This window comes from Carettochelys insculpta, chromosome 2 (assembly GCF_033958435.1).
Source record: "Carettochelys insculpta isolate YL-2023 chromosome 2, ASM3395843v1, whole genome shotgun sequence".
In the NCBI taxonomy this organism is placed as follows: domain Eukaryota; kingdom Metazoa; phylum Chordata; order Testudines; family Carettochelyidae; genus Carettochelys; species Carettochelys insculpta.
The window spans coordinates 166,620,956-166,889,921 of NC_134138.1; the positions used below are offsets into that span (position 1 = coordinate 166,620,956).

Here is a 268,966-nt window from a genome sequence, read left to right on the forward strand (position 1 = left end):
TCCTACCCGCAGAACAATGCAGTCCCACCAGTCTGAACTTGTTTCAGGGCAAAAGAACCAGCACTGCACTGTGTACAAAGTACTGAGGACAGCCACAATCTCCCTTTTCCTCCCCTTCAGTGCTTCATGTTCAAGTATGACCATGTCCTCCTCAGCCTTTATAACTCTTAAGGCTGCGTAGGCTCTGCACATACTGTAGCACAATGTGTGAGGTGCTCATAACACTTCCACAACAATTTTAAGCTGTGCAGGCAACTATTATTTCATAAGGTTTCAAGCTGTGCCAAAGCACTTTTTGCCATTGCCTTCCAAGGCAAGGAGGAGGAGAGAAGTGAACTATGGGAGGCTGATGACAAACACCCAGAGCCACTGGTGGCATTTTTTTGTCCCATCAGACACTGGGAACTTAACTCACAATGCAAGGGGGCAGCAGGAACTGTGGGATAGGGACCCACAGTGCATTGCTGACACAGTCGAAGCTGCCCGTCCTAATGGGGATGCATTCCATTGACTTTGTGTGCTGATGTGGACATGCAACCTCAACTTTACAAAATTGGGATGCTACAAAATTAATCTTAACAAATTTGATCTAATTTCCTAGTGTAGACCTACCCTTTGTTACATCTCTTGTGATGTGACCGGAAGGTTGAGTCATGATGAAGAAACTACAGTGCCTAAAGCAAGAGGGATGCACAGGATGAGAGAGACACTGTCCAATGAGGAAGCAATGCTTGGCCGGAGCTAATCTCTTGGGGGGGCCACACCTACCTTGTTTCTAACAACATTCTGGGACTGACAGGGCTACAAATGCTCCACCTACTGTGAAAGGCCTAAATATTTATCAGATTGTGCCAAGTACGCCTGACTCCAGCTTGTCCTGGGTTGAATCCTAATGACAACATTTATCTGGATAACATTTTTGCTGTCAGTGTTTGGAACTGTGCAATCATTTCAAACTGCCTGTTGGGAACTGCCTTGTTAACACGCTATCTAACCTTGCCTTGAGATGTTGTTTAGACTCGTTAAAAATGCAAAGGAGCAGCTAATGATGAATGTGGTATAGAAGCTTAGCGGAGAAGGCCTAAAGAAGGAGTGCTCCTCTGAAGAGAGAAAATCTATATCTCACAGGGGCCTGTTGGCATGTGGTATTGACATGTTTCTAACACAAGAAGGAAAGAGATGGGGACATTGGTGTAGTTCAGGCAAAAGAATTTGTCCCGATTTAAATTGTTTTTTTAGCATCCAGGTACATTAGAAAGAGACCTTGTTCAGTGCCGAACATGTTCTTTGATTCAGTGTTAATGAGTAGATGTCGTTGACGTTAAGCAGGATTCATGTGTGGTGGCAGAACTCACCACAGGGTGAAAGAAGAGCTTGTAACTGCTGAGTGAAGGTTACATATGACGAAATAATGCTGGCAAGTTGTAAGCAGGAGCAGCAGGCTGGACCTGATTCTGGAATGGACCTGTGAAGTAGAATTAGTAATAAAATAGAATAGCCAGCCCTACTGTGAAACAGGCTTAAGGAACATGGGTCAGATCTCTGAAGAAGCCTGCACTGTCTCTCTGTAACAGTCTTCTGTGGCCTCCATCACCATGGGGTCTGAGCACCTCATAATCTTAATGTATTTCTTCTCACACAACCTAGAGTTAGGGAATTGCTGCTATCTGGATTTTTGCAAATGGGAGCTGAAGCAGAGAGACTACGAGTTTGTCTACATTTGAGTCTAGTTGAAATGGAAAATATTCTTATTCCATGTAATGCAGGAAAAGTTGTACGAGTATCAAGAATCAAAATAAACAATTCTAACATAAGGTAACTTCATTCCAGTATAACTACATCCACACTAATATTTATACGAATCTAATTAGTATTAATAAAATAAAACCAGAGCTCTTCTGACATAATTACGTCAAAGTAACACTTCTAGGCTGTGTCTACACTATGTCCCTACTTCAAAGGGAGCATGGTAAGTAGGGTGTTGGGAGTTTATTAACAAAGTGCTGTGGTGCACATGCAACACCTCATTAAGCAAATTCTTCCCCCCCCCACCTTGGCAACTTCAAGGTGTTAAACTTTGAAGTGCTGGCTCGCATCTAGCAACGGCTCACCTGCTGGTACTTCTAAGTGCCTTTACTCCCTTTACTCAAAATTTTGAGGAGTAAAGGGACTTTGAAGTACCGATAGGTGAGCCACAGCTAGATGCGAGCTGGCACTTCAAAGTTTAACACTTTGAAGTTTCTGTGGGGGGATTTGCTTAATGAAGTGCTTCATATGCAGTGCAGCATTTCATTAATAAACTCCCAACACCCTACTTACCATCCTCCTTTCAAAGTAGGGATGTAGTGTAGACAAACCCCTAGTGTAGAATCAGGACTGAATAACTTTCTCAAGATCAACCAGAAAGTCTGCAGCAGAGAAAGGGGATTGACCCCTACTTTCCTGAGTCACAGACTAGCACTTCACAATGGGCCACTCTCCCCATAGCAGTTTGGTACCTGTTTTGTAGACAGAGTGAATATTACCTCAAGATAGCACAGAAGCACCTTTCCAATCCACTAAAAAGGAGATTTTTTCAAATGCACAAATGGCAGATGTCTAGCTCTCACTGAAATTCAATGGGAGTTTGGTGCTTCACTGCCATTTGTGGCTTGGAAAATCTCCCTCAATCACAACTGTTAAAAAGTGAAGTGACGTGTTAGTAACCTATATACTATTAAATGCTCCATAATAATAGCGTCATTATTTACCATTTCTAATCTAAGTTACTATTTTTTTAAAGAAATACGTGAACCCTGAGGTAGTTAGGGGTTAAATTAGACCCAACATCATAGAACAATAGAACTGGAAGGGACCTTGAGGGGTCATCAAGTCCAGTCCCCTGCTCTCATGGCAGGACTAAATACCATCTAGACCACCCCGGTAAATGTCTACCTTACCTACTTTTAAATATCTCCAGTGATGGAGATTCCACAATCTCCCTCAGCAATTTATTCCCGTGTTTGACCACCGTGGCAATTTTGAAGTTTTCCTTAATGTCCAACCTAAGCCTCCCATGCTGCATTTGAAGCCCATTGCTTTTTGTCCTGTCCTCAGAGGCCAAGAAGAACAACATTCTCCTTCCTCCTTATAACCCTCTGCTAGGTACCTGTAAATCACGATCAGTCTTCTCTTTTCTAAACTAAGCAAATGCAGTTCTTTCAGTCTTCCCTCATAGCTCATGTTCTCTAGACCTTTAATCATTCTTGTTGCTCTTCTCTGGACATTCTTCAATTTCTCCACATCTTTCTTGAAACGTGGTGCCCAGAACAGGGCACAATACTCCAATTGAAGCCTAATCAGCGCAGGGTAGAGTGGAAGAATGACTTCTTATGTCTTGCTCACAACACTCCTGTTAACGCATCCCAGAATCATGTTTTTTTGCAACAGCATCACACTGTTGACTCATATTTAGCTCGTGGTCCACTATGACCCTAAATACCTTATTGCAGTACTCCATGCTAGGCAGTCAATTCCCATTCTGTATGTGTGCAACTGATTAATAAGGACTAATGCAAAGTACTTCACTTAGGAAGGAAAAAACTTCATTCTATTTACCTCAGAACCTTTCTCCATTTTGTCTGGATCATTTTGAGTTCTTAGACTATCCTACAAAGCAGTTGCAACCCCCTCAGCTTGGTATCATCTGCAAATTTACGAAGCATGCTCTCTATGCCAGTATTTAAACCGTTGATGAAGATATTGAGCAGAACCTGTTCCAGCATGATGGTGAACTGTTGATAATTACTCTGAGAATGGTTATCCAGCCAGTTATGCACCCACCTTGTATTAGCCCCATCTAAGTTGTATTTACCCAGTTTATTGACAAGATCATGTGATACCATATCAAATACCTTATTGAAATCTAGGTATACCACCTGCACAACTTCTCCTTATCCAAAAGACTTCCTGTCCTCTCAAATAAAGCTATCAGGTTGGCTTGAGATTAAGTATTCTTTACAAATCCATGCTGGCTGGTATCTTTTCTTCCAGATGTTTGCAGATGAATTCCTTAACAACTTGCTTCATTATCTTTCCTGGCACAGAAGTTAAACTGAGCAGTCTGTAATTTCCTCGATTCCTCTTACTATCCTTTTTATAGATGTGCACTATATTTGCCCTTTTCTAGTCTTCTGGAATCTCTCCCAGCTTCCAGGACTTTCCCATGGTGATAGCTAAAGGCTCAGATACCTCATCTCTCAGCTGCTTAAGTTTGCTAGGATGCATTTCATCAGGCCCTGGTGACTTGCAGACATCCAATTTTTCTAAGAAATTTTTAACTGGTCCTTTTTTTAATCGTATCTTCTAAACCTACCCCCTGCCCACTAGCATTCTCCATGTTAGGCATTTCTTCATCAGACTTCTTGGTAAAGACCAAAACAAAGAAGTCATTAAGCACCTCTGCCATTTCCAGGTTTTCTGATATTGTTTCTCCCTCCTTGCTGAGCAGTGGGCCTACCCTGGCCTTGGTCTTCCTCTTGCTTCCAATATATTTATCGAATGTCATCTTGTTATCCTTTGTGTCTAGCTAGTTTGAGGTCATTTTGTGCCTTTGTCTTTCTAATCTTGACCCTGCATATCAGTATTGTTTGCTTATATACATCCTTTGTAATGTGTCCCAGTTTCCACTTTTTATGTGTTTTGAGATCATGCAAGATCTCCTGGTTAATCCAAGGCAGTCTTTTGTCATACTTTCTATCTTTCTTACTCAGCAGAATAACTTGCTTTTGGGCCCTTTATAATGTCCCTCTGAAAAATTGCCAACTCTCTTCAGTTGTTTTTCGTCTTATTTTTGCTTCAGATGAGATCTTACCTCTCAGCTCTCTGAGTTTACCAAAAACTGCCTTCCTGAAATCCACTGTCTCTATTTTGCTGTTCTCTCTTCTACTATTCCATAGAATCATGAACTCTATTATTTCATTGTCACTTTTCTCCCAAGCTACCTGGCACTTTCAAATTCTGAACCAGTGCCTCTCTGTTTATTAAAAACCAATCTAGAACAGCTTCTCCCCTCAGAACCGGAAGGGACCTCAGAAGTAATCAGGTCTAGTCACAGCCGGACTTATCTCTGATCCTGAAGAATGTCCCTCCTGATAAGAAATTGTTACCCTATTCTCTAACCTTGTAATAGACTCTAACAGTAAGAAACTCTACCTATGAACACTACTGCTTAATAGTAAAGCAAAAATATATTTGAGACACAAGGTGGGTGAGGTAATATCTTTTTATTGAACCAATTTCTGCTGGGGACAGAGACCGGCTTTAGAGCTACATAGAACTGGAAGAAGAGCTCTGTGGAGCTTGACAGTTTCTCCCTCACCAGTGGAAATTGGATTAATAAAAGGCATTACCTCATCCACCATATCTCTTCTTATCCCAGGACTGACATGGCTACAGCACTGCAAACATAAATGAAATATATACAGGTTAAACAGGACAGATCTTTGCTGATTGATTATAAAGCGGAACAGAAATGAGTGTGATCCCTGATGCTGGTGACTCATAATGCCAGTATCCAATTATGTCACTTTGTATCAAGACAATTGCCATCAAGGCCTGCGTGTGTGTTTTGTTTAAATCCCTTCCTCTGCTGCGGCGTCTCTGTGACCCTCTCTGTGCCAGTGGAGGCTGGGTACGCATACTTAAAGAATCCATTCATGCTGGTCAATGAGACTGCCACAGGGTTGTGCTAGAAACCTGCCACAAGGCCACTTGGTGTCCTTACTCCTCTTAAACGCTCCCAGTTCTTTATAGCACAAAGGCAGATTAAATGCTGCACTGGAATCTGCATTTCATTGTATGGAAGATGTTACAATGCTGCTAAGTAATTGGACCACTATAAGAATGCCTAGCAATAATTACTGATTTATATCTAGCTGAGAAGGAGTACATGGGAACAGATCCTTCTTAACATGCAAAGGTTGTGCTGAGCTGAATGGGCTTCTTGTCTGACTGCTAGTGACTTTGTGTCATGGTTTCTTTCACATGTTCTCTGCGCTACATACACAGCAGTGAAAATCTGAATAGACTGGAAGAGTTTTATTTCTGTCAACAATACTTAAGTTCTTGTCTTAAAACTAAGTATCTTCAGACCTATCCAAATTTTGATGTAATGTCTTATTGTCTAAATATTATATTAAAATTCACAGAATCAGACTATGTAGTTACCTGTATTCCATATAGACCGATTAAAATAACATAATTATATAAGAGGGTAACATTCTATGTACACACCAAGTGGTTCAAACAAGCAAGCATAAAATGGAAGTATCCTATAAAAGGTTTAAGGTTGGATCTGTGAGCAGGCAGCTGTATAAAGGGATTAATTCCACTACTTAAAGGCAATCATAACAAAAGCTGGATCAGCAGGTAACTTCCTTGTCAGTGGTGAACACTGTAAATAGTGGTTGTGGAACAACACTCTCATGTATCCAAATGAAGGTCCATGAGAAAAAGGTCTCAAACAGAACCAAGTAACCCCCTACTTGGCATGAAATTAGCCAGTATGAAGAATTATGGGGATTGTAATGTTCTCAGTGTGGAACCATGAAGTGACATAGTAATGGCCATAGTGGGTCAGACCAAAATTCCATTTAGCCCAGTATCGTGTCTTCCATTGGTGGCCAATTCCAGATGCCCCAGAGGGAATGAACAGAGCAGGCAATGCTCAAGTGGTTCATCCCGTCCCCCTGCATTCCCAGCTTCTGGCACTAGAAGTAACTGTCTTTGCAACTGTATGGGAATGCGTACTGGAAAAAAAAATTCTACCTTTAGAACATATGTGCAACTTTGGGCCCACTTTTTGTCCCTGCAATTAGCAATCCCCCTCCCCCACCCCACACAACCTGTCTAACATAACCCAAACTGTCAGAAATGTTGGTTATGTTCATATGAAAAATCCCTTTCAGCACATGTAAGAAAATAAGTAGGCAGAATATACAAACTTTATTAATCGTTACATAAATGTGAATAGACAGACATAAAACCAGTAACACATTTCAACATTTTTGATGAGATGGATGAGCCCGAGACCCAGCTGCCGATTGCGCTGTGCCCCCTCTTACAAAATTTCATGCCTGCCTGAAGAGACCTGCCCCACCGCTTTGCACAGACGAGGCAGATTGTAACGGTTACAAAATAGTCATTTTACAAGGGATCAGTAATGTACCTTTTAAAAAAAAAAATTGCTATAGATTTCGGTAATCTAGACTGTCAGTTAAAGACAAATCAAAACTCTACTGAGTCTTTTTTAAAATAGGCAGCGGTGATGTATTAGGACAACTCTTGTATACTTTTGTAACACCACAGATCTGACACTAGTGACACAGGAACAAGTTAAACTTTAGTCTGGGAGCTCAACCTTAGTTTATCTTGCTGTGGCTGCTGGAATTTCAGAGGTCTGAGCTCAGTGGTTAATGCTGTGTACCACATATGCCAGGCCTCCATGCAGAACACATGAGATTCAGTGATACAGCCCCTAGGTTTCTGCAACAAACAGCACTGAATTTGGTAGTCTAAAAATATTACAGCTGCTCCAGAGGAATTATTAAATGGAGCGTCTTGCTGGATTCAAGCAAAAACTGATTCGTGCACTCAATGAGTTTTCCTGGTTGATTACAGCAATACTTTTATTTTACACTGAACAGTTGAAGATTTGGCAACAATGTAATTTAGAAACATTTGTATACAAGGCATTTGTATTGGTGGTGTGTAACTTTGTTGCAGAACTTTATTTTTTGTGGTGAGAATTGTGGAGCGGCTGACTTCGGTAGCAGGGTAGGGGACAGCTGGACATTTGGCAGGTAGACAGGTTTTAAGTTGGGATGGGTGTTGGCACACAGCTGGTAGTTGTGACTTTTGGAATAGGGGACATGATGAATCTCTTTTTTCCCTCTTTGTGGGCAGAATTGGATTTCTTTAGTGCAGGGGTGTCCAACCTTTTTTCTTCAGTGGCCACGTGGCAATTTTTTATGCGTTTCAGGGGGCCAAACACAAAATAACGCCAAACCATGCCCCTGCCAGGCTTAAAACTTTCACAGCACCAAAAATCCCCCTGCAGCTCCAAACTGCCCTCAACTTAAAATCCCTCACATCCCCAAACTGCCCCCTGTCCCCAACTTAAAACCCCCCACGTCCCCAAACGGTACCCTGCCCTCAGCTTTAACCCCCCCAGCATCCCCAAACTGCTTCCCCACCCTGAACTTTTAACCCCACTTGCATCCCCAGAATGCTCTGCGCCTGGCCCTGTGCTCCAGTCGGGGCTCCGCCCCCAGGGCTGGCAGCATCTCCATGCCCCAGCTGCCAAGGGTCTGTGGCACCAGGTCCTGCACCAGCCGTTCCCATGGAAGCTAGTGCCGCAGTGGCAGCCAACCCTGCAGGCTGGATGAAAAGGCTCAATGGGCCAGATTCTGGCCTGCGGGCTGCCTGTTGAACACCCCTGCTTTAGTGGGGATGGTAAACTCTTACTTTCCCATCTCAGCAATGCTTGATTGTATCCCCAAATTTGCTGCTGCTGCTCCCAGCAATGACCATGTGTGATGCAGCAATAGGATTCTGCTAAAACAATGTTGGCAAAGTAGGTGAAAGTGCATATGTCAGTGCTAGTATCAGGAAGTGGGTTTTGCCTAATAAATGTGTTAAGGTTCAGAGTTCGTTCCCCCCACTGTAACAAACAGGGACAGTAATGCATCACACAGTAATGTTTTGGGCTTGCTGCAAACTCGAGTGCATGTTACTACATCAGTTACATTTGATTCACAGTTAGTAGGTTTTCATCACAATACAAGCTAGAAAACCGAGAAGACCTATAGCACCTTAGACTTCTGGAGCATAAGCTTTTGTGGGCAAAGACCTGCTTCGTTAGTCTGTAAGGTGCCCCAGGACTTCTCATGGCTTTTGCAGATACAGACTAACATGGCTACCTCTCTAATACAAGTTAGAAGTGTGTGTGTTGTGGGGGCTGTTAAAATTACACGAGTTTCTGCTGCACTCAGAGCTGGACTTATCACCACCTCTCACAGATTTATTTAATTTTTGTAATCTCATCTGCCCCAGAACTTTAGGATTGAGCTCACAACCTGGGGTTTACAAGGCCAATGTGCTAAACTCTGAGCTATCCCTTGGTGTCATATGCATCTGTCACTTGGGTTGAAAGTGGCTCATCATAAGTGTCTCTCCACTTGACAGTTCCTCCAAGGAGCCCCAACTCTCCAGAGTAGTTATATTACCACTCATGTATCACCTATGGCTCCACATTGGAGGGTGTCTACCTCAAACTCCAGGTGGAGGGGATCAGGGACAGAGCTCAGGATTACATTATTGCTTCGGAGATGTAGAGCTGAACTGTGGCACTGTGACAAGGATTTGCTCCTTGAAACACCAAGGTCAGAATGGGCAAAGTTAAACATTTGTAACTACGCATTTATTACTTACGGTGACACTGTGCATAGTGAGTTATGTCTGGTTATCAAATCATTGTTCGTTTGAATTGCGGAGCTTTTGGAAAAGATTGGAAGTGTGATTAGGAAATAGGGTAGGAAACCACAGAGGAATCCACTTTAAAACAGTAGAGACGACACCACCGCACTTACTAGATGGCTACAATGCTTCCTGTTTGTTCTTGATTAGAAGAGTCTTCAAGAAACTAGCAGTTCAGCTGTGTGGGATCTGGCTGCTCTTTAAGTTTGATGCCAGTATGGAGTTTCTTGTTGCAGACTGGAAGTTTAGGCTGACTTCTTTTTTTTTCTAGACTTGTTCTCTTGCCTGATGTGTTTCCCCCACCTCTCAAACACTTTAAATAGGACCATATTTTAAAACTGATCAGTAAATATCTGTGCTCTGTGTTAGTGCGCTGCTCGATTTTTTTTTTTTAAAAAGAAAATCAACATTTATATTGCCAAAGTGCCTATGAATGCTCTCTCTCTCTCTCTCTCTTTTAATGGAACTTCTTGCTGCAAAAATGCTTATGCATGTTTTCTTGTGGTGTGCAGCAGAAATATATCATCAAAGCACTTTATTTTGGAAAAAGCCACCAGTGCATGCTTTAGGTTTACAAGATTTTGCAGGTTATCAGCCACAAAATTCAGGCCTGATTCAGAACTGAAAAAAATCTGAGGTATTTCAAGATTCATAGATCTCAAAACTAGAAGGACGTATCACAAGCCATAGAACTTTCCCCTGGGGACCCAACCAAGGAAAAGATCATTTTCTCTTCCAGCCCCTCACTTTTTTTCATTCTTTTAAATTCATCCTTCTCCTATATAAGTAATAATTGAAATAAGTAGTAGTAGTAACTAAATGAAATGAAGTGAGGTACCTTGATTGTTTTGGTAGTCTTTTTTCTTTGTCATAAACCACTTGAAAATTGTGGAGGGTTTCAGAGGATCTCTGAATGAATTTTCCAAATATAATTTGCACCATTAGATAACTATTGTACAGTGGTTTGGATAAGAGTGATCATTTTAAAAAAACCCGTAATAACCTTTCCTTGGTCCACCTGAGTGGAGTTCTTGAAGCACAGCTTGTAGTCTAGATGGAAGCACAGAAGTAGTCTAGATGGAAGCTTGTATTTGCATTATGTTCATATGAAAATGTGTAAAAATAAAATGTATAGATGAGATACGAATAGAAAAAAATTAATATCTCTGAAAAACTTACTCAATTTGGAAAAAAAAATTATATAGCTTTCTTTATATACCTTTTCTTTGCAAATTCATCAATTAAGTCCACATAAGTAATATATTGCAATAAGGGACTTTCAGTTGTCAATATCGCTGAACTTGTCAAATGTTCCTGACTCATATTTCACAAATAATTTTTAACTCATTTCACTACAGAAAAAGAATGTTCACCAGAAGCATTTGTGACAGGCATTGTTAAAAATATTTTCAGAATGATGTCTACATTTGGAAAAGTTGCCTGCAAACTGTCATGTGCAAGTCTATACAAATCAGCTGGTGCTCTTGAAGCACAGACCTCGTCATTTTTGATAAAATGAGTGGAATGTTTCACTTCATCTTCAAAAATATTTGTCTATGTCCTCTGGGTGGAATAAATTTAATTTCTTACTTTTAGCATCTTCATTCATACTTCTGTCAAAAAACATGAAAAAAAAATCAACAGTTTTCTTTATTCGCCCTAAAGAATTGCACTGTTGTGTCACAAATAACATTGTCGGTCTCAGTCATGATTTTTCTCTTTCCCTTTCAAATTGATTTCGTTGTCTCTAGTTTCACTGAAAAATAACTTCCTGGGTTTTTTAACGCTTTCATCGGCTATATCAGAGGAACCTATATTTTCTGTTAATGTTAGTGCCTCTGCTTCCACAGACAGATAGTTATTTTGAACTTCCATGACAAAACCTGTAACTGAGGCTAACTGTTGTTCAGTATTCAAGAAATTTGTATCAACTTTTTTACAGTGATCTGCTGACAGCATTAACTGTTTGAAGTAAGCAGTTCCACAAACTAGTAAAAATAGCAATACCATACTTTTCCAACTTTTCTAAGGATTTTGCTTCAGTTTTTGCATGTGGTTTATCAGAATTTGGTGGGGCTGTATCTAATAAGTCTCTCTTTATAACATTATAGCTCATTTTCAAAGCTAAAACCACATTTATATGAGCAGACCACCTGGTGGTACAAACACTTTTGACTGTCAAATATTTTCCATTTGCCTGCTCCAGGCGTGATTGTAGCCTAATCCACTGATGTGTGGAAACCGTGCGTTGAACAAAGTCAAAGTGTGGCTCCCTCACAAGACTTGGCTGTGGAGTTGCAGATTAAATTTAAGGAATGGCTGGAAAATGGTATGAATAAAGCAGTGGGATTTGCGTTGTTCAGTCTTGCCTGTAAACCTGAATATTTTCCTGCCATGATTGTGGCATTATTAAAGCAGTGCCCATGACAATTTGAGTCCAAACCTAAATTTGCAATGATTTCCAAAACCATTGTCTGTAGACATTCAGAAGTGTGGGATTTTGGTAGTATAAAACAAAGAAATCACTCTACAACTTCATTATTGCCAGTCATATATTTTAAAATTAATGTTAGTTGGTCTACATGACTCTCATCTGGTGTTGAATTGATTACTGTGGAACAGTACTTGGCATCTTTAACTACATCAGTCAGTTGGTTTCTGAGCTGGTCTGCCATTATAGTAATAAATTCATTGTAGGTTTGGTGCGTTAAAAACTTGGTATTCTCTGAGCCACAATACTGATGATTTTTCAAATATTCATTGAGAAAATTGTAAAATTCCCTAAGATATTCAAGGCACGTTTAAAAAATTACCTTTTTGATTGGACGATGATGACTCAGTGTCTACAATACCAGATAAATTTGAATGTATTAATACCGATTTTGTAATTCTGGAGTTTATAAGTTTGAATTTGTGTCCTCACCTCCCCACATGCTCCTCACAAGTCAACTTACTGCTGCCACACTCAATTGGCAAACATTGACTGTTGCACAATTCCCTCATCCCCCGTAGCATTGTGGGCACATTCGCAGGTCTTTGAGCTCATCTTCCACATTGCGTTTTCCTCATTCCCCTCCTGTGCTAAGCAAACATCCCTTTTTCCGTTATGAAAGAAGGAAGGAAAAGTAGGGCATTCCCAGAGATGGCAAAAAAAAGTTTACAGAAATGTCTTTCTTCTGTAGCTGAATTCTCAGTGTCCCCACTCCCGTGATTGCATCCAATCCCTGAAAATAATACAGGGACCCTGAAAAGCTTGAAGAAAGAGCAGATAGGAAAGTTTTTGAAAGAGTCTCAGAAGGGAGAGTCTTTGTGCAACGGCTGGGTTCTCAACTGACCATCCACTGAGTGTCCCACCTCCCATTGCTGCATCTGATCTCTGAAAATAACACAGGAGCCCAGACTGTATTCTCAAAGTTAGAAGTCTAGGGGAAAAACATCACTTTCCCCTACACTACACGTGTATTGCTAGCATGGGTGATGGCAGTGAAATATCATACACTGAACTTACAATGGAAACAGGAATCTCAGCTAGCCCCCCCACCCCCGCCCCAGGGCTTTTGAGGGGGGTCAAAGCATGAAGATAAAGAGATGTTGGCAAAAAGACTGTATAACAGAACTATCAAACCAGCAGGTGTCTGCAATGGACAGCAAGCTCCCGAAAATATTTGTGGTGTGTTAGGGGGCGTGATGTGGTCAGTGGCTGCAGAGCCACTTGGAATGTTGAAGTAGCTGAAGTTGTCTGCCTGACTATCTTAGCGGCTGCAGTCCGCAGTTATCTTAGCTGCTGGGGAGACTTCTCCCTGGCAGCTGAAAGAAGCAGTGGTCCCTGGCTAGGGGCGTGGTGGGTTCAGTGGGAGGCCAGTTGACGTGATTCCCCCCAGCACCTTAGCTGCTGGGGGAAGACTTTTTCCCCTGGCAGTTGCAAGCCCCAGTGGCCCCATGCTAAGGGCATGCAGGGGGCCAGTTGAAGTGGTCACCCCGACTATCTTAGCTGCTGAGGGACACTTCCCCCTCGTGGCAACAAGCCCAAAATATGTTAGTCGCTGAGGGAGACTTTCCCCTGGCAGCTGCAAGCCCCCAAAATTCTTTCCTGACCTTGGAGCCCTAAATGTGTGCAAGCTAGGACATGGTGCTGCCTGGCAGCATGGTCAGCACCAAACGGCAGGCACATCCTTTTATTGGGTTGGGGGCTACCCATGTGATGTGGCTGAGTGTGGGAAGGACCCTTACTTGTGTGGCACCTGTGCAGGAGGGAAGGGGGTTTGCACATAAATGTAAAGCGCTGAGAAAAACTTTCTCGGCGTCTTATGCAAGCACCACCCCCATAAGAGCCTTGTTGCCACGTGGCGTGGAGGTCCAGCGTCTGGTGCCAGGCAGCACAGAAAACAATAAGTGTAGAGATAGAACCATGAACTCCATGCAGGGTCTATTTGTAATGGGTAGATGCACTCACAGTGTTAATTGCAAAGACAGACAGACATTTCTCAGGCTCTCACACAAACGTGAGCCCAGAGCCACAGACTTGTTGCTCCCACTTTGAAATTCACGGTCTTCCTGTTACCTCATTCTGACGCACCTGGAGAGCAGTGGCCAGAACGGAGCACTGTGGGGTGCCGTGGGTTACATACGAGACACCTCTGGAGGCTAATAAATTCAATTTTAACGTGTTGTGCTTCCACACTGGCCTTCAATTGAACTTTTGAATTCGAGCTTGATGCTATATCCGTCAGATAACGACAATATTGTGATTTTGATATTAGTGCTCTCTGAGTCGAGCTAATGGTATACACAGTGAAGACAGTAATGTGTGTGTTTTCCTTTACTAAGAGGAAGGGGACTATTGTTCCATTACTGAAAACTCAGTGGGGTTTTGGGTTGGTTAGCTCACTGTCCCAAAAGGAAGAGGAAAGGTCGCTGAGGAATCATGAGCCTGTGACTGACAGCCTCCAGGGACAACGGAAAGAGGCCAGCACTCCAGTGGAGCCTGACTGACAAGGAGGGAGTGAGGAGATGGGGGAGACTCCTAGCCTCTGAGTGACCTGAATATGCATGGCCAGAGACTGAGCATATGGCTGAATTGAGCCATGCTGGCAGGAGGTCGGCAGACAGAGACCCTGAAACATGACAGGGAGGGCAGATCCATGTTGGCAGGGGGGTTGCAGTCAGAGAGAACCTGAGACTCAGGAGAGAGCCACAGCCTAGAAGTTGGATGTGGCCTGGAGCTGGGTATGGTGAGCAGCAGCGGAGGCCCTGAGCAGAAGCCCAGTGTAGGGGGACTTCTCCAGCTAAGAGCCCTCGCATGTCAGACTTGGAGGGGGATCATTGCCTCAGCTGTGGGGCTGACTCTTGGGAGATGGGTCCTGACACATTAAGCAAGTATCTGACTTGCAGCATAGCCAGTGCCTGAGAAGGAGGCCTGGGACCTACAAGGAATAGTCTGTGAGCTGTCCTTACACTCCAGAGATGTCTGTGCCACAGAGTAGAGTAATGAGTTTTCTACTAACTTTTTCTATTTGTTCCTTGTTCTTTTGGTATTTTGTCATGGTTCAGTAAATTGTAGTTGCCTAAATTATATGAAACTGTAAGTGGTTGAGGGAAACCTGTGTGAAGAGACAACCGCAGAATGGAGACACCCAGCCCCTGCCCTAGGTGACTACAGCAAGGTCAAGCCCCAGGAGCCAGCCTTGTTGGGGTTATGAAGGCTCTGTTACACAGGGGAGTGAAAGAGGAACTCCTGGGGTCAGGGAGGTCTCTGGGTAAAGGAAGTGGGAGTGCGAATTCAGAACCTTTCACTCGTCCATTTCAACAGGATAGTGTAGGAGCCAGGAAAGTTCCCCACGATAGTGGGACCATTTTCCCACTCACATAAGGGTTCAAGCAGGGCTGCTTACCAGAGTCATAACAAGGGCATTGCAAGTGAGGCACTTGCCTCAGGTGCATTGCTGAGGGGGCACAGAAAAATTATATAGAAAAGTAATAATTTGAAGATCGCTATTAAGCTATCTTCACTCATGCCTCACATCATGTTAGCAACCCTGCCTATGCCAAGGACAAAAGACCTTACATTATAAATTGCAAACAGAAACAACCTTGTGGGGCAGAGCATTTTAAATGATGAAAATTCGCCATGAGAGAAAATGAAATTATGTTAAAAAATGGGAAAATGGCTAGTGAAAAATGCACTGAAAGCTGAAAATACACCAATAGTTGAACCCTCTGTCACAATCTCTGCACCGGTATATGAGGATGACAATGATCATACAACTTCAGTACTGAGTATTATCATTGACTAGCAACTGGCACTTGACATAACAGCTTCGGCGTTGATCTCTGAGATTGACCAAAACCTTGATCTAGAGGTCTCAACTTTGTTACCAATTACAATAGTTGACATTAGCAGTGACTGCAACCATCAACAAGATTCAGCTGTGATACAAATCAGTATTAATGATCCACCATCTTGGCCCTCTATAAACAAAAAAGATGCCACCTTAGTAAACATGGACCATACCAGGGAAAAAGCATGGATGTTCGTGAATCAACATCATCAGAGGGCTGAAATTTTTCAGGTGACTGTTTTTTATAAATGTTTTCTAATGGAGAAGCTGTAGAGCACAATTGGCTTGTTTATTCCAAAACTAGTAAGGCCATTTTTTTGTTTTCCATGCATGTTATTTGATCAGCATTTTTCCAACCAAATATTGCAAATCAGAAAACAGGATTTAATGCTTGGAAATATTTAGGCTACGTCTGCACTAGCATTTCTCTTTTGAAAGAGGCATGCAAATGAAGGAAATTGAAAATGCAAATAAAGTAAATATTTACATATCTGGCACCTCATTTGCATATTTTTCTTTCGAAAGAGCTTCTTTCAAAAGATGAAAAGCAGTGTAGACGCAGCTCTTTTGAAAGTAATCCACATCTTCGAAAGAACCCTTCTTACTTCTTTTTTTTAAAGGAAGAGGGGTTCTTTCAAAGATGAGGATTACTTTCAAAAGCAGCATCTACATTGCTTTTTTTCAAAATAAGCTTTTTATGTAAATCTGTGGCTCATTTGCATTTTAGATTTCCTTCATTTGCATGCCTCTTTCGAAAGAGGAATGCTAGTGTAGGCGTAACCTTAAACTATATTGTAGATCGTGAAAATTCAAGCAATCATGAAAATTTCTGTAAAAAGAAATCCAGGAAAAAAAGATTATTGAGCAGGGAATGTATCGATCCACTACGAAAAGCTATCAAAGCTGATGAGCAAAAATAGAGACATACCCTGAAAATAATTTTAGATTCTGTGATGTTTTGTGCCAAAATAATCTTCCACTTACAGGATCGAGTAGCATTATAGGAAACCCTAGTTTGGGCAAATTTCTTAATCTAATGGAATTTAAAAGGCCGTTACAATGTGGAATTAAAACAACATTTCATAACTCACAAAAAAGGTTCATTTTTCACCAGCTATCCGTAATGATTTAATGTTACTAGTGAACCAAGTTTGAACTGAACTAATATCCAAAATAAAGAAAAGCAAATATTGTTCTATGCTTCTGGATTACACACCAGATATATCTCATCATAATCGAATGCCTCAGATTGTGAGATACATGAAAATTGATAACTGAATTGTAACTATAGAAGAAAGTTTTATAGACTTTGAGACCAAGTCAAAAACAGCAAGTGGATTAGCTGAAGAAATAGTGAAGAAGTTTGAAAAGGAGGTAATTGATCTTCAAAACACGTGAGCCCAAGAAGATGAGGATAATAGTGCAAATATGTCAGACATGTACAAATGCATCAAAGCTGTCATTCTGCAATAAATAAATAAATACATTTTTTGCTAAATTTAAACCACATTCAGCCCACAGACTCGATTTGGTTGGAGTGCATGCAGATTCTGTAAATTCTTCTATGGTTTCATTCTTTGGCAGTGTACAAAAAATATACACATTTTTTTCTAATTCCACCACCCACTGGAATATTTTAATGGGTATACTAAAAGGTTGTGTGATGCGCATCAAAAGCAAATTTGATTTCAGCCTTAAATTTGCAGATTTTAGAAGTTACTAAGGCCCTTCAGGATGTTTCTGCATCATCTAAATGTGCTGAAACAGTTTTAACAGCTAATACTGTTCTTAAAAAATTAATTTTGAGTTTTTGTGCACATGATCAATTTGACACAATATTCTAACTCACATTGCCAGAGTGAATAAGGCCTTATAAGCAAAATGCATTTCTGTTCATCAAGTTTCTTACGTGATCCATGGATTACAAAATACATTGCAAGAGATGTGTGGAAACAAGAGCTATATGGAAGATATTTTTACTGATTGCAGAAAAATAGTTGAAAATATAGAAATATCAGCAGAGTTTACAGAATGCCAAAAGTGCAAAGTTAAAAGGCAACAGCTTTATGAGTCGCAAGATGAGAATGGTAATTTATCTGCTGAAGAATCGTTCAAAATACAAATAAATCCGTATCTGACAGCCTAACATTTCAGTTAAAGTGGAGATATGGAACACTAAATGAGATATCTTTGGATTTCGATTATCTTTCGGGCAATTCTTTTGTTAAAATGAATACTGCTAATCTTCAAAAGATTTAAGTTTTAAATATGGCAACAATTGGAATACCTTAGAAATTTCATCAGAGATTTGGAGTTTTAAACATCAGGCATTAGCACTATTGCCAAATATTTCATCTGCGACTAGTTTGGACCTTTTACAGTTAATTCATGAATATAATCTGGCTGAATCTTATCCAAATTTGGAAACAGCCCTGCCAATATTTCTTTGCTTGCCAGTGACTGTGGCTTTTGTGCAAGAAGTTTTAGTAAAGTAAAATTAAGAATTACCTTTGCGCGTCCACGGGTCAGGAGAGATTATCTAATATGTTCGTTCTATCAGGAGAATACGAGGTGGTGAATAATATTAATTTCAACACAATTATTAATGAGTTTGCCTCATTTTTTAATGCAAAGTACAACTATAAACAAATACCTAATAGTACCAGACATGGTGATATTTTATAATTATATGTATTAATATATAGATTATATGTATAGATTATATTATATTTGTTTATTAATATATGTATATATTAATCGATTGTTTATGCAAATCTCATAACTATAATAAACGTGTTGTTATGTATGTATTTTCCCTTTTTCTATAACTGCTACATAACTATTATGAATATATAAACATGAGGGGGCTCAATTTTATATTCAGGTGCAAAATCAGCTAGTTATGGTACTTCTGCTTACATGATAGCTAGGCCAATGGGCAAGGTTTAGGGAGGCAGGTCTGGGCCCCCCAGAAGGGTGGAGGTTCAGGTGGAAGGAGTGGAGCTGGGGGCCCAGAGCAGGAGCAGGGCTGTTATTGTGCAGCTGGAGAGGAAGACCGACAGAGGAGCTATGAACTATGAAGATCTCCATGGCTGCAGAGGACAGCTTCAGCTGTCCAGTGGCCCTGCACTTGCTAGCCCAGAGGAGTGGGCAGAGACCCACATGTGCTACACCTGATGGTGAGGGGTGCAGAGGTCTATTGACCACCTGGGGTACTTTTATCTGTAGGCTGACCACTCAAGAAAAAGGGCGGCAACTATCTGACCTGGACCTGCGTGTGCATTCTGACACACCCATCAAACTCTGTCAGTTTCGGATCTTTGATTTATACCCTATGTTGCAGTAACAAATCATTATTTTCACCACAGCAACATTTTTGCAACTTGTTTGGGGGAATCACTTCTGGGAACAATTAAAAAATGTGGCAATGACCAATGAAGTCCGATGAAAGGACCGAATACCAAAACAGTTCACATTTATACCCTGTACAGGAGTTACTATACCCAGTAAGGAGGGATCTGGATTTTCCTGAAATACTAGTTACTGCCCTCTTGCGTATGGATAAAGATGCATGTGCTGCTGAACTACAGTAGAACCAGTGCTTTATTTTTGTGCCAGTACTTGCTGGTACCAAGTACAGCCCCAGATGTGGGATTGGCTGGTGGATGGTGGGATGAGGAGCCAGCTGAGTACTGGTTCCTCTTTTTTTTAAAACAAAAAGCATGGAATAGAACCAACTGTAAATTTTTACTTAAAATGAAAGTAGTTGGAAATTAATACAGCAGTGTTAGCCAAGCATTGTTTCATCATTATCTTGTAAAAATTAGAAAGACTGCGTGAAATTAAATTAACTTCAGTCATCAGTGTTTTCTCTCTAAATTCATCATTTTCACAGGATGCCATTTCTGGAACAGAAGTGATTGAAAAGAGGGGATTAGAATGGAAGTGCCTTCACAGCTTTAGACTGCAATGTTAGAATATCAGCCAATTTTCTTTTTGAAATGAGTAAGTGAAAAGGGGTTGATCATGGGAGGATTGCTCACCAGAGGGATATGTAAACTGTGCTCAGTAGCCAGACTGAGATTGCTCTAAAATTCTATGCCCTAGTAAATGGTGCATGAATGTATGATATGTAGGAAAAGTCTTTTGTCTGCCAGAGTAATCTGGCTGTAAATGATTCTGAGCTCAATGTCCTGGAGTGTGGAGGTCTTTATTAGCCTGATTTTGTAAAAAGTTAAAGACTGCTTGCTCATGCAAAACTTTTGGCCAAATGTACATGCTCAAATCATCTTGTATGTACTAACATCAGATATTTGTACATGCAAGCAGAACATTGCACACACAAATATATGTGCACAATCATTCATAAGTGTGTGAGGTAAGTTGTGTATATGGGTCTGCATTTTCTTCTTAGATGTTGAGTTTTACAGCCATGTGAATCCATGATTTATAATCTGAACTTCAGTTTTGCTTTTCTGAGGTGCTTTTGTAGCTTTTGAAGCTTATCATAGAAGTTCTAATATTTATTCTTCACATTTCATATTGAGTGTCATCTATTTTAGGTAGTGGCAGATAGCTGGGTTTGTTTCTAATGTAGGAATAGGATATTTTTTTTCTCTCCATATGTTCCCTTTTCCTCCTTCTGTGGCTTGTTTGCAACACATTCTAGAGGTCACTCTGACTTATTAGTAAGGGGAACAAGGTGACCCAGCAACCCTTGCTGCCTTAACAAACAAAAGACCTGAAGTCACTGCCAAATCTCAGTACCACCTACCTATTTGGCAACAGAACATCTTGCCCTGTTGCCAAAGGTGATGTGTTGTCACCTGGCTTCATGTACACGAGAGAGATTTATTCTGACAAATCTCATCCTTGCTTGTTGAAATCCGATGGGCTTTTTAATAATTGTAACAAAAATAATGCAAAGAACTGATGGTTGTGCCTTGCCTCCTGGTTGCTTAATCAAGCCTGTAACTAACTACAGACATGTTAAATGTGGGTCTGCAAATGCTGAGCCAGAAACAGAAAGGGAAGAGAGGTGACGTTACCCAGCTCTTTGACAGCTCTCCTCTTCTCATTTTTTGGCAAGCACACTGCAAGCTGTCTCATTCAGACAGTCACACTCACAATCAATGCCACACTCCTAGGTGTCTCAAACCAGCCTCTAATCCGATTACCACAATTTTCATGGCTGGAATGATAAAATTTACCCAGATAGCTGATTTGTCAGCACAAATGCTGTGCTGTCAGAGCAGGTAGATAGCTAAATCCTATCATTTTGGGCTTGCAAAATTGCCTGCAGCTACCTGAAGACAAACATAAACATAATGAAAGTTTAGCCTGGAAAAGACTTTCTGGGTCATGCTTCTCCTTGAATATAAATCTATTCTGGAATTAAATTCCATTAAAAGTCATTGCTCAATCTCCCTGTTGTGTAGTACAGTCCCTGGACTGCTTCTATCAGCTTTATATTTTCACTGAAGACTGAAGATACCATTGCTTTTGGCAACCACTGTGCTTTAAATGCATGGTTTGACATCCTCTGAGGTTGTTTGTGGATGGATTACCTGTAACCATTTGTTTAGATCTTTCTGACTTTTACTGTATCTTTCAAGGGGCGGTGGGGAGGAAGTGAATCTGATTATAGTAGATCTTCTAATGGAATTTGCCTGACACACAATAAAATTGGGCATGGCTCTATTGAGTAGGCACATCATAAAGATGAACATTATGTACAATGCTGATAATTTATTTTGTCAGGGTACAAACAAAATACATACTAACTAGAATGTAAGAGCCTGGTTATGACTTAAAATGTGTGATAAAATAATGACATGCAGCAGGAAAACATAGAGCTGCTTTCATTTCTTTTTGCAGACCATCTAATGATGACCTGATGAACCACAGCCTCTTCCCAAATTATTTTTTCCCCAAAAGCAGACCACACTGTCTTATATATAATATAAAATAGATTTATTAACTAAGAAAAATATAGATTTTAAGTGATAAGTCGTGAGCACACAAATCCAAGTGAATTAGTATAAGAAATAAAACAAAGATGCAATCCAAGTTCTCTAAATGGGGTAGGATTTGAATCAAGCAGTGTCTCACACTGTTAACATGAACAGTCCAGACATATTTTTCCTTCTTTCTCACTTAAATCTCCCCCGGCCCTTTTCCAGTTTGTTCCTGAGGGCCGTGTCTATACCAGTATGTTCTTTCAAAAATGTTTTTGGAAGGAAGACCCTTTTTGAAAGATTCTGTGGAGCATCTACACACAAAAGGTGTTCTTTCAAAAGTAATCTTGAAAGAACGTGATGCTCGCTCTTTTTGAAATTGCTCTTCCATTCCCGTTTCAGGAAGAGCCCTTTCTTTTGAAATTGTCTTTTGAAAGAAAGCATGTGTAGATGCTCTGCAGGCGACTCTTTCGAAAGAGCAGTCATCCCTGGTGCCAGCCCGTTGGTGTGTGGAGGTGACCTTGCCAGCACGAGTGGCTCTCCACAGTCAGTGCATCTGGCTGCCTTTAAAGATGCTGGGACCTAGAAACCCAGTGGTAGGAAGCTGAGTGTGTGCTGGCTGCAGGGAACCTCAAGAGCCCCCAGCAGCACGCTCACCTGGTGATGCCAGATAACAGTGAGGCGCCCCATGGCCAGCGCACAGGACCCCCATGCCCTCCAGACTTCCCTGACCCGCCAGAGGGAGTCCAGGAGGCCAGCCGTGGGCTGAGGAAGATGGGGAGATCAAAGACCTTCTTGGACTGTGCGGGGACAAGGAGATGCTCTTCCACACCAGTGCCGAGCACTGGAATGCTGCAGGTTTCATCCGGCTGTTGGAGGGACTCACCCCCTGGGGCCTCCCTGCACAGCCAACTGGGTTAGGTCAAAGGTCAAGGAGCTGTGGCAGGCGTGCACCCAGGTCCAGGACACGACCAGTTGCTCAGAGGCAGCACCCACTGGCTGCCCCCCAGAATGAGGCCCTCGATAGGCTACTGGGGCCCAAGGATGCAGCTGAGCTGGTGGCTATGTTGGACGTGGTGGCACCTGAGGTGGAGGCCCAGCTGGTGCCCGATGACTAGTCAGGAGCCATGGCCAGCAGCCTCATGGGCCACAGCCATCTGGAAGCAGACTGCTGTGCTCTGGTGGTGGCTGGACCTGGAGGAGGCAGACATGGGGTAGCAGGAGGAGGCCTGGGGCAAGGTTGCTCCCTCACCCGGGCCATCACTGAGCATCAGCAGCACCCCCAGCACCTCCCCTGCCACCACCCCTACTGCCCTAAATCTCACTACCCTGATCCCACCCAACCTCCTGCCAGCTGGAATTGGTCCAGCTGCTCATGCCCAGGACAGGCCCCACTGAGCTGGCTCCCCCCACCCCTCCCTCTGAGCCCCTGCCTGCAGCACCCTTGCTATGCCCCTTCCTCCCTGTGATCCTGGCTCCATCCCAGCCCCGCCAGAGACCCCAGACCTGGGGCAGTAGGGGCTCCTATGGCCAGCATGGGTCACGGCCCCTGACCCTGTGGAAGAATGAGGCCCCTACCCCCTCCTACCTCCACGTTCTGGTGCCTGCACCCCTTCCCACCTCACTGTATATAGCCACGTCCCCCCGTTAGTGCAGTTGTTCAAAGATGTTTCTTTGTGGCCACCCCTGTGTCCCGTGTGACGGCTGGGTGTGTGGGAGGCAGTGGTGAGGGGTGTGCATGTGGGAACGGTCATGGTGAATGGTTCCTGGGGGGTGTCATTGAGGTCCATTGGTGAAGGCTGCCCTGAGGGCCTCCTTGACCCACACCCCATCATGGTGTGCCTGAGGGCCCAGGGCATGGGCTGGCCTCTTTAGGGCTCTGCGTGTCACACCGGGTCCCACTTCCTGCATTTTACATTTAAATGTGTCAAACCAAAGAACTGGATCATGTCTTAGCACTACAGTCTATGCTGGAAAAGAGTGAGGGGGAGACACGCTACAGTAGGAGTCATGCTGGAGCAACATGTCTGCTTCCTTGGGAGACAGTATAGTATGAACTCCACCTCATCTCTGTCTAATTCTGCTGGCCCATGCCAAGAGATGCCCCCACCTCTAACTTTTAGTCTGTCACCCCAATGGCAATGCTAGCCATGGACTGTGCCCACAATGAGCCACCTTGTAGATGACTCTTCCTCACCGTCTGCCCTGGAAACATTATGCCAAAAGTAAAAGCACTTGCAGCTCACCTGGCATTTTTCATTAGGATGACCACCTTAACAGAATATGAAGACATATACTACTAATTCAGTAAGACAGTATGGTCCTATGACATAGTGGGGTGCACTCTACAGCTGAGAGGCACACTGTTTCCCCTGCCCCACAGTTTTTGGCTCCTTACAATGCTTTGCTGTAGTAGTGCTCACCTGGGCCTCAAAGAGCCTTTATCATGAAAGTCACATCCTGAGTGTCTGTCTGTAACTGCAACCTGACAGATGCACTTGGTTACACTCCAGCTTTAACCAGTCTTGGTTACTTCTACAGGAGGAACCCAGTACACTCCCAATCCTGTTTTCCCCCAAAATGTATTTCTTCTATTGCCCAACCCTCTCCTAGTCAATTTAAGAACATAAGAACAGCCATACTGGGTCAAACCATAGGTCTATCAAGCCCAGTATCCTGTTTTCTGACTGGCCAATCCCAGGTGCCCCAGAGGGAATGAAAAGAACAGATTATCACCAATTGGACAGACTTCTAACTCCCTTAGACAAAGGGTCAATGGGCACAAAACAGAGATCAAAACACTTCAGATCCACAAACCAGTTAGTCATCATTTTAATGGAATGGGGCATTCTATTAATGACCTAAAGGTATGTGTGTTACTGAAAAAGAATTTTCACACCGTTCTTCAAAGGGAAGCAGCCGAGCTGGCTTTTATATTCAAATTCGGCACATTAACACTTGGTTTAAACCGGGACAGGAACCTTCTGAGTCACTTATAGGGGCTGGTCTGCATACTTGGCTTAATCTAATTCTTGACCCCCCCGCCCCACACCTCCACTCTCTGATTTGCTCACCTTGGTTATCTTTTTCTGATTTGTCCTCCTTGCTTACTGTTTTTGGTTCTCTGTGCCTTAAATATTAAGTCTGGTCTGGTCTGGCTATGGTCTGAAGAAGTGGGTCTGTCCCACGAAAGCTCACCTAATAAACTTTTTTGCTAGTCTTTAAAGTGCTACTTGACTGCTTTTTGTTGAGATTATCATCAAGTGATCAATTCCCTGTTGCCCATTTCCAGCCTCTTGCAAACAGAGGCTAGGGACACCGTTCATGCCCATCCTGACTACTAGCCATCGATGGACCCATGCTCTGCAAATATATCTAGTTCTTTTTAAACTCTGCTATAGTCTTGGTCTTCACAACATTCCCTGGCAAGGAGTTCCACAGATTAACTGTGTGTTGTGTGAAAAAATATTTCCTATTGTTTGTTTTAAACCTGCTACCTGTGAATTTCATTTGGTGACCCCTAGTTCTTGTGTTGTGAGAAGGACTAAATAACAATTTCTTATTTATTTTCTCCACACCAGTCATGATTTTGTATAACTCTATCATATCCCCCCTTCACTGACTTTTGTCCAAGCTAAATAGTCAGTCTTATTAACCTCTCCTCATATGTCAGACATTTCATACCCTTACTCATTTTGTTGCCCTTTTTGAACCTTTTCCAATTCCAATATATCTTTTTTGAGATGGAGCAACCACATCTGTACACAATAGTTCAGATGTGCACGTACCATGGATTTATATAAAGGTAATATGACATTTTTTGTCTCCTTATCCATTCCTTTTTTTAATGATTCCCAACATTTTGTTAGCTTTTTTTAGCTTTTTAACATCTTTCACAAAAGCCATAGTCACTGGCAAGCAAAGAAATATCGGCAGGGCTATTTCCAAATTTGGATAAATTTCAGCCAGATTATATTCATGAATTAACTGTAAAAGGTCCAAACTAGTCGCAGATGAAACATTTGGCAACAGTGCTAATGCCTGATTAAAACTCAGAATCTCTGATGAAATTTCCAAGGTATTCCAATTGTTGCCATATTTAAAACTTAAATCTTTTGAAGATTAGCAGTATTCATTTTAACAAAAGAACTGCCCGAAAGATAATCGAAACCCAAAGATATCTCATTTAGTGTTTCATATCTCCACTTTAACTGAAATGTTAGGCTGTCAGATACAGCTTTTATTTGTGTATTGAATGATTCTTCAGCAGATAAATTACCATTCTCATCCTGTGACTCGTAAAGCTGTCACCTTTTAACTGCACTTTTGGCATTCTGTAAACTCTGCTGATATTTCTATATTTTCAACCATTTTTCTACAATCAGTAAAAATATCTTCCATATAGCTCTTGTTTCCACACATCTCTTGCAACGTATTTTGTAATCCACAGATCACCTAAGAACGCTGACAAACAGAAATGCATTTTGCTTATAAGGCCTTATTCACTCTGGCAATGAGAGTTAGAATATTATGCCAAAAGGATAATGTGCACAAAAACTCCAAATTAATTTTTTAAGAAGTGTATTAGCTGTTAAAACTGTTTCAGTACATTTAGATTCCCAACATTGTGTTAGCTTTTTTGATTGCTGCTGCACATGGAGTGGATGTTTTCAGAGAACTATCCACAAAGTCTCCAAGATCTCTTTCTTGAGTAGTAACAGCTAAGTCAGACCCCATCCTTTTATATGTATAGTTGGGATTATATTTTCCAATGTGCATTACTTTTCATTTATCAACATTGAATTTCATCTGCCATTTTTTTGCCCAGTCACCCAATTTATTAAAATCCTTTTGTAGTTCTTCACAGTCAGCTTGGGACTTAACTGTTTGGAGTAATTTTGTGTCATCTGCAGATTTGGTCACCTCACTGTTTATCCCTTTTTCTAGATCATTTATAAATATCTTGAATAGAACTGGTCCCTGTATAGACCCCGGGAGACACCACTGCATAACCCTCTCCATTCTGAAACCTGACCATTTATTCCTACTCTTTGTTTCCGATCTTTAACCAGTTGCCAATACAAGAGAGGATCTTCCCTCTTATGCCATGACAGTTAACTTTGCTTAAGAGCCTTTGGTGAGGGACCTTGTCAAAAGCTTTCTGAAAATCTAAGTACACTCTATCCACAGGGTCCCCATTGTCCACATGCTTATTGACCCTTTCAAAAAATTCTAATTGATTGGTAAGGCATGACTTCCCTTTATAAAAGCTGTGTTGACTCTTCCCCAACAAATTATGTTCATCAACATGTATGACAATTCTTTTCTTTATTAGAGTTTCAACCCGTTTGCCTGGCACTGACGTCAGACTGACCAGCCTGTAGTTGCCAGGATCACCTCTGGAACCCTTTTTAAAGGTTGGCATCACATTAGCTATCCTCCAGTCATCTAGAATGGAAGCTGATTTAAATGTCAGGTTACAAACTACAGTTAGTAGTTCTGTAACTTCACTTTTGAGTTCCTTCAGAACTCTTAGGTGAATACCATCTGGTCCTGGTGACTTATTACTGTTCAGTTTATCAATTTGTTCCAAATTGAGTATATTAGGACCATTATTTCTTTTAGGAAATACATACACCAGCTTATTACCTTAAATAAGCTACCCAGACACTTTAACATAAATGCACTGCATTAGAATATTAACTAGAAAGTGTATTAACTAGAGAGATTTTAAGTGAGCACAAGCATGAGTTATAAAAGTCAGAAGTGATTACAAGAAAAATAAAGAAAAAGTCCTTGTACATAACTTAAAAACTATACTAGATTGTATCAAAACAAAAAAAGCGGCCATGTAGCATGTTAAAGGCTAAAAAAGGTGTCATTATTTTATTAGTCTTTAAAATGCTAAATGACTGCTTTTTTTGTTTTGATAGATTACAGACTAATATGGCTATCTCTCTGTTACTATATTAAATTATATTCAAGTAAAGTTTCTCACCATGTGCCTCTAGAATCCCTACCAATTAAACTGTTAAAATCAGTGCCAATCCCCCACAAGTCCAATTGTGGCTGATTTTGTTTTCAGGAGCAAAGAGTGAGATGGGCAGAGGGGGGTTGTCTTGGGTATTTGACTCTACTTTTTATAGTTTTGTTCCCCTCTTAAAAGCATTTCCAGGTGAGAACTGAGAGAGAATCTCTGTGGAAGGATGCTTTCTGCTGTTTTTCACCTGTGTAATCTCACATGTAGGTTTCCTTTTGTTTCCTTCCTTCCCTCATTTTGTTTGAGCTGGGTTACTGTTTAAATGCAAATTAAGTTAAACATACACTCCTTTGTTCAAGACAGCTCTGTTTGAGCAGTTTAGTGCTATAGAGGCCGAACATGCATTTTTAACATTGTACAAGGAAAATATATCACTTTACACATAATGCTGCTATATACATTTTGCCATGATATTACAAACTATGAATTATTAGATAATATCTCACGGGGAATATCTTGTATGATGATTATAACAGTAGCACAAGCACGTGAATGTAGGAGTGCATTCCATCATAATCCCCCAAGCCACTTTTATCTGACTAATATAGAAGTATATAGGGCCAAATTGTGCATTTACTCATTGAGTTCTATACTTCAGAGCTTATAAATCAGTGCAAGCCAAAATTAGCACTGATTAAGTCAACCCCTCAACCTAGTTAAACTGCGATAAAATAAAATTATTATTAAATAGAGAAAAAAGTCCTGCAACAAATGGAAACTAGGTCAAATTACAAAGGGTGAATATAAACAGATCACACAAGTATGTATGGGCAAAATTGTAAGGGTGAAGGCACAAAATGAGCTGACTCTAGCTAGAAACTTAGAGGGCAACAAGAAAAAAAACTGCAGCTACCTTAGAGGGAAGAACAATGCCAAGAACAAGGTAGGTCCATTAATCAATGAAGATTGAGAAACAATAACAGATAGGCTACGTCTACACTAGCACGTTGAAGGAGCCTATTTCAACGTAAGAACGTTGAAATAGGCTACTTTGACGCATGTTGTCTACACATCCTCCAGGGCTGGTGCCCTCAATGTTCAACATTGAAGTAGCAATGGAGAACGTCAAAAGGAACCGCCCTGGCAGGAAATGCAAGCGTCCACACACACAAGTGCTCCCCGTCAAAATAAGGGGCCAGCAAAGCCCCAAGCTCTTAAAAGCCCCCCCCCAGATACACTCGGCCTGCACAGCGCGAGATCCACAGAGCCGACAACCAGTTGCAGATCCTGTGAACACAGCATGGACCCCCCAGCTGCTGCAGCAACAGCAGCAGCAGCCCTGAGCTAAGGGCTGTTGCACATGGTGACCTCTGTCCAGCCCCTGTGGGCTTCTGTGCGTCTCTCAACCTCTCAGCTGAGGGCCACCCTGAAGGACCCTGCTATTTCGAAGTAGCGGGACGTGGATCATCTACACATGGCCTACTTCGATGTTCAACGTCAAAGTAGGGCGCTATTCCCACGTCTAGCCGCCTAATGTCGATTTCAACGTCAAAATAGCACACGGCGCGTGTAGATGCGACGTACTATTTCGACGTTGTGCCGGCTACTTCAAAGTAGCCAGCTAGTGTAAGCACACCCTTCATGTGTAAATAGCACAATGATAATGATTAATGACGACTTTGTTTTAGTTTCACTGAGGTTGGTGGTGATTGGACAATTAACACAGTAAACACCGGTGAAAAGAGGGTAAGTTCAGAAGCTAAAATTGGGAAACAACAAGATAAAGGTTATTTAGGCAAGTTAGACGTGTTCAGGTCACCAGAGCCTGATAAGATGCGTCCTAGGACACTCAAGGACCTAACTGGGCAGATTTCTGAGCCATTAGCTATTATTTTGAAGTCATGGAATATAGGAGAAATTCCAGAAGACTAGAAAATGGTGAACATAGTGCCCATTTATAAAAAGGGGGAGAAAAAGAACCCGGGGAACTACAGACCAGTCAGCTTAAATTCTATACCAGGAAAGACAATGGAGCAAATAATGAAGGACTACATTTGCAAATATTTGGATGATAAGAAGATAAGTAAAAGACAGGCAGCTAGGGGGGCTAAAACCCCCTTCCTCCCTTCTCCCCCCACCTGGCTCAACCCCCCTCCACAGCCCAAGCTCTCCCCTTCCCCGTGTTGGGGGCTCTGGCTCCAACCTGTGCATGGGGTCAGGCTCTAGCCCCCCCCGCCCCCCATGTGCGTGCAGGGCTCGGATCCTACTCCATGCTCACCACCCCTGCGGACCCGGCTCCAACCCCCTGGCTGGCTCAAGCCCCCTGTGCTCTGGCTGCAAACCCCTCCACGCTCCATCTCAGCTCCACCTCTGCCCACCCCCCTCAGCCTTAACCCACCCCAGTCTTAACCCCCTTCCCTGATCCCATGCCCCAGTCTGCCACCCAAGCCCCCGACTTACACAAAATTCGAGGTGCACGAGGGCTGAGTGGGACTACTGCACAACCCAGATGGAGCTCAGTGGGGCGGATAGTCATTGTGCGTCTGGGGGCAAGGTGTGTGTGGGTCCAGCTCCATGTCACCTGAAGGGGAAAAGACTCAGGAAAGGAAGTGGGGATGATTAAATGATTAAAGGTCTAGAAAACATGACCTATGAGAGAAGATTAAAAGAACTGGGTTTGTTTAGTTGGGGAAAAGAGAAGGCTGAGAGGGGACATAACAGCATTCAAGCATCTAAAATGTCATTGCAAGGAGGAGGGTGAAAAATTCTTCTCTTTAACTTCCGATGAGAGGGCACGAAACAGTGGGCTTAAATTGCAGTGAAGGAGATTTAGGTTGAACATTAGGAAAAACTTCCTGTCAGGGCAGTAAATTTCTGGAATAAATTGCTTCGGGAAGTTGTGGAATTTCCATCATTGGAGAATTTCAAGAGCAGAATAGACAACTGTCAGAGATGGTCTAGATGGTGTGTGGTCCTGCCATGAGTGTCAGGGACTGGACTTGATGAGGTCTAGAGGTCCCTTCCAGTTCTACGATTCCATAAAGTATTCCCTCTCAACTCCCATTCTTGGTGCTGAGTCTGTCGGCTTAGATTTACATTTCTTAAGATTTACATTTATTAATATAAGACTGCTTGGGTTTTTGTAATGCTTTGGTACTTGTCTCTGCATAAAATAATTATAGTTTTGTTGACCTTGATTTTTATTCTCCTTTTTCTTCAGTTTCTTTTCTTTCTGCCTCTTCCTTGTTTACCCTTTCCCTTCTTGTCTTATATCTCCTTCCCTAGCTCCGTCTCTCATAACTCCATTCTCCTGGGTAGGTCTGGAATTGGTCTCCCCTTACAGTCTTCATGCCTGCCCTTCTCTCCCCTTACTCATGGAATCTGTGTCCAGTTTCCTTTTTCTTTCCCAGATCTCTTTTGGGTCCTTTTCCCTTTAGTCTTTCTGAAACCATCCCCCCGTCTTTGTTTGTTCTCAGATTCTCACTCTTTCTATCCTCTTCCATTTTTGCTGTTTCTCTCTCTCATCTATCTCTGTCTCTCTCCCCAGCTCCAAGTTTAAGTTTTCTCTTGGGGAACCTCTCTCCTCCTGAATCTAGCTCCTTATCGCACTTCTGTCCCACTAAGAATCCCTAACCTCTCCACACGTCCCTGCTTCTTTATGGTTATTTTCACACCCTGGGGATGCTGCAGCCAAACCTAGACAAACAACTATTGATAGAACAGTTATCACAATGGAAGTGTTTCACAGAAATGTGCTGATTGTGTAACTTACCCAACAGAAATTCTACAGCAATGATTCACAAACGGAAGTGGATTATTTTTATTTCTGCTTTCTTGTTTCGACTTTTATATTATTTCATCTCCATAAGTGCAATTATCATGTTATATTTAATCTATCTTTTGGACAAATATAACATGTGAGAGCACTGGTAGGACACAAATCTTCTTTTCCTGGCCCCAGAGATCCTTTAATAAAGGTCAGGGCTCCCAAAGGCTGTACAAATGCCAAGATCAGTTCTAGCCATTGACTCCAAAGGCAATTATTACTATTTTTGTTTGTTTTCTAAATCAAATATTGCTCAAACATAGGTAACATAATCAACCAAAAATAAACCCAAATTAATACAAATTTTTTGGGGGGAAAAAAAAGACAAAGGGAAACTTTTAGGATGGAGGCCATCATATTGGATGCCTGTCAGTAGCAATGAGAGCTGCAGGGGTTTGGTGCCATCTGCCAGAGACAGTGCTCAGAGCCACCCAGCCATGCCTCTGCCTATAAGTAGCAGAGACAGGAGCCACCCAAGCTGAGCTACCCCCATATTTAGTCCCCCAAGCGCTCTTATGTGTCCCAGCCCCTTGCCTTGAGCACCCACCTATGCCCATCAAGGCTGTTCCTCTGCCCAGGATGTCACTTTCTGCAGAGCTGTGTGGAGCCAGGTAAGGAGTCTGCTGGCCCCCCCACTAACTGGGCTATAAACTAGACTTCCTATGAAGATTAGAAATGCTGATTCATAGAGCTTTCTGGTTGGTCCACAGCCAGACGACACAGCTTCAGCTGCTCTCCTAAATCACACATCTTCTATTGGCTTCAGTGGAAAGTTGGCAGAGGTAAGGAGTGAGGAAGAGGATCTAAGGCATTTCAGATTGATACGTCCTTACAGCACTTTTAAAAAAAGCACTTTTTACTTTGTTTTAAATGGCCATGCAGTGGCCCTTAATGAAGACTAATTGCCTTTATTGCCTAAAGAAAATAAAACAAGTGACTTCATGTCAAATGGTGGCCAAAACAAGCACCATCTCAATATTGCACAAATATTTGTCTGCAAAGACAACAATTACATGTGGTAAAGTAAAAAGGACCTTTTGACATGGTTGCACCAGTGTGATATCAGGATGAGGAGTGGAGCATTTCAAAGCTTCAGCTGTTCGACTGAACTGTTCTGCTCTTCTTCTGACCCATGCATCTCAGGGAGCGGGTCTTTGCCCACAAAAGCTTATGCTCCAAAATATCTGTTAGTCTTTCAGGTACCACAGGACTTCTTGTTGTTCCCTGTTCTGCTGAATGTCTCTCTGGGCTGGTGCCTTCATTCAAAGAGGCAAGGGCAGGGCAGGAGGGAGTTGGGGGAGAGGAGGAGAAGCATTCCTATGTTGTAAATTTGCCTTCCAGATTCACTGCTCAGAGAACTGAATCCTAAATGTCAGGCACTGCTTGATAGTTCTCCACAAAATCCTAAGGAGAATAAGCCTCATTTAATAGTTTTACTCTCTAGACCTAACTAAGCAAAGTCACATGAAGAATTACCTTTATTGTATGTTTTATAAGTTTCTCTCCATGAACATTTCAAATGAAGCATTATGCTGGTTTTGGTTTTCTTTATTCAAGCTGGGCCAGATCTTACTGCTCAGAGGAGTGGACTCATTCAGCTTGCCTGAATTCTTAGGGAAATCTCCCAGCACTGCACTGAGGCACTTCTGCTGCTGGTCACGGTAATGAGAGCACTACTGTAAGCAATGCAGTGCTGTGTCAATCCCTAAGTTATCTAGACCTGTTCTGGCCAGATTTTAGCTTTGCTGTGGCAGAAGCACCTGCCCTCTCCCTGTTGCTACCTCCAATAGAGCTGCAAAGGTGGGATACTTCCCAAAACAAGTTAATGTAGATGCTAGCTATTGAAGCCAATGTGACTTCTCCTGTGACTAAGGAAAGCAGGAGTTGCCCAGTGGCTAACAGCTACTTTTTTCTGTTTTAGGTCTCCTTGTTGGTTGAGGTTCCCACCACCACCACTGAATTATAGAAAAGCCTCATATTCTGATTTTTCTATTTCAATGAGTTAAATCCTCCTCCTCTAATTCCTCTTATGCCAGCTCTAGTTCAGAACACACTGAGACAGGGTGATTGGTTAATATTACTTCTGTTTGAACTTACAAATTATTTCCTTTTCTAATAGAAATGGTAAATGAGGAGCCTTTTATCTGTTTCTGGCAGCTGTGAAGGTAGAATTTCCCTAGCAGTAGAAAATCTTCAGAAGATCCAGTTCCTATCTCCTCCCTCCCTTCCATCCTCCCTCTAATCAGCGCAGTAGGTTTGGCAGCCTGTCATTATCCTCTTCTCTGACAGTGAATTTGTTTGTTCCTTCCAGGAAAAAAAACCTTGCAAATAATACTAGCCATAAATTGAGCAGCCAGCACCACTTGGTTCTAGCTCAGTATGATTCTATAAACCCTCTGTGCAAGAAACGTTGTTTGCTCTGACTGACAGGGCAATTTCGGAGAGTAATGAGGAAAGATGGATGTCCCTGAGCAATTAATCAGACTTCTGTTAGCAACTCTCTCTGTCAATATTCAAAGCTGTCGTCTTAGCTATTTCAAAAACCAGGTAGTGGAGGATAATACCCGTGAATTCCCCTTGTGCTAAATTATGTAAAACTAGATAGCGGCAGTTGGTGACACAGTGAAAAGGTAGAAGTTAATATATAGACAAGGGTTCTGTTCTTTTATTTTTCATTCTTTATCGCGGCTGTCAGAGAGATCATGAAGGTGTCTAACTCTGAATTAGCGCACAGCATTTTTCATCCTGAGAATGAACACACTAGTGCCCAAGATGAATGGGAAGGATGGTCACCCCAGAATATACAACTTAGATCCATCTTGTTTAGGCCTCTCTTGCAATTTATTTCCATGTCTTCTATTAAGGGCCTAGTCCAGGCATGCTGAAGTCAGTGGGAGTTTTGCTAATGACTTTGGTTGGGGGTAGGATTGGGCTCAATATATGGTCAAAGTTCCAACTGTAGATTAGAACTTTGACATTTGTGGACCTTATTTCATAGGCCCAGTGCTATCCTTGACCTTCCCGGAAGTCCTTATGCTCATGAGGCCTCCAGTAACCCCACTGATTACTCAATGCATAAAAAGGGGTTTCCAAGCTCAGACCCCAGTCAAGCTCTGCCTTTGGTGTAGAACTTTGGGTTAAACAAGCTATCTGTGCTAAAAAGCAGATTAAAGAGAGTGAAACCTGTGGTGGTGTGGCTCATCTGGGATGCTGACAGCTTTTTTCATTAGAAAAGATGACGAGTCTCTCCACAGCAGGCGATTCTCAACCCACGGACATCATGAGGCTCAATTAGTACGCAGCTGCAGCTTAGTTGTGTGCTAAAGGCTAATAGGCCACCCAGCTTGCTGGGGTCCAGGCTGTTGGGCCCTATGTGCCAGAAGTCTGAGGCTCCCAGCTAGCACTATTGGGCAGGGGTCTGGAGCCCCACGAAATCTGGGTCCAGGACCCAGCTCCTTGGAGGTGCCACCAGTCCTTCGAGCTCCAAAACTGCTGCCTTGCGGGGTTCTGGCCTGCTGCCCAGCCTCAAAGCTCCAGGGCAATCAGCTGGCTCCATGCAGAGGGGGCTCAGGGCAGGCAGGTGGCTGCCCTTGCACAGTGGGGACCTAATGTCAGTGGCTCCTGGTTGGCCCTGCAGGGTTGAGAGCCCAGGGTTGTCACCTAACCACAGCCATCCCAGCCTAGTGGGAGTGTAGGATGGACTGCCTGCCAGCCCTGTGTGGCAGTGCTGGGAGCTGGGGTCCAGGTTGCTGCTGCCCTTCCATCTGATCCCTGTAGCCCACATATGTGGTGTACAGTGCTAAGATGGCAAATATTGCCTCATGGGGGTTCATTGTTATACTCAGAATACCCTTTTCTGGGGCTTGGTGAGTAATAAGGATGCACATGCACCCCTTTTACCCTATATCAAAGCAGTACTATTACCAAGAACGGGCCCATGCATGTGGTGAAGGTGAAAACGCTCCCCCCATGTTTGGTTTCTCTTCCTTTCTCCCAGCTGTGCTGTGCAGGGGGAGCCTGCAGGGACATGAGGGGGGGACCCCAAAGCACTTGGGGAGTTGTAATTCCTTGACCAGCTCCCAATCTACATAGCTGGCCCTGGAGCAGGGAAGGGACTACATTTCCCGGCATGCCCCTGGCAGCAAGCAGAAGGAAAGGGAGAGGGACAAATGTCTTTTGCTTACTGATATTACAGCAAGATGCTGGACAGTCATTTCTATGAAACCTTTTATTACTGTAAAATTTTTAATATGTTATAACAATCATTTTACCAATCACTGTTTCCACTCAAATTCTTCGTTAACCTATTTTATACACACCCGTTGCATGATTATTTTGGAATTGCTTTATATTTAAAAAAGTTGGGTCCACTTTCACAAAAAAGCACTCCCCCACAGAAATTCCTGTAATTCTGTATTCAGTGGATACTTCAGTGACATATGCCATAGTTTGTTAATTAGTTTCCTTTGAGATAGGTAAATTATAACCCCTTAAGTGGATATGCTGACAGGCACAGCACAGTGAAGCTACTAAATATCAACTTTCTAGCAAAGTGTTTTTCTTTTAAAGTCACTTTATATTCCAGTTTTTAAGACTTGATTTAGCTCAAGAGTTCAGGTTATATCATTTAGAAATCACTGGCTGCTAATGGAGGGGAAACTCAAATGTCTCCAGAAGGATAGGGAAAACAAAGCCAAAATCAAAACAGCCACAACCTACGCTGGCAGATCCTGAAGCTGTAAAGAGAGAATCAGGGAAGCAGCTTCATCATATTACTTAACACTTCACTTGGTCCAATTGGATTTGAGCCATATTTTCTAAACCTTGGAAATTTATCAGTGTCTGACACCTGGCTGAGCCAGGGGAGATGAGAGGTTGTGTATTATGTTCTCATTTGCACCCACTCAACCCTATAAAAGTCTATTTGGTTTCATGACTATAATTGAACATGGAACTTGACCCACAGAGGTGAAATTGTAGGCAATGGAAGGAACTCTGATAAGCAGATCTGGTTAAATATTTTGTCGCAAGAAACAGTCTGTTTCCTTTTAGCCTATTTGCTCTTCACAAGTACTATGGTTCTTATTAATTTATTTGCTATTTATAAATGCTCATGCAGCTTGTGCAAGTCAATTTCAGCCTCTGGATTGTGTTTGAGATGTTTATTTTGACTAATGCTACTATGTGACTGCTTACTCATCTCACATGGTATTGCTTCCATACCCTGATTGGATGACAAACTATTTTTTTTTTCAAAAACCAGCGTGAATAGTGAATAATGCACTCCTGCATTTTCATTGTCACCAAGTGGACTGACAAAAGAAAGTACACAGGTTTTTTTTCTTTCCAGGGTTTAATCTTGCCCAATAACTTCCCCCACTTTTCCATGGTATTCTGAGAAAAGCAAAACAGGTTCCAATGGGCAAGCTGTGACAGCTAGTCTCTTCACAGACTATGACTAGCATTTCTCTACTGCCAGTTAAAATTCTTTGGCTCTCCCTTTTACTTTACATCAATCAGCTAAGCCCTTCTCTTTAAAGCCCCAGTTCTCCAAAGACTTACATATGTCCTTAACCTTCTTCACTGAGTAGTTCCACTGGAGCACATAGGATTAATCTCAGAGCACAAAGTTAATCAGATGCCTTAACAAGATCAACACCTAAATGCTGGAAGAAAAGCTGCATTTTGTGCCTTTGGCCCTAGCTGAATGACCCTATTCTGTTTGTATGGGTCTCTTTGCCAGACCTAGAGGCAATGGTCACTCTAATTTTTTTCCAGTCATGTGTAGAATAAAATCTTTATATGCACCCAGGCATGTACGAGTAGAAACGAAAACCTAGCTATAGGTGCTCCGCTAATCACTTGGGCAGCATTTGAATCACTCTTAAATGGCCTAAGAAGAGCACAGCTTACAGGAATGCTGGCTGGAGGGGTAGCACACTGGAACAGAGACTGGATACCCTTTGTTCACATCTGAACATGGTGTTGGTGCGCTGACCGTCAACAATACGAATGAAATCTGATGCCAGTACAACCAAATGTTAAAACATGCCGGCTCGGACGTCACCCGGATGAACAAGGTCCGTGATACCAATCGAGTGATTGGGGTTGGGTCAATAAATTGGCTACTGAAAGAAAATTACACCTAACACATATGGGCTACGTCTACATGTGAAGCCTACATCGAAATAGCTTATTTCGATGTTGCGACATCGAAATAGGCTATTTCGATGAATAACGTCTACACGTCCTCCAGGGCCGGCAACGTCGATGTTCAACTTCGACGTTGCTCAGCCCAACATCGAAATAGGCGCAGCGAGGGAACGTCTACACGTCAAAGTAGCACACATCGAAATAGGGATGCCAGGCACAGCTGCAGACAGGGTCACAGGGCGGACTCAACAGCAAGCCGCTCCCTTAAAGGGCCCCTCCCAGACACAGTTGCACTAAACAACACAAGATACACAGAGCTGACAACTGGTTGCAGACCCTGTGCCTGCAGCATAGATCCCCAGCTGCTGCAGAAGCAGCCAGAAGCCCTGGGCTAAGGGCTGCTGCCCACGGTGACCATAGAGCCCCGCAGGGGCTGGAGAGAGAGCATCTCTCAACCCCCCAGCTGATGGCCGCCATGGAGGACCCAGCAATTTTGACGTTGCGGGACGCGGATCGTCTACACGGTCCCTACTTCGACGTTGAACGTCGAAGTAGGGCGCTATTCCTATCTCCTCATGAGGTTAGCTACTTCGACGTCTCGCCGCCTAACGTCGAAGTTGGTGCCGCTACTTCGAAGTAGCATGCACGTGTAGATGCAGCTATGCTGTCCATTGGAACATGGAACGTCCGAACACTGTGGTCAACTGGAAAATTAGAGCTGCTTCTGAAGGAAATGGAGAGATATCGATGTGATATACTTGGACTGGCAGAGATGTGTTGGAGGGGATCAGGAGAGATATGCAGTTGTGAAGCCATTTGGTCAGGAAACGAAATGAAGCAGGAGTTGGATTCGTTCTTAGCAAAACAGCTAGAAGAGCATTATTAGGATACAAACCAGTGAATGCAAGAATGATGGTTGTGCGATTTGAAGCAAAATGGTTCAACATCTCAGTTATTCAGGTGTATGCACCCACATCGGACAGTACGGAGGAAGAGATTGAGCTATTTTATAGACTTGACAAAGATGATGGAGGAGATACCGAAGAAAGATGTGTTGATCATCAGAGGAGATTGGAATGCAAAGGTTGGAAGAGATAACAAAGGTTGGGAGAGAGTCATGGGAAGGTTTGGATATGGAGAAAGAAACGAACGAGGTGAGAAACTGTTCGACTTTGCTACAGAGCATGAGATGGTGATTTACAACATGAGATTCCAACAAAAGGACTGTAGGAAGTGGACATGGCGATTGACTGACAGGAAGTCCAAGAACATGATAGATATGATTTTGATAAGAAGATGGATAACATCTGTACAGCAGTGCCGAACTTTCCAAGGAGTGGATATAGACTCAGACCACAGTCTAGTGATTGTAAACATCAAGATAAAACTCAAAAGAAAATGTAAGACACAGTTTAAGAAAAGAAGAGATGTGGCAAGGCTATGTGAGGAAGAAAGAGGGAATGCATACAGAACAGTGCTCGAAGAGAAGATTAAGAATATCACCACAGAGAAAGACCTAGATAAGAGAGTCGCAGGGATAGCCATCACTACAGAAGAGGCAATTGAGCAGAGTGTTCCAGAAGACGAAAAGATCAATAAGAAGTGGATTAGCCAGAAAACACTGAAGTTGGTTCAAGAGAAAAGAGTGTTGAAGATGAGAAGAGATGTTTCTGAGATGGCAGAACAGCAATAAAGGATGAAATACAATGAGGTAAGGAAAGCAGCCAGAAAGGATAAGGAGAAATAGTTAGAGGAGCAATGTGAAGATTTTGAGAGGTATTACAGAAAATGTAAGACCAGGGAAGTGTATAAGACAATTAGGAATATTAATAGGAAATGGCAACCGAAGTAGAGGGCGATCAAAGATGAGAATGAAGAAGTGCTCATGAACAGGGAGAAGATTGTGCAGTGATGGATGAGATATTGCACTGATCTATACAAAGCACAGTTGGACCTGAATGTCTCAGAGAGATTGATTGAAGAATTGAAAGAGATCTCCCCCGAGCATCAAGATCAAGACCGATACTTTGAAGGAGGAAGTAGGAAAAGCAGTGAAACGACTAAACAACAACAAGAGCCCTGGAAATGATAAGATCACAGGAGAGACGATCAATATGGCGGAGAGAGCATGATTCAGGAAATACACCAACTATGTAATATAGCATGGAAAGAAAGGAAGGTGCCTAAGGAGTGGGCAAGATCTATGCTAGTGACAATACCCAAGAAAGGAAGTGCATTGGAGTATAAGAACTACAGAACGATTGCCCTAACGAGTCATCTAGGTAAGGTGCTGATGATGACACTGCCTGAGAGATTAAGATCACAGACAGAAGAACATATAGCAGACGAGCAAGCAGAGTTCAGAAAAGATAGAAGTACCATACAGCAGATATTGGCACTAAGACTGATAGCGGAGAAAGCTCAACAAAAGAACAAAAACGTGTACACTTGCTTCATCGATTTTTTTCAAAAGGCATTTGACAGTATAGATTGGAAAGTGACTTGGGTAGTGTTGGAGTCATATGGAGTGGATAGCAGACTAATATGGTTGTTGAAAGATATCAGTGATAATGTGGAGGCTGCGGTGAGAACATGCAGGGAGTTGGAAAGTTGGTTTAAAACAAGTAGAGGTATGAGACAAGGAGATCCAATATCGCCAAGTATCTTCATTGCACATCTGGAGAGAGCGATGGACAAGATCAAGGAAGAGGTAGAAGGGATATCTGTGGACGGGAAAAGAATTAACAACTTGAGGTTCGCGGATGATATAGTTATCATTGAGGAAGATGAGGAGAAGATAGCAAGAACGGTGTGGGTGTTAAATGACAAAGGGAAGCAGTATGGACTGATTATGAACATCGATAAAGCAAAAACAATAGTATTTGGAGATAAGGAAATAGGAAGGAAGATCACTGTGGATGGTGTAGAACTAGAAAATGTTGAGAAGTTCATATATCTGGGGAGCAACATAACGTATGATCTAGACTGTAAGAAGGAAATAGCAACTAGAATAGCGAAAGCAAGGGCGAGTTTGAAGGCAATGGATAAGATCTGGAAAAGCAAAGCAATTAGCTTAAGAATGAAGCTGAGTATCTTGAAAACGTGGGTATTCAGCAGCATGTTGTACGGATGTGAGACATGGGTGATAATGAAAGATTCGAAAAGAAGAATATTGGCGCTCGAAAGGAGTTGTTATAGAAAGATTCTGAGAATAGGATGGATGCAGAAGGTCACCAATGAGGAATTATATAGGAAGATACAGCTGAAAGAGAACCTGCTGCAGAAGGTTATAAAACCTGAAGCTACAGCTATTCGGACATATTTGCAGAATGAACGACGAATGAAAAATCAACACCCTAGTATTCAGCATAATGGATGGATCGAATAGGAGAGGCAGACCCCACAGAGAATGGATAGATGATGTAGTAGATTGGTGCAGAGCTAGTCTACAGAAACTAAGCCACTCAGCACTGGGTAGGGAAAGATGGAAGGAAATAGTGAGAGAGGCATCAGACACCAATGGGCACTGAGCCGATGGTTATTGATGATGATGAACATGGGCACTTGTACAGCCAAGAGACGCTCCCCAAATATTTTTCCAAAGAAAGGGAATGTGAAAACACTCAAAGGTGAGTTTCCATTTGAAACTCAGATGAAAACTTTGTAAATGTGGGGTGGGATCCGTTGTAGTAGTGTGACAGCCAAGCTCGGTGACTGCATGAGGATTGCATAGGTTTGATATGTTATCCCTAGTATGTTAAAGGCCCTTTCCTCTGCAAGCTCAGAAGTTACCTTAGGTTAGTTTGGGACACCTGAATCCACCTGAGTGCCTCCTGAGACCTTTAAAAGCACCTCCTCAAGGGGGAGAGAACGCGTGTGCACTGCCAGAGCAGAAGCAGTAGGGAAAAAGTCTTCTCTGGTGTGAGAGGCTGTGCTCCTTCTCAAACTGGAGCAGCCAAACCTGTACGTTTGCTTGGGGAAGGACTGATAGTTTGGAGCAAGCAGGGTAACACCCTGCCTGGTGAAGGGGCTGGAAAAGATATCCTCCTTTGTTTTATGTTTGTGTTTGCAAGACTGTTTCCCTTCCGTTTGGAGGAAGTCATCCTTTTAGGCCAGGGGCTGGCAACTCACAGCACACATGCCACTCTTGGCACACAATCCAATTTAGAGCAACATGCGGTGGGGGCTCCAGACTGTCTCTTCTCCCCCCATGCAGCCTGGCCAGAGTTCCCTCTGTGGAGCTCCCGGTGCGGTGTAGGGCTGGAGCCTCTGCCGTGGGGCCCCTGTCAAAGCATGAAGCGGGCCGGAGCCCCTGGCATGGTGTCAGGGATGGGATTGTCTTTGTGGTGAACTATCCTCAGGCAAGGTAAATCTCACACACACGTGTGCGCGCGCGCAGGCGGTGCAGGTTCTGGGAGCGAGTTTGGGAGCTGAGGGTGGGGAGGAAGCTTGGGGGCAGGACGGGGATGTGGGGAGAGAGTGCAGGCTCTGGAGGGAGTTGAGTGCACAAAGAAGTGTGGGGGAGTGGATGAGGAGTGCCACACCGAGCTGGGGGCAGATCTCTGGGTTCCGCTGCTTCCACAGCCGTCCCTTGGCCTCACCTGCTGTCCCCAGGTGAGTTAAAATGCTGATGGGAAGGAACTGCTATCACCCACAGCACAGTGGGGCAAGAGCATCTTCCAGCACTGGAGCAGTGCCTGGCCCAGAGATCCCACACCCCCTTCCCCAGCCACAGGGGGTGCACATGTCACTAGCTGGGGCGAGTGAGAGGCTGGAAGCTGCTCTAGCCCTGTTTCAATGCCAGTGGTGGCACCGCCCCCACCCCTCGGGTGTTTTAAATTACCTGGGTGCAGCAAGCAGGGCTGGGGGGCAGTGCACAGCGTGGTAGAGAGGCCAGGGACCACAGGGTCAGGTGGTGAGTTTTAATGGAACCCATCCACAGGCCAGGAATATTCCCGGTGCCACAGCTCCATGGGCCCACATAACTCACTGCCGATGACCAGTTACTCTTATACATCACTCTAACGGCAGGCTCAAAGTTCTGTCGTCTTTGTGCAGGCAAAACTCTAACTGAAGTGAATGAAAATTGAAGATGAGCTGTCTTCAAAGTTTGAAAAGAGCTGTGAGATTATTTTTCTAACCATTTGGAATGTATTTGAAAAGAAACAAGCCTTTGTCATGGCAGGATAAGGAGTAAGCGAAGAAACACCTTCAATCCTTGTCTGTCGCAGATGACCCTGATTGACTTTAAGGCAGTAACAAAAGCTTAATCTTGTTTGCACTCTATTGAGAGATGGCTGGTTGAGATTGAGTATGAAAGGGTAGCCTGTGCATGGAGCTCAGCCTGACACATGGAAAGCAAATGGTTTTCAAGGTTCCAAACAGCATTAAGTTTTTCTCCTTGTAACTTTGCTTAAATTTTTGAATCATTTGTCCTCCTGGCAAGGGTAGCAAGCTAATGTAGTGTGCTGCTCAGGTGGATGAATAAAACCTCAGAGGTGAGGCTGAGAAAGGTCTGAATGGATGGGATAAGGGGCAAGAATGCGGCTCATGAAAGCAAACTCTTCATTGCAAGTACAGTAATGAGAACCATAATAAATCAAAGCAATGCCAAAATAGTGACAGTCAGTTCATTTAATAAGGCGGGGGGCACCGTAAGCATGAGATGCAAAGTGAAGTAAAATGACATTTTTACAAGACCTGCCTCATGCTAGAAAGACACACACAATGATTGGGGTGAAGGTGACTGGACAAAAACAGACTTTGCATTCTGTTAACAGGGTTGTTCCTTCCATATTTAACATAGGTTTTGTAGAGGCAGTGGGTTACTCATTTCAAGGCAAATGGCCTCAGAAGGGGAGCGATGCTAGTGTGTAGCTTCGCAAAAAGCAGTCCTGTAGCACCTTAAAGACTCACAAATGTAGTAGGTCCTGAGCTTTCATGGGTATGACCCACTTCTTCAGATGATTGAAGGGATTGATGAGTCAAGATAACTATTTGTGGTTTGTGGTGACTTCAGCTATAGCAAAACAGCATGCAGCTCTGCCTCGGCACGAAATCTGAGCTTCACTTGTCTGCCCTCAGATTAGCTGAAATTCTGGAGAGTTGTGTGGGACACAAGAAGTAGGATGTGTCTGGGGTTTTCAGGTTTATGGGGCTTGGGTAGCAGCATTGATTTAATAATACAGTAAGTAGTATACTGTTGGAGCTGTTGGTTAGATTTTCTTGATTGACTTTGGTATTTAATATTTGAAGAACCTAGTCTTCCTCTACACTTTAAATTGATTTCCATTATTCACGTTTATTGCCCTAAATTTAGCAAAGAAAGAAATAAAGCTGTCTGAAATTCTGTTTGCAAATTCTGATCCCAGAGTCGTCTTTTGCTGCTTGTTTTTGGAAAGCTTAAGACAAATCAGATAATTATGCGCAAACTAGTCCCAGGATGTGAGAGACCATGTGCAAGAGGTATTTTCATTTATTGCACTAAATTCCAGAGGTGAAGGAAACAAGCTTTCAATCACCATGTAGCTCTTCTTCAGGTTTGGAGATAAAGTGAAAACTAGAAAAAGCATTTCTGACACATGATGATCCTGCTTTTCCCTTCATGGATAGCATTTTCTTGGCTTCTCATAAGTGTTAACACAGTCTTGGCCTACTAACTCAATGTTGGGTAACAACTACATAGTGCTTCTGAGACATAACTCTTTCTCCTCTCACCTTTTCTCTGTATTCGCTGCAAATTATAATACCCAGCACACAAACTCAGCTCTGCTGGATGATGTCTCTCTCAAAACTGGGCAACAAAAGGACAAATAAATTTCAGTGCTGATAAATGCAAAGTAATGTACAGTGAAAGCTTTGCTTTCCAGCACTCATGGGGAATGGGGGTTGCTGGTTAACTGAATGTGCCAGATACCAAAGCTTATTGTTCTACCCCTGCCTCCAGTGCCCCAGGCACAAGGCCTGAGGCAACCTCCCCTGCTTCTGAAGTCCCACCCCGTTCCTGCTCTGGCCACACCCTGCCCAGCTTAACTCCTCCCCCAGAGAACAGGACCCTGGTATTACCTGGGGCCAAGGGCAGGTACAATGGAAACAGGGTCACCTCCTCTCTCCCCCTCATGCTCACCACATGGATGTTGGGAATGGCAGCCTGCTGTGCCACAGCAGCCTCCCGGCCCACTGCACTTCAATTCTCCACAGGTGGCAGGAACCAGAGCAATTCTCTGCTTCCCATCGCTGCAAAGAAGGGAGGTGCATTAGGCTGTGAGGGCAGTACAGCAGGGTAGATCAGGCTCCCGCTCCTGCTGCCGACATGGGGAGGGTGCGCAGGGAGAACAGGTGACCTCTGCGACCTCAGATGCGCCTGGCCCTCAGCCCCAGGTTACCCCGACATCCATCCTGTGCAGAGGATGGTGGAGCAGATGCTGTGGGGCCCCCGAAAGCATGGGGCCTGGAGCAGCTGCCTGAGTTCACCCTGTGGACAGAACAGCTCTGTGTATGTGCACACATGAAAATGCGGCAGTATTGTGGCTGGGGACAGTGCCAGCTCTCAGAAGCCCTGCAATGGCCAGCTGACCAGGCATGAGCCAGGCTTGCATGACTAAAGATGCAGCAGGACTGTGGCTGTGGGCAGTGCTGGTTAACAGAGTTTTCCAGTTAACAAAGAGCTGGATAACAAATTGGAAAATTTTACCCTATCGCTCTCTTTATCTATCTAGGATCAAGTTTTCCAATTTGTTATTTTACATATATAAAATGATGGAGTCTAAATAAGTTGTTTCCACTCAGGAAAGAGATCTTGCACTCATTTTGGATAGTTCTCTGTAAATATCCAATCAATGTACAGCAGTAATCAAAAATGCTCACAGAATGTTGGTAATCATTAGAAAAGGGATAGAAAATGAGACAGAAAATATATTACATATTTATACATTCATGAACACCCACATCTTGAATACTGTGTGCAGATTGGATTACCCCATCTCACAAAGGATTTATCTGGGATTAGAAAAAGGGCAACAAAAATTATTAATGGTATGGAAAGGCTTCCAGGAGAGAGAGGCTGTGTCTACACGTGCACGCTACTTTGAAGTAGCGGCACTAACTTCGAAATAGCACCCGTCGCGGCTACACGCGTCGGGCGCTATTTCGAAGTTAACTTCGATGTTAGGCGGCGAGACGTCGAAATCGCTAACCTCATGAGGGGATCGGAATAGCGCCCTACTTCGACGTTCAACGTCGAAGTAGGGACCGTGTAGACAATCCGTGTCCCGCAACGTTGAAATTGTGGGGTCCTCCATGGCAGCCATCAGCTGGGGGGTTGAGAGATGCTGTCTCTCCAGCCCGTGTGGGGCTCTATGGTCACCGTGGGCAGCAGCCTTTAGCCCAGGGCTTCTGGCTGCTGCTGCTGCAGCGGGGGATTCATGCTGCATGCACAGGGTCTGCAACTCGTTGTCGGCTTTGTGTATCTTGTGCTGTTTAGTGCAAGTGTGTCTGGGAGGGGCCCTTTAAAGGAGCGGCTGGCTGTTGAGTCCACCCTGTGACCCTGTCTGCAGCTGTGCCTGGCACCCTTATTTCGATGTGTGCTACTGTGGCGTGTAGACGTTCCCTTGCAGCGCCTATTTCGATGTGGTGCTGCGCAACGTCAATGTTGAACATCGACGTTGCCAGCCCTGGAGGACTTGTAGACGTTATTCATCGAAATAGCCTATTTCGATGTTGCCACATCGAAATAGGCTACTTCGATGTAGGCTTCACGTGTAGACGTAGCCAGAGAGAGTAATACTACTGGGACATTTCAGCTTGGAAAAGAGATGATTAAGGGGGATATGACTGAGGGTCTATAGAATCGTGGTGAAAACAAATAGAAATATAATTTATTCCTGCTCATAATACAAGAATAAGTGTAACTAAATGAAATTAATATGCAACAGATTTAAAACAAATGAAAGGAAGTATTTCTTTGCATAATATACAATCAACCTGTGGAACTCCTTGCCAAAGGATGTTGGGAAGGCCAGGATTATAACAGGATTCAAAACATGGCTAGATATATTCATGGAGAATAGGTCCATCATTGGTTATTTGCTTTTATTTGACACAATCTGGAAGTAGGTAACGGGATGGATTACTTGCTGATTACCTGTTCTCTTCTGCTGGGACATGTAACCTAAATCATAGTTAATTCTGTTGGCCTCCATTGAGGGCTTGTGCTTTTGGCTAGGTTAGGAGACTTTTTGGTGGGACAACTCTTTCCTCCATGCTTAGTGGTTGTGGAGAGGGAACTTTTTGTATGAAAACCAATGCACTTCTAATGTCTGAAAGGAGGCAAAATTTGTGGAGTGATGCTTTGACCATGTATCTGTTCTGCACCACTGAAACAAGTTCTGGGTGTATTCCCTCTATATCCAGGCACAAAAGGGATTTAAGAGAGGTCAAAATCAGAGAAGATTTCAAATGTTTGCCACTTTGTAAAGTATGACTTTAATTAGGAATTTTCTGCCTTTCTAATTCTATTTTAGTCACAAATCTTTGGCTAAAGTGCTTTATGTTTGGCTAAATCTTTACATTTTCCCCCTTAGGTTCCTAGTAAATATTTGCAATGTAAATGCAAGCTTTACTAAGTTTTTTTTTTTAATGTCTAAGTGTGTGTTGGAATTTAATATTGCATTTCTATAGTTCTGCATTTCATTATTACAATAAAATACAATTAATAGCAGTCTCACAGGGTTACAAGTAAATCCTTTTGAAATAATACATATAAATCAGTACTACCAAAGGAGAAAACAATAGCAAAATCATCATACTATGGTATATAGTAGAATTAAATCTGTATATTTTTTTAGCCAAAAGGCCTCGTTTTCTGTGGTTTGCTTATGCCAAACAAAAAACCCATCAATCTGCTGGTGTCATAAACTTGTTGAATGTGAAATTTATAACTATTTCTTCCTGATTTTCAGGTCACTTAGTATGAGTTTTTCAGAAAGCTTTTTAAACCCTTCAAGGCAGCCATTCACATGTTTGGAAGATTGCAGGGCCATAATCAATTAATTGAGTTAAACCAGAGGAAGTTTTAATCTAGCTATATATTCCTAATAATGTTATTTAATAGCTTGCTGCATTCTAATATTACAGCTATATTACCCCAAGTAAAGAACACAATGCATAATTAAGCATGTTGCACATCTTAATTATTTACAATGCAATGTTAAAACTTCTGAGTTTACTTCTGTGATTACTGTACTCCACAGAAAATCAATTTCTGCTTGAGCAAGAAAAATGAATATCAAAAACAATGTTTCCTGAAAGCGAAAAGTTGTTTTTATTTAATTTAATCTTGATTTAGTCTCTCTCTAGACCAGTGGTTCTCAACCTTGGGGACAAGCATGATGCCCTTTCTGGGGGTGTGAGACATGCCAGATTTTTTTAAAAAGTAAATCATTGGCTTTGTTTGAATTCAGTTAGCTGCTAACTGTTAGCATGTCTGTTACAGTTTACTTCCACAGCAAAACTCCACAACATCTCTGGGTAGTCACTTTTGTATTTTTGTATGCCTACTGTGCTATTATTTGCAGTGAGTAATAACATAAAACTATTTTACATATATTAAATATGCATTTAAAAGTGTTTACCCCCTCCATCTCCATTTTTGATAAGGGGTGCGAGAACATATTTTATGAATCGAAGGGGTGCAGGCTGCAGTAAAGGTTAAGAGCCACTGCTCTAGAATATAAATACATTTCCAGAGACTGGCTTCAGACAGGGAAAACCCCCTAAAGAAGTTTGATTCTGAGTAACTAAAAATCCTGTCCTACTGCTGTTGTGGGGGAAGAAAAGCTGTGAACCAGAAAATTACTGGATTTCATCTGATCTGGGCAACTGGTAATTCAATTGACTATTAACCACGGCAGTTGAACTAAAAATATTAGGTTCAATTAAGGTATTTAAAAATCTAATTCTCCCAAGTTTAAATATAGATGATCATCACTAAATGTTCATGTGTCAATTTCACCATACCCATCCAAACCAAACAAAATATTTCCACAGATGATCAAAATTTACAGATAGGGAAAGTAACAAAATGCTGCTTGAGAGCTTATTGAAGTTTGGGTTAAGGATATTCACACTGTATATTTTGACATGTGACTGACAATTTGTGCTTTTAATAGTTATAGTGTTTTTAATCTCCATGTCTTCTATTATTGTATAATTGTGTGACACCCCCCCAACCCAGTTACTTCATTCCCCTTATAATTTCCTCCAGCTCTGAACATGTAAGTAGAAGAGAAATTTTAAAAAAGCTTTAAAATAAACAGTCGTAGTATTTATCAAAACTATACATTTAAAAACACTGAATTCTGTCAAACCTACCCATATTCCACCAAAGATACCATCAGAGCCATGGCAGTAGTTATTGCATGACCACAGAAAATGAGGCCCGGAAGAGATCTTGAGAACAATGTTTCCCTTTTCCCTATTATTCACAGTAAAGGTGAAATCTTGACTTCATTGAAGTCAATGGGAAACTTATCACTGACTTCATTACCCAGTATTTCACCCACAATGTTTATACTGTGAGGTAAATGTCTATTTATACTTCTGTGGGACAGGGGACGGCCATTATCAGCTATCCTTGCCAGTCCCTTCAGTTAGCGTTTGGGTAGGTATTACGCCAGAAATGGGTCCTGAGGAGTGGTTTGAAGCCAGAGAAGCAGTAGAGCTGAGGAGAGTTTCCCTTTGAAAGCCTAGCAGAGAATGACTTCAGAGACTCCCTTGTGAAACTCTCAAGCACAGTCTGCTTGCCATTTGATTGGCTCATCTTGCTTAGCTTTTAGTTATTTTTAGGGATTTTTTTTCTGTTTTGATTTTGGTGGTTTGTATTCATTTCAGTAAAGTGCCATGGCAACAAATACTGTCAAAATTAGTCAGCTAAATAAACAACGGATATAGTGTTCTTGTTTTTTTTTCACAGTTCTTTTAAAATGAATACTTCTAATGAATCTGGCAAGCATGTGTCAACAGCTGGCTAACATGCCAGAAGTACTGGTAGAGGATGGCTTTGTTACCAGCTCTGCTTTTTAATGTCTTTTTTTTTTATCTTTTAATCCTATCCCTTTAACCATTTCAATGCCTTTTTTGTCATTTGAAACAGCCACAAAGCAGCATCTTAATTCAGTTGTATGGAGATTCTTGTTGCCCTCATAGCTGACAATTTCCAGTTGTGCATTAAGTGACATGAGATTCTCTCTCTCTCTGAGGGCAAGTCTATGCTAGAGGAGAAAATCAACCTAATATACGCAACTCCAGCTATGTGACTAATGTAGCTTGAGTTGATGCACCTTAGGTCGAATTTCTCCCCTGTCCACATAATGGAGGTCAATGGCAGAAACTCTTCCATTGACTTCCCCTACCCTTTGTGACTATGAGGAGTACTGAGGTTTTTAGGGTTCCCTCAGGATCCATACTAAACCCACTGGATCGACCTCTGTCGACCCAGTACCCAGTGGAGACAAGCTTTCATTCTCTTACCAAAAGATGTAGTTATAGTAGGTGAAGTTGAAGGCAATTGATTTGCAGTGCGGTGGTGAGGCATATGGCCTTATGGTTGTACCACAGATACTTTTCTTATTTGTCATCGAGTAAGCAACCTGAAAAAGCTCGTGGCCTGAGACTGCTTAGTGCTTGTAATGCTCAATGGGGATGTTTTGTTTATTTTTTAAAGATTTCAGCATTAATCTCAGTGTTACTCAAGTCCAGGAATAGATCATTAACACGGAGCTTTATGCTGGCCAAGTAGCCCTTCATGATAAATTTTTCAGTGGAAAAAAAAATACATCCCTTTAATAATGAAATAGTCTCACATACTCCCTTCTCCTTTTCAAGCCTGCACTACTGTGAGTGATTTTCCCCCCACCTCTTCCATGTCCTCTTTATGAAGATTGACATTGACAGGTCTTCATTTAATTATTCTGTGATTACTGGAACTGTGGCGGAGGGCTGGCTGTTCATGTCAATATCATTTATGGCTATATTTCACAGCAGATAATGTAATTATTTAGATGTTGTTATTAAGTTAAACCTTTGTACCATCCTAGCTTTCATTTTATTCCTAATCTTGTTCATAATACAATTACTTTGATTTTGTTTTAATGAAGTCTGCAGAAACAAAAGTTTCTTTGATCAGTCTAAGTAGATGTTTGTTTTTAAGTCACTGAACGTTTGTGTCCTTTTAGCATCTATTGTTTAAATCATTAGTCAAGCACAAAGTGGGCTTACTGGTGAAATGTGGGTGTGCATGCATGCGCTTTGTCCATTTGGGCAATCAAGCCAAGCTATGGCGCTGAGAGTGACATTTTGTTTCAAGTGATTTGGCAAAAAAGCCGTGCGTGTACGTGTGGTTATTTTGCTCAGCTATGTTAAATTCTGAGCTTGCAAAATTAGCAGAAGTGGCACACTTTTTACAATATAAACCTTAAAAAAATTACTTTTATCATGTTGGGAAAGCGGAGCAGACTATTACAGTACATGGACAAACATACCATCACACACTGGTTCTATTGTATTGGTCTTGAGCCTGAGGCTATGAATTCTGGGAGGCAGCCAGGGAGGGGAGGAGGGAATGAGAGAGAGAGAGAATGAGATCAGCACCACTTCTGCTGCTCCAATTGGCTGAAAATGGCAATCTGCAGCCAATGAGAGCTGTGATTGCCCAACACCTGCAGAGGAGCAAGTAAACATAGTGTGGTTCATTTTTTTAATGTTTAGTTAGCTCTGTTGAAGTATCTCCTACTTAGGTTCTCCTCTCCTTTCTTCTGTATTTCCAGCAAAATTAAAGTATTTTAATCAGAACATGTATGGGCAGATTGTTCTGCTCCTACATATATCATAGTGTTTTCAAAGGAATTCTCATTATTCCTCAAACCATCATGCTTAAATTTCAAAATACAATAATGTTACTTTGCAGTTGGATACAGTCTTCCGTACGAACATTCAAAAATGTTGATCCATTTAGACCCACAGCAGCAGTCCTCTTAAGCAAGTTTTAGAAATAAGGTACCTGAAACAGAATGGATCAGTGAGAAAACACAAAAGCAGAAAGTCTGAGGGAAAGCTGGAAGTAGAACCCAGAGTTGTTCTGACTTACTGTTCTGTGCCATAACTACAGGACCTGTCTTCCTACCGTGCACAATTCAGCATAAATCACAAAGAATATACAATTCAGCATCCTTTAAAACTCTGAGATGAGCAAAGCCATGTCCACTACTCACTCTTTGTATCATGCAATCTGCAACAATCAAAAGTTTATATGACAGCACTGAAGAGGTTAATCAGTTCTGTAGCTCCCAATGGAGTCTATATTAAACCCTGTAAATAGCTAGAGAAAGCCCATGTGAGACAGTTTCAATAAACCCTGTGAAAGCAAGAGCTGGTGTATTTCAATCAAGAGAGATATTTTAATTACACTCTAAATTTACATTCACACATATTCAGTAAGGTAGTTTCAGGTGCACATCCATGCTCTGACTGCATGTTGTCTTTCAAGGTTTAAAATTTAAAATAAATAAACCCCAAAGGTATGGAAGCACTTAAGAACACCAGAGTTTAACTTTGACCTTTGGAGAGGTCCACCACACTGTGGGGTATTCTGGAGTGGGTCTCTGTCTCTCCTGTTGGAGTTGTTGCATTTCAGCCCAGTGACTATTTAATTATTTTATATAGCGACAGCGTGAGAATGATTCTATACCTCTGTGGTAGGACACTCCCGGGAAGTAGAAGATCTGGGTTGAAGCCCATGTTCCATGTCAGGCAAATGGGTAACTCTATCTAGAGAACTTTGTCTACAAGGTGGTCTGTGCTACATGGTTAGGTTGCCTTGCATCAACCTTCCTGTGGAAGTGTCAGCACTTAAAAATCTGGGTGTCACTGATGTAAGGGCCTTTTTTATGCCAGTTGAGTAACACCACCTTCCTCAGTTGCTTAGACTCACCCTAAACGTAATTAGGTCAGCAAGGTGTCTACATAAGGACTGCATTGCTTATGTTGACTATTACTGGCTTTCAAGAGCAGTCCCACAATACCCATACTGACAGTACAATTGATACAAGATCTCCTGGTGAGTACACGCACTGCCAACACTTGTGCACATGCAGAAGTGATTCAGCACCTGCAATGGTGGTCTGCCAATTGTAGACCTATCCTAAGTGGGCACTGTCACAATAGCTGTATCTTGTACAAGGCTCGACCTGGCAGGGCAGGCATACTCTTAAGACCCTCTGAGCACACCTATGCCTAGTGAAGCTCAGTAGAAATTAGGCATGAGGAAGGCACTGAGCAGCTCAGTGGCACCTCAATGGAGGTGACTTTGTGCATGTGTAGGTGCCAATAGGATTAGGCTGAAGCTGAGCAGTGGTTCGTGAATGCCAGTACTGCTCAAATGTTGGATTTGAGAACCTGAAAGAACAGGGAGACACTTACGTCTCCCTTGTGACTCCAGCTCTGTATTTCTTCTTGGGAATTTAATGGGTTTACTGTAAGTGACACTAAAGAAAGTAGTGCGATTTCCAGTTATGATTAAGTAGATCAGTTTTGGTCTTCACTGATAAAATGAAACAGCTTGTGTTATGGATGAGATAAGATAATATGAGTTTCTGATTTCCAGAGGATGTCCCAATGGGACATAACTAAGTTACATTAGGTGTCTTGTTCAAGAAGTACAACTCTAACTTTTCCTTTTCTGGGCTTCTGATATTAAGATTTTTTTTAAATCCCAGTTCTTGAAAGGAAGTGCACACTCAAACCACTGCTGTAACCCTGCACCCTTATCACTACTCTAACAAAACAGAAAGGCAGTCAGGTAGCACTTTAAAGACTAACAAAATAATTTATTAGGTGATGAGCTTTCATGGGACACACCCACTTCTTCAGGTCATAGCCATACCAGAACAGACTCATTATATAAAGCACAGAGGTCCAAAAATTGTTATGGGAAGGTGGAGGGCAGCCCTCAGTGAGTCAGGAAAGCGTTAAGAGCCATTTAGAAAAAAATTCCTGAGTCTGGATGTAATGCACCCAAGGGTACTGAGTGAACTGGCAGACATCATTGCTGAGCTTATGGCCATTATCTCTGAAAACTCTTGGAGATCAGGAGAGATCTCGGATGATTGGAAAAACGCAAATGTAGTGCCCATATTTAAAAAAAGAAAGAAGGACAATCCAGGGAACTTTAAACCGGTCAGCCTTACCTTAGTACCTGGGAAAATAATGGAAGGGATAATCAAGAAATCTATTTTGGAACACTTGGAAGAGGGGAAAGTGATCAAAAGTAGTCAACATGGATTCACCAGGGGCAAGTCCTGCCCGACCAACCTGATTAGATTCGATGATAAGGTAACTGGTTCTGTGGACATGAGGAAATCAGTGGATGTGATATACCTTGACTTCAGTAAAGCTTTTGATACAGTCTCCCACAACATTCTTGCTCATAAATTAAGGAAGTATGGATTGGATCCATGGACTTTAAGATGGACAGAAAGCTGGCTTGGTGGTCAGGTCCAACAGGTAGTGGTCAATGGCTCAATATCTGGATGGTCGGTTTCAAGTGGTGTTCCCCAAGGCTTGGTTCTGGAGCTGGTGGTGTTCAACATCTTTATTAAGGACCTGGATGAGGGACTGGATTGCACCCTCTGCAAGTTTGTTGATGACACCAAGCTAGGGGGAGAGGTAGATACTTTGGAGGTACAGAGAGGACCCAGAGTGACCTGGATAAATTGGAGGATTGGGCCAAAAGAAATCTGATGCAGTTCAACAAGGAGAAGTGTAGAGTCCTGCACCTGGGATGGAAGAATCTCAAGCATTGTTATAGACTGGGGACTGACTGGCTAAGCAGTAGTGCAGCAGAAAGGGACCCTAGGGATTATCGTGGGTGAAAGTCTGGATGAGTAAACAGTGTGCCCTTGTAGACAAGAAGGCCAATTAGCATTGGGAGGAACATTTTGAGCAGATCTAGAGAAGTTTATGTTCCCCTCTATTCGGCACTGGTGAGGCCACATCTGAGCTGTGTCTACATGTGCACAAAACATCGAAATAAGTGGCCCTTTTTCGAAAGAGCAGGAGGAGCATCCACATGTGTAATGCCACCTTTCAAAAAGAAATCAAAAGAACAGGGTGCAGATATTGAAATCTGAACCCTGATCCCTGATCAGAAAGATCGGCCCCTTTTGAAATACTAAATCGAAAGCGCATATGTGTAGACGCTCCCCAGTCCGCTTTTTCGAAACGTGGGTTTGCCATGGCGGAGGTCAGCTGGATTGCGGGGCTGCTCCAGCTGGCAGCAGCAGGGCTCTATGGTCCCTGTGTCTGGCTGCCTTAAAGCTGCATGCACACAGGAAACCCATGGCCAGCAGCCAGCCCTCTCGTGAGCTCCATGCCCCCCCCAGCCCCCTCAGGGCTCCCAAGGGGAGAGATAAAAGAGGGCACCCTCCTGGATGGAGCAGGAGCTGCGGGACCTCCTTGGCCGGTGGAAGGAGGAGGAGGTCCTGCACGAGATGGGGGTCAAGTGGTGCCTTTGGCCACCTGGCTCAGGGCCTCCTGACCAGGGGCCACCTGGAGTGTACCATAGAGCAGGTATGCTCCAAGGTCAAGAATCTGTGGCAGGGCTATGCCCAGGCCAGGGACCAGGCTGGCCGCTCCAGCCACATGCCCCTACTACCGGGAGCTCTGGGGCCCGTGGACAGCTCCCCACCACCGGCATTCCTAGATGCCTCAGCCAAGGAGCTGCTGCTGGAGGAGGAAGAGCAGCAACCCAGACCGGGGACCCAGGAAGGTGAGGGAACCACAGAGTGGTCGAGTGAGGAGGGGGACCTCACCATCGTCATCCCCTCCCGCTTCTCCAGGCAGGTGACTGGGAGCTGGACAACCCCAGACGTCATCAAGAGACCTTCCGGTTTGTACATGGAGGGGTGCACACCTGCTCCACAGGGTGGGGGCGACACAACATCTAGTCAGCTGCACACACAACCAGTGGTCCTGGGCTGCACACACACCAGCCCCCACATGGTATGCGGCACCCTGTGGTGGCCCACCAGTGATGCCCAGCACCAACCTTCAGTGGACAGCACCACAAGCTGCACAGGGGTGGCAGCCAGTCGGTGCTGGACAGCACCTGGGGCCTGCACAGCAGAGGCCAGGAAGAGCCACCTGCATGAGAGACCCCTGGACGTACTCGTGGGTGGAAGGTCGGTGCCCCTTGGGGGGTCAGTGTCCTTTTGGGTGGCAGAGACCCCATGGGGTGGGCTTGGGTGGGTAGGCAACAGTCAGGTCGCCTCCGTCCGGGGCACATTACTGACATGCTGTCCCTGTCTCCATACAGCTGCACCATCCGTGGGCTGGGAGAGCCCTTCATTGTCCCTCGTCCTTGAGAGGCACCCCCTTGCAGCCTGCGGAGACGCCCGGATGCCACCCCACACAGCATGCCATTGGGGCTGTGGCTGGAGGCCCCCCCACCAGGCTGAGGAGGACCTATCCAGCCAGCACCAGGCTGAGGTGGCTGAGCAGCACCTGCAACTCACCGAGGCTGAGATGGAGTGGTTGAGAGAGGCTGCTGACCACCTTGGAGGGCATTGTCCAGACTCTCTGGGACCATGCAGCCAATGTTGCCCTCCTCCTGGCCCCCCTGGCAGCTCTCCACACTAAGCCTGCTCCACCTGCCGCCCCCGCCCCCACCATGCCCACTTTCTGGCCTTACCTGCGGTGCTCCCCACACTCTCTCCTCCCCACCGGGGACCCTGCACCCAGGGAGGCAGGGGCTCCAGAGGCCAACAGGAGGGGCCCCCAGGGGCCTAGGCATCCCCTCTCCCTCCACAACATTGTGGTGGACGCAACTGGCACCCACCACCTGGAGCATGTTCAGGACTCCCACCTCCAGCTGTGTGTGGAGGCACCTCCACCACCCCTTCAGTTGCCTGAAGGCCTGCTCCATGGCTTTGCGGGTGTGGTTGAGGCACTGATTGAATGCCTCCTCGGTAGGGTTGAGGGGTCCTGTGTATGGCCTCATGAGCCACAGCTGCAGGGGGTATGCCACATCTGCCACCATTGCAGAGGGGCATGATGATGTCCTCCGCCACCAGGATCTCCCGCTGGGGAGCGAATGTGACGGACCCCATGCGCCAGCAGAGCCCGGAATTCCAGAAGACCTGGGCATTGTGGGTGCAGCTGGCCCAGCCCACATAGATGTCAGTGAACTGGCCCCTTGCATCCACCAGGGCTTGGAGCACCACTGAATGCAGGTCAAATGCAGGACCTGTTGACATACTGGCCAGTGCTGCATGACAGGGCACGGATGGGGATGTGCGTGCCAGCCAAAGCGCTGATGCAGTTTGGAAAGCCCAGGTCCTGAAAGCCAGTGACAGTGTTGTCCAGATCCCCCAGGCAGATGACCCTATGGAGCAGCAACGTGTTGATGTTTCTGATGACCTGCATGGGGGAGGAGGGGAACATGTGCTCTAGTGCAGGTGTGGTGCCATCTCCCCCACCCCCATGCCTTGGGCCCATTCTGCCCCCCTTCCATCTGGCCTCCGTCCCATCCAGCCCCATCCCCCTCCCATCCAGACCCTTGCTGTGGTGGGTTCCCTTTGCCCCAGCCCGCCCCAGCCCACCCCCCCACCCATGGGAGACACGTGACCCAGCCCGACCTTACCTTCGTAAGTACAGCCCTAATAGTGGACTTGCCCACCCCGAACTCTTGTCCCATGAAGCGGTAGGAGTCCGGGGTGGCCAGCTTCCAGATGGCGATCGTGACCCGTTTCTCCAGGGTGAGGGCTGGCTGCATGCAGGTGTCCTGGTGCCGGAGTGTGGGGACGAGCCAGTGGCAGATCTCGTTGAAGATCTGCCTCAACATGCGGAGGTTCCACAGCCACCTTTCCTCGCCCCACTCCCCCAGTATCAGGCGCTCCCAGCAGTCGGTGCTGCTGGGGTGGGTCCAGAGGCATTGAGGCCCCCAGGTAGGCGCCCGGCACTGCCTTTGGTGGGGGAGTCCCATGGCCCCAGGGGGACCGCCCAGCCACCCGATGAGATCGGGTGTAGCTGTGCCGATGGTGCACAGCACTGCCAGCAGGGTGTCCATAATGAGGGTGTCTTCCTGCAGGAGCTGTCACTGAGCCTCCATTGTGAGCATGAGTGGGCTCTGCTGGGCTGGGAAAAGCTGGGCAGCACTCGGCTCGTGCAGGGTGGGGGGGGCCTTTAAAGGGATCAGTTGGCTGCAGCCCCAGAAGGGCTTGTCAGCCGTGGGACCCTATCCACAGCATTTCCTCCCTCCCTTCTTTCAAAAGAGGGCCTGGAGCCGTATGGATGTTCTCTTTCAAAAGACCATGGCAGCACTTTGAAAGAGTGGATCGAAATGGCATTGGGTGCTGCCTTTTGATGGTCTCTATTTCAACCACCGAATGTCAACTTTTGCCCTATCGAAAGGGTGCTCGCATGTAGACACAGCTCTGGAGCATTGCATCCAGCTTTGGGCCCTATGGTATAAAAAGGATGTGGATGTGCTGGAGCAGGTTCAGCAGAGGGCAACGAAAATGATTAAGGGGCTGAAGCACATGACCTATGAGGAGAGGCTGAGGGATTTGGGCTTATTTAGTTTGCAGAAGAGAAGACTGAGAGTTGATTTAATAGCACCCTTCAACTTTCTCAAGGAGTGCTCTAAAAGGGATGGAGAGAAACTGTTCTCAGTGGTGACAGACAGCAGAACAAGGGGTGATGGTTCGAAGGAGGAGGCTGGATATTCAGAAAAACTACTTCACCAGGAGGGTGGTGAAGTACGAGAATGTGTTGCCCAGGGAGGTGGTGGAATCTCCCTTCTTAGGGGTTTTTAAGTCCTGGCTTGACATAGTCATGGCTAGGATGACTTAACTGGGGTTGATCCTGTTTGAGGTAGGGGTCTGGACTCAATGACCTCTTGAGGTCCTTTCCAGCTCTGTGATTCTAAGAGAGAATGCGGACTAGCATGGCTATCTCCCTGTCGCTACTCCAACAGTGTTCTTGTGTAGGAAATTCTGTATTTTTAAAAACATAACTAACATTGGACTGAAGAAGGACATGGGATTGGATGCTCTGGAAGAGACTTCCCTAATGTTTGCCTCCTGAAATTCTTAGGAGCAGAAGCAGCCTGAATAGTTTACACTGTTACTTTCTCTCAGATTGTTAGCAATTATCTATAAGAGCTTTGTTTTTGATAATTGTTTCTGAAGTGCCCCATCACACAGCTCTAAATTAGTTACATTAAGTATTAAAAAAAAATTCAAGTCATAAACTGAATTCTCAACACTAATGGCTAACTTTTTTGACTCGTGCGTGGATTTACATCAAACATCTCATTTTGCTCATGATATACAATTAAAGCTGAATGCTTTTGACCACAATAAAATCACGAACAAAGGGCTACAAATAAACGTTTGTTGGGTCATCTGTAACACCTACTTAAAGCAGAAAGGCAGGATATACTTTAAAGGATAATACAAATAGCAATCAAAGCACTATATGCAGAAAGTGAATACCTATTGCACATAGTAAATAACGTCATTAACAGACGTCCCACAGCATGGGAATTTCCAAGCCATATAATCTGGTGCTTGGCAAACCTTTTCTAAGCTTGTTGTGAAACAAGTTTCAGTGTACAAACATCGTGGCTAGATGATGGTATGAAGTTCTATTTTCCTCTGGAGCAACCCCCCGCCGTACAAATCATTCTTCTGCCGGAACGAACAGTCTCCTTCAGTCCTGATGTCCTCTCTTTCACAGCATGAATCACTTTCATTGTTCACTTTTGGTTATGAGTCCCTCACGTAGCTTGATTCCTCTGACTTCGCTTAAATCTTGCTAGGGAGAACTGCAAAAAAAAAAAGATTCTGTAAAAAACTAGTTTAAGAAAACTGTATTTTGGAGGTAGGAAAGTGCGGGTAATTGAGCAGCATGATTGCCTCCTTTATATTTTAGAACTACCCATGGGACCCAATGAGTCAGAAATATATCTTGTTGGATGCTCTCAGGAGTCGTAATGCCATTCCCCCAATACAATGTAAAATGTGAATCTATGGAGTGTTAACTTCTCTACACTTTTTCCCCACAGAACAAATATAAAACAAAGGGAATGTGTTCATTTTTCCTGTTTAAAACACTTAAATGTTGTTATACTGTAGTACCACATTTGAACATGCTGTTGCACAAAATATACAATGGGATATGGTCCCTGCAGCAGAGAATTCACAATCTGATATAATATAGAACAGCAATTCAACTGAGGAAGGGTGTAGCCAGTTCAGCGGTGAAAGATGTAGGAAGGTTCCTAAAAAGGTGGATGTCTGGAGAAACTGGGAGGGGGACAGAAGTGGTGTTGGCCACACGAGAATTGAGGATGTTTTAACTGTATGAGGCAGCATGATGCATGACCCACAGTTAAGAGTGAGAGAAGGAGAACCTCCTTTTTGCTTTTCACCACTATCTGTTCAATGATTTAGTTGGGGTTGGTCCTGCTTCAGGCAGGGGGTTGAACTAGAAGACCTCCTGCAGTTTCCTCTAACCCTAATCTTTTATGATGCTATGAATACTCAGTATGAGAGGGCATGGAGAGCAAAAGTTTCAATGGGGGAAATAAGAATAAAGATGTAGGCCAGGGCAAGAGCACATAGAGCCTGTAAGATCAGGATGAGAAGAATGACTTTGGTGTTGCAAAGGTCAGTGAGGTCAACCATTTCCTTCTCCAAATGGCAGTCCTGGGGGAATTCTGGAATTTTACTATGATTCTAAATGCCACAATTAACTATTCACTGGGCTAATATTCCAAGGATATATGTGTATATAGATATAGATATATAAAATTCCAGTGAATATGTAATATTCCACAGTACATATATAGAACTGAAACTATATTCACTTATATATATAGAACTAAGACATAGTCTTAGTTCAGTCCCGGTGACTGTGAAGTTTGCTTCAACCTTTGTAATTGTCCACCCCAGAATTGATTAGTTAATCCATGTATCTTTTACATGACCTTTCAAGTTGTAGGTGATAGCTATACAAATGTTTTATTCTGTTTTGGCCTAATTAAATCCCATTACTAGAAATGTGCCTTAAGCATCAAAAGGCTGACTGGGTTCTGTTTCTCCAGATATTTTATCATTACAGCTAAAGTATCTGAGATGTTATCCTCAAATGCCTGTCGCATTACTGTTGCAATCCATATAAATAACATCGATTCCTTAAATTCATCTATCTCTGGTATTATTTTTGTGGCTCACTGGCAAAAATAGAGCATCATCTGAATTTAGATATGTAAACTCTTCACTCTCCTATTTCATTAATTTTATCTTATCAGTTGATCATAGCATTAAAGTTAATGGATTTTACAGCAAAGTCAAATAACAGGGAGAGAGAGGGCATCTGGGATATCTACCTTTATGAAATGGAAAGAAAGGCTTGAGTAATAGATCCTTAATAAGAGCCAAAGTCTCAAAATCTTATCCATGTGCACCAACTATTGCAAAATCTTTGTTCTCGTGGAGTGTGTGAGAGAGAGGAAATTCCAGTATCTACTTTCTCAGTTATGGCAGGCATCTGATCATTTTTAAATTTTAATTTTTACACAAAATGTATTACTTCAATAAGGATTCCAAAATTATTATTCGAGGATCTCATTCTGAAAGCCTGGGTTTTGACAAGAATATTAGCAGATAAAATATTTAAGCCTTTCTGCCAATATTTTTTGCTAATATTTTGTGCTTGGCACAAATCATTGAAATAAACCTGCAGTTGTTGCAGTTTTCCATATCTCGTGGCTCCAGAATAAAAAGATACAATAGTGCTCTTAGGAACTTCTTGAAATGTATCATTCACAAATGTGATGCTAAATAGCATAATACATAAAACTTAACCTAGATACTCTTTACTTTTTTTTTGGGGGGGAGGGGGAAAAGATTAAAATTCTGCAGAGAAACTAACAAATCCCAATGTTGAATCAGTTCTTAGAGGCAATTGCTTGCAGGGCATCTGCTGTCTGAAATGTTCTTTCTAACGATTGCTTTTGTTGGCTAATATTTTGGGAAACTTGTTTAAAATTATTACTTTTATAATAAATGGAGATACATGTCCCTTTGAGCTGGAAGGGACCTTGGGAGGTCATCTAGTCCAGTCCCCTGCCCTCTTGGCAGGGCTAAGCACCCTCCCTGATGTCTATTTGCCCCAATTCCTAAATGGCCTCCTCAGGGATTGAGCTTGCAACCCTGGCCATGTCTACACTAGCCAAAAACTTATTCATAGGAATAAGGGGACTTCAAAGTACACGGGGTCCTTTCGAAAAGGAGCCCCGTCTGGATGAGCCACGCGGTGGCGAGGCGCGTCAATTTCGAAGTACCGCGGCTGCCCGCATGCTAATGAGGCACTGAATATGTATTTCAGTGCGTCATTAGTAAACTTCGAAATGGCCATTTACATGGCCATTTCAAAGTTTTTGGCTAGTGTAGACATAGCCCCTGGGTTTAACAGCCCAATGCTCAAACCACTAAGCTATCCCTCCCCCAAGTGGGTGGAGGTCAGTTCCAGGCTTAAGCTGAATAAATGCATAGATGAGGAAAAACAGCACATTGTTAGTGTAGAAACCCAGCTCTGGAGAAATGTGCTTGAGTGTCTAAGCCAGGGTGAAAGTAAGTGCTGGGACTTACACGTACTCCAGTGTGCAGGGCAAGGTGGAGGGGCGGTGGTGCTGGATTCCTGGTAGGAGCAGGGATAGGGGACCAGATTCCCTCAGCCAGTCCTCCCTGGGCACCATTGCTGCAGTGGCCAGGAGTCTTGGGAGACTCCATTGGGGCTTCAAAGGCCTGAAGTTCCCAGATGCTGCTATTGTGATTACAGCAGCTGAGAGCCCTATGCCCTGTAAATGGCCAGGGCCCACAGCAGTGCAGCTAGGCTCCCAAAAGGGGAGGAGAAAAGGGGGCAGCAATATTCCTTAAAGCACTTCAGCATTACTTTAATGTCAGCTGTGCACAGACCTGTACTGTTAGGAGGGGTTTTGTCCCCCTTTTGCGGTGCCACTGGATGTGCTGGAGTCCCATTGAGCCCACCTGTCTCAAGAGCTCATTTTCCCTTACTCTGTGATGCTGTGACAGGTTCACAAGCCCCTTTCCAGCACATGTACACACACACGCAGGTAGGGACACATCCAGCACTCCTGTGCTCACATTTTCTGGAGTGTAATCAAAATCCCACTGTCTTGCACTGTGTGCAGAGATCTGTATAATGTAAGTTCGTGAAAATCACCCCCTCCCTCAAGGTGGAGGAAGGTTTTTCTCAGCTCTTTGTCTGCGCCCTCCCCCTCATTATGAATTGAACAAGCTGGCTTTTAGAAAACAAAACAAGTTTGTTGTCTCCAAAGGATTATTTATAAGTGATTAAAATGGTTAGCAAACAGAACAAAGAAAATTACTGAACCAAATGGACATGGAACTTAATCCTAATTTTCTACAGAAACTGATTACAAATAGCAATTTCTCACTCTAAATGTGGTTTTAGGCAGGTTACAGGGTTTCTACCACTTAGCGTTCCAGGTATTTCTCACCCCAGGCTAGAGCCCCTGTCTCCACCTGGGCCCCAGGCCTTTTTCCCCTAGATCAGTCTTAGTTGTTTACAGCAGTCATCCTGGGTGGGGATTCAGTGAGGAGCCAGATTATGTATGGGCTACATCTACACGGGCACCCTCTGTCGACAGAAGTCACTGTTGATAGAGAAACCTTGGCATACTGCTGTCGATGGATTGCATCTACACAGAAAATGTATTGAAAGAGCAACCTGCTGTGTCAACAGAGAGCAGCCACACTGCCCTGCCCTCTCTCGACAAAATGGCTGACCGGAATCTCTGCAAACATGGCTGTCTGGGGAACTGGAAGCCCTTTCTGTCAACAGAACTGTCTACCTGGGCACTCTGGCTGCGTCTACACGTGCACGCTACTTCGAAGTAGCGGCAGTAACTTCGAAATAGTGCCCGTCACGTCTACACGTGTTGGGCGCTATTTCGAAGTTGAAATCGACGTTAGGCGGCGAGACGTCGAAGTCGCTAACCCCATGAGCGGATGGGAATAGCGCCCTACTTCGACGTTCAACATCGAAGTAGGGACGTGTAGACGATCCGCGTCCCGCAACATCGAAATAGCGGGGTCCTCCATGGCGGCCATCAGCTGGGGTTTGAGAGATACTCTCTCTCCAGCCCTTGCGGGGCTCTGTGGTCACCGTGGGCAGCAGCCCTTAGCCCAGGGCTTCTGGCTGCTGCTGCTGCAGCTGGGGGTCCGTGCTGCATATACAGGGTCTGCAACTAGTTGTTGGCTCTGTGTATCTTGCACTGTTTAATGAAAGTGTGTCTGGGAGGGGCCCTTTAAGGGAGCGACTTGCTGTTGAGTCCGCCCCGTGACCCTGTCTGCAGCTGTGCCTGGCTCCCTTATTTCGATGTGTGCTACTTTGGCGTGTAGACGTTCCCTCGCTGTGCCTATTTCGATGTTGGGCTGAGCAACGTCGAAGTTGAACATCGACGTTGCCAGCCCTGGAGGACGTGTAGACGTTATTCATCGAAATAAGCTATTTCGAAGTTGGGTGCACGTGTAGACGTAGCCTCTGTTGACAAAACACAATTGACAGAGGTGCTATTCCTGATTGGGAACAGGGATAACGTTGCAAATTGAACATCTGAGTTTTGTCGACAAACATGAGACCAAGAGCTTTAGCCACATAGACACTCGGGGAGTTTTGTCAGCAAAAGGGCTGTTCCGTTCAACAGAAGCTGCCCGTGTAGAGGCAGCCATGTAGAGAATCTTTTGTTTCCCTGTGTGATCCCCAGCACCTTCTGTGGAAAAATACCAGCAGTATCTGAAATTGTATTTTTATACCAGGTGACATCATCACATGATCTTGCAGTGTTAAAGCAACCACAAGATCAGGGTTATTTCAATCAACCCCAGGAAGGAACCCCAGGAAAATGTGCTTTTAAAGACCCATTGTCTTTCCCAATGGCCTAGCCAGATGATTGCTTACTGTCAGGTGGACATTTCACAGGTGTAAACACCGTTATAATTGTTACATAGTCAATATTCCTACATCCACTTACAGCAAAGATACATACATTCAAATTGGATAATCGCATTCAGTAAATTACAACCTTTCCAATCATATTTCACAAGACCTGTATTTCATTAAGTACATCTTAACTTTCTGAGCTTTCAGGTGAAAGATCCTCACAGACAAAATTACAAGTCTGACCACAAATCAAATGGGTAACATTCACTGTGAGAGCTGCATTGGCAGCATAAGTTTGGTGAGGTACAAGGTTACTGAAGTTTATGATGCGCTGATGCATCTAGTGCAGTCAAGTGAAGCTGAGGCCAGAATCTGACATAATGTGCAAAGCCTGGCAAACTAGATTGCTGACTTCAGATTTCTAGTCTCAAACGTGGTTTGGAATATCCTGTTCCAAGTAAACGTAAGCAAATGTGCATTTGTACGTGGCAAATGTAAGCAAACTGAGTTGATAGATACCATGACTGCTATTACTTTGGTCAAATGCTGCCTTGATTTCATAGTCACCTAAAGAGATGATGGATTTGAAAATGCTATCAATGGCAGAAAACTTAGGAGTAGATTCAGTCTTCAAAGAAACACTTTTTCAGTGGAAAAAGAGACAAACTGGTAAAGAGGGCAGAGAGGAGGTGATGGGAAGCATTTTGCTCCCTTGTTGACACACTGCTTAAGTGTTCATCAAAGTAAGGTTTGACAAATGGAGAACTTTTTTTTTGTTTGTTTGTTTGTTTTTTGTGTGACTGACCTTACTCAACTGCTGGAGAACAGGAAAACACTCAAAAAATTGTAAAGACCTTCACTGATCACTTATACATGGGACACTTTTCCTAGTGTATGCATAGCTTTCAAGATCCTGCTTATGCTGCCAATCACAATTGGTGAATTTAGCTTTTGAAGCTCTGGCTTATTAAAATATACCTTCAAGTGATAATGGCTGACAAGAGATTAACACTGCTTGCTATTTTATTGCTTGAAAATGTCATTGGCCACTATTGGGATCTTTGCGATGCTGTGCTTCAGTTTTTGAGGGCAAAAGGGAGGAAAATGATGGTTTGAACTGAAGAAACAAGTTTAATCTTCTTGGGTTATATCTCCACTTACATTCATTTTTCAAAAGAGGCATGAAAATGAGGGAAATTGAAAATGCAAATGAAAGGCAGATTTACATATCTGGTGCCTCATTTGCATATTCTTCTTTCAAGAGAGCTTCTTTTGAAAGAAGAAAAGCAGTGCAGACACAGCTCTTTTGAAAGTAAACCCCACGGGTGAAAGAACACTTCTTCCCATAAAAAAGGGAAGAAGGTTTCTTTCACAGATGGGGTTTACTTTCGAAAGAGCTGTGTCGACACTGCTTTTCTTCTTTTGAAAGAAGCTCTCTTGAAAGAAGAATACGTAAATGAGGCACCAGATATGTAAATCTGCCTCTCATTTGCATTTTCAATTTCCCTCATTTGCATGCTTCTTTTGAAAAAGGAATGCAAGTGTAGACACAGCCTTGGTTAGAGAGACATGCTTTTGAATGTGTACTGAGCAATTCGTCAGGTCTGGGAAAAGTGAGTATGTTTCCCAGACCAGAAGAGCTCTGTATACATACAAAAAACTCTTTCTGTCACCATCCTAAACTAGTCCAATAAAAGATATTGCCTCCTCCATCTTGTCTCTCTGATCAACTTGCAGTAGATTTTCGGCAGCACCACCTACTGAAGATGCAGTTAATTGAATATCATTTCCCTGAGTTAGAATGGAGCTGATGCCACAGTATGGAGCTGTCTTTCAGATAAGATGTAAAGCTGAGAACTTGCCTGCCTGTTGGAGTTACAGTCTGCATGTATTTTGAGCTGTACACAAAACAAGGGATTTGAGAGATATTGTACCTATTTTGAGCAGTGTTTTTCAAAGAGATAAAAACATTGAATCCTATACGTTTTCTTATATGATATTTTCCTGTTGGTCTTGCCTTAGATGCATGTCTTTCTGTGTAATACTCAACATCTTCTGTTGCCTGTAGCTGAGTGCATGTGATTGGGCAGATGGTGTTTAAATACTCCATATGGTGAGAGGCATCCATTTGGAATGGGTGTGAAAAATTAGCAGACACACAGAGCTGTGGTCTGTTACAATCTGATGGCTGATCACACAGCTATTGCTGTCCTAGAATTCAAGTAAATAAGACAGTAGAAACTGATAATTTCTTGGGCTAACTGTCCACTTGTTTGAGTTCAGCCTGCTGTTTTGCATTTGCCGGTGACCATGTGACAGTACCATTTCTCATGTTTATCTTAAATAGGAAAAATGGTGGTTTGCCAAAGATGGTAGCTGTGTCGTCCTCTGAGATAACTAGTAAATGCCCAAACCAAACCCACTGAACTAAACTGGGCATTTAAAATTAACATAATTGGGCATTGGATCAGTCACTAAAATCCCACAGTGCTTTTCATTAGAGAAGTGTGTTATTCCTTGTGTCTTGGCTAAATTCAGTCCTGGGCAATGCATTATATCAGCCTAACTCCCTCCTGCAATTCCAAATGGCTGATATAATCCAACTAATCTATCATTCTAGCACATGTATACATGATATATCATATATGACATATAATAAATATTAAATGTAGAAGTTAATGAGAATTTTATATTTTTGTGGCAGTGTCTCTGGATTATTTTGGTCCTACTGTTGTGAGAACGTAAAGAAAAAGTGATGGGACTTCTTCACTTTTTCTCTGGAAGGAGTGCAACAGCATTGCAACTTCTCTGACGTTGGCTGAGACCGCCTTTACACTTACCTGCACAGTTGAGCGATGTCAGCTATGCTATTTGCATAGCTGAAGTCAAAGCACCTACCTCGGCATCTTTTTTGTGGGAAGGTCAATGGGGACTGCTCTCCTGTTGACACTGTCTAAATTTCTTGTTTTGATGGGGTACCAGCATTGATGGGAGCAAGCTTAGAGACTGATTTATTGCATCTTCATTAGACACAGTAAATTGACGGCTGGTGGATCAATGGCAAAGTGGAGACAAAGCCCAACAGAACCTGAACATTCCTAACAGAAACATTTGTGACCCACTTAGAGAGAGAGAATCTCTGAATTCTTTGTAGTTATTGTCCTTCATATGCTACCCAAAAAGGGTGTGTTGATTTTGTCGGCTGCTAACCAGCTCTTGTGCTTATTTGGTAGAAGAAATGTTTTATATATTTTATTTTGTAGAAACTTAGAATCTTTCATGGAAAAATACTACAGAAATGTGAGATTGTCTCATGTCACTAGTTAATCATAATGCCTGTCAAGGCTAAGATGTTAAAATAGACCAAATCTTATCAGGCTTCCCCCTCCTCCCTTATCTCTGAAGTAATCTCCTCGGTATAATTTTCTTCATTACTCGTTTTGACAGAAGATGGCAGCCTCTGTGTGTTCTAGTTTCAGGAGATTTCTGTCCTCAGCATGGGGGTAGGTTTAATTTCTTTTAAACTTGACAGAAGCATCCCAAAAGAAAGTGAGATTGAGCAGAGAACTTGTCAGAAGCCTTTTATTGTTGGCAAAGACTAGAAATGGTACTTTCATCACATTATGGTTGGCTAGGGTGTCGAAAGGCGAGTAGCGTTTTTCTAGTAGAAGTACAAAAAACTCTGTGTATGGTATGTTTCTGTTACTTGCTGCGGCAGCTGAGTCTGCAAAATACACCATTCATTGCCAAGCCAAGCATAACCTAATTAGTACATAAGGAGGAATTGGGAAGCCTGGATCTTGTCTTTAAGCAAATAATTTTTCAATTGAATTTGATCCATGCTTAGGGCAGCACTACTATTAAGCATTTAGTACCATTTAGTACCATTTTCTCTAAATCAGTTTCCTTCTAGGAATGGAAGCTTTTATGGCCCTACAACTACTCTGTGAGAAGATACTTGGAAGTGCTGAGCATTGTAGGAATGGATCAGTGAAACAACTCCATCTCTATACCTGGACATTGCTGGACTGGTACTTAGATATCAGAATTCTTAACATCAAGCACTGAGACTTCAGTGGGAATAAAGGTGTTCAGTGCCTTGCCGGGACTTGGTTTAGTTGTGGCTTCTGAACAGACGTCTCTTTTTGAGTGCCTTATCGTTTTACAGTTCATCCGTAAGGTGATATAGTGTTGAACACTATATTTTCAATACATTTTGTCTTATTAGAAATTGATGATTTGATTAGTCCAAATGATAAAAGCCACTTACCAGCATATCATTGGCTCTGAATTCTAAAAATAATGGACATTAGAAAGTTAACGGCAACTGCGTGTCAAAGGTGGGGGACATGAAATGGAATCACATTAGCAATAATGCACAAAATCCAAGTGAGTGTCTCAGATGTGCCAGAATGTGATGACAAGGCACTAAAGTGGTTACCATATGTGGTAGGCTAAGTGTGCTGCAGGAAGGGGTGATAAACATCACTGGGAACAGTAAGAGTTAACCGGAGGAGGCAACAACTTTAATCCCACATGTGAGGGGCATCCTAACTTTTCTCAGGGGCCTATTATGTTTGCTATCTTTTGGAGAGTAGACATTGGGATGCACTCAAGTGCTGTGTGGTGAGAGTGATGGTGTAACATGTTTTGACACTAGGCCTGATTACTATTTACACTTGGCACACTTGAGAACATCTTTTCTCTGATCATTTCTCCTTCCACTTACAGTAGACCCTCAAGATAGGCACATTCGAGTTGCACATATCTCGGGTTAATGCAACTCTGGGTGGCAGGGAACTGGCACCTGGTGCCAGCTTCCCACCACTCAGAGGAGTGGGGAAACTGACAGGAGCTGCCACTGACAGGAGCAGCTGCTGCCCCTGAGAGGAGCAGAGAAACCGCTCTTGTCAGTGGTGGCAACCTGACTCTCCCCACCTGACAGGAGCACTTTCCCCACTCCTGACAGAAGCAGGGAAACTGACCAGGGCAGCGGCCCTGTTCATTTTCCTGGCTCCAGTGAGTGGCGGGGAGTAGAGTGGAGGCTGCTGCCTAGATCAGCTTCCCAGCCCTACAACCGGAGGGGAGTCAGAAGCCAGGCTGCCACCTGATTCCCAGCTCCCCTCCACTTGCTGGAGCCAGGAAGGTGACCAGGGCTACTGCCCTGGTCTGTTTCCTGGCTCCTGCAAGTTGCCCAAAATGTGGGGGGTCTACTGTATGTCCAAATAATGCTATATCACTGTAATGTTGGAGGTGTTCCCAAACCCAGCTGAGAGGGCCAAATCTGGGTGGATTGCTTAAAACAGGGCTACGTAAAGCCTCAGAGTAGGGGGTCCTCCACTACGAGGCACCAAACCAGTCAGACAGCACTTCTGTTGTCCCACTGGCCAGCAAGAGGTCACACAAGCTGTTCCCACAGACACTCCAGTTTCCCTTGTGCCACAATCAGTACCCTCCTTACACAGGTGAGAGGTTATGAAAACCAATCTCACCAATTCTGAACAGGTTCTTCCTATCTCAAGGGACCAGCTGTGTTCCCAGGTCACATATACCTCAGTGCTTACCCGAAAGAGCACACTGTGCCAGTCCTTTGTAGTCTGAAATCTAAAGGGTTATTAATAAAAGAAAGAAAAAGTTGAGAGTAAAATGGTTAACACAATCAAAGTACATACACTAATCACAAAGCTCTTGATGCAGGCTTGCAGCAGAGGTGAGGTAGGCAGCTATCTTAAAAGTCTCTAGAGTACATCCTTTGTTAGGATGGGTCATCAGCCTTTCTTGGCGCAGTTCATGGCCAAGCTGCTCCTGAAGTGATGAGCTGGATTGGAGACAAATGGAGGAGGTCTCAGGGTCCTCCTTATGCCTGTGCACCTGTTGAGGGAATTACATTGTTCTCCCTGTGTGGAGTATGTCTGAGATGGAGCAGGTCCCCTGTCCAAGTCCTTTTCAGGCAATCTGCCATTGCCTGTCTGCTGGGTTACATGTTCACAGACAACTTCCTCACGGGTGGATTGGAACCTGACAGAGTTCTTTGTGAAGTACTGCTTCAGTTGACTAGGAACTCTTTCCCAATAGGTTGCCACGCCTCCTACTGAGGTCTCCCAGAAACTAACATTTCAACTACAAGTGCAGAACCCGTACTTATAAAACCAAAAATAAAAATGATACACGTGTATAAGCGGTATACACAGACTCAGTGAATCATAAATTTTCAGTAGGCAGCTCACTTGGCCCACCGTGCACAAGACTGGGTGCAAACATAGAATATTGGTTGCAATAATGTTTTGCACGGTCATCTTAAAATCAATAACGTCACAGTCATGTGCTGTAACTTATTAGCAACCTGTAGTTATTCCAATATAAAAGAGATGCATTCTGCAAAAATGGAATAGATGGAATCCTTAGGAACTGTGTAGAAATACTACTGGGTTGTATCATTGGAGAATAACTGTGGTGTGAGACATCTGGTAGAGGAAGCAGATAAAAGTGAAATGGCATGTCATAACACAGTCTCTTTACTTTGTATTAGCCTGGAAGTTATTTTGGGAGGAGGGAGGTACAAGCCGGTGAATGACTTTGTGAAATAGGCAGCTAAAACTGATGGAGTCACTTAGTCAGTAAAGACTTGGTAAGGCTGTTACCTATCTGAGTTCCTGGATGACTTTTAAGGCAATCAAAATCTAGCTTTTCATTTGACTAAAAATATGGGGGTGGAACATACTTTTATATCCAGAGAAAATAGATTTTAGACCTGAAGGCGTCTCTCCCAGGAAACTCTGCTTTCCAACCTGTTGAACGTTGCACCAGTCAGCCAAATTGCACCCTGAGGCCATCAGTGCAACTCCACTGAGATGAAAGCACTTGCACCTGTTTGCTCCAGGATTGAAGTTAGTCCAGGAAGTACCAGTATGGAGCTGAAGGACCGTTCTTAGTGGCAAGGAGGAATATTTCATGACTTGGAGGGTAGGAGGAATTGCTTGTTATAGTTAGATGGTTTATACTATTTAGATCCATTTCGTATACTTTCAATTTTTTTTTTTTTAAAATACACTGTTGGTCCAAACAAAATGTTACAAGGGTAAAAAATCATGTCATGTATGGAAGCACTGTTACTTCCTCTTGGTTAATGTGACATTACACAGCCATTTGGTTACATTACTATTTTGAAAGCACTTATGTGACTTTGGAGGGATTAGGGATAGTTAATTTGCAATGAAAGAAGAAAAATGTTGAGGAATACAGAGATACATTTTAATCCTTGTCATCATAAGCCACATTAATTATATCAGTGTATATTTGCTTAAAATTGCTTTGCACTAAGTAGCGTTTGCTTGATATTGGCACAATTAATGTACTTCAAAAACAACATTTTTTTTTCAGTATCACCACAGAAATATACCAAAGTAGGTTTTTCCAACATAATGTGGAAGGTAAGTAGGATGCTAAGTAGGATGAGAAATATTTCTTAAGCAATAGTGTAGAATAGACCAGGGTCATATAGGCCCATACGAGTTGCTCTGACAAGCCAGTTCATATACATGCAACACTTGGAGTAAACAAAGAGAAAGTTGGATAACAAATGTAATATATTTGTGGTTCTGATCCAAATGCCACTCAAGTCAACTAGAAACTTGACATTGATTTAATGAGCTGCAGCGCAGGCATGTGTAAGGCCCAGCTCGTGTGTATATTTATCTATATAGCTCATGCTGAAGTGACAAAATCTAGTCAAGATGGTCACCTGAGAAACACGTGTATCTTGTATTTAGGAGGTATCCCATTTTATCTCCCCAATTCAAAAGAAGAGCTGGTTTGAAAAAGCAAAACAAAACAAAAAAAAGTCCCATGAGAAATTTTGAATGGGGGAAAAAAAAATCTTTGTTCTTTCTTTCCAAGTAAGTTTTGAACTGATTTTTAAATGAAAATTTGATCTTCAGAAATTCGAATTCAAAATAATTTCATTTCAAAACTGCGTGTGTGAAAACCAGAATTTCTCAGCAGGATTGATGTTTTTCTGTGAGAACATTTGGTGAAGATGAAACTGTTTTCTCTGTCAGGAAGAGTTCCCACTTGAAAAATTTTGACTGCGTTTTGTCAAGAGGCAGATGAGAGCTTTTATGACTTCCTGTTTTTTTTTCTAACTAAAAGGGAGAGTGCATCAATAAAAGAAATAAAATTGATTTTAAAAATACACAGAATGAAGCGAACCATTTGCTATATGTGTGAGGATTAAGCATGTTCCCAGGAAGATTCTCCTCAGAGACTTGTCTGTGCATATTCATTACGGGTAGTTGAAACGCTACATTTCCACTTCTTGGAAAATACTGACATTTCAAAGTTTTTCATATTCCAAATCAAAATGTTTCATTTCAATTTTGACATTTTGTACTGTGGTAAAACTTGCAATAAAATATAGTGTAAAATACTTTTTGAATTGGATAGTCACTTCTATGTGAAAAATTCAAATGCTTGAGTGGGGAAAAAAAAACTGGAAGGAAATGTTATCAATATAATCCTTCAGAAAGTTTTGATTTCAGTGAAAAGGATTTCTCTGACGGAAACTTTTTTTTTGACCTGCTTTCTTTAACCTGACCTTCCCACCTTTATGCAACTATTCAAAACCTGGGCTGCTTTGAATTGACTTTGCAAATCAACAAGTTAATGTTGTAACGATGACGAAATACTACAAACAACTAGACTAAACCCACTCAGCATTCACACATGACTTAAATATACTTTGAATCCTGGCTCTCAAGGCAAAATGATACTTTATTAACCTTGCATGCCAACCAGAATCTATTTCAATACTGTGTTCACATAAATAATGCAACAGATGATTATCAAGCAACAATTGAATATAATAAAATGTTTATTGCTCTGAAATAGCATGCAGATGGGCACATTTGAAATGCATATAGGTAGAGCACAGAATGAAATGGTTACATCCTTCAACTAATGCAGCCTATAGCAAATGTAGATTACATGATGGAATGTATTTTGCGAACCAAGAACTTTCAGTTCTGTTCTAGTGACACAGCATTGGGAGTTGAATGGCCAAATTCTCAATCTTTTCCTGTTAATATGTACACTAAACTTATACATTTAATTTGAGTTCCACTGGGTTCTATCTTCCCAGTATGATTAAAACTATCCCAAAGTAGGATAGATTTCACTGAAATTCTTCAAGGTGCTGCATCCCCATCCAAGTGGAATGGATAACTCTCATTATTGTTGGAGGAAGAAACAATTATATTTGGAGTGCTGGGAGCTCCCATACTAGAATTTATATTTATAACTTTGTAGCAAGAAAAACCAGGAGGAGATTTAAAGAGTCTAACAAACAAAACAGAAGAGAATTATCTGTGACTTCCTGGTTTATTCCTTCCTTATATTGTATTTTAAATAACATAATATCAAACAACATTGATACCTTTATATGATCAAGTTACATCCTCTGTTGGTTTTGATATAATTAACAATTTATACCTTTATACTTCTTCAGCTAAAAAGCACTAATAATTCAGGACTGTGCTTACTGCTTTAACAGTTAAGCAGTTATGGAATCTTTGACTGTAGCATCAAAGACTGTTTCTGACCCTGTTCTGCAAGCGAGATATCACCTTGAAAATGCAGATAACATAACAAGCTGTTTAAAGGGATGTGGTCAAAAACATGCTGATAGCCTGCTGTAAATATTCATAGCTACTGATAATTTAATCACAGATTTGACATCAGAGGTAAATGGTAGGGGTGGATTTATCCAGTGTCATTCTAATGCATTCCTCTTTGTTTATAAACCCAGGACCAGGTCTTGCCCTTGATTACATCTGTGAAATCCAAAGTGACTCCACCAAAGTCAATAGACTGGAGTTAATCTAGATGCACACTGATGTAACTGAAAACAAAACTAGCCCCTGCACAGGTACAGAATGCCAGGGTCCGAGGGCAGTGTTCCCTCTAAGTTTTTGCAAACACGGGTGGAATAAATTTTCTGTGCTGCAAGGCATGTTGTGGTGTGCACCACCAATACAAACAGAAGCTGTCCACTGTGTGTGGCTGTGGGTGCTCTGCTAATCAGCTGGGTGTCACCTCTATGTCTCTTGGGGGGCTACCCAAGCGCTTAGCTTGCAGGGAATGCTAGTCTTCTGGAAGTGGCTTATATTTCTCTTAGGCTATGTCTATACTAGCCCCAAAACTTTGACATGGGCATGATAATGAACCTAATCAAAAGATGCTAATGAGACACTTTTATGAATATGCAACACCTCATTAGCATAATGGCAGCTGTGGAACTTCAAAAGTGCCTCTTTCAATCACGTGTGGGCCATCTACACAGGGTCCTTTTCACAAGGGCTCTGCACACTTTGAAATTTGGTTGTAAGAATAAGGGGATTTCGAAGTGTGCATGGTCCTTTCAAAAAGGACCCCATGTAGATGAGCTGCACGCGATAGAAAGCAGCACTTTTGAAGCGCTGTGGCGGCCATTATGCATATTCATGGGAGTGCCTCATTAACATCTTTCAGTTAGGTTCATTATCATGCCCCTTTCTAAGTTCTGGGGCTAGTGTAGACATAGCCTTATTCTGTTGCCTGTTGTGGCTGCCCTATAGGACTTTCTGCAGCAGTAGACAAAACCACACTGGCCATCTGCCCCCTTCATCCTGTACACCCTGGCACTGCCAATCTTCCCCCTCAGTGAATTAGGGTTGGGGAGATCTCCTGGGAAGCAGAGCTTGCAGATGATTGAGGCCCACAGTATTCATCATACACCTTTGCAAACATCTGATTTTAGACAGAATTAAAAATCGGAACAATCAGCAGCTCCTCAGCAGGCTGTCTTTCCCTAGAAATGGACAATCAGCAGGCTTTGTGAGACTGAATGGGACAATGACATAATCTTGGTCCTGATTCCTAGTAGTATTGTTCACCTCTTACTCTTACACTACATCTTCAGTCAGGTTTGGATCTCTGCTCTGCTGTACAATGAACAAACACACAAAGGCGCAGTCTGCGTCCCAAACACCTTAGGGCAAGCTGTCGGCTCTAATTGCTCTCCTGTGAGTATTTAACAGGGCCTCGTTCCCCTCCAGCCACCTCTAGTTGCCTTTTAGTCCTCAGGTCCCCGCTTTTATTATGACAGCTATTCATCGATTCGAGATCAGCGGTCGACAGGCTGTGTGTACAGACTGCTGTAGTGTAGCTGTGTCAGCCCAGCAAATAGAGATCACTAAAAAATGGAGACTGCGTAGTAGTTCAGCACTTTATATATTGCATCTGCTGCAAGGAGACCCTTCTTTCCAAGGTCTTTTGCTGTTTGAAAGTAATCTAAAATTGAATTGATGTATAACAACATAAATGCAATCTAATGTTTTCCAGCCCCTGACCACTGGAAAGAAAAAGCTATTAATCAGTACCACTATTAATGGATTAGGTCGATATAGATAAATGGCTGGACTGAGAAATTGCCGCTGCTTGATGGGAGAGATTCTGGAAGGTTGAACGGAGCAGAAGAAGATATGTTGTCTCCTAGGCAAATGAGAGAATGTAGATCGAGTTGCTGCTAAACTCTTTGTGGCAGGGAGGGTTGAGTGTAATGTCTGTACAATGCCTGGTTCTGGGGGGCGGGGGGGGCAGGAGGAGGGGGCAACTGCAGAGAAAGGTGAGATGATCTGGTGATCAGCAAAGTGCCATGTGAATATCAGAATATCTGAAACTGACAAACCAGTAAAACAGGTTCTGAAAAAAAAATGAAGGAATGGGTATTAAAGATATCTTTAAGCACATAAAAAACATTAGTTCTATTGCCTACCCTGCCTGAGAAATTCTGTGTGACATTGAGCAAATCACTTGGGTCAAGCTCCTCGGAAGTAATGAGGGCCTGGCTCCCATTGAAATAAATAGGAGCTAGCTGGCTAAATGCTTTTGAGACTCTGGGTCTGAGGGTACATCTAGACTATGCAGAAGATCAACCCGGTCAGGATAGATCTTCTGGAGTTTGATTTCACGCACCTGGCAGAGATGCGCAAAATTGAACTAGCTGGGATCAGCATTTGACCCCGGTGCTCCTCAGCAATGCGAGGAGTAAGGGAGGTCGGCTGCAGAGTCTCTCCCATCCACATCCCTCTGTGAAGACGGCCAGATAAGTTGTTTGAAGATAAGTCGATTCTAGCTACACGATTGCTGTAGCTAGACTTGTGTACCTGCAATCAGCCTAACTGCCTAGTGCAGACCAAGCCTGAATTTCTGTGTGCTTCAGTTCCTCCTGAGTAAAAAGGGGGCAATAACGTTCACTTACCTCAGAGGGATGTGGTGAGCACAGCTATCCATAGCACGAGGTGGAGCTTTTGGGGGCCTCGTGGCAGCTGCCCCAGCCACCCTATGGATGGCAGAGGGGATGGTTACTTGGGGTGGGGCTGGGGAGAGGGAGGCAACTGCAGGGAGTTGCCTCCCCCCAACCCCTCACTCTCATTATGGAGGAAGCTGTAGCTTCCTCTGCTCCACTGCTGCCTTCCAGCTCCTTGAGCCCCACTTCTCTGAGGGTGCCTGGGAGGCCTCTGCTCCCAGCCACCTGAAAATAAGCAGGGCTCAGTGGGGCAGGAGAGCATGGTGGGTGTGGCAGGGGAGAGGGAGGCAACCCCCAGTGGCTGCTGCCAACCATCCCCTGCCAGGTAATCCCCTTTCAGGCTGGTTGAGGAGGGAGCCAGGGGTCAGGGCTGGTGTGGAGTGGGGAAGGGACAGGCGTGCAGCATGGAGGTAGGGGGTTGCCCGCGGCTCCATACCTGGGGCTCTGGAGGGCGTTGTCCTGGGCCTTGCCCTCACCCCTCAGGAAGGGCCTGGTGATGGGGCTGAATATACCCAAGAATATGTGGTGCTCAGGTGTTATGGTAATAGGGGCCAAAGAAGTACCTTAGATGGAACCTGACTGTACTCTTTAGGCACTAGCCAATAGAACTGATATCTAATAAGGCTAGAGCACAACAAAAGTCTTTACAAGGGTGTGTGTGTTAGGAGCACGTTAGTGGCTTATGTGGAGGAGTGTAAGTCCCTTGCTTATGTACACGTAGTCATGCTAGCTCAGTGAGAGCTAGTGTGGGTATAAATAGTTGGGTAGGCTGGGCAGAAGGAGTAGAGGAATGGCTTAGCGATGCCACGTACAAACCCGTCTGCAACCAGGTGGGTACGTGCTCAGCCACGCCTCTCCTCTTCTTTGTGCTAGCAGGGTTGCGCTGCTATTTATGCTTACACCAGCAGGAAAATCACACCCCTAGCTTTCAGCGCAGACAGGGTAGGAGGAATGCAGGTGTCTTCACGTGTCTCTAAAAGAAGATTGAGGAGGGAAGTGAATGTTTCTATGGGTAGGTGTTTAGCTTGTGGGCGGGTCTCTGTAGGAGATGTGGGGCCTACAAAGGAAAGACAGGAAGGCATTTGGTTCCTTTGTAGGAGGACTATGTTGAGAATATAGAGGTTACTGTGCAAGACACATGGGATCTCTGTGGGTTCACAACATGCTCTGGTAGCATCTGCTCCCAAGGGAAATTGTGAAAGGCCCTGTGTTTCACTCATTCAGCCAGACTTGCTAAACCACTAGCAAACAAATGAAAATGGACAAATACTATCTTGATACAATGGTGAACTGACTGGTCTTGGAAGGAGACCTGTACCTTTTACAAAGCTATCATATAAAATGAGAGAAAGGGATCCATAGCCTTTATCCCTTCTTGTGACAGAAATTAATTACAGAGAACAAATTTTACTGGTCACTTTGACCCTCTGCCCCTTGGTTTCTCCTCTTCTGTACAACTGAAATAACGATGCCCTCCTTGGTAAACCTCCCTGAGATCTGTGAATGAAAATTCCTTATATGGGCTAAGGGTTATAAAATGCAGTAAAGCGTGTCTTTATACATGTTTTATTTCATAGCTCTAACTTCACAGCTGTGACCAAAAGCCACAGTTTCATATCATTGCTGTAAAATCTGACTTTCCCCTGCTAACTAGCATTGGGAATAGGTTTAAACATGAGAACGAGCATTTGTTGCAAGAATTCCTGATCTGGATTGAATATATGTCCTCTGTTATGCCATGCCTCATTTTCCATGCTGAGGGTAGGTGTCCAAGCCAAACCACAAGCCTCCCTCTACATCTGTTCTACCGTACTAATTATTATTCATCATCACCCTATCAGCATCTCTCATCAGTTACACTGTTACTATCATTTCCCCTTAGTATATCACATGTGGTGTGGTACTGCCAACCAGCTGCAGCATATTGATTTTGGGTTGCTGACAAGTTTGGTAGGAAAAGAAATGACTGACTTTCAATTTTTCACCAGTACCGCTGGGGCGGGAGAGGAGGGTGGGAGTTAAAATTGCACGTGACCCAAAATTGCACGTGACCCTGACAGCAAATTCAGGTTGGGTTTGGAAACCAGGAAAGAAAAATGTAGAACAAGAACTGGTGCACCTTCTTTGTACTTTTGGTCCTGTGTGTGAAAGGATGTTATCCATTTATTTATGGAGCTATTGTTTTAGTAAAGTGTTTCGCTAAAAGAAATATGACTGTATGGAAAAAGATAGGTTTTACAAATAATATACTTAGTGCATATATACTGCTGTTCAGTTAAATATCTCTAAGCTTTTTATAAACATTTTTAACTGTAAAATGTACTTACACCCATTGAGAATCAGAATCTTGCATGAGTATAATGAATCGGAGGGGCTATGGTTATGTGGCCGTTTGGAATATGCTAGTGAGGAACTGCCATTATGGTGGCTGTACGTGCTTTGAACCTGCCGGTTTTGAAACGTACACCACTTACGTAGCCAGGGGCCTTTCTAAATGACTACCCTGATTTTGAAAGCAACTTATTCCTATTTTCGGTCACTGAGGAATGGCTCCCAAGATAGGCCTGCTGGTCCTCCATATCCCAATGACAGGTTAAACGGTATGTCTGATGGCTGACTGCCAAAGACTGAAGCAAGCTGTCAATAAATCTTTGAAGATGGCACTAGGAAAAATGGAATGGTGTCAGGAGATGGGATTGTATGAATGATTTTTGGCAAGACAAATGGGGGTAGGTATGGTAGCTGTCTTGAATACAATTCTCTCCCTGTTCAGGCCCTTAAAATACATAGCTGTGTTAGGTTCTTGTTGTTATTGCATCCAGGTCCTGTGCAAAATCAGGAAACAGTACCCTATCTACACAGCTGTCAATGAACAGAGTATAATAGCCTTGAAAAAGCAAGTTATAGTTAACCTAGAAAATATAATTGCTAACTTCATCTGGGATTTAAAAGAAACCCACCCAAGATATAAAAAAAACCTCATCTCATTAAATTCAGGAAGACTGGGGCTTCCTAAAATGGAACTGTGCTGAGTGGTTCTGTCTGATTCAGAAATCCCCTTTCTTTATGGGTGAGACTAAGCTCTGAACATGAATGTGCAGTTAACAAGACTCTCTCTATAGACTTCTGTGTGCTTTGGACCTGTGGAAGCAGGGAGAATTTGATGTAAACCTTTTCCTTTCAAAAGGAGTTATATTCTCCCCATGAAACTCTGCAAAACTCCAAAATTACTGCGCTTTCTTTTTATCGGAGCAGCTAGCAAAGTTTGGGCCCTGCAGCTTGTTTCCATTAAGAAGAGAAACTGATGATGCAGTCAAGTATCTTTGATGCAGTTCTGTATGTTTACTAAGACCGTGCAAAGACCTGCTCCCAGAACACTCCTGGAATCAAAGATGAAACAGTTTCTCTGCTTAGAGCTCCAAGCATCTGTCAGTAAGCAGCAAACTCAGAATATAAATTATCAACATTATAATTCAAAAATAAGGCACTGTTTCCCAAGCACCCTTACCCCACCTTTCCTCCCATTATAGGTTGGACCCTCAGGACTGACCAGTGGCAGACGAAAAAATTTGCCAGGCCGTAGGAAGTCAATATTTTCTCACACATTACCAATGCTTCCACTGCTCACTGGGTTCTTAGAAGACATTTAGGGGTAAATTACAGCTAAATAACAGCACAGAACACTGAGAGCCAGGACTGCTGGCTGGAAACAAACTTTATGAGACCATGGGAAACTTGGCCTCACCCATGATAAAAAGTTGCCTGGTTAAATGAAATCATGCCAGATTATGGGTTTTGTTGGATGAGAGAGTTCTGGATGAGAGAAGTTCAACCTGTATTATTCTTAATGACAACAAGCATACTCACCTACATTCCCCTGGGATATTTTTTGTTGCTGCTTGTAGCATTCAGCAATTCCTGACTGCGTTGTTCAAAGATGAAAAATAAGGGGCATCCTTTATAATAAGGGGCTGCTTCTCTCATACCCAGGCACGCATCCCTCCATCAGCTGATAACCAGCAAAAGATTTTCATCCATATGATTCAAATTCCTGAGCAGACTCACGTGTGTCTTTACTTTGACCAATGACACATTCCTATGGTTTGGAGTTGAGGCCCTTATCCCATATTAACGGTGGCAGCTGCACTTAGGCTGTGTCTACATGACAAAAAAAACTTGGAATAGTGCTACTTCAAAGTTGAGTGTCTACACACACCCTACTTCGAAGTTAAACTTTGAAGTAGGGTGCTATTTCATTCCTGGGAAAGGAGTAAGGACTTTGAAGTTGAGCTCCCTACTTTGAAGTAAAGGAAATGTGTGTAGACTCTCTGCTGGCTACTTTGATGTAGTGTCTAAGTTAGTTTCTAGTGTAGACGAGCCCTTACTGATTGAACTCAACCAATAACAATCCAGGAGTAATATGGAAATTTAGGGAAAAAATCTGAATTCCCTTCCAAGAATTTTCACAAGCATCTTTTTGGTAAAATCCAGAAATTAACAGAGAGACGAGGGGTAGGGAAGAGACAAGAAGGCATTAAGGGTGCTAAGATGTTACAAAGTTGAATAGGTCCTTTTAAGGAAGTTGAGTCCAGTCCATCTGTATATATACATTAACTGCCTGCCTTCCCTGGTGATGGGCTTTGAGACAGATACAAGTGTCTGCTCAGCTGATCTGAGAGGATGGAGGGGTCTGTGAGTGGGGAGAGGGAGAAGAGAACCATATCCACATTAGACCAAAGAAAAGGCTGGTTGGTGTTACCTACAGTGAAGGGCAGAAACCTGAAGAGAAAAAAGGCTTGAGAGGACTGTGAAGCAACAGCTAAGCCCAGCATGAGGCTTAAAAACTGCAGAGCTTGGTGTGAGGGAGTTAGTGATACACGGAATGTATGAATATAAATTACCACCTCTGCTGCAATTAGCTCTTCTAAATGATTTTTCCATGTTGCAGGGACCAACTAACATCTCTTAAAAATAGAGCAATGGCCATTGGCCTCACTTCTTGTGAACTGCTATTGATTCTGAGAGAGAAACATCAATGTTCTAGTTATTAAGGACTGGAGTCTGGAAATGACTGAATTGGTCTCATATGAATGCCTACTGTATAACTATAATGAATTTAATTCATTATGGTCGGAGGTCATCTGCTTTTTACAGGGAAGAGAATATAGACATTCCAAGGGGATTAGAATTTAAATTATACTGTAGGTTTATGACAGAGGGAAGAGTGGTCATGGAGCAGGTGAAGAGAGGAGTATTTCCATTTTTTCCCCGATTGTTTGGAGTTTGGGTGGTGCTATACTAGATTAATGTTTTATTTGTCTTTTGTTTAAGCCAGAGTGTGTTGGTCTTATAACAACTTACATAGATGTTAACTCCATTTTCACTTGCTCACATCTCCCTAAAAATGATTCCTGGCTAAAATATTTTATGCCTCATTTCAGCCTTTATGTAACTTTTCTTTCTGGAAAATTTGAACAAAATTCCTTCACTACTTTCTTGAAGTTTGTGAGGAAGTGAAAAATAAATATCTCCCATTGCAAGAAAATATTAACATGGACTTTTTATGTGTTTGTGCAACTTCATAATTTACTAATTTAAAATGTGAAATGTTCATTAGCTAAACTTTCCTGAGTAGACTTTTTTTCATTTTATGTGGGGGTGGGGGGTGGGGTTAAAATTTATGTGTATGGGAAAATGAGGCCATATTTTTGGTATTACTCTTTGTTTATGTTGAGTAGATTCTACAGCATGTTCAAATAAAACTAAATTGAGATTTGTCTCTGGCCAAATTGAAAAATGGCCATAATACTCCAAACTTAACCATTGGGGGAGTTGCTGTTTGTGGACCATCTGCAAATTCTACTCTGAGAGGAAACATGACACACCACAGAGGAAATGCATGGAGTTATGAGGTTATAGGGACAAATAGTACTGTCAACGTGACTGAGGAATTTTTACCCTTTGTTGGCTATAATATTGAGCAAAAAGGCCTTCAGATAATTCCTGGGAGGTTCAAGAAAAGTTGCACTTCAGAAGACCCCTGTACAGATAAAACTACTTTGACCTGGAGAACTAAATGCAAGTGACTTTCAGCCTTATTGCACCAATGCTTCATTCAGCTTAGGCTTGGTCTACATTAGGAAGGTAAGTCAACAGCAGATACGCAGTTCTAGCTATGGCAATTATGTAGATAGAACCAACTTATCTGTAATCAACTTACCTCACTAAAGAAGGCTGATGGAATAGTTTCTTCCATCGACCTCCCCTATTCCTCGCTATTGTGCAGAGTACAGGGGCTGACTGACAACCCTGATATGTTGATTTCATGCATCTCCACTGGCTGCACAAAATCGAATCCCAGAAGATGGATCCTGAGTGGGTCAATCTTCCGCATAATGCAGACATAGCCTTCCCATAAAAAAAGGGAAGAAGGGTTCTTTCGAAGATGGGGCTTACTTTCAAAAGAGCCACATCTACACTGCTTTTCTTCTTTCGAAAGAAGCTCTTCCAAAATAAGAATATGCAAATAAGGTGCCAGATATGCAAGTATGCACCTCATTTGCCTTTTTGATTTCCCTCATTTGCATGCCTCTTTCAAAATAGGAATGCAAGTGTAGACTCAGGATAAGGGACAAGACTCAGGCCTGTCAGGTGCAACTCTTTTTGTTTAAACTTTAAACTAGATTTGACAGGGACAGGTGACCAAAGCCCACAGGTAAGTAAAAAACCTAGAGATCAGGGAATTGAGTTGGAAATGGGAGGGATCATGGCCTATAACAGCAGAGAAAAAAGAGGGACCAGGCTGAACTGGGATGCAAAAGCAAATCAATATCTTAGATGCCTTTGTACAAGAACTGCAAGAAGTATGCATAGTAAGCAGACAGAACTTGAAGTCCTAATAAATAAATAAATACAGCTATAACATAATTGGTGTCATAAGCCGTGTCTACACGTGCACACTACTTCGAAGTAGCGCTATTTCGATGTTAACATCGATGTTAGGCGGTGAGACGTCAAAGCCGCTAACCCCACGAGGGGATGGGAATAGTGCCCTACTTCGAAGTTGAACGTCGAAGTAGGGCACGTGTAGACGATCCGCGTCCCGCAACATCGAAATAGTGGGTCCGCCATGGTGGCCGTCAGCTGAGGGGTTGAGAGACGCTCTCTCTCCAGCCCCTGCGGGGCTCTATGGTCACCGTGTGCAGCAGCCCTTAGCCCAGGGCTTCTGGCTGCTGCTGCAGCTGGGGATCTATGCTGCATGCACAGGGTCTGCAACTACTTCGATGTAGGCTTCACGTGTAGACGTAGCTATAGAGACTTGGTGGGATAATACACGTGATTGGAACATTGGTATAGAAAGATACAGCTTACTCAGGAAGGATAGACAGGGTCAACAGGGAGGAGATGTTGCCTTATAAATTAAAAATGTGCACTCCTGGACTGAAGTGGAGATGGGTGAAGGAGAAAGATGCATTGAAAGTCTATGGGTTAGGTTAAAAGGTGGTAAACAAGGGTGATGTCATGCTAGAGGTCTACTATAGACCACCTACCCAGGTAGGAGAGGCAGGTGAAGCTTTTTCTAAGCAACCAACAATCATCCAAAGTGCTGGATTTGGTGGTGATGGAGGACTTCAGCTATCCAGACATATGTTGGAAAGCTAATATAGCGAGACTCCGACTACCCAGAAAGTTCTTGAACTGCATTGGCAACAATTTTTTTTCTTTCAGAAGGTGGAGAAAGCTACAGGGGGGAAGCAGTTCTAGATGTGATTTTAACAAACAGGGAGGAAGTGGTTGAGAATATGAAAGTAGAAGGCAGCTTGGGAGAAAGTGACCATTAAATCATAGAATTCATGATTCTAAGAAATGGTGAAAGAGAGAACAGCAAAATAGAGACAATGGATTTCAGGGAGGCAAATTTTGGTAAACACAGAGAGCTGGTAGGTAAGGAAGCAAGACTAAGAGGAAACACAGCTGAAGAGAGTTGGCAGTTTTTCTAAGGGACATTATTAAAGGCCCAAAAGCAAACTATAGCGATGCATAGGAAGGATTGAAAGTATGGTAAAAGACCATCCTGGCTCAGCCAGAATATCTTGCATGATCTCAAAATCAAAAAAGGAGTCATAAAAATTGGAAATGAGGAGAAATTGCAAAGGATGAATATAAGCAAACAATACATATATGCAGGGGCAAGATTAGAAAGGCAAAGGGACAAAATGAGCACACACTAGCTAGATACATAAAGGGTAAAAAGAAGACATTCTATAAATATATTAGAAGCAAGAGAAAGGCCAAGGACAGGGTAGGTCCACTGCTCAGCTAGGAGGAAGAAGTAATATCAGGAAACTAGGAAGTGGAGGAGGTACTTAATGATTCATTTGTTTCAGTCTTCATCAAGAAGACTCTTTGGTACAGTTTGGGCCGTACCAGAGGAGGTATAACCAGCCATTTCAGAGATTTCAATTCCATCACAGACAGTTTGACCAATCAAGACCTGCCCGGAGGGCATTGAGGCAGAGGAATAATCAGCCTTGCAACTGACAGCCACAACAATCCAGCCAACAAGTTTGACAGTCTGCTCAAGAGCCACAGTTCCACCAAGATCACCTTCTCTCCCCCGTGAGATTATTTCATTGCCATCTAAGACCTTATTATAATCAATGGTCGCAAATAGCAGACAGATAGGTTACGGAAATAGTTTTGTCAGGCTATGTCATCCCTCTCTGCACTGTTCTACCCACAACCCCTCCTCCCTGACCCTCTTCAGGGACATTCTCATGAGATTGTTCTGCAACCAGAGGGGGATCACCTCCTAACCATAGAGGCTGTGGAACCAGTATCGGACAAGTTCAGCGGAGAGGGTTCTATTCCCAATAATTCCTCACCAAAAAGAAATCAGGGGGCAGGGGTGGAGACCAATACTGGATCTTCAAAATTTGAATTGTTACCTGTGAAAGCAACATTTCGAGATGGCCATGTTGGCCTCCATAATTCCTGCACTAGGTTATAGTGATTGGTTTGCAGCCCTCGCTCTCCAGGATGCTTACTTTCACATAACCATTCATTCTATCCAGAGACAATTCCTCCAGTTTGTTGTGGGTGCAGCGCACTTCCAGTAAACGGTTCTGCCATCTGGCCTCACCACAGCTCCCCAGGTATTCTCCAAGATGCTTGTAGTGGTTTCAGTGCACCTCCAACTTATCAGTATTATCGTTTTTCTGTACCTGGACAATTCTCTTCTCAAAGGGGCATTTCAAGCAGAGGTTTCAGAGAGATAATTGTGTTAGTCTGTATCTTCGAGAACAACAAGAAGTCCTGTGGCACCTTATAGACTAACAGATATTTTGGAGCATAAGCTTTCATGGGCAAAGACTCATGCATCTGATGAAGTCGATCTTTGCCCATGAAACCTTATGCTTCAAAATATCTATTAGTCTATAAGGTGCCACAGGACTTCTTGTTGTTCTCATGCAGAAGTTGCCACCATGATATAGGTCACAAGAGCTACCTTTCTTTCGCTGGGCCTCATCATAAATGACAAGAAGTCAATCGTGGAGTCCCCACAAAGTATGGAGTTCATTGGTGCGTGATTGGATTCCATTATGGCTTTGGAGTATCTTCCGCTCCAGCGTTACCTCACCATTCAAGAGATCGTTCACATGGTGTCCGCAAGCCCAAAGGTACAGATTATGAGTTGCCTTCAGCTTATGGGGCACGTGGATGCAACCACTTATCTAGTTCAACATGCACGCCTATGTTTTTGATGCATCCAACATTGGATAGTGACTGTTTACATGTCCACAAGCCACAATATTCACAAATGGGTGATGGTGCCGAGACACGTGCTCCTGTCACTACAATGGTGGATTATACCAGACAATTTGCTTTCAGGAGTTCTGTTTCACCAGTCACAACTGGCCACACTGATAATGATGGATGCCTCTCTCATACAATGGGGAGTTCACCTGAACAGTCAAGCCTTACAAGGGCAGCAGTTCACCACGGAGACTTCTCTTCATATAAACCTGCTGGAGCTCAGGGTGGTATGCAATGCCTCAAACACTTCCTGATATGCATTCACAATACCTCCATAAAGATGCTCATGGATAATATGGCAATGATGTATTACATCAGTTGGCAAGGAGAGTCATGTGCCCGATCCACCTGTGGAACTGGTGTATTCGCAACAACATAACATCGGTAGCATTGTACTTATTGGGTGTCAACAACATGGAAGCGGATGCACCAGACCACGAGTGGCAGATTCACCACAATGTTCTTCTCCCTATATTTTACTGATGGGGTTTGCCCATGATAGACTTATTTGTGACCCCCCTGAATTGTCAATGCTGGTCTGGAGCTGGGCTCACTGGGCGATGTCTTCCTAATCAGCTGGAGGGTTCCGCTACTCGATACTTTTCCCCCAACAATATTAATTCCCAGAGTGCTAGAGAAGGTCAACAGGGACAAAGCCACACTCATATTGATAGGCCCAGCCTCGGCACACCAGCATTGGCTCTTGATCCTACACAGGATGTGATTGCACATGCCGAAGCTCCTACTGTGTCCGTGAGATTTATGGACTCAGAATCAGGGGATGATCATGCTCCCACAACCTAGCACTCTTCATCTCACAACCTGGCTCACTGCTGGCTCAACAGTGCCAAGGATCTCTGTTCAGACCAGGTGAGAGAGGTCCTAATGCAGAGCAGGTGACAGAATACACTCAAGACTTCTAAATGGAAATGGTTCATGACCTGGTGCTCCTCCAGATGATTTTCTCTGAGTGAAGTACCGATCCACACTATCCTGAACTACCTATTAGACTTGAAATGAAAAGGTCTAGGGTTGGCATCACTGAAAGTACACTTGGCTGCGATATCAGCCTTTAGGCACACAATTGACATATGTCGGTCTTTGTTCACCCCATTACATCACATTTTCTTAAGGTGTTGACCAATTTGTACTCCCCGAGGTGGCCTATTTTGCCCCCAAGGAGTTTGATCTTAGTTCTAGAGACATTACCAAGGGCCTGTTTGAACCAATGGCTGTGGCCCCACTCCAATTGCTAACATGGAAGACCATTTTCTTCCTGGTGATTACATCCATCCGAAGGGTCAGTGTACTGTTTGCCCTTATGGCGATCCGTCTATACACTATCTTCAATAAGGATGGAGTGGTGCTCAGATTAGACCCACAATTCATCCCTAAGGTCACCTCAGAATTTCACATTAATGAGCCTATAGTACTGCTGGTGTTCTATCCCAAACCGCACTCCTTGGCATGCGAGGTGCAATTGCATTCGTTGGATGTGAGAAGGGTGGTAGCCTCCAATACTGACAGAACCAAGCTCTTTTGGAAGACAAAGAGGGTGGTGGTATGTGTAGCTTGCTGCTCTAAGGGCAAAGCAATATCATCAGAAAGACTTTCTAACGTTCTCACATTCTGCATTATGACTTGTTACTCATTGAGGGGTATGTCCTTACTGTGTCAACCAAGGGCGCGCTCAACCAGAGCGATGCCAGTGTCGACGGCATTCCTCAAAGGAGTCTCTCTTCATGACATCTGCAGTGCAGAGACCTGGGCTTTCCAGGACACATTTGTCAAGCATTACGCTATCCACTGTCAGAGGACTGAGGATACCTCTCTGTCCACGGCGGTGTTATCTGTTCTGGACAAGACCTAAACCCGGTACCCACCTCCTAGTTTATTCTGGGGTACTGCTACTCAGTTGCCTAGGGTGGAGCACCAATGGGGATGCTCGAAGAAGGAAAAGAAGTTACTCACCTTTGCGCAGTAACGATGGTTCTGTGAGATCTGTCCCAGTGGGTGCTCCACCACCCACCCTTCCTCCCTGCTTTGGATTCTTCTGTAGTTCTGTTTCAGATTCAAAGTGGTTTTGAGGAACTGGCTCAGACCAGGCCATGCACGTGACTAAAAGAGTGCAAAGCGGCAGGCTGAAGCCTGTACATGCATGGTCCGGCTGAAAAATGGCTATGAAGATCTCTGGTCTGTGGCACCAGGGCAAGCCTGACACCTAAGGTGGAGCACCCACAGGGGCTCATTTTGAAGAACCATCATTGCTGCATAAAGGCGAGTAACTTCTTTTTCTCATTATAAAGAAAGCTTTTGCTGTTGACTCTTTGCAATGCAGAAAGAGATTACACGTGGAAATCTTTATGTTCTTGTGTATCATGAATCCCATTCTTGCCTGCCAAATCTTTCTCCTTCCCCCTGCTATATAGCTTCACCCAGCCGTGGTTGCACTTCTACTAGGGCTACTAGAGAAAGATACAAAAAAGCACAGGATTCATTTGCCATGTGTTTGGTTACATAAAAATTAGAATTATCCTTTGCCTTTAACACATTTGAATTCACATGCTATTGAGCAAGGTGCATGAACAGTTCTGGGCCTATCCCTTAGAATTAACGCTTTGGTCTTAGATGTATCTTTAATGTCTGCGACTGTGTAATTCAGTTCTAGAAATAAATCATAAATGAGGAGAGAGGTGGGGGGAGTAAAACAAAACTATATATAGCATAAGAGGTAAAGTAGCTTGGTGTCATAACCTCTAGCTACAGTAACGCAGCTAAGTACCTCTGCCTCAATTTACAGATTACAGGAATGCATATAATCGTAACAAGCACCAGCATAAATATTGGATGACTTCACACCTACACCTTTTCCTTATTGAAAAGTTACCTTATTAAAAAATAATGATATCTCCCTACAACGAAAGACAAAAAGGACACATTTTCTTTTTCATTTAGTTGCACTCTAGTGCAGGAGAATGTCTAAGAAGAAAATTGGTTGGAGACCTATTGAGAAGCCAGAAACTGGACAAAAGCATCGATTAACCTGTCATGAGTCTGCAGGCTGTCTTCTGTGGTGAAAATCACATTGTCTGCAAATTTTATAACCACTCAAAGTCTTTTTTGTCTTTGTATTTTATGCCTGTTTTTCAGACCCATCCTTACACGCTACCTGGTAATCTCCCATACAACGGAGCAGGGGTTTAGTGTGGGGAGGTATGAATTAAAAGCAGTACTACTACTAAGAAAGGTAGCTGTATGTGTCTGTATTTCAAAAAATCAACATCAAAAAAAGCCAGTTCTGTCACACTTTAAAGACTAACAAAATTATTTATTAGGGGATGAGCTTTCGTGGGGCAGACCCACTTCTTCGGGTTTGGAGATAGTGCTATACTGGAAAGCCAAATCCAGGGTTATGTATGGAGAAAGCTGGGTTTCAACAACACACTTTTTTCAGATCTGGAACCTGACTAAATATTTGCAACTCAAGGTGTTGAGATGAAACATTCTGTAAGGCTAACCAACTCTCCAGGGAAGAAAGCAGGAGTTGGGACAGGACTGCACACATCAGAGAGCTTGTTTCCTGAAGATTTAGGGTCTGTCATTTCTCTTTACTTGTAAAGGAATAAACATATAAGGCCTGCATGCCTCTATACACTGCTGCTCTCGCAAAGCCCTGATCACTTCCATAATAAAACACAGGGAGACCCTTGAGACAGTCTCTCAGTTGTGAGATATCTCATCTCTACCTGCCCTTAATGTGAAGCAATTTTGTCTGCCTTCTAAGCCTTCACAGACCTTGCTCACGCATGCTGTCTCTCTCTGCACATGCTAGTGATAGGCACACACCAGCCCCAGAGTAGTGGCGGGCAACCTTCATGCCCTGCGCTGCATGTAGCCCCACTGGGGATCCACCTGTGGTCCACAGACCCCTGGATCTCCCACTGCCCCATGTGCCTCTTGCGCACTGGAGCCCTGCACTTGCTAAGCCTTTCCCTTCCCTCCCAGAACTTTCAGAGCACAAGAATCACCTGATTCGCACTCCATCCCCACTTCTCCCCCTTCCTCCCAGAGCTGTAATGTTGTGAGTCAGCTATTAGCAGCATTCCAGCTTCAGGAGGGAGGGGAACAAGTGGGGTCAGAGTGCACATCAGGTGATTTGCATTCTCCAAAAGTGCTGGGGTGGGGGAGGAGCAGGTAAGTGTGGAGCTCTGGTGTGCGAGAGGCATTGGGGAGGGGGGTGGCTGAGAGGCCACAGGTAGAACCCCATTGGGCTGCCATTCCTGCTTGCCCATCCCTACCCTAGAGTGTTCCCTGTAGGGTCTAGTTCAGGGGTCTGCAACTAGTAGCTCCAGAGCCACATGTGGCTCTGTAAGGACTTCTTTTTGGCTCCCAACGCTATAACTGCAAAGTGAAAAAAACATAAACCCTCCTGATTATTTTCGATAAATAGTCAATGTCTAAAAGCCCAACAATGAACAACTCATATCTAAATAGCAAACTATACGTGATCTTGAAACGTTGGATAAATCACCCTTTAATATGTGCAGTGCATTGTAGGATATGATATCGTCTCTGTGTTATGATTGTGTTGCTAATAAAGTGTTGAGTTTTAAAAGGAAAAGGAAGCTTGTGGCATTCCTGCTGTGAAGGGCAACATGCATTTTTAAGAATGAAAACTGAAATTAATGTGAACTAAACTTGGTATAATTCAACTGGAGTTGTAATGACTTCAAAAACAGAGGAAAATCAAAGATGAAAACAGAATTTCAAACTGAATGGACCCAATCCTTCATATTTATACTGAGTTCAGCTGGGATCCCTTCATGTCTCATTTGCAATGAGAAATTCACTACAACAAAAAATACAAACTTCTGAGGCATTTTGTCAAAGAACACACCACTTTTGCTGATCAGCATCCAGCTGGAGATTCCAGAAAAAAGCACTGGAGGAGCTACTGCACAAAGCAGAACAAAGTAAGAACACGTTGGCTAAACTGGTGAAATCACCAAGGCTATGTTTACCTTTGCATACCTAAAATTGATTTTGCTGCTGTTGACATTGGTCCCTGTCTTCACTGCAGAATGTCGAAGGGAGTGACCCTCCCACCGACTTTCCTTAACCCTTGCAGCTCACAAGGAGTTCTGGGTTCAACATTGATCAAACCGGTGTCCTGGAAGATCGAACCTAAGCATTGGATCTTCTGCATCTAGTGTAGACCTAGCTCAAGTGGCATAATTGTGGCTAGATTTGTGACAACTCAAGAGGCGGTGAAATGAGGACAGCTGTTCACAGATGCTGAATACATAAAAGAGTGTTTTACCAAAGTATCAGAGCAGTGGCATGGAGATTTCAAAAGCAAAAATGAAATTGCTCAGAAAAGTAGAGCTCTGTCACCGTCTGCTAAGATGGCCGTAGATATCACCAGATAGCAGATTAAGGACATTAATACTGCCCTGGGCTACTTTCTTCCTTGTGATGAGTCAAGTTATGTTGATGATGTTTCGCAAGTTGCCATTCTTGGCAGGTATGTGAATTCTAAAGGACCCCAAAAAGAGTTTATTAAGTTGCTGGATACCTGTGCGTGGGAAGAGAATTAAAAACTTGGGGTTCATGGATGTTATGGTTATCATTGAGGAAGAGAAGCCAGTGAAAACAGTGCAGGTGCTAAATGAGGAAGGGAAACAGTGTGGACTGATTATGAACATCGATAAAACAAAACCAATAGTATTTGGAGATAGGGAAAGGGGAAGGAAGATCAGTGTAGGTGGGATTAAACTAGGGATGTAGAAAATTTCACGTATGTGGGGAGCAACGTAATGTATGATCTAGGCTGTAAGAAGCAAATAGTGACTAGAATAGTGAAAGCAAGAGCAAGTTGGAAGGCAATAGATAAGGTCTGGAAATAGGGATTCCAAAAATCTGCTTTGATGTTATTTAGTAAGGACTGTCTCATATTCCCATGCATTTGTGGCTCTTGAATTATTGTTTTTTTTTTTTTTTACCAAATTAAAAACCAAAAGGGCTCTTCTTGCTTTTTTGGTTGCTGACCCCTGCTCTAGTGCCTTGTCCACTGCACGCTCTAAAAATGATCAGATTACCAGGAGAATAAGATTCATAGTCTGAATGGTACTACTCAGGATTAGCTCATTCATAACATTACAGCACAGAAATGTATTTATAGTGAAAATAATCAGTTTTAATGTTAAAAGCCAAGAGTTCAGAGAGAGTGAGTAAGGATAATGGAAACAGAGGTGATTACATGTAAACATAATCAAAATGCACTTTCTAGAAATTAAACCAAACTTTAATTGCTTTAGATAAGGATTGGCTCATTAACTGCACCTAAATCAGTTTCCCAACACCTCCAAACAATACCACATGGATTCCCTTGTTTGGTGGAACCAAAACTGCTGTCCTTTTGCTTCCTTAGTGAACGATAAAGAGGTCTCCCCTAACTTTCACTTATGTTCCCCAAAATTCATTGCCCGGAGTCAAGATGATCTTGTGGTTCATTCCTCGTGAAAAAGGGAGTTCCCTGATGTCAGAGGGCAATGTTAAATTTATATATGAACTGAGAAAGACAGGAATGTACATCCTTTGGCAGAAACTTTTTCATCATCTATATTTTGGCACAGATTTTCAAGATGTCTTCCAGTATGTACCCATAATTCCTTGTACAGTGTTTACTATATACATTTCACAAGAATATTAATTACCAGTGCGATCCTAGCCTTCATTTAATGTCACTCTTGACATTCTTTATGGATAAATATTATGAAAGCAATGTCTTAGGTGTAGTGAGTTTATCAGACCTGATAGGCATTGTTGTTTTAGAACACTGAATCCTTTGCCAGTTAGCATTGAGGTTCTTATGGGTCAAATAAAGGACTCAAACTATTTAAAGGAATACCTCTTGGTTTCTAAACACCACAGACTTAGTGCCCGGCTATCAGATCTGAATAGCCACATCCAGCATGGGAAAAGATGGCTGTCAGGAATACTGAATCTGCTTTTGCCAAGTTCTGACTTCAGCCTGTAAGGTTCAAGTCCTGTTCAGCTGATTCAAACCCAGCATGGTAATGTTTGGACAGCTGCATATTTTCCTTCCCCATACTTTTTGTCTGACTCAGATGTTCTGTTTGAAGCGTAAACCTTCAAACTGTTGCTGGGGTTTCTTGTTAAACCAACTTGAGAATTAGCATGGGTTTCACAGCCTCAGCATATGATCTTGTCAAAAGATTTTTAACACTCAATAAAATGCGATTGATTACATACCTTGATTTTCTCAACATCCACATTCTAAATTAAAATTCTAATTATGCCAACTTCTTGTCTTTCTGAAAAGTACCTGCTCAACACACGCTGCTGCTTCCATCCTGCTGTTGGCATAATTCAAAATGATAAGATTTACAGCAGTGACAAGGAGAAAAGCAGTAGCTTCCTGTGAAATTCACATTGTCCAAGTCTGATTTTACATGGGGATATAAAAATGTATATATCAGATTAGATCTATGGTCCAAGTAATTCCAATGTTTTGTCTTGAACAGTCACCAAATGCTTTAAAAGAAAGTGCAAGAAACTCCACAATAGAGTAATCTGCCACTATGGAAAATGTCTTCCTAAATACCAGCAATTGGGCATTGGCTTTTGCTCTGAAACAATGAAGGTTTATAACCTGAATGCAATGTAACTTTGGATTTTCTCCTGCTCTATACCAGGGGTCAGCAACCCCTGGCATGGATGCCAAGAGTGGCATGCAAACCGATTTTCATTGGCACATGAGGTGGGAGCTTAGCCCCAACCCCTCTTCCTCAAGCAGCCAGGAACTGGCTCAAAGCCATGCTGCCTGTGGATTAACAAAAGACCAGCTAATGTACCAACCACCACCTAAATGCTAAACGTCTGCATGTTAATTTATTTATTAATGAAGCTGTTGTAAGTAGGATTATAAATAGTATCACCAGCACTTGGACAGTACGTAGAGGTCAAAAGATCATACTTCTGCATTCCACTTGGGAAGGGTTGCTGACCCCTGCTCTATACAAATAGCTCATCTTTTTATAAATCCTGGTAAGTAACCAGCCTCTCCATTCCTGCAGCAGGAATTTCCACAGTTCATGTGTTCCAAAAAAAAATTCCTATCACCAGTGTTAAATCTGTTACCTTTCACTTCATTAGCAATTTATTCTGCTGATAAGAATGCAAATAGGTGCACAGAATTTACACTCCTTATCTTGGAATATCTTTGCTCACAAGAAGCAAGATACACAACTCTGTTCACTTGCACTGCAAAACTTTCCATGTCTGTCATAATTTTTGTCACCAGTCTTTGGAGTTCTTTATAGTTTCAGGTATTTTTTTTACCTGAGGCAATATCCCAATCTGTTCAGGGGCTATCTAAAGTTCTGAGTGTCTCACAGCCTGTAATGTGGTTATCCTCACAACATGCCTGTGGAATAGGCAAATATAATTTTCCCTCTTTTACAGATGATAATTGAGGTGCAGAGAGAGGCTGAGTGACTTGCCCAGAGACTGACAGGAAATCTGTGTCAAGCAGGGTGAGTGCACATACAATTTACGTAACAATATTATCATGGTTTCTATTAATGTGTATCCTGTTGTTTATGCTGTCCATTTATCCACTTATTTTATCCAACACTTTCTTTGCCTCAAGGTATTCCGAGTGTGTGCTCCCTAGCACTCTAGCCTCTGTCAGTTCAGACTTTTTAACCCTTGCCATCCCAGTGATCATTTAGGAAGCAAATAGTGCAACAATGAGGTTGTGTTTGTGGCAGAAAGTATTTGTCCAGCTGAGTCTAAAGCTGCAGAAACAAGTACTATCAGCAAAGAGGAAGGCTCCTTAAGGGCCTTCCATGAGCAGTCCAGATAACGCCATCCCTCTGAGAAAAGCCTCCAGAGTAGCTCTGCACTTCATGCAGCTTCTGGTGTTCTCTTTGATGGTGCCCTCTCTGAGCCACAGTTGAGGAAGAATTAATAGCCTGCCTGTTGGGAAGGGTGGAGTAGACAGGCAGGGCCCGTGATTGATTCATTAAACCCAGGCAGATGCTAGACTGACTGCTACACTTACCTACATGCCTCCAGGCTCCATCCAGCTCACACCACATGATCCATCATTTACAGTCAAGCCCTTCGATACAATCACATCTGCTCTGACCTAACTGAAAGAGACTGAAAACTACAAGATCTCTACCAAGTATGTATAAAACTGAATTACCTACCAGGAGAAGTTAAAAAACAAAACAAAACAAAACAAAACAAAACAAAACAAAAAACCAAAAAAAAAAACCCCAAACTGACAAGGCCAGATGAATACCCAGAAACTGGATACTCAAAATAGGCCCAAGAAGATCAATAACAGAACACCACTTGTCATCACCTATAGCCCCCAACTCAAACCCCTGCAATGCATCATTAAAAATCTGCAACCTATTCTGGATCAGGATGCTACACTCCAGAAGGCTCTAGGTGACAAGCTTGTCCTTTCATATAGACAGCCTCTAACCTGAGAAAGATTCTCACCAGCAATCACAGGCTACGCAACAGTAAGATGAATCTTGGAACTTTTCCTTGAAACAAACCCGCTGCCAACATTGTCCACATATTTATTTTGGGGATACCATCACTGGACCTAACCATGTTTGTTACAAGATCAAAGGCACCTTCTCTTGCACTTCCAGTAACATTTTATATACTATTATGTGCCAGCAATGCCCTGACACTATGTACATTGGACAGACTGGGCAAAACCTTTGCCAAAGAATACATGGACACAGAGCAGACATCAAGAAACTCAATACAGGTAAGCTGGTCAGCGGACACTTCAATGGCGTGAACCATTCTATTAAAGATCTGAGAATCTGTGTCCTGGGGCACAAATAATTTAACAACAGATTAGAGAAAGAGATTTGTGAGTTAGAGTACATATTCAAATTCGACACATTAACACATGGTATGAACAGAGATATCAATTACCTCAAGCATTACAAGGACTGCTTCCATTCCTTTGATGCTCGTAATTATCTCAGACAGGACAATTAATATCACTCCACCCCTCACCCCTTCCTTCTATCCTGTTTGATTTGTCAGTTTTTATTGCATTTGTGGGGGTCCTCTGTAGTTATAAATGTCAGTCTGTATTGGAAATGAAATTGATCTGATGAAGTGGGTCTGTCCCACAAAAGCTCATCACTGAATAAATCATTCTCTTAGTCTTTAATGTGCTACATATCTGCTGCTTTGTTTTGTCAGATGCTAGACTTTTAGACTGGGGAATTCTTTAAAAAAATGGTTTGTTGGCAGTCAGAAAGGGAGAATGTAGTTTCTGAGCGTGAAGTGCTCTAAATTCGATAGCAAAAGTGCTGGGCAGTAGTCTGAAGGGGCCGTTTTCTCTTAAGTAAAAGATGGTGCATGTGGAGTGGGCTTTTCCACTTTCTCTGTGTGTTTATTTATACAAGCGAGCATTTAAAACTGGGAACAAACCATTTTTGCTAATGATATTTTATAGTTGCAGCCCTGGCCCATTCCATCATCTTATAGGCAATAATTACATTTGCATGGTGATTGAATTAACATTTGTTCTCTGACTGAGACGGCAGAATTGCTTTCTCCTCCCATTCATGAGTTAGATTTGGAATCAATTGCTCGTGGGGAGAAAGGGAAGCAATTTTCAAGTCTCACTAAGCACAGACTGAAAAGAGAGGTGGGCTTGCAGAAATTACCTTAAAATCTTTCCCTAGACCACTCACATATTATCTAAGTACCAATATGTTAACGTATCACACAAAAGACAGAGAGGCAGAGATCAAGGAGCCTCAATTCTTCAGCAGAAAAAAAATCAATAACCTTTTTAAACTCAACAAATAATTATCTCTAATTGGTGATCATCCCAACCTTAACTCATCATCTACCTGAAGGTCTGTACTTTGCCTGTTTCGTTGAATATTTCAGCCATACTGTGGGGAGAGTTCATTGATTTTTGGGCCTGTGATTAGCGCTGAGAAAAATGGAGTACTCTAGACAGTTATTTATCTACACCACTGTAATCTCTGCTGTAGGGCTTTCGGAGAGGCTGTTTATGAAGTTTAGGACAAGGGCCACATGTCCCTACCCCTTATCACAGTTATTTCCTGTGATTCATCACATTAGCTGTGTCTACACGTGCACGCTACTTCGAAGTAGCGGCACTAACTTTGAAATAGCGCCCGTCGCGGCTACACGCGTCGGGCACTATTTCGAAGTTAACTTCGACGTTAGGCGGCGAGATGTCGAAGTCGCTAACCTCATGAGGGGATCAGAATAGCTCCCTACTTCGATGTTCAACGTCGAAGTAGGGACCATGTAGACGATCTGCGTCCCGCAACGTCGAAATTGCTGGGTCCTCCATAGCGGCCATCAGCTGGGGGGTTGAGAGATGCTCTCTCTCCAGCCCCTGAGGGGCTCTATGGTCACCGTGGGCAGCAGCCCTTAGCCCAGGGCTTCTGGCTGCTTCTGCGGCAGCTGGGGATCCATGCTGCAGGCACAGGGTCTGCAACCAGTTGTCGGCTCTGTGTATCTTGTGTTGTTTAGTGCAACTGTGTCTGGGAGGGGCCCTTTAAGGGAGCGGCTTGCTGTTGAGTCCACCCTGTGACCCTGTCTGCAGCTGTGCCTGGCACCCTTATTTCGATGTGTGCTACTTTGGCGTGTAGACGTTCTCTCGCCGCGCCTATTTCGATGTGGTGCCGCGCAACGTCGAAGTTGAACATCGACGTTGCCGGCCCTGGAGGACGTGTAGACGTTACTCATCGAAATAGCCTATTTCGATGTTGCTACATCGAAATAAGGTATTTCGATGTTGGCTTCACGTGTAGACGTAGCCATTCTGTTTAGCTGTGATTTGCTAGGAACAGTTAACCAATGTACTATCTCTTTTTGGTTTTTCACATGGTGACATATCACAGCCACATCACGGTAACCAATTGTTGAAAAGAAGGAATGAGGAAGACCAATACGTAGGCTGTAGAAGCTTTTCTGTTGACCCCTTGTAACAGCTTTATTTTCATGGTAACCTTACCTCGCAGCGCTTGAGGATTCTTTTCCATCACTTCCCTCTCAGTTTCCCAAGGTACAAAAGATAAAATTGAAGCTAAATTAGCTTATGGCTAGAACGAGGCCTCCTTTAACCTTCGTTTTGCTTCCCTTTTAATTGTTTTTTTAAACTGGACTCAGATCCCCCAGCTCCTGTTTTTGTGAGCTGGTTCTTTGAGACCTGTCTTGTCATTTGATCCTGGCTCTCCTCTTTGCTTCCAGGTGAGAGACAGCAGCACAGCAGATGTGTATATGTGAGGGAGTGATGAAACATTGAGCAAAAGGTAAACCCTGATTGCTTCCTTCTTCACAAACAGCAACATGCAGCTCATGCTAAAGCCATTGAAAAGTACCTGGTCCTTGTAAGCAAGCGTCATAGTTGCCACGTGGATATTACTCAACTGTGAAGAGGCTGGGAAGTAGCTCACGTAATAATGATGAGGGGAAAGTTACTGTGGCTGATTATGAAGGGGGGCAACCATGAGACCATCCCTCTGTTAAATACGTTTCGTGCTGTGATCATGCTTGACGTCTGACCTTAGCCAGCTTCATCTTTATGGCAATCTCTGTGGTACTTGAAGGAGTTAAAAACACAACACAATTTAAATGCTCTGATTTGGAGTGTGTGGCTCAAAACCTAAAAAGAAACATACCCAGCCTGTAAGGCAATTCCATTGCCTGTGAGAGGTGGATGCCTTGTCAGAAGAACAAAACTGCTCTGTGTGGGCTCGGTGCAAGCATTAGACTTGCATGTGTAGTAATGATATCTGATAGGTCAGAGAAGGATTGGATTGCATGGAAGGACTGAGTGCGGCTATCTTTGTAGGAGAGTTGAAGTCCTAGAAAGAGTTGCTTACTTGTGTCCTCAGCACAATGTTGCAGTATGCTGAAAAAACTTCCTGCTATCGCATGACCACATTCCTGTTCAAGAGAAGTTAAGCACCGAATCTCTCTACTACTCCATCTAGCAAGGCTGTTCTAGATGATTTCATTCATCATTCATGGCACCAAAAGTACTGACAGAAATCAAAAGGCAGTGACAAAGGTGCAACCCCGCAAGGGAATAAGACTTTAGTGTTGAGAAGGAAGTACTCATGCTTCCAGCTTTACTGCCAATAGCCGGGAAAGTCATTTCCCTGATCAAGGTGGAAGGATTGGACACAGTCGTCCCTCTGAGGTGAAAACAGAATTAGGGCAGCTCCTGTGAATCTGGGGCTGATGCATTGTATGAGAACAAGCAGGAGTACAGAACAGTGGTACTATGTACATGAATCAATTAGTAGCTGTCGGCTGGTATCAGACGCCAGGGGCTGCAGGAGAGATAGCAGCCAAACAGCAGGAACAAAAGTGTGTAGACTGTGCAGACCAAATGTGACAAATGTGCTTAGCTGTTTGTTGTGGTGCCAGGCAAAGGAAACAACATTAGGCAGTCAGGCATTTGACAATCCTGGGTTAGCTGTAAAAGAGCATATAGGTTTATAAACCCAGGCTGTGACAGTGAGTTAGCTATGTGCACAGCTGTAGCTGTGCAAACATGTTTCTGGTACAGCATTTGCCAAGTGCTTGGTATATTAACACCGCAGCTGGAGAGATCCGTGACACAAAAAGTACAGGATGATAAGGTACAGCAAGGGATCTTTAATTCACAACATGAGCAGCTCTGTGGTTAAGACAAGTAACACAATCCATTCCAGGGTGACCTAGCACTAGGAGGAGTCATACCAGAAAACAGAGAGAGCTCAGTCTAAGCAAAATGAAAGCCTAGAGAATTTATTCACCACACAGTTTCAAGCCGATTTGAGCTTCTGTGTTTTGCTTGGTTGGACAGGATGTGATGGATACTTGACCTGGATTGGTGTGAAGTGTGCTGACTCTCATGGAAAAAGAGTTGTGTGTGTGAGCAGGTGGGGGGGGTGGGGAGGAAGAGGGAATGAGGAAAATTGCCCATCTCCTTATCAGTGCTGCTGGCCAGCAGAGCTCATAAAGGGGCAGGACATTTTAGGAAGGGGATATTGCAAAGTCACCCAAGAAATGCAATGAGGCATTTTAAATCTGCCCTACCCTAAAGGAGGCTGAAATTGCTACCACTGCACAACCTTCCCAGGGGTATTTTCCACCTGGATGCAGCTGCCCCCTGGGACCAGTAGGTGCAAACTGCCAAATGGGATTAATCAAAGCCCTTTGCACACATGCTAGGGAACTGAGTACATATTGCAGACATTCAGGGGGTAGCATGCAGTTTGCCCATTTCCATGAAATTTGGCTTGTTCTGATTTTTATGTAGTAAAGGCTGTTGTTAATTTATAAAACACTATTCCAGTTCTCCAAAAATTGCCCTGTGCCACGAGTAACCATAACGAAGGGTTCTGTGGCACCTTTTAGACTAACAGAAAAGTTTTGAGCATGAGCTTTTGTGAGCACAGACTCACTTCATCAGATTCATCAGTGAGTCTGTGCTCACGAAAGCTCATGCTCAAAACTTTTCTGTTAGTCTATAAGGTACCACAGGACCCTTCGTTGCTGTTACAGATCCAGACTCACACGGCTACCCCTCCGATACTTGATGTGTAACCATGTGCATTACTTTATTTCCAGGATGTGCTGGCTTCCAAGAACAGTCCCAGGCAGCGGTCTAGTGTCTATCTCATATAAGTTTCTATCCTGTGCTCAGCAACATGATATTTGGACAGTGCTATCCCAGCCATGCTATTACTTTCTTGAATATCACCAGTTCCTATAAGCACAAGTGCATCTTGCAAAATCTTGCTATGCCAACAGTACCCTGTGGCTGCTGTGGGGTCTTCTGGCTGGGACAGATGGGAAGTTTAGGAATGTTCTTCAGTTCATATCCTGGGAGACTTCCTCCACCAACATTTTAGTGACAAAGATCTTCGTGTATGTCTTCTCCAAAAGGTGGATTGGTGGGCTGTCATTGATCCAGTCTACCATGTCTAATACAGACCTGGTAAATCAACTGCCCAAATGCAATCCCATGGACTCTGGTACTCCACCAGAACGAGAAGAGTAAGTGGAATTAATGGGAGAGCTTCAGCTGTTGACTTACTGCAGTGAAGACACTGTGATAAGCAGACTAAACCACATCAACTTCACAGATGGCCCGTGGTAATGTAAATAAGGCCTTAGCGTCTTCTTGCTTTTTAAATAAGACACTCTTTCCCAGTGTCTGGTATTGTCCCAGTTACAAATGCCCCAGTCACCAATTGGACAGGATTTCATGGCTCCAGTTTAAGCCTACAACATACTGTTTCTCAGTTCAACAGGATTACTGCTCTGTAAAGTGACCAATGACCTTGAGCTCATGTCTGTCACCCCCAGTCAGTCCCCTCTCCCCATTGGTTGGTGCATCACTTTGCATCTAAATGATAAGGCAATCCCTCATACAAAGTCCTGGTCCAGAAAAGCTACAGAGTCCTGCACTATTAAGTGAGAGCATTGATAGTTCAAGTATCACTGTCTACACTGAGGTTTGAGAGTTGCACATAGCTCTTTGCAGAGCATGGCATTAAAACAATGTGTGATCTAATCAGTAACCAGTGTCAGGAAGAGCATCCTGATTGGTTAATTACTGTTATCAACCAATCGTAGTTGGTAAAATAATACTTGGTCAGGCATTTTTCTGTGAGAATTCAAACGGAATATATGAAACAATGGATTCACATGACTCTGGCCCTTTGGGGTACCGTTGATTGCTAATTTGGCTCCTGAACCATAGAGGTCCGAATATTTCTGGTGTGGTCAATCAGTTTAAAATAGTGCACAGTGGCCTAACTGGGAAGGAAAGAGGCAGGCAGTAGCAGAAGGGGGCACCATGTTGGAGTATAGCAGGAAGAGGTGGCTGCAGAACAGAGCACTTCAGCGCTACTTCTGCATAAGTCAGAATTCACACAGATTGTGAAGACACCTGTCCTCCGGATTCTTGAGCTTCAGAAGACAATGGTTCCTTTCCTTCAAGGATGGCAACCACTACTATCCCAGAAGATATTTGAGCTCCTTTTCTCCTTCATACTGCACTGAGGTATGCTTCCTGTACAGACGCCTATTGTCTCTCTCACAGAGCTGCTAAAATGCCAGGTGAACAAACATGAGGAGCTGAAAGATAGAAATAAAAAGGCCGTTAAAATAGGGTTTGATACAAATCTTCAAGGCAAAATGCGGAATTATGCTCCCATTTGGGCAGCTGCAGGGAGAAGGGGGTTTACGTTTTACATAGCAGGGAGAAGGGGCTGCTCTTCATTCACTCTCTCACTGAGCAGCGGTGAAGAAGAGATCGTCAAGATGGCTGAAGAATAAACAAAAATGATTGTGTGGATGATCCACATTTGAGCATCTTGGCACACTGCACAGCAAAATCAGAAAGTGGTTATCTCCTTCCACTCTACCTACCAGCTGCAAATTGATTTGTATTGATAACTTCAGCTAAATCAGAACAGGCACTTGGACATGCTGCAGAAGGAGAAGTATCCTGACAGCCTGGCAGGGCATCCTGCGCCACCAAGGGAGGAGGAGGTGGGGCATGAAAAGGAATTACATAAAGCTTCCACTTCCGAGGCAGACTTGCATCTGGGCTGTGTGGATATCCTGAATGCAAATGGAAACATTTATACATGGAGTATTTTGTGAAAACTAAAGATGCCTGTGAGTTTTAGCTGGAACTGCACATATGTGTTTCACTCATCTGCAGTGGGGTTGACATACTAGATGTGAACTTGCAGCTGTCATCTGTAGGGGACTATGTTGGAAAAATGAATTATGTAATAAAAATACTACCTTGAAGAAGGAAGCAAATAATTAAGATGTACTTTAAAACCAGGATCCCCTTTTTCAGTTACTGTAACTGTCAGGCTAACGTTCTAAATACAGGAAGGGGCTAGCCGACGTGATGGAGCGCAATTGTTGATGTTCCTACATGAAGGATAAGATTAGGAGCAGTGGCATGAAGTTAAGAAATGGGACACATAAGGTGAACAGCAGAAAAACCTTCCTGTCTGTTACACTGCGGAATACTCACCCTTCCTAGATAGTCTCTGAAGCCCTGGATCAAAATGATCCCCGGTATAATTCCATTGACTTCAATGGATGGATTTGCCCTTCTAGGTCTCTTTCAGTTCTAGTTCCTGTAAATGTAATCCTTATGTCAAAACACAGCATGTATCCTAATATCTCAACAATTCACTAGCTAAATTGGCAGGGGGTTGTGGGCAAGACTTGCTGGGCTCCAGGGCAAGGTGCTCCTGGAAGGGACGGGGCCTCAGGTGAAGGGGGCAGGGTTGGGGCAGCCAGCCCTCAACACCACTTGGAGTGCGCTGCCCTGGCCCCTCTGCCCCGTAGCCAGCCCTGACAGTCCCCCAAGCATAGTGCACAGCACTACAACAGAAATTTAAAGGGCCCAGGAGCAACTGCCCCCTCTGCCCTCCCCAGCAGCAGGTCTGAGCTACTTGTCCTATGGCCAAAGCCCCCTTCATTCTTGGGTGGGCAGGCAGGGTTTAAATTCAGTGGAAGTTGTGGCTACTTAATGTATCTGAAAATCAGACCAGCTATTTAGATGCCCAAATGATGAATTAAGACTTCGGTCCTCAACAGAGGCCTTGCTGTGGCGACACATGCTGCTGCAACACCCAATTAACAGTGGCTGGAGTATTGATAGTTAAAATACACTAGGTTAGTGGCACTTAAAGTAATACTTTTCGATGTCAAGAATAATGTATACCCCAAAGTATGGCTATTGCTGACAATATATGTATATATGACTGAGGCAAAGGGGTTAGAAGTAGAGGGCTGGTTCCCTCCCACAGCCAGAGAGGCAGAAGCCCTGCTGCACTATAACAAAATGATGCTGAGCCAGCCTAGGGCAAGGGCTGCTGCCACAGGGAGCAGTAAAGGTGGCTGTGGCAGGAGGCTGCACATGGCCATATTTGATACTTTAATCACCTATTGAAATGCCCAACTTTAGGCAGCTACTTCTGAGCATGTTGACCTTGGGGCTTAGCTATTCATGTAACTGATTATCACCAGTGAGGAGAAAGCCGCAATTTCAGAGGTTGAATTAACCATGTACAATTGGTTACTTTTGTTTTTATTTGTTTTCCTTTAAAGAGGAGCTGCGGAGGGACATCATGAAGGCACACAAATACCAAAGGAGCACCCTTGCTTTTTTTTTTAATGCAGATTCTAAACTCAGGAATTCAGGGGAGGGCAAAATGTCAGAGACAAAAGTTAGCTGAGTCACTCCTTTGTCGAGAGTTTTGTTGTTTCTTTTTCTTTAAAGGGAGAGGGAGTGCAACAACAGAGTAATGTAATTTCTTCCTGTTGCCAAAAGAGCAGACAAGGACTCTGTTTTGTTGCTTTAACAAACAAGACTGTTCTGGTTACTAATCTTTACAGCAGGGGTCTTAAACTCAGTTTACCTTAGGACCAGTGTCAGTCCTTAAATCCTCCTAGCAGACCAGCAACCTCCCACATCTGGTAGAGCTCGGGGGGTAGGGCGGGATCTCCATGCGTTCCTCGTCCCATGGCCCCACATGCCAACCTCAGGCGATTTAAACCCCTCCCACTGCCACCCCTGGAGCTGCCTGCAGCCACCACCAGCTGTGCAGTGGGGCTAGAGCCACTTCCAGTTGCTAGCTCTGTGCTGCTGCCAGCACGTCCCTGTGGGCCGGGGAAGGTATGTACAGAACCTTCCCATCTCCAGGACGATTTGGGTCAGCTACCCTCGGCCTTGCACTTTGGACCCTGCAGCGGCTGTCCCAACTGTCCTGTGAAGGGGATGCTCACCTATACTCAGGTTAGTCTGTGGAGACCTGGGCAGGCTGGGGGCAGCAGCAGGGGCCAGGCCCACCCACCCGTCCTCGTTCTCCATGGCACTTAGAGCTGTGGGAATGTGGAGTGATGCAGCAGCCTCTGCTCTGCTCCACCCTGATCTCCTAGGCTAGCCCGGCCACGCTGCTTCACTGCAGCTCCCACCACCACAGTCAGCGTGGGGGTTGATTCCTGCTGCCACCCCATGCCTGGCCTCACAGTAAACCCTGAGGTTGTGTCCCTCGGGGCAGGTGACTTGAGGGAGGGGATGCAGTGGCGGGGAGAGTGGAGCAGAAGTAGGGTGAGGATCGAGGAGGAGCTGGGCTTGGGAGAAAGGTACAGACGTCCCCTAGGACCACAGGGACTTGCAGGCCTAGGAGGAGCAAGGGGGGTTACTGCTTCAGGGCCTAGCACTTCAAAGGGACCCAGAGCTCCTGGCCACCACAGCTGCTATTGGGGCAGCAGCTGGACCCTCAGCTCCCTTTGAATTGCTGCTAACAAGCTACTCCACATGCCTCTGAGAGCTGAGGCAGTGCTAAGGGCTGACTGCCTGAGACTCCACCCAAGAACCCACCCCCCCACTCTGCCCTGGAGCTCAGGGTGGTGGTTGGCCCCCCCTTCACGTGGGGGCAGATGTGCTCAGGCCAAATTGTGGAACCGCTTGGTCTGTAGATGGCTCGCAGGCTGTGAGCTTGAGACCCCTGCTTTACAGTGAGAGTCCCATATTGATGCAGCCATTTACTTCAAGCCTACCCTTGTGGGAGACCAACGGACCTCAGGTTGGATAAACAACCCTAGAGCAGTGAAGTCATAAAGGTCTGTTCTTCTTCTGAAGAGAGATTTTTCTGCAACTGTGACACATTTCTGCTAGGAGACAGAAGAGGATAAAACCGAGGGATAAATTCAGTTGGAATAGTAACATTAAGCTGCTGTGTGGGATGGGATTTAACTTTAAAATCAGAATCATAAAGAACGTATTTCTGTGGAGACCGCAGAAGGTGAATGGGGGAAAATATGGAATAACTTCCAAGCTAAATATTGAGAGAGAACCAAAGCTGTATTATAAAATCATACGTGGAGGATGTGCTTTCTGCTGCAGTCATACTAGATCCATCACAATGCTGGCACTTTTATATGTATGGAACAACCATTGCCTGATCAGAAAGTGAAAACTGAGCAGCCCTGATCTTTTCAATACTTGCAGAGTTATGACTGCACACTCAGAGCAGAAGTTCAGCCCTGGAGAAAGCAGCTGATAAGATTAGAGGAATATTTGGGAAGGATTATTATAGAATTGTAGTTCCACGGGTGTTACCTTTGTTTAGGCTAGAGATTGTAGTCCGTGAACTCTGAAGAGCTACTTACATACGTGTTTTATCAAGATTCTAAAAAACAAATAGTTTGTCTCTGAAAAGAGGAATAATGTCTGAAAGGCTGCTGAACAGACTGTGTGACCGTCAAGAAATATAGCAAGATGCTAGATGATGTCAAGAAACAGAGAGGCATTTTTATGGAAGCAAATTAAAAATGTACTGGATGTTCTTTTATCTGTAATTTAAGTATATGCTAGTCTCCATAGGGTAGTATCTTTGTATTTGGATAGGTTCACTAAAAAGGCCCCACCTTTACTATAAACATTATGTAGAATCTGTTCCCCATTGTACTTGGTCAGGTCATGAATTTATTAAAAACTTCATAAGTGCTGTACAGAATCATTCTAAAAGCCTCCCAAGGGAGAGGAGATATCTCCTATTTACAAGCTGCCTTCCTGATTGTTAAAAAAATGCAACACTTAAGAAAGAGATATTGGGATAAAAGATTCAGTAGAAGAAGAAAATCTAAGAAAATGGATTTCTAAGACACATGACAACTAAATATGATAAATTCTCCAGCTTGTTTGATAAAATTACCTCTCGGATCGCTCATTTAAAATAAAATACAAAAATGTCTCTTTCTGCTGTTTTATTGAGTAACTACTAGCTGAAAGCACATGCTTTCACACCCTTGTGCCAGTTGGGCCAAGTAATGCTTCCTCTATGAAGTGTCTTGTATTCAGACGATGAAATAGATGCATTAAAAATTAGCTGTAGGTTAAAAGTGGTGATTTAATGAGTTACTTCTGATATCGTAAGGGTGTAGGACTCTTGACATGGCAGAGATGAATGCCTTGTGGTGTGATTTGTAAAGGCAAAATGGCTGAGAACTTGAAAATAGGATGGTAATGGATTGAATCCCAGTGGTGATTGAATCTGGTGATATTCTGAACGAAAAGAGCTCTTAACCATGCTCGTTAATTCCATCACGTCTTGCTGTCCCAACAGGCATTTTAGGCTTCAGAATGCCGTACAGAAGTACCAATCCTGGAATCTTCTTATAAAGAGCGATAGAGTACAATATGCAGACGTCAGAGTCTAGAAAACTGCATGCAGCCAAGCCGGAATGTTTGTTAAGTGGTAACACTGCAACGCCAACCTTACATAAATAGTCCAGTACATTTGGTTCAGTGGTTAACTCAGACATAAATTTACCTAGAGCATAGCATTAAACCAATGGTTCTCTTTAGGGAGTTTAGCTTTTGGAATTAGATGAGAATATGCAAACAGAAGAAATAGAACAAATCACGGTTAGAGCAAGACACTAGTTTGTGGTATTCCCTCTTCAGGGGAGGGAGAGCTTCACACATGCAAAGTCTTTATGCACCATCACTTGTTCATATCTACAAATAACAAAATTTGTACACAGGTGGAAACAGAGCAGAAGTAGAGTTCATATACCCAAAGTCTGTTACGCATTTTGGGCATCAACATTTATGCACGTGCTTGATTACACAAATGGAAGCCAGTTTCAAACCTATGATCCAGATCAAGTCAGTCAAAATGTACTGTATGTAGTAATATAAAATATCTTCAGATTCATGTATACAAAAGCAAAACCCAAGCTACCATTACAATAATATATCAACATTTTTAACAAATTTGTAACATGCAAGTCTGATCCTTCTGCGACAGTCAGGTCCAAAAGGAACATAAAAGATGTCAGACATTTAGGCCCAGATTGACACAGGTTTGTATGTAAACCCCAGACTTTGGCACCTCAGTCCTAGTTTTAAGCACCACAGAATCGTCATCGACAAAATCCCCTCTCAACTGTCATCTAAACTCACTCGTTTCCTATACTTCCACTGTAAAAGTTCCCTAGAGACAGTAAACAAATTTTCTTACCAGTGTGAGGCTATGTCTAGATTGCAGACTCTTTTCCGGGAGACTGGAGGTCTGCCACAAGGTCTGCCATGGCTGGAGCATTCTGTCGCCTTCCCTGTAAATCTCGTTCTACAAGAAAGAACTGATGGCACAAGAGAGCGTGTTTTCCAAAATTTAGCACCACGTAGATGGGCCTAATTTCAGAAAAGCCCCTCCCCACAGGAAAGCAGGAGAAGATACTCAATTTGCTGTGTGCAATTTGTATATCTTTTTTCAGACGTTTCCCCAGAGGGAAGCTTAAGCCTGAGAGTGATGGCACACCAGCTAAGGTAGCAGAGGAACACATGACCATCCTCCATGACTCTAGCCCACAACATCCACACACTTCCCCTCGCCCACTTCCCACATTATCTGAAAGGAGGGGGTTAGCGTGGCACTGCACTGAACCTGGGTTTCCCAATTCCTAGGGGAGCATGCTGACCACTAAGCTTAATGACTTTAAGCTGTGTGATGGCCTCCATCCATCCCCATTGACTAGTTTAGGTCCCACCTAGCAGGAAGGTTTTTTGAATAACATTCTAAATTATCTCTTGCTCCACATTCATTGAAAAGGGAGCTAAGGTGCCTAACTCAAGCTCTGTGGATCCCATTATTACTCTGCTTTTTAAAGTGCCTAAAAACTTATGCCTTCAGCATTGCAAAGCCTAAATCTCTTCGTGAATCCGAGTGAAAGAGAATATACAGAAAAAGTTCAAAGAACCTTTCAAAATCCCTTTTTATTAAAAAAAAACAAACAAACAAACATAGGAAACGTATGCAGTTACAGTACTTACTCCCTTCTAGGTAGATCAGCCCTCATTCATTCATTTCTCTACGTAAAAGAATAAATGGACATCAATCAGACATCAGGAACAGTAACATTCAAAACCCTGTAGGAGAACACTTTAAATTCCCTGGACACTCAGTAACAGATTGAAAAGTAGCAGTCCTACAACAAAAACATTTCAAAAATAAAATGGAAAGAGAAATTTCTGAGCTGCAATTCATTTGCAGATTTGACTCCATCAACCAAGGATTGAACAGAGACTGGGAGTGGATAGCCCATAACAAAAGCAGTTTCTTTGCTCTTGATGTTCACAACTCCACATTAGCATCTGACAAAGGGCCACATCCCCCCGATGAACTGACTTGTTTTCTCTTCTCTTAATGTCCACATTAACCACCAATGATGGGCCATTTCCACCCCGATTAAATAGACATTGTCAGCTCTGGCCCCTCACTTTACAGAGATCCCCCCTTTAAATCCTCCTCTGAAACACCCCCACTCATGCATCTGACAAAGCCAGTCTTTGCCCACGAAAGCTTATGCTCCAAAATATCTGTTAGTCTATAAGGTGCTACAGGACTTCTTGTTGTTTTTGAAGATACAGACTAACACTGCTACCTCTCTGATACGTGTCCTCATTCATGATGTTCACTCTGGTGTAACTCAGTTGATGCATGCTATGCCAAGGTTAGATTAGGAAAACCAAGTGTAGAATTTGGCCCATTGTCTTTTAATTTCATACTGAAATCACTGAGGTCTGAAGGGAGAGGAAGAAGGAAAGAGAATAACAAGAAAGAAAAAGAGCCAGGTTTAATATAGTATCTATTGGCCAAATCACCCTTTTTGATGTAATCTCATCCAATGCTTGTATTGCTGTTAATTAGAAAGAAATCTTCTCAAGCTTTTTCTTACCTTTCGAAATTATCGTTCAGACAGCATACTGGCTCCTTTTAAAATGCTATCACCATCATGCAGGGAACCTAATCTGCAATCAGGGATGGAAGTGAATGTTGCAGTTAATGCGGCAACACACTTCTCATGTACCGTATCACTGAAGTAGTTAATAGCTTGTCTGGATGTGGGAGAGTATCATATACTTAGATCAGTTAGTCTACCATTAGATGACTGTCACTCTTCCTACTAACCTGTCTAAGGTGAGTAACACCTGGCTTCTTGTTAATAGACTCTGTGGTTGTACCAGTTTCTGCAGTCCTAGCCATACAAAGCTCTTGTTATATAGAGAAGGGCCTTGTTTAAATAGTTTACTCACAGCTCAATGTAGTCAGTGAAGAATTTTAACAGAATTAAATAGAGAGGTTTTCGTCAAATTTTGAGGTTTTTGGTCTCCTCCATCACTGTAATTTCTTAAAATTGACATGTAAAGTCCTCACTCACCTGACTATTAAACTGTCTGTGACTAGCCTCTTTAGTCTTACTGTTTATCTAGTTAGTGGCCCTTCTTGGCCCTAGGACCTGGCCGCTTATTCCAGTGCAACATGCCCATGTAACCTTACTAAGTAGGAAAACTGAGCCCTGTCTATTTCCCCCTCAGAGCAGATATGTGACCCTTGCTTCCAGCTTGTCACTCTGGTAGGACCTGAGTGTTTCTGTCTTTTTCCCACTGTTGCACTTGGCCAGGAAACCACCAGATGGAAGAGTCAAAAACGCCATTCTTTCAGCTGCCTATTTTCTCCTAGGTTATGTCTACACTGCAGTTAAAAACTCCTGGATGGCTCATGCTGGCTGACTCAGGCTCCAGAGCAGGGACTAAGGGGATGTTTCACTGCAGTGCCAGGAGTTGGGCTGAGGCTGTAGCCTGGACTCCAAGACCCTGCAAGGTGCAGGCAGATTCGGTGGAGGGCTCTGTGAAGTGCAACTGGTGTGAGGAAGGGAAAAGAGGAGAAAACTTTGCTTTGTGCTGGGCAGGACTTTAAATCTGTTATTTTAAGAGTGTTTGGCTGTTTATAGCAAAAACATTTCTGTGTTCCTGGCTCTGGAAGGAGAAGGGGCTGGTGGTATCTCCTCTCCTGACCTTGCAATAGGACACCCCTCCTCTCTTTAAAATATTGACAGGTATGCAGAATGAATGCTTCATATTATGATTGTTTGCTACTTAATGGACAGCAGTGAGAAATTGGAAACTAGATACTGTATTCAGGTCTCTGGGAGGCAGCCAGCTGAAAAAATTGGCCTTTCTATTTCTGGTTTGGGGCAGGGAAAAGTTCTAGGTTATCAGGCCTAGGGGAAAATACTGAACAGGTGCCATGAGCCAGTCCTTTACACTTTTTCTTGGGATCCCTACAGCTTTGGTGTCCAAACAGTTTTTTAGTGGCCACTGCTATAGTGAATTAGCTACATGATGCTGAAAATGTTTATTGTGCAAGCCACACACTCAGTCAGCCAAATTGCCACATGTGGGTTGTGACTAGTGTGTTGGCTCTAAAGACAATCTCTAGGAATTGACTTTGCATAGAGACAGTTGTAACTATTGTCTGCCATTTGGAACGGTCCTTTAGAGTGCAATCATCTGAAACAGGGCATGTTAGTCGCCCCTTTGCTGAGCAGTAGCAGCATGTAGGGCTTGCCAAGGGAATTTCACCTTTGGAGCTGAAGCTGGTGATGCACTGTTAGGCACTTTCTCAATCTAATGTTTGTTTAGTAACAAACTTGGTGCTCTTTCCTTGAGCAAGAGTTGAAGACAAAGCACACAGGCAAACTCCTCATGCAAAAATCCAAGATCAGACACCTCTGTCCTGTCCACAGAGGCAAATCTCTCAGGCCTTTCTCTTTCTCCAAAACCCTCACACACAGTCTTAACACTCAGCAAATTCCATGCCCCTTTTCCACCCTCACCCCTGTAGTCACCTCTAGAACTGGTGGATTATTTGCCACTGCAACTTTGTGTTGTCAGAAAATACCAAGTGGCTAGAGTGAAAGGTTTTCAATCTGTAAGATTGAAGGAAACTTTTCCCTAAACAGAGGCGGGTTTCCGCTGGAATCTGCTGGTGTTTCAGGATCCAGAGGCACCAACTACCCCAGTTTGTGCTTGACCCCTGCTCTGCCCCAAGCTCTTTCCTTTCCCATTATACCCCCGCATCCACTCCAACCCACCCACCACTCTGCCTCTTCCTGCCCTTGCTTCTCCTCCTCCTGTTCCCAGCACTTCCTGCACATCACTGAACAGCTGATTGCAGTGGGTGGGAGGTGCTGGGAGGGAGGGGACGAGCCCTGGAGCACATACGGATTCACAGCTCCATAGCAGAGAACCATGGCTGAAATGAGGTTTCATGGGGCTGCTAGGCTTCCTGGTAGCAGGCCGGAGAGCCTGGAAGCCCTGGGGCAATTGACATTGACTGATGAGGCTGCCCCAGAGCTGCAGCAGGGATCATGGAGTCTCTGAAAGCCCTTCCACCCATTTTTCCACCTTACGTAGAAGCTGCTGAATGTAATAATGGGAAGAAGTAGGGGCCATTGAGCTTCTTGTAACAGATCCACTAATGAGTAACATAAGAATGGGCAAACCAGGTTAGACCAAAGGTTCATCTAACTCAGTGTCTGTCTTCCAAGACAGACTAATGTGAGGTGCCCCAGAGGGAATGGACAGACCACAAAACCATCAAGTGATCCATTCCCAGTCATCCACTCCCAGCTTCTGGAAAAGAGCACCAGTTATTCCTTATTATGAATCATGTTCAGACTGATAAACTGAGTATGAGGTAGGAAGGAAAATATCTGGGCTTGTTAGTGTCTTTCCACTGGTATTTCTTGATTTTTTTTTGCTTTATTGGTTTAAACTCAAATTATTGAAATGTCTACATTTTTACCAAGAAAAAATTATATTGACCAGGGCAATACCTGCTCCCCACATTCGTCTTGAGGCTATAAATTCCAGAATTGGTGGGTAAGAAGGATACAAAAGCAGTACATTGTATATCAGGTAAGACTGGTATGCAGAAAGCAGAATTACTATGTAACCAAAAATAGGAAGGCAATATTCAAACAACCATACCCTCTTCTCAACCCAGATCCACATCCTTCATCACTGGCAAAACCGCTCTAAATAGCAGAGAAGGCACCACAACCTTAACCCCATCAGCCTTTCTTTACCCCCTTTTCCAAATTCCACCCCACAACCTCCAAAAACTCTCCCCCAAACTGGCCAGACTTTCTTCTCTGCATAACCCCCTACTATTCTCTTCTATGCAGTTCTGTGAAACTGAACGTGGTAAGGTGTGCTGTTTGGACATTTTCTTTCTTTATTCTGTAAAGCAGAGAAAGGGAAATACACACGTATAATATGCAATAATATTCTGACCAGGATAACTCATAAGCATTCAGACTCATTTTCCAATCACAGCAAACAAACAAGAAATATCAATGTGTGGGCTATTTGGAAGCAGAGCACAATTTGCTTAATGAGTGACCTGAGCAATATCATGTGCAGCTTACAATTAAACCTGTTACCAGCAGGTGGTGATTGCTGCCATAATGGAGTGAGAGCATCTTTCTGACCCCAGTCGGCTGAGCTATTTGTGATATGCACTCAGTCAGGAGAGGCAAGCCTTTTTCTGAACATAGCTTTCCAAATTATACGAAACACAAATAATAGCTCTTCTAGCATCCTCCTTGGCAAGTACTGTGGACATATTCTGCTCTGTTAGACTGGTGAAACTCCATTAAACCAGTGAGCTTGCATCAGTTTAAGTGATAGCCTACTGCTGGTGCACCAACCCATAGCGGACCATACTGTCTCCTGCAATTTTCAGAAGACCATGGACTTTTTGTGGCTGATATAGGCCAGGGTCACTGTACACACAAATCTTTCCTCTGTGAACAGTAAAAACAAAGTGCGGTACAATAATCCATTTTCAACAGTCTTTTAGCTAGTTGTGTGTTGGGCCCCACATGTTTCTCTAGTGCACTTTGAACAATGGTTAATGGCACCAAGTCTTTCCTCTCTGGCCATGATGAAGAATATATTCAGAAAATGAACCAAGCACCTATTACCTATATGCACTAGGTGATCTCTGGGCCATGCACAACTGAGGAAGAAGAAAGGAAGGTTCCAGAAATTAGAATAATGCAGGTACATCCTTTGTCACTAACTATAAACCAATCAAAGAGAAAATAGCAGTGCATTGGTTTCTTGCAGCACTGCCACCTATTTGAGTTTGCGAGAGTAAATAGTTATCTATACATTAAGTGTTTTTCCATTTTCTGTTTAGATAGATGGGCTCTTTCCACTGGGTAGCTGGGTAGGCTTCATGCTCATAATGAGAATGAAACCAGGAAATGATTGTGTTAAGAACATTCCAGTATCTAATTCCAAACCTGTACTGAGGGGAGAGAAGTTGCTGGTGTAACCACTCTATTGAGGTCTGCCTCAAGCTGCTTCTCTTTTCTGCCCCTGGTACTTACTATAACCAACATGGGGAGTGGCTTCTCATTATCTGCTTGCATGGGTCAGATCTCAGGTTGTCAGGTGTCCAGTTTTTGACTGGAAAGTCCATTTGAAAGGAGGCCTGTACTTTCTCCAGTCAGATTCACTGCCTCGTCACCAAATGTAAGGTTACCATGACAGCATCTGGTCAGCTGCAGCCATCTCCTGCCTACATTTCATGGGCAAGCGGAGCCTCCATCAGGGGCTGCAGCTCCTGTCCCAACCCCAAAGCAAAGGGTGACCTGCTGGGAGGGAGGAGAGGGTTGAATGATGAGAACAGGGAGTGGGGGAGCAGAACAGGACATAGGGAGAGGAACGAGCAGGGGCGTGGTCTTGGAGAAGAGGAGATGCAGCAGATGGGACCTCAGGGGAAGAGGCAGAGAAGGGGTGGCGAAGCTGCCAGCGCTGCTGCTGTAATGTCCAGTTTTCAGAAATTAGAAAGTTGGCATCCCCAGTGGGTCTTTCCCTGGTACCCGGTGCCTCCATCCAGTACAAAGGGTTGTTGCCGCTTGACAAAATTTAGCCTATTACTAGCTGGCAAGGATTTTGGCACCCACAACACAAGGAAGAATAAAGCAAATAAAACCAACTCTCAGAAAGGAATGGCATAGCTGTAATTACTATAAGCAAATGGGTTTGACTTTATTGGAAACAGCAAAGGAGGGCCTAGGAGGAAAAGGGTATGGTTCATAATCATTGTAAATAAACCAGTTCCTGGCTTTGTAACATTCACCAGCCTACCGAACCCCAGCTGCCTCTCTGGCTCTTTCTCGAGGCAGATTGCATTCTAAAGGTACCCAGAAGATTGATTCCCCCTCAGGGCTGATCTTCCAGGGTTTGATTTCATGTGCCTAGTGGGGACACACAAAATCAAACTACCGGGGGGCAACAGTCAACCCCTGTACTCCTCACTATCACAAGGAGTAAGGGAGGGCTCCTTCTGTGAGGACAGTCAGGTAAGTCGATCGTAGGTAAGTTGATTCCAGCTAAGTACTTGTCATAGCTGGAACTGCATACCTACAATCAGCTTTAAGGTCTAGTGTAGACCTGGCCTCAGGGTGCAGATCTGAAGACAGAGTGGTGTAGCGCTATGGTACTGGCTGGTTTAAACAAAAGCCCCAATCACCCCTCGGGGAGACAGTGTCCTCTACTGACTCCAGCTGGGCTTGCTTTTGTCCTGTTTGGAATTCTCCTAGGGCTACGGCTGCCTCCTGGTAGCCAGTGGCAGACTGGAGCTCTCTCTGCTGGATGCTAGTCACCGCAGTTTAGGGAACTGCCTGGTTCATGTTGTCACAGCAGTGCAGAACTCCTTTTGGAAGGAGTTGAATTTGGGAGGCATTCTCCTGAGCTGTGGTGTCCCTCTCCCAGCTTCCAGCTTAAAACTAAATTCTCTTTCTCTTCTGTAAAGTCAGGCTGCCACCTTGCTGGGGTCTGTGAAGGGCGAGCTCATCACTGGTTCAGTTGACTGCTAGTGTGTATTATGTGATGGAGAAGACTCTTTTATTGTCCTCAGCAGGGCAGGTTTCTAGTTCTCTCTGGTCTTCCCCCCAACCTTCAACTCCAAGCATGTGAGAAATTGTGTCAGAGTCCTCTGGTAGCCACCCCAGGTAGGGGCTTCTAGGGGTTCTGTCTGGCTCTTCAGTGGTCTGTAAATTCCAGGTGCAGGTTACACTGGGAAGAAACCAAAGGGGATAATCCTACAAGGCTTTCATTGCTAAGGTGACTGAGGTCGTCTCTACACTTAAAAAAGAAACTTCAAAATAGCCATGTTGATGGCCAAGTTGAAGAATACTAATGAGGTGCTGAAATGAATATTCAGCACCTCGTTAGCATGCCGCTGGCCACGGCACTTCAGAAGTGCCGCGGTTTGCTTGCCTGCAGCTCACCTACATGGGGGTCCTGTTCGAAAGGACCCTGCCAACATCAAAATCCCCTTCTTCCTATCAGCTGATAGGAAGAAGGGGATTTCGATGTTGACAGGGTCCTTTCAAAAAGGACCCCCATGTAGGTGAGCTGCAGGCAAGCGAACCGCAGCACTCACAAAGTGCCATGGACGGCGGCATGCTAATGAGGTGCTGAATATTCACTTCCATACCTTATTAATAGTCTTTGATTTGGCCATTAGCACGGCCATGTCAAAGTTTTTTGTAAGTGTAGATGTAGCCTGAAAAGCCTACAGTCCAGGTCAGATCACACAGAAAGTCCCCGAGAGGCTAGCCTCAGAAGCAGTACCATCCAGCAGGACCTCAATGGCAGCCTTTTTGAGCCCACTGATTGGCCACCAGTTCTTAAACCAGGAAGCCATGAAGCAGAGCAGTTGCCTGAGCAACAACACAGACGGCTTGCTTGTCTCTGTCCCTGCTTGCAATACACTCTACACTCCAGTTCCCACCTGGTTTGTCCTTGACTTGCTTTTTGGATTGCTGTGTGCAGCCCCGTACCAAATCCCATCTCCTGGTAATGTGTCACTGCTTGCCTCCTTAGTTTGCCGCCGGCCTATCTCAAGTTCTAATGATCTCCCAGTACCTGTCTGATCATTCTTTTCCCAGTTGTGACAGGAATGGAAGTCATTGCATTGAAACATAAATAAGAAGGGGGAAAAATGGCTCTTAGCTTCTTGAAACATAGACCTAGTCTGACAAAATGTTCATAAATTTGGCAAGCAAATCCAGTGTCAAGTTTTTCTTGCACAATATGTTTTGTGAATGACCAACAAAATGAAATCATTATTTTGGCCGATTTTTGGTTGAAGTTTATCAAGTTGGTCAAATACACAGTGGAAAGAGAAACTTTTGGGATGCAAACTAATCCTCAGGAATTCACCTAATGCACTTGTGTAACCTGATGAGAAAAACTGTGAATATTCCATTTCCAGTTAGAAGTTCCTGGTTCTCATATTGTTACTATCATCATTTTTTAGCTCCCAGATGTCTGTGAGACATGTGTAGGACAAATTGAAAGCGTCTGTCCATGCCCACTAGTGCTTATAATCTATTTGTAAAAACAGTGTAGTGACTGAGAGTAATGAGGAAGGATGAGGGTTACATGCATAAGAGTATATGGTTACTGTGTTTAGAAATGCATGCTTAATTATTTGAATCCCATGCTGTATAAAATGCCATCTGACTACCCAGATGACTTGTTGCAGGCCAATTTTCTGTAAGTAACTGAGCGGTTCGCACCTGGGTGCAGGCAGCCTAATGGCTAGGTCCCCTGGCCAGGGCCTGTTGAGTAGGTCCGCAGCCCCCACCCAACCGTCTATGGGTTGAGTCTGGGGCATGGCACCAAGAATCTAGTTCCTCCCTTTGGCGGGAGATGGGTTCCCCAGGAAGGGGCTCCCCGCTTTGCTCAATATTTGGAGGGGGAGGTCCTGGGCTGCACCCTCCAATTGCTAACCAGGTGGCAGCTCTGGCCTGGGGCCTCCTGCCTCTTCGCTGGTCAGCCTCAAACTGAGCTGGCTTCCCTCTCTTTATACCCCTCCAGGCCTGACACTGGCCACAGGTGAACCGGGGTGGGGCTGATTGGGCTAACAGGCCTTGTTTAACCCCTGCCTTGCCTGGCCTCCCTCTCACACTCCTAAAGTAACGTAACCATATCAATTCATTTTACATTACCCCTCGTTTAATTAGAAGTATACTATGGAATGTCTTTTTAAAGTAGTTCAGAATTCTGTAGGTAGAATTTTCCATCCAAAGATCTCAGAGTCCTTCACAAACATTAATTAAGCCTAACCAGCCCCTCTGTGAGTCTCATAATTATCTGTTATTACTCATATTACCCAGAATACAGATGGGAATACTGGAGATAGCAGGGAGGTACAAAAAAACCCTAAGCAGTCCTGTGGCACCTTATGGACCGATGAAACGGGTCTTTGTCCATGAAAGTTGATGCTCTAAAATATCTGTTCATCTATAAGGTGCCACAGGACTTCTTGTTGTTTTTAAAGATACTAACTTGGCTACCTCTCTGATACTTGTCACTGGAGAGGTACAGTGACTTACGCAAGGACAGACAAAAGTCTCACAAAAGGTAAGGGGAAAAGAATTAGCCCATCTGCACGCTACTCCTGTGCTTTAGCTGTGGTTCTCTCTCACTTCATTGCATCTGGCTAAAAGAGAGCCTGTGGATAAAGTTACTTACATAATTTCAGATTTCACTTTTGTAGGTAATCTTTTCACAGCAATTAAATGCAGCAGGACTGAGTCTCTGGTGAGCACCAACTAAGGTAATATGCCCTGGGACACTTTTTCCCTTGCAGACTTGTTCTTTTTTGGACTTGCTGATGGTATAAGATTTAGTTATCCATGTTATAAGTAAACAATTACCATATTAACCTACAGGAAACCTTATGTGAATGATCTTTATAAATCTCACAGTTCAGTGAGTATAAAATTCCTCTCTGTAGGGCATCACTTCACATGAAGGCTCGATTTATTTCAGTAACTCTCCAGTTACTTGGCCTTAAAACTAGATTACAGAGTTCTCTCAGAAAACCTTCAAGACTGCCAGATACATGAAGAAGTATTTAAGCTCCTCGTCCCTTTAAATTTTCCTTTGAACTTGCTGAAAATCTTTCCTTTGAAGTTGCCTGAGTAATTCTGAAATATGTGTTCTAAGGTTATTTTTATCATTTTCGATAATACCTGACTTTAATTTTGTTAGTCATATTTTGTAGGCACAGAATAGGACAGAGGGACTCTTCAGAGTCCACTTGTCTTGGGATCAATAGGCTTTGGGGTTTATAGGTTTCATTTCCTCCCGTTATAATTTATACTAAGTATTTCAGGGAGGCAATGCTGCAAGAGTCAGCACAGTTGAGGCTTTCTGCCTTCTTGGCATAAAAAAAAAAAGAAAGGTTCTGACCTCAATCCAAAACCAGAGGACTGTGTGGGGGAAGTTGTGCACACAGGCTCTTTCAACTCACAAGGAGATCTGTGAAGACACCAGTGGCTCCACCTATCCAGATATCCTTGCAAGACTGGATCTGGTTTTAAGAGTCATGTACTCTCCTCATAAAGAAAAATCTCACACACACACTGGGAACTAGGAAGATGCACGTAATCTGTAGTGCAGTCCAATCACTTTTCTACTGTATGCCTTCCCTTCCCCTTTGCTTCAAATCAGGGCCTTCGCATGCATAGATTACCTGCATTCCGGTCAGTGGGCGTTCTACATTAGAAGCACTTGTAAGACTGGGCCCAAGGACTCTCTGTGGCAGGGATCTTGTAATCATACGTGTTTATGAAATGACACACACATCATTGGTCAGCCCCTTAGATGCTAATCTAGTTTAATACTCTTAAACATCTGCAACTTGCTCTAATCCTTGCTTCATCTATCCATTAGCTATTTTTCCTTGTGCTTTGCTGCACTGTGTGCCCAGCCCATTGTAGAGACATGATTCTCAGCCTCAGGACTCCTGAACTGAGTTGTTGAAGTCAGTACAATGCTTTTAAAAAACACCAGACACTTCATAGCAGGGGGTCATTTCTTACATGCTGCATGGTGCTCCCTCCTCTCCCATTCCCTCAATAAATCTCGCTATTTTTTTCTAAATGCAGAATGACATCAATTAAAAGTTGGCCCAGAGGAGGACTCTCCTGGGGAGAGTGTGATGATCTAGGATGGTTGCAATCCAAACAAAAGAGTTGTCACCACTTGCCCTGACAATGCCTTGCTGTTATAGTGCCCAGCCTGGAATCTAACAACTGGCTGCAAGCATTCAGGTCGCACCCAGAGAATCTTTGTATTACACAGCCCTGGTTCAGCAGCTCTGATCTATAGCCCCACTCTGACCTATGGTCCCACTCTAGCTTTCATCAGCCTTGGTTATTACTTGCCAGGTGACCCCCAACACGTTCCCAGTCCCAAGTTTTCCTCAAATATTGTGCTCTATAATGCCCTTGTTTGGTTCACTCAGAGAAATAATAAGGTTCGTTTAGTCCTCTAAAGACACAGAAGCGCATCACAGTTTATTAATTTAACTGTGGTAAATACACCTTCCCTTTGAACACAGCACTGAGATGGTTTAAAGTAAAAATAAAACAAGTTTACTAACAACATGTCATAGATTAAGTGATGTCAAGTAAAAGGAATAACGTTATAAAGTGTTACAAGCATTTAAAAGTGAAAACACTTGTCTAAATGTTTAAAACTTAATCTAGCAAAGTACAGCTTTTATTCAAGATGTTTTCTCTCACTGATCTTTCTTTCCAGTCCTGGCTGACTTTCTCTATCAGCACATTCCACAAGGGGCTGGTTTCTCTTATCTTCCTAGGTAAAAGATCTTTTGCCCGCGCAGGTTTCTTCTGTATTTTCAGTTCCAGAGACATCAACCTGTCTTGGATGAGGGATCTATCTGTTTCAGCTTCCAAGAGTGCTGTTCTCATGTGTCTGTCTAGAGGAAGACAACAAAGATTACTCATATTGTTGCTTGTTCTTGCAAAGTTCAATTACCTTGTTTCAAAAGGCAGGCTCACCTCCTGCTATTTTTCCTTTCTTATGGTCTTCCACTCCCCCTCCTGATTTTTATGTAAAAGGAGCATCCATTGTTTCTAGTCACACCTTGCTAGGTTTCCCTGGAGACGGATAGGTAGCTGGCATCCCTCTTCTCTGTGGGAAAGCCTGTTTGGTCAGATTGGAAAACATAATATCAGTGCATATCCATAATTCCTTATGCAAGATAAATGCATATAATTCTCAATATTAATCATGAGTGTGTCATAGCTTTTCATAAAAGACTTCACATTATACACTTCATAAAGCAATAATATTGTATACAATATCTAATCAATTGTTTATTATTCAGGATTCAGCCCTCTGTCTTTATAAGTCAGTAAACCTTCGAAATGGATCGTTCTGAAGGTAACGTCTCAAAGGAAAGCTTATTCAAGCTTTGAGGAAGGGACACAGAGTCTGGTGGTGAAGAAGCTCATGTGTCTATCTACAGAAGGACACCAAAGGTTGCTTCTATCCTTTCTTGTTCTTCCAGAGGTGAATAACTTTGTTTCAAGAGGCAGGCTCACCTCCTGCTATTCCCCCCAGCTTCATGTACTGCTGCTGGAATTTACTTAAAATGTTCTGTTTCCTTCAGTCTCCTACCCCAGTTGTTTTGATGGTCCTTTTATTGTTTATATGTAGAAAATGGGCCTTCATTGTCTTTTCCTGAAGACCAGGCTAGTCAGAAAACTCAAATACAGATTCCTTTCTCCATGGCAGACCTCCTTCTGACATGCCTAGCTTCCCTATCTTTGATATTTGGAGTAATCTCAGGCAAGTTACTTAATAGACACATGGCGTAAGTAATTTTCTTCCCGTCCTCCCCACCCTTTGCCCCACCCCCCCAGCTGATTGGTTAGTTTTCATTTTTTATTTTGTTTTGTTTTGTTTTCTTTTCTATATCTCTGTTATATAGTTGTCTAGACAGTTCATTCTCAGACTATTTCCAGATCTGCCCCACAAAAGCTCATCGCCTAATATATTAATTTTGTTAGTCTTCAAAGTACTACATGACTACTTTTTTATTTTCTTAAACACACATTAGTCATCGAGTTAGATTCCAGCAAGTATCCCTAACCCTCAATATATAACACTCTCTCAAGAATGTTATTGATCAGTGAGTTCTTAGTTTTCTAATGGCAGAGTACATAACCCCTTTTAAAACACAGATTACAACCAGGGTGATTTGGGGGTACACTAAACAGGGCAGGCCAGTTGAAACTCACTTCTGGATACCAGTAAGCTCCTTGCCTTCTGGCACTGGAGTAGGGTCACACCAGCCCCCTTACCAAAGCCACAGGAGACTGAGTGACCTTGAGGCAGCAGCTCATAACCCTGTTTTCTGGGACAAGATTTCTACCACCATTCTCCTTTATATAGAAGAAACCTGGTTTATTCACCTTTTTTGTGTTTCCAGGCTCCAGGACAGAACATCAGAGTGTGTCCATAGTTTTGCCTACAGAGTTGTTACAAACATTTCTTCATGACTGGTGTTATACGAGATTTCAAACAATGCATTGTTAAATGTCACCTGTTAAATAAATATGACACCAGTGTGTGAGGCCTGACAAAAGTTTTTGATGCTGAACAGTGAATTATAAATGAGGCTCTATGTCACAGAGAGGTTGGTAGTATTTGGTTTGTTTGACCTGATTTTCATTTAAACACTAGTAACTTGGCTGAGGCTCTTGCTGTTGTATCTGTATATGGACAGACTGCTCTTTCCCTTACGGCATAGTTTTCTTATATGCAAAAAGTTCTGGATCAGCTATTTTTCTCCTCCACAAGAGTGGTAAGATTAATCCATATTTGCCTTGAGGAAATATCTGGTATCTATGGGAACTCAAGTCTTAATTCAGCTGCAAAAGGGGTCTCCTTGTTCTATGAATAGAATGTATTGAGATAATGAACTTTACAAAGAACAGTGGAAAGGATATGAAGTTCAAATAAAGTTCATAACCAGTCTCAAGTTCATAACCAGGCCTATGCATGCCAACAACATGAAAATTAAAGCTTTGAACCCAATTTCTGCACTGTCTTCCTCCTTTAGTGGCCATTTACACCATTTTGAGGTGGTTGTAAACTGCTATTATTAGAGGAGATGCATGTCAATTCTAATCTTATACTGTTTTATATGTTTGGAAAGTAGGAGTGAAGGAGCATACATGATGCAGGGTGATAGAGATTCAGGACTTATCACATCTGATGAAGCAGGTCTTTGCCCATGATTGCTTATGCTCCAAAATATCTGTGAGCCTATAAGGTGCCACATGACTTCTTGTTGTATTTGAGGACTTATATTGTTGGTTATGCTTCTTGAACAACAACAAAAAAGGCTCTTGAATCTTTTTTCCTTTTCAATTCACTTTTTATTATGTTAGGTAACATTAAATTTGATCTGTGTAGCCACCCCACTCAGAGAGGGTAATTCAAAATAGAAACAGGATAGTTTTATGTTTATATTTTGTACGGCTTTGATATATTCCTACAGAACAGAAATTTAAGGGATTTTTTGTTTTGTTGTTTAAATGTGCATTGGTGTCACGATTGCTAGCTTGTGACTCAAAAGTGATGTGTATATTTCTAAGTGAGGATTTTTTCCCATTATATTCCTGCTCTGAGAAGAGTTTATCGGAAAACACTGAAAATATGTGGGTGTGTAGTGGGGAGTGCAGGAGGGCTTATGGCTGGGGCAGTTCTGGACTGGAGGCAGCCTGGGGGTTGGCCTAGGGAAGTTCCAGTCGTGGCTGGGTTACCTGGCTGATGACCGGGCTCCTGACTTGTGCTGCTCCTGTTCCTGTGCTGCCTGGCATCCAGCCGGCACAGTCAAAGAGGGGCAGACAGGGAGGGATGTGGACACTCCGTCAGGAGCCTGCCTGGGAGTGTGCCCCCTCCAGCTAGCCCCTTTAGCCTGCTTAGCTGCCTGCCTCCTGTTTAGCGCTGTGTGCAGGGCCAGCACCAGTGCCACCCTGCAGCAGAGCCCTGGGAGTGACCCATACCTCCGCTTGCAGCCAAGCGCTCCAGTGCTGGACAGCTCCTTATTACAGGAGCAGCACATGGGGGGCATACTGTCTTACCTTCACCTGTGCAACTTTCCCTCACCTATTCAAATAAGAATTCAATGGTAACTCCTAGGGACACAAGCTGTCAACCATCCATGCAGCTTTCCATGTTAATCTGTGCTCCTGAGTCCTATGTTCAGCCATAGCCACTTCACTCATGGTCTGATCTAGATGAGCATCAAGTGGAAGGTTCACCTATCTTGTAGCTCAGGTCTCTCCATTATTGACAGCAGTGTGTTGAGGTCCTGAGGTTCCAGCTCATCTGTTCCACCTCCTGCTGGAAAGCTGTCCTCAGGTCACTGCCAGGCCCATCTCTGCATTGCCAGCTCCAGATTCAGTGCAGCAGGTTCTAGTTTACTTGGGCCAGAACAGTGCTGGGAAGGCCCGGTCTCTCCATAATGGACACAATGTGCGTGATGTTCCCCTTCCTGCCACTGCCTGATTTGCCATTCCTCCTGGTATTTCAAAAGGGCTGATCCCCAGTCGTAGTCATCATTTAAATGTTTGCATAACTGGCAATAACACCTGCAAGCTACATTGGGAAGCTGCTGCGAAAATGCTTTGGCATCACCATCCGAAACCAATGCTACATACTATACTGCTTTCTCCTTCACTGAGATCAGCACCTCCGAGTCTGTCAGCACTGATGGATTCCAGTTTCCTATATATGTTCCATATGTGTTCTCTGGCAAAATTGCCATCTTGAAACCACTGCCACCAGTTTGGTCTGGGGACCTGTCGTATTTAGCAATTTTATTACTGACCTTGACACAAAAACAATGAGCATGTATTAATACAATTTGTGGATGATACAGTGTTGAGAGGTATTGCCAAGGGGGGTAAGGATCGTATCATACAATAAGATCTGGAGGAACTTGTGAACTGAAGTAATAGAAATGGGATGAAATGTTGTAGTGGAAGGTCATGCATTTAGGGGTTAACAATGAGAAGTGGCTACACAAAAAGAGTCTAATACAATCCTGCAGTGCATTCAGTAAGGTGTTTCCCATAGAGACAGGAAAGGGTTAATCCTACTGCACAGGGCATTGGTGAGACCTCATCTGTAATACCTTGTGCAGTTCTGGTGTACCATGTTTTAAGAAAGGTGAATTCAGACTGGTAGGATGCAGAATAGGGCTACTACCAGGATGGCAATATTTTTGATGGTGGTGGGGGGCACCAATTTTGGTGAATGATCAAGGAATGAACTTTTCTATGGAGGAGGTATAGGATCTGGGATGGAGATTGGGTACAGAAGAGAGCTCAAGGTAGGAGCTTGGGGTTCAGGTGAGGAAGTAGGAACTGAGAGTTTGCATGAAGGGAGGGTTGTGACCTGCAGCAGGGAACTGGGGTGAGGTGTGGGTGCAGGAGAGGATTCTGGCCTGGGGAGGGGTTTGGAAGGGGTGCAGAGTTGAGTAGGGAGGGAGTTGTGATCTGGGTGGTGACCTGGCACAAGAGGGGGTTGTGATCTGGGGCAGGGAGTTAGGGAGCAGGAAGGGGTGGGGCAGCAGATGCAGGCTCTGGCTGGGTAGTGCTTAGGCAGCTCCTGTCCAGCAGTCCAGCAGGATCCCAAGGCAGGCTCCCTGCTTGCTGCAGCCCCAGGCCACTCAAAATGGCTGGAGGCTCCCTCCATGTACCTCTCTGCACTGCACGCCTCTTGCAGAGGGAGGGAGACATCGTGCATGACTCCAGTGCAACCATCACAGCCCCCATTGGGCTGGAGGAGGGGCAGCACACAGTCTTCCCCCCTCCCCCACTCCACTGCAAGGGTCATGCCAGCTCCTAGAAGGAGCCAGCAGCCATTTTGAGCAACCTCAGATAAAGAGGTTTGGTGGGACCAGTGCAGCCCAAGGGCTGTATCTTGCCCACCCCAGGCTACTAGGATGATCCGAGAAATGGAAAATCCACCTCATGAGAGGAAACTCAGAGAGCTTGGCTTGTTTCACCTCACCACAGCAAGGCCAGGGAGACATGATTGCTCTTTATAAATACATCGGAGGGATAAATACCAAGGAGGAAGAGGAGTTATTTAAGTGCCATTGTGGATACAGAAACAAATGGTTATAAATTGCGCATAAACAATTTTCAGCTCAAAGTTAGGCAAAGGTTTCTAACCCTCAGAGGAAAGAAACCTTCCAAGGGCAGCAGGGGGTGCAAAATACTTACCTGGCTTTAACACTGAGCATGACAAGGGGATGGTGTGATGGGACTGCCTACAGCAGCATGTAGCTGACCTGTGACAGCTAGCAGCAAACATCCCCAATGGCAACAAGTGATGGGACACCAGATGGGGAGGAGTCTGAGTTACCAGAGAGTGTCTTTCCCAAGTATCTGTTTGGTGAGTCTTGCCCACCTGCTCAGGGTCTCACTGATCACCATATTTGGGTTCCAGAAAGCATTTTCACCTGGCTTCGGTTGGTAGAGACATGAGGAGGTTTTCACCTTCCTCTGCAGCATGGGGCATTTGCAGATTTACACTAGTATGAATGGGGGCTTCTCTGTAATTTGAAGTCTTTAAATCATGATTTGAGATTTCAATAACTCAGACAGAGATTAATGGCCTATTACAGGAGTGGATGGGTGAAAGTCTGTGGCTTGCAGCGTGCGGAAAGTCAGATTAGGTGATCATGATTGTCCCTTCTGACCGTAAAGGCTATAGCTTGGTCTACACTACAAAGTTCTGTCTACAGAAGTCACTGTTCACAGAATTTTGCCAGCAGAACCTCTGTCTACAGAACACGTCCACGTCTAACAGGACTACCCCTGTTTACGCCCTCTGTTGACAGAGAGCGGCCAAAATGCCCAGCTCTCTGTCAACAGAACTGCCAACCGGAAGCTCTGCAAACAGGGCTGCCAGTGAACTGGAAGCCCTCTCTGTCAACAGAGGGCCCTCTGGAGCTTCTACGCTATTTTTCTGTCTGCAGAATCTGCCTACAAAGGTGTAAGGCCTCAAACTTTCAAGACATAACTCCTCCAGGTAAAAGATTGTGTTCTGTTGACGGATTCTAGACAGAATGCATTTGTAGCATGGACCCTCCCTAGTGTTGTCGACAAAAGACCTCTTCTGTAGACAAAACTTTATAGTATAGACGCAGCTTAGGAGTCTATATGAGAAGACACATGAACAGATGGTCACCTTACCAGGTCTAGCAAGGAAGAACTTTTAATATCACCTTCAGAAACCCCTGAAATACGTCTGATATGGATTCATTAATCACTCCTCCCAGTCATATTAATGTGTCATGCCTTATTTTCTGAAGACTGTGGAGGAAAGAGCTGAAGTGGAGAAAAGAACCAAGAGTTCTCTCTTAAAGGTGACAGCACTTCGGAGACTAGCTAAAGCAACCCCAACAGTAACTCCGTGTTAAGACCCATGGGTCCTGAATTGCACTATGCCCTGGATTGGATGGATACAGAATGTTACAAGGGGCCATATAGTAATAACAGAATGGTAAAAAGCAAAGAACGGAATGTACAAAATGGTCAAAGTTAGAAGAAATAGAGAATTACAGCAAGATGAGTAGTTAGAGAAATGTTTTATGTAAGTTCCATGACAAGGATGAACTCCTGAGCCTGGAAAAAATTATCAGAGGAAGGCTGCAGAGGAAAGAATGTTAGAAATTTTATAGCTAGAGTTAGACCAGTGAAGAAAACAAGTTAGCTGTGACCCCTGCAGAAAAGCCGCCAGTCGAGTGTTAGGTCATGCCTTTCTAGTGAGCATTGGATTGCTGTTGTGATTAACACAGAAAATAAATGATTTCTTTTAACTGGAGTGTGGATACAATAGGAGGAAATGTGTGTGAGGAAGCTTGATTCCTATTGCAGTAAAAATATAGCCAAATGGGAGGAAAAAATGACCATTGGATTAAAAGTTGAAGGCCATGTGTCAACAGTATCCTATGCATTTACGTCTGCGAGACAGACAGTAATGGGGAAGTGTTCAGATTAGTTTAGTTAGGACTACACATGACAATAAGAAGCAGTGGGTAAATCTAGATTAGGGTTTGCCTAGAGATGTTCAAATATGTTTGAACCTTGTCTATATCACAGAATGCAGATGAGCTAGCCTTGTAAAACACTAACCCAAAAGAGCCAAAATCTTGTAAATCAGTTTTTTTCTTGTGATTTGCCTTTTTTAGCCATATCAGACTAGATTTGGCAATTAGTTTTCTTATAATCTGATTCTAACACAGAATCCAAATTACAAAAGTTTGGATTTAAGACCCCAGGTCAGAATTTGTCACTATGTTAGACATAATTAACATTAAATGATAAATTAATTTGTTACAGTTTGTGAAAATTGCCATGATGCATATGCAATCATTATAAAATATAATTTAATAAATAGGATCTAGTCTGCCTAAAACAAAGACCTAAACCAAAAGCAGATGGGACCCTAAATGTCAACATATTCATATTCATGCTTTGGGAAACCAACAGGGAATGTCAAAAGACCCTTTCTAGAATTTCCTGTGGCCCCTGATGCGTGAGGACTGGTCAGATGTCTTATCTGATTTTTATCTGCTGTGGCATCATACAAGGGGAAAAGAAATCTCTCATGACTAAATCTGCCCCTTCTTATAATACAGTACCAGTGTCCTTTTCTGACTCTTGTATTGCCCATCTGTTGCGTGGTAGCAGATATCTGGGATCTTTGCAGGTCTTTATAGATTTGAACAGTCACTTTACATTTTGGATGACTAGGCTACCTTCATGATAAAATTAGGCTAGATCTACACTACAAAATAAAATTGAATTTGTTGTAAGTTGACTTTTTACCACTAGATTTTATAATGTCAAAGGTGAACGTTCACACATATCCAGAAAGTTAACATAGTGGGTGCGTCTACACTAGCCAGCTACTTCGAAGTAGCCGGCACAATGTCGAAATAGTACACGTCGCGTCTATACGCGCCGTGTGCTATTTCGATGTTGAAATCGACGTTAGGTGGTGAGACGTCAAAATCGCTATTCCCATCTGAAGATGGGAATAGCACCCTACTTCGACATTCAACGTTGAAGTAGGGCGTGTGTAGACGATCCGCATCCTGCTACTTCGAAATAGCGGGGTCCTCCATGGTTGCCATCAGCTGAGGGGTTGAGAGATGCTCTGTCCAGCTCCTGCGGGACTCTGTGGTCACCGCATGCAGCAGTCCTTAGCCCAGAGCTTCTGGCTGCTGCTGCTGCAGCTGGGGGTCCATGCTGCCTGCACAGGGTCTGCAGCCGGTTGTCGGCTCTGTGGATCTCGTGCTGTGCAGGGCAAGTGTGTCTGGGAGGGGCCCTTTAAGGGAGCGGCTTGGGGCTTTGCTGGCCCGTTATTTCAACAGGGAGCGCTTGTGTGTGTGGACGCTCCACATTTCCTTCTGGGGCGGCTCCTTTCGATGTTCTCCATTGCTTTGCAACGTTGAACATCGATGGCACTAGCCCTGGAGGACGTGTAGACGATACGCATCGAAGTAGCAGATTTTTGATATCCTTACTTGGAAATAGGCTACTTCAACGTAGTGTGCTAGTGTAGACGTAGCCAGTGTGTCTCCATTGCCTTAACTTGATTCTACTGTATCAGCTAGGCATTGTGGATACCTATCCCACAGTGCCTGCAGCCCTCTTGCATTCTGGGGTTTTGTGCTAGTGTGTTATGGGAAAAAATGCCCTGCAAGTGCTTGCTTGTGTCTGATGTCATCATCCTAGAGTGCATTGCCCCCTCCCGTCCCACCATTGGAAAACAAACAGCCCAAGAAATTTTGTGCCATTTTTTCAAAGCCTGTGCTTCACTCACGCTGCTGCAATGGTGCTAGCATGAATCCTGAACAGCTTAGAGCCATTGCACTGTGTGTTATGGACACTACCCAAAGTGTCCTGCAGTATTTTATGAGACAAAGCAAGTGGGAGGATGAGGAAGATGTGGACCTTGATTCAGATGACATTGAAGCACTGGAGACTCGGAATGTACAGCTGCTGGCTGCCCTGGATACACTGCATGCAGTGGTGCACCAGTTCTGGAGATGTGAAACCAGCACACACTGGGGGGACTGCATCATTTTGGAGCCCTGGGACAATTAGCAGTGGCTGCAGAACTTTCGCATATGCAAGGCCATTTTCATGGAACTTTATGATTTGCTGTCTCCTGTCCTAAAATGCTGTGACCGTTCACAGGCAAGTGGCAGTTGCTCTATGGAAGTTTGCAGTGCCTAACAGCTACTGCCAGTCAGTGGGGAATCAGTTCAGCTGGGTAGGTCTGTGGTGGGGGCCATGATAATTCAGGTAGCCAAAGCAATCAATGCCCATCTGCTGTGAAAGACCATGATGCCAGGAAATGTGCAGGACATAGTGGATGGCTTTGTTGCCATGGGACTTCCTAACTGCGGGGGGTGATAGATGGAATGCAGACCACCTGGCCTCAGACCACCTGGCCTCAGAGTACATAAACTGCAAGAGGTACTTCACCATGGTGTGGCAGGCGTTGGTGGATCACAGAGGTCATTTTACCAACATCTGTATGGGATGGTCAGGAAAGGGGCACGACACACACATCTTCAGAAATTCAGGTCTGTACAAAAAGCTCCAGGATAGGACTTTCTTTCCAGAAAATGAAGATTGACGTTGTTGAGATGCCCATAGTGATACTGGGCCACCTTGCTTACCCTCTGCTCCCTAGGCTTGTGAAGCCGTACACAGGCACCCTGGACTGCAGCCAGAAGTGCTTCAGCTACAGGCTGAGCAAATGCAGAATGGCCGTGAAATGTGCCTTTGGCCATTTAAAAGCCAGATTCAGGTGCCTTTGACCCATTTGGACCTTTGCTAAGCCAACATCCTTCTCCCTCCCAACCCCCACCCATGCTTTCAGCATGCTGTATTTTCCATAACATTTGTGAATCAAAGGGGGGAAATTTCATGCCAGCCTGGGTGGCAGAGGCAGATGCTCTGGGCAATGTTGGACATAAAGGCAATCAGAAATCCACAGCTGGACACAAGGGCAATCAGAAATCCACAGACAGATGCAACAAAAATCAGGGAGGCTTTGAAAAATAGCTTTATGAATGAGCAAACAGCCACATGAATCTGCTGCATTTAACTATTGTGATACTACCCCCACCCCTCATAAAGATGTGTGCTTGATTTTTATGAAAGAACTTCCAACTGCACTCCACCCCATGTTAATCAATAAACAATGTTGTGACTTCACAAAAAGCATTGTTTTTATTTAAGGGGTTGAGAGTTTAAGGGATGAGAAAAAGAAGGGGAATCCTGCTGTCATGTTTTGGGGAATGTAAGCCTTTTGCAGTGTGGAGAGGTCCTGGAGTGGCAAGATTATGTTTTCCCGCTCCTCCCACATTCAGGGCCCCCAGTGATGGGAAGTCGGGAAATGTCGAGGCAAGATCAGGCAACAGGGTGAGGAGGCTGAATATTTGTGAGTTAAGTGGTGGGTAGCCTTCTGCAGTTTAAGTGTGGACAGGAGGATGTTGGTCTGCTCCTTGACAGGGCAGGGGGTTGAAATGAAGCCCTGTAAAATGTAAAGCACAGAAGAAAAATTGTCAGCACCTTTTATTCTGTGCAGAGAAAAAGCCTTTTAAATCAGGCCCCATGCTGGACCTACCAGTGTCCAGGAGCAGGGTCCACACAGACTGGCAGCCCCATGGTATCTGGCAGGGGTCAAGTCCACTGGCTGCATGGTGAGTTCAGGGGGCACTCCTGTGGATTGTAAAACCTGAAAAAAAATGCTCAATGTCTTCTCCTAAATCCTGTGCAGAGAAAAAAGCAATTTAAAGCAGGGAAAGCCCACAGTGGACATGCTGGTATCTGAAAGGAGGGTCTGCACAGCCCACCATCTGCATGGTGGGAGGAGGGGTTGAGTCCACTGGCCACAAGGCAGGATGAGCAGGAGCAGCCCTGTACAATGTAAAGCACAGAAAAAGATTTCCCAGTGACTCCTCATAAATCCTTCACAGCTGCATGGTTGCAGGGGTGGGGAGCCTACCCACAGCGTGGTGGGAGGGGAGGGGGCCAGAAGACCCCCACCAGCTGCATGGAGGAAAGAGGCCATGGAGAACCAGCCAGTTATGTGGCATGGTAGGCAGTCCTGGGAAATTTAAGTGGCCAGAGAACAGTGTGATAATGATAAAGGGACACACTTCCATGAAACTTCCCATGCTCCTTCTAGGGTTGCAGAAAGAGACATCAGCCTCCTAAGAATAGCAGAGTGAAAAAGAAAATGTGCTCATACTCTCTGGGCACGGGTCTGGAAAATTTGTAATAATGCTGTCTGGTGCCATGGTACCAGATTACTTACTGGTGGCTTGGCATGGCAAGGTGTGCAATCCTGGAAGCTGGAATAAATCAGGCCTCCCCAAAAACCTTGTGCAAAAAATAAGAGTACCTGGCTGAGGCCTTTATGGAGATCTCCAAAAAGGATAAGATCTCCATCCCCAGAAATATTAACAAGCTGTTCTAAGGACCCCAAGCTGTGAATGCCTAGATCCACCTCCATCCTGCTTGCAGCAGTTTAAAAAATCTACTCAGTAGAAGAGCCCTCTCCAGTACTGCTGGACTCCAGAGTATCCGGCATTGATGAGGGGACTGGCTCCAGGGTGATGAAGAGTTCCTGGTGGTCAGGATCAGTTTCCTCTGCCATCTGCTAAATTGATTGACTGCTGTCTTCATCCTCATCAGCCTCCATCTTCTCACCCTTGCTGCTTTCACTGGGCAGTCGAGCATTGTCTACTGAGGAATCCATGGAATTCTTGGCAATTGTGGTTGGGTCCTTCCCAAGAATTGCATCAAGATGCTCCTACAAGCGGTATATTTTGAGAGATGACCCAGCTCCCCCCTTTGCTTCTTTCACAGTCTGATAATTCTGCCTGAGCTCTTTGATTTTGACTCAGCATTGCTGAGCATCTCTGGTGTACCCTTTCTCTATCATGCCTTGGGAAATCATCCCATAAATGTTCACATTTTTTTTGCTGGTTGACATTTTGCTCAGAACAGATTCATCACCCCACATAGAAATGAGATCCTGCATCTCCCATGCTGGGGCTCTTTTGAGACCAGGAGAACTCTGATCAGAACCAGAACCCTGAGAATTCATGATGGCTAGATGCAATCCCTCCTGACATAGTCTCCTGAGGTGTGCTATCCATGCTGGCCAGAAAGAAAATTAATTCAAATTCCTGGGCTTCCCATCACCTACTTCCTGTACACCTGGAGAGCAGCGGAGGTGAAAGTGGCCACAATGGACACGTGGGGCATTGTGGGACACCTCTGGAGGCTAGAAAAATTGATTTAAAGTAACATTGTTTCCACACTAGCATGAACTTAACCTTTTAAATTCAAAGTTGGCATTACACCTCCTGAGAGCAGTGGGGTGAGAAAGTCAATCTTAGTGCCCCTTAAAATCGACCTCGTGGTATTTGCAGTGAAGACAGTCACATTGTAAAATCAGTCTAAGTGCCTTAAAATCAATTTTATGCTCTTGTGTAGACAAAGCCTAAGTGAAGTTAAGTAGTTTGTTCTTTTTCCACCACAGTTGAAATACATTGAGCTATCCACTTTTGTTTCTTCATGGGTTAATATTTTATAAGGAAATGGTCTGGAGGTGTAAATAATACTGTGTTTCTGGCATACACTTCAGAAAATGGAAAGGAATTTGCTGCTGAAAATATAGTCATATGATAGTATAATAGCCAACAGGCAGCTGATTGCTTTTGTTTTCCATTCAATTGACAGGTGTCCAGTAAACTGTAGCTTTATATGGCAGGTCCCCATGATAAACATTGTTCCTCTTGCAGTCTTTGGCACACACACAAAAGAGAGACATCCCTTCCAGCAGCTCAGCTTGCCTTTTGTATATATGCATAATTGTCCTTTTCTGAGTTTGTAAAACCTCTAAACTGCACTGTAAACTTCTCTTTGGGAGTAATGTAGAGCTATGAAAGAAAATCATAACATTGAAGCCAGAATAAACAAATCTCATTCCAAATGGGTGAGGGTTGGCAGCCCTAAGAATTATTAATTCCCCCTCCCCACAAGTGAAACAAGAGAAGGATTGAAATCCATGAGAGGGAATCAAGTTGGTTCTAGAGACACACTATCATTGCAATCTTCTTCTAGATTTCTATGTATTAGACAGAGAGAGAGAGAGAGAGAGAGAGTCCAAGAGTACGTGATGAGGTAAAGGTTTTATTAGCCTGAGTCTGCATGATTTGTGAGTGAATGAAGTCAGCATGAGCTATGCAGATCATCTTAAATGATCCCTCCTTGTGCTGCAGCGTGCCAAGCAACAGCCTAGGCTACATCTGCACTATGAGATAAATTTGACTTTATTAATATCAATTTTGTAATGCCGGATTTTATAAATTCAAATTTAACTATTCTCACCTCCACGTGTGCTTTTCACAAAGTTGACATTGCTACCCACTTTCAATTGGCAAACATCAACTTGCAGCAGTGCATTGTGGGAACCTATCCCACAGTTCCCTCATCCCTGTAGCATTCTGAGTATTTTTAATGGTATTTGACGTCATCTTCCCACATTGCATTGCTCTCCTTCCCCTCCCATGGTAAGCAAATGTCCATTTTTCCAGGTGGAAAGAAGTAAAACTAGTGCATTAGCAAAGATCGCCAAATGCACAGAATTTTTTTCTTCTATAACTGAATTGGTTTTTAAACTGTAGCTGTAACTGAATTATGAAAAGATTTTATAAAAATCATCAGGTGTGTGTCTTCTCAACTGGCGCTCCACTGACTGTCCCCCCTCCCTTAATTACATCTGATCCTGAAAATAATGCAGGGACAGTGAAAAGCATGATGAAAGAGGAAATAGTAAAGCTTTTGAAAAAAAGAGAGTTGCTGAGGGCAGGGTGTTTGGGTTCCCAGTCCATTATACAGCTTCTGTTCATACTCTCTGTTCTCACCTGGCCCTCCACCCACGTTTCCCTGTGTGAAGGAGTCCAAATTAGAAGAAAGAAGATAGAAAAGGCTATGAAAAAAAAAGATTTTTGGCCTTCCTCTTCACTACACAGACATTGCCAACACGGGTGATAGGGGATGGGCCTCACCAAATTCCATTGCCAGTGTTGGATGGTTTGGTGTTTGGGAAGTTGAATGGCCAGTTGACATGGTCTGTGAAAATCTTTTTTGGCTGTGGGGTGTAGAGCCCATGGCTCAGGGGCCACTTGAACTGTTCCCCCTGGGCAGTAGCCAGACCCTGCAATTCGTAGCTGCTGGGGGAGACTTTCCCCAATGACAGCTAGCAAATTCTCTTGTCCAGCACTAGTCAGGTCCCGAGGGTGTTGAGTGAGAGAGGTTTAACCTGTATTAACTTACAAAGTAGATGGCGGAGGAGACAGAACTCATTATGGGCACCACCATAGATTACACAAACCTGTCAAGCCCTTCCCCTGAATCCTGTCCTGGTGGAGACCGTGCCCTTTTCCCTAGATCTCATCTCAGTGTGGAGATGGTACAGGCTGAAAGAGTTGCATGAGCTGGGGCAGTGCAGAGAATGGATGTGGGTTGTCTCACATGCACAGACACTCAGCATGCCATTCCAAGGTAAGTTAACACCATCTGAGTCAGAGTCCTAGGGGCAGGACTAGAGCCATGCAGCCTCGGCTATAACGGCCTGAGGAGACCATGGCTATGTCTTCGCTGCCCAGAAGATCGTGCCGGTCAAGGCTGATCTTCCGTGGTTTGATTTCATCCGTCAACTTCCCTCAGTGAGGACAGCCAGGGAAGTCGATCATAGATAAGTCAATTCCAGCTAGGCAATTGCCATAGCTGGAATTGCTCATCTACAAACGACTTTAAGGTCTAGGGTAGACTTGGACCCAGAGGCTGCATGGAGTCGCAAGGTTTCTCTCTGGGTGGCATGGTGTTCCCACGGAAACTTCTGCAGGATTTGTGGACTAAATACCAAGTTATGTCCCTTCAATGGAACAACTCCCAGCTAAGCCAAAAGAGGTAATTCTTTCAGTTTTCTGCCCCCAATGCACGTATTACCATATAGGGATATTATTTTTGACTAGGGTGGGCCTGGAGTCCCCAAGAATTAAAGATTAATCTTTAATTAAAAAGTATGTCATGTAATGAAACTTCCAGGAGACTGTCCAACCAAAATAGGCAACCCTATTTTTGATCCATAATTTATATATATTTTAAAAGACATCTGAGAATTATAGTATTTTTTCAAAAGATATATGTCCTTGAATTTCAATATTTCAGGACCTTCACATTCAGAAGCAAGTTCTGTGCATCCTGTTGGGAAACTGGGAATCTTTCCCTTTCCAGTGTTACAGAGCTCCCATTGCTAGCCCTGGATAGCTGAAAGATTTAGGACCTTGAACCTGTTGCTAATCCAAAATTGAATCTAGCCCATCCTGGGTCACAGTTAAACTCAGTGCTTATTTTGTTGGGGACTTTTCAGAGGTAAATGATAGGTCCAATGACAATGAACATGTGGGAAGATTGTAGAAGATGTAGTCAAAAGTGTGAGATAAATGCAAGCTATCATCTGACTTGAAAGGAACATCACTTACACTTCATATAATGGGGCATCCAGTTTGGCCTTTTACGCTATGTCTAGACTATGACGAAACCTTGGAAAAAGATATTCAAACTGCACACCACAATTTTGTATATCTTTTTCTGTTTTTTTTGTCAAGAGAGGCTTTTCCAAAATTTGGCCCATTCACACGGCACCAAATTTCGGAAAAACCTCCTCTTTCGGGACATCCCTTCTTCCTCACAGAACAAGGTTTGCAGGGATGGCAAAAGAATGCTTCTGAGGGTGCTGAATAAGAAAGGTTCAACCTGTATTAACTAACAAGGTAGAAGCGGGGGTGAGGGACCAAACCCAACAAAATCATTCCAGCCAAGCCTTTTGTCAAGCCAGGACTTAAAGACCTCTAGAGAAGGAGATTCTACCACTTTCTAAGTAACTAGTTTCAGAACTTCACCACTTTCCTAGTGAAAACGTTTTTCCTAATATCCAACCTGGACCTCACCCACCAAAACTTGAGGCCATTGCTCCTTTTTCTGTCATCTGTCACCACTGAAAACAGCCTCTCTCCATCCTCTTTGGAACCTTCCTTCAGGTAGGTGAAGGCTGCTACCAAATGCCCCTCATTCTTCTCTTCTCTAGACTATTGGAGTTGTCAGTCTCTCTCATCCTTTGGAGAATGGGTAGCAAATAAGGAGCTGCCAAGTTCTTTCATTCCATAGCTGCCATATGTTTGAAGGCTTCTCTTAACTTGACACAACTCCCCAGTTAAGCCAGGTCACTACAGGTAAATACTTTATGTGGGTGCAAGATGCTGAAGATTTTTAGTATGATGGAGCAGAATTGGTGAAGGTATGGGGTGGACTCTTAAGTCAGGTTTCCTAACAATGGTCTCTTGTATAAATGTCATTAGGCACGTTTTGAGATCTGTGACATTTTAATAACTATCTCCTGTTCTCTATCTTGGGAGAAATGTTTGTATTTCAGTCTTTGGTGTAAGCCCTACATATCGAGGGTACTGGAATAGTGTAGAACTGCCCTTGCGGATGTGATGGAGGTTGACGTTTTGCAGAGTGGCCTGTCCTTGCCAGTGTGACATGATCAGTGCCCTCTGCAAAATGGCATCCTTTCTGCAGCATGTCTGACTGCTACTTTTCCAATCTTGCAAATGGGCACAGAACAGTGTTCTGGGCCATTTTGGCTCCATTGCCCTACTGATTTTAGCAAATATATTTCTTCAGTGACATTAAAAATATAATTTAATGTTAATTCTTTGGTTCTTGAGCCAATGGAAATTAAACCACACCACATATCTCATTCTGTTTTCTGATGTAGATTTAAAAAAAACCCATCACCAGCTATAAGTAACGGAACAAATTATAAGAGATGTATTTTTCCTGCTTCATAACTCTTATCTCCTTTTTGCTTCTTTATTCCTTAAAGATAACAACTTCTCCTTTCTCCTCTAGGCTGTCATTACGTGTTTTGTGTTCCAAACGACCAGAATAATAGATTTTTGTAAATTGCAGTTTGAGATATGTTATTTCATTTTTTTTTTTTTACTCTTGAATCAGGTGATAACGTGCATTTATCTCACACTTTTGACTGCACCTTCTGCAATCTTTTTGGTGCACATTTTATCAGCTGGTTTCAATGTCCTTATCAGTCAGGTCAACAGTATTTATCCCTTAGAAAAAAAAGAGAGTTGGTGGTATTGGCTCACTATGAAATTATAACCGAGGTGGGAGGAGGGAATGAGTGTTGAATGCCTGTTCCAGCTACTAAGTGGGGAGGTTCTCTCCAGCCTGGACAATGTACAATGGTAAAGCAGCAGTAAGGCACTGGCAAAGCCCCCTAGCTGGCTAGAAGAGAGCAAGCATTCCATAACAAGGCCATGTAAAATTTCTTCCAAACCCTGGATTGTGGGGCCTGGTGAAAGTGGGATGAGTGGGTCAGGGTAGGATGAGGCAGGATGAGTGTTGGGGTTGGGGCGTATCACTGCACTGATGTTGGATCACACTGCCATGTATAAGCAGCTATGGATGACCAGATTAAGTCGGGGGGCCAGCCTGGCCCATTAGGCAGCCCAGGATCAAGAGTACACAAAAGTGGTTTGAAGCCATTTACCTTCCTTGCTCCTGACTTCTGGGCTACTTCCAGGCATGTAGCACCTTCAGGAAGTACAACACTATTGTATTTGCTGTTGGGATAACAACACTGGAGAACTCAATTTTGTTGCACTGGTTGAGAAATAGCACCTGGGATTTGGCTCCTGTCTGAAATCTTTGTGTTTGTCAACTAGGAATGCTGAAAAGTCTTCAGTCCTGCTGGTGCAAAAACTTTAAGGCTGCTGTCCTGTCCACTGTGACAGACCTACTGACCAGAAGAGCTGAGTCAGTGCTCTGGCATGGTGGCTCCACCCAAAAAGGGTAATGGTAGCTGGCTGAGGAGGCCCAGCCCTGATGACTGGCAGCGGTGCATTCCCTGAGCAGAGTGTTCTATAAGGCAGCTGGCCCTGAGAAGAAGGGGAGGACACGAATGGTAGACAGGGGAAGGAGAGGAGCCAGGGAGTAGAGGACTCTGCTCCCCTGTAGCTGGAGGGTTTGGCTGCAGAGCTAGCAAGCCCGAATGCGGAAGGGGGAGACGCTAGCTTGGGTAACCGGAGGGCTTGCCGTGACCAAGAATTTTAACACAGAAGGTGGTGGGGCTTGTTACCCTTTGGCTATGTCTACACTAGAGGATTTTGTCAACTAAACTGGCATTATGATGACAAAACCCAGAAAGCATCCGGATTCCCAAGATGTTCTGTCGACAGTAAATCGACAGAACGCAGCACTTTTGTCAAAAGTCTTATCCCACTACCCATGAGGCATAACCCCTCTGTCACCAGAAAGCCAGTCTGCATGTTCCAGGGGTCCTCTGTCAACAGACAGGGCTTCCAGGACACTGCGCAGCCCTGTCTGCAGTGCTTCCAGCTGGCTGCTTTGTGAAGAGAGTGGCCGGCTGTCTGGCCGCTCTCTGTCAACAGAGTGGATCGAAAGAGCAATCTGCTTCGCTGTCTGGCTGCTGTCCGTGCACGGAAGTTTTGTCGGAAGATATCTTCTGACAACAACCTCTGTCAACAGATCACTCTAATCTACACATAGCACATACACATACACATCCTAGGGATGGAATGGCTCTGCCCACTGGCTACTGGCCCCTTGCCCTTCCTCCCACCCTTTGTATACCCCTACATCTTGCTTATGCTTCATTCCTCCCTCCCCTAATACCATTGTCTCCCAGGAAGCACTCACATATCTAATTTTTTTTTTTTTTTACTTCCAAAGACTTGCTTTAGTTTTGCCCACAAAATAAAACTGCCACCAATTAAGCAATTTTCAGCCATCTACTTCAAATTTTTTTTTAAATCTTAGCTGAGGGTTGTAATGAATTTATCCTTAGTTATGTAACTGCAGAGTGAGTTCATAACCACCAAGAATAAATCTTTTTGTTAGTCTTTAAAGTGCTATATTTCTGCTGTTTTGTTTCATCAAGAGGTCTGTGATTCATCCAGTGAATTAGTCTTACCTCTCAGCTGAACAGTGCAAGGCTGCAGAATGAAGGGCAACTCTTGTGGGGGCTGGTTGTCACTGGGGAAGTGCATGGTCAAATGACCCCAAATTTGGAACAGTAACAGTATCCTATATTCCCATGCAGCATACCAAATTTCAAAGCAATCAAACTACCTGTTCAGCTTATACAGAACCTACAAAATCTGCATTTTAAGGCATATAAAACGGGGAATGGAAACTAACTAGCCATTTTTCTGTACTGGCACATGGCAGTGCACAAAAAGTAGATTTTCTCATATATTTTTCACAATTTGGGTTTTCCTCAGAGATTTGGTGGTCTCCATGTACTACCTTGGGATAAAACCCAACACTTTGATATCTAGCTCTGAGATTGAAAACAAACACATAGAAACTTAATGAAAAATGGGTATTTTGGGGGATCCTGGCACACACTAGGGTACCCTTGGATCTTCCCATTTCCCCACAAGGTCCTTCTGTGCTGCCCTCCCACCCCTTTCATTTTTCAGGGACTCCTGGCACCTGCTTGCCCCCTCCCTCATGCCAGAGTATCCAGTCTAGATGTGCCCCATTCTTCCCTGTGCCACATGTCAGGAGCTCTGTGTGTCCCTCATGTCCCACTCTCCTCCATTCTTCTCCTTGTGCTGGGGGCTTTGCACACCCCCTCATTATACCATGTTCCCCATTCTCCTTGTGTCACATATCAGGGTTCTTCATTCTCCACCTATGTCAGGGACTCTCTGCTTCCCTTCCCACTACCCTTATTTCTTGTCTGTCTGGAAAAGAATTCTTTCATATTGTCAACATTCTAAACTCTAATGGAAGGATGAGCTGAGCTGAGGTGGCAGGTGCTGTTTGGCTGAAAGGTGGTCGTGGATGCCATAACCAGCTCTGTGATCTGTGGACCATTACAGACCTAGCTGAAACTGATAGCTCTGTCAACCATTTGTCAGGGCTTCTGTGTATTCCTCCATTTCCCTTTCCGTGTTTCTTGATTTTCCTCAGAATCAGTCAGGTCTGCCTATTCATGTCTACAGTGTTCCCAGAAATCTCAGAACTGCTCGAATGCATCATTCAAAAGTTCTTGCACTGAAGACATTTAATCAGAGAAACACTGTCAGGCTGAGTGTAAAATCTCGCTTCACCTGGCCGATAATTAAAATATTGCAGAATGCAATGGTAATAGATAGACCTGTCAATGAGAAACATTGTAATTCACTCAATGCCCACACAAAGCAGCTACAATGGCTGCTCTATGGGATGTGTATGAAACCTCCTTTAGAATCACTGAGAATACGCATGAACTGGTTAACTTTCCTTTTCAGTCACAATGCTGTTCTTAGAACAGGTTTCTTCGTATTAATGTTGGTAGCAGTTTACTGTTTAGAAAGATTTTTATTGGCATGAAGACAGCATAGTGCAATAAACACTAAGTTCCCATAGCTTTATTCCTTGCTATAGCTTGTTAATGTTACATTCACAGTTACTGGATATTCCTCCTGCTGTTCTGTAACATGGCTTGGCCTGAAAAAGACACTGGTTGGAACTCTGTCTTCTTTAGTTTCCTACTACTAAAATCATGATTCTAATGAAAGTAATGATTTAATATTACCTGTGGAGCCCAGCCGTCCAAACTTTTACCTCTCTACACTCTCAGACTAGGAATGGATGTATATATTTAAATTTACAGTATTTATTGTGCAGCACTTGGCTGTATGTTTCTTTTTGCTTCTGCTGCTGCTCAGTAACACAGAACAACTTTACCAAAAGGTTGTAACGTAAAACTACTTTATATCTCGGGGTTCAGAACAATAACACATATACACACATCCAAAAGCAGAGAGAGAAAAAGCAGACTGTTCTCTAAAAACACAGAGGCACAATTCACAAGCTCACTCCTTACTCCAGGCTGACCGTCTGATGATTGGCGGTGGGGGGGCTGAGACTGCACACTTCCTCACAGAGCCACCTCTCAGTTTACAAGGACAAGAAAAACCTCCTGAGCATTTAAAGTGACAGCTTACAATTTCAGTACCATTTTCGATACATTGCAAGGACTAGCTCTTGGAGTGAATCTACTATTTTGGGGCTCTGTGTTCTAAAAAGAAAAAAAAAGAAGAAGAAGATGCCATTATCTTCCTTTTCCAGTGTGCAAAAAAGCGTTCATGGTCAACACTAGGAAACTGCTATAGTAATAATCTATCCTAAGTCTTACAAAGCCACCGGTCCTTGCCCAAAAGGAAGTGGTGCAGCCTGTTAGAATATGCAGAATGCTCTTCCTTCACCACGGCTGTCCAGGAGTGTAACTGAAGAGATGATTTGATGGTGAAGTCTGCCCCGCTGGCTGCCTGGAATCTGTTGTCTGCTCCATCTCAGGAAGTCAAATATCACCGTGGAGCTTCAAAGAGAACTGGAGAGTATGTGGGGGTTTCCAAGCTATTTTATTTTCAGCCCTTGCAGGTGCAGTATACTAAGCCTGGAGCACTACTATATTTTAGGAAGAAACAATAACACACCAGGTAGTAAAAGATATCTATTCATACATATGAGTGGATACAAAGTGGCCAAGATAGTTCTCAATGACATTTGTAGGAAAAGAAAATCCCCTGGATCCTCAGCCATTAACATTTAGAGCTGGGTACGTAATGAACTGCAGCCAGAGAACATTCTAGATGTTTTGCTGGAGGGATGAAGTACAGAGGCTCTTGATCCACAAAGTAATAGTTCTTTTGATTCAGAAGAGCAGAAAGTGAAGAGTTGATAAGGTATCCGAAAGGTTGTGTGTGTGCGCGCACGTACATAGACATATGGATAAACAGGAGTGAGGGAGAAAACAGCTGAGTGGGGACAGCGGGAGAAAGTGAGAGGCTAAATAAGGAAAGAGGAAAATAGGACTGAGAAGGAGCCAGTTCTGAGAGAGGAGGGGGAAAAGAACACAATGTAAAGGAAGCAGAAGGAAGTGAGTACATGGAGAGAGAAGGCGCAACAGAAAGCAAGAACTCAGAAAAATAGGTACTATGATATATGGTAGGAAAGAAAGTGGGGGAGACAGCAGTAGGAATAAATAGGAAGGAGGTGTAGCAAAAGCAAATGGGGGTGGTTTTGCTTTCACTTGCTTTTGTTATACCTGTGTGTGTGTGTGTGTGTGTGTGTGTGTGTGTGTGTGTGTGTGTGTGTGTGTGTGTGTGTGTGTGTGTGGTCAATCTGTCACCAAAAAACAAAAAAAATTCCTTAGACTTTGCTCCAATTAAATATTTTCTGGGCTTCTCAAAAGACTTTGCCTGGGATGCTTTCACCTAGGAGCCCAGCCCTGCAGATCTGTTGTTCTCATAGTGATTGTGCTGGATGGGGCCTCAGTAGTTGCCCTGAAATCTGTCTCTTTTGGAACCAGAGCTTCTTGGCAGGTGTAAGTCTTGTACACTCACCCCTAGTTTAACGAGTACTTTACTTACAAGTACTCACTAAAATGAGGGACACACACACTTACCTTGTTCACTATGTGAGTGAACTTCCCCCTGCTTATATGACCCAGCCATGGGGTCCCTGGCTGGGGGCTGGGGAGATACACAGCTCCGGTTGCACTGTGCAACCCCACCTCCTGGAACTCTCCCCCTGCCCAGCCTGGTCCCAACACTCGCCCAGTCTGAAGCTTTCTGCGCACCCCCTGGCCTGGCCTGTCCCACTTCCAACACCCACCCTGGCCGGTTCCCGAACCCCCCAGCCCACTGACCCCCGCCCCCTTGGTACCGCAGCTGCAGCCTGGAGGAACAAGATGCCACCTCCTCCACTGGAGCCGCCACCAGGTCTTAACCCTCCCTCCTGCTCATGGCCTCAAACTGTCCCCAGCCTTTAACCCTCTGCAAACCCCTCCCCCACCCAATGTTCACTTACCTTTCCAAAGCAGCACCACATGCGGTCACTCCTTCCCTGAGTTAGGAGCACTAGGAACCAGAGATGTTTACATGTATTTTAATGGTAACTTAGTGTCCCTCATATGAGTTTTCACCTATGAGCAGAAAGTTGGGAACCAATTGTGCTCATATAGTGAGGGATGAGTGTATCTGCTGACAAGGTGATAAAATAAGGCTTATCCTTCTCTAATTCCTTTCTCAGTTCCAGCCCCTGTTCTAATCACTTTTCCTGTTTAAAAGCCATGTACCCAGGAAATCATCCATTTCAGTTTGCTGTTGTACACCTGTATTTTTTTCTGCAGAAAGCTGTGCTTGGTCTACTGCGATAAGATTTTTAACTCCTTAAAAAGTAACAGTCAAGGCTTTTTCAGTCACATCATCGTCTTTTTTGGTCAGGAGATTTCTACACTCTTTTGGAATAGTCTACAAAACTGTGACTCAAAACCTGCCGAAGTTGTCGTGGAAAATATTAAAATAAAGCTTAGAAGGTAAAGAGCCAGTCGAGGAAGTTGGAAGACAATGCAAGATGTGGTGTTTTGGCAAATGGTTACACAGAAACCTCTGTTTCTCATTTCAAGGCAGAATATAAAAGTTCTGGGATGTAGATTTGGGGCTGCAGAGAACATCTTTGTCCTTATCGTCCAATCCTAGAGATCTGTATTCACCTTTGAGTCAGTACGAGTTACTTTTGTTTGCTGAGGATTGACAGATTGGGCTCCTCTACTTTAAATCCCATGTTCTCTTTTGATGAGAGAAGTCATTTGAGTCTCTGCAGTTTTCAACGTGGAAACTGGCGGGGAAGAGAGAGAGAGACGTAATGTTCCCTTCCAGTTTAATCATTCACACGTTTCACTGTTGGGCTGTGAAATCTAAACCCAGCAATTTTTCATCCTTAGTGGTGAAAAAAATAATTTAAATGACAGCTGAGTCACTGCTTAACTTCACAAGTACTCTGATTATTCACATACATAGACAAAATGTAATGTTCCACCCAAGAAATACACTTGCAAGAGAGCAAATGGTAGAAAATGTAGAGACCTTTTGTCCAACAGCAACATTTCTGTGCTTTTGGCACTGAAGTGCCAACTCTCATTCAAAACACGTTTTGAATATACAGTGAGGTAATTTTTTAAAGAAAACAAATCTATGAAACTCTGTCAAAATGTATAAGAAACTATTTAGCAGCATTTACTAATGATGTTTGTACAGATATATTAGAAAAGGGTGGATGCAAAAATACTCCCAGCCACAAGCTTTTCAAGTTATGAATAATACAGTAGGGTCTCAATATGTGCGAATCTAAGATTCGCAGATTCAATTATATGCGAGCGGCTGCGTGCAGACACTTCCCCAGGGCTCCGGGCAGGAGTGCTGGCAGGCGGGGGCTGCCATAGTCACGAAATTCAACATTTGCTACGGTTCTCAACACAGAACCCTCTTGAATGTTGACACCCTAATGTAATATGGAGAAGAAAGACATTATCCAAGTTCTCCTGGTTTAGGGGCTTTGAGTGAATTTTAATTAAAGGGAGGGGAAAAAAATAGAACTTGTGCTCAGAAAGAATGAAAGCCTAAAAATGCGACATGAGGTGATTTTTGAACTTCAAAGCAGGGCTGTATGAAAACTTCCGAGTAAGTTTTATGGCATTCAAGGGGAATTTAATACTGAAAATGTTTCAGATATTTGAGGGAGCCCCTACTTTTTCAAGTAAATGATCATTTTCAACAACAAAAATTAAATCACAGGAACAAACATTAACCTTCTAAGCACAAACAGGGCCGAGGAAGAAATAGAAGATACAGGCTGCCCCATGGGACTGGAGCACTACCCTGGCTAAGACTAGGCGGGGCTAGTCGAGTGTCAGTCAGTGCATGCAGAACCTGATCCTGCAACATCCTGAGTAAAACAAATGTGAGTTGAAGGCTCTCAGGAGTCATTCAGCATCTCATGGGACTGGTTCTCAAACAGCAGCAGACTCTACAGGGGCATGTTCAAAATTGACCCACCACGTGCTGTGGATTTCTCAGATCCCCAACTGGCTCTGAATAAAGATACTGCTCCATGATTAAAGCGCACAACCAAACCATAGACAAACCTAATGAAATACATCCTTTATTTATACCCCAGGCTTATTTTTTGTGGCATTATGTACCGGTTCTGCATACTGGCACCTCCTTATCAGTGTTCCCCCCAGCCAGGTTCCGGTAGCTGGGCCTGCCGGTGGGACCCTGCGACTCAGCCAGAGCCCAGCTGCGGGGCTGCCAGAGGCCCTGCTGGCCCCACATCAGTGCGGGCACCAGGAGGCTGCCGTGGGGCTGGGAGCCAGGGACCCCACACCAGAGCAGGGCTGGGAGCCTGATCTTCTGCTTGCCCTGTGCTGAAGGGGCAGGGAGCCCCCACCAGCCCTCTGGGAGCCCCAACCTGAGCAATGGGAGCAGGAGCTGGCTGAGTACCGGCTCATCTTTTTTACAACACAGCAGTATTTATACCTGATTCCCTAGCATTAATACAGTAGCTCAGACCTGGGAGTTTTTTTGGAAATGGATGATTGCGTAATTTTACATGCAAGAGGCAAGTCATTGAATGAATACACACAAAGAAAAGGGACTTACCTAAAAACGAGACTGTCCCTTGGTCAGCAGGTGCCAAACTCCTCATCAGTACAACTGCAGTTGCTTTCAGTGTCCAGTTGCAACCTGGCAAAAGAGGTTCTAGAATGAATGATAGCTCCAAATGGAATACCCAAAAGAAGCCGCTAGAAAGCAATTTGAGTAGCACTAAATAAGTCTCATTAAAAAGCCACTTCTAAAAGTAAAAGTCAGGTCCTAGCAAACCTCCTTAAAGTCCCTTCATTGCACACCTGCAGACCTCCAAGAAGCAGACTGAATCTCCACAAAGCATACTGGAGGTAAACATAAGAGTATAACACCAATCTCTTCAAGCTGAAAAAAGTCTTGTCATGTGAAAGATCTGCTGCTGTTGGGATCTGAACTGGGAAACCTTGAATCCAAAAATCAGTAATTCCTTAAGCTAAGAAGCGTCTCCAATAACTGGCACTAGTGCTAACAAATTCCCTGTGTAGTTCCTCTAGCCCATAAAGACTGTACTGTATATATGTATTCTTCAATAACAGGTTAAGTCTGAACAACTCAGTTCTGCCTACTAGGAATATTTTGTCAGTTCCAGTAGGAGCTTTGTTGAAGGGCTATAAGACCACTCTGTGGGGATACTCTGGGCAAAAGTGTACCAGCAAATGCTTGTGTCTAATGATAATAACCATAATCCATAATTCTAGAGGCCGTCCTTTTGATTTCTTCTTTGAAGTTGCGAGCCCCCTCAGTGAAGGAATTCCAGGGAAATGCAGTATGAAGTTTCCTTTTTTTTTTTTTTTTTACATGTGGGAATAAGCCACATAGGAAAACACAGATCTGCACAGCTCATTTGTCACCACATCCCCTACAGCCACAATCCTGCCAGGAGTTCTCCCAACAGATAACTAGAATGGAATAACTACACGTGGCTGCCGCACTACCTTCCCACCCTTTCTTTAAACCATGGATCTGGATCACTAAAGAGTCCTAAAAGGGAATTCTGCAGGGACTCGAAAACTGGAGGAGAATTCTGCAGAGGCACTGCTCTGCATTCTTCTGACTCCCCATTGTGGAATCTGCAAAAAGCATGACTGGAATGTAGGTATGTCTATAGCACATGAATTAGGCATTTATATGTCTGCCTCTATAAAAGAAAGATATATAAAAACCAATATGCTGTATGTAAAGAGAGTGTGATGTGAGGAAACGTTATGGGGTGCTTGAGATATGAAGGTCATACTGGCAAGTAGAATTGGTGCTGGAAATCCCAAGATTGGAAAATTTGGTTTTATCTGATTCAGGACAAAAGGTGAACTTCTGGAATTTTTCATAAAACATATTCATGTGGCTCATTTTTATATTCATGGAAGAAAACAAGTTGTGTAGATGTGGTTCTGCCAGCAAAACCCCCCTCTATTACCAGCCTCTTACCCCTGAAAAAAATCAGGGATAAGGGGACAGCAACAGAGAGGTTTTTTGCTGGCAGAGCACATTTACATCACTTGTTTTCTGCTGTGAATATGCAAATGAGTGGCCATTTACAATTTTGTAAACTCTCATTTGCATCATGTGGCTGGCAGGTGGACTGAATCTAGACATGGCATAAGTGAATTATCCTGGTCTTCTCAAATGAGTACTGACAAAACCTTAACACTATGACATTGTGTATTCTTCGTATCACTAATATTGTAAAGATAGATGTTATTTTAGATATGTGTGAGGGACTTATTTTTCAGTCCCTCTCTCCCTGTAGATCCAGGTTCTGTTTGTACCATAGTGTAACTGGAGACGCCACAAGAGGAAATTCTAATTAGTACATTTTAGGGGGCTCTCAGTCTCATTGTACGGAAGTGATTTGGAGGTTCTCAAGACAGTACAAGGCTAGCAGCAAGTCTATCCTAACAGATTGTGAGTATTGGATATCGAAAGCTGTAAATGGGCCACAATTACATCATATGTTGCTTGTCTTCTGCATTTGGCCAGTAGATTTCTGTCCGTGGGTAAGGTGAAATCCTTATTTTGGAGTAAGGAAAGAAACATTGCTCTGGCCAAAGAAAATAGCAGCTGTTTGAGGCTGTTCAGGGGCTTGAAACGCCAGAATAAAGCCACAAAGGAGCTAAAATCATGGTCTGAGAGACAGCAGATGAATTAGAATCATAGAAATGTTGGACTGGAAGGGATGCGAAAGGCTATCTAGTCCAGTCCCCTCCATTGAGGCAGGACTAAGTACTACAGGCCATCATCCCTGGCAGGTGTCTGTCTCACCATTCCTTGCAAAACCTTCAGTGACAGGGATTCTACAATTTTCCTAGATAATTTGTTCCAGTGCTTAACCATCCTGACAGAAAAGTTTTCCTAATGACTAAAATGAATTTCCCTTTAATGCAGTTTAGGCCCATTACTTCTTGTCCTGTCCTCCATGGTCAAGGAGAACAACTTAACACTGTCTTCCTTATAAAAAAACGTTTTACATACATGAAGACTGTTATATCTCCCCCTCAGTCTTCTATTTTCAGACTAAAAAACCATGTTTTTTCATTCTCTCCTCAAAAGTCGTTTTTTCCAAATCTTTAATAATTTTTGTTGCTCTCCTCTGGGCTTTCTCTAGTTTGTCCCCATCTTTACTGAAAGCTGGTGCCCACAACTGGATACAGTAATCCAACTGAGGCCTTATCAGTGCTGAGGACACTGGAAGAATTACTTCTTGTGTTTTATTTACAATACTTCTGCTAATACATTGCAGAATGATTGTTGCTGCAATATCGTATTTTTACGTATATTTCGTTTGTGATCAGCTATAAACTCTGGATCCTTTTCTGCAATTTCTGCGATGGATGTTCTGCAATGCAACTTTGAATTTCTGCAATGGATAATTCTTTATTAAGTGGACTGCACTTGCCCTTATTGAATTTCATCCTATTTAATTTCAACAACTTTTTCAGTTTGCCGCGATCATTTTGAATTCTAATCATGCCCTCCAAGGTGCCTGCAACCCTGCCAAGCTTAATATCATCGAGAAACTTTGTAAGTGAACTGTCTTTGAAATTATCTAAATTATGCATGAAGATATTGAACAGAATGGGATTCAGGACATATCCCTATAGGACCCCACTTGATACTCTCTTCCAGGTTGATTGTGAACCTTTGGTAATTATTTTCTGAGTATGGTTTTCCAGACAGTTGTGCATCTAGCTTATGGTAGATTCATCTAGGCTGTATTTCTTTAGTTTATTTATGATATGGTCATGCAAGAGTTATATCAAATACCTTATTAAACTTGAAATATATGACATACTATGGGGGAAACCATGTACATCAAAGGATGTACAATAAATACATCTTTTACTTGAATATCTAAACATAGATCACTCTCTGAATGTACATATGCATACAACAATTCTATGTATGTATAGATCAGCAAACCGGATATATGAGCTACACAGAAAAAGGGAAACATTTGTTTATTTTTGACAAAGGGATGTAATCTGTATTATATTTATCCATCTGCTGCCCCTAGTTTGATATGGTCTGCAGGCAGATCAGACACAAAATTTTGTATATCTGACATGCATTCATGTGGCTTTGTTTTTCACTATCCCCTGTAGCTAATAACAACTAGTTCTATCAACAGTAGCTACCCAGAGAGAAAAATAGACTCTAATAAAAACATCTTCCACAACACAGTCTGACTAAGCTTGAGTTCCTGCACTCATTTCCCCTTTTTGGAGTCATCTGCTTCACAACTAGAAATTGAATTAACATGGAAGCAAATGAATTTGTAATTCTCTTGGCCGGTGGGTTCTCTAGTTCTTTCCAAATTTACTTAAGTTCCTCTTGGTCTTCTGATATTTCATCTGTTAGAAATGGAGAGGAAGAAAGGGGGAGTAGGCATTTGCTGCTAATGTTCAATAGTGTATTTTTTCTCTTAACAAAGGCCTACAGTCATCTATTCTATGTTGCTGGTTCTAGAAGGGCCACTACGAATAAGAGAACCCACAGACGGCGTTAAACTGTGTAGAAAGGTTAAGGGTTTAGCTGTGTATCACTAATGCTTTTAAAAAGATAGCAAGAGACCCTTAAACTTTTTCTTTGTGGAGGACAATGACTAAAAATAATAATGAAATGTGATTAGTAAACAATCAAAGGGGATCTTTATTTGAAAATTTGAGGCTGTGTCTACACTTGCATTCCTCTTTCGAAAGAGGTATGCAAATGAGGAAAAACAAAACGCAAATGAGGTATAGTTTGCATATCTGGCACCTCATTTGCATATTCTTATTTCAAAGCTTCTTTTGAAAGAAGAAAACCAGTGTAGACACTGCTTTTTTGAAAGTAAACCCCATCTTCGAAAGAATCCTTCTTCCCTTTTTTTATGGGGAGAAGGATAATTTTGAAGATGTGGTTTGCTTTCGAACTAGCAGTGGCTACACTGGTTTTCTTCTTTCAAAAGAAGCTCTTTCAAAATAAGAATATGCAGATAAAGTGATATGCAGATAAAGCGCCAGATATGCAAATCTGCACCTCATTTGCATTTTTATTTCCCTCATTTGCATGCCTCTTTCAAAAGAGGAATGCAAGTGTAGACACAGCTTAATGAGCTACTATTCAGCTGCCACTCAGAGCTGTGAGGTGGAAGAGTCATCAGCTATGTTTGCACGGCAAGATAAATTCAAATGTATTAAAATCAATTTTATAATACCATTTTTAATTTGATGTTGAGTATCCTCACTTCCCATAGGCTCCCAACAAGTTCGACAAATTGCTTCCACACTGAAATCACCCAACATTGACTGTTGCAGCAGTGCATTGTGGGAACCTATCCCACAGTTCCCTCAGCCCCGCATTCTGAGCTGGAAGCCAGGTGCAGCAGCACTGTCAGTTTCCCGGGTCCCTGCAGCTTGGGTGACCTGGGAAACTGACAATGCAGCAGTCCTTTCCAATTACCCAGCTCCAGCAAAGCTGCAGGACCTGGGAAACTGATGGCACATCAGTCCTGGTCAATTTTCTGGCTCCCGCTAGTAGTGGGGAGCTGGGAGCCAGGTGCACTGTGTAGCTTTGTGGGATACATATGGGACACTTGAGGCAGTTAATAAATTCAAATGAAAGACATGGCGCTTCCACACTAGCCTTTATTTGACATTTTAAACTCAAGAATGATGCTATACCCGTTCGTTAATATCAACATTTTGTTATCAATATTAGAGCAGACTAAATTAAGCTAATGACATTTACAGTGAAGACAGTGACGTTTTAATGTGGAGCTAACTCCTTTAAATTCAATTTTTATCTCGTAGTGTAGCTGCAGATGTTGGCTGGGACTAGAATGTTTTTAATTTGTTACATTTGGCCTCCTCCAGGCACGTGGGCCTGATTTCCCATTGCTTTGCCCTGGTGAAGACGTTCACTGGCACACAGTGGGTGTGTAAAACCTTACCATTCTCCCTTTGCACAGCTGTAAATGACTTAACTGCACAGTGAGCCAGGCAGGACCCTTGTTTCAGGTACCATTCCTACAGTGTTTAATAGGAAGTGCTTCAGTCCCTAGTAATTGGACAGGAGGAGTACAAATTCAGGTTGAACTTAAATTTATTCCACACATCCTGTAAGGATCTTCTAGGTATTTTAAGAGCAAATGCACACAAGAGAAAATATCAACAAGATCTAAATGCACATAGTAGATGTTTCATAGGCTCATTTGGTTATAATGTACGTAGTTACAAAAATGATAAGATAGTATATAACATGTTCATTTCTCAAAGTACCACATAGTGTTTTAATGGCATTGCTTTGCATCTGTGCTCTGTCTGTGTCTACTCACCGCTTCTTCCAGACTGAGTGTGGGATCATTTCCTTTTGATCAGTTCCCCTTCCCTCTTTGACTCTCCAGTCTCTCCTTTCATCACAGGACCTATGCAACAGTAGGGTGATGCCTTCCCTGGTGTCACCTCATTGGTTCATTTCAAGCTTGATCTTTCCTAGACAAATACTTCTGAAGAAGTGGAATTCAGGACCTTGTCCATCCTAAAAGTACCAGAAAGGGCCTAGTCATTAGAAAGATTTTAGATGCTTTTCTGCAGGTAATAGCTTCCATAAAAATGTAAAATAAAATCTGGTCTAGACTGACATACTCACATCTCTCAGTCTATTGTGCTAATCTTTATTTCTCACTAGGATATAATTCAATACAATGAACTTGAAAGCTAAGCAAATGTTTGTCACCTCTCTGGCCAAGAAGGTCAGTTCACTCTAACCCTAACCTAGTGATTTCAAAATTATTTTTACTTGTTTGTTTTGTCTTCCAGTGAAGGAACTAGGCTCTATTTCTAAAAATTCTCTGAGTTTAGTTGTTTTATTCAGTGTGATCAAATGTGCTCACGTAGATATTTCGGTTTTCATGGTGTCTTGCTGAGTCTAATGTCTCAGATAGGTTCTAATGCAATATTGATTTCATTATGCATGCACAAATATCAAAAACTTGATCCCTACCACAACTGTAATGAATCTATATGAAGCAACCTTAGTTAAAAGCGTGTTTAACGTTTAAAGGACAATATCAAATAATCATTAAAACAGGGCTCTGGGAAAGAAAGATATGTAGGCAGTTTAAGATTATCCATATGCACAGGATGGAAACTTAATTTGAATATATATCCGTTCATTCACTAGACTACTTGGAGGAATTCTGCTACATTGATTAGGTTGACAGTAAAGGACTGACTGGTTTCCATTTATATTGAATCCATAAGAGTTAGGAATCCATGTAATTTTGTACAAGAACAAGTATACAATCTTCAGCTATCTTAAGGAGAGAGCCACTGAATCAGAAACATCCTCTTGCTTGACAAGATTTGAAGAAATCCTGCAAAGAGAAGGGCATTGCCGAGCTGCATGAAGACAACCTATCTGAAAGTGGATAAAGAAAATAATTTTGTAGTTTGGTACACTGAACTTTTGCCAGGAGAAAAAGTAAGCAAACATAAATATCCCTACCTAATCCTTATTCAAATTGCTACGGTAAAGGATTGAATCATCACAATGGCATCTCAAAATTAAGTGAAGGGGGACAAATAAGGACCATTCCCACTCCCATTGAAGTCTATGGCAGATTCCTTTGATTTAAGAGACCAGAACTGAGCTCAGTAGCTATCCAAGTGAGCATCTGATGAGCCTCAAAAATATTAAAAAGCTATTCTTTTGGGGGGAAGTTCTCTTCACTTGCTTAAAGCCTGAATAAGTCGAAGTTAGACAGCAAAATCCACTCTCCGAGCCTAGGCCAGGTTGCAGCAACATTCTGTATAAGGTTCTACTTTAAGCATTTTTTTAATATTAGTTTTAAACCAAGCATGTCAGCAATGGAAACATGAGTATAATATGAACAATTAACATTTTGTATTTATATGGGACTTTCCATTAGAGGCTCTTACTTTACACATTTTTAATAAATTTAGCATTGAAATCCTTCAGTGAGATGGGGGAGAGTTATTCCCAAATTTCAGATGGGAAAATGAGTCACACAGAGAGAGAACTGCCTCAGGGCTGGGAATAGAACCTCGGTGCCAGTGTGTTGGACCTTATTGAATTGTGCCCCGGATATGAAGTATCATTCATCATAACCAATATGGTGAATGTACATTTGTGCATTTCACTCCACCACCCTTTAGGTGGCAGAATGCAGTTACTTTAACCAAGCCCATTTTGTTGTTTTAGAATTAATTTCTTTATATTCTTTGTTTTAGACTCTTCTTGATGCATACCTATTTTTAGAAAATTCACTCTTCTGGAGTCGCTAGTATTACTCTTTGCACTTAGTCCAGTTGAGAATGCTATCTTGCTTCTCTGAGCTAAGTCTATGCTACAGAAAAAGTGCATTATCTGAGAAGAGACAGGCTCGTGCTGGTGTATCATTTTTACCCTGTAAAAAGAGCGTGGTTTGGAAAAGAAAGGAAAGTAGAGTGTCTGGGAGAATGAAAAAGTGTGTGAGACCAGGAAGCTGATAGGTGGTATAAAGAGCGTGTTTTTAAAAGGGTAAAAAATAAATGGTTTTTAATGTAGCATATAATCAACTTGTGGAATTTTGTGCCCTGGAGTATTACTGAGGCAAGCAGTTTAGCAGGAGTCAAAAAAGGATTAGACATTTATATGAATAATAACATTTGAAATGATACTAGCTAGACTGAAAATTACAAGGTTTATGGCAAGACTTTAATTTCAGAGCATAAAATGAGAAGAAGGGACTTTTTTACCGCCTGTACCATAAATTGCAGAGTTGGCCAGAGGCATTAGAATTGCGGTTTTTCTTTCCTGTCCTGTCACGCACTGGTATGGATCTCCATCAGAGGTGGAACTTTGGAGCAATTGAACTGATTGAATGCACTGATGTGTCATTTCCCATGTTACTCTGGTTGGTGACTCTTTTGGAAGTCAGGAATAAGGAACAAAGTTCAGAGGAACTATGGGACTGGTAATGGTTTGTGTTCAAAATAGCATAGGTTGGTCTATACTTGGAGCTCTCAGAATTAATACTCCACCAATGTACTGATAAGTAGATGTAAGTTTTAAATAGTGACCTCACTGGTGATTCACTGGTGACAATCTCAATATTTACTGACCAAATTCTCCAGCATAGTCTTTGCCGGTGGAAGTGCCATTTGACTGGTGTGATGTAAAACTCATCTTTTAAGCAACTGTGGTCCTTAAAGTTCCAATAATAATTTCTAGAATGCAGTGACTTCCAGTGTCCAGGTCAAATTCCTATTTGGGTAAGTACGCTTACCTTACCTAATTCTTCATCTGGATAAGTTATTCCTTCTGTCTTCCTTTTGCAGAACTATGATGTAGTGTTACTGCATTGCAAGAGTTACACTATCCCACCCCAGAGGTGACTGCATTTAACGGGTACATTAAGTGTACTTTGCATATGTTTGTTTGTAAAGGTCTTTGGATTTCTTCTTAAGGAAGGCCACATGGGGTACAGATCTGCTCTATAGCACCCCCAGCAAGCTCACATATGGTACTTCTGGGACTCCCTCCCTGGGTCTACAAATTTGAGCAGCCTGGGTACTGAAGGGTGGTCTGGGCTATATGTTTAGAACACTATCTACTCAGTTAAAAAATAACAGGATCAGAATTTCACTGCTTGTACCTTTAAATAAACAATAGGCCAGTGCTTCTCTGTAGTGCTTAAAGGCAAGGCTCTGTCCTGGCCCTGGAATGTTCTGGGCTCTTAGTGAGGAGTTCCTCCTTTGTTCTAGTCTCACCCAGCACTGCCCCTGAGAAGAAGCAGGTAACTCTTCTGCAAGGGCAGAAAGTCAATTCTGATACCTCAGTTCTTGCTACTCTAATGCATTGACTTTGTTCCCTAGCGTAGGCCAGGCCTGAGCCAGTATAGATGCAGTGTTGTTTACATTGCCTTCCACTGGCTTTCAGAAGCTGTCCCACAAGGTCCCACAGTGACCATGCAACCAGTACAGATGTTCCTGATAAGGATGCAAACCACTGACACGAGGGACACAGGGTAGACATGCTCCTGCAATAGGGTTGCCAGGTGTCTGGCTTTCGACCAGATCATCTCATTGAAAAGGAAGCCTGACATTGTCCAGTCAGCCGCAGTTACTGTCCTCCCTCCATAGTAGGTTAAACAGCAGCATGGAGGAGCTGCTGTTTGCTCAGCTGCTGATGCTGCCTGACAGAGAGCAGGGGTTGGCTTCTAGACAGGGCCCCGAGAGATAGGTACCACTGCACAGGGGTGAGATGATCTTGTTTGACCCCCATCTGTTCCATTGTGCCCCACCTGTCCCAGCACTGGCACCTTGCTACAGATCCTGATGCCACTCCAGCCTCTTGCTCAGGGACTGATCCACACTGTGGTCAGATCAGGTAGGTGGGTTGGCTCACTTCAGCTTCTCCCATCCTGGCTCTGCAAGCAGCAGGTGAGTCCCAGGAGATGGGAGAACGAGTGACAGGGATGGAGAGCAAGTGATGAAGGAAGAGGGAAAAGGCACGAGCAGAGTTGGGTCCTTGGGAGAAGAGGTGAGGTGTGGGTGTTTGGGTTCCAGCTGTCAGAAAGCTGGCAGCCCTGACAAGTGGTGTAATTAGGGCAGCAACTGTATGATGACATAAATTAGGTTGACTCAAGTTCATAGTGAAGACATGGCCAAAGTCTTGTTGGAAGCCTGGCCTGAGCAGGAGCTGTCATGACACTGATGCAACTAGCAGGAGGCACAGAGCACCTAATTGATAGCAAAGTCGGCTGCTACAGAAACAAAAGAAGTTTATGTCTCCTGTATCATTCTCATTATATATAAAGAGACTATTGGCTTATTGACTTGTGGCTGAATTAGTTTCATGTGTATTATGCAGAACTGTTAGCATTCACAAAAATAGGCCACAAATTTAAAGGGGCCACTATCCCATTGCTAAATGTTTGGGGTTTTGGGACCTCTTATTGGTGTATAATTCAGGGTTGGATGAGCAAGAGGTTTCTAGTTGTCTGAAAATAAAGCTACACCCTGTTTTCATCTGTTATCAATGTCAGTCTGGCTGCTTCTACACATGCCACCTTGGGGTGGCATGGTAATGAGGCAATTTGTAGCATGCTAATGAGGTGCAAATGTACATATTCAGCACCTCATTCGCATAATGGTGGCTGAGCAAATTTCAAAGTGTAGACTTCAAATTGTAGATTGACAGTGAAGATGGGGGCAGCTTTGAAATAAGTGCCCCCCTTCGACATTCCCTTACTCTGATATAGTTTTATGGGAGTAAGGGAATGTCCAAGTGGGGCACTTATTTCAAAGCTGCTGCTATCTACACTGTCAATCTGAAACTTTGAAATTTGTGTGACTGTCATTATGTTAATGAGGTGCTGAATATGCATATTAGCACCTCATTAGCCTGCTTCAAATTGCCTCATTACCGTGTGCATAGAAGCAGGCTTTGTGTCTTGATGTGGAAAGGGAAGGAAGAGGAAACTGAGAATTCTGTGACCATAATTCCCATGGACCCCCCAGGTCCGTCTGAGAGGTAAAGAGGAGGGCTTCTGTGATCCCAACAAAATCAATGACAAAGTTCTAGCCTTTGGGTTTGAGTAATATAGTTAAGAGTGTCTTGGAGGGAAAAGACCAAAAACCTATTTTAGAAAGGAAAGCAGAGACGAGCCCTTTCATTTTTATGTCTCCCAAATAAATATGGCCCCTCTCAATGCAGATCCCAAAGGTTGGCTCTGTGTCCAGGCCACAAGTGCATGCACTCTACCTGCCTGCTCTCTGAGAAAAGTAAAAGCCCTGTCATGGCCCTTTACCTTAGTTTTGGAGTGGTCAAATCTATTTTGCTGGACTCAGAGAAATAAATCTTTAATTGAAAACAAGGTTCCCACCAACATAATATTTTAAGACACTAAACATTTTAAGATATTTATTTGAGCCCTATATTCTGTGGCTACTTCCCCTCAACTCCTATTGGTACTTGGATTTTGTCTATATGTTAGAGTTTAAAGCCTTGCTACGGATCCCAGCACTATAGCACTGTCCCCCTCGGGAAGCGGGTGTTTTTCACACCCTTGAGTGAGAAAGTTACAGCCTAGTAACTTGCCAGTATAAACAAGCCCTTAGAAAAAAACAGGATTAAATTGACATGCACATATTGTCTAAGGATGAGTCTCACTCTCTGTTCCCTTGCTTTCCATCAGCTTATGTACATGGTAGCTTGCGTTTTTTTTTTATTTGTTTGTTTTTTAAAGCATGGATTCCATAGTGAGTTTCACAGGTGCATTCTTTATGTATCAACAATGGGAAGATGATCCAACTATGAGATGCTCTTTGTAAGAGCACCTTGGAGGGACAAATTCCTCTTTGCAGTGATTTCCCAACTACTTGCCCTGTGTGCCATCTATTAAAAAAAAAAAAAAAGAATACTGTTAATATGTGTCACTGTGAAAGTCAAACCCCTCTTTCCTCAGTACATATTACCCCTTCGCTTCTGTTTCACCATTTGAATCCATTCCGTGATCTGCAGTGAAGAAAATGTCAGATATTATTACAAAAATCTTGCAAAGGAGGTACAGGACAAAGGCACTGGTTTAACAAATAATGCAGAGTAGTACACTTAGTTGATCTGGATAGTGGTAGGCATGGGAAAAAGTGTATTGAGGTCCTGGGCCTGTCATTGTGCCAGTGGCATTGTTTTTTCATTACCCCCTCCCCTTTTTTTTCTTCAACCTGTTAAACTTATAGAACAGCTCCGGTCTTGCCATTTGCTACTCTTCCAAAAACTGGAGATGTTTGGATATCTTTAATGATATCTAGAGATGATGCCAAAATAAAAAAAACCCTCAAATTACACCCCTTTGAAGTTGAGTGTGAATCAAGTCAGATTGGAATGCCCATATCAGAACCTATCCTTGCTGTTTTAGTGCTGGGTCTGATCTTGGTATAGGTAACTCACCACCCCAAGAAGTGGTACCTAGATTGAAAGGCAAATGCTCCTGTAGAGCTAATGCTGTCTTAGGTCATTTTAACTGCACTGCTCAGGGCTGTGGATTTTTCATGCTCTTGAGCAACAGAGTTATACTGACCTAATTTCAAAGTGTAGACCAGGCCTTTGCCTAATTCTAACTAGTTTATGAATTATGGCTGAGAAAATCTAGAAGACGTTGAACATCATATTTTTATACAAGGTGGCTTTGTTGTTTACAATGAAATGTAAAGTGTGATATTAGACTTAAAGTCTTTGAGAATTTCGCCATTGATTTCAATTAGCATTATAGTACTGTCCCAAATCTGAACTAGAGTAACTTTGCGCATGAACTTATATAAACAGGAAGTAGGAGCATGTCCATCAGTTGTGTTGTGCAGTACAGAGTCAGTCAAATTGCAGGTGTGGAAATGTAAATAGGAAACATACTATTATGACTTCAATACAGTATTGACAATGAAGTCCAAGATAAATTATTGAGATGTTGCTGGAGCCTCATGCATTATTCACACTTCATCGCCACACACTTTAGGAAAAAAAACCTCATTAGCAGCCAATTTTTAAATCTTTGTCAGTATATTACCTATCCATTATCAGTTCAGATTTACAAAAGACTTCCACTCAGAACTTGTATGTCTCCATAGACAATGAATTGACAATTGCATTTGAATTGGCATGCTGTGATTGTACTGTATTGTGAACTGTGTGGTGCCACCCTCCTCCACCATCTATTCACTAGAAACAGCCAGGTCACCAGAATCATTTCATTCATAGCAGTGAATTCAATTTAGGGTATGTCTGAATGGACAGCACTTCAACAGCACAGTGGTACTGATAAAGCTGCAGTGCTGCAGCAAGTCTGGTGAAGACACTATGTGCTGACAAGCTGCATAAACTATGTTGGCAGGAGAAGCTGTCCCACCAACGTAACACTGTGTTCACCAATGCTGATAGTGGTGTATTTCACTCAGGGGATGGAATGTTCACACACAGGACCCCCAAGCAGTGAACATTTTATCAGCATAGGCTGTAGTGTAGTAGACATAGCCTTAGGCCATCTCTATATTAGACCTCGAAGTTGATTGTAGATACACAATTCCAGCTATGGCAATAGCATAGCTGGAATTGACTTATCTACAATCAGCTTACTTGGCTGCCTCATTAAGGGAGGTTGACGTGAGGGTTTCTCCCATCGACCTTCTTAGTCCTCATGAGATTGAGAAACACAGGGATCAACTGTCGACCCCCGATAGTTCAATTTCATGCATCCCCACTAGGTGCACGAAACTGAACCCCAGAAGATCGATGTTGACCATTTCAATCTTTCGGGTAATGAAGACATACCTTTAGTCAATGGGAGGTAAAAGAGTAGAGTACCTTTTATAAGATCTATTTGATTAAAGGCTAATGTTTGGGGGGTATTTGAGAATAAACATTTATTGCAGTGGACTACACTTTCAAAGACACAAATATGCTTTCACACAGACTTTTAAAATCCATACTGTGAAAGTGCTTTCAGATATAGTGATAGGAGAGTATTCATCCCTAGATAGACTCTCTATTTGCTTGGCAGTCATGTGTGTTTTATCAGTGTCTCACTAATATAATTTACTGTGGCTCCTGGCAGCAGTGTCTTGCCTGCTGCTGCCAAACAAGCTGGCCGACCATGTGTTTGAGGGCAGCAAAGCAGTCACTGAGTACACAGGCTCCAAGACACATTTCTAGCCACCATAGATAGCAATATATTTAATATTTGAATCATGAGACAAGTGCCATCAATAAAGAGGGCAATGTGTTTGGAACAAAAATAATTTAAAATTGGCAAGTGGGCCTTCTGCTAGCATTGGCCATGTAAATGAACACTCAGTGTTAAGCACTGTTAACTAGTTAGCACCCTCCTTAAAAACCAGTTTAAAAATCAGATAGGCTTTAGAAGTACATTTTTCAAAAGGTTCCCTTTGATGGGATGTGCCCTCCACTTTAGCCCTGAAAGGGTTAACAAGGGTCTCAAAGGCTAGTCACCTGGCAAAAGGAGTGCATGGTTAAGTGAGAACTGAGTCCATCTGGGGTAGCGCTGGGTTAGCCCTGTAAAGCCAAGGAGCCAACAGGGCGAGGGTGGCTGAAGGTTTTGAAGTAGTTGGAAGATTTTGTAACCCAAAATGAAGTCAGTTTGGAAGCCAAAGAAGAATCCATTAGAAACGGAGAATGGATACAAAAAATGGGTGTGTATAGAAATATTTGTGTGTCCAATTTCGTATCCATTTTTTCTATCCATTCTCTGTTTCTAATGGATTCTTCTTTGGTTTCCAAAGTGACTTCATTTTGGGTTACAAAATTTTCCAACTTCTGGATGACAATAGAAAATAAAAAGCAAATCTGTGGAAGGAAAGAAACCAGAGGGATATAATTGTAAGATAGCTAGCTGAAAAAAAGAGATATTAATGTTGGGAAAATATCTGACTGGATTTTTGAAAGGTATTAGAGATATAGCAAGAGCCAGGAGATGGCCAGGTGGGGATTTTTCCATAGAATGCAAAAATACAGAACAGGCTGATAAACTGCTATAAGCTAAAATGCTGAGGAAAGTTAAATAAGTTGCCAGCTATCTGAGTATCTGAGTGAAAAAAAGGCTGTAGTAGACAGAGTGCCATTAGAACTGACTGGGGCTGAAATAACAAGTACAGGAGAAGGTAAAAAGTGAGGAAGCAACTAATTAGCAGAGGAGGAGAAAGCAAGCCACTAACAGCATTGCTGATCATATGTAAGGGAGGGACTCGGCCTGTGAAAGTCACAGTAGAGCTTCAGATCTTTAGAACCAAGCCATGTGTCTCCCCTCCCCAACGGTGTTATAACTGGCATCAGTATGGCTGTGTAGCGCATGTTTATAAGGGGAAAATAAGATGTGATAAATGTGATGGACAGCATTACTATGCACATTGCATAGAAGAGGTGTTGGTGAAGTGTAACTGCAGTGGTAGTCATGGTCCAGTAGACAAAAGGTGTCTTGGGGCAAAAAAAAAAAAAAAGGAGACACAAAAGGCAAAATTTTTAATGACATCTCTTATGTGGGTGCTGCCAGAACACACTCAAAATATCCAGCGGATGAGGGAGAGAAAATGAGCCCAGGAAATTGGGAATTTCAGATGCAGCCTCACTCTAGAATAACAACACTGAAGAAGGAACTGGTGATGATAAATTAATACTGAAAAGGGAAAGGTTGATTGTATTTATGGTAGAAGTGAGATATTGCCCATCACATGGAAAAAAATCAGAGAGAACAAAAATTATAGCAAGATCATTGGAAAAATACTTGTATGTTAGCAATCTGTCAGTGGACTATATGTGAGGTTCATGCTGAAATGTGACAAGAGTGTGTCGCACAATCTTTGTTAGAATGTGCAAAGTTTGATAGCACATAGTCAAGAACTTAAAAAAAGAAATCTGGAAAAGAAAAACTGAAACAGATGTCATTCATAGCCAGAAAACTTCACTGGATAAAAAGCTTTCTTTGAAAATTCCAGGGAATATTGCCTTTAAACAAAACCAACAACTAGGAAAAAGGAGGAGGCATTTCTACTTTCATGAGGGATAGATTAAACTATGTAGCAGGAGAGAACAAAGACATAATTCTCAAATATGCAGTTGAGACCTCAATACATAAGAAAAATCTTTGGGGCTTTATAATGTCTATAACGCATGTAGGAAATTAGAAAGCTTTGTGTTACCAGAAATAGTGAAGAATGCTAAAAGACACATAATATAAGTAGTGACCTAAACATTGATCCTAAACTGTAGAGCAGTAAGACAACTGATTAGCAATGGTATTAAACAATGGCAGACCACCTAGATTTAATGCAGTGGATAGTAGTTTTCCTTGTTTAGTCCTGGGAATTATAACAGTAGATACTGCAAGTAGATGCAACTGGGAAATGTTTAAGGAAGGAATAAGGAGTGATCATTTTCCTACACTTATAACTTTTTAAGAGCAAGGTAAGATTGACAGTAATAAAAAATTACCCACCAGGAGTTTTGAGAAACGCTAACTTGGAACTACTTACAAGTAACTGTACTCAATTTGTGAATGTTCATTGTGTGAGTGATGACAGAGAATTTCAGTGACAATGTACTGTAACTGCTGCTCTTAATCCATTTATTAGCCATAACTAAAATACCGAAGTACTCTAAAATTAAAACTCACTTCCATAGTAGAATGAAGAGCACACAATGGTAATTAAAAAACAGGCAAGCCCTATAAAAGTGAAAAATATAAAGAATAATAAAGATCTAATGAAGTATAAAGGAAATGAGTTAAGAGCACAAAGAATTATTAAAATACAAATATTTTTTTAAAAAGAGTTGGAGAAAGTACTGCAGCGGATAAAGATACTAAGGCATTAAAAATAAATACGTAGATGAAAAGGATGGATGAAATTCAGACTAAGATGATTCACATCCAATGTCTTATTGGGACTGATGAAAATAGTTGAATGTTCTGATGAGAAACCAGAAGTTTTAGCAGAACCAACTTTCCAAGGGGTAAGCAATGGTGGAAGTCAATGCAGTTTTTCTTCCAGATTAAAACAATTCACTGAAGAAGATCATGAACTATTGTGCAGGTGGGGTAAACAGGAAGGTGATATAAGCTGTGTCTACACGTGCACGCTACTTCGAAGTAGCGGCACTAACTTCGAAATAGCGCCCGTCGCGGCTACACGCGTCAGGCACTATTTCGAAGTTAACTTCGACGTTAGGCGGCGAGACGTCGAAGTCGCTAACCTCATGAGGGGATCGGACTAGCGCCCTACTTCGTAGGGACCGTGTAGACGATCCGCGTCCCGCAACGTCGAAATTGTGGGGTCCTCCATGGCAGCCATCAGCTGGGGGGTTGAGAGACGCTGTCTCTCCAGCCCGTGTGGGGCTCTATGGTCACCGTGTGCAGCAGCCCTTAGCCCAGGGCTTCTGGCTGCTGCTGCTGCAGCGGGGGATTCATGCTGCATGCACAGGGTCTGCAACTCGTTGTCGGCTCTGTGTATCTTGTGCTGTTTAGTGCAAGTGTGTCTGGGAGGGGCCCTTTAAGGGAGCGGCTGGCTGTTGAGTCCGCCTTGTGACCCTGTCTGCAGCTGTGCCTGGCACCCTTATTTCGATGTGTGCTACTGTGGCGTGTAGACGTTCCCTCGCTGCACCTATTTCGATGTGGTGCTGCGCAACGTCGATGTTGAACATCGACGTTGGCAGCCCTGGAGGACGTGTAGACGTTATTCATCGAAATAGCCTATTTCGATGTCGCCACATCGAAATAGGCTACTTCGATGTAGGCTTCACGTGTAGACGTAGCCACACTGTGTAACAGACCCAAACCAGCTGGCCACACTCTAATGGAGGGCAGTTACGCTGGGCTCTGGGAACAGTTTCCTTTTCCCTGAGTACCCAGAGCCAAGCCTAGTGCAGCACGTTCCAGCAGGCAACTAAGGCCAGTTGAGAGCTTGCCAGAAGCAGCGGGCTAATTAGAGCACTGGAAGTCCATTAAGGCCTATTGGGGTTTGTTTAAAAGGTCTCTCTGCTGGGAGGTCAGGAGCTTGAGGTTTGAGAGTGAAGAGGTGCATTTGGTGAGAACTGAGAGCAGGGCAGGGCAGGGTGCTGTGGAAGAGCCAGATGGACTTGCTCAGGCACCAGAGGAAAGATATTGAGAGGGACTGCTCGGGGGAAGTGGCCCAGGGAAGAAGCTGCCAGATTGAGAGTACAGGAAACCTGGTTTGCTGCTGCTGCCTTATGGTCCCTAGCCTGGAGCCCTAGGAGTAGAGGACAGGCCCAGGGTTCCCCCCAGCCCTCCAAGTGCCACTACAGGGAGTCCCTCTTGAGAGGGAAACCAGGACTATGAAGGGGTTTTCACCCCAAACTGTGGACTGCTCTGTGGTGAGGATGGCTCAGTAGGCTGTGACTCTTGCCTCTAGTAAAGGGAAAGAGTCTATGTGGCAAGTTACAGTGAACTTCTGAGGCAAACACTATCCAGCAGAGCACAGGACCCTCAGGGCAAGGCCAGAACTTTGCCATGCTGAACGAATGATTTTGTACATGGAACCTGAGAAAGGAACTGAAGTCACCAAAAATACAGCCTAGTTACAGATAATATATGTTTAACTATCTCCCTCATAGGGGTTTGAGGGCCTCTTGGAATTATATCTATATTTAGAGAGTTTGTGTGTCTATCTGTGAGTCCATTTGTCTGAGAACTCCTAAATGAGCTAGGTCTACTACATTTGGTGTGTGGCTTCCTCTTACCCAGACTTAAAACAAGGTCAGGGTTTGGTTGTGCCAGGGACATGGAAGTGCCTGGAATGGGATTGTTTTCTGTAGCTCCAGTCACTCCAGGGCATCACTGTTGCCAGACCAATGTCATCCTGAGTCCTGCACATCCATCCTGGGCTCTGAGCCCATCCAAAGACCAAGGCAATGCCAGGGAAATCCTCTAGTAGTACTATATAGTAGTAATTCCAATATGACAACCAATCAAACTACCCACAAAAGTGGGTGTTTATGGACTTGTTATCCTTGTGTCCTTTGTGGATATAATTTTGGAGAGAAGAATGTCTGAAAGTTTATTGCCCATTTGGGAAAAATGACATTATAGATAAGGCACGGAATGGCTTTACAAGAGGAAGAGGCACCTTAATCTTGTTGGCAAATTAGAGAAAATGAGGCACACGTGTTTTTATGACAGCTATCTTTTGTAGGGAATGAAAAGGTGTATGACATGCTGTGGAGGGAAGGCTTGTTGGACAAAGGGGCAGAGGATAAGACTAGAGGGATGGAGTAAAGACTTTTTTGACTGACGGGGCCATGAATGTCAGAGTTGGGAAAGTTATGCTGAATGTAATGTACACATTTGCAAGTGGGACAGGTGCCACTAGGTAGGACATTGAACCCATTTTAGCGCAAACTGTAGAGGGTCCTGCACTAAGCTCCAGGGGTTGCACAATATACATGGTAGTTACAGGGAAAGTGTTACCAGGCTAGTTTTATTTAGTATTATGATAAATTATGTCCCAAAACAAGGTAAATATCACGGTAGGGAAATCACTCAGTTCACAGATCATTTTGCACTATGGTTGGGAAGAAAAAATTCAGAGAAAAAAGAATCAACAAAGCATTACAAGCGACCTCAGGCTGGAGAAATGCTTAATGTTTTAGGTTCTCCATTGCCAAAACCAAAGGACTGGTCTCTATAAAATGGAAACCTTTACAAAGGAGTGTAAACTGTATGGCTATGTCTACCCTCGGGAGTTTTGTCCATACAGCTTGTGGAGCATCCACACTGAAAATGCGTTCTGCCACCAGTAACTCAACAGAACGCAGCACTTTTGTTGACAGTCTTCTGCCTCTCCACCACAGAGGTAAAACACTTCTATCAACAGTATCTGTCAACAAAAAAGCCGGGGGGCCTTCTGTCAACAGACAGGGCTTCCTGGTCACCGGGCAGCCCTGTCTGCTGAGCTTCTGGTTGGCTGTTTTGTTGAGAGTGTGGTTGGGCAGTCCAGCCGCTCTCTGTCAACAGTGTGGATCGTTTTTTCGATCTGTTTGGCTGTTTGGCTGCAATCTGTCTGCAGAAGTTTTGTCAGAAGATATATTCCGGCGGTAACTTCTGTCAACAGATGGCCGTAGTGTAGACATAGCCTGTGGCTACAGTTACACTAGCAAATTTTGCCAACAAAACTCCGATTTTATCAGCAAAACTGGTGGAACGTCCACACACAAAATGTGTTGTGTTGACAGTCTGACAAAACCCAGCATTTTCATCAGCAGCGTTCTGCCTTTCAGCCACGAGGCATAATGCTCCTGTCAACAGATTCTGTCAGCAAAAAAGCTGTGTGGGTGCTCTGGGAGGCCTTCTCTGAATGGACAGAGCACCCAGAACAATGGACAGCCCTGTCTGCTGTGCTTCCTGATGCCTGTTTTATTGAGAGAGCAGCAGGGTACTCCGGCTGCTCTGTCGACAGAATGGTGTACTCTTCTGGTTGGCTTTTCTGTCTAGCCACACTCTGTCAAAGTAAGTTTTGTTAGGAGAACTCTTCCAACAGAAACTTCTGTTGACCGATTGCTGTAGTGTAACCATAGCCTATGGGTGTGTCTACACTTGCATTCCTCTTGCAAAGAGGTACGCAAATGAGGTAGATCAAAATGCAAATGAGGCATAAATTGGCATATGTGGCACCTCATTTGCTTATTCTAATTTAGAAAAAGCTTCTTTCGAAAGAAGAAAGCCAGTGTAGACACTGCTCTTTCAAAAGTAAACTTATCTGCAAAAGAATCCTTCTTCTCTTTATTTAATGGGAAGAAGGAGTCTTTCAAAATGGGGTTTATTTTCGAAAGAGCAGCATCTACACTGGCTTTCTTCATTCAAAAGAAGCTCTTTCAAAATGATAGTATGCAAATGAGGTGTCAGATATGCAAATTTGTTCATCATTTGCTTTTTGATTTACCTCATTTGCATACCTCTTTCGAAAGAGGAATGCACCCTATGACTGTTTCTACACATGCCACTTTTGAAGCTAATAAATGACCTGAAATATGCTAATGAAGCACAGATTCAAATTCCCCACACCTCATTAGCATAAGGTCACGTGATTTGGAGTCCGGAAGACGTTCTTCCAGATTCCAAAATGCCATTTAGAAGCGTGGCCCCGGGGGAGGGTCTTCCGGAAGGAAGTCCTTCTTCCAGAGGTCCCTTCTTCCTCAAAATTTTTGGGAAGAAGGGGCCTCCGGAAGAAGGACTTCCTTCCAGAAGACCCCCCGGGTGCCGTGCTTCTAAATGGCATTTTGGAGTCTGGAAGAACATCTTCTGGACTCCAAATCATGTGGCCTTATGCTAATGAGGCACGGGGAATTTGCATCCACACCTCATTAGCATATTTCAGGCCATTTATTAGCTTGCCACTTTCTTCTGGAATGTGTAGAAACAGCCTAAGTGTATGGAGAACAAGGAGATTGCAGGGTGCAAGAAAAGTTTGTAACGGTCTCATGAGAGCAGATCGACCCCTCTGTGAATCCTCAGGAGAATCTAAACAGACCAGTCTGTGCAAGGTGAAAGCTGCAAAACTAACTGCCATGGGAACAGCTGCAGAACAAGCCGCGCTTGCCAAGATTTCAAGGCTACGCTGGCAGTAGGCCATAAGAGATAGTGATAAGAAATGCATAGGCAATTTTAGGCAATCTTATGTTAATGAGCTCAGCTTTATCAGCTAGTATTAGGAGGCCTGTTACAGAGCCTCTCCCCAAGCGAAGCTCTGGCGCGTCGGGTTTTCCCCCATGGGTGACTGCGGCATCTCCGGGGCTCCCGCCACGGGTGTCACGCACTTTCAGTAACCAAATATAGCACTCGCCTTCTGGGTGCAGCCTCGTCTCTGGGGAACCCGAGCCTGGTTGTCTACAGAGATATAGTTAAAAGGTTTACATTCCTAGAAGTAATATTTGATACCAAATTACTTTGAAAAGATCATATAAAGTATGCTAAAGATAAATGTACAGGAAAGTTTAATCCATCTAAAAGTCTTTCTGAGACAACTTTGAGGTGGGGATATGAAAATAGTGTTGATAATATACAGAACCTTAATCAGACCATTTATTGACTGTGGGCAAGCATGAACACCAGAACTTAAATTTCTCCCAGCAACATAGTAAAACCACCACAATAAGCCAGGGTATGTATGTCCTTGGGAACGCTCTCCTGCTGACATATCTCTTTGCATTCTAGCACTTACCAGCCAGAAAGGTATGTCACTTATGGGCTACATCTACACTTACCAAAACCTTTGACACGGCTGTGCTAATGGCCAGATCGAGGAATACTAATGAGGCACTGAAATGAATATTCACCGCCTCATTAGCATGCCTCCAGCCGCGGCACTTCGAAATTGCCATGTTTCGCTCCTGCGCAGTTCATCTACACAGGGCTTCTTTTCAAAAGGACCCCACCAAGCTCATAGGAATAAGTGGATTTCGATGTTGGTGGCATCCTTTCAAAAAGGACCATTGTGTAGATGAGCTGCGTGGGAGCGAAATGTGGCAATTTGGAAGTGCCGCAGCTGGCAGCATGCTAATGAGGCAATGAATGTGCATCTCAGCGCCTGATTAGTATTCTTCAATCTGGCCATTAGCATGGCCATTTTAAGTTTTTGGTAACTGTAGACATGGCCATGGTGGTGACTTTTTCACACATCCTAGTGACATAAGTTTTTTGTGGGTATAAGTGGCAGTATAGATATGGCTTTACTCTTGTTGTGGATCTGGTTCCTAAGTGCCAGGTTGGACAGCCAAAATAAATGGACACTTATTCTTTGCAAAGTAGCTGTTAAACACTGTTTAACTATTACTTTTTTATTCTATCATTTTGTCATTCTGTTAAGGAAGTATTATAGGACTCATCTTTAAAAGTGAGAAAATAGTCAATCCTCAGACAAAAGAAGATTGGCTTTACATGTAGACTTCTCAAAATTTCATAGGATAGACAACATCTTTCCTTCCAATTCATGATCTTGCAGACCATGGCTCCACCAACATGTGGTTACATGTGTTTCCAATGCCTGTTACAATTACTGCATGGAGTAGTACAAGGAGAGAGTTTCCTGTCTTTTAATGACCTTATGGCAATTGCTATTAGGAGGGGAGACAGCCATCACTACGTAACCAGCCAACTCTGAGGACCACCACCAAGCGGCCCCTTTAACACAATTTGAGATCTTCTAATGGGCACTGGGTCCTCCTGAAACACTCCCATCTAGAGAGAATCTAGAAAGAGTTGTAAACAAAACACATGGAGTGTCTACACACAAAATGCGTTTTGTTGTCAAACTCGGCACTTCCGACGACAGTGTTCTGCCTCTCCGGGATGACAAAGAGTGCCTTTGTTGACAATTTCAGTTAACAAAAAAGCCATGTAGATGATCCGGGGGCCCTCTGTCGACAGAGAAGGGTTCTGGTTCATCAGGCAGCCTTGTTTGCTGAGCTTCCAGTTGGGTGTTCTATTGAGAGGGCAGCTGGGCAGTTGATCTATTTTAGTGTGTGGATGTGATCTGTTGACAGAAGTTTTTCTGGAAGTTCTCTTCCAACTGTAATGTCTGTCAACAAATCGCTGTAGAAGTAGGCGGCGTCCTTTCGAAAAGGAGCCCCGTCTGGACGCGCCGCGAGGCGGCAAGGCGCGTCAATTTCCAAGCGCTGCTGCCGCCTGCATGCTAATGAAGCGCTGAATATGCATTTCAGCACTTCATTAGTAAACTTCGAAATGGCCATTTGCATGGCCATTTCGAAGTTTGGGGCACGTGTAGACGTAGCCTTTAGCACATAAAGATTCATGAAGAAAAGGAGTGTGATCATACAATCCATCCATTCATACCACCTGGATTCATAACACATGGCTTTGTTATTCCATCCTATTTCTATATATGTACAGCTGTCACTGGAGTTTGACCGCAGGTTGACTTTCAAGTTAATAGTTTTTATAATACCTAAGGCAGCCAAATCAAAGTAGGATTAAAACATGAAAGAAGACAAGCAGATGTAACCTAGTGAGAACTCTAACCACGCTGCCTGAAACACCCTGGTTAAAATAACATATTAAGCAGAGTGAGATATTCTAATTCCTAAGTCTGCCTTAGGAAATATTTTCCCCAAAGTGCTCATTTCCAGCCACACTCCCACCTGATCTTCAAAAATCTCAGATGTGGCCAGTGGAGATACAAAGCAAACCCTCTTCTATTCTCAAGAAGAATAAAACTCCTGTAAGAGTAAATAAAATTGATTGTCAGTCCACAAACAACACCCTTTTCAATCTAAAACTTCCTCTTTGAAAAGGTTTCCATAAGCTCCAAAACCAGAATTAATTTGGAAATGTCCTCATAAGTAATAAATATGTGAATCTAGATTTTAATAGAACTCACTGCCTGGGCAGGGTTGGAGGAGGACTGTGCATGCACAGATGAATGCACACATACACTGAAGGTACTGTTTATTGAAGGAGGACACCATGGGAAGAGATTGGGGAGCATCTGACTACAGGGTCAAGATTAGACTACCGCTTATATTGACAAAATTTAAGTTGCTAGGAATACAAAAATACTTATCCCCTTGAGTGACAGAAGTTTCACTAGCTTAAGTGATTTTGCATACGGCACTGTATCAACAGGAGAACTTTCTCCTGCCAACATAGCTCCTACTGCTTATTGGGGGTAATCTAATTATGCCAATGAAAGAGCTCTCTCCTGTCAGCTTAGCACAACTATACAAGAGATCTTGCAACAGCCCAAGTAGTAGTAGTTTCATATGGGACAGGTGATGGCAAGCCGTGCACAGGCATACAAGAGAAGGTGACTTTAACAGAGAGCCAGGTGTTGGCGTGGAAATGGAAAATGATAATAGATTGATAAGAGCATGGTGAGAGAAAACACCAGAAGAAACTGCTGAACACCTTACTTGTCCATACACAAAGGCAAAGAGAAGAGGAAATGAACAGGGAGAACTAGAAGTTTTAGTGCATAAGTTAGATTACGATTTGGTGTCCCTGAGACCAGAGGGGAGCTTTTCTCATGTCGAGAAAAGTAATATGGAAAAACATATGTCTAAATACTGTAAGTTCTTGGAATGTGTGGCAGTCAAATTCCTTAGATGGTGGAGGAAGTAGCTGGGGAGAATTTTTTTTTAGACTTGTTTCTGACTAACACAGAGGAATTAGGAGCAAATCTGCAGGCAAAAGGCAATTTGTATGAAAGTGACCATGAAATCATACATATTGTGAATCTGAGGAAAGGAAGGAATGAAAACAACAGCCTGAGAAAAAGCAGACTTTAACTAACTCAGAAAATGGGTAGGTAAGTTCTCAAAGGAAGAAAATCTGAGGCTGCATCTATACTAACAAGTTATCTCGAAAGGTTTTTTGAAAGAAGGGGGCTCTTTTGAAAGATCCTGTGGAGTGTCTGCATACAAAAAGTGTTCTTTAGAAAGTAAATTGAAAGAATGCAGCACTCCTTCTGAAAGCGCTCTTCCACTCCCATTTCAGGAAGAACGCCTTCTTTTGAAAGCTTCTTTTGAAAGAAAATGTGTGTAGATGCACCACAGGGCCCTTTTTTCGAAAGCGCAGACTTCATGGCACCTGATTTTTAGATCCCTGGCCTGTTCTTTCAAAAAAGCAGGGGCTGTGTGGATGGCTAAGACACAGAGGCTGTGTCTACACTTACAAAAAACTTTGAAATGGCCATGGTAATGACCAAATCGAAGAATACTAACGAGGCGCTGAAATTAGCATGCCACGGGCCGTGGCACTTCGGAAGTGCCATGGTCCACTCGCCCAGCACTCATCTACATGGGGGTCCTTTTAGAAAGGACCCTGCCAACATCGAAGTCCCCTTTTTCCTATCAGCTGTTCTGATTTTCTCCCACCCCAGGAGCTTGAAAACATCTAACTTATCTAAGTAGTCTTTAACCTGTTCTTTCCATATTTTGACTTCCTGGCTCAGCTGATAGGAATAAGGGGATTCGATGTTGGCAGGTCCTTTTGAAAAGGACCGTCGTGTAGACGAGTGGTGGGCGAGCGAACCGCAGCACTTTCAAAGTGCTGTGGCTGGCAGCATGCTAATGAGGCACTGAATATCCATTTCAGCACCTCATTAGTATTCTTTGATTTGGCCATTAGCATGGCCATTTCAAAGTTGTTTTTGTAAGTGTAGACATAGCCAGAGTGAGTCATGCCTAGCAACAGACGCGAAGGGCAATAAAAAGATTCTATAAATACATTAGAAGCAAGAGCAAGATGAAGGAAGGTATAGTTCCATAATTTAGTTGGGAAAGGAGAGCTAATAATAGATGTACTCAAGAAGACTCAGATGTTTCATTTATTTTGCCTCAGTTTTCACTGAAAAGGTTAAGTGGGATTAGATGCATAATACAATTAACAACAAGTAGTCAGGAGGGCAACTCAAAATATGGAAAGAACAGGTTAAAGACTACTTAGATAAGATGGATGTTTTAAAGCTCATGGGGTTGGACAAAATCCATCCTTGGGTACTTAGGAACTAGCAGAAACGATTTTAGGGATTATCTTCAGGAACTTGTGGGTGATGGGTGAGGTTTCAGAAGACTGGAAAAGGATAAACAGAGTTCATATCCTTAAAAGAGGATCAAAGGGGACCCAGGGAATTATAGAGCAGTCAATGTAACTTTGATACCTGGAAAGGTACTGAAACACGCTATCCAATAATCCATTTTTAAGGAGGATAACAATAGCTTGGATTTGTCAAAAATAAATCATGTCATAGCAATCATGTCATGTCAGTTACTTTGGCAGGGTAACTGGCCTAACAGGGAAAATCATATAGATGTGACAAACCTTGATTTTTAGCAAATGTTCTGGGCCATCCCACATACAACCTCATAAGCAGATTGGAGAAAAGTGTATTTCATTAAATTACTGTAAAATGGATGCATAATACTGGTTGAAAGACTGCACTGAGAGGTCCACTATCAAGCTGGGTAGATGTAGCTAGTTGGGGACTTGGAGGAATCTATTCTGTGTCTTGTACTAGACAACATTTTCATTAATTACTTGGATTACAGACTAGAGAGTGTGTTTACAAAATTTATGGATGACACCAAATTGGGAAAGGTTGCAAACACTTTAGTGGATTGGAGTTCAAAATTGCATAAACAAATTGTAGAAAAGTGAAGTGCACATTACTACACTAAGGAAGGTAAAATCAAATGCACAATTTTAAAAATGGGACATAGCCAATCATTATAGTAGTGCTGAAAAGAGTCTGGGAGTTACAGTGGATCGCAAATTGATATAGGCACCAATGTGATGTAGTTATGTACAAAGCTAATAAAATGGTGGAGTGTGTTAACAAGACTATGACTCTTAAGATATGAGTGATAATTGTCCCATTCTACTCACCATTGGTGAGGCCTCAGATGGATTAAAAACTAAAAAAATGAATCTATTTGGTCTTGAGAAAAGAGGACTGAGGCAGCACCTGATAACAGTCATCAGGTATGTTAAGGGCTGTTATAAAGATATCCATTGTTCTCCATTATCTACTCTGAATGTGGGATAAAAGGTAATCAGATTAATTTGCAACAAAGGAGATTTTAGATTAGATATTGGGAAAAACCTTCTTGTAAACTACAGGAATAGTTACATACTGAAGTGGGCTTCCAAGAGAGATTGTGGAATCACCATCAGTGGAAGTATTTAGGAACAGGTTAGACAAACAGCTGCTAGTGGTGGTGTAGCTTTATTTAGTCTCTGTTCAGAAGCGGGGTTTGGAAAATATTACCTCTTGGGGGTCTCCCAGTTCTACATTTTCAAGATTCCAAGATTGAGGTTGCAAACTGCCATGATACTGGGCTTTAAGTTTGCATTATGTTTTAATTGATCTCAGTATCTCTCAGACTAAATACAAGGTTTACTGCAAATAAGGGGGTCAAGGTAAATCTGATGTTACGGTAAATGTCCATTTTCAATAGTGTCCGCTCCTACGTCTAACTGTCCATCCATTCATCTATGCATGGATTTATAGTAGTAAATATAGTTAGCCCTTCCCTCCCATGATATTATAACGGTTTCATATCTACTATTGAAAGTTTGCTTTCCTGTGAGTGAGTTAGCAAACGAGCAAGTCTGTCCATCAACCTGTTTGTTCTAGAACTCCCCCAAAAAGGTAAGAGCTAGGACCACCAAGTTTGGTATGAAGCTTCCTCTTATCATAATTTACTCAAGTTAAGGGTCTGTTTGTGCTATTATGATGGGATGTGCCTGGAATGTGATTGTTTTTCATCACATGGGAAGGGAGGGGCATGCTAGCCAGGGCAGTTATACTGTGGCATGGCCACAGGTGGCAGCAAGGGCTTGAAATAGGGACTGGGACAGCTAAAATGCCCTTGGGGCAGCAGCGTCAGGATGCAGGTAAGCTTCCTGCCTGCCACCTGGGGAAACAAGTTCTCCACTGTGGCCATCCTTGGGGAACCACCTCCACACAGCACTGCAGCAGCCACCCCCGGGGAGCCACCCTGCACACTGCTTTGAGCCCTGGGGAGCTGCCCTCCAGCCAACATGGCCCCCTGCATCTCCCTGGCCGCCAGACTTTTACCCTGAGCCCCTCCTTAAGGACCTGAACAATGCCAGGTAACTGTGCTTGTCCACTTATGGACCATAGCTCTCTATGTACCCTTTTAAAGACAGATTTTTAGAAGATACAGTAAATATCTAAAAGAGAGGAGGTACTGGAGTCTTCCTATAAGAAACATCCCATGGCATTAGGTATTGGGCCTTCCTAGGAGTGCTTACGGTACTGCTAGAAGTGAGAGAAATTGAAGCTCATTTAACTCTGCTTCTACTAGCTAAGCAGCTGTTAAATCTCAGTATTCCATTGCATATCTAAACAGATTTTTTGGTTCCTGATGAGATTTCACACTTCAGTTTTTGACACTGCAGGAAGTAACTAATGGAGTTCAGGAAGAAAGTGTTTTAAAAATTCTAAACAGTTAAACCTCCGAGAGTTAGGGGTATGAAGAAAGAAAGGAACATGTTGTCAAAACCATTTTTGTGATGAAGGGTTTCAACAGTTGGAAAATTACAGCGTTGTTGTGTATACGATATATTGAAAAAAGCATAGTGTGGTCTTATTTAGAAAAACCAAAAATTGGAAATTTTATTAGTTTCACCTGTCATTGGTGGGTCCATGTGCACCCCAGTAATAAAAATCACATATTGAAAAGACTTTCATATAGACTGAGATTGATTCCAGACGTGGGCCATCATCAATGCATTATATTGTTGAGAGAGGAAAAATAGACTGTAGACCAAGAAAAATATAAAAAGGACCAGAAATAGAGAGAAGGGTCTGAGTCAAAAAAATCTTCAGGCAAACAGCAGCAGTGGAGGAGAGTGATTCACAAAGAAATTCCAAGTGAAAAAGCTGAAGGGAAAGGAAAGGATATGAGACCTCAGGGAAACCAATGCATATAGATAAAGGCTGTTGCCTCAGACAGAGAACTGTTTCTTTTTGGATAATGAGTTGCAATTTTCCCCACTTCCATTATATTTCCTAATTATAGTATCTCTAACTAATGTGGGGAATAGCAGGAGGAAGAGCTGGATGGAGATGAAAAATGCTATTTGAGACATATTTTTTTTGTTAATTTGAGTGGGCATGGTGGATACCTGTAGCATTGGGTCCTGGAAATTGCCACTGAAAGACTCAGCTGCTCTGTGGGAATAAGAATTTATCTCATCAGTAACCTGTCAACTCAAGCATTACCAATATAGGAATTAGAGGTCTTTCATGTAATTGAAATCCATTACTACTACTTAACACATCACAGCATACACAGCTACTCAATTCTTTCTTTGCCTGTTAAGGAAAAGTGTTATTAATAATTTATACAGCACTATAAATATGGGTGACACTTGACAGCTATGGACTAGATTCTGGCTTGGTTGTCAGCATTATGGACAGAGAAGAAATGGTGCAGTAGCTACCAAGAGGAAGCTCTGAGGGCCATGCTGTCTGCCTAAAGCTCCGTGTAGCTCAAGAGCTGTGTCTCACCTACCAAAGTTGTTCCAATAAAAGGCCCTACCTCACCCACCTTGAAGTTGACACATGGTAGAATAGCTCAGGAGCGCTGAAGCAGCACACTCACCAATATTTCTCTTGCAGATGTCTTTGAGGATAGTAGCATATACTCCCCATCATGCATACTGCTGGATACCAACTGGCATTTGGGAGGTAGGACCCAGTAATTATGGCCCATGCCAGCTATGGAATGCTTTTGTGGATATTAGATGGCTCCATAGCCAAGTGCATCAAGAAACTCTAGGTGTGAAGTCAGGCTGGCTCTTGCCAAAGTATGCCTAGTAGAGTTACCACATAAAAAAGAGGACGCTCCTGAGAGGGAATGTATCTGAATCAGTATCTATCAACTCACGTTGTATTAATAAAAAAACAAAAAGCAGTCAAGTAGCACTTTAAAGACTAGCAAAATAGTTTATTAGGTGAGCTTTCGTGGGACAGACCCACTTTTTCAGACCATATCCAGACCAGAACAGACTCAATATTTAAGACACAGAGAACCAAAAACAGTAAGCAAGGAGGACAAATCAGAAAAAGATAATCAAGGTGAGCAAATCAGAGAGTGGAGGGGTGGGGGGGAAGATCAAGAATTAGATTGAGTTAAGTATGCAGACGAGCCCCTATAGTGACTCAGAAAGTTCACATCCCGATTTAAACCATGTGTTAATGTTCCGAATTTGACTATAAATGTCAATTCGTCCGTTTCCCTTTCTACAGAGGAGCGATAATTTCTTTTCAGTAACACACATACCTTGAGGTCACTGACAGAATGGCTCATTCCATTAAAATGTTGACTAGCTGGTTTGTGGATCTGGAGTGTTTTAATGTCTATTTTGTGCCCGTTGACCCTTTGTCTAAGGGAGTTAGAAGTCTGTCCAATATACAAAGCATCTGGGCATTGTTGACACGTGATGGCATATATGATGTTAGTAGAGGAGCATGAGAAAGTGTCCGTGATTCTGTGAGTAACCTGGTTAGGTCCAGTGATGGTATTTCCAGAGAAGATATGTGGACAAAGCTGGCAGCGGGCTTTGTTGCAGGGAAAGGTTCCAGGACTGGTGTTCCTGGGGTAGAGACTGTGGCTGTTAGTAAGGATCCTCATGAGGTTGGGAGGTTGTCTGTAGGAGAGAACAGGCATGTCACCCAGGGCCTTCTGGAGTGTAGCATCCTGATTAAGAATAGGTTGTAGGTCTTTAATAATTCGTTGCAGTGGTCTGAGTTGAGGGCTGTAAGTGATGACCAGTGGTGTTCTGTTCTTGGCTTTTTTGGGCTGATCTTGGAGTAGCTGGTTTCTGGGTATACGTCTGGCCCTGTCGATTTGTTTTTTTACTTCTCCTGGTGGGTTATTCAGGTTTATGAATATTTGGTAAAGTTCTTGTAGTTTTTGGTCTCTGTCAGTTGGATCAGAGCAAATGTGATTATACCTAAGAGCTTGACTGTAAACAATGGATCTAGTCACGTGTGCAGGATGGAAACTAGAAGGGTGTAGATAAGTATAGCGATCAGTAGGTTTTTGGTACAGTGTGGTACTGATCAGGCCATCCTTGATTAGTACTGTAGTGTCCAGGCAATGTATCTCTTGCATGTTGTAATCGAGGCATAAGTTGATGGTGGGGTGTAGATTGTTAAAGTCTCTGTGGAATTCTTCTAGAGCCTCTGTACCTATTAATGTGTTATAGTGTATTGAGTACATGAATACAATGTGAATTGGTAGATACTGATGCAGATCACCCCTGAGAGGGAGTGTTCCTCCTTTTTGAAAGGTCAGATATGGTAACCCTAATGCCTAGTATCCCACTAAGTTCATTTAGTCCCAAATAACCAAAATTTAGACTACAGAGCAAGATACATTCCCTACCCTACAAGTATTAGGAACTGTGCTAATGACCGTATTTATCAGTTATATAACTCCTCATAGCTTCAAAGATGAGTTGTGCAGGTAAAAGCCTGTGTAAGAAAAAGGAGCAGAGAGATGTGTTTAATTAGATCATGAGGCAAACAAAAGATAAAACTAGTTCTAATGCTCCTGAGAAACAAAAAGGGGGACAAAGACTATTTCTCTGCATTTGGGCCCATTCCTGCTGCTATTACTCATGGCCAAACTTGGCCCTCAGCTAGGCCCCCAGATAGTCAGGAGGTCGCCTGGACATATCTGGGATCAGAACTGCATTTCTCAGTTCTTACGGAGATAAACCTTCAACAAGTTAGTGAATATATCAGGCATAAATTTGGTTCAAGTGTGATTTCGGTGAGGCTGAACCACTAGCTAATTTGCCTCTGAAGGATTCCTCTAACAGGAGCGCCCCACGGATGGAAAGAAGAACAACCCTCTGGCACAAGGATTGTGGCGGTGGGAAGGCACTTACTGAATAAAACATGGACAGTTTGGTTCTACAAAAATTGAATAGGGTTCTTCCTAGAAAGTACTCTAAAAATATAGATTTTTGTTTGTCTCCATGGACTTCTATAGCAGGAATACGATATCAAATTAAATTTTACAGCACTTTCTTATATATTAGCCCATGTAGGGACTGAGTGAATAAGGACTAAAATGTTTCTATAGATGAACTTACCATTATAAATAGAGGATCCTGAATACATCAGAGAGGAGGACATGTCTTGTGTCCTAAAAAACACAACATGACTCCATACAGCCTGAGCATAAGAGAGGAGAGACAGTAAAGCTGCATTGGCTGCCTATAGACCATGTGGTAATGAGGACCTTGATGGAACTGTAGACAAAGTGGGGTATGTAGTTACTGTCCATTAACATTTGATGCATATATTTCTGAATAAGAACAGTTCTCATGCAAAGGATCCAAACTAATTAGCATACACTGAATATTTGAAAAAGCAGATGTTATTTACAAAAGGTGATGGAGAGGCACTGATGGATCATAGTGTTGAACAGAAATATATTCAGAAAAGAGACCAGCGACAAACAATCCAAACGAGGGGAGGGGCTGGTTTGTTTTTTCTCTTCTAAATGTAGAGGAGATGCTAGATATATTCCCCTAATGCTGTCAAAATTGAAATCCCTTGTCAAAGGTCAGAGATTTAAAATAATGTATAAATAAAATGCATCTGTAGCTAGAAGGAAAGAAGACAATGAAAACTAGAAAGAAATTACAATCATCCTCTCTGGTGGTTTGATTTATTCTAAATATGGATTTAAACCTCAACTGGGATAAATTTATCTTTCAGCCACACCCTTACAGCCCCACAGAGAGTGGAATTTAGCCACTGTTTTTTACCGTCATGAAGGTGTTTCTGTGAAATTTTAGTAAGGCATTTAAAATTGGGATAGTAAGTACTTTATGTGACAGTATTGGTGGGGAAATTGCAAAACCAGTGCACTATAATCTTCATCCAGGACTTCATAATTGTTGGCTACTTTAGTTTGCAGTAATTGTGCTTGGCTGATACTGTGTTTTATTTGATTTTTTTTTAAAGGAAGATACAACTAGAGTTAGTGAATCCTGATCTCTGCCATGTAACAAGAATTAACCTTGATATATGACTGGGGCCAGAATTATAAGATAGCATTAGATCTTTATTGCAGACTATAGCTCCAATCCATGGAAACAGCTTCTTGCACCCACAAACTGCCCCACTGGCTTCTTAGGGAAGCCAGATGGGTGGAGGTGGGGGAAGACCTATATCTTCTTGTAGAATTGAGGTGCAGCAGACTGACAGTATCCTGATTTAACTTCATTGAATTAAATTATCCTTTCCTGAATCGTTGACTATCTTTCAAGTTTATTGTATTTAAAATAGTCATGTTTATGGACTCCTGTGACACTTCTTCAGCAAGAAAACAAGATTTATTTTATCTCTGGAAAGTATTAGGAACTTCAGAGGGCTTTGGGGAACAATACAGTTCGTCTCCTCAGATATCTTAACTTTCATCAGTGATTTTTTTCCTCTGGCAGACATCCTCCTTGTATCATGGAATAGATCATGGGTGGGGGGCAAGGGAGGTACTATGTCTTTCTCTCTGAAAAACTGGTTCAATCCTGCTTGTCTTAAATTTAAAGTATGTAATAATAATGGCACAAACTAGAAACATAAATTTACATACAGAGTTGATACATACATTTCACCACGATAATACTCAGCAGATTATGGTTTTTCAGACGATACCTTACAAAGCATTCTTCATACAAAATTTATCACAGTCTTTTAAAGGTCATGATCAGAATACCTCAACTTTCACAGCATCCCTTCTGGACAACTGGGACAGAATACAGATGTAGTTTTTATGAACTGCGACATAAGGCTTATGTGGTCTCTGTACAGCTCCCTAAAGAAAAAGTATCCTATTTCCACCAAGCTTAGGAAAAATGCCATCATTAATATTGATGGAAACCCTTAGGAAGTCTGAGCACAGATGCCCAGGATTGAAAAGGCAGGGAATTTTGTTCTTAGAGCACATCTCGGTTAAGGCACCTTTAGAAGAAGACTGCAGGGAAGCTTGAAAACAGGGCTCTAGTCTCCACCAGGATTATCAGTTTATAATTTTTCAGAAGTACTAAACCAAAGTTCAAGATAATGCAGCTATGTCTGTAGTTTTAAGCCTTGCTCTCTTCTCTTCTCCCTGCCACTGCTAGAGCAAGCAAAAATGATAAGCAAATAGCTTCAAGCTACTATGATAGCTCTGATATTAAGGGTGTGTCTACACAGCAGAGTTATTTTGGAATAACGACCGCTATTCAGAAATAACTTTGTGAGCATCTACACAGCAAAACTGCCATTTTGAAATAGTGGACAGCTTATTTTGGCTGTTTCTACACAGGCCACTTTCTTCAAAAGTGGCATGGTAATACACGGCCCGAAATATGCTAGTGAGGCGCAGATGCAAATTCCCCACATCTCATTAGCATACGGTCACGTGATTTGGAGTCTGGAAGACCGTTCTTCTGGACTCCAAAATGCTTTTTGGAAGCACATTCCCCGGGGGGGTCTTCTGGAAGGAAGTCCTTCTTCCGGAGTCCCCTTCTTCTCAAAAAATTTTGGGAAGAAGGGGCCTCTGGAAGAAGCACATCCTTCTAGAAGCCCCCCCGGTGGCCAAGCTTCTACACAGCATTTTGGAGTCCAGAAGAATGGTCTTCCGGACTCCACATCATGTGACCGTATGCTAATGAGGTGTGGGGAATTTGCATCCGTATCTCATTAGCATATTTTGGGCCATGTATTACCATGCCACTTTCAAAGAAAGTGGCCTGTGTAGAAATGGCCTTTGCATTCTATAAACCTCATTCCACAAGGAAAAGTGCCTATTAAAAATATCAGTTTCAGAATAGGGGCTGTATAGACAGGGAATACGGGCTATCTCAAAATAAGGGGCCTCCAGCCCTACCCAGGCTGCCCTATGAGAGTGGACGCTCTATTTCAAAATAGCTGATCGCTATTTCAATATGCATTTTTGTGCTATTTTGAAATCAACTATTCCAGAATATCTCTTCCAGAAGAGTTTATTCCAAAATAGTGCTGCTGTGTAAACATAGCCTAAGTGAAGACCTGGAGTATGTGTACACAATGGTGACAAAACTCAGAGAGAGTGTACACACAAAATGTGTTTTGTTGACAGGGTACTGCCTCTCCACAATGAGGAATAATGCCTTTGTCGACAGTTTCTGTTGACAAAAAAAGCCTTTTAGATGCTCTGGGGCCCCCTTTATTGGCAGACAGTGCTTCTGGTTCCCCAGACAGCCCTGTTTGCTGAGCTTCCCGTTGGCCTTTCTATTGAGAGAATGGCTGGGCAGTCTGGCCACTCTGTCTACAGAGCAGAGTGTGTGGATGTGATCTGTCAATAGAAGTTTTGCCAGATCTCTTCCAACAGTAACTTCCTGTGACAGATCGCTGAAGTGTAGATGTAGCCAACAAGTTTGGGAATAAGAACTAAAAGGCATTCTTTGTATGACAGCCAAGATAGCATTCTGGTAACTGCGAGTAAAGGACATACCTAGCACAGGATTCACAAAACTAGCATCGCTCCTATAGAGAATCAGCATGCTTTTGGAACTGTGCAGAATCTCCCTATCTTTGGTCCCATTTTACATATTAATAATACATTGCTTAAGATTTACTAATGTATGAAAGATTCTGGACCCAACGGACCTAGCAGAAATTAGAGTGCTGTCCCTTCCATAAAAAATATAGAGTCTGATCCCACGTGATTGATGTCAATGGCAGTTTTCCACTAACTGATGCAGGAGCAGAATTAAACCTTTAATTTACAGCCCAAACTGACTGGAACTAATGGATGCATCGGAAACGTACATATGTAATGAAGGTCACAAGCCAATCAGTATAGCTCCTCTATAATTAAGATCCTCATCTCCATTTGTTAGAGAAGTTTTGTCTTACACCTGGCTGCAATCTGTACTACTAAGCTTGGTCGAAAAGCCTAATTTGTTTAATACAGTTATTGGAAATCGTAGCAGGGAAGTTTTGATTCATGTCTCTAGAGCTTAGTTTGTAATTAGCAATACTTAGATAATGTGCCACAAATCCTCCTAATAAATCCTCAGGGCCGGGTTTGGCTGAAAGCAGTGAATTGATAGAAGGCTGTTTCCCTCCACACAAGTGCTTTTACAAGCTGAGTGTGCTGTAAAAGTGCCATTAATGTGACAAAATTGTTTACTCGCTCATTAAGGAGCTGTGTGCAAAGTATTACAAGGAGTAATCTACAAATGAATGTAGTGGCACGTTGTTTGGTGTGTGACGTTAGTGCAGCCTGAAATTGTCTACATCACAGGCAGAAGCTCTGCAAGCTTCCCCAGGCTTACCTGCCAGGGAGTCTCTAAACTATCAGAATCTAAAACTAACCTCTGGGCAGAAGGGGTGAGGGGAGGAGTAGTTCAGTCTCCAGATTTTTTTATTCCTTGACTTCTATGCTGACACTGCCAGCAAGAAAGCCACTTGGTCCCCACTAGAGTAGCATGTACAGTGGCAGTGGCCCGTGTTCAATTGTCTGGTTCCTTTTTTCTTTGACTCAGGAGCGCCCTGTGTGTGCAAAGGAAGAAGACCCAGTGGGTGGGAATGCATTATTTTCAGATTCATGTGCTTTCAAAACTGAGCTTTTTGGGTGTATCACCCATATTTCGAAGCAGCTTTGGAACTAGGATCGCTTGGCTTTGCTAAGAACCTGAATTCCTGGCACCAGGTGTCCCTCACTTAGGTCAACGGGAACCCTGGGCGCTGAGCACCCCTGAAAAATCAGGCCATCTTTGTTGGAGAAATTGAAAGGACATTTTGACATTGATGAGTGACATTTTGGGTGGAAGGATTTGTGCTCATGTCATTCTTGCCACCACTCCTGATCAGTTCTCCTTCATTTAAAAGAAGAATATCTTGTGAGTTTAGCCTGGGCTTGGGTTGTCACTTCCGTCTCCCCAAAATCTTGCTTAAATATTCTAGATTATTTCCTTTAGCTTTGCTATGAGTGCATAGGGTTACATAAACTGCTGTGCTGTTGTTGTTTCAAGTGAAACTGAAGTATTTTGCCTTTGTAACCCATCTGGCATTTCCTAAGCAAAGCATAGAAATTGCCATCTGATACAATGAAAAGGTCCCTTATAGGCAGTGCTGGGTATGGCAGAGGAAGTAAGGAATTCCCTGACTGTGCGCTATTTATACCACGAGGTAACAGTTTGCTTTAGTGCCACATGTGACCTGTTGATTCTGAATGCTAGCAGTAATAGTTTTCATTTGTGACTGCACCAGAATAGCCATGGTTCAGAAAAACTAGGCGAACAGGTAAGGTCCAGTTCTGTGAGGAAATCTGCTTCCGTTCAGGGCTGGTGGGTGTACTGGCAGCTCAGGGAGGCTGGCCCACTCCCTGTCCCTCAGCCTCTCCCCTCCCACTCAAGGCTCCACTCTTTTCCCTGCCTTTCTGCCCCCTTCCCTGATGGAGCCTAGAGCCCTGGTAACTCCATTCCCAGCCCCTCCTGTTACCAGCCTTGGAGGTGGGGGCCTGCAGTGCCCCTGACCCCAGCATGCAGGGAGGCCACAGCAACCCCAACCATGCCATGCGAGGTGAGTGCTGCCAAGGCGGTGCCATTGGTCCCAGTCCCAGCACATGGGGTTGGCAGTGCCCCCAATACTAGAAAGTGGGGTGAGCAGCACCACCACAGTGCCCTGGCTGGAGTCCTGAGAAGCGGTAACAGGATATCTGGCCCCAGCCTCAGTCTGGACTATGAAAGAAAGGAACTCACAGGCACGCCTGGGGGCAGAAGTTGGGCAGGGTCACATCCAGCTGTTTGGAGAGGCTCGACAACTCCCAGATTGCGATACTGCCACCCATACTTACTCCTCATGGGGCAGAGTAACAACAGTGCTTAGTTCCCACATGGACAGCTGAGGTTCCACTTGCACTGATAGAAGTCCCCCTTCGGGAGCTGACAGAGTGAAGGCTCTAGAAGGAGGTTTCTCAGGACAACCGTTCCCCAAGAGTCATTTTGCTTTCTCTGAGCTTTGTCCCAGAGGCATTTTCCCCGGGCAGAGTGACACACACATGGTATTTGTGGTAACTCTCGGGGAAATTCTGTTTCCATTTGAAATGACTTTTTGTGTGAAGCCTATATACTCCAGCGAAGAGGAGCTGGGATCTTAGGACAGCGCCCTTGGCCCTTTGTTACAAGTATGCCAAGTCATTGCTCAGCTGCATTGTTCTGCTCACCTTGGCTATGCTTTTTGTGGCAGTATTAACATCCAGTCTAGATGTCTGACCTTTTAAAATCAATTCTGCGCTTAATTACACGGGCATTGGATGCTGTTCATCAAAACTGAAAAGGCTTCCTCTCCACTGAGCCCATAATAACTCACAAAAGTCCTATTTGAGATGGTTCAGGGTTTTCCACCTTCAAGGTGGTGAGGAAAAGCATCTTGCTCACTAGACAATAGACTCATTGCAGTTCAGTATCTAACTCCAAAGGAGAGCCACAAACCTGAGCATGAAATTAAAAATCTCGCCTCCACTTTAATTCAGAGCTACCCACTTATATACCTTCTACCAGAAACATTTCTGAGGAGTGAAGTTATGCAGGTTTGGGACATGTATCTTTCTTCAGCCTCAAATTCCTCTTTCACTTGTGCCCCTCTGTATTACTGTAGTAACCTGCAGTCTCGAGTGTAAAAATCTGGTGAAAGGAAGAAAGATTTGCCCTTTAATACATTCACACCTGATGGATGAATGCCTGACATCCTGCTCCTTTTCCCGCTCTTTCCTGCACATAAAATGCATATGCTCACACCATGTTGAGCTGGAAGGACAGAATACCACCCAGAGGGTTCATACATGGTGTAGAACTATGTTCTATGGATGCTTCTTCCATATTTCTGCAAAAAGGAACCAGGAAAAGACAACTGAGGACCAGCCAGTGTCAGCTGATCCTGTACAGAACCCTAGCCATTTCCTTCTGTCAGGAGTGGCCACAGAGAGGCAACCACAGCATATCAACCACAGAGTGGCCTACAGGGAGTATTACTCTATAGTCCTCACCTACTAGCCACCTCTGCACAAGGTACTTTTGCATCAAGCTGACAGTCATACTTATTCCCCCCACCCCCGGTGCCAGAGGATGTGCTCCTAACTTTGCAGAAGACATTGTAAACCTCCAAGTCATTATCATTTTTAACATTTAACACTGAAAGAAACAGCTCCAAGTTTCAAGTTATCAGCAAGGCAAAAACCAATTTGGCAAGTATCACTTGAAATTAGTGACATCTCTGTGACATACATAAACTGGACAAGTGCAGAATATTTTAAGCCACTAATATCTAACAGGGAAGCACATTACCTCTAAAGACTCATTTTGTAATGATTCCCATTTAGTACCATGACAGCATAATGACAGCAAAAGTGATTAACTTTTCCCTGTTTAGCAAATAAGCACATAGTCCTCTGACTTGTGTTAAAGGAATGATGATGGTGTGTGGTGGGGGGGTGAATAAACGGATTTAATGGAGTTCTTGAATTGTAGGTGGCTCGAAAAAATGCGTACTTTATATACTGGAGAAATCAAAAACTTTTTTAAAAAAATGGATCTGATTCTCCACTGTCTGGAACCTTGTGCAGTCAGAATTTGAATAAAGCTGCTGGATAATGTGTTCATTCTGATTTGCTAGCACTTTTGCATTCTCTTAGCACTCATGTAAATCAGGCCCTTCAAAAGAAGGATTGTTTTTCAGTGATCCTCAAGTGCCATTTGTTTAGTTTGTACAGGAGAAGAAAGCGGAATGCACTCTCTTGTTCCCTTGGAGACTAGGTGGCAATTACCCAAAATAGACATCGTTCCTTGTGTCTTGAACATAGATGTTCCATCAACGCACAGAGACTATGAATGAGTGACTGCAAAGAGGTGCAAGGAAAAATATTGCAAATATCTTACATCAGGTTTCGGGCCACTTCCATCTGTTTTACTCCACTCGCCTAAATGTAATTAGGATATTGCAGAAATAGAAATGGTCCCAGGAAGTTAAACCAGAAATTATTAGTTACCATACAGGCTGGGACAGAAGCATTAACATACAAATACTCTTAAAATTGTTTTGCTCCTGGTTAGAATAAAACACGTTATCTGTAAAGTCAAGACGTAGGAAAACCAGAAGTGCAAAAGTATTTGAAATAACTGCAGTTACAAGGGTGCACATGGGATCCTGTGATAGCCGGAGGATGACCAAAAAGACTATATCTGTGTCATGACTAGCCCTGAACTTGGAAGGGAGCATGGTAATTAGGGTGCTGGGAGATTACTAATGAAGTGCTACAGTGCATATGCAGCACTTCATTAGTCAAAATCTTCCCCGCGGCAGCTTCCAAGTGTGAAACTTCGAAGTGCCGGCTTGAGTGTAGCTGCGGGACTGCTGCGGGCACTTCAAAGTGTCCGCGCTACTTTGAATTTTGAGGAGTAAAGGAACTTCAACGTAGCACGGGCACTTCGAAGTGCCCACGGCTGACCTGCAGCTACACTCAAGCCGGCACTTCGAAGTTTCACACTTGGAAGTTGCCGCGGGGGAGATTTTGACTAATGAAGTGCTGCGTATGGACTACAGCACTTGATTAGTGATCTCCCAGCACCCTAATTACCATGGCCCCTTCCAAGTTCAGGGCTAGTCGTGACACAGCCTATGTGACACATTTCTGGTATGCAGAAAGTTAAATATGTGGACATGGATATGAAAACTAACACAAAACAGTCTTATTTGCCATTTGAGCAGGATTAAGTTGTTTGTGTTTGGTGCCAGGAGTGGGTGATTTTTTCATGAAACTCTGATAGTCTAACAATACCCCTTTGATTCTGGCAGGGATGGGGAAACAAACTGAAATGTATTATTATGCTGTTGCTGTGTCTACATGTCCTAGAATCAAAATGAATAAAAGATTCCATGACCCCTGCCCTGAAGAACTTATAAACTATGGCCCTCATCCTGTATATGGATTGTGCAAGTACAAGAGTTTGCACATACAGATTTCTCTGAGGAACCTTGACTTAATTTCAAACATAACAATGGGTGATAACCAGTAAATAAGAGTTAAGAAAGGAAGAATGAGCACAAAACCAAAGCATTTTAAAGCAACCAAGCTCCAGCTACATCAAAGCCTAATTTCAGTCTATGAATGACTGCACTCCTCTGGGACAATGAAGATCACAAAGCCCAGGATGACCTATGAGCTGGGAACAAAGCCTTCTTGGTTCAAAAGGAGCTGGTTATGGAACAAACTTTTAGAGGTCAGGTGATGGGTGACAGCATAAGACAGAAGGAACATCAGTAACATTATGTGGTTATACAGTGAAGACTAGTGCATATCATGAAGAAGTAAAGACACATATCAGATAAGGCAAAAACTGAGTCAAACCTTCGATCAAATCTCTGACTTTTTATATCCCATCTTTGAGATTCATTTTGTCCTGCACATTCCACTCTCCCTAAAATAAGCTTAAGGTAGAGTTATGGTTGAAAGTACAAATATTTTTTAAAAACATTATCAGAGTGTTGTAGTTAAAGAAGAAATTTGGAAAATTCTCTTCCATCAAATAGCTTTAACCCTTCTTTCTCCCCTACCACTTTGTCCACCATCACGTAATGGGGATAAATGTCAGAAGTGCTTTTTTTCTTCAAAATGTCCAGCTGTCAACAGTTAAGTAATACATTTTACTGTCAGCTACGCTCTGTCCTCTTTGTGAAATGAGGAAATGTTTTCATTGGGAAGTCTATTTTGAGGGAAAAGTGAAAAACTGTGTTTGTATTTGTGGAGAAGACAATGTCAAAGTGGCTGTTTGCCTAGTAGAGTAACTGATTTGCACGGAGAGGGTGATTTAACCACAGAAAGGTAGCTGTGTTAGTCTGTATCTTCACAACACAATAAAAACCAGTCATGCAGCACTTTAAAGACTAAAACAATAATTTATATGGTGATGAGCCTTTGTGGAGCAGACCCACTTCCTCAGATCTGAAAATAGATTTAACATAGCCTGATGTGTTTCTAGTTTATATAAAAAAGTATAGAGGAGCTCAAATGGCGTCACGAGCAGTGTGTGACTCTCAGGCTTCTCAGGAATACTAGCCACCAGCCCAGCCTGCCCCTCCTGTCAGAGTCCTGAGGCATTCTCCATCCACTCCTATGGCCATTAGCCCACCACCCCTGCCCCAAGCTGCCCAAGTGCCCCCTGCTCCAGAGCGCTGGGAAAGTTGGTGGCACAGCTCTGACCCTGGCACCAGATAGCCAGATGAGCAGCCAGACCCCTTTAGCTTCAGACTAGGGCCCCAGCCATGGGGGAAGAGCTGCCTGCAGCAGAGCACCAGAAAGCAGAAGTGGGCTGGGAGCAGAGCAGGGATGGGGGCATGAAAAGTTTTTTGAGGTGCTTCAGTCTCCCTCTGCCTTTGACACATCCCATTCATAATTTCAGCAGATTGGTGGACAGCAGGGGATGTTTTCTGTTGCCTGTTTGTACACGTAAATGTGACAATGTTGATGTCTCTTAACTATGGTGGGATGGACGATGGATAGCTCTGACCTGTACAAGAGGAGTAAGAGAGAAGTTTGTGTAGCTGGTTCCTAAACAGGGCTGCAGCAAGCGTATACAAAGCAAGGGAATATAAAGGGGGTCATGTCTCCTCCTCTCTCATCCAGGTCTTCCTCTCTGCCACTGTTCAAGGTTTTTAGAATTTCCAACTGGTTTAGCTAGTTTAGCTTTCTGAACAGTAGCTACATATAAAAAGCAATAAGAGCTCAAGCCCAGCTAGCTGTTTATTCCCCAAGAAGATGCCCTAGATTTAAAGTCATTACATCTATGAAAATAAGCAGTTGGAGACAGTTTTTCTTTTCAATGGTATTTCGCTCTTGCTTTCCCTTTGCTTGTACGTAAGGCAAAAACTTCTTGTGATGCACTATTTTATTTTGTGCACTTGAGGCAAAACTTTGCTCTCACTGACACCCATGTAATGCTTCTAACTGCAGTGGAAATTCAGAGCAGTATCTAGCCCAGGCTGGTTATCCTCTGGATTGGTCAGGTCTTTGGGGCTGAACACCTGCAGGTCCAGTTGAAGTCGTGAGGGGGAGCAGATGATGGAGAAGGCTGAAGGTTCTCAGCATCTCTGAAAAACCAAGCCAAGAATCTGACAGGCTAGAGGCCTGGTGCTTGTTTTAACAAGACATGGGGCTGAGGGACGCTATGCTAAGTCTATAGGGTAATAGCCACCCATCACCCTTTCTCCTTTCCTGCAGGCTAATCTGCCTCCTACTCAGCAGAGGCAGATTAAGGTTTCCAGCAGCTCTGCCCATCCTTCTGCCTGCAGCCCCACCTCCATTCTACCCCTTACACCAGCACCACTGCCCCACCCTTTCTGCCCCTTCCCCGGGGTCCTCTCCTTGTCCACCCAGGATCCCTCCCATTATACCCCCCAACCTCTTTTGCTCCTTTCTGCCCTTCCCCAGTGCAGCTTCAAGACCGGAGGAGCTCTGTCCCCAGGCCCGGCCCCTGGGTGTAGCGGAGAGTGAGAGCACACCTGCAGACTCAGGGCTGCAGTGGGGGCCTGTGTGCTGGGGCTGCCCCTGCCACCCCCACACACACACTTCTGCAGGGCACAAGGGGTGGGGCACTGGGGCTTCTGCCCTCCTGTCTGGCACTTCTGCTGGAGAGCAGGGTTCTGTATGGGGGTTTTCTCCTACCTCTGAACAGCTTCTTCTGGCCATCCCATGCCTGGGAGCTTCTGCTGCAAATGGGGCAAAGGAGCACTAGATATTGCCTTCCCCCACTCAGGGGCTTCTGCTGCAAGCAGGGTCAGGGACTGCTGGGGCCAGGGAGGTCGACTTCCCTGTCTGGCAGCTTCTGCTTGGGATGTGGATGGTGTTGGGGACTGCTGCAGAGGGGGTCTTCCCCTGATCATCAGCTGCTGCTGCAGAGCAGGGCCCAGTTATAGGGTCTTCCTGGGACACTGGGCTTCTGCTGGTGGCAGTGGATTTTTTCCACCTCCCCACCAAGTTGGTCAAGTCCTCTGGACACAGGCCATATTGGCCCAGTGGCCAGTGCACCACTGCTATTCAGCTACAGTCTGGTGGCTGAAGAGACAAGCAAGTGTGGGGCAGGACGCTTGAATTCTCCTCCCAACTCTGCTATTATCTTGCCATGCAACAGCCTTAGGAATGCCACTTACACTTTCTGTGCTCCAGTTCCCTCACGCGTAAGATTAGAAATATAATTCTCACTCAGCCACCTACAGCCCTTTAATATTGGCCTGGAAGAAGTATTCTGTGACTCTGATTCAGCAAGTACCTGAAGTTAAGCCCAGGAGTAGTCAGTGGAACTGCACTACTCAGATACTATGTTAGACATGTTCTAAGTACCTCAGCTGGAGTCTGTGACAGACGAGTATTTTCCGTTCATTAGTTATGTTCAGACAGCATCTAATTTCGGACCTGCTGATGGAAATCTTCTGTCCAGGGGTAGACGAAGCTTTTTTATAACCTAAAAATGTATCTGTGCTGATGTATTTATCTACTAGAAATGCTGCTGCCTGGACAGGCTGGCAGGGAGCCTGCTCCCCATCCCAGCTGTGGCAAGAATGGAGGGGTGGAGGGCGAGAGCCTTATTGGAGCTGGAATGCACTTTTTAAATGCCACATCCTGGCGCCAGTGGAGTGGCAGGAAGGTGAGCCTGCTTTCTAGACCTGCCTCCCCACCCTGTGAGTAATCAAACACCCCATTTGAGCCTCGTTTAGCTTTTTGTATGCGCTATTAAGACCGTGAGCATTATAAATTGATTCAGCTGAAAAAAGTGGGCGTGCCATGGAATTGCCTGTCTCGTTAAAGTGTGCCGTGCTACTGAAAAGGCTGGGAACCATTGGTCTAAATGGTGCTTGGTCCCGCTGTGAGGTCAGAGGACTGGACTTGATAAGCTCTTGAAGTCCCTTCGTGTTCTATGATTCTATGTCCCCTGGCTGGGGGACAGACAGACACACAAACAGACAAACTCTCTGAAACATAGTGTAGATAGCAGTCCCTTTCCCTATCCCTGCCCCCTGCTGCCCCAATGGGGTTATAGCTGTCCTTAGCTGCTTGCTACCCCTCCTCACCCCATGGTCATCATACACTATAGGCTAGTGGGAGAGGACAGACAGGGGCAGGGACTGAATGGGAGTGGAGGTGCAGGGTCACGTGGGGATCAGGCAGATGTGCCTGACTGCATGGGAGAAGCTAGGGGTCAACCAGAGTCTGCATGGGGGGAGCTTCCTAACAATCCCTCTCTGCCCACCAGAAAACTCTGTTCTATACTTTCCCACCCATGCCCAGCAATTCTCCCATCATCACTCAAATGCTCCTTCCCAACAGTTACTTCCCTCTCTCTCAGCTCCTCCATTACCCCTGACTCCCCCCAGACCTTTGCACTGCTTTTGAGGGACTCAGGAAATACAGTCCTGGAGTGGAGTTTAAATGAATTGTTATTCGTGATTCTGTTTTAATATGCCTAATAAGTAATCTATTTGTCAAAAATATATCTGGAATCTTTTTTGTTGTCTGTCTTGTTGCAGACATACTTCAGAAATAAACAACCAAAAATAATTGAAACCAGTGTGATTATATTGTCTTATTTTGACAAATAAAATATGCAAAGTTTTAAAGACTTTGAAAACATGTGCAGAAGTTTTAATTTTTTGTGCAAAACACCCCCAGGAATCTAATATGTATGTACAAGAGGGACAAGCTGAGGAAGGGCTGAGGAAGTGAACAGATATTCACTGGCTCAATGCCATGTTTTCTTGCAATAAAAAAGGGCCTGTTTGAAACTGCAGTGTGCTTCTGGCCACAATTCTCACTCTTTGCAACCATTCTTTACATGTATGATTTCTGTGAGTCAAGTGTAATCAAGTGGAGCATTTGGCCTAAACACTTTTATACAGAAAGAAAAATATACTGTGAGACCAGAAGCTGCCCAAGGGAAAGTGATGTGCTTAAACAACAAACTGCTCAAGCTATACCTTGCCTACAGACAGCCTGCTAGCCTTAAACAAAGCCTCATCAACACCTATAGATCACAATACAGTAGCTCTAAACCTGGAACCAATCCCTGCAACATACCTCACGGCCAGTTCTGCTCACATATCTACACCAGCGATATCATCACAGGACCTAACATCAACCACACCACTGGGGGCTCTTTCACCTGCACACCTACCAATATATGTGTTATCATGTTCCAGCAATGCCCCACTGCAATTTACATTGCCCAGACTGGGCAGTCTCTATGTAAAAGAATAGATTGGCATAAATCAGACATCCGGAATGGGTAACATACAAAAACCTGTCGGAGAACTCTTCAATCTTCTTGAACACTCAGTAATAGACTTAAAAGTAGTTGTCCTACACAACAAAAAACTTCAAAAATAAACTGCAAAGAGGAATTTCAGAGCTGCAATTCATTTGCAAATTTAACTCCATCAACCAATGATTGAACAGAGACTGGGAGCGGTTGACCCATTACAAAAGCAGTTTCTCCGCTCTTGATGTTCACACCTCCCCATTAGCTACTGATAATGGGCCACAGCCTCCCTGACTGAACTGTGCTGATTTCTCCTCTCTTGATGTTCACAACTCCACGTTAACTGCTGACAATGGGCCACATCTACCCTGACTGAATAGACCTTGTCAACTCTGGCCCTGCCCTTGACTGAGACCCCCCTCTTTAAATCCTCCTCTGAAACCCCCACACTCCTGCATCTGACAAAGTGGGTCTTTGCCCATGAAAGCTTATGCTCCAAAGTATGTTAGTCTACAAGGTGCCACAGGACTTCTTATTGTTTTTGAAGATACAGACATACTTGGCTACTTCTCAGATACAAGATATAGGTGTTGCTCCAAAGGAAATTGCATCTGCTCTAGCTGCTGCTACAGTGTTTGATTTCTGAGACCCACTGAAATGATTGTTCAAAGGAATGATTGGATGACTCAGAGATCTGATACCCTGCAAGTAAGTCTTTCAGGTTTTAATCAAATGTTTCAACAGCTGGATTCTGACTGGATGATTGGATGGGAAAATCCCTAATATGTGAGTATCAGTAGGAGAAAAATGAATTGCTTAAAGCTCTTGAAAATAAACAGTGGAGCAAAATCACCATAAATGTGTATTTGCCTCAAACTCCATTAGTCAGAGGGAAATTATAAGAAATGGCTATCAATGGCTCTAGACGCAACTACAGTGTCTTGTCTACAACTTGATTCTTGTTATTTCTCTCCATGTTAACTGGAATCAGATTTTCACTTGAGATGGGCACAAACCAAAACCCATCTGAGTAGCCTTGTACTTTAGGGGCTTACGTACTCAGCTCTGCTTCCAAATGACATGGCTAGTCCCTACCTCTAGAATAGACAAAACCCATCTGAGTGTCCCGAATTTAAGGGTTTAGAGGGAGGCTGAAATTCAGATTTTGTGACTTGGGCATATCTCCAACGTTCAGAACAGGGAGGAAAAAGGGAGGCTGTATGGACCAGCCCAGCTCAGCGCCTTTATGAGTTGGTTACTCACTGAGGGACTGGTGCTGCTCAGCTCCCTGAGAACCTTCTTTGGAACTGGAACATCTCAGCAACTCAAGTCTCCTCTGGAAAGCAGGAGCTGTTGCTCTGGAGCATCATTATCTAAATGAAGGACCAATACTTGGAGTCCATGGCTACTAGAGGCCAGAGCCAACTGATGCCTAGATCATCCATAGCAAAGATGACTGCCACCTGAAATGTGATCCACAACTACCCAGGCCTATCCAAGGGGAAAGCAGTTGTATTGAAACAGCGTCAGGATCTTCCAAAAGAAGAAGAGCCACAAGGAGTCATGCCAAAGCGCTGAAGCACAGAGGAGCAACTGCATGAGCCAAAACACCAAATCCTCAGGGAGGGGTGCATTGCAGCTGAAGCAAAGAGGCACGACAGTAAGGAGGGGGTCGTGATGGCAGCCACTGGGGTATGGAGGAGCTGTGGCAGTGAGGCTGTTGCCATGACATCCCCTCAGAGCAATATGTGGAGTTGTCAGTCTTGACTGCATTGAAGAGTTTTCTGCTTCGAAGTGCAGAAAACATCCACAGCAGTTTCTTTAAAAGGCAACCTACTGCTTACAAGGCTCTGGGACCCAGCTCAGCTAAGCACCTCAGCACCTCTCGCCTTAAGCAAAAGCATCAACTTCAAAGAGAAGGGCTGTGTGTCTCAAATCAGGTTTATTATGCATCCTAGTGTGACTGTGTCACAAGGTGAGAATTGGCAGCTCTGCCTTTTATCCCCAGTGCTGCTGAAGATGACCTGTCTGTTCTTCTATAAGTCTTTTAGGGCCGCATGTTCGGTTGAAAGTGACCCCTGACTTTGGGCAGTGCCCCACGTCAGATCCTAGCGATGTGATTTTCAGAGTTATTTAGCATCCGCAACTCCACTGGAAGTCACTAACTGCGAATATTCAGCACCTCTGGAAACAGCGCTCTGGGTGTCCCACAGTCAAACATTAATGCCTCCCATTTGGAGCCCCCTTTTCAAATTTGGCCTTTCATCATTTTGTGTCTAGCAGTTATGATAAGGTTAACATATGCTGTTTGGAAGAACCTTGAATATCCTGGGGTGGCAAATTGTATGCAAGAATTCCTGGCTCTTGCCGGAAAATGCATGGCACTCTGACAGCACCACAGGTGAAGCGCAAGTCAGTGGTGCTTGGAGCTTTGTCCCAGTGGCGTTCAAAGAAAGGGAACAGGTGTTTTGTTCTGCAAGTGATTTTAATCCTGGTGTATTGGAGTATAGCCAGAGAGCAGAAAGGAACATCAGATATTAGAAGAGCCATTTATCTTTTCTTTGGGAATGCTTTCTTTATTCAAACACGCTTTCAGACAGAACATTCTTTGTACCTTGGCCCCGTGTCTTTGATTTTTATCAGCCTGCCTCTAACTTCTGTATCACGGCGTGGAGGGCAAGAGACTGGGCATTTCAGCGAGTAACTTTTGAAAATATTTTTAGCTTTGTGCACAGCTCACTAGACAAAATCAAAAGGATGAAAAGCACAAAACACACTTCCCTACTGACACGTGACACCCCATGTCCCTGCTCCTGAGTTAGGAGCCCAGCGTTCTGCAGATTCATCCCAAGGTATGTGACCCTGCCGTCACCACTGCGCACCTGTGTCTGAATTAAACCCAGCCCTACAAATCCATAAACATGGTCCCTGGTGCCCTCTTGCTAAGGGAAGTTGGGCCTAATTTACCTCTGGTCCTTCAAGGAAAGAGAAGGGGATAAGATGGAAATGAGGGCCATCCAGTTCCATCCTCTCCTGCTCTCTCAATGAGCAGGCAGAGTTCATGACTGGTGTATTTTTCTATCAACAACAAAGTCACATTTCCAGCCTCCCTGGGCTGTAACAGTCTGAGCCTCAGAAACACTGTGGGATCAGTCCTATTCTCACTGGTGCCAGTGGGAATATTTACAGTGTCCAAGGGAGAAAAGGATAAGCAATTTACATGACAATAAGTACTTTTCCAGGATTGCCATGCAGTATTTATCCATGCTTTCCACCTCTTTTGAAAAGTACTCCATATGTTTTGTTCCTTGTGAGTTGATCAAAAGCTATTGCCTGACACCCTGCATGGGTCAATGCAGCTAAATCCCACAGTTTATTTCATAACATATTACCAATATATCTGTCCCTTTCTACCCAACACTGATGCTACTGTCCTTGTCTGTGCCCTTGATGATGATCTCCATCCACTAATGATCCAGCCAGTGATCTTGGTCATGTCTCCCCTGAGCCATATTGCACACGCGCAAAGAAGCCAGCTGGAAGGTCTTCATGACTATCCCATCCACCGTCTTCCTCAGCCCAATCTAGTTGTCAATACCAATTACAAACTCAGTTTCCCTCCACTTCCCCTTTTCCAACTCCCAGCCCTGGCTTTGTCTCCACTTCCATAGAAATCTCTCACTCACTGGCTGCATCTGCGTTACAGTGATCCGTCAACAGATGTTTCTATTAGAAGATGTCTTACAACAAAACTTCTGTCACCAGATTGCAGCCAAACATCAAAGTGGATCACTCTGTCAACAGAGAGGTTCTCTCAACAGAACGTCCAATCGGAAGCACAGCAGACAGGGCTGCCCAGTGTCCTGGAAGCCCTGTCTGTTGGCAGAGGCCCACCCCCGCCCCGGAGCATGCACACGGGCTTTCTTTTGACAGATTCTGTTGAGAAAGGTGTTCTGCCTCTTGGGGGAGAGGCAAAACGCTGTTGATGGAAGTGCTGTGTTCTGCCAATTTACTGTCAACAGATCGCATTTGAAAGGTGGACGTGCAGTGAGTTTTGTTGATAAAATGCCAGTTTTGTTGACAACACTCTCTAGTGTAAATGTAGCCATTGGGCTCGCTATGGAAGTCCTCCACTGCTTTGTCCCTGCCTACTACACAGCATCTTTGGACAGCTATTACGCTCCTCTTCGAGAGATCTGCACTCCTCACTGACTGCCTCCCTTCTCTTTGCTTCCTTCTCCCACTCATTTTGCTATGCTTCCTCCTACGGCTACAATGTCCATACACAAGCTTAAATGTCCAGACCAGACTGGGCTCCCCCAATGCCGTGCATCTGTACTATTTGTGCATAGGCAGAGTTTGACTTCTATAATGTGGGAGGAGACGTGACAGCAGGGGGCTTAATAAAGTTAATAATAGGTACTGGTCTAACATTCAGATTTGCTGTTCGTTAGTGGTATTTAAATTACAGTGTTCTTGAAACCACAAATACAGTTTATATTCATTATTTAATCAGCCTTAGATTTTTTTTAACTTTTGTGACATGTTTACCAGCTACCACTTAAAAACCAACATTAGCATAAAAACAATTTTATTAAATAAACAAAACCAAGCATTTACATGTTGCTATTAATTATGTGTCCCTGGTTTTAGAAATACATAAGCATTGTTTTAGTAGAGAAATACTGGATTTACTTCATCTCAGAAAAGATATTTTGGCATTAGAAAAGGTTCAGAAAATGGCAACTAAGATGATGAGGGGTTTGGAATGGGTCCCATATGAAGCGAGATTAAAGTGACTAGGACTTTTCAGCTTAGAAAAGAGGAGACTGAGGGGGGATATGATAGTGGTATATAAAATTATAAGTGATGTGGGGAAAGTGAACAAGGAAAAATTATTTACTTGTTCCCATAATATCAAAACTAGAGGACACCAAATGAAATTAGTGGGCAGCAGGTTTAAAACAAATAAAAGCAAGTGGCAGCCCAGTGCTCTCCATCCAGCAGCTGCTGGCAGAAAAGATCAGCGGGTGGGGGAGGGCCAAATATGGGACAATTCGACTCTTTTAAAAAAATAAGTGGGGACACCTTTTTGACATCCCAACTACGGGACCGCCCACCCAAATACGGAATGGATGGTCACCCTACCAGCAGTGCCAAGCCACTCAAGTGCCCCGCAGGGGCAGAGAGGAGGTGGTGAAGGGAGAGGCCACAGCAGATAAGAGATAGGAGCTGTCTAGGGAACTATGACCTGAGCTGTCTGGGGGTTGATCAAACCTTTAAATTGTGACACACACATCCCCCCGCTATCAACAGTTGCGCTTGGCCTCTGCTTATGCCTAGGGCTGCCAGTTTTGGTTGGACATATTCCTGGGGGTTTCATCACATGAGATTATCTTTAATTAAAGATTCTTATTTCATTTGTGGAGACTTCAGGACAATCCGGGAGGGTTTGCTACCCTAGTTGTGTATCGTTTCATCGCTCTCTGCAAATACTGTGATACTTGCTGGAGGGGCAGAAATCAGAGAAGCTGTTGGGTCGCAGTTGGATTCTTCATCTTAGAAAGCATGGGTGCAGAGGAAATGTTTTGTTTTGTTTTGTTTTTAAATCTGAATGTTGAACTACCAAAGGAAAAATTCTCAAATGTATGTAGTCTGGGGAATGTGCAATGCAAATACGCACCTGCCTTCCCCATCTTTGCTGGTGCATTTGTACCAGTGCAATTACACTGGTGCAAAAATCCCAAATGCATCTAAGCTGCAAGTACAGAGACATCCACACTCGTGTTTCTGTACATGGTACAAAGGTTCCATAATGAATTATGATTAAACAAGCAAAGATCAATATTGAACAAGAAGCATTTGAAGCAAATGGACCACACTTTTGTCCATGAGCCTTCTAGACAAAGAGGGCTCAAAGGAAGAAGGCAGTTAAAAGGAGAAAGTCAACAAGGTTTTAGAAAAGCTAAATGAATGATTAAAAGCAGCCCTTGCTCCATATGGCCATGGGAGCAATCCTCAATCCCAAGGAACTCTTCATGGGGAATCTGAGTGTGGTTTTAACAGAGGTAGAGTTCTCTAAGGAAGAGATTATGGAGTAATTTGAGAAACTTAACTTCATGAGTAAATTACCAGGACCAGATGGTGTTCATCTGAGATTTGTATGAGGTCTAAACTCTGAGGTAGCAGCGCTACCAACAAACATATGTAGTGCATGCCTTAAAGCAGCAACTTTTCTAGGCTAGTATAAATCACTGCCATGGTGCTTGTTTTTTTCTAAATGGAGCCAGACGTGACATTGGGGATTACAGATGAATAATTAATGCCACAGATTTAGAGAAACTGATTCAGAGTAGTCAGAAAAATATGTTTAGATTTGGAAATACAATGATGTGGTCAAAGCAGCTGTGTAGTCTCGGCTTACAGCCCTCACTAGAGCTTTGAAGTTATTTCAGAAAGTTATTCAAATGGTGGAGCAAGGGAGGTCTGGTACATGTCACCTATGTTTTTAGAGAGATTTGTGGAAGTCCCTTTGCAAGAAGGAATGTTATGGTATAGCACACATGCAAATCCTGTTTTCGCTTAATACCCTGGCTAAGCACCAGGAGACAGAGCAGGGCTTAAAGGCCATTTACCAAAGAGTAGACCTCTTAAGGTGCAGAAATCAGTATTAGAACCATCTGGGGGCAATATTTGTTAGTGACTTGAAGACAATAGATAGCAACTTGATGACATTCGGCCATGACACACAAATACTGAGTTTAATAAAAAGTGAAGGAGGCACATAAGAAAATCCACAGGGACCTAATTAAAGAAGCAGATTGGCAGGTGAAATTTAACTTCGATAAATGCAGGGTAATATATAGGAGAGAGAATAATTTAAACTTCTCATATATGCTGATGTGTCTCAACAAGCAGTTTTCTCAGAGGAAAAAGATCTAGGCATAATTGCTGGGAGCTCATTGAAGATTGATGCTTCATGTGCTTCAGTCGGGGGACAGGAAAGGGGAAATAAAATTTGCTTCAGGTATGCAACATAATGAAGACTATAGTATATACACTATGAACTGGAAAAACAGTAGAAAATTAAAGGAACAAATTCTGCAGACTTCAGTGTTGTAGCAAGTTATCCAGGGCATATTTTGAAGATTTAAAATATTAATTAATAACTTTTGCAGCAACTTCACGAGGAAAATTAAACATCAAGTTTGGGTCATAAATTTAGCTTCTGTGAAAGACAGTAAGGAAAATGTCTTCATAATATTTTTGATGGATTTTTTTTCTTTGTTCGTTGAGACAGAGATCACCTTCCTCTGAAACATCAGATACTGGCCACTGCTAGAAACAGATAGTAGAGTAGATAGATCAGTCCAGTATCCAACTTCTGTTAGGCTCTCATGGTCAACTGAGCCAAACATAGAAAAACAGACATACACTGGCCTTTTCTAATTTCTTTCACAAAACTTGATCTTCAACTGATGGTTATATTATGGCTTGGCATGTATTCAGTGTGCTTTGTCATTAAATGTTAGAGCTGTGTGGAAGACATACGTTCGGTTTTGCAAAGTATTTTGAGGATTTGAAATCTGCCTTCGTTCTAAATTCAATGACTATTGAAAAATCCAAAATTATCTGAGAAGCAAAATTATGGAAAAAATATACTTTGGGGTCTCAAAACGTTTGGTGTTGGGAAAAATGGTTTTATTTTAATTTTGATTTTTTGATTTTGTATTCTAATATCTTATACAATAAAAACATCTAAACCAACTCATTTTAAAATGAAAATTCAAAACTGTTCCATTCCAAAAATGTGAAGATGCAGGTTTTGACCTTGATACAACTACCCTCCACCCCATTCCAGTTTTCTTCGGAAACAAAGCTCTGGTGAAATCAGCCTGGATTTCTGAAGGGTTTTGACTTGAGCTACACTGTGTATTCTGATGGAATATGGCAGCATCAACATTTTGCCAGCCAGCTCCACTATATAAAGTGTGTACACACATGCAATGGGAAAATTTCATTTGTTGTAATTGTATTGCACCAGGGATGAAGCTGGCTCAATGACATTAATTCTCTTCTTAATATTTTTGAGTAAACTTTTTCTTGCCAATTACGGAGTCTGCTTTAACCACCCAACACTCAAAGCAGTGCATAAGAGCCGCTATCCTTCAAGCTGTTTTAAAGTTATTTATTTCAAAAACAGTCCTCCTGTCTATAGTATATGAAATATAAACATTTTTGGTATTTGCTGCTGTATATCTTTGGGCATTGGTTGTCCCATAACCCAGTCTTAAAGAACACCATAGAGTCTTTAGCCAGAACATCTCATCTTTGGAAATTATTCTACTTGTTGGTTTTATGGCTTTTGAGGAATTATACAAATATCTTGTATGGGGCATTTAACACATTTCATTAGCAATCGAGGGTTGTTGACATGGAGTGTGTCATTTTCCGTTAATATCGACAGGTTCGTGAACATGCTGCATTTGGTAGCAGCGCAAAGTATCTCATCTATGGGTAAAATGATGAAAAGTGCCTTTGGCTCAGCTTTTTAAGGTGATTTCACATTGCAGGATGCTGCCCTGATCAGTTTCCTGGCTCCAAGGAGTGGAGGGGAGCTGGGAGCCAGGCTGCCGTGTATCTCAGGGGTTTACTGTATTAGTTGAATAGTTACAATAGATACCTATATTTCTTCTGGTAGGCATGCATAATGTAACTTAACTCTGGATGCTGCCTCACAGATCCCACTTAGATCCCTTACTCATATCTTGATTTATGCATTCCCCAACCTAAATCATCTGTTGCAATATCTAAGTGATTTAGAAGCCTAAGTTTCATTTTCAAAAGGAATTTAGGCAGTTAGGAGCCTGAGGCCTACTGACAGTCAATGGAATTTGGGCTCCTAAATCCAGGCATTATAAGAGCGTGCAATGCAAGGCCTATATGACTTCAGCACTCAGAAGCCTAAGTCTAATTTTTCAAATTAATTCTTAAAAATAGCACTTAGGCTTCCAAGTCACTTAGGGCAAGATTGACAAATGGGACTTGGGCATTGGAATGTGTAGCTCCTAGGCTCCATGGAATTCTTTGCCTGGAGGGAGGAGCCAAGCTTCGCATACAATGCTGGGAGACAGTTGGGTGCCTAAGGTTTTGTCTGCACTTACGTGCACCGTTGATCTATTTCAGTTATGCTAATAGCGTAGCTGAAGTCAACATACCTACCATGGCATCATAGTGGAGCACAAGCATTGACAGGAGCAAGATCAGAGATCAGTTTATTGTGTCCACTGTTGACAAGATAAACTGAGGACCATTGGATTGATCACTGTCACATCAGGCCACTGCATGGTGGAGACAAGGCCAAAGAAATAGCAGAGCAGAAAGTGAGCTATTGGGTATACATTCATGCAGTAACTCCCAGCCTCACCCTGAGTATTTTCTGTGCTAGCTAGTCTTGCTGAGAGCATGCCTCGTGGTCAGGCCCCACAAGTGAGATAGGTGGGGGAATGCCTAGATCAAGGTATGAGCAAGGGATCTAAGCAGCTTGCAGCTTGAGGCAGCATCTGGAGTTAAGTTGCATTATGCATGCCTACCAGAAGAAATATAGGTATCTACTGTTACTATTCAATAGATACAGTAAACCCTCAAGATATGCACAACCAAGTTGTATGTGTCTCACGTTCACATGACAGCCACCCCTGACAGGAGCAGTTTCCTGCTCCTGTCAGGGCAGCAGCCAAGAGCTCCCTTCCACTTGCAGACCCAGGAAACTGACCAGGGCAGCAGGGAGTTTCCTGCCTCCAAGGAGTGGAGGGGAGCTGGGAGCCAGGCTGCTTCTAGTTCCCCATTCCCCTCCACTGGCTGGAGCCAGAAAACTGACCAAGGCTGCTATCCTGGTCAGTTTCCCGGGTCCTGCAAGTGGAAGGGAGCCTGGAGCTTGTGGCTGGTCAGTTTCCTGGGTCCTGCAAGCGGAGAGGAGCTGGGAACCAGGCTGCCCCCAATTCTCAGCTCCCCACCACTTTGGAAGCCAGGAAACTGACCAGCCCTGTTGAGCTGATCGGTTTCCCAGCTCCTGCAAGCCAAGAGGAGCCAGGAACCAGGCTGCAGCCTGGTTCCCAGCTCCCCACGACTTGCGCAAAAATTTGAGTTACAAGGAGGTTGCAGGAACGCAACCCCTGCATAACTCAAGGGTTTACTGTATCCATTGTGTTAGGAGACAACTGAGCTGTCATTTGAGAATGTTAGTGGATTTGGGTGCCTAAGGTGTTGTCATCCACCTAACTAGCCCTCAAGCACTTTTGAAAATTTTACCCTAGATCTTTATGAAAATAGAGATCTCAAATGAACAGCTTCACCGGAGATAAACATGTTTTGAGAGGTGTAAAAGTTCTTGATGTATCAATTTCAACAAAATCAATATTGTCTCCAAAAAAGTCTTTTCTTATAAAGCTCCCTATCACACACTACATGTCTCTTTTATTATTAATGAAACAAGAGCCTGTGTGAACAACTATCAGATTTCTGAAACCACTAAAAATGCTATTTCAAATGTAAGATACTTTAACAGTCCTATTAAAAATACATCAAAGATTAGCCAGGTACAAAGAATCCTGTCACTTTTATCATTTTTATCCAAACTAATTTACATTAGGCATAATCTGCAGCCAGTCATTATCATTATTTTTAATTTCTATTTCAATAACACCCTAGACCTGACGAAGCGGGTCTTTGCTCACGAAAGCTTATGCTCCAAAATATCGGTTAGTCTATAAGGTGCCACAGGACTTCTTATTGTTTTTGAAGAGACAGACTAACTTGGTTACCTCCCTGATGCCCTAGACTAGAACTAGCATAGACCACGCCCAGTCAGCAAAATCTATCCAACTCTCTCTCCATCCATCATAGCATTCTTCTGATGACTGGACAGAACAATAGCATGTGAGCATTGTTCATAGGAGAGCCATTCCCTCCGTGTTGTTTAAAACTGCATCTTGAAATTATATTCACTTTCTCTGTGTTGACCCATAGCAAGAAGGTATCCTTACAAATCAGTGTTGGTGACTAATGTGTCTAAGGCCAAGTCTACATTACAGATCTTTCTACTACAGTTCAAACCTCTCTAGTCTGATACTCTCTTGTTTGGCAACATCCATAATCTGTCATGATTTTGGTTAGGAAGACAACCACTTATCGTGGGGGTGGCCTCGTTTCCCGCAGTTCCATAAAGTTTGTTTACAGCCATGAGTCCTGGTTCTCAGAGTTCTGTGCTGGTATTTAGCTGTAATTTGCCCAAAACTGTCTTGTAAGAGCTCAGTAAGCAGCAGAAGTGTTGGTAACATGCTTGACAATATTGACCTCCTGTGGTCCGGCAAATTCTCTTATTCCATACTGGTCAGGTCCTGTGGGTGCTGGACTAGGGAGGTTCAACCTGTATTTATTTTACAATGAGTGTGTCTGTCCATGCTCTGTGTGTTCAAGAACTCCTCTTAAACTCTTAAAATCTTAAATCAGAGCGACAACCACGAAATTTGGTATGCAGCTTTCTCTTACCCTAGCTTACACCAATGTCAGGGTTTGTTGGTGCCTGGGAAGAGGGAGATGTCTGAAATCCCAGGAGTTCCCAGAACATGAAAAGCGGGGGGCCACTGACAGGAGGGGCGACATATGTCAGACTCACCATTGGGGGCAGTGAGCACAGGGAACAGTGATACTGCTGAGTGATGTCTGGGGGCAGTTGCTACAGGAAAACAAAGGCCACAATGGCCTGCTTCCAGATCGCTAAGTGTCCCGCCCTGCACTCCACAAGGTTCCCCTGCAGGCCCCCTCCAAAATGCTGGGGCCAGGAAACCTGTCCCTGACCCTGTTCCACAAGCCTACCCCAGCTCATGCTGGCATTAGGGAAAGTGACTCAGACCCAGACCCACCCTGTTGCCACTCTCACCATGGCCAGGCACAACAGCCCCAGCCCTGCCCCCCCCTTCTGCTGCTCTGGCCACCCTCTCCCCGCCCTGGTTATGGGGCCACCCTCTCCCCGCCTGTGGCTGGGGCCCAGGGAAAGAGCTACAACCTGGTCTGTCCCCACACACAGAGCTCTTCCTGAAACTGGGCCCAGTATCACGGCCCATCCCGCCTTCCCCTCCCAGCTCATGCCAGGGCCAGGACCAGTGCCACAGCCTAGCCACAGCCCCCATGTCTCCCTGTCCTAGAACAGGCAGGGGTGGATGGGGGAGCCATGGCCCAAACCACTTCCCCCTCTGAGGACAAGCAGGAATTGCAGCGCAAACCAGCACCCCCCAAAGACTGTTCACAACGAAGCAATTACTTGGCTAACAAAGCAGCTCACATTCTGCATGTGGTTCTACACGGCGCATGAAACACATCTACAGCTTTGCCTAGATCACTGGGCAAATCATTTTGATTCGTTGACGGCAGCCTGGGGTGCTTTTGAACGATGCACTGTGATAACCAGGATGACCTCATCTGCTATTAATGTGAATGCTGTACATATTGTTCTCTGATATTTCTATTGTGACTGAGAATTAACTGGGCCATTATTTTAATTCTTCCTTCAGGATCCCATCAATCAGAGGGAAAGCATGGCAAGCAACTCGGGAAAAAGTGTGAGCAGCCAGTAAGGCAATATATAAAGATGGCTACGTTAATAAGAGAAAATATGCTGAGTAAATATAATTCTGGATTCCTTCCAAAGGGCTCTGAAGGGCAGAGGAATGTTTTTGCTGTTCAGTTACACAGCTGACCATGACTGTGACCATGAAAGAAGCTTGTGTTTATTTGCCTTTCACTCTTCGGCATGAGATATAGTCTGGTCTTGTTTTCTTTGCCATTGGTGATGTCCAAAAGTCTCTGAGTGGAGCACTGTCATGCCTATTTGCAAAATTACCACCTCCTGGGATAGGACCATATCCATTGAAACTTTGAAGGTGGGAGGAGGAAAATATTTTATTATTTGCTGCTGTTATTATTACAGCTTTGCTTTGTCAGTATCTGAAATGAGTGACTTTTATTAGGCTGAGACGAAAGGCAACACAAAGGGGAAGGGGACACTCACCCCACCCTAGATTTCTGAAAGCCAGCTGAGCTGCCCTTGGATGGCTTGCTCTGCTCAGCCTGCCGGGGCAAAGACAGGCTTTGTCCTTCTTCTACTGTATGTCCCCACAGCACATTTAACTCCAGCCACTGGCAACAGGACCCAGGGCAGGACAGAGCCATTTCTCTCACTAGCTGAGGGAGGATGCTTAGGGTCACTGCCCTGTGCAACTGAGTGACTTCCTATGAGAACTAGGCTGGGGAGGCAGCAGCCTGCCTCCTGCGCTCCCCTTTTGAGCATGGCTGCCGGGGACAGGAGTCAGAAATGTGATGGGGGGTGCACTGGGGGAAGGGGGACTGAGCCACCACCCCACACATGGATTACTCTGGGAGGGACATTGCAGCAGTCTGGATATGGGAAGTGGGGTCATTGGGCGAGGTTTCAGGCTCAGGGTCCCTCTGTCCAGCCCGAGGCAGTGTCATTGCCTGCGCCCTGTGAGGTATCAAGGAGGGCATGGGACTTCCAGGGAGATAGTGCTGTGCTGTGTGTATCCCCGGGGTTGGGCCTGGCCTAGAAGCACATGATCTCTGCTCTTGTGGCCTCAGCCACCCAACAGCCAGAGGTATTGACTGCCCTGGCCCCAGGAGGTGGGGCTGGAAGCTCCTCTCAGGGGCAAAACAAGGGTTGGTTGTGTAGCGCCCCCTTTACATCATGCTCCGAGCAGCAGCAGGTCTGAGATGTCCCTGGCTGAGACTTTTTTCAAAGGGGGGGTTTTACTTCTGTAGTGATGTTGCCTAAAATGTGGCCTTTGATTCCACCCTGTTTTGTGGGGAAGTGCACAGAGACACACTCCCACCCTGCTGGAAAGAGCTCCCTAATGAGCTCTTCTGGGCCTGTTCAGCTCTAATGAGGTGCACCTGCAAGACTTGTTCTGCCTCAGGGGCAGCACTTAACACAGGAAGGCCTGCCACAGGGGGAGAGACTGCCTCAGAGACTGCTGACAGCGAAGACAGGCCAGCTGAGAGGGAGACAGCAGCAGGCTACTGCTGCAGAAACCACACAGCCCAGCTGCACCACAATATGCCCCCAAAGGTAGTGCTGGTGGTGGCCCCCAATACAGACAATAAATGCATTGACTGATTAAGCTCCAGGAACGTCTTCATGTCACCCTCCTATTTGTGAGCCCGTTGATGGCTGACCAGCCCAATTCTGGAGGCACAGATCTTATCAGAGACAGGGCAGGTGTTGGTACCTGTTGGAAGGGTGCAGAGCAGTTTTTGATACTTTTTTCATCTCCTCCACCTCTATTCATCTGCACTATGGCGAGACCTTTCAAATTACGCCACACCCCTCAGAATTATCTTTCTCCATGAGAGATGGTCCTGGGCAAAGCTCTCCAAGTGTTGACACCGATGCTGCAATTTTTCATACGTGCCTTCAGCATGTCCTTATATTGCTTCCACTGGCCCCAACATTCCTCCGGTCTTCCTCCAACTCGGAAAACAGAATCTGTTTGGGAGGTGCTGATCAGACATCCAAACCACATGACCAGTCCAACGGAGTTATTGGTGAATGATAACGGCTTCAGTGCTGATCATGTTTGACTCTTCCAAGGTGCTCATGTTCATGCACCTATCCTCCCAAGAGATATTTAGGATACTCCTGAGGCAGCGTTGATGAGATTGTTCAACAAGGTTTACTGTTCTATTTCATCCACATAGAGATGAACCCGCTGGATGTGGTTATCCAGTCAAGAGGGAGTGTAGGTTGAGGAGGATTATATTTAGGGCACCTTTTCTAGCTCCCTCCCCGTGTGGGGTGAGCAGAGTGGATCCTAAATAGAGCTGCTCAGTCATGGATGCAGCAGCTGGACCATTCTACCACCTCAGTCCTCGAAACAGAATGACTGATACATACATGCACCACCTACACGCTCGTCCATGACTAAAAGCTTCCAGATTTCACAATCCTGCTCCCATCGCCATTCACCTGATGCTGTAGGGCTTAAGTTTAGGAGGGTAGTACACAGAGGAAGATGCCTGTGCATCACATCTTTTCAAGGGGGGGGACTGTTGCGCTGCAGTCACCACACAGTTCTTGATGGAGAGAAAGCTAATGTCAATGGCATGGGATCCACAAAGACTGGGAGTCTCCTGTCCACTGCAGCCTTCATCCATCTTCACAGCCATTGTAGCATTACCATTGCCATCCTCCACCTGTTCTGCTGTTGAGGACTTTTAGGATCATTCTTCATCTGGACCCTCCCCTTTGACATTGCTGCCATGGGTGGCCCTGCTGGGAGCATGAGACTCCCTATGGAATGCTCTCAGGTTCATTGGAACACATGAGCCCACTCACCACGACAAGGTGAGGATCCAGAGAGTGAGACTGCCTCATAGCCAGGTCACCTTCGCCTTCCTTTGTTTTCATGGAGAGTTTCCACTCTCATAAGGGAAAGACTGCTTTCGCTTTTGCCTTGCTTTGGGCTGTTTCAGTCAGAGAATGCCTCCTGTGCTATGAATGATGGGAAAGGATGTTACAAATGCCTAAAAGTGGGGCTTGGCGGGAACTTCAGGGGCTCCCTGCCCCTCCCTAGTGTTTTGGAGCCCTTTGGGTGTACTTTTTTATTAAAAAATATTATTTTAATGATTGGTACGTAAGTTTCTCACTGAGGCGTGGCCCGTGATAGAGACGTGAAACATGCTGCATCCACATGCACGCATCTATATGCCCTAGCAGCTAATTACAACAAAGTCATACTTTGCAGAAGTGGGATGGGTGGGATTCTCTTTCAGGAAGTGCTCTCCATCACCAAGGCCCCCTGCCTGCAGAGTGCCCAGGTTGTACTGGTTGGTTAGGTGCAGTCTGTCTTCTTTTCTCCACACCCAACCACATCTTCCTTGAGCCTTTTGGGGGATCTGTAACCTGGCCATGCAAAGTGGGAACACTTGGCCTATGCACAGAAGCAGAGCAATTTTTATGCCATCACTCCATACGTGCAGAGGCCAATGTGGCCTACTTCTCAGTAATACTATTCTCCAGATCCCAAAAAAGCATATCACTAACAAACGATAACTTCCATGGGAAATGAAGCTGAAGGAGAAAAGAGTTCAAGAGAACTGGAAATATTTTAAAGTCTTACTGAAGGCACAGGAACAAACCATCCCACTACATAGTATGAAATGCAAACATGGTAGGCAACCAGCTTGGCTTAACAGAGAAATCCGTAGTCAGCTTAAACTCAAAAAGAATGTGTACAAGAAATGGAAATGTGGACAGTTGACTAAGTAGGAGTATAAACTCATGGCTGGAGAATGTTGCAGAGTAATCAGGTAAGTGAAAGCACGACTGGAACTGCAGGTGGCAAGGGATGTGAAGAGTAACAAGAAGGGTTTCTACAGTCATGTTAACAATAAACAGGTTATCAAAGAAGATGTGGGGGCATTACTGGATGAGAGAGGTAACCTAGTGACATGATGTAGCAAAAGCTGAAGTACTCAATGCTTTTTTTGCATCAGTCTTCACGGACAAAGTCAACTCCCACATGACAGTCCAAGACAATGCAGTATGGGAAGCAGTAACGGTAACAGGAGATGAGAGCTGAAATGCATTATTGAAGACCTACAACCTATCCTTCATCAGGATGTGCTTTTCCTTTTCCTTACAATAAAGCCCGCTGCCAGCTTTATCCACATATCTATTCTGGAGATACCATTACTGGACCTAACCAGGTTAGTCACTGAATCATGGGCACATCTCATGTTCCTCAACACACATCATATATGCCATCATGTGCCAACACTGCCCAGATGCTTTGTATATTGGACAGACTTCAAACTCTCTTAGACAAAGAGTTAATGGGCAGAAAACAGACATAAAAACACTCCTGATCCACAAACCAGTCAGCCAACATTTTAATGGAGTGGGCCATTCTGTTAATGACTTAAGAGTTTGCATCTTATTGAAGAAGAATTTTCACACTGCTTTGGAAAGAGAGACTGCTGAACTCTCTTTCATATTCGAACTCGACACATTAATGCATGGTTTGAACTGGGATGCAAATTTTCTGGGACACTATAGGGGCTCTTTTGCATACTTGGCTTAATCTAATTCTTGACTCCCCCTTCCTCCGCCCCTCTGCTCTTTGATTTGCTCACCTTGATAAGTTTTTTTCTGATTTGTCAAGCTTGATTACTATTTTTGGTTCTCTATGCCTTAAATATTGAGTGTATTCTGGTATGTCTATGGTCTGAAGAAGTGGGTCTGTCCCACAAAAGCTCACCTAATAAATTATTTTGTTAGTCTTTAAAGTGCTACTTTACTGCTTTTTTGTTTTGATAGTATGTAGACTAGCACAGCTTTCTCTCTGTTACTAATAAGTATGGGAAAGTGGAGGGCAGCCATCTGTGGGGAATGAACAAGTTCTAAGCTATCTAGAAAAACTAGATGTACACAAATCCATGGGTCTGGATTTAATGCACCCAAGCGTACTGAGAGAATTGGCAGAAGTCATTGCTGAACCTTTGGCCATTATCTTTGAAGACTCTTGGAGATCGGGGGTGATACAGGATGACTGGAAAAAGGCAAACATAGTGCCCATCTTTAAAAAAGGAAAGAAGGACAATCCAGAGAACTATAGACTGGTCAGCCTTACCTCAATCCCTGGGAAAATAATGGAGGGGATCCTCGAGGAATCCATTTTGGAGCACTTGGAAGAGGGGAAAGTGATCAAAAGTAGCCAACATGGATTCACCAGGGGCAAGTCCTGCCTGACCAATCTGATTAGCTTCTATGATGAGGTAACAGGCTCTGTGGACATGGGGAAGTCAGTGGATGTGTTATACCTTGATTTCAGCAAAGCTTTTGATAAGGTCTCCCACAGCATTCTTGTCCATAAGTTAAGGAAATATGGATAGGATCCTTGGACTATAAGATGGCTAGAAAGCTGGCTTGATGGTCAGGCCCAATGGGCAGTGGTCAATGGCTCAATATCTGGATGGCAGTTGGTTTCAATCAGAGTGCTGCAAGGCTCGGTTCTGGGGCCGATGTTGTTCACCATCTTTATTAATGACCTGAATGAGGGACTGGATTGCACCCTCAGCAAGTCTGCAGATGACACAAAACTAGGGGGAGAGGTAGGTATATTGGAGGGTAGAGAGAGAATCCAGAGTGACCTGGATAAATTGGAGGATTGGGCCAAAAGAAATCTGATGCGGTTCAACAAGGAGAAGAGTAGAGTCCTGCACCTGGGGTGGAAGAATCCCAAGCATTGTTACAGTCTGGGGACCGACTGGCTCAGCAGCAGTACGATGGAAAGGGACCTAGGGGTTATGGTGGATGAAAGGCTGGAGATGAGTAAATAGTGTGCCCTTGTAGCCAAGAAGGCTAATGGCATACTAGCGTGCATGAAGAGGAGCATTTCGAGCTGATCTAGAGAAGTGGTTGTTCCCCTCTATTCGGCACTGGTGAGGCCACATCTGGAATATTGTGTCCAGCTTTGGGCCCCCCAGTATAAAGAGGACGTGGATGTGCTTCAGCAGGTTCAGCGGAGGGCATCAAAAATTATTCAAGGGCTGGAGCACAAGACCTGTAAGGATAGGCTGAGGGATTTGGGCTTATTTAGTTTACAGAAGAGAAGACATAGGGGTGATTTAATAGCAGCTTTCAACTTCCTGAAGGGGCGCTCTAAAGAGGAGGGTGAGAAACTGTTCTCAGTGGTGTCAGATGGCAGAACAAGGACTAGTGGTCTCGAGTTGAAGAGGGAGAGGTGTAGGTTAGATATTAGGAAAAAATACTTCACCAGGAGGGTGGTGAAGCATTGGAATGTGTTGCCTAGAGAGGTGGTGGATTCTCCATCCCTCAAGGTTTTTAAGTCCCAGCTTGACAAGGTCCTGGCTGGGATGACTTGGGGGGGGTTGATCCTGCTTGAATCAGCAGGGCTGGACTAAATGACCTCCTGAGGTCCCTTGCAGCCCTATGATTCCATGATCAAGACTACTTAGTATGCCAGCTCATAGTATATGTTGTGAAGGACTAGAGAGGTTTAACAATTGCCAGTCTTTTGTTATAGTAACAGACTGTGCTGCAGAATAAGACATACTACCAGATGGCTAAGCTTCATTGGTCTAAAGGGATTTGAGTCTTGCTTAGTGATACCTTTTTGTAAGCATGTCAGTCTAATACAAATTGGTTTGATCTCTCATCCAGAATTGGACAACTAGGTAATGTAATTGGACTCTCGAATGCTAGGTTGCTAAATTTCTGTGCTCTACAACCAGTAAGAGGTATGACCTTCTAAGTCAAATAACACTTGTCCACAATAGTTGAGTGTATACTCCCATTCTGATTCACACCTTTTAAATTGGCCCTGGAAGAGAAATACACATCCCAGTGGCCTTAATACTTACCCATTCAGTGCAAGAAGAAAACTATTATTAATCACAGCAATTCCCACAACTATGCTTCATGTGTAACAAAAATGCTGGAGTCTCCTGCCACCTTTACCAAAGCATCAAAAATCCTGCTGAGGTACCAGTAATCAAATTTACTTCCTCCCATGTCAGAACTTTGTTTTAACGAATGATCCCACAAAAGCCAGTGAAATGTTGTCTCAGCATTGTCATTTGAGCAGCAATTCACAAAAATATTTATGTAGGTCATTTGACAGTAGCTCTGAAGGTTACACATAACTGTAAGAATTTGCTCCAGCACCTGAGTCTAACCAGATAAGTGTACAAATGATGATCCCAAATATATTTCAGATGCAGATGAGGATGAAAAGTATTACAGCTACCCAGAAGTCCAAGATGAACATTATTACCCCAAATACTTGGGCATTCTCTACAGAAAAGAACAATAATACACTTGTTAGTTTCTGTGCTTTTAGTTTGCAAGAAACTATGTTAAATCCAGGAGTGCCTTCATCAGGCTGTGTAACATTAGACTCAGCTGTTGGTCAAAACTCTTCCCTAGAGATCTCACCTTGGACTCTCTACTGAAGTTAGGACAGTTGCATCTGAAGTATAGCACAGGTAGGCATAGGGAAGGGACCATAAGAGATCTTCTCGTCCAGTCTCCTGCACTTACGGCAGAACTAAATATTGTTTAGACCATCCGTGAGAGGAATTTCTTTAACTGCATCATATAAAATCTCCAATGATGGAGATTCCACAATCTCCTTTGGCAATTTATTCTAGTGCTTAACCACTCTATCATTTAGGATGTTTTTTTTCCCAACCTAAACTACCTTTACTGCAATTTAAACCCATCAGTTCTTGTTCTATCCTATCCTGAGGTTAAAGAGAACAATTTTTCTCCCTCCTCCATGTAACAACCTGTTTTGTTCTTGAAAACTCTTATCATGTCCCCTCTCAGTCTTCTCTTTGCCAGACTTATAAAAAAATTATTCTTCACTGAGAGGTTAGGTTTTCTTTAATCATTTGTGTGGCTCTTTGCTGAGCTTTCTCCAGTTTGTCCACAGCTTTTGTGAAATTCAGCATCCAGAACTGGACACATTTCTCCAGCTGAAGTCTTATCAACATGGACAAGAATAGAGGAAACACTTCTCATGACTGGCTTACAACACTCCTGCTGATACATCCTAGAATGATCTTTCTTTGTTCTTTTCGAGTGCTGTATTGTTGGCTTGTACCTAACTTGTACTCCATGATGACTGCCAGATCCCTTTCCTAGGCAGTCATTTCCCATTTTGTATTTGTGCTATTGATTGTTCCTGCCAAAGTGGAGCACTTTGCATTTGTCCTTATTGAATTTCATCCTATTTGCTTCAGTCTGTTTCTCCAGTTTGTCCAGAATATTTTGAATTATAATACTGTCCTCCAAACTGCTTGCAAACGCACCCAGCTTGGTACTCTTCATGCTATTATCTAGCTCATTAATGAAGATATTGAACAGAACCAGACTCAGAACTCATCCCTCTGAGACTCCACTCATTATATCCCTCCAGCATGAACCACTGATAATTACTATCTGAGAACAGTTTTCCAATCAGTTATGCACCCACTTGACAGCTGCTCAGATACCTCCTCAGTTAGCTCCTTGAGTTTCTAAGATACATTTCATCAGGCCCAGGTGACTTGAAGACATCTAACTTGTCTAAGTAATTTTTAACTTGTTCTTTTCCTATTTTAGCCTCTGATCCTACCTCATTTTCTCCAACATTTACTCTGTTATATGTCCAATCATCACCAACCTTCTTGGTAAAAACTGAAACAAAAAACATGGGCAGCAGATAATGTAGGCAAGGAAAGGCGTTGCCTTCTCAAAATTGCCTACACTCCCCAGCTGCCTAGGGAAGGCTGGAGCTGCAGTATGGCAGCCCAGCTGCCGGAGAGGGCTCGGGCTGCCTCATCCAGGGGAGAGTTGAGGCTGCAACATCCAGGCATGGCTGGCTCTGGGACTGCAGTAGGGCTGCCTGGCTCTCCTGCCTCCAAGGGCTGGGACCAGGTGTGTCATTGATTAGGGATGGGAGAGGGGAAGGTTGTGGAAGGGGTGGGGCCTTGGGGGCAGAAGGGCTGGGGCTGGGGCTTGCCCTTCCTAGCTGAGTCTTCACCAGCTGCCCATGAACAAACATATCAGTTAGCACATCTGCCTTTTCCACATTTATTGTTATTGCCCCCCACAATAAGTATCAAGCCTATCCTTGGTCTTTCTCTTGGTTCTCATGTATTTGTAGAGTGTTTTCTTGTTACCCTTTACGGCTCAAGCAAGTTTAATCTCATTTTGTGCCTTGGCATTTCTAATTTTGCCCCTACATACTTGTAGAATTTGTTTATATCCCTCCTTTGTGCTTTGACCTGGTTTCCTCTTTTTGCAGAACTCTTTTTTGAGTTTCAGATCATTGAATATCTCCTGGCTAAGCCAGGATGGTCTCTTGCCATACTTCCTATCTACCTGATGCTTTGGGATAGTTTGTTCTTGTGCCCAGCGACAATGTGCTTGTTAATGAGAATATTTCAGAGTCAGAAACAACCAAAAAAGTTGGGTGTGGACAGGAAAAATGTAAGAGGTGGAAAGAAAGCACTTTGAGTTTACTCCCCGTGTTATAGTGCGTGGTCTGAACGCCTTCTCACTTCTAAATGATCCACTGCGCAATTCTCCTGTTGACACTGAATAGCTGCTTTCAATCAAGCTATTATTCAGTATTTCAACATTATCTGGAAATCGTTTAAATAATCATTAAATCTTAGCAACTATGAATGAACAAATAAAACACTCACAGATCACAGCCCATCCTTCCCCAGCTAAGTCCCAAAGCTTCAAAGCTGTTAATATTCCTGGTATCAATCAAAGTGGCATGCCATTCTTCACTTCATGAAGTATTTAATTTTTAAGTTCAAACTAAATGATATGCTTCAGCGTCCTCTCCCCAGACTTCTTTCAGTGCACTGAGAAGGGTGTATTTTTAGGTGTTCTGGACTTGTAGACATTTGTTCAGTGAATAAATCCATTTAAGGCAGCAACGAGAAATATGCGATAAAATCTACACTGCTTAGACTTCTTGTGTGGATTTTGAGTTTGATCTGAGCAGTACAAAACAAGGTCTGGTGTGAATGGCCAGATGTGGGTACAGATGGAAAGCGTACTGGAAAGAAACAATTGCTTTGGGTCAACTTACATGAGGTAAAAGCCACAACAGGTCACACTTGTGATTCCCGCTGCTAAACCAAAATCTTTCAGACATGAGGTAGCACTAACTGGAGCTGTTTCAGCTAAAACTGTAGCTCTTTGTCTGCCTTGAAAGAAATGGCCAATGGAAAGCTATAACTCACCCAAACCACCATCCTCTAGAATTTTCCTCTATGGTTTAATATGGACTGGGTCCCCCAGTTGTGGTTTTGGTCAGCTGACTTAATTTACAGATGCTGTTCCAGTAAACTGTTTAAGTCTCTTTTAAATAAATAAAGGGTACTCCAATAATCTTTTATTATTATTATTTTTGTAGGGGATTGTGGGGGAAAGCAGCACAGTGATGTAAGAAAGGTTTGGAAAGCTGTTTGCCAATAAAAGAACACAAAGTAATCCTGCTGTGTGGTTAGAGGCAATTGAACATGTTCACTCAGTGCTTTCTTTTGAGGTTTTCCATTCTTTTTGTAGGTAACCACTCTAGGTAACTGACTCCTCTGGAGTTTCATGGGCTGGAAAATTCATTTGCTGTGGTAAAATCCTTTCCCTTACTTGTTGCTGAAAATGGAAGAAGGCCATGCTCATCAGTGGCATGTCCTTCACAGATAGTAAGAGGCTCTGTTCAAACCACCCTTCTGAGAGAGAAAACATTTCATAGGAAGTCCTCGTAGGTCTATAGCTGGCACTTCTCCCACCATTCCTGACATCCCTGCTCCCATTGGCACTGAAAAATCTGCTGTTGTGAGCTAAAACTGGACCTTTTTGTATATATATTTTGCATCCATAATCGCAGTAATAGCTAATCCCACAGTGTTTAAAGCCTGAGAACCCAGCACAATGATGCCAGTTTGTACACTTAATGGCCTTCAAAGTCGTTGTTAGGAATTTCTTTTGCCAATGAAAAGAATATACCAGGTTGACAGACAGCTTTGGAGTCAAGTGTGTAACCTATTGGAGTTGAAAAGTAGGTTTAATTTTCAGCTTTGTCAGCCAGAGAAGCAGTGGTAGTGTTATTCTGAGTTAGTAATTGACCCAAGAGAGTGAGAGATTCAAAACCTGGGGGTGAAAAGATACTTTCTGAGGCCATGGCTTAGTGGGAAATCCAAAGTATACCAGCACTGCCACAAGCTGTAAATGGGTTGTTTTGGAGCCATCTTATTATTTCATATATAAAAGCATAACTTATAATTAATCTGAATTTTAATAAATCAGATTTTGGAAAAAAGCTGATTTACTTTTTCATCTAACAAAATCCTGTAACAGCTGCTTGGAGCTGGACAAGATCCATCAGTCCTCTTTTGCAATGGTTCATGATGGTCAGGGAGTCAAAACAAGAGAACAGTATCTGGTACCAAGAGAAATGTCCAATGGGAAAAAAAATAGGTGCTGGGAGGGGCATGGGGAAATGGGGCAGGGAATCATAACTGTCACCTAGCTAGTTCATGAGATGTTGCAGTCAGCCTCCCAGAGCAATCGCTTTGTCGACAGAGAGCAGCCAGACTGCCTCGCCACTCTTTCAACAGAACGGCCAACCGGAAGCACAGCAGACAGGGCTGCCCGGTGTCCCAGAAGCCCTGTCTGTTGTCAGAGGGCCCCCCCGGAGCATCCAGACTGGCTTTCTATTGACAAAATCTGTCGACAGAGGTGTTCTGCCTTAAGGGGAAGTGGTACAACACTGTCAACAGAAGTGCCCCATTCTGTTGATTTACTATTGACAGAAGGCCTGGGGAATGTTGACACTCGGGGGGTTTGTCAACAAAACGCCAGTTCCCATTGTATACATCAGCTCATTTCATTTGTGAAGCACTAACTATACTGATGCCTGTCACTAAAGCAAAACTTTCCAGCTCCCCATGTTTGACTTTGACACTGGCTTCAGTATAAGTATCTGTACTTTTTATTCCAAACAAATTAGAGCAGCCTTTCTTATTAGCTGCATTTACCGTAGCTGAAACCTTGCCTTTGCTTGGATGCATGTCTTTACCACAACTTCCCTGGCACTGCCAGCCCATAGTTCCTGGCAACTTCTTCTCCAGCAAATTCAGTTTGAAAAGAGGAAAAACTGTTGAAAATAATTCAATGGTGCTAATTTTCAATCAGCTGCAGAATCCTACACAAAGATGTGGTAAAAGGCAGTCATGCGGAAGGCGGAAATTTCTAAGCTGGCTCCTGGAACTGTCAGTTCCATTTCCTGCAAAGGATACTGCTTACAATGTCTGCTCGGACTGATAGATCTGATGCCCGCTGTAAGGAGCGATAGCAGATGTCCTGTAATTATATAGGTCCTTCTGTACTAGGAGGGTAACCACACTAATTAGTACTGCTTTTAAGAATGGTGCTAAATAGCTTCCTTTACCCACTGTGAATAGATTCAGTTGCTTTTTACATTGTGTAACTAAGTAAGTTTTAAAGAGCTCTTCTCCCAGTTCTCTGCCCTGTGTAGCTTAAGGAGAGAAGGTAACGCAGGTGATTTTGTAACATACTTTAAGTTTAGAAGTGGGAGTACAGTAAACCCTGGAGTTATGTGGGGGTTGCAGTCCTGCAACTCCCGTGTAACTCATACTTTCGCACAAGTCGGAGTGGTATAAGAACCAGGCTGCTGCCTGGTTCCCAGCTCCCCTGGGCTTGCATGAGCCGGAAAAGTGACCAGGCCAGTAGCCTTGGTCAGTTTCCTGATACCCAAAGTGGCAGGGAGCCGGGAACCAGGGGGCAGTCTGTTTACCATTTCCCTGCTGCTTGTGGGACCTGGGAAACTGACCAGCACATGGCTGGTCAGTTTCCCAGCTCCTGCCAGTGCAGGGCAGCCAGGAACCAGGCTGCTGCTTGGTTCTCAGCTCCCTGCCACTTGGGGGACCTGGGAAACTGACCAGCCATGAGCTGGTCAGTTTCCTGGGTTCCACAAGCAGCTCATGGCTGGTCAGTTTCCCAGGTCCCGCAAACGGCAGGGAACTGGGAACCAAGCAGCAGCCTGGCTCCCAGCTCCCCTTCCCTTGCAGAACTGTGAAACTGACCAGGACAGCCGCCTTGGTCAGTTTCCTGGCTCCAGCTTGTGGAGGGGAACCAGGAACCAGGGGCAGCCTGGCTCCTTGCTCCCCTCCACTCCTTGGAGAGGGGAGAGGGAGCCAACATGCCACTTGGTTACCAGCTCCCCGGAACCTGGGAAACTGACCAGCCCACCAGGGCTGCTCAGTTTCCTAGCTGCTTCTTCCTGCCTTCCTCTGGCCTAAGCTGACAGCGACACAGCTGGGGAGAAGACAGGGAGAAGAGGGTCTTAGCTCACCTAGCTGCCCACAGCTACTGGCAGCTAGGCGGGCTGACAGCCTCAGAGCAGCTTGAAGTTGTGCTTAACTCACTTCAAAGTGAGTTACACGCAACTTGAAGCCACATATTTTGAGGATTTACTGTAGTGGAACTTTAAAGGCACATATTCGCTCTGGGGAAGATCGACACTGCTGCAGTTCGATTTAACACGCCTGCTGGGGATGAGCTAAATTGAACTCTCAGGGTGCCTGTGTTGGCTCTGGTACTCCTGCTCTCTCAAGAAGTAAGGAAAGTCAACGGGAACGTTTGCTTCCATCAGCCTCCCACAGTGGAGACCATGTGGAAGCTCAAATTAGGGTACATCGATTCCAGCTATGCAGTTAATGAGTTGTGTATCTTAATTCAACATTTCCCTTTCATGTAGAACTGGCCTAAAAAGTGCGTGTGTATATGTGTGTGTGTGTGCGTGTGTGGATGCTAACCATCCCTTTTAATACCCTGAACGTTCTGGATACAGACTTTGAAGGGATAGTCAGTTAGCAGAAATGTCAGCAAGTCTGGTCATTACCAAAATTCAGGAAAGTAATTGGGGTGGGTGTTCTTTATAAACCCTCTCACTCCACTAACAGGATTGTTTTGCTGTTCTGATCCATTTAGCTTCATTGTCATTAAACTAAATAGCAGGACTGGCCAACTGAATGCTGAGAGGCATAACAGTCTTGGAAAGAGTTACCCTTTGTTTTTTCCATCATGGGAATAAGGGTATTTTTATTATTCTGTCTATGACCTGCTAGCTACTTTCATTCAATAATTCACTCTAATTCAGATATCTCCCAAAGGCCAAGATTTCCAAAAGCTAACGCCACAATGCTAGGATGTTGGTGATGATCCAGTCTCTTCTATAAAAAAAAATCAATAGACCAAACACCCACAGAACAGGATCTATGACCTTGTAGTTGACTCTTTTCATTCATTATTAATTTATTGTATTATGTTGTAATTGTCATAGCATATATATTCATTGTATGTATATTCGAGTTAATCTGTAGGATTATAAAACATAAGATAGTTTCTCTACATAGTGAATTATGGTGACTTGAGTAAAACAAGCTGAAATTCAAGAACCTGTAGGTTAAACCCTTCAAGACCTTGCTTAGCTATTTTAGGTGTTGAGGACAAGAAATGATGACATTAATGACCAGAAAATAACCTAACTCCCTAAGATTATTAGAAAGGAGGCAGCAGGTGATAATATTGTACAAAATTGCTTGGAGGGTTAATATTAGATCATACGAATATTATTGGGGCACATCTATCTCAGATGGCGTCGTAACCATGGGATAAAGTTTGTGTGCCAGTGCCAGTGCCAGTGAGAATAAAGGAAACTTACTCAACCTATAGAAAATTGTAGTCCCTTAAATTTCCAGGGGACGCAGACCAGTAAGAGAAAGGAGGATGGACACTTTTATAGACACACTGAGAACGTAGGTGCAGACAGAATCACAGTATAGAAAGGGATGCCCGGATTGGAAAAAGTGATCTCCTTCTGGAAGCCTTTAGCAGGAACCTCTCTTGTATTGACAATCAATCTGTGGGAGGGCAAGCAGACTTTGAGAGAGCTGCCAGACGCAAATACCGTCTTGGAGGATGGGAGTACGTCTATGGTTATAGCTGGCTCATGCTTTATTTTTAAACTATATATGCTGCTACTTCTATGCTTTCATTGGCAATTATACTAAAACTAGTAAGATAGGTGCTCTTGTAATTGTATGTGTTATTTCCTTACTATTTTTGTGTTCCTATGGGCTCTAGATATAGATCTAGATCCTTCTGTTGCACTTGAGACTGTAAAACCTCAGGAAGTAGGATTGACTATAAATAAAATAAAAGGCTACAACCTTATGGGCAATTTTATGAAGCCAAAACTATGCCTTCAAGAGATTATATTCCAGAAACACTTCCAGCTTCATGTGCCCACTGGAAGTATAATAACCAGTAAGTCTGCTCCACAGAGTGAGCTATGCAAAGCTATGGTTTTGAAAACTATGGGGTTTTTTGTTTTGTTGTAAACTAGAAAGAGTTACCACACCATTCCAGCCATGATGTGCCCTGGCTAGCTTCCAGTCCTTCAAGTTACATAACTGAAAAAAAGAAAAAACCTACCAAGAAGAGTGTAGGTTGCAGGGGGTTTTTCCAGCCACACTAATATAACATAGCCTGAAGACCATTCCACTGAATAATAAAGCTTCAGCACAGGATTCACTGTTTAAAAGTATAAGCTTTTTATCTTTGGATGTTTGCACATCTTCCTTAGGGACTTCAGCCCTCTACTTGAAAACCTCTTCTTGTAAATTCTTCCTCCTTTTCTGTGTGATCCAACTCAAAGGATCCCCATCTGAGAGTGTCTGTGTACAAGACACACAAATCATGGTATCATAACATGCATGACTGCAAAGAGTTACTTTCCCAGGCATACCAGAGGCAAGTCTAGGGACTCATGACCTTAAAATGTAGCATTTCTCATTTGCAGATAAAAAGAAAAAAGTGTTTCGTAGCCACTCATGCCTCACAGCTCTGCCTCAAAAAGCAGAAAACAACCAGTAGTGTTACATATGTCCCTCGGGACATTTATCTCCTGCTCTGATATGGAGCATTCATTCTTGAAGTATACACACACACACACGAAAGTGTACTTAAAGGATTGAATTTTGTGGACTTGGGATAGAACTGTAAATAAATGAGGACACCTAGAATTCATTAAATAAACATTATCATAGCCTCAAAGTCAGCAAAATGTGCAGAAAAGAAAACACATTAAAAACAGTCCAGAATTCTCTTATGCTTGGCTTAGAAATTGGCTCTTAAGAATCCCACAGATTTTTCAAAGAGGAAAAAAAGATTATGTAACTTCAGTAACCAGTTCTAGTTGCATAATGGTTTCACCTTCATCATCCTTCGGCCACACACTCATCTCTGCAAAGACATTTGTGGATACTTTTTCAACAGCCTAGACGCCAAAGATCACATTATCTAAGCTTACCTGTCATCTTTGGGGTTTGAATGCACTGCGGTGCTTGGAGGCTGAGTGATATATGTACAACAGAATGAATTTCATACAAGTTTGTGGAGATCATAAAGACAGTGTACATGTAAATGGAAATACTGTGCAAATACAGCAACATCTTGTAAAATACCTCATCCCTATGGTTGATTGAAGCCCTCTAATACAAAGATGACAATGTGCAACTTCCTGAACCATCTAGGGTCACTGCATCCACAGAGGAACAAACCAAAATCCAAACAGAACATGGGACAGGGACAAACCACTGTGATGCTGAGTTTTTCGAGTCCGCTATTGATGATCTGTGCTGAGTACTTTTTGGTCCCTGTAAATGAAAAAGGCAGCATGGAATAGAATTAGAAAGATGGAGAATATCATAGAATCAGAGCAGACACAGAGTAGGAAGAGAGAAATGGGAGACAGGTAGCAGTATAACCTCAGGTAAAAATGGCAAATATTTTGCAGAAGATAAGCATGGGAGTGGCAGTGTCCATTCGGCTGAAGGACATGTCTACATTATCTGGAAGCTTGACCCACTCAGGGTCGATCTTCTGGGGTTCAGTTTCGTGCATCTGGTAGGAATGCATGAAATCAGCCTATCTGGGATCACAGTTGACTGCTGTATTCCTCGCTATCGTGAGGAGTAAGGGAGGTCGGTGGGAGACACTGTCCTGTTGACCTTCCTCAGTGAGGATGGCTAGGGAAGTTGATTTCAGATAAGTCAATTCTAGCTACGCAATTGCCACAGCTAGATTTGCGTATCCGAAGTTGACTTATATCCCTAGTGTAGACATGGTCAACGTGAAATATGACATTCAAGTAAGGGGAATAGTAACAAAGAGGAAGCCGTGCTAGTTTATACACTATCAAAACAAAAAGCAGTCAAGTAGCACTTTAAAGACTAGCAAAATGGTTTATTAGGTGAGCTTTCGTGGGACAGACCCACTTCTTCAGTCTGGCTATGGTCTAAAGAAGTGGTTCTGTCCCACGAAAGCTCACCTAATAAACCATTTTGCTAGTCTTTAAAGTGCTACTTGACTGCTTTTTGTTTTTATTCAAGTAAGGGGTGTGTGTAAATAAATTGGTGGGATGCTGTGCAGACACCATTTGCTCTCCAGCTCCTGGACGCTGAAGGTGGTAATATGCTACTGCATTTAGAGCTAGGGCCTTCTATAGGTTTCCCACAGGAAGTCCAGAAATGATAGAGCCAGGACACAGGTTGGAGACCACTGAAATTTGACTGTTGTGAAACAAGAAGGAGATAGGCTTCAGTCTTGCCTCTGGATATCTATTCCCAGATATTATATTCCTAAACAGACATTGCCACTTCAGCCTGTTTCCTTACTTGCCTGTCCTTAAATGTATGCTAGCTCCTTCTCTTCAGTGTAATTTTGTCTTAATTGCCCTCCTGCCCTAGATTTCCATGTGACTGTATGTCCTTCTAAAGGGTCATTGGATCAAGGTCACCCTGCTAACACAGAAGTGAATCAAGGGGACTACTTTAAACCCAATGGAACAATAGTGTCAAAAAAAAAAAGTACAGGAGGAAAATCTTGTCCATCGTTTTATACAAGTCTCATGGTCTGAGACTGGCCTGTTCCCACACATTTTAGTTGGGTTCTGTTTCTATTTACCAATGCCTGATGATTTCTGCAGTTTAAGTCTTATTGGGAGAAGCAGTACCCGAGACCATATTTCCTTCCTGGAGATGTGCCACGTTTGGTCTCCTAAAAGGACCAATTGAATAAAAGAAAACGCCTCTTGTTGGACCCCAAGTCAGTCTTTCTTCTCAAAGCCATGCTGTCATTGTCTCCTGAAAGCAGCTTGTTTGGACAGAAAGGAATTTCCATAGCTGCTGCTATTGTGTAAATCCCTGCATGAGCTCCTTCCTTCCTACACTTTTAATCTCTTTAGTCGCAACAAACGCAGGTTTTGTTGCTAATGCTCAGTTGAGTGAGTCATATTTTTTTAATCTAAAAAGCCTACCCGTCCTTTTAACATCCCCAATGGCCCAGCTCACGCAGAGCACTGCAGCTGCCTAACAAAACATGCTGCAGGGTGGTTTCCCCTCTGCGCCAAAAGATAGTCGTGCTCTCTGTTCCAGCCATGCTGCTAGCTGCCGTTAGCAACAGTTCATGGACTGTTTTATGGTAATAAAATATTGGCTTCCATCTATGCTTAATATCCACACACATAGCCAGGAGTATTTCCTTTTTAAATGTGTTTCATCCTCTTCCCACCTCTTTATTTCCTCTTCTCCAGCACTTTTATTCTACATCCTTTAAAAAATGTTTCCTCATTTTTCTTTCCTCCATTTGCTTTGGCTGTGATTCAGTCTTCTATTTCCATCTTTCATACCAATGTCTCAATCAGTTTTCAATCATCTGTCTCCTGGATTCCCAGCATTATTACCAGAGGGAGGGGGTGTTCTTATGCCTCCAAATGATGTCCATCTCCCTTTCCCATCCCCCTTTCAACATGTACATCTTTTAGATCACTGGAGTCTCTCCTGACTTCTCTTCAATTACATGCGGGTGGTGGCGGAGGGGGGACTTGAAGCTGTGATTTGCAAGACTTATTATAAAGATTCGACTAAACAGAGCCCAGTCCCATTTTATTAGTCAGTTGCTAGGTTTCCTATATATGTTCCCATATAAGTCAGTATGGATGCCTCAATACAGCAGTAAGAGTTCCTGCAGTTCAACAGCTCATACAGATGGCATCCTGTTCTACAGTTCCTTGCACTATTTGTTGTTCTTTAAATCCCGGAAAGTGCAGCACTCGATTTCAGCTGAATGCCTGGATTCAGAGTATTTATTTTGATTCAGGAACACTTTGTTATCTATCTGTTTGAATTAAGCCATCACAGGAAAACTGATGGACAAAAAAAAGCCTCTCCAGTTATGGACGGCAAAGTTACAGGATAGGATGAAAGTTGAGAATTCTCTGCACCCAGGTATTAAGAAGATTGAATATGGTGGAATGAAACAACGTTCAGACAATTCAGTGGGTGACAGGGGGCTGGTATCTTGAGTATAATGAAATAGGTGTAACCAATGTGTGGTGCATTGGTGTAGTCAGTTTCCTTTTGTCTCTGGTCTTTCCTGTCTTACGTTAAGCATCCAGTGTGATGACCAATTCCATTGTCAATTCAACAAATCTGCTCCGATGTGAGGCAAAGGAGAGATGTCGCTCAGCACCACAGGGGCACTACAGATTTGCTCATTGGTTTGTAAACAGATATCATTTTAAACCCTCTAGTCTAGACATAGGCCCACACTCCAATCTAAACCTCAGTGTCTACAATACATTTAAGCAGCCTCTTAGCCGGTGACCCACTGCCTTGTAAGTGGGGAAGAGGAAATAATTGCAACGTGGTTCTACCTGCTGTGGGCTTCATTCTTAACTGCCTTGCACCTTGTGTAGTCATTGACGCTCATTCAAAGGTTGCACGAAACTCTGCCATTCAGATGTGTTACCTTACGACTCCCGCTGTGGGGAAAGGAGAGGAAGAAATGAGCCCAGGTACTTAGACTCTCTCCAATCCTCCTGTCAACTGTTTGTTGAATCATTGAACTGGAATTCCTGAAACTGCCTTCCTTGTCTCAGTTATGTGGCTCCTGATTGGTCCTGAACCAGGGAAGTTGCCTGACCGGGGGAGGTCAGTGCTGGCAGGGTCTCTGCTGTTCTCCTGGCGAGCAGTGGGCTCCACTCTTCACTGACAGTCAGGGGCTATGTTTTCCCCCAGCAGAAGGAGGTTCCACTCTCCCAGCCCCCTACTCTGGCAACGCTCTTGGCCCCACCCTGCTGGTTTGTCCCTGTGATTGCTCCCACAAGGTCACTGATGATGCCGGACCAGTGGAAGGCTGGGCTAGGGAAGCGGAGCCATCCCATCCATAGTGATTGGAGCATGGGAGGCCCAAGGCAGCCTGAGGGATTACCTGGGAGCAGGCTGGTGCAAGGCAGAAGCAGGGGTTGCCCTCCATTCCTGCACTCACTGCGGAGGTGGGAGCTCAGGAAACAGAGAGATGCATGCAGTAGCCTGCATCACTCACACCTTCTACCAGCATCCCAACCCAGTCCCAGCCCACTGCACTCGCCAGGGTAATGCAGGGCTTAGGGAAGCACGGCATGGTGGGAAAAAAGTGATGGAGTAGCTCATGCTGCTAAGTGGGGAAGAGGCAAGTGGGTGGAGTGCGGGGGAGGGGTAGAGTGCAGATGCAGGTGGAGGGGGGATGAAGCTTGGGGCCGTGGAGGAAGGCTTGCCTGGGACTTGTGCCCTCAAGAGATGGCCCTATAGGGAATACCAGATTGCAGAAGTTCAACCTGTAATTGGTTTTGCTTAATTCAATGAAAGGGGCAATATGAAGTCTCCTTTTGCTCACATCACATGTTTTCATGGGACTGCCAACAAAATCCAAAGGCTTCATGCTACTCCTATTGAATTTGTTATGAAATCTGTAATAAAACTCCCATTGGTTTGGATAAGAACCCTGCTGTCATTAAACGGGCACCTGAGAGGTTCAACCTGACTGAGGGCAATGAGATTCTATGGGAGTGGGCTAGGTTGAAGATTGGGGAGGGTCAAAGTAACACCTAATTTCAATACCTTTTTATAGATGTGACATATTTTTAATTAGATGCACAGAAAGAAAGACTGATGGGAGAAGTTTTAGTCCCCAAACCACTTCCAAAGAACCTGCAAGATTTGTTGGTGTCATCTGACATAAATTCCACTCAGTTCATCATGCAATTCAGATTTGATTAACAGTCACAGCTCAGAAGCAATCCAGAAAACTGATCTGAGCTGTATCTTAAAATGACTCTCCTGGATAAGGGCAGCTTCTCCTCGTTAAATTTTATAAGGCAGTTAGGAGGAATTCAAACAGCAGCCGTCCAACTGTATCTGGTTGATTTAAAATCGTTACGAAGCCATGAGTTTTCCATTCCATCCCTGTCATCCTATCCCCCTTCATCAGCACAATTGTTCATCAAAATGATAATTTAACACAAATTTTAGTGGAATGCCCAGTTAATCAAAATACCAAATATGGCAGTATCACTAGCACAATGCTACAATTCTCCACTGCGATGTTTAATTCTGACACTTCATCCTCAGGACAGAGAAATTAACAAGAAGAGAAAATGGGTTATTACCATGACAAAGATTTTGACAGCACAGGGAAAGTGGCATATTATTAACCTATTGTCAGTGCAGTGTTCAGATAGTGAACTGATGTTAGTCTCCTTATAATTATCGTCTATGTTCTGCATGATTCACAGTGGCCAAAATCATCTGAAGCATTGCTTGATTTGTCTTCAGCTGAAAACTGTCTCTTTCCCTTCTGTCAGACAGAAGCACCTGAATAACCAGGAATACAAATATAGTAGGAGAGAAAGATGATGTGCTACAGGACTGCTTTTTTGTTTATAAATTAAGTAGCATAGCTTGCACAAAGTATGAAAGGATGAGTATAAACATAGTTGAAATAAATGAAAAATATACATATTTCAAGAAAGAATCCATGCCTTCTTCTATTTATAGGTATGAAACGAAGCAGTGAAAAACATAAGAACATTGATACTGGGCCGGACCAAGTCCACCTAGCCCAGTATCCTGTCTTCCAGCAGTGGCCAACGCCAGATGCGCCAGAGGGAATGAACACAACAGGTAATTATCAATATATCTTGTTTGAGATGAGGTTATCACATTTGTATGCAATATTCAAGATGTATCATGGATTTATATAGGGTCAAAATGATATTCTCTGTCTTATTCTCTATCTATTTGTAATGATTCCTAACACTGTTTGCTTTTTTTGACTGCTGCTGCATATTGGCTGGGTCTACACTTGCCCACAACTTTGAAGGGGGCATGGTAATCAGGGTGACGGGAGATTACTAGTGAAGTACTGCGGTAAATATGCAGCACTTCATTAGGCTAATTCTCCCCTCTGGCAACTTCGAAGCGTCAAACTTCAAAGTGCCATCATGCGTGTAGCTTGTACTTTTGAGAAGTAAAGGGGCTACAGGCATGCCAGCACTTCGAAGTTTGACGCTTCGAAGTTGCCGCAGGGGAGAATTAGCCGAATGAAGTGTTTCATATTCACCGCAGCACTTCATTAGTAATCTCCCATCACCCTGATTAATATGCCTGCCCCCTTCAAAGTTGGGGGGCAAGCGTAGACAAGCCCATTGAGTGGATGCTTTCAGAGAACTAGCCACAATGACGCCAAGAGCTCTCTCTTGAGTGGTTATAGCTAAATGAATCCCAATCATTTTGTGTGGTTGGAATTATTTTTCCAATGTTCATTACCTTACATTTATCAACATTAAATTTCATTTGCCATTTTCTTGCCCAATCACTTAGTTGTGTGAGATCTTTTTGAAGCTCTTCACAGTCTGATTTGTTCTTATGTTGGGCAGTTCAGTATCATCTGCAAATTTTGCTACCTCTCTGTTTACCCCTTTCTCCAGATCATTTATAAATAGGTTGAATAGGATTGGTCCCAGTACACACCAATGGAGGACACCATGAGTTACCACTCTCCATTCTGAAAACTTACTCTTTATTTCTACCCTTTGATTCCCAGATTTTAACCAGTTATTCCACAAGAGGGCCTTCCCTCTTATCCCATGACTTTACTGAAGAGCCTTTGGTGATGAACTTTGTCAAAGGCTTTCTGGAAATTTAAGTATACCGTATCACTGGATCCCCCTTATCCACATGCTTATTGACCCCATCAAAAACTCTAGTAGATTAGTGAGGCATGATTCCCCTTTACAGAAACCATGTTGACTTTTCTCCAACAAATTATGTTTATCTATGTGTCTGACAATTTTATTTACTATAGTTCACTCACTTAATCTTCAATTTTGCTTCCTTTCAGAACTCAGCCCTTCCTAGTTGAAGCCCATACCACTTGGTAAGTTATCATATGTTAATGTAGAACATGCATTGTTTTGAAGGGGTAGCCAGCCTAAGTTGTAGTTTGATGGGTTTTCAAGGGACTGTTCAGTGTGGTCAGGTTACTTCTTTTCCCCCATAAATAGCACTGTAAAACCAATATTATTTATTCTTGTATGCAGAATGTTGGATCATGTAAAAAGTGTGTACTGGAGAAATGCATTAGCACTTCGGAAATAAGCTACATTAACAGAAATGACTTGGTTAAAAAAATATTTCACAAGACAGTGACAAGTCTTTTAAATAAAGATCTGTTTGCTGCTGAGATCTAAGGCAGTTCCAGAAAGATGGGTCACATTTCTTGTTCTGTACCTACTAGTGATCAGTGCTTTAGAAAGCATATATGTGTTAGGTGTCATTTCCATAGTTGAGCTCATGATACTGTTTTCCAGAACAAGGGGACAGTGAGCTACATTCATACCTGAAGTAATATCACTTAACTGTGGTATTAATTGGGCCCAGCCTGTGTGGCTACATGAATCAGCTTAGCCTGCAAACAAACAAATAAAAACAACTATGGACAAAACTCTAGGGTCTTGCCAGTATAATTTTAGTTGCTGTTACCCATTCCCTGAAACCTTAAAATTTGTTCTGCTTGCATATTATATCCCTTCTCCCCAACAGTTAGTTGTCTGTGTCATCTGTTTTATTGCCAGTTCTTTGAGTCAACCACTGTCTTTTTCTGCCTTTGTACAATTACTTAAACAGTAGTAGGGCCCTGACAATGACGAGGGGTCCCTAGGCCTCACCTGACTAAATAATGATACAATGCATTCTTATGGATGTTCATATGAGATTCTCCCTCTCAAACAACTGGCCAAATAAACTATTCTTCTGAAAAACAGGATAGCTACACACCCAGTGATTTAGAAAACATTTTATAGTTGGATACCTGGAAAACCAGCCACAGTAAGCTCCCTACCAGAAATGAAAGGGTTAATCAGGGTCCTCCCATAAACATCTCTAAACATGTCTAAATGGTACCACATGACAAAATAAAGCCTATTTTGAGGATCCCTGAACTCTACCTGCAGTGAGGTTTACAGGAATGCTGGAATAGCACGCTCATGATCTCTCAAAAACTGTTTTGAGACTACTGGCACATTGCATAGACCCAGGCAGCTATTCCAGGATATATTTGTATCCCAAAACAGCACCCACTTTGTAGACATAGCCTCAGAGAGGAATGAAAGAAATTCAGCTGTTGTAACTCTTGTTTCACATTTCCTTTGGCCAGAGAGAAGAGAGAGATAAATCAGAGATAAATAACAGTAATGATAGCACCATAGATGGTTTTGTTTTGAAAGGAGTGAAAAGTATATGAAATTCTTATAGAAAGTCATTCTAATCCAAATGTCACAGATCTGCAAAATACATGAGGTAACAGTTTAATTTTTTTAATGCTTAGACTGAGCATATGAAGTACATACGGATCAGCCATGCAATATGGTTGCCAAATGTTGCTACAGCCATCAGAGAGCTAGCAGAGACTAATGAAAGGCTGTGCTTCATTCTCACTTGCACGCTTTGACTGGCTGTGAAATATTTAGCAATATTGACAGTAAAAGCCTCATAATTAGGCTTCAGAGTAAACACCTCATGGGGGCAGCTCTTATGAATGATTACTTAGGATCGCCAACTCTTCTGGACTGGACATGCCAGATGCCATTGTAGCAAATGGCAGCCAGTCAGGAGAGCTGACAACCCTACAATTACTTTGCTACCAGTGCATGAAGAATAGACTGCACCAGTTATATGTGTTCATGATTTGAAGGTTCACTTTGAACCGTAAGAACTAGACACTAAACTTAATAAATAAATCTTAGATTGTGAAACAGGAAATGATAGTCTCAATAAATGGAAATAAAAACAAAAGGGAAAGCAATATGTTTTGTTCCCATCCAGTTTTGAAGGCTCTACACATATACAGAACATTCAGGAGCGAGGATGATCTTGTGACGAGAAAGCCTGTGACTTAGAATACCGACCGTCAGTTCACTGTTCACAGGTTGCTTGGGTGATCTTGGGTTAGTCACTTACCTTTTCTGGGCTCATTGTCTGCTTCTGGGGCTAATAGTATTTCCCTACTTTATATATAGTGGTTGTAAGGACACATACGTTAAAGATACCACTGGGGCCAAATAGCTGGCATAGACAGCCTTGGTTCTCTTCACTCACACTAATGTAAGTCAGAAATCATGAAAGGTGCAGGAGAATCAAACCCAATATTGCATCCAGCTTTGGTAGTGGCATTCCATATTGGAGTAGGTTTTGGTTCTTGGCGTGGAGGCGCACTCCATTGTGATTCATTACATGATCACCATTGTATGCGTGAGAGTCCTCACAAAGGGTCTCAAAGGAGAACTGTCATTTTAAATAGTTAGACGCACGTAAAGTGGAGGAAATGAATTGTCTTGACAGCAGCAATTGTGTTACATCATCATGCTGAGTCATGATTCGCTGACCCAGCATGGTATGGCATTCTCAGAGTGCAGGAGAAGAGCTGGTTGTTACCTGCAACCCAGCACCTGAAGAGGAAGTGTTGCCATGGATGTGTATATAGAGAAGTTACTCTTAATTGCCATGAAGTCCAGTGTATCATTTAAATCCAGCTGTGGGGCAATAGGAAAGCCCACAGCCCAGGTTAGTTATTCCATTCTCAAAGTAGTGTCCATGGGGCTGGATTAAGACACGATCAAGCCCTAAAATATGTCGTTTGAGGCCCTATAGCATTACCAAAAATGTGTATTATTCTATTAAAGGCTCCTCCTAATCTGAGGCCCTACAATGTACCCTTCTTAGCTTGTGCATGAATCTGGCACTGTGTGTGCAAAGTTATTGGAACTATCCTTCATAATATGTGTCCAGCATCCCCTGTAAGCTGAGTGCTTGAACGACCACCCAGGAGAGATTCAGATGCCACCCAGCTGATTGGCAGAGTGCCCACAGCCACCCACAGCCAGTCAATGTGTGTCTGTTGGTGGTGCACATCTACACAGGCTTTGGTGCATGAAACAAAATTTATTCGGCCCGGTGGTAAAAAAAAAATAGAGAGAATGCTGGGAAGCATCCCTTTAAAATCCACTATTAAAATTTAGCCATGAGCAGCAAAGCTGTCTGAAAATGAGATGGTTGGTGGTGGTTTCTCCCCCACCCCCCCAGATATTCAGTTTATATAGTGTATGCAGCTGAAACTTATTATACTTGATTTAAAGTGACAATTGATCCCAATTAGTATCCAGACCATTATTGAACATAATTATCCAACAGAAGCCATCCTGAATCAATTAGTCCTATGCTGAATGTTTATTTAGTGAAACGCCAACTCTTGGGAAAAAACATTCACATTTCTGATTAATAGATTGTTAGGCAGTTTAGCTTACAATTTGTTGCACAGCAATACTTTCATCAAATTCACTGAAAAAGTGTTATGTCTTTCTCCATTAGCAGCAAATCAAAATGGTTTTATTTGCTTCGATTGTAAATGAATCATTTGCAGGGGGAAACAAAAAGGGTTTGTTTTAATAAACTTAGATTCAACTGTAAAGTTCTTACTTACGTCACTCACTGTCACTCTAGTGCAGGGATTCCCAGCCTATGGGTCAGGACCCAAACATGGGTCACCATTAGATTTTCTAATGGTTGTCGGCTGGGTGGCTCCAAGCTGCATGTGGCTCATTAAGGAGCCATTTGCAGCTTCTGCCACTGCCACCAATCACTCCACCAGCTCCCAGTCCCCGCCCTGCCACACTGAAAAGGGACTCAGTTTAATTGGTTTAACGGCAGGCAGGAGGGCTCTGGCCATTAAACCAATTAAACTGAGTTCCACTTCAGTGCAGCAGGGCAGGGAACTGCCTGTGCTGCCAGTGGGGGCAGAGGGTAATGGGGCTAGGGAGAGCCATCTAGAGGTGGTGGTGTCCTGGCAAAGGATCAGTGGCGTTCAAGTGAGGTAGGTGAGGGGGCATTTTGGGGCTGTGAGGGGTTTAAGCCTGCCGGGGGAGAATCAAGATTTATAAAAAAAATGGGAGGACATCCCCCGCCCCCAGCTTTGAATTGTTTTGGGTCATGAAGTCTTCCTGAATTGTCAAAATAGGATACCGTCGCAAAAAGGTTGGGAACTGCTGCTCTAACGTAGGTTAGGCAGGCTACTCTCAGATGGTCAGGTATAATCACACCAGTATCACAATTTATTTGTATCATGTGGACTCTTTTCGACCTGAGCGCTAGTCTGAATTCAGGGCTTGGGGATGTTCCAGCTGGAAGCAGAAATTATATTTTCTTTGATGCAGTCCCACTTATTTACAAGGCATGTACTAAGTTCTACGTCTCTGAATGCAGGAGGAGCCAAGAATTGCCAGTCTGGGCCTGTTGCACACCCAGTCTCCAGCCAACCTAATTATCACAGCTGGCCTGCAGTAGGCTGCCTGACTGACTTCATTGCTTACGGGGCGATGCAGAGAGAGTGCACAGGGGACAGTCCCTTGCGTCCACTCTCCTGCACTCACTGTCAGTGTCATGCTGCGTCTGGCAAGTGCAGGGGCAGTCCCTGCTTTCCCCCAGAGCAGCATGGCCAGAGAGCAGCACGAACTTCCAAGCACTCATTGGGAGCAGCATGGTGCTTCTGGAGGAATAAGGGGGGTGGAGCAGGGAGAGGGTGTGGCATGGGTAGAAGACGGCCAGGTGGGGGCATGGCATGAGCAGAGCAAAGGTGGGGTGCAGTGAGGACAGGGTAGGGCAGGAGCACATGGCTGGTGGCCCCCCATGGAACCCCCACACCAGGTGTCACTGATTGCTTGTTTGTTGGAAGAATAGGGAGACCAGCTCATGAGCCTAGCAGCTGCTCAAAGCATTCATCCACATTTGTTCCCATCCTTGCTTGCTTGTTCCGATCCTTGCTTCTGACTTGCCTCACTCCAGATAACTCAGGTCTAACTCTTGGTTCTGATTCCTGACTTTTGACTCTGGCTCCGGCACTGGCACTTCACCTCTGCTTCCAGCTCTGATTCAGGGCTCCAATTTCCAACTACCAGCTCCTGCGCTAGCTACTTGGCGTGACTCCTACTCAAACGTAATCCTGCAAATTTAAGCCATGCTACCTTCATGCTCCTCCTACCCAACAAGTTCAGTGGCACTCGAGACAAATTTCATAGTTTCCTATTTTTGTGACACATGCCTTTGTATCTCACTAAACACTAAGCCTTAGGAGGACTGATTATCAACCAACTTACTTGAGAGGCCCTAGCTCAGGTGTCTCCACCCCAGGATAATTAGGTCCACCTCTGGGACAATTTGAGGACTTTGTTCAAGTTCTGGTGGTGATCTTCAATGACCCAAGTCATGAACTTATGGCCAAAAGTGCACTTCATGTATTGAGGCTGGGATGCTGGCCAGTTGCTAAATATGCTGCGGGGCTCCAGCACAGAGCAGTAGATACCAAATGGAACGAGGCTACCCAACATTGATTCCAGCTCAGCATTAGTGATCATTTTAAAGATGAATTGGCATGGGTGGAATCCCCATCTGGCCTTGTTGCCTCAGTTGACCTGTGCATCAAGATCTATGGTGGCATCTCCAAACAGAGTGAAGAAAAGAGATGTTTTGGCCTGCTTCCTCCAGCCCAGCTGCTATGTCCCTCCCCGCATTACTAGTCTCTTCTCCACTCTTGGAACCCATTCAAGCTGTTCAGGTCTGGCCTCGCCTTACTCACCTAGAGAGGAATCAACCCCAGACATTGTTCCTATGCCTATACCACAAGACAGCAGAATGCTTTGCATCAAGCTCCCCTAACAAGGCCTAATCTGCACCCGGGTCAGTGAACAGGAAGCCCTAGTCCAACCGGGGGATCAGGGCTGGTTTGGTGCTCTTCCCCTTCCCCAGCAGCCCACTCCAATGTGTGTCCAATTCCCTCTCTGGCTTCCTTTGGAGCTTGACACAACCCAGAGGTGCTGGAGGACTCAGGCACATCAGACAATTTTATAGATCTGTCATTCACCTGAGCACACAAGAGTCCCACCCAGCATGAGGACCCTCTGCCCCACCACCATTAATGGAGCCTGTAAATGGGTCACTCCTTTCCTCCAGGCCTGTCACCCAGCAGATGACTGCCTCAGAGGTAGTCACCTTTTGAGCCACTCCGAGAACCTCCCGTTTGGGCTAATTCACACAGCAACTCAAGAGCTCTTTCTCTAGATTTATCCAGGGTCACACTTTGTTTACAGGCTTTTGTCTTTCTTCTGTCTGTGTCCATTCTCGCTTTTACACCCAGACAAATATACTCACCCAACAGCTCAGGAGCACGACGCAGCTGTGCTGCAGCAGCACTTTGATGAAGATGCTCTACTGATGACAGGGAGCTCTCCCATCAGTGCTGGCAATCCACCTCTCCAAGAAGCTTGCGGTTTCCAGCATTGGGCTGATATCGGATGCCAGTTGAAGACTTTTTGCTAATCCGCTTGGTCCTGACAGCTACGAAACTCTGAAAAACTTTGTTTACTGCTTCATATTTTGTCTCTGTCTTCTGTCCTAAGTTTTCAGTTACACCTGTGCAGAAAGTACAACAAAGGAGTCAAATTCTGTTCACTGCATCTCACACCCTGCTTATACAAAGTGGCTAGAGAAGTGCAGAGCTACAGAAAACTTTGCCTTTGAGAACAAAGACACCAGCAATTTTGTTCTGACTACTGCTGAAGCCATGGGCCACATCCCTCATGACTGAACTGACTTGATTTCTCCTCTCTTGATTTTCACAACACCACATTAGCTGCCGATAATGGGCCACATCCACCCGGACTAAATAGACCTTGTCAGCTCTGGCCTTCCCCTTTACTGAGTCCCCCTCTTTAAATCCTCCTCTGAACCCTGCCCCGCCCGCACTAATGCATCTGACGAAGCAAGTCTTTGCCCACGAAAGCTTATGCTCCAAAATATCTGTTAATCTATAAGGTGCCACAGAACTTCTTGTTGTTGCTGAAGCTTGTAACACGAGAGCTCGTCCACTCTGCAAAGGAGACTTGACATTTGTTCTTTTATTGTTTTCCAACATTTAAATTAAATATTAGTTAGATTAAAATGCGCTCTCTTTTTTTGTGAATGGGGAAAATGCTTTGGATTTTTTATTTCTTACAGGTGACATAAAGAAAAAAAGAAATTGGGATTGTACCATTCTTTACTTGGTTGTGATGTATGTGGGTAAAATATCTCAATCTTCCAACTAAAGCAATATCTTTCTTGGGTCTTGGTCTCAGAAGGTTTTGCTATCCATAAATATTTTGTTTAAAATGTATTTCAATAATTGTAGTGTGATTCTGATAAATTAGGTGTCCCATACAGCTTGAATGACCCACTATTATAAAAATTAATTGGAACTTACTGGAATTCTCATTCTGCTTCCTTTGGCTTACACAGAATATAAGCAAACATGATTTTCATGGTTTTGATTCTATATTATAATTCTATGATTCTATATTTCATAGCTACAATAAAATCAGATACTGCATTGATGGGAGCCATATAAGGACCTTGATAGAAGATAAAAATGTTGTTAGTGAGTCCTTCAGGGGGTGCTTTGTGAGAGAAGGCACTTAATCTAAAGAGCAGGGGATTGTTAACTTTTACTATATCACATATGTAATACTCTAGTTTATTATTCTATTGTTCAGTGCTGCAGTTGATGTGCTGTTTGAGTGTTTTCCCCCTAAATCCATAGAGTTTAAAACAAAATACCCCAGCCTCTCTCTTAGTTTCCTCTTCTGTAAGACAGTACAGTAATACAGATATAACTAACAAAGAGTGTAGTGAGAGCTGAGCAGTATGCAAAGCACATGAGGAGCTATAAATGGAAAGCAATTATATGTAATAAAAGTTACGATTTCTTAAAATCAATAAGTGATCTGTTTCCTAGCATTTCGAATGCATAAGCTTAATTTCACTTGCAGCATTATGCTATTATTGCAGCTGGTAATAAATAAGCACTCTAATTGCATTTATATGCACTGTGGAAAATTTCAGACAACGCATCAGGAAGCATTTTATAACAGACAAGTATCCTTACCAAAGGAATCAGTGTGTAAAATATTTGGGGCAGCATCCAACTCTCACTGAATCAAGGCCATGAACAAGAAAAAATGCAGAGACAAGCCAAATTTTAAAAAATGAAATAAAATCAGAGTTGACTGTACAGAGGGTAAAGAGAATGTCATCTTGTTTTTACGGCACTCAGAAGCATGCTCAAATCCCTTACATTACACGTCAGCACACAGGGGCGCACAACCACACAGAGTTTACAATCAGAGACGTGGTGTGAAAAATAGGCATATCAAACTGTAAGGAAAATAATTGTGACAGTACTGCAGTGGCCGTAAGTTGAGCTCACATAGGTCAGCATAAATTTATAGTGCAGACAGGCCCTTGATAACACACACTTCCACTCCCTGTTCTTTTTCTTACTGTTTGGTGTGCCTATTTCTCATGTCCACACTGTCCTTCGAAAACAAGCAGCCCTGTGGCACCTGAGGGTGTGGCAACACAGCAGTGTTATTTTGAAATAAGCTATTCCCGAAATAATGCCCGAGTGCCCCTAATGTTCGTGCGCAATTGCACGTGATTCCAGAGGTGCAGAATGTCTAATTCATGTTATTTCTTTTGTACGGAGACTAGAGTAAACATTGCATAGCTATTCCAGAAGAGCTATTCTGTAACAACTTATTTTGAAATAACATTGCTATACACAGGCTGGCGGTTTCTACACATACCACTTTCTCCGAAAGAGGAATGCAAGTGTAGACACAGCAGCCGTTTCTACACATGCCACTTTCTCCAAAAGTGGCATGCTAATAAACGCCCCAAAATATGCTAATGAGGTGTGGATGCAAATTCCCTGATCTTCATTAGCATAAAGTCACATGATTTGGAGTCTGGAAAACATTCTTCTGGACTCCAAAACAATGTGTAGAAGCGCGGCCTCTGGGGGGTCTTCTGGAAGGAAGTCCTCCTTCCAGAGGCCCCTTCGTCCCAAAAATTTTTGGGACGAAGGGGCCTCCAGAAGAAGGACTTCCTTCCGGAAGACCCCCAGGGGCCAAGCTTCTAAACGGCATTTTGGAGTCCAGAAGAATGTCTTCTGGACTCCAAATCACATGACCTTATGCTAAGGAGGTGTGGGGAATTTGCATCTACATCTTATTTGCATATTTTGAGCCGTTTATTAGCATGCCACTTTCAGAGAAAGTGGCATGTGTAGAAACGGCCGCTGTGTCTACACTTGCATTCCTCTTTCGAAAGAGGTATGCAAATGAGGTAAATCAAAAATGCAAATGAGGCACAAATTTGCATATCCGACACCTCAGTTCCATATTCTTATTTCAAAATAGCTTCTTTCGAAATAAGAAAACCAGTGTAGACACTGTTCTTGTGACAGTAAACCCCATCTTCGAAAGAATCCTTCTTCCCATAAAAAAAGAGAAGAAGGATTCTTTCAAAGATGGGGTTTACTTTCAAAAGAACAGTCTCTACACTGGTTTTCTTATTTCTATTTTGAAATAAGAATATGCAACTGAGGTGTCGGATATGCAAATTTGTGCCTCATTTGCATTTTTGATTTACCTCATTTGCATACCTCTTTCGAAAGAGGAATGCAAGTGTACACACAGCCACAAAAAAGCATCCAGCTATTTCAAAATAGAGCAGCTACACACAATAGAACCTATTTTGAATAGAGCCATTGGCCTCCCTATGGCTTATTTCGAAATAGGCACTATTCCCTGTCTACTCAGTCCCTCAAAATAGGCACTATTTCTCATGGAATAAGGTTTACCAATTTCAAAATCAGCCAACTGCTATTTCAAAATAGCAGTTGTGTTGTGTAGACACTAGCAAAGTTATTTTGAAATAAGGGCTATTACTGTGAAATAACTTTGCTGTGTAGATGTGCCCTTAGGGACTAACAAATTTATTAGGTCATGAGCTTTCATGGGTAAAACCCACTTCATCATTGTTCTCCTGCTGGTGGTACACGTTCTCATCGGAAGCACATCCACCAACTTCAGCAGGGCAATGTGAACAATGAGACTGGGTGGCAGCCTGTCTTGGAGCAGAGACTGGGCTGCAGCCTGAGAGCAGCTGGGAGCTGACTTTCTTGTCAGTTTCACAGCTCCAATAGAGTCATGAAATTGACAAGAAGGGTAGCCAATAGACCTTAGTAACAGAGTATCTGCAGGGATAGTCTGTTGCCAAAACAGCCCCTTGTGCAGGTGGTGGTGTTGTTTGTGTAGTAGGGCACTTACAAGGGCAGGTGGAAGGCTCTAGCATGTATGCTGCCATAATTAGTTCAAAGTATGTTGTCTTACATTGATCTAACACTCTTGAGTAGAGCAGGCCTAGGTTAAAATTATTCACAGGAGCAAGCGGGGCACAGAGGGATTAATACTTTCCCTGGACTGACTCTCTTGGTGAGAAACAAGCTTGTGAGCCAAACAAGGCTTTTCTTTAGGTCTGGGAAAGGTATTCGAAGGAACAGCTGAACCCATGATCGAACCATAGAATATGTGCTACTTGCGCTAAACTAAGGGACCCTTCAAAGTGAAGTGGCCTGTTACCATCCCATAACCATGGGACATAGAGGGTAGTTAATAAGTTGCAGATTGTTGCAGTAAGCCATAAATCTAGTGTATTTGGCTCATGATTTTTTTAGCAGTAGCAAAGTTCTGAATTTAAGCTTACAGGCTCATCTTTTGAATATGTTGTGCAGGTTTCCATGAGGCTGAGGACTGAGAGGTGAGATACAGAGTGATGTCTGTGTGAAGAGTATCAGCCCACCCAGGAAGTGGTTATTTTGTCTTTTATCAGCTCCCTCTCTGCATTCATTGGAGAGTGTGGTGATTGCTTTCACCCACATACTTGTCATGGGGTAATTTAGTGTGATACATATGTGTAGGGCTCCTGGATCCTGCTAGGTGTGTTGTGGGAGGTGTTGATCATTGTTGCAATGGAGATATGGCTGTAGGGTTTACATTTGTTGTTTTGGCAGGGTCTGGTGCTGCTTTGTATTGGTGAGTCCTGGTCTGTGGGGATCCTGCTTCTGATGATGAGCTTGGAGAAGTTGAGGACTGTTTGAAGGTCAGAAGAGGACGTTCAGGAAAGATTTATTTCAGGATGTGTCCCCACAGAGTACAGGTTGGAGTTGTTTCATGATCCCATGTGTGGGTTCCAGTCTGGGATGATGGTAACTAGGAGAAAGTGGGTGGAGGAGGATTTATTTCTATATTGAAGCAGATTCTCTTGGGGCATTTGTGTGTTCCTTTCTGTGACACGAGCTGCATCTCTGGTGGTGCCCTCATTTGGTGAAAGCAGCTTTGAGTGTGTTAATTGATGTGTCCAGTAACCACCCCAAATGCATCAAGAAATATGTTATCTGCAGCCAGGCATTCAGATACCACAGAATATGCTGTGAGAAGAAAGTCCAGAAAATGCACCTTAGCACATTCAAAACCAGCTTCACCTAGCAAGGACACTCCACCAGAGAAGCAGATTGCATCACAGAATGGGCCACCCGTGTACCTCAGGAGAACCTGCCTCAGTACAGAAATAGCCCCTCATGCTGCCTGCCTGCCTCCAGCTGTCACCTACCCTGGAATCCAGATGAGGTGTCATAAAACAACTACAATCTGTATTCCATGGGATGGGACTCAGACTGAAGGAAGGCTTTTCCGAGCCCTTTCTTCTGGCCTGCAAACTGCTCCCAAGCCTCTGCGTGGTCAGCATCAGAAGCAAGCTCCCCACAGACCAGGATGCTCCAACTCACCAGATCCTGCCTGACCAACAGCTGCAAACCTGCACACACATCTCCACGGCTGCAGAGCTCAACAGCCCCCACAGTGCACCTGGTGAGACCCTTTGCTCCTATACATGCTTATCACAGCATGTGGTATTCCGCATCCAGGCGCACCAAACACCCCAGTGACGCGTATGTGAGTGAAAGCAAACAATCCCCAAGCCCTCCAGTGAACTCTCGCAAGGAAGTGATCGAAGTGAAAGTGGCTGGTGTGGGCCGATGCAGCACGCCAGTAAGAACTGGCCGCCCAATCGGCCTGCACAGGGCCGGCATTTAGTTCCCTGAGCTAGTAGGATCCGGCACAGCTGCCCTGGCCGTGCTTCACTGCTACTTTTTCCTGGGGGAAAAAAAGGGTAGTGACATGGACGTGCTCCCACAGCAGCACTACTGGGTCCTACTGGCAGGCCCACCAACAGTGGAGGAGCAGCAGCCCGCAGTTGCTCTGAGACCTGGTGATCCCGACCACCATAGCAGTGACTGGAACCCTGGTCCCAATTGCCATGGGAGCCCCACAGATCCCAGCTTCCACCATTGCAGTCTCAGAGATCTGGGCCATTGGTCATGAAGGTTTGGCTGAGAGAGTCTGCTCCAGCCTCTCCTCTTCTGGCCAAGGCCCTATTCCTTCTGGGGACCCAGAGCCACCACCCTGCTAAGGATGCTTCGCCTGGTACAGGGTGCACCAGGATAATTCCTGTATCTGCTTTCACCCAGGGACAAAAGCACCCTGTCACCTGTGAGTGAGCACTTTTCACAAAGCAATCACTCCATAGGTAGCCTGTTAGCCCTCATCCTGAAAGGAAGCCTGCACACCAAATTCACAAGCCAAGCTGGGAGTTTAAGTTGATAACTTCACTAGACACTAAAAATGAGGTTAAATAAGGACACTGGATTTACTATTGACTGCAATTCTCTATAATCCCCCTCCCCTTTATATCCTGTGACTACTGGGTTGCTAAAGGACCACTTGACCTTGAATGGTCCCTCAGCACATTTTCTACCTATTTATGCTAATCTAACTGTTTGAGCTCGTATTCAGCTGTGCCACTGTTAGAATTTTCCCCAGCCCTGAAGCAGAGCTCTGTGTAGCTCAGAAGTTTGTCTCTCTCGCTAGCAGAAGTTGGTCCAATAAAAGGTACTGCTTCCCCCTGCTAGTGTCTCTTATCTCCTGGGACCAATCCACTACATCACCACCATGTGCAACATTAAGATTACTTTCTCTAGGAGGATGTACATAACTGCTTGCCACATTTCACGGTAATTAGTCTAAAATTCTGCCAATGGACTTTTTGCCAATCAACACTCTTATATTTGTTTTTGCAGTTATAGTTGTTGCCTTTTTTAAGTTGACTATCAAAGCAGAGGTTGGCTGCTTGCTGCGCCCTGGGAGGCGGGGGAGGACCATTTCTGATACTGTCACAGCTTGAGGAAAAGCCAGCTTCTCTTTATACACAAATCTGCAATGCTGGCAAGATTTGAAGTCTTTGTCGCTTGGTGCTTGGATTCCGTTTTTGGAAATTCTGAAGTACCAGCTTTTCTCTTAAAGCAGCTTAGCCCCGAATTGCCAGAACTTCAGACTGGTTGCTTACCGAATGTAGAAAGCCCCTGCTCAAGTTCCTGCAATGGTGATAGCTGCTACCAGTAATAGGCAGATTAAGGGCAAAATCCTCCAGTGATGAAGATCAGCACATTTACGTTCCCTTTGCTTGTAGGTCTCTAAGCATTCTTAGGAATGATCTTTTCTTAGAAAATTACTTCACGCCCTACGGTAAAACAGTGCAGACCAAGCTGTGACAGTGGCCTACAGCTTTGCACTCTCCTCATATCTGTTCTAAATTTAACCAATAGCTAACCTCTCTGTAGCTGCACTTCCACATCTTTTGTTATTTCACACTGCTTTGTGCTGGTTCCTTTGTCCCGGCCACGTGGCTTCAGAAGCCTCAAGCCAATCCTGCATTTAGATTTTGCTGAGTCAGTAGAAAAGATGCTGTAAACTCCATTTTACATAGTAACGCAACACATTCCTCTGTGCGGTGTGAAAGAATAGTATGCCAATCTAGGGAAAGGTCACGATCACAGTTAGTTTTTCCTATAAAGTTTGGCTTATAAGCAGGCAGAAACTTGAAACCTCTGCCCAGTAGGTATGCTCAAACTCTGTTTGCTTCTCTCCCCAGCCCTCTCGTATCCAATGCATATCCTGAAGAGCTGGTTATACTCTGAATTACGGGTGGCTAAACTGTGGCTCTTGGAGTCTCCTCCTATCCCCTTTTCTACCTACCAGACTGGGTAGTGGGGAGCGCAGGACCTCTACCTGGAAGCAGGGGTAATGAGGTGAGGGCTTTTCCCCAGTTGAGGGGAGTGGTCTCATGACTTCAGACCCTTAGTGTACACCTGCCAGGGCTTGGAGCTTCAGCAGGAGCAGAGATGAGTGCTGAAAGGCGTTGTATAAAGCCTCTGCTCAGTCCAGTGCAACACAGATGTAAGTCCTGTAACTTTCTATGAGCTTTGCAACAGTTATTGCCTGCATAACCATAAGTTTTGTAATAGTAGCTTTGTTCTATAGAGTTATATTTTATTTTATAAGCTTTGTTTTGCAGCAGCTGCGAGGTCTATATTAAGTATTATAATTTAGTTAGCAATCGTTCATATTTACCACAAGTCTCTAAGAAATCCTGGATGTTAGACAGTCAGGCACATCCACAATTTCATTTAGCAGTATGAACGTGTGTGTGTGTGTGTGTGCGCACGCGTGCATAATGGAATCAGTCCCCGAATCCAGCCTGTCTGGACCACCAGCTGCCAGCAGCACTTTGATGGCCAGAGAATAATAGGCACTGAACTCTGTGAAAGAAGCCCCATCAAGAGAAGATCAAAGTCCCATTTGCTATGAGCTGATGACTCACAGTCACACAGCACCCTGGGGCAGTGGGATAGGACAAGAGCTATGGACTGAAACATAAAAAGTTGGGTGCAAAGCTATACGGTTCTTGCTTCTTGCCATCACCACTCTGCAGGAGTTAGTCTTGGCTGGCTAGGGAGGCAGGAGGAAGCCCAAGGCCCTGGTCCTGGGCCCCTCCTCATCTCCCCAGGATGGATGGTACTGACTGCTCCTGAGTACTACACAGATAAGTCAGAAAGCTGACAAAGGGGTCTTACAATCACTCACCTACCCGGATTCATGACTGCAGCCTGACAAATCGGGCCCAGGGGTCTGCAACCAAAATAGTGAGAAGAGCCATTTTGTCCAATTTGGTTACAAAATCAACACTTTAAGAGCCACAATGCATGTGAATACGAGACGGTCCTTAATAAATAACATCAACGTTCTAAACGCGTTTCAGGGCTAAGTCTGCCCCCGTGGCACCAGAATAAGATGATTTTGTACAGAGTATCTAGGCCCCACCTACTCCACACGCTTTGAAAGGCATTTGTAGAATGAAGCCCCTGAATACTATTGTGCCTGTAACCACGCTCACTGCTCATGTAATATGTGGTAGTAAAGAGTGTTTCCCAAACAGTAGAAGACTCAGTTAGCTAACAGAACATGAAGCTGGTTCAAATCAATAAGAGTTGTTCGGTGGCAGGGTTATGGCTGCATAACCGTATGACCAGTTCTCCTGTCTCAGCCTTTTTGACCCCAGGGACTGGCTTGCTGCCTTCTTAAATTGTGTCAGGGAGATTTCAGTGATCAATACCAGTCCATCGACTGGTCATTGAGATACACTGTCCTATAAAACAAGACAACACAGAGTGCGTTGCCTTAGGTACTGACAGTGATGCTCTGCATGCATCTCCTGCAGGCACTCCCAGGGTGAGGGTCTCCGCTCCACACTCCCCCTCTGCCGGCAGCAGCAGCAGGGCCAGCAGGCAATCGCTGCTTTGCCGAACCAGCACACACAGTGCCCAGAGCGTGGTGGGGATGGGATGCTGCTGCACGCCCAGAGAGACACTACTAGCCTGGCTCGTGCAGAGGCATGGGGGTCAGGACACCCCTGCCAGGGACAGAGCAGCACAGCTACGGGAGGGGGATTCAGGAGGAGCCCAGGTTTGGAGGCAGGAAAAGGAATCAAAGAAGTGAGGTGGAGAGACACCCAAACCACTTCTTACTTGTCCAGAGCAGGACTCCGCTCACTGCAGCCCCTGCACCATGCTCCACTTGAGCCCAGACGGCACAGCAATAGGGCCAACCCCCTGCCACCCCTCCCTCTGCAGCCCTTCCCAGTCATGTGCTGGCCGGCCCCCGCCACCCATCCCCTGACTTGGCCAGATGTGAGATGGGGAGGAGGGAGAATCAAGCACTGGCCAGGCTGGAGATAGCTGCTATTGTTTCAGCAGCAGCAGGACAGGGTCATTCCAGCATCCAGAGCTGCAGAGGAGTCAGCATCTGGAGCCACAAATGACTCCTTAAAGAGCCACAGGTTGCTGAGCCCTGTGTTATGCGTTGGCTTCCTCCATTGTTCCTATGCAACTCTGCACCTCGTGAGCTCGTCTGTGTAGGTGTGTGAGTGCAGGAGGGTGAGCGTGGGGGGGTTGTTCTTGAAAGCTAGCTCCCCCCTTCCTTTGATCCAATAGTGGCATTTAATAAAATATATCTGAGTGTGACCCTGGGGTGGTATTCAGTGTAAAATTAGCTGCCAGCAGAAGCCTCCCAGGAGGCTAGCCCAGAGCCCCAGCAGGCGCGCACCAGCTCTCAAACATCTGATGATCATCATATGTGGCTCCACAGATCAGGAAGTTTGATCACCATTGTTCTATCCAATACGCAGATGCTGAAAGCTAGGTACACATTTAAATAGCTAGCTAAAGCTGCAGAAGAGAGGCACTGGATCCTGCATCTTCCACCGCCCGAGAGAGGTGCCATCACCAGCAGTTATAGAGACACTGAATCTTCCTTTGGCCCACTGATTATATCAGTATTATTACAAAGATGGAACAGCTGCAGTAAAAGAAATAGAAGGTCCCGCTTATCAAAATATCCCATAGCCTGCTGGTGGAGCAGTGGCTCTCAGCCTTTCCACGCTCCTGTACCCCTTTCAGGAGTCTGGTTTGTCTTGTGTAGCCCCACGTTACACTGCTCTTAAAGATGACTTGCTTACAAAACCAGACCTAAAAGGCCGCCAGCGCACTGTTACTGAAGAACTGGTGACTTTCTCTTTCTTACCGTATCATTGTAAAGGAAACCTACTGGAACGGAAATATTGTACTTCTATTTCAATGTATTGCACACAGAGCATATCAGCATCATCACCATTTCAGTTTGTACTGACTTTGCTAGTACTTTTGATGTAGCTTGAAAACTAGGCAAATATAAAGATAAGTTGCTGTGCTCCCTGGAAGAACTCTGTGTGCACATAGCCTTGATGGAGAGCCACTGGGTCAGAATACTTCCCTGCGCAGTAACAGACACCCTCCTGTTTAAATCCTTTACTCCTCTGAGCCAAAGATAGGATTCAAACTTGGTTCTCCCACTGCTGAGGGGAGTGGGCTAACTACTGGCAGCTAGAAGCACTACGTTGGTACCATCGCCCCCTCTAGCTCTTCTGTAGGGGGTTAAACAGTGCCCCCCCAACGCTTTCTCATGTGATGTTTCTTAGGCTCCTAAACCACCTGACTCCAGGAGAGGATTCCCAGGTATGGATCCCAAGCAAAGACAAGCATTTTCTTGCAGCCTAGACGTAGACACCAAACTCCATGAAGGGTGGAACTTAGGACATGCCCTTTTTGTTGGCATCTCCCATTAGCTGTATTAGACAGCTCTGTGCTTATTATATTGTTTTTAGAGAATCAGATTCCTAGGCACTCCTCTCTCTCCACACTTCGCACAGGTGTCTAGCTATCCAACTCAGCTTTGTGGATCCTGTTAGTCCAGTGATTGCCCAGGCACCTAAACAATGAGGTAATGCTTGGCCTTCAAATGCCTAAGTCCCTGAGTGGATCCAGGCCACTGTGAAATTAAATAGTCTGTTCAATAGTCAGGGCTTGGAATAATTTAGCATACCCATGCAGCATCATTGCATTTGATAACCTGTTTTGGCATGTCCATATCATGAAACCGTAACCATACCAGTGCATTGTGGTACATCAGAACCTAATCCACAGCTCACAGAATTGTTATTGGGGAAAAGAACTTTGGGTGGCTTAAGGGTACGAAGTTCTGCCCTGTGTCTACACAAGCCTCTTCCTTTCCAAAGGGTCATGTTAATGAGCAGGTTCGAAAGATGCTAATGAGGCGCTGCAAGTAATTTGCAGCACCCCCTTAGCATAATGGCGGACAGAGTGCGGCTTTTCGAACTGCGTGCTGCCCATGGAGACAGGACCTTCCAAAAGGACCCCCCCAGGTTTTCGAAAGCCCTTCTTCCTAACACCAGGTCGGAGGAAGGGCTTTCAAAAACTGGACAGGGGGTCCTTTTGGAAGGTCCCATCTCCACAGGCGGCGTGGGATTCGAAAAGCCGCACTTTTGAATCGCCGCGGCCGCCATTATGCTAATCAAGCGCTGCATATTCATTGCAGCACCTCATCAGCATCTTTCGAACCTGCTCATTAACATGCCCCTTTCGAAAGGAAGGGGCTTGTGTAGACCCAGCCCTGCAATGTGGCATGGGGTTAGGTTGGCTATCAGATCTAGTGCAGGTTCACAGATTCATTGCTGGTACATTGTACTGGTTCAACCAGCTCTCTGCAACACTTGAAAAATGCCCACAATGGCTCCGCTGTTGTGCAAGCCCACAGCATATCATACAAATGTTGTAAGCTCAAGAGTTTTCAGTTAATGCTTTTCTTTTCTCCTTTTTTTTAATCTAATGGGGGCAGAGTTTTACTATCTACAGGTAAAGAAACAGTATTTACTCAGGTGTCACTGAAACTGAATATATTGCTTCTGAAGAGCTTCATAGTAGGAACTGTATTTTCCATCTGAATCATGAAGCAGGACATGTGATACCCAATGAGACGATCTACAAAGGCAATTTCCGAATGATCTTGAATTTCAGACCTTTGAATCTCCCTAGCAGACAAGCTGTGGCTGCAAAGGGAATAAAGGAAATTCTAAAGCTGGCACTTAAAACACCACTGATGAATCTGTACTGAGCTTTTCAAAGACACAATAGAAAATTCACAGTCAAGAAAGAGTGTAGACTAACGTGGTTTTTATATTTCCCAATCTTGAGCTGTGCTGGGAGTGCACGTGTAACTCGTGGGGCCTGGTGAGGTTACAGCTGCCTCCTTGGCAGCATTCTGGAGCTGGCCCTTTAAATTTGGAAAAGAGGAGCAGTCACAGCCCTAAAGTATCCATTTTGTAACTGGCTGCTGGTTCCTGGATCTCCTTCTCCTCCTCTGGTGAGTCCTCTGAATTCTTTCTGAGTTATTAACTTGCTCTGAACTGCCCTTTGTCTGTGCTTGAGGGGTGGTATATTTTGTGATACGTTGTCTTGGCTATTTTATGTGTTGCTTATGTAAACCAAAAGCCAGAGGCCCCTGTCAGCACGTGCCATTGGCAGATGTTGAGGAGAGCAGCAGAGGAGTTTGCTCTTAGATTGTTGGAGCCTTTATGCAGCCCCTTCAATGTGGGGAGTATATGGGGAGTTGCACAGTAATGGGTCCCCATGGCCCTTCCCCAGCCCCCTCTTTTCCTGCCTTATGTATATTAAAGCTGAGAGGAGCCTTGCATAGCTTGGCACTGCCCTGGGCAGAAGGTGCAAACTGCCTCCCACTGGCCAGTCCCTACCGCTCCACTCTGATGCAGCAGAACCAGGCTCAGGGAATTTCCACTCAGGAAAAGATTCTGGGTGTTGGCTTTCCTTGCACACTCACAGTGAGCCGTCTGGTTTTGGGGGCAGCTAGCGGAAGCCAGATTCCACCGTCATTTTCCTTCCATCTCATTTCTGTTACGCAATGTTTGAGCATCAGGTGCAGCATGATGTTTTGAAGATGAAAATGAGATGCATGAGTGCCTCTAGAAAACCCTCTGTCGAGGAGAAATAGGTAATTGTGTGTACTTCTTATTGCATGGTATGTTTTTAAGTGATTTTTTAAGGTGTCTGTGGAATGGGAGCAGGGCAGAGAAGGAAGACCGGGGCAGGGAACCCACAAGAGAGGGGAAAGCGTTGGGCTCACTTGCCATTCAAAACAAGAGCAGAAACGGTAATACTAGCTCCAGTGACCCTGAATCATTGATGCAGCCAGGCTGGCTACCAACTAGCGCTTTTCAGATCTCCAATCCCCAGTGCTCAGTTCCAGTTTCTCGTCGGGCGATGGGGATGTAAGTAAGTTTTGGAAAGGAAAGGAGGTGGTAACACAAGAGAGTTTGAGAGTGGGTTTTGGAAAGTCTTGTGCTTCAAATCCCAAGACCAGCCGGGATGAAGGGGGATTCCACTGGTCTGCAGATGGGTTGGCTTGCAGAGGCCACTCTCCAGCTATTATGGCCTATTTAAAACAGGCCAAGCTCCAACAATAACAGCTTTTTTTCCCCCAAATCTGTGTTCTAGGAGAGGGAACCTTGAACACTGCCTCTTTGAAGAGAGGAATGTAGCTTGCAACCTGTGGGGAAAGAACTCTATGTTATTCAACTCTAGCTCAGCAAACTGGATTTATACAGGGCCCCTGTTTAGTAATTGATCCATGACCGAGGTTGTTGATGCTGGGGCTGCTTGTAATGGCATTCTTACAAACAATAACAAACAGATGAAGATACAGAACCTTGGTGAACTTGGTTTTGCTTACCCGAACAGTTACCTAATTAAAAACATATGTTAAACTGTAACTTCATTCCCCAATGCTATGCAGTAGAGAACTGAGTTTCAATAGTAGACCATTCAGAGTTGTTGAAGCTTACAATTGTATCAAAAACGTTGTGATTTTTTTTCTCTGCGTGTTTTACCCTCTTGTGACTGTCTGCAGCTTTCTAGCAAATTTTAATCTTTTACAAAATGGCTGTTGTTTCCTACTCTTTTTCAACCAAACTGAATTATGGGCTGCTCTCAGCTAAGACAGACACCTTTCCAAAACAGCCTTTGCCTGCACAATTGAGATGGCTCTTTGTAAAGATAATTTACATCTTCCATTGTTTTTAATTGGCTGAAGCCAAGTGGCTCTTAGGGAACGTTGACAGACTGCTGGGGTCTTGGGATGTGAAACTGGAGGGAGCCCAGGTATTGCTGATCAGAAAAATGTATTTTCTGAGGAAATTTTCCAAAGAAATGTCTTTAAAGTTTTCAGGTTTCGATTGTGGACAGAGAATTCCCCAAGAAAATGAGAAGTCACTTAAAGGCTTTGTAAAGGCTACTTGTCATTAAACATTTGTATTGACAAAACGTTGACTAATTCTAGAGCTGGGGACATTCAGAAAACGGGAGGGAAAACTTGGGCCGTGTAGAGGAATGTGGGGAGGCAGAAGGCAAACAATGGGCCACCATGTGGGGAGCTTGGGGCAGGCTGAGAGTCATAGGGAGGCTTGAGGTGCAAGAAGCACTATTGCATGGGCTGTTAGAGGGCCTAGGGGGTACAGGCTGAAAAGATATGGCAGAGAGTGCTGAGGAAAGGGAGAATATTAGAGGCACATAATAATAAGCGAAAACATGGGGGATAGAGGAACATAAGGGCTAGGTGAGGCTGGAGACTGAGAGTCAATTTCACATTGTTCATGGTGTTTTAAATCCAATTGTGATTTTTAGTCTAACTGCTGATTTCTGAATGTTTGGTCTTGGCAGTAATGTTACTTTGCCTCTTATCATACTGGTTTCAGGATCCACTCCACATGTTTACAGCTCTGGGCAGCAGTTCTCTGAGCTGGCTTTTGATCTGAATATAAATGCAGGGTTGTGGTGTTGGCATTACTGGTGTTAGGTGTGTTTTGGAGTGACTCATATCATAGGAGCATAATGTTAATTGGAGTGGCTTGCTCTGTGAAAATTAAATTGGAAGGCCCAATTCCCAACTGGACAATTGAGGAAGCAGCTCATTGTGGTGTCCCTGGGCAATGCAGCAGTATGAGTATAATCCTGTGAATTGGGGGAAGGAAACCTGACCCAAGAAGTTAAAAATCACAGAATCGTAAGAATCATAGAATATTAGAACTGGAAGGGATCTTGAGAGGTCATTGAGTCCAGTCACCTGCCATCACACAGGACCAAGCACCATCTCGACCATCCCTGATAGATGTCTGTCTAACCTGCTCTTAAATATCAGCAGTGATGGAGATTCCACAACCTCCTTCAGCAATTTATTCCTGTGTTTAACCACCCAGAATGAATTGCTGGTGCTAGGGCTAGTCTGAGGAGACAGCTAGGTCCATCCACAGGACTTGGTCGGGGGTATGGGCGGAGCGGGTGGCACGTCCCCTTCGTTGGGTAGCTTTCAGGACAGAGAAGCCCAAGCCAAAGGAGGATCGAGGTCAGGCACTGTTCTGTACAGAAAGCATGCGCAGATGGAAGTTAAGGAGCCCAAGTGATCTAGTAACTGTTTCAGCCTGATTGCATTGCCGTTCAGCTTCTCACAAAAACGTTTCTGTGCCTGTATTTTCCTCAGGATCCTCCTCCTCATTCAGAATGCAACATAAACTTTTAATAGACCATCATTAGCACCCACTGGACTGTCTGTCCTCTTCCATCCCATTTCAAAGTCAAAATTTAATTGAAATGAGACAAGGCAGACATTATAATGAGATTCTATAAATAGGTTGTAAAATATCATCCTAACAGGCATAAGTGTGACCTATTTAAAATACTAGTACAAAGAGACGTTGTTAAATATGTAGCCTCATTACACACAAAAAAGTCTGCTCATAAGTACTTTTATTTTCTTATAGTTATTTATTTAAGTTGGTTCCAGCCTATGATTACATAGTTTCTGCTTTGGTGCCCAGTAAATGTATTTTGCTAATATTTTTATTCATTTTACACTTTGGATTGCTGTTGAATTTATTGTACAGATACTGCACTCTTTTAATACTCTCCTTCCTTCAGGAGTTAGTTTGTGAAGATGTCCATCATATAATATGCAGCCTGATACCCAGAAAAAGCATTTTAACAGTTCTTCCTTTGCAGTACAAGAGTTTTTCGAGACTAGCCCTAAGCGCATTAGAATACCTCTCCCCTCTGCCTGCCCTTCAGAAGACTACCTAAGTAGCATAGGCTGCCTGGATTAAACTTCAGTAGAACAATCCCTTTTCAAAATATCCAGTGCTCTCAGACTGCTTGTTACCTGAAGAATGGTTTGAGGAAGTGACATTTTGCAGTACTTGACACATTGCATTGCATATTTTTGCATCCTCATCTCATTTTGATTGGTTGCATCATATTTTCATTATTCATGCACTGTAATGTGGTATACTTTGGAGAAAAAATTCTTATACTAATATAAAAATGTTTTTGACATTATAAACACAAGAAAACCCAATAACAGTATTGCAATTTTTTAAAAATTCCACCGAGGTTAATTTTAATTAAATATTTAATTTAATGTAGAAGTCTGTCAGTGCTGACTTCAGGCTAGGAAATTACTACCTGTGACCAATCAATTTACATCTAGAGCCATTAAAATACCAGTTATGTAATGGCTGATACATGCAAGGTTTCCTTAGTGACTAGTATTTTTTAAACATTGATATATTTTTAGTGCTCTTTACACACCAATTTTAATTCTATGCAAATACCAAGCATTAGTGCGGCATTAAGGTTAAAAAAACAAAGCACTCATCAACAAAAGTGGATTCAAATTCTTATCCCTCATAATATGAGTTGAGATTTTTAAAGTTGACTAGAGGATTTTGGGAGCATCATTTGCAATAGTAGAAGGTGTGTGGTTAAATCTCTTCCTTGGCATTGAAAATACTAACTACAATCTCTCACTTATTGTAAGTTCTTTATCGATTACTCAGTGTAAAGTAATTGCAGTATTACCCGAGATGCAATCTGCAGAGCATCAGCAGTCTGTTTTGAGCCTTCATGACATGATAGAGGTGTGTGGTGCCCCATCATGTGGCTTAGCTTCAGTGCAGCTTCCCCATGAGTGAAATACAGGCTAATGTAAACACATCACAGGACAGTGTTTTAAAATAGCTAATCATAAACAAGAGAGAGTGAGAGAGAAGACAAGGGAACGTGAGGTGTGATGCCTGAGAAGCAGAGAGATCCTTCATCTGAAGGTGCTTGCTGCTTGTTCTATTACCAAAATGCAGAACAAATTCGCTTTGATGAGCAGTTGCTGAGGCAGGGGATCAATGTCTCAGAGACCACTTTCCTAGAGTACCATCTCTGTGTATGTTCTATGGCCTGTTTTGACATTGACTAGCTAGCCTGAGTCAAAAGGTCTCAGTTGTTTGTAAGGATGATTGTTCATGGTGACAAAAAATGGGGGATGAGTAAACGCGTGCAGCTGGCAACTTATGTGAAATATTGCTTTCAGAGATGTCCAATCAGTATGTTCTCCAAACCCCCTGATGAACCAGTCTGGCCCTGTGACAATGGTGTGATAGAACATGTGGCTCAATGCCCTCCCTCTGCCACAGAGCCAGACACCCCCAGCCCCCCTCACTCTACCCCAACCCCCCTCCCCTTCCTCTAGAACCAGGCATCTCCAACCTCCCACTCTAAACCAATCCCCCCACCCATCCCCCAGAATCAGGCACCCCCAGCCCTCCACTATAACCTAATCTGCCGCCCCTTCCCCAGAGCCAGCCCTCTCCCCCCGCCCACACGCACTCTAACTTGATGCCAGCCACTCACTGGAGCTGCCACCATTCGCTTTTCCCACTAAGCACTGGGGTGTGTGCACAGAGCAGCAGACAGCACTCCCAGCATGCGGGTCCGAGGAGGAGCTGCATTTAATGGCTCAAAGAGGTGCGCGCAGCTTGAGAGGCGCAGCTTGGCCACCCATGTAATAGAAAACAGAAAGGACTGAGCCGTTCAGCTCACAGATATAAGAAAATAGTGCACAATACTTTCAACTGAGCGAGGGAATGGAGAGTTTCTTCCTGAGACTTCTGGTCAGAAGCTTGATGCTAAGACAATGAAGTGAGACAAAATAAGATCTGGCTTAAACTGTACAGTGAGCACTAAGGAAACACGCACTCACAAGAACTTGGTGTGAATGTGACTAGAGAAAATGTAACATAATGTCTCCTAGACAGACAAGATATCTGGTTAATATCTTTCTTAGTCCATCAGGAAGGAACCGGACTGATCTAAAATCTGGGTTCCATGTAGACATTTTTCTGTGCAAGAGATGAAGCAATTCACAAATGTCCTAGGTCTGTGTCTCTCTTCCTTTGCTGTTTGCCCTAAGAATTCCAGTCAGGGCCTCGTAAATTCTTCTCCTACTCTTTATAACGCTAAGACAGTTGGGAAACACAAATAATACCATGTGACTCAAGTGACCAATCACACAGCATGAGTTTTGAGATCTAAATGGCAGGAACTGTTCTCAAGCACTGTAGATTTGACAATTTGTACGCAAATCAAACAAAAAAAAACTTTTTGCTGGACAATTACAAGTAAGGGCTGTGGAAATTATTCTGTTGGTGACTGGGAAAAGGACCAACTATGACAAATTGTTCATAATGAATACCTTGTTTAGTTCTATCTGCTTAGTAAGTGGATAGTTCCTCTGATGGCAGACTCAAACTGTAATGTCTGTCAGAGAATCCAAAAGTCATTTAAAGCTTACTCTCCCTGGCTGGGTTAAATGTGGCTATTGGGCTTGAAATGAAGTGTCAGTCTCAAATAGAATTCAAATGCCTGTCATCAAGTGAGTGGGAAATTCAGAAAGACCATCTCTTTCCCTCCCCACCCAGGGTGTGGTAGCCAGCACAACAGCTGAGAAGATGCTTAGAAGGAAAGTTCTGCGTCACAGCTACATTCTGAGCAAGATCTGGCTTTTGGAAGGTGTGGGAGGCAAGCCCAGTGCTAAACTGATGACTCCGCAAGAGAAACAGAGGAGAGAGGGAAGTGAGCATAACATACACTCCAAAGCATGAATCATTGTTTTCCGTAACTAAATAGCATTCAAGTTTCTGGGGGAAAGAGAAGGGAGGAGACCATCAGAGTTTGTTACTCAGAACTTGCCTGCCAGAAGCATTAGGACTTGACTGTGCTTGCTTCTGTCAAGAGATTGATTCCAGTGCTTGTATCTAATGCTCTTAAGGGGGAATAGTAGACCCAGGAACCTTAAGCAAACATAAAAACTCAGTTAAAATTCTTTTTTCCCCGTTTGGGTATTTTGTGACTGTCATATCTGGGACCAGACAAAACAGAGGCAGGAATTCTGAATGTCAGTAAGTATGGTGTGAGCTCTTGGGAGAAGGATGGTCTTTTAATCAATGGTCAGACGCGGTACTCACACCAGTTCTGACTGGTGCCTCTCAGTGTTGATGTAATAGAGAAGATAGATAATTCTGTGTCCGTAGTGAGAGTCCATGTAATAAGTGAGGGAGAATAATTTGTTCAAGTGCTTCTCAGAAGCGTACTCCCGCTCTGTGACCTCCATCATGCCAGTTTGGCCCTTTGCAGACAGCAGTCTGAACTGTGCTTTTGTAACTACAACCTGTGAATAGCAGAAAGCTCGGCTTTAAATACCGTCAAAGAGGTATTCAGTTTAAAAGTGTGCAAGTTATGCTGGTCATTTTACATGCACAGAAGTAGCTTTTCTGTCATCTCAAATACATTTTTACCCTTGTTTCTGCCTCCCAGATGCTTTTAAGAGTGTGTCTTAGGATGTGCTGGGCAGGCAGAGTAGCCAAGCAGACACGGGGAGAACATTAACACTCCCTCCAATGCTAACTGAAAAGAAGTGAGAAGCAAATGCAGAACTTGGTTCAGTCACACTGCTGAACCATGCATAGGGCACAGCAGAATCTGAATCTGTGTTCTATTTGAATACAAATCTTCACATGAAATTAGAAATGGCACAAGCCTTAAACTCCGATTGGGATCGAGTTTCTGGTTCTGACCTTTTGCGCAGATAAAATCTGCATCTGAATTTTGTAGAAGTTCCAGGGATGGTCAGACTTTAGCTCCAGAGCTGGTGTTTTTGGAGTTTTTTTGGCCTTTATCTGCCCTCCCACCAACCCCAACTTATGGGTAGTTAGACTCAGAAATCTAGTTCAGACCCATAGAGTTAGGAAAGTTCCAGGTCTCAGGTTCCAATCTAAGGTTGTTAATTGTGCGGAATCTTATATAACAGGCCTATAAAAAGAAAGATCTTTTATAGATAACAGAGTGATTAAGCCTGGAGTCCCAAATGAGCAAAATAACATCAGAACAAAAGTAGGAAGGCTCTTCTGGATCAAATAGCATAAAATGGTGGGAGGGTGTGGCCATCATTCAAAGGTAGAGAAAAAGAGAGTCAGAGGATAAAAATCTAAGTCAAAAACACAGAGATGGTGCTTAGAGATATAGCCCTCATGCTAAAAAAATAAATCTTTTCAGCCCATAGCCATTGAAGATATTCACTGTTCTGTGTGGAAAAATAGTTCCTGTGTTCAGATCCAGACCCGTAATTTCTGTATCTAGAGGCATTTAGCACTGGGATGTTGAGTTAGCCTGTAACAGAGAGAGGGAGAATACTGGATCTGAACTTGCCTAGTATGTTAAAGTGCTGGTGCATACCTGGAGCCCATATGGGAAGATCAGCATCTGGGTGACTTTTAAAATAAATGCACCCACTGTATTTGCTAAGAAAAGCAGCTTTTTGTATCATTGACCACCTCCACTGCCCCCCCACCCCCATTTCTTCCTCTTTCTGTTACTAAGAAAACTGCTGAAAAAGTCAAAGGATGATTTGTTGTAGATTCGACACTAACATGCCAAAGGTGGAACCACCTGTGCCTGTCTATTTCCAATGAAAATAACCTGTTTCCCCCTTGGGAAGACTGTAACAGTGACTCAGAGCTTGGAGGGGAAATAGGATGGTGCTGAGGAGAGCACATAGTGTGTTTGGCTCTGACTCAAGCTGTGTTGAGCTAATGACAAGAGACTGGTCTTTCCTGTGTGTGACAGCAGCAGGTGGGTTTTTCCTGGGAAATCTGTCTGTCTAGCAAACCTAAAGCCAAGCACTGGCATGCCCTGGGTCATACAGCTGAGCGTGTCTCATTGCTGATTCCATCACTGAATTGGCCTGCTGATTTGGGAGGAACCCAGTATTAAAGGGAGAGTGTGCTGCAAAATGTAAAAATCTGTTTTCTTTACTACTTCCCCCTGGGATTCTGTAGTTGCTTTTGTTGATATGAATGAAGATGTTGCTGCTAGAACATACACCCCCATATGAAAATATTATAACTACTGTAGTAAATATATGCACATTGCAAACTAGAATGGGATTGTGTTTTCTCCTCTTCTCTGTGCTTCTTCAGAAGGGGCAAGGTAATGAGGGATTTTGGCAGATGCTAATGAGGTGCTGCCATGAATATGCAGTGCCTTGTTAGCATAATGGTGGCCGCACACTATTTGAGAGTGATGCTTTCGAAACACACGCCGCCTGTACAGATGAAGGCCTTTCAAAAGGACCCTGATTTCAAAAGCCCTTTCTTCACATTTGGTTTTGAGAAGAAGGGTCTTTCGAAGTCCGGGGGGTCCTTTTGAAAGGCTCCTGTCTACACAGGCGGCGTGTGTTTCGAAAGCGGCACTTTTGAACAGCACGTGACTGCCATTATGCTAACGAAGCACTGCCTATTCATGGCAGCGCCTCATTAGCATCTGCCAAAATCCCTCATTATCTTGCCCCTTCTAAAAGGCGGGGGCTAATGTAGATGAGACCACCTTGGCTTTCAGCAACACATGTTTTCTTTCAGGTAAAATCCAGCTTTTGGCTGGAGGGGTGGGGAAGGGGGGCACCAGAAGACTGCCTGCATCACTTAACTCCTGCGCTGGGGGCCAGCTGCCCCAGTAGCCATTCAGGAGAAGATCTACAAAGTACAAATGATTAGCTGAGATAATATTTTAACTGTTGCACAGACGAGATCTGGGGCTGCTGATGGAAGCATTTTAAGTTAATATATATTCTGTCCTAGTATTTACTACTACCATGTTTGCAGGACACGAGGCTCGAGAAGCAAGATCTAGTATAAAACACAGTCATTTCACTTTTACCCAAAGGACAAATAAATCCACTGCATTGTATGTGCTGGGTCCCCCCACTCTGTATTACCTACATTGTAGGTTTTTTTAGTTTATTCTGGTTTCTCAGGCTCCCAGCAAAAGGGAAATGACCTGCCATTTTTCACTAGATGATCTGCTGTTTTGTGCATCTTGAGAGCTCATCTGACACACCCATCATTAGGAATACAACAGCAAGGGTGGTGTGCACCCAATGGAAAACTTTCTCCAAGTCTCAGCTGGTAAACCAGTAAATGAGAACAGATGGATCATGCTACAAAGCGTCTCAGAGGGATGACTGTAAGATTGTAATGTTCTATAGATAATTTACTGAACTTGTTTCCAACTAAAGTATGAATTCCATGTACTCTGAATAACTGGGCAGATTATATGATTTTCTCACCAGTGGAGTCTGTCCACCAGGAAAACAATCTTAAATCAGGAATATTCAAGATGAAGGGCTGGGCTCATAAACTGAGCTTTGTAGGAGTGAGACAAGCAGAGAAACTCCTTCTCTCTGTTACAGGCAAACCCAACGTCCCAGTGCTGGATGTATGCAGTGTCACTTTATATGCCTTGTTCTTTCCCATCACTGCCTTTCACCTGGACTTGTGTATTTTCTTCATGATATGTACCAAGATACTATGTGATCATTAATCCAGTCTTCCCTAGAAGTGTACATATGGGCATTGAGGGTTACTTGGGAGTCAGATTTGGTACAGAAAGCCCCATAAATCTTGAGACAAAGACCTGAACAATTTCCTCACAGGTGGGCAAATTGTATTTTCTTTCCAACTTCTTGCTTCCCTAGAACCCAATAACGTTAGCTTTACTCAGCAGAACCCCCACTGAGTTGAATGCAAGTTTTGCTTCCGTACACCCTGCAGACTGGGAATGTATCTTGAAGTCTGTGGGAGCTGCATGTGCTCAGTTCCACTTGGGATCAGACCTGTAGTTCGAAGGAGTTCTTTCATCTCTGATGTGTTGACAACAGATGTCAGAATTTTATGCAGCTATTTCAGAGATGCTGTTTTTATTGCTTGATTTTTATCAATATATTGCAGCAGCACTGTTTTTATCACTTGGTTTTATCAATTGTATGACACTCACAGCTGCAATATAAATATACCAGACAATGAAAGAAGGTGAAAGCTATAGTTATCGAAATGAGTGAGGGTCGGACACATACAGTAACTCACTCACAGCAAAGCCATGAATTATCATGACCTTAACCTCTCATTTGAAGATAAATGTTTTAAAGCACAATCCCATCATTATGTATAAAGGAATTCTTTTTTCAGTAATTGAAAGACTTATATACGTTCTAAGAGGTGGGTCTAACTTGTGGTTAAATACTGCAGACGAGAGTCTTGCTGATCTCAGGAATTTCCAAAGATTAAAATGCAGATGTCTGGATTTTTCAAAACGCCACAAAGCTTGTAAAACTCTCAGGCTATGCCTACATGAGGGAAAGCAAGTTGACTGCAGATAAGGAATTCTAGCGATGGCAACTGCGTAGCTAGAATGGACACATCTGCAATTGACTTACCTGGCTGTCCTCACAGAAGGTCAACAGGATTGTTTCTCCCATCGACCTCCCTTACCCTCATGTGGAATGCAATAGATGATGCCGACCCTGATAGGGCAATTTCACACATCCCTACCAGATGCGTGAAATCGAGCCCAGGAAGATCTGAGCAGGTTGATCTTCCAGGCTAGCGTAGACATAGCTTCAGATCTGTCTCCCCTGCCCAGATATGCACATCAGTGTGTCAGCTAAGCATCTGCAAGTCACCTGCAGAGTTTTACTTTACTAGCCTATGCTGTAGACTAGCACTTAGTTGTTCATAGCCTTGTTAAACACTATATTCTGTCAAGCTTGATCACGATTTATCTGTTAGATTTTACCTAATGACTGTACATTTACTTATAGGGCATTTATAGATACAGAGTTGCTTTTGTGTTGCTTTAGAAGGTGTTTTAAAGGGCTATGTCTGCAAAAAGATTCAGGTGCCCAAATGTTATTTAGGAAATCTAAATGCCAGAATCAGACCCCATGGGGATTTAGAAAGCCATTGTTTGGTTGCTGCCAAATCTGCAGGCACTTAAACTCACTTGGCAGCTACAGTTTTGCAGCAGATGTTCTGTGGGCACCTACGTTTGTGCCTTTGAACACGTGCTCTGCAGCTTCACTCTCGGTGTATGGATGCCTTAGCCCCAGTGCGCTGGCCAAATGGGCAGAAGACTGGTGCTTCACTGTCGAGCTAACCTGTGGGATCTGATCCAGTAGATGAGCTCTGAAGCCATTTATCAGCTCAGCTCACGTGAAAAGGCTGTGGGGAGGGAGAGGAGGAGGACAAGGAGAATTTCCCTCCTCACTGAACACCAGTGGGTTAGGGTGTTCAGCTGGGATGTAAAAGATCCCTGATTCAAGTGTTCCCTCCACCTGAAGGGGAGAAGGGGGTTGAACCAAGGGTCTGTCGTCTCTCAGGTAAGTGCCCAAGCCACAGGGGCTACGGGCTGTTCTGTTGTGTGGCTGCCTCAGTCTGTGCTGTTGAAGCTGTTCCACTGCTGGATAAATGATGCAGTCATTGGTGCAGTGGGATTGCAGTCTAGGCCTCCAGTCTCCCAGGGGAGTGCTCTAATCCACTGGGTTTCAAACAGTGTGTCCTGGCACACTGGTGTGCCGCAAGAACTGTTCAAGTGTGCTGGGAAATTCTGTCAGTTTCCCCTTGCTGTGGCTGTCTGCAGAGGCAGAGACACTGTGGGTGGAGACTGACGAGCCCGTGCCATTGCAAACCACGCTAGGAAGACTATAACCATAGTAAACAGAAGCTAATGTGACACTTCTGAACTATCAACATTCAGCTGAAAAAGGTGGGTGTGCCTTGGAATTGTTTGTCTCATTGAAGTGTGCCGTGCTACTGAAAGGCTTGGGACCCACTGCTCTAATCACCAGGCTGCAGAGTCATTCTCAGCCTTGGAATGGCTTAGTAATTCTTTCACTATCTGCAGGGGAGCAGTTTCCACAGGCTAGCCTGAATGAGTCCCCCACCAGTGTATCCCATAGCCCACTAGGAGCGTGCTCATCTGCTGACCCCTTCTCTCCAACAGGCAGCAGGAGAGCCTTAAACCAGGGCTCTCTCACATCCTAAACTGATTACCCCTCCCACTGGGCTAAAGGTGGCTTTGCAAAAAAATGGCATAGGTGCCTAAGGCCAAAGGTGGCTTTACAGCTGAGAATTCCAAGCAGCGGGAGGCATCTCTCTGCAGCCCAGATGCTGGCAGCGAGCTCCCAGAGGGAGGTGGGTTTAAGATGCCTTGCCTGCCTTGGCGTCTTCCTTTGGCTAGTTTTGGTGGAGCAGCCCCGTGTGCTGGCATTGGTGAAGCCCAATCTTAGGAACTGGTCCTAAAAAGTTAAGGGTAGCGACACTTAGCATCACCAGAACCAAATTCCTTTGTTAATATGTCTTAAAGCTGCATTTTAATTGACTCGGCCAACAAAAATCAAACTTAAAACTGTTGCTCTAGGGGCTGGGCTTCACTGCAAAACTGGAGCTGCTCCAGGGCAGTGCTTAAGTGAAGAGCATTTCCTGTTGGTGGAGTTAATCCGCCTCCCACAGAAACAGAAGCTCTGCTGATGAGGGGATAGTTACATTGCTCAGGGAGGTGGATTTTTCACACACGGGGGTGTGGTATCGATAGAGATCTGTCGCAGACACCTGGCCCAACTGCCACTCTGTCTTTAACCCACTGGTTTTTGTTATTGCAGGAGGCTGAGATCAGTGTTCCCTAATTTTTTTCCATGCCTGGGTGGAATAAGTTTTGTTATGGGCACTGAGGCATATGCAGATGTGAATCACCAACAGAAACACATGCTGCCAGCTGCGTTTGCTCTGCTGATCTGCTAGGTAGCACCTGGATCTCTACAAGGCAGCCTCCCATGTGCTCAGCATACAGGGAATACTGTCTCAGATAAACATGTAGGTACCATTTGTGCTAGTATGTTTAGGGCTTGTCCAGCGGATGGACATTGGCAGTCTCAGAGCTACACAGGTGTAAATCCCCCAGGGCAACCCCGCAACGCCAACTTACTCTGTTACACTAAGGTAAATGGCACCACACAATGCACATACATTCGTTTTACACTGAGGCAAATTTCTCTAGGCTAGACCAGCTCTGGGGAAAAAGAGAGGGGGAAGGTGCCCATGTAGCTGATGATAAGTGCTGAGCAAAACCAGAAAGAAAATTTTGTCTCCAGTTTGGGTTCTTTATGGTCCATTTTCTCAAACAATGAGTATTTAGACTTGGGTAACTTTGTAATTGGGGAAACAAAACCATATTTTCTTATAGTAAACAGTTTGTCGATATATGCATTTACCAGATCCGAAAGTCTGTTCTCTCTGTTAAACCCATTCTCTTGGTCCTCCTAGTAGATGGAGTGCCGTTATTTATACTCCTTTTTTTGGTTTCCTTTGGCTTCACTAGGGTTTGGATTGCTATTTGCTGAAGACCGGCTGCACGACAAAAAACACTTCTTGTAGCCTAGCATGTAGCTGTGCTAGTTTCTTTCTAGCTCCAGCTTTCAATAGTTTTGTCTGAATTAAGAAGAGGACGAGCACCCATTTGTACTGAAATTCCCCATTTGTTAGGAGTTTAGCACCACAGCACTGGGTTTTGGCACCTTGCTTCTTGGATAAAAGTTGACTCTGTATTTTGGTGACTGTTACTCAGTGACTCAGTTATAATTATAACTTGAACTAACTGGTATGTATTTTTAGGACGGAGTCTGGAATAGCCTTCACTTTTGTGTGCTCTGAAAGTACTGCCCTCCTGCTGGCATCATTTTAAGCTGTCAAGAAATTCCTTCTGTAACCCTTATCCTGAGATGATACTTGACAAATCTGTGTGTGGGGCTTTAAGGACACAACCATTCTTACTGTTCCTGCTGAAACAAAAACAAAAACACAATTGTGAAGAACTGTATTTTAAGCCTGGGTGCTTCAAGCCCTGATCTTTGATGCTGAACAATTTATCCAGTTTATCTCAAAGTTTTAAAATAATAATTTATGTGGCATTTCTAGCATAGATTGTGAAAAAGTTTGATGGTGAAGATGGTAAAATTGGGCTCATATGGCAAACTAAAGACAGCCTCAGCTAGGGTGAGAGTGTCACTATTCCAAAGTTTTATGGCCTTGGCTACATTAACATATTTTTCACTTAAAACTTCTCTTTTGCTACCACACGTTCACCTCCAACACTGGTGATAGTGGAACTCTCGTGGAGACAAGGTGTTTCTGGCCACTGTTTCAACTTTAGTTTTGTGCAGACCTGATTTGAATAGGGCAGGTTTACATGATGATCCAGGTACTGAAGTCAATGACCCATGTTCCATAGCTTCAGAGGGTAGCTCTGGCAGCTTCACAAATAACAAGTGGTCCTGTGTCATCTTAAAGACTATTAAGTCATGAGCTTTTGTTTTGTGGGTTACTTCACCTGAAGAAGTGAGGTTTACCCACAAAAGCTCATTACTTAATACGTTTTCCAAAGTCTTCAGTACACTTCAGATAAGCTAATCGTTGCTATTCTGGTGTGGCGTGAACAACAAAGGCTTGTGTATACAGCCCTTCTAAACTGGTGCTACTGCAGTCTGTGCAGAGGCATTGTTTTAGCACATCAGGTGAAGATATGGTAAATCCATGGCCATTGATTTCTGTTCTCCACCTTCCCAGGAGGAGAAAGGTAAGTTGGTGGGAGAGTGTCTCCCAACAACACAGCAGAGTAGTACTGTGTTAGTCTCAAAAAGCTACATTACTTCAGGGAGAAATTTTTTTCCCCATTGACTTAGGCCTGGTCTACATGCCACCTAAGAAATATTTGGGAAATATATTAGCATACTACCAAAAATAACCACACAATCAAAGGGGTAGCTGTGTTGGTCTGGATCTGTAACAGCAATCAAGGTCCTGTGGCACCTTATAGACTAACAGAAAAGTTTTGAGCATGAGCTGTCGTGAGCACAGACTCACTTCATCAGATGCTGGTCATGGAAATCACATTGATTTCCATGACCAGGATGAGATGTGAGTGAGTCTGTGCTCATGAAAGCTCATGCTCAAAACTTTTCTGTTAGTCTATAAGGTGCCACAGGATGCTTTGTTGCTGTCACACAATCAAAAGCATTTAATCTCTTGGGAGGAATCATCTAGGGTTGCAGCGAATATGTCTGCCAGGGTATCTTACCCAATTACCGTAAGAGTTTAAAGGACAGAGCAGGTCATAACCACAGCTTGCATTAAGTGTGTGAGATTTTGCTGAAATCAGGGGAGTTGGACACATGTATGCCAGACTAAACAACATTCTTCACTGTACTGCTGATAAAAATTTTACCTGTGTTCACAGATTTGTGCACTAGAAAATGGTTCCCACTAAGTTTCATATTCAAGTAAAACTTATTATATGATTAACAAGTAATCCTGTAGTACCTTAGCAATATTAGGTCATGAGCTTTCATTGGCAAGACTCACTTCTTCCAATGATTGGAATCTATTAGCCATTTGGTGAGAATCTAACCCAATAAATTTGTCGGTCTCTCAGGTGCCACAGGACTGCTTGTTATTTGTTACCACTCTGAGATTACTATATGGCAAAAGTGATCTGTCTCATGTGCATTTGCATGGTATGTTGGAGAGACCATTTCTGCATTCCTTGAAGGAATTTTGTGCAAAGTGGAAGGTTACCAGAGATTCCCAGGTATGGTATATTGAGGAAAACTTTTGCAATTCCCGAAAACAGACACTATTGGATAAAATAAAGCTAAGTTTAACAGTCAAATGACTGAGTCCCCCCCCGTTAAGTAGCTGAAAGAAGAAACCCCAGAGGCAAGATGCTAGCAACAATAAATTAAAAATATAAAAATCTTATCATCTAGTCCACTATCTATTACAATTTATATGTAGTTCTTATCCTTTTTAGGCTACAACAGTGAGGCAAGTGATGTTCTGTACTTAAAACTTCTGATCTCGTAAGTCATAAACCTTCTTCAATTACAAAAGCAATATTTACAAGTACTTCAACCTCAGTTTATTAGTTATTATTAGGTGTCTCAAGAGATTACTCCTATTGCATCCTGTAGCCTCTGATTTACAATAGTGTAGTCATCTGAAACTACTAGATGTAGGTTCCTCAGATAATAGAAAACCATGTCAAGCAATACATGGCGATGCCAAGTGGACTTAAACAGAATGCTTTTTCTCACATTCCACCAGCCTTTCAGCAAGCAAAGAAAAGTGGTTTGTAATCAGAACAGTCAAGCTAAAATGAGAAAAATAAGCATTTTAATGACTCCTTCTAGCATTTACAGGACCATCATCTTCTCAGTGTGACTGAAGTGTTCTGAAGTAACACAGATATTGCTTGGCTGGTTCTCTTTAAAAAGGACCAAACATCTTACCTTTTTCAGACTCTGATTATCAAATCTGTGAACTTTTCTCCAGATCTCAGAAATGAAAATTATGTGCTAGGCTGTGCTTATGTAAGCCACAAAAAATGAGTGACAGATTTGAAGAGCCTTGAAATCAGTTCATAAGTTGTCAAGTGGTATACTGTCTTCACTTTATTAAAAATGAGCAGTCCTGTGGCACCTTAAAGACTAACAATTTCATTTATTAGGTAACGTGCTTTCATGAGGAAGACCCCATTTCATCAGATTGATGAAAATCAGTGAAGTGCATCTTATCCACAAAAGCTCATTACCTAACAAATAAAATTGTTAGTATTTAAGGTGCTACAGGACTACTTGTTGTTTTTTTTTTTGGTGAAGCTACAGACTACCATGGCTACCCCTCTGAGACTATTCACCTTAGTAATAATAACTGATTTTTCTTTAAGGGAAGGGATTTCACATAAGGTTCTGGCGTTTATCTTCTCAGAACAATTTATGAAACTTATTTAAATATTGTGGCCGTCTCTGTTCCTTTTAACTATGAAGAAAAGCAAATGTCCCCCTATGCAGACCTGGAGCAAGAGGCAACATATCACCATGTCCCCCTACTTCATCTAGATCAGGGATTCCCAATCTATGGGTCTGGACCCAAACATCAGTCATGGTTAGATTTGTTAAGGGTCGCCAACAGCTCGAAGCTGCATGTGGCTCTTAAAGGAGCCATTTGCAGCCTGTTAATGCTACCACATCCAGCAGCTCTATCAATAGAGAAGCAGTTATGCATAACAGACAGCTTCTCCACCTTTGATATTCATAGCCATCCCAGGCAAGCCACTTGAGATTCTTGCAGTAATTGTTGCCCTCCTCCTCCCTTCCCCTCTTTTCTCCCCCACTTCTGTTCTGTTGTGAGTTTTCATTTTTTTTGTTTGTATTTCCCCACAGCCCAAGTATGAGCCCCATTCCCCCAGCCCCTTAGTGACTCCCCTCAACCCCGCAACTCTTGTGTTACTCTCCACAGCCCCCCCCACCCCCCCGCCTCTGAGTGTGGGGTTTAAGCTGGGGGAGCAGGGGCAGGAGCACATCAGGGATGAGGGTCTTGACCCCCCCCCCAACTCGTATCAACTATAATAATAACTATAATAAACATATTGTTATTATTTTATCATTATTAATGTATTTCCCCTTTTCTATGAAATAACTACTATGAATACATAAACGTGAGGGGGTGCAATTTTATATTCTTGCCTCAGGCGCAAAATTAGCTAGTTACAGCACTGCTCCCTCCACCTGGTTTTGAATTGCCTTAGGTCACCAAGTCTTCCTGAATTGTCAGAATGGGTCCCGTCTGGAAGAGGTTGGGAACCGCTGATAAAGATTCTGTGGCTACCGTTATGGGGCAGTTCCATGAGAGTCCAGATTCCTGGGGTGGGAGAAGGTGAGAACATGTTGGGCCCTGAGGGTGACAACTTTCCATAGCATCTGTCACCCTGGCTCTATACAGAGGAATAACTATGTAGGGGAAGTGGCGTGCTACAGTTGGTTTAGAAATAATTCATGAATATAATGGAGTTTATTAATACAAGTCTATGTAACATTAAAATAAATTGTGGTCTGTATCAATGAGGAGCAACATACAGACAGAGATGTCTTTGGATTGAACAGTTAACTCCTTCCAAGATCATGAGCAGACAGTGCTGCACCAGGGGCTGCATGTATAGTCAAAATCTGCTCCCTGAATGAAGTGTTCCCTCATTTCAAAATGTCTTCCTTTCTATGTTTTCATTATCATTTCAATGAATTTTATAAGGTTACATGTTCTTTGCAGTCTTCACCTCTTTGAGCTGCCCCAAAATATATATTTTCAAAAACTACTCTTCAGGAGCATGTATTAGCTCTGGTTTGTTCAACTTTCAATGTGTACATAATTACAAAGATAATCCTGTCCTCACTGAAACCAGTGACAACAGTAGCAGGTCCACAGACTACATGGAGAAAAAAAAAGATCAAGTGAACGGCAGTCAGGTGTTGGAAAAGATTTACAGTTCAACTTTTTGACAATTCAAGTATATTTTGATTATGCCACACAATAAACTGTATAAACAGTATAATGTTAAATGTTCCAAGTGAATTACATCCCATCATGACTACTCCACAGCTCAATGGCTGTCTGTACTAGCCCCAAACTTCGAAATGGCCACGCAAATGGCCATTTCGAAGTTTACTAATGAAGCGCTGAAATGCATATTCAGCGCTTCATTAGCATGCGGGCGGCCGCGGCACTTTGAAATTGACGCGCCTCACCACTGTGCGGCTC

The 268,966-nt window shown here is 43.5% G+C and overlaps 1 long non-coding RNA gene across 1 annotated transcript; it reads left to right on the plus strand.

The window, feature by feature from the left end:
• The first annotated feature begins 95,462 nt into the window (after positions 1-95,462).
• Positions 95,463-230,261, plus strand: LOC142009652 (uncharacterized). The gene is made up of 3 exons (XR_012644537.1): positions 95,463-95,535; positions 228,881-229,006; positions 230,226-230,261. It is a non-coding gene; the product is annotated as an uncharacterized LOC142009652 (long non-coding RNA).
• Positions 230,262-268,966: the final 38,705 nt, after the last annotated feature.